The 264,344-nt window shown below is 44.0% G+C and overlaps 4 protein-coding genes, 2 long non-coding RNA genes and 3 other non-coding genes across 20 annotated transcripts; 6 read left to right on the forward strand and 3 right to left on the reverse strand.

The window, feature by feature from the left end:
* Nucleotides 1-11,187: 11,187 nt before the first annotated feature.
* CSE1L (chromosome segregation 1 like) lies at nucleotides 11,188-47,275 on the forward strand. Its single transcript, XM_027977302.3, has 25 exons — nucleotides 11,188-11,291; nucleotides 19,947-20,042; nucleotides 22,317-22,459; nucleotides 24,677-24,778; nucleotides 24,852-24,997; nucleotides 25,330-25,420; nucleotides 27,035-27,142; nucleotides 29,536-29,628; nucleotides 31,862-32,029; nucleotides 32,131-32,260; nucleotides 33,069-33,134; nucleotides 33,544-33,746; nucleotides 34,180-34,264; nucleotides 35,316-35,377; nucleotides 37,586-37,722; nucleotides 38,826-38,929; nucleotides 40,600-40,697; nucleotides 41,863-42,013; nucleotides 42,159-42,367; nucleotides 42,752-42,849; nucleotides 42,952-43,037; nucleotides 43,552-43,633; nucleotides 44,812-44,958; nucleotides 45,826-46,057; nucleotides 46,716-47,275. The coding sequence occupies exons 2-25, from the start codon at nucleotides 19,952-19,954 to the stop codon at nucleotides 46,803-46,805; spliced, it is 2,922 nt and encodes a 973-aa protein (XP_027833103.2). The 5' UTR covers nucleotides 11,188-11,291; nucleotides 19,947-19,951; the 3' UTR covers nucleotides 46,806-47,275.
* A 4,882-nt stretch (nucleotides 47,276-52,157) lies between these two features.
* Nucleotides 52,158-114,178, reverse strand: STAU1 (staufen double-stranded RNA binding protein 1). Of its 12 annotated transcripts, none has more exons than XM_027977304.3 (16): nucleotides 113,947-114,061; nucleotides 104,165-104,235; nucleotides 93,392-93,680; nucleotides 91,619-91,743; nucleotides 88,438-88,594; nucleotides 86,348-86,486; nucleotides 84,958-85,123; nucleotides 73,499-73,597; nucleotides 61,419-61,631; nucleotides 60,033-60,176; nucleotides 57,956-58,102; nucleotides 56,662-56,737; nucleotides 56,137-56,456; nucleotides 55,437-55,559; nucleotides 54,584-54,669; nucleotides 52,158-53,675 (listed from the first exon to the last, which is right to left on the reverse strand). In XM_027977304.3, exons 3-16 carry the CDS (start codon nucleotides 93,594-93,596, stop codon nucleotides 53,660-53,662), a joined length of 2,016 nt encoding a protein of 671 aa, XP_027833105.1. In that variant the 5' UTR covers nucleotides 93,597-93,680; nucleotides 104,165-104,235; nucleotides 113,947-114,061; the 3' UTR covers nucleotides 52,158-53,659. The 12 variants fall into 12 exon arrangements, 11 of the variants coding, with proteins under 11 accessions (XP_027833105.1, XP_014955412.1, XP_027833107.1 ...); XM_015099926.4 differs by having other exon boundaries at nucleotides 61,419-61,649; XR_006055739.2 differs by lacking the exons at nucleotides 52,158-53,675; nucleotides 54,584-54,669 and having other exon boundaries at nucleotides 55,445-55,559; nucleotides 56,137-56,210; nucleotides 56,296-56,456; nucleotides 61,419-61,649.
* A 31,178-nt stretch (nucleotides 114,179-145,356) lies between these two features.
* On the forward strand, nucleotides 145,357-162,873 carry DDX27 (DEAD-box helicase 27). Its single transcript, XM_027977308.2, has 21 exons — nucleotides 145,357-145,490; nucleotides 146,745-146,891; nucleotides 148,889-148,948; nucleotides 149,204-149,369; nucleotides 150,258-150,304; nucleotides 150,440-150,526; nucleotides 151,525-151,630; nucleotides 152,475-152,648; nucleotides 153,311-153,461; nucleotides 154,122-154,221; nucleotides 154,334-154,475; nucleotides 155,318-155,471; nucleotides 156,729-156,810; nucleotides 156,923-157,100; nucleotides 158,674-158,780; nucleotides 158,950-159,052; nucleotides 160,396-160,490; nucleotides 160,587-160,710; nucleotides 161,456-161,543; nucleotides 162,491-162,565; nucleotides 162,700-162,873. Exons 1-21 carry the CDS (start codon nucleotides 145,398-145,400, stop codon nucleotides 162,716-162,718), a joined length of 2,298 nt encoding a protein of 765 aa, XP_027833109.1. The 5' UTR covers nucleotides 145,357-145,397; the 3' UTR covers nucleotides 162,719-162,873.
* A 4,033-nt stretch (nucleotides 162,874-166,906) lies between these two features.
* On the reverse strand, nucleotides 166,907-193,205 carry ZNFX1 (zinc finger NFX1-type containing 1). Its single transcript, XM_027977309.2, has 14 exons — nucleotides 193,095-193,205; nucleotides 190,970-191,125; nucleotides 185,337-187,148; nucleotides 181,337-181,468; nucleotides 179,601-179,749; nucleotides 178,869-179,018; nucleotides 177,428-177,542; nucleotides 175,931-176,181; nucleotides 174,123-174,262; nucleotides 172,973-173,127; nucleotides 172,400-172,545; nucleotides 171,452-171,562; nucleotides 171,035-171,130; nucleotides 166,907-170,407 (listed from the first exon to the last, which is right to left on the reverse strand). Exons 2-14 carry the CDS (start codon nucleotides 191,028-191,030, stop codon nucleotides 167,969-167,971), a joined length of 5,757 nt encoding a protein of 1,918 aa, XP_027833110.2. The 5' UTR covers nucleotides 191,031-191,125; nucleotides 193,095-193,205; the 3' UTR covers nucleotides 166,907-167,968.
* Nucleotides 193,206-193,772: 567 nt separating this feature from the next.
* Nucleotides 193,773-196,458, forward strand: LOC105609544 (uncharacterized). The gene is made up of 5 exons (XR_003591296.2): nucleotides 193,773-193,869; nucleotides 194,182-194,290; nucleotides 195,082-195,146; nucleotides 195,441-195,517; nucleotides 196,241-196,458. It is a non-coding gene; the product is annotated as an uncharacterized LOC105609544 (long non-coding RNA).
* LOC114117661 (small nucleolar SNORD12/SNORD106) lies at nucleotides 194,017-194,108 on the forward strand. The gene has a single exon (XR_003591326.1). It is a non-coding gene; the product is annotated as a small nucleolar SNORD12/SNORD106 (small nucleolar RNA).
* Nucleotides 194,912-195,002, forward strand: LOC114117663 (small nucleolar SNORD12/SNORD106). Its single transcript, XR_003591328.1, has one exon. It is a non-coding gene; the product is annotated as a small nucleolar SNORD12/SNORD106 (small nucleolar RNA).
* LOC114117662 (small nucleolar SNORD12/SNORD106) lies at nucleotides 195,225-195,316 on the forward strand. The gene has a single exon (XR_003591327.2). It is a non-coding gene; the product is annotated as a small nucleolar SNORD12/SNORD106 (small nucleolar RNA).
* Nucleotides 196,459-245,936: 49,478 nt separating the features above from the next.
* Nucleotides 245,937-251,192, reverse strand: LOC132657581 (uncharacterized). Its single transcript, XR_009595981.1, has 2 exons — nucleotides 251,018-251,192; nucleotides 245,937-249,719 (listed from the first exon to the last, which is right to left on the reverse strand). It is a non-coding gene; the product is annotated as an uncharacterized LOC132657581 (long non-coding RNA).
* Between the last annotated feature and the right edge of the window lie 13,152 nt (nucleotides 251,193-264,344).

Raw genomic sequence — 264,344 nt, forward strand, 5'->3', positions numbered from 1 at the left:
TGGGTTTGTTCTTGTGGCAGATATATGTTTGTACTTTATCAGTTGGTGGTAAAATGTGGCCTTTATATTTAACTAATATAATTATTAATGGGAGAATATTAATTGTGGGTTTTAATTTTTTTAAGTAAAATTCCCCTTTCATCCCCCTCCTCATGAAAGAAAATATCCAGTTATGAGGTCATGAGAAGATTATTTCATCTCATTAATTAGTTTGACCAGTGGCTTAGTTTCCAAGAGGAAACAGAAATCTCCTCTTGCTGGCATTGAGGGCAAGATTGCAGAGGAGGACTCCCAGGGAAGCCAACTGGGCATGAGTGGGAGGCCATCCTAAGGTTCACACAGGGAGCCAACCTAGGAAGCTTGCCTTTCCTGCTTCCAAATGCAGAATCTATTTTTCTTTTCTGGTTTCGCCTCATGGCAACACCCACCCCCACCCCCCACCCCCACCCCCACCCCCCAGCAGTGAAAGCACAGAGTCCTAACCCCTGGATTGCCAAGGAATTCCCCTCCAGAATCCATTCTGAAATATCTCACATTGTAAATCATGACTGTAATTAAAATATTCCACTGCTGAAATTGACTAACACATGGTCGTCTTTACTAATTCATTGGTATAAAACATCTTTCTCTGGTACCACATTTCAGGTGCTTCCAGGGCAGAACAAAAGAACGGCCCTTTCTTTTGGAAGAGCTTCCCTGGTGGCTCAGATGGTCAAAGCGTCTGCTTGCAATAAGGGAGACCTGGGTTCAATCCCTGGGTTGGGAAGATCCCCTGGAGAAGGAAATGGCACCCCACTCCAGTACTCTTGCCTGGAAAATTCCATGGATGGAGGAACCTCGTAGGCTACAGTCCATGGGGTCACAAAGAGTCGGACATGACTGAGCAACTTCACTTTCACTTTTCACTTTCTTTTCTTTTGGAAAAGGTTTCTGAAGAGTCTTATCTCTTCAGAGCAGATACTGCCTGAGTTTTATCTAGAGCACTGGTTTTCAACCTGCTGCCAACCAGTGGCTTTCAGTTCCGCCCCCAACACAATGTCTGCAGACATGTTTGGTTGTCACGTTTTTGGGTGGGGTTGGCTGTGCTGCTGGCATCTAGTGAGTAGAGGCCAGAGATGCTGCTAAACAGCCCCCCACTCCGACCCGCAAGTTGGGGGCAGGAGTGGGGGCTGTAGTGTCAGTAGTGCCAAGGTTTAAACACCCGGAACTAAAGTGACTTCCTCTGAGTAACAGGGCTCCTTCAGGATGTACTGTAGGACCCGAAAGTCCCTCTGTGGCAGATACTTTGAGCTTGTTTTGGCCGTCCCGTTAAAGTCTCTTGCTCACCCAAGTGGAGGGCGTGCTTAGGTCACTGGCTTATTTCAGGTTACTGATTTAAGCACTTTGAAAGGTAATTTTAGCATTATACTGCATTTTGTAACCTAACAGACTGGTGTACATTTTAGGCAAAAGTACATTTCCTTTTTCAGAGGACCAGAGTGGTTGCCTTCCCTGGAATTTTGGCAAACGTGTAACATGCCCGTTGTCTAGGTTTTGTTGCTGTTCAGTCACTAAGTCGTGTCTGACTCCTTGTGACCCCATGGACTACAATACATCAGACTTCTTGTCCTTCCTTCTTATCTGCCAGAGCTTGCTCAAACTCATGTCCATTGAGTCAGAGATGCCATCCAACCATCTCATCCTCTGTCATCCTCTTCTTCCGCCTTCAGTCTTTCCCAGCATCAGGGTCTTTTCCAATTAGACAGCTCTTCACATCAGGTGGCCAAAGTATTGGAGCTTCAGCTTCAATATCAGTCCTTCCAATGAGTATTCAGGGTTGATTTCCTTTAAGGTTAACTGGTTTGATCACCTTGATGTCCAAGGGATTCTGAAGAGTCTTCTCCAGGACCACAGTTCAAAAGCATCAGTTCTTCAGTGCTCAGCCTTCTTTATGGGGCGACTCATATCGGTACATGACTACTGGAAAAACCATAGCTTTAACTATGCAGACCTTTGCCAGCAAAATGATGTCTCTGCTTTTTAATACACTCTCTAGGTTGGTCATAGCTTTTCTTCCAAGGAGCAGGCATCTTTTAATTTCGTGGCTGTAATCACCATCTGCAGTGATTTTGGAGCCCAAGAAAATGAAAAGAAATCTAAATTGTCCTTGGGTTAGTGATTTGCGTCACATCTTAGGAACATCCAGCTTAGTAAATGCAGTTGCATACCAACAGCAAGAGGAGAAGGATGAGGACTCTGTAAGGATTCTGCAAAAAATTATTTTAGTACTTTTCTTAATGCCTCTTTCCAGACACAAGCCAACCTTATCTGGTATTCAACTGAAGATTGAGCTTTTGAGGATAATTTTATGTAATAGTCAATTTTCATCTTTCCCAGAGACTCCTAATCTTCACATGACGCTTCTATAGCTTCCTCTCCTTTAACCTAATTCAGATTTGCTTAAAGAATTTATCTTGAGCTATGTCCAGGAAATACTCATGTGTTCTAATAAACTTCTTAGCTTGAGTAAATTTGGGCTTAAATAATGGCATATTGATTTCCTTCAGAGTCCATGGGTTTCTGAGAAAAAAACAAGCTGTGTAGGAGAGGCCAGTGGTCAGATCATGGAAGCTGGAAGGAAGAAATTTTTGTTCAGAAGGATTTGTTGTGTGAACTTTCTGCCCTTAGTGGGGAGCAGCATTAGATGAGGACACGGAGGGCCAGTGAGGCCAGATCGCACAGCAGGAACGCAGCGGAGCTGGGACTCTGGCCCAGACTCTGTCTTCAGAGCACACACACACTACCCACTGTGCCTGTTCCAGGGGATGAGGTGGAAAGCCCAGCAGGGCATCCAACAGAACACAGTCCTGGTCTCAGGAGCTTATTTTCCAAGGATCCTGTTTGTAAGTTGAACTGCTTGGGTATTACAAACACCTGAGTTGGAAAGCATTGTTATCAGATCTCTTACACTGCCTTTGTAGGGTTGTACCTTCAGACCCTTTCCTGACTAGCACAGACATTCAGAAGTCAAGCAAAGAAATAGCGACTAACAGAAAATGAGAGGAAGCGAGCAGATGCTGAGGCTGGGCCAGTAAGCCCTCGTGGTTTGTGCCTTCATTTTTCCACTTTAATACACACCTTTAAAAGTCACCAGTTCATAAATGCTGGAGAGGGTGTGGAGAACAGTATGGAGGTTCCTTTAAAAAACTAAAGACAGAATTACACACGATCCAGCAGTCCCACTCCTGGGCATATATCCAGAAAAGACAAAAATTCTCATTCAAAAAGATACATGCACCCCAGTGATCATAGCAGCATGATCTATAATAGCAAGACATGGAAGCAACCTAAGTGTCTATCAGCAGTTGAATGGATAAAGAAGCTGTGGTATGTTTGTTTAGTCGCTCAGTCATATCTGACTCTCTGAAACCCCATGTAGCCCATCAGGCTCCTCTGTCCACGAGATTTCCCAAGCAAGAATACTGGAGCAGGTTGCCATTTCCTTTTCCAGTTCCTTCCAACCCAGGGATTGAACCTGGGTCTCCTGAGTGTCTCCTGCAGCTGGATTCTTATACTGCTGAGCCACCGGGGAAGCTGGGTAAAGAAGGTGTGGTATACACACACACACACACAGGAATATTGCTCAGCCATTAAAAAGAATGATATAATGCTATTCGCAGCAACATGGATGAGCCTAGAGATTATCGTACTAAGTGAAGTAATAAACTTTAGAGTTATCAAAAGGGAAAGGAAAGGGGAAGAAGGGATAATTTAGGAGTTTGGGGTTAACAGATACACACTACTGTATATAAAACAAAAAACAAGGACCTACTGTAGAGCACAGGGAACTATATTCAATATCTTGTAACCACCTATAATGGAATAGAATCTGAATATATATATATACGTAAATCACTTTGCTGTACACCTGAAACATCGTAAATCAACTATGAAAGTGAAAGTGAGAGTCACTCAGTCGTGTCCGACTCTGCGGCTCCATGGACCGTACAGCCCATGGAATTCTCCAGACCAGAATACTGGAGTGGGTAGCCTTTCCCTTCTCCAGGGGATCTTCCCAACCGAGGGATAGAACCCAGGTCTCCCACATTACAGGCAGATTCTTTACCTGCTGAGCCACCAAGGAAGCCTCTATACTTCAATATATATACATATATATTTTTTTTTTTTTAAGGCACAAATTCGTGACTTCTTTAGAGCTGCACACTTGCTCCTGCCTCCGAGCCTTTGCTCCTGCTGTTTCTCTTCCTGGATGTGTTTTCTCTGGACTGCTTCATGGCCACTTCCTCCTCCTGGATTCCAACTCAAAAGCTAACTTCTTGAAAAAAAAAAAAAGAACAAACCTCACCTCACGTTTGGCCACCTAGCCCCTGTCTGCATCTCTCACCTCCACTACATCCCACCCCCGGCCTTTTCTTTTTTTTTTTTTTTTTGGCCACACTGCATAGCAGAGATTTCCCTCCACCTGCAGCCTTGATGTTCCCTTCAGGCCTTCCCTGAACAGGGATCTCACATAAGGGAAGGGTTATTTAATGCGTTGGAAAATGAAGTGAAAGTTGCTCAGTCGTGTCCAACTCTTTGCAACCCCATGGACTACACAATCCATGGAATTCTCCAGGCCAGAGTACTGGCGTGGGTAGCATTTCCCTTCTTCAGGGGATCCTCCCAGCCCAGGGCTGGAGAGCAGCTGAATGAATATAGCTCACTGGGGCACTGGCTCCAGAGGGCGCGCATAGCCCACTACTGACATCTGGTGGCTCGGGGGCAGAAATACAACCACCATGGGCTCATGCAGTTGGCGCTGTCCTGTCCTACTCTTTGCAACCCGCATGGACTGCAGCGCTCCAGGCTTCCCTGTCTTTCACTATCTCCTGGAGTTTACTCAAACTCATGTCTCCAACCATCTCATCCTCTGTCGTCCCCTATTGCCCTCAATCTTTTCCAGCATCAGGGTCTTTTACTTTACCAGTGAGTCGGCTCTTCACATCAGGTGGCCAAAGTACTGGACCTTCAGCTTCAGCATCAGTCCTTCCAATGAATATTCGGGGTTGATTTCCTTTAGGATTGACTGATTTTATCTTCTTGCCTTCCAAGGGATTCTCAGAGTCTTCTCCAGCACTACAGTTCAAAAGCATCAATTCTTGGGCGCTCAGCCCTCTTTATGGTCCAACTCTCACATCTATTCATGACTACTGGAAAAACCATAGCTTTGACTACACACATGCAGTGAGTCTAAATATTTCAAAGTCAAATATCAAGGTATGAGCTTTCAAATAAAACTCATCCTAACCTCCTTTCTTGATGCTGGGAAAGATTGAAGGCAGGAGGAGAAGGGGACGAGAGAGGATGAGATGGTTGTATGGCATCACCAACTCGATGCACATGAGTTTGAGCAGGCTCTGGGAGTTGGTGATGGGCAGGGAGGCCTGGTGTGCTGCAGTCCATGGGGATGCAAAGAGTTGGACATGACTGAGCAAATGAACTGATCTGAACTGAACCTGCTTCCTTGATAAATACTTTCATAATACCTGCAAGTCTCGGTTCAAAAGTTGCATTTCCAGGCTCCCCAGCGTTCCATGCCAGAACAGAGCGGCACAGGGGGAACTGGCCTTTGTCCTGCACCCCTTCTCCGCCGCAAGCCACAGGCCGCACCGCAGGGCTTTGAACGCGTGTGGATACTCAGCTCCATCCAAACCCTGCTGCGAACTCATTTGCCTCCATCACACTTCCAGCTTTGAGGCGCTCGCTCCCATTGGCTGCACATTTGCTTTCAGAACTGACCCAGGCAAGAGACTTCTACAGATCTTGGAAAAGGACTCAGGGCCCAGGGGTGGGGACTTCCAGGGTGCTGGGTGACTGGAACATGATCTGAAAGGGGATGGCACAGGTTCTGGGTGAGCAGAGAAGCTCCCCAACTTGGTCCGTGGACAGGGAGTGGTTGGAGGAGGGCCAGTGTGGAGCCCTCTAAAATACAGGGGCCAAGGGAAGGGTCCAAAGGCTTGCCCAGGTCTAAAGCAGCACCACCTGAGAAAAACTGAGGGCTGGGACAATGGAAGGGCGTCATGAATACTCTCCCGGGACTTCCTTGGCATCCAGTGGTTAAGACTTCACCTTCCAACGCAGGGGATGCAGGTTCAATCCCTGGTCAGGGATAAGATCCCACATGCCTCTCGGTCAAAAAAAACACATAAAACAGAAGCAATATTGCAATTAATTCAATAAATACTTTAAAAATGGTCCACATCAAAAAACATCTTTTTTTTTCAAACTTTAAACTTTTTATTTTGATCGGGGTGTAGCCGATTAACAATGTTGTGATAGTTTCAGATGAACAGTGAAGGGACTCAGCCATACATGTGTATGTATCCATTCTCCCCAAACCCCCACCCATCCAAGCTGCCATACACCATCTTAGCAAAGTTCCCTGTGCTCTAAATAGGTCCTTGTTGATGGTATCCATTTTGAATATAGCAGTGGGTATATGACCTTCCCAAACTCTCTAACTATTAATATCCCTTCCCTACCCCCGACAACCATAAATTCACTTTTCAAGCCTGTGACTCTCTTTCTAGTTTGGAGTAAGCTCATTTGTATCATTTCTTCTTAGATTCCACATATAAGGGATGTGGTTGCTGTTGTTGTTCAGTCATCAAGTCGTGTTGGACTCTTCACGACCCCATGGACTGCAGCACGCCAAGGGATGTGGTATGATATTTGAAAAAAAAATACACTTCCACTGGTCATAAGAAATGGTCATAACACCTAACACTGTCGGGTACTGTTTCCCAGTTGCTTTTTCATGGGCCTCATACATATCATTTTTTCATACTTTTCATTTCTTCATACATATCATTCTTTATCTTTACAACCACCCTAAGAGGAAGAATCATATTATTACCCCTATTTTAGAGATTAGGCAACCAAGTTATAAGTAACTTACCCAGTGTTACGCAGATGGCACTGGGGTCTTAACTTGGGTAGTCTGGCTCAAGTTCATGCTCTTAACTAGTATGATATACAAAAGGATGAAAGAATTCTGGCAATAAAGAGATGCTGAAAAGGATGTCCATTATACCTCAATAAAACAGGGAGGAGAAGACCCAGGAAATCGTTACAGAAAGAAAGCAGGTCCAACAGTATTGATATCAGACAAGATTGAATTGGAAGAGGAAAGCTTTGAAAGGGCCAAAGAGGAACATTTCACATTATAAGATGATAGACATCATCAAGAAGAAATAGCAGGAACCCTTTATTGACCTAATAGCTTCAAAATATAAATCAGAAGCTGACTGAAGTGCCATTTAACAATGACAAAGTCAGAATCACGATGGGAGGCTCATATGCCTCTCAGAGAACATTAATAAAGAATATTTTTAAAATAAGAACATAAAGAACTTAACTATTCAATAAATTACCTACAGCGAATGTCATACCGTGGCCACAGGACTGGAAAAGTTCAGTTTTCATTCCAAAGAAAGGCAATGCCAAAGAATACTCAAACTACCGCACAATTACACTCATCTCACACACTAGTAAATTAATGCTCGAAATTCTCCAAGCCAGGCTTCAACAGTACATGAACTGTGAACTTCCAGATATTCAAGCTGGATTTAGACAAGGAAGAAGAATCAGAGATCAAATTCCCAGTGTCCACTGGATCATCGAAAAAGCAAGAGAGTTCCAGAGAAACACCTTCTTCTGCTTTATTGACTATGCCAAAGCCTTTGACTGTGTGGACCACAACAAACTCTGGAAAATTCTTAAAAAGATGGGAATATCAGACCACCTGACCTGCCTCTTGAGAAATCTGTGTGTAGATCAGGAAGAAACAGTTAGAACTGGACATGGAACAACAGACGGGTTCCAAATAGAGAAAGGAGTGCATCAAGGCTGTATGTTGTCACCCTGCTTATTTAACTTACATACAGAGTACATCATGAGAAATGCTGGGCTGGAGGAAGCATAAGCTGGAATCAAGATTGCCAAGAGAAATATCAATAACCTCAGATATGCAGATGACACCACCCTTATGGCAGAAAGCAAACAACTAAACAGCCTCTTGAGGAAAGTGAGAAGAGGAGAATGAAAAAGTTGACTTAAAACTCAACATTCAGAAAATGAAGATCATGGCATCTGGTCCATCAATCACTTCATGGCAAATAAGTGAGAAAACAGTGACAGACTTTATTTTTTGAGCTGTAAAATCACTGCAGATGATGACTGCAGCCATGAAATTAAGACACTTGCTCCTTGGAAGAAAAGTTATAACCAACCTAGACAGCATATTAAAAGCAGAGACATTTCTTTACCAACAAATGTCCATCTAGTCAAAGCTATGGTTTTTCCAGCACCCATGTATGGATGGGAGAGTGGGACTAAAAAGAAAGCTGAGTGCCAGAGAATTGATGCTTTTGAACTGTGGTGTTGAAGAAGACTCTTGAGAATCCCTTGGACTGCAAGGAGAGCCAACCAGTCCACCCTAAAGGAAATCAGTCCTAAATATTCATTGAAAGGACTGATGCTGAAGCTGAAACTCCAATACTTTGGCCACGTGATGTCAAGAACTGACTCATTGGAAAAGACTCTGATGCTGGGAAAGATTGAAGGCAAGAGGAGAAGGGGATGACAGAGGATGAGATGATTGGATGGCATCACCGACTTAACGGACATGAGTTTGAGTAAACTCCAGGAGTTGGTGACGGGCAGGGAATCCTGGTATGCTGCACTCCATGGGGTCAAAAAGAGTCGGACACGACTGAGTAACTGAACTGAACTGAATGTCCTACCTGGGCTTCCCTGGTGCCTCAGTGGTAAAGAATCCACCTGCAGTACAGGATATGCGGATTCCATCCCTGGGTCAGGAAGCTCCCCTGGAGAAGGAAATGGCAACGCACTCCAGTATTCTTGTCAGGAAAATCCCATGGACAGAGGAGCCTGGAGGACTGCAGTCCATGGGGTCGCAAAAGTTGGACATGACTTAGCGACCAAACAACAACGTCCTAATTAGTGAAAGACCAAAGGCTATTTGTACCATGTGAATATGCCACCGTGTGCCCAAGAAAGAAAGTTGCCTTCATTTAAAAAAAAAGTGAGAGAGACTTCCCTGGTGGCACAGTGGTTGACTCCCCTTTTCCACTGCAGAGGGCACAGGTGCAGTCCCTGGTGGGGGAACTAAGATCCCACATGCCATGCAGCACGCCAAAAGAAAAAAGATGCCAACATTAAAAATATAATCAATAAAAGAAAAGGTAAGAAGCAATCAGGCCTGTCTCAACTTTAGATAGCAACACTCTTCTGGATCTCAGCTGGACTTTTAAAAGTGAGACAAAACCAAACTTAGCCTTGTTTTCCAAGCACAGTCAGATGTGTCCATGCCTTTCTGAATCCAAATCCAATGTAAGTGTCTTCCGCTTTCAGAAAGTCTTTCCATACAGTATATATATATAATGTATATACTATTTTATCAGGATTTGGAAAGAAAGAAGACTACATGCATACTGACTTCTTGCTCCTGAAAATGGCTGAATTGTTTTCTTTGGTTTTCAACACAGCAGCAGTTGTAGCAAACCTAAGAGTGTGTGCATGTGGTGAGCGAGCAAGATGGAATTCCCAGAGACTTTTCATGGGTCACCCGGGCCCCACAGACAGTAGAGAGGGAAGACAAGACATGGCCCTCACCTGCATGGTTCTAGGGCTGCTAAGGACAAGGGGAAATGGCCCCGCTGGAACCACTTCCGCAGACACGATAAAAGGGGCACAGCCTGTGGGCTTCCTATGTGCATGCTAAGTCACCTCAGTTGTGACCGACTCTTTGTGACCCCCGTGGACTGTAGCCCATGAGGCTCTTCTGATCATGGGATTCTCCAGGAAGAATACTGGAGTGGATTGCCATGCCCTTCTCCAGGGGATCTTCCTGACCCAGGGATTGAACCTGAGTCTCCAGCATTGGCAGGCGGGTTCTTTACTATTAGCACCACCTGGGAAGTGAGGGGCTTCCTACAAAACCTGGTAATCATGCTAGACAGACACAAGATGCCAGCCAGCTTCCTTCCTGATTGGCGTTCAGGGATGAAAAACTGTTAAGTCATCAGGGTTGCTCTCACCTGTACTAGAGGAAAATGTCCAGAAAAGCAGACTAATATGACAAAGATGATTGCTTGTACTACTGCTGCAAGGGTAGAAACACATCTTTTCCACCAGTGTTCTAATAACGTACACCTTTCGCAATGGACTTCACCTATTTATATACAGCATTTAATTCAACATTCAGCAAATATTTATTGAATATTACCTTGTGTTAAATGCTGGGATACAGCTGTAAATAAGAGAATGCCCTCGTTTGAACAGAGTCCTTAGGTATGCAGTCGGGGGACAATTGAAAAAAGAGACGATTAATTGCAAGGAGAGATAAATGCTGTGAAGAAAATATAACGGAGCTAGGGCCACCAAATAAAATATTGGACACCTGGTTCTATGTGAATTTCAGATAGACACTGGTTGTGTTTTTTTTTTAGTATAAGTATGTTCTATGCATTATAGGCCTACATCATCTGGCCTGAAGATCTAACTCCTTCTCCTGTCATGCTCCACTTTATTTTTCAAGCCCCAGTGTAGCCGGGTCCTGTCTCAGAGCCTTTGCTGTTAGCATCCCCTTTTCCTGGAAAGCTCTGCAGGCGAATCCACAGCTGTCTTCTTGTGGAACTTCAGGTCACTTGTTTAGAGGCCTCCTCTGGCCATCCCCTTGACAATCTACGTTACTGCCTGCCGTATCACTGTCTTTCAATCTTCTCACAGCACTTATCAAATCTGAAAAGATCTTGTTTATTCCTTTCCTCTCTTTAAAACAAGCTCCACGAGGGGCAGAAAAGTTTTCTTCTATCGGAGATGCTTTGGCCATGACTTTGGACAGTTCCTTCGATAGTTGTATAAGACCCACTAGATGCCTGACTCAAGCCCTGACATCAAGAGGGCACAATTCAGCGGACACGCGCCGCATATGTGCCCTTCTCAGAACCCGGAGAGAGATACCCACTAGCGCGGTCAAAGAGCATTGCCGGGCGTGACGTCAGCCCCCTCAGAGCGGGGCCGTGATTGGTGATTGGAATCTGGGTGGAGCCGAGCGCCCTTGGCTCCGCCCCTTACTCGGCCCCTTGTACGCATGCGCCCCGGCCGCAGCCTCCCTGCCGCGCCATTTTGCCGGGGTTTGAATGTGAGGTGTGGAGCGGCGGTAGGAGTGGAGTGCCGGCTACGGTCCGTGACTGGGCTTCCCTTCTCCGTTCCCGCGTCCCCACGAGGTGAGGCGCAGGCCTGCACGGCCTGGTATCGGGGCCTCTCGGGACCCGGCTGGGGGAGGGTGGAAGCGCTCCTTGCGCTTCCGAACGCTGGGAAGCCAGGACCGCACCTCCAGGCGAGAGCGCAACATTGGCCCAGGTCTGGGGAAGCGCCCGGGGGCAGGGGCTTCGCCTTCGCGTCTCGCCTCCCCTGGCGGCATCCCAGGTCTGAGGTGCAGGCTCGGTAAGCAACCCCACCCCCGCCCGGGCCTGTGAAGAGCGAGGGCGGCCCTGGCGAGGCCTAGCCCGTGCGGCGCGAGCGCCCGCCTCTTCCTCCCTAGCGCCGCGCTGATTGGCCGGGCTCTCGGGGCGGCCTGCTCTCATTGGTTGCACCCGTGCGTCCGTTCTCGGCGCGCCCGGCCGCCCGCATCGTGAGGCGGGTGCGGCTGCGGGGCCTGGCCGGCTGCGGGGCCTGGCCGGCTGCGGGGCGGGCGTTCGAGCCGCCGCCCCGGCCGCCGCCGCTACCCTGGGCCTCCCTTTCCCGTTAGGGCGGCGGCGGTGGTGGCGGAGCGCCACACCGCCGAGGGCTTCGGTCTCCGCGGCTGTGAAACGAGCCCGGTGATCTCACTTTGCTGAGTTGCTCGTGAGGGTTAGGCTGTGGTCTGCCCCCGAGGGGCTCCGTGCACCTGTCGGGTGACCCAGGGTCCGCCTCTTGAGGGAACATTTACGGTGTGGTAGTTCGGAGCATTGGGATTCCGCTTAGGAACGGGAAGGCCTGGATTCGTTTTCAGATTTAACCAGTCCTTAGGGCTGGTCACTTCATCTTTCCGAGTCTCCACTTCCTCATCTGGAAAAGCGGGGTTGAAAACATCTACCTCATAAAGTGGCTGCGGGTCCCCCTGAGTTACTACCCTGGTTTACCAAGCCCCGTCTGGGGTGACCGTTGTCCACCTCTCCCACCCACCTCTTCTCCTTGACTACTGTAGCCATGCTGCTTACGTTTTCTTTCTCTTACATGTTCCGAGCGCATGTCCTCCAGAAGCGTTCGGACGCGCCTTTCGTTTGCTTGGACATGCCAACAGTAGATCTTTGCAAGGCTGGTTCCCTGTCCTTCACGTTTCACTCACATTACGCCTTTTTTTGACCAACCTTTCAAAGGATCTCTTTCAACTAATCACATCACTCTAGTTTTATTTACTTCATAGTTTTTTTTATCATGTTTTAGAATCACTAATAGTTTACTTGGTTATTGTCTTTTTCAAATTTCAAAGGCTGATACCTTACCTGTCTTGCTGCTGCTGTAAGCAGATGGCCAGTGCTTGCCACATGGTAGATGCGCAGGTATTATTCCTCGGAATAGTGGGCACGGAAAGGGACTTTATACTTTTGGATCCTACCAGTGCTCTTTTTGGGCTTCCCTGATGGCTCAGAGGGTAAAGCGTCTGCCTGCAACGCAGGAGACCTGGGTTCGATCCCTGGGTCAGGAAGATCCCCTGGAGAAGGAAATGGCAACCCACTCTAGTACTCTTGCCTGGAAAATCCCATGGACAGAAACCTGGTAGACTACAGTCCATGGGATCACAAAGAGTCCGACATGACTGAGCGGCTTCACCAATGCTCTTTTTCTCCTCTGCTCGGACCACCATAGTGAAGATTTTGGCCCTTTTTTGTGTGTCCCCGTTTTTCACATAATTCGTGTGACTGGATCTACCCAGCCTCTTACTTCTCAGACTCTGTATCTTTCATTTCTTTACACCAGTGCAGGGGAATTCTTTATTCCCCTCTGTTTACTTTGATTTTTGCTGGTTGGAAGTTAGGATAGAGGAGAACCATTTTCTGTACAATATTAGATAGGTTTGGGGGCAGTGCTCTACCTTTGGTATTAATTTGTTCCTTTATTCGTTTAATAACTTGATAAATAACTTCATTTAATCCACTTAATCTCTTTGAATACAGTGAAATTTACCTTTTTTTGTCTCAAACAGAATGGACAGAGTTCCTTCCCTTGGGGAACCTATATTCTAGTGGGGGAAAGAGACAAGATTACAAATAAATTACTTAAATAATTCCAGACAAGTGACAGATGAAGGCGACTTTTCTGAGGCGGTGGCATTTGAGCTGAGACCAGCTATGGAAAGATGAGGGAACAGAACATTCCAGGCAGAGAGAATAGAAAGTACAAAGGGTTCAAGGAAAATCGAGCTTTCACAGAGTAGTATGTGAAGGGACAGATATCTAGAGGTCAGATCACATCGGGCTTTGTAGACAGTGTAAAAAGTTTGGCTCCGCATCTCAGTGGTATGTTCCTGTGATTAGAAAGCAGGGTGGACTGAGGTGCTGCAGTGTGTTCTTAATGTGTGTGTGCCAGATGGTTTTCATTTATTGCATCTCTCTCCCTCCAGATGTAGGGCCTCTGGAGTGGTTCTCTAATGCAGAGGAAATATCTTAAGGAAAAGGCATACATCTTGGATCAGCTTATGTCACAGATGTCTGTGTGGTGGCCTTGGAAAGCAAAGCTTTTATTCCAAATGTCTTCATCTGTAATTGAGGACCTCTGAGAAGAGGCTAGACTTTAGGTCCAGCCAGTCTTTTTAACAAAAAAGTCTGGCATAATTGATTTATTGTGGTACATAAAGGAAGTCACTCATTTGTGTCCTGCTTTGTGACCCCGTGGACTAGAGTCCATGGAATTCTCCAGGCCAGAGTACTGGAGTGGGTAGCTGTTCCCTTCTTCAGGGGATCTTCTCAACCCAGGGATCGAACCCAGGTCTCCTACATTGCCGGCAGATTCTTTACCAGCTGAGCCACCAGGGAAGCCCATTGTGGTACATATTTTTCATGTATTTTTTGGTAAAGATTTCCAAAAATAGCTCAGTGGAGAAGTAAAGTATCAGCCTTCATTTAAAGGCAAAAGAGTGAATTTTTTCATTTCTGGTTTGTCTTTAAAGTCAATAATGCTTCTCACATTTATATATTGCACATATTTCAGAATGTCAGTGTACCTCCACCTCTGGCAAATAAAGATAACTAGACCTTGATCTTGTTGATGTATTGTGAATACCTGTGGAGTAGTCTCTAAAATTACCTGATGTGTCATATTTTCGCAAATCGGGGCTGAGCTTACAATTTGGGTTTATAGACACTGTCACTGAGGAGACAGAAAAGGGATTTTTGGACAAACATTTAGTCCCTTAACATTAAAAATATAAGATTTATATAGTATTTTAACTTTCGGGGGTTGTAGCACGCATGTGTATATTCCTCCACCACCACCACCGCATACACAGTTTTAGCACACATGTATATATTCCTCCACCACCACACACACACACACATTTTCCCCCCATACACTTTTTTTAACCTGGCCCTTCAGCTTCGCCGTTTTGTGGGGGTCACTGTCATGTGCTTTAGAGTCGGTAGGCTCCAGCCCTTCTGTCTCACAGTCATTTGACTGAATAAATGTGAAGTATGATAGTGCTTTTTGATGGGAAAAAGATCAATAAAGCGTATGTAGCTTTTGAAAATAGGACACAAATACACAGTAGGTGCTCTTCACTGTTTTAAGAATTGAGGGAGATTGCAGTGAACAAAACACAAAATCCTTGCTCTCATGTTGCTGACAGTCTAATGGAGGGAGAAGCATAGTAAACAAGAATGCGGTTTATAGGCCTGATAAAATTGGAAAAGTAGAACCAGAGAATGGAGAGTGACTGAGCTGGATGCTGTTTTAGATAGGATGGTCCAGGACAGCAGCTCAAAACAGAAGTGACATTTGAAAAGAGACCTGAATGAAGCGGGGAGTGAACTACAAAGCTCTCCAGGGGCAGAGCTGTCTAGGTGGAGGAGATAGTAAGTCCTAGCCCCTGAAATAAGCACTGGCAAATATGAACAATAATACTGGATAAAGTTCAAACTCCCATCTTCTTTGAAGCATTTTTGAATGAACAGAAACTAGTTATGTCAGTATGTTGGTCACTATTTATCTGACAGATAAACTGAATTCCTACATTATGTCATGCTTGCTAATAACTGATGCTCAGAGAATAGTCTCCAGTCCAGACTGGATCCATGTTTTAGCTGGTTGACTGACATGTTAGCTTATCCATTAATTCATGCGGCAAATGCTTAGTGAATACTGTGTGCCAGGCAGTGTTGAAGGTCCTGTGCTATAGAGGTGAGCAGGACCTACAAAGTCCATGCCCCAGGGAGCTTACAAATAAGAGATGACAGGTCAAAGAGATCTCAGATGAGAGTAAGTGCTGTGAACAGTGCAACAGGGATGAGATAGATGATGGTTGTAGAAGGCTTTTTTGAGGAGTTGACAGTGGGCTGGATGATGCCTGATGTCAAATTAGAAGGAAGGGTTATTACAGTCAGGGAGAACTCTTGTCTGGTTTGAGGAACAGAAAGAAGGCTTTGGTGGCTGGACGGCAAGAAGGTCAGAGATAAGATTGACAGGTGCCAGCTTGCTTGGTACTCTGTCACGAAGAAAGTTAGTAAAATGCAAATTTATGAAGGAGTGTATTTAAAATTTAAACTCAGCAAAATAGGTTAAGTTAACCTCTGTAATCTCCTAAACAAACATGCTGCCTTGTGTAAATCCCAAAAGGTAGAATAATTTGCATGTAGCAAAGACTTTTTTTTAAATCTCATATATACTAATGTAAACGGTTTTCCTTGGCAACAGCTTTTCATAACAGATTCAGCATTTCAACACAGAAAAAAGAATGGGAAATAAATTGATTAAATCACTGCTTTCCGGCCTGTGTTCCATAATAACATGGTTCTGTGGCCAGACTCTGGGTTCTTGAAGCTTTTAAAGTACATCTCCAAAAGAGGGTGAATATGATGCATAGCATTTTCCAAACCTTTGGTGTAAAAAACAGAGTTGCTTCTCAAGTAAATTGTGTGTGTGGTTGAGTGGAACTTCATGCCCATAGAGTGGTTTGCCCTGGATCAAAGGAAGTGACTATATATAAATGGTGGAGTCTACCAAATCAGCTGGCTTCCTTTGGTAAAAACGAGTGTGTTGAGGAGAATACATATAGCTTCAAAAATTGGTCTCCTTAGAAGGCTGTGGTTTCTGGCTGTGAAGGAGTACTCTTCACAACCTCAGCATTAGCTGTAGCCCTTTATAAAGCCTATTAATCATTTGTAATATATTAGATGTGCATTTTTTTGGTCAGTCATAGCATATTCTGTGATTTATATTTAGTTTTGAGCTTTAAATATTTGAAAAGTTGCTTTTTATTGAGACAATTAAGATGTAACATTGTTAATTTCGGGTGCACAACATAATGGTGTATATACTGTGAAATGATCACAATAAACCTAGTTAATTAATGTCCATCATCACACATAATTACAAATTTATGTCTTTTGTGTTCTGAACTTTTAGGATTTACTGTCCTCGTAACTTTCAAATATACAGCACGCTGCTGTTAACTGGGGTCTCTGTGTTGGACATTGCATCCTTGTGATTTATGTATTTATTTCACAACTGGAGGTTTGTACCTTTTGCCCAGCTTCATCCATTTGCCCCTGCCACGCAGTCAACCACCAATCTGTTTGTTGTTTTGCCGTGCCCCCACCAATCTGTTTTTTTGTTGTTGTTCTGCCACACACCACAGTATGTGGGACAGACAGAAGCCATGCCCGCTGCATTGGTAGGCAGAGTCTTAGTCATTGGACCACTGAGGAAGTTCCCTAATCTGCTCTTTTTATCTATGAATTTTTGTTTTTAAGATTCCACATAGAAACATGATCATGTGGTATTTAAGTTCAGTCACTCAGTCCTGTCCAACTCTTTGTGACCCCATGGACTGTAGCATGCCAGGCTTCCCTGTCCATCACTAACTCCCGGAACTTACTCAAACTCATGTCTGTCGCATCAGTGATGCCATCCAACCATCTCATCCTCTGCTGTCCCCTTCTCCTGCCTTCAGTCTTTGCTACCATCAGGGTCTTTTCCAGTGAGTCAGTTCTTTGCATCAGGTGGCCAAAGTATTGGAGTTTCAGCTTCAACATCAATCCTTCCAGTGGATATTCAGGACTGATTTCCTTTAGGATGGACTGGTTGGATCTCCTTGCAGTCCAAGGGTCTCTCAAGAGTCTTCTCCAACACCACAGTTCAAAAGCATCAGTTCTTCAGTGTTCAGCTTTCTTAATAGTCCAACTCTCACATCCATACCTGACCACTGGAAAAACCATAGCTTTGACTCGACAGACCTTTGTTGGTAATGTCTCTGCTTTTTAATATGCTGTCTAGGTTGGTCATAGCTTTTCTTCCAAGGAGCAAGTGTCTTTTAATTTCATGGCTGCAGTGATTTAGCCCCAAAAAAGAAATTTTGTCACTGTTTCCACTGTTTCCCCATCTGTTTGCCATGAAGTGATGGACCAGATGCCATGATCTTAGTTTTCTGAATGTTGTGTTTTAAGCCAGCTTTTCACTCTCCTCTTTCACTTTCATTAAGAGGTTCTTTAGTTCTTCTTTGCTTTCTGCCATAAGGGTGGTGTCATCTGCGTATTGGAGGTTATTGATACTTCTGGCAATCTTGATTTTAGTCTGTGCTTCATCCAGTCCAGCGTTTCTCATGATGTACTCTGCATATAAGTTAAATAAGCAGGGTGACAATAATACAGCCTTGACATACTCCTTTCCTGATTTGGAACCAGTCTGTTGTTCCATGTCCAGTTCTAACCTTTGCTTCCTGACCTGCATACAGATTTCTCAAGAGGCAGGTCAGGTGGTCTGGTATTCCCATCTCTTTAAGAATTTTCCACAGTTTGTTGTGATCCACTCAGTCAAAGGCTTTGGCATAGTTAATAAAGCAGAAGTAGATATTTTTTCTGGAACTCTCTTGCTTTTTCGATGATCCAGCAGATGGTGGCAATTTGATCTCTGGTCCCTCTGCCTTTTCTAAATCCAGCTTGAACATCTGGAAGTTGATGGTTCATATACTGTTGAAGCCTGGCTTGGAGAATGTTGAGCATTATTTTTCTAGCATGTGAGATGAGTGCAGTTGTGTGGTAGTTTGAACATTCTTTGGCATTGCCTTTCTTTGGGATTGAAGTGAAAATTGACCTTTTCCAGTCCTGTGGCCACTGCTGAATTTTCCAAATTTGCTGGCATATTGAGTGAAGCACTTTTACAGCATCATCTTTTAGGATTTGAAATAGCTCAACTGGAATTCCATCACCTCCACTAGTTTTGTTCGTAGTATTTTTGCTTCCTAAAGCCCCTCCAGGATGTCTGGCTCTAGGTGAATGATCACACCATCGTGATTATCTGAGTCGTGAAGATCTTTCCTGTACACTTCTTTTGGGTATTCTTGTCACCTCTTAATGCCTTCTGCTTCTGTTAGGTCCATGCCGTTTCTGTCTTTTATTGGGCCCATCTTTGCATGAAATGGTCCCTTGGTATCTCTAATTTTCTTGACGAGATCGCTAGTCTGTGGTATTTATGTATCATTTATTTCACTTAGTATACTGCCCTTAGGATCCATCCATGTTGTCACAAATGGCAGGGGTTTCCCTTTTTGTGTGTCGCTGGATAGTATTCTTGTATGTATACTACATTGGATTATCCATCAATGGATGCTTAGGTTGCTTCCGTGTGTTGACTGTTGTTAATAATGCTGCAGTGAACAGCAGTCAACAGGAGTACAGATCCTTCAGATAAATACCTAGAAGTGGAATAGCTGGAGCATGTGGTAATTCTGTTTTTAATTTTTTGAGGAACCTCCGTACTTGCTTTCATAGTGGCTGCACATTCCCAACCATCAGGGTACCAGGGTTTCCTTTTCTCCCCATCCTCGCCAAATGCTTGTTATTTCTTGTCTTTTTTATTATAGTCATTCTATCAGGTGTGGGGTGATAATCTCATTGTGGTTTTGATTTGCATTCCCTTGTGTTTAGTGATTTTGAGCACCTTTTCATATTTTCTTTGGAAAAATGTCTATTCAGTTCCTCTGCCCATTTTTCAGTTGGACTCTTTTTTTCCTCAGTCGTATGAGTTTTTCTTTTTCTTTTTTAACTTTTTATGTTTTGGATATTAATTATTTATCAGATACAATTTGTGAATATTTTCTCCTATTTAGTATGTTGCCTTTTCATTTTGTTGATGGTTTGCTTTGCTGTGCAGACATTTTTGGTTTGATGTCATTCCACTTGTTTATTTTTGCTTTGACTTAGCTTTTGTGTGGAAAGTTGCTTTTTAATTACAACTGCAGCTGTCATCTTATGAACCCCAAAATTATCGTCCCAGGTGCACATTCTCAGTATGTAGTTTGTTGTCAATACCTATGGCTGCATGTTGTACACAAAAGAATTTACTCTAGTTTCTTTAATCTCAGAAGTCAATGGGATCCTTATTTTACTGCTTAAAAATTTTAGTTTTTTATTGTGGGTTTGTAAAAAAAATCTAATAATTCATATTTTCAACCTTTAGTTTGTGATATGTTTTTTCTTCTGTTTCTCAAAATTGTCTCATCACTGATTCAAAAAAGCCCATCTACTGGAACCTTGTCTTGGCTAAGAATAAAGCTTTATAGGCGATACCCAGAGTATATCAAGTAGATGACTTTCAGAGAGGGGGACATCCATGATGTAAAATGATTCTCTTATGTACATCCCTGTGTCCTCATGTGCTCAATTACCCAAACCTCATTTTTGTTTTAGGCTCAATGGCAATGGAGCTCAGTGATGCAAATTTGCAGACACTAACAGAATATTTAAAGAAGACTCTCGATCCTGATCCTGCCATCAGGCGTCCAGGTAAAGTAAATAAGTACTCTCTTGTGGTTGATTTATTCTTAAAGGACAGGTGAGAGAAACCTTTGTGCAATCTGTTTGTAAATTTTTAAAAAGAGATTAACACTTGAATTCTTAGGCATAGTTTATTTTTCATTTATAACATATCCTTCTTTGTTTGTTGTGTTTTTGTTTCTTGAGTAAAATTACTTTTATCCCTTTTGGGATAAAAAGGACTAGTAAGTTTAGGATGCTTTGTTCGTTGACCTTCCTGAAAATCCCTACACCTTCCTGTTTTAGAGATACAATAATCAGAGCATAGAGCTAAGAGTTAACTGCCTTAAAAGTGATTAAGTGAATGAAACTAGGGTTTTTTAATTAATATTTTAAGACCTAGGGTTCCTCCCCTTTTCCTCCTCCCAGATTTGACCAGTTGTCATTAGCGATTTAGTGTAAGCTTAAAATTGCAACTTAAATGACTGTAGGGAGTTGCGCAGGAAGGTAAAAGCTGGGGTTGGGAGGAGGGCAGGCTGCGGGGTTAACTGCCTTGCTTAGGGGCAGATATAATTGATATTTGGAACCATCTAACTCGGGGGGATTCAAACCAGTCTTGCAAGATCAGATTTCCAGCTTTACTTGAAAAATAAGGATATTTATATGAAGCATTCTCATTTTTAAATGACAGTGATTAACATAAAAAACTTTAGAAATAACACGAAAACCAAACAAACAACTTCTGGGGGCCACGTGTGTCTTGTGCGCAGTAAGCTGATGATCCTTGTTGTAAGCCATATTAGCCAGAAATGCTCTTAATCTGCATCTTCAGAATTTACTGATGTGCATTCTCATAAAGAGGATTTTGGAAGCACTCCATGAAGACGCAGATGAATGTGTGCACATATGTGTTGTATATTATAGTAAATAGAATTATTTGTTTATTATTTACATGTTAATGCATCCATCCTAGTGTAGAAAGGCCTTTGTGATTTCTGTGAGGGAAAATTGTGATTTTCCTGTTAGTGCTTAAAGAAGTAATTTGTTCTTGGATAAAAGGAAATTAATGGTTCCAGTCTTAGACTTCCCCAGAAATCCTCTGCCAACACTGTTTAATGAAAATTATTTTTAATAACTGTGTCTTTGTAAGGTGGAGGTGCTGTTGTTTTATGAATCCAGGATAAAATGTAGGAATAAATTGATGTTTCTGATAAGAGTTGCAACCATACATTTCACAGGGATTGCCAGATATGAAATATTGAACAACCAAATATTGAACAACCAAAGCTTTCTATAAAACCATATAAACCATAGTGTGTCCCCTCCTGAAAATTCTTTTTCAGTTCAGCATTCTTTATCTTTCAAGAAACACATGGTAGACACAAAGCAGGGAGGATTTGAGGGTGGAAGTTAAACTCTTGGGACTCAATTCGGAAAGAAGGTGTTAAATCATACTAAATTGTAGAATAATAGATGCTGACTGCTCACCTTTTCAGTAAATATTGAAACCTTGGACTGGATGCTGCCTCAGGAAGCTTAAGATAGGAAAAATTGGAAGTGCTATAAATCGTCATGGTCTGATCTGTAAACCCAGGAGATTTATTGTCCCTAACTGTGGTATGAGTTTAAAATATATGAGTAAAATCTTTGTATAAGGTTATTGCTGATATTAGAAGTGTTTAGTTTGAAAAGAATACTGAGGGCTAGTAGGATAGAATAAGGACTGGACTAAAACTTTTTCATTGATGAAATCCGCTAGCTGTGTGATCTTTGACAAGCTTACTTAACCTCAGTGGCCTTGTCCTTAAAGTGAGGGTAATACTACCTACTTCTCTGGGTAGTAGTGACAACTTAACATATGTGAGTCAAACATCAGACCCACATGATTAATGATAATATATATTAAAATGAATCAACAAATTTAATCTTAGTCATAGTCCTATAAAAGAAATGTTACTACCATTACTAATAGTACTAATAATAATCTTTCTGGAACAAGACAGGGCGTATGACTTTTTTGCCCTAAGGTCACTTAATCTCTCTGAAAAGCAGATTCTCCTTCACATGAGGTGATCATCTGATTAGGCCACTTCATAGGTTTGTGAGATGAGTTAATGGTGAGTTAATGGATGGTAAAGTGATGTGAAAACTGAGATACTATATCAATTTAATGTAACATCATGTACAATCCTAATCTTTCCATTTGTTGATGCTTCAGTCAGAAATATACATAGTTCACATATACATACAGTCTTAAGATTTGGTTTTAATAACATATCTTCTAACATGGGGATTGTTTTCCAGCTGAAAAGTTTCTTGAATCTGTAGAAGGAAATCAGAACTACCCATTGTTGCTGTTAACATTACTAGAGAAGTCCCAGGATAATGTTATTAAAGTGTGTGCCTCTGTGACATTCAAGAACTATATTAAAAGAAATTGGAGAATTGTAAGTATTTTGTGAGTACCTAGTTTAAGACCCTGCATGTTTAAAAGATTTATATGTGCAGTGTTCCTGAGTGATTCAGACACAGATTAAAGATAAAAAACAGGACCCTCCTCACCAAATATTAAAATCAAACCCAAAAACATACAAAAAGTATAAAAAGACCATAACCAAGCGAGATCTACCCCAAATACGCATGGCTGTTTCAGCATTCAAAAACCTGTAGACTGAGAAAAGGTAAGTCATATTATTATTTTAATAGGTGCAGAAAAAGCCCATGTCAAAGTCCAACATCTATTCGTGGTTAAAAACTCAGTAAATCTGAAATAGAGGGGTCTTTCTTGGCATGATAAAGACTGTGAAAAAGCGATAACTAATATACATAATGGTGAAAAACTTGAAACCTTCCCACTAAGATCAGGTGCAAAACAAGGGTGTCCCCTCTCGCCACTCCTTTGCAATATTTTGTTGGAGGTCCTTGATAATGCAGTAGGTAAAGGAGTATGCCATTTGGGAAGAAAGATATTTTTAAAACTGTCTTTGTTCACAGAAAGTTCCTGTTTTATTTAAATTCATATTGATTAAGTCGGCTTCATAACCCGGGCTGCTTGAGAGAGTGAGACTTTGTCTGACCTCCAGTTTGTGTTCTGCTGTTGTTTTGGTTTGTTTTTTGGTTTGGTCGTGCCCTGTGGCATGTGGGATCTTAGGGATCAAACTTCCTGTATTGGGAGCATGGAGTCTTAACTACTGGACTGAGAGGAAAGTCCCATGGTTGAGATTTAACTTCAGCTCTCTGCTGAAGAGACATTATGTGGAAAGTTACACAGTCTAAGTGAATAATTGAAGCAGTTTCTATTGTGGACAAGGAAAAATTACATAAAGCTGGAAAAACCACACTTTAAATATATATATATATATATAATGTGTATAATGCATTTGAATTTTTTGATATGGGATATGTCCTATGTCTTGAATATGGAAATATTTTCTAATTACAAGGTGAATCTTAATATGCTGCAAATTTAATGGGGGCTTTCCAAGTGGCTCAGTGGTAAAGAATCTGCCTGCTGAGCAGGAGATGTGGGTTTGATTCCTGGATCAGAAACATCCCCTGGAGAAGAAAATGGCAGCCCACTGCAGTATTCTTGCCTGGGAAATCCCATGGGCAGGAGCCTGGCTGGCTACAATCCATGGGGTCACAAAGAGTCAGACATGACTTAGCAACTAAACTACCACCACTCCAAGGTGAATCTTATTGTGCTATAAGTTTAATGATCAGTATAAAAGTATACATTGAGAAACAGAAACGGATATTTTCCCTACCTTAGCTCTTGACAGAGGTTCTAAAATTGGGGGTGGTTTTGCCCATCTGGGGACATTTAGAGATTTTTTGGTTGTCACAGGGGATGGGGGGTGTTTCTGACAACTCGTGGGAAGAAGCCAAGGATACTGGTAACCATCCTACAATGCACAAGAAAGACCCCCACAACCAAGATTTATCTGACCCAAAATGTCAGTAATGGCACGGCTGAGGTAACCCTGGGTTAGGATAAAGAAAAAGGGAATGTTTTTAGTAGTAATAGTAATCACATTTAGAAGGTATTAAAGTTGACAGAAATGGTCAGTTTTTCTAAAAAATCAACTTGACATCTGCTTATTCACTGAGAATCTTTTTTCTTCATAGAAGAATTTAAAAATAGTAAATACTGTTCTTAAACTTGTGTAGTCACGTGTTTTCACATGTGGTGAAGAAATGAGTTGGTGAATTTTAGAATGTTTAAAAACCCACGCATTTACTTGTAGATGTTCAGCGCCCCCCCCCGTCTTGATTTATAAAACTAGTGAGACTCGGAATCCCTTTGGGTGATGTAGTCCTGGTTGCATTTGAACTGGTAATAGTCAAGAAGTTTTCACTGACAAGACCTTTCTTTAGCTTAAGGTAATGATCAAATTGAGGATGAATATGGGCTGAGTAGCATATATTTATGAAGATTTTAACCACATTTTGATTAATTATCATATAGAACTGAGATTCTCAATTGACATCAGAGAGGCTGATTATTAAAGGAATCTGTGACCCATTCACAGAGAAGAAAGGCCCTGTTTTCCTGTGTTTTTCTTAGGATACCAGGAAATGAGAAATGGTTCTGTTTTATCTACAAATGCGTACAGTCATGGATATGAATTTAAGTTACTTGCTCATTAATGTTTTGCTTTCAGGTTGAAGATGAACCAAATAAAATTTGCGAAGCCGACAGAGGAGCCATTAAAGCTAACATCGTGCACTTGATGCTCAGCAGCCCAGAGCAAATTCAGAAGCAGGTATGTGAGGCCCTGCTTGTCAGGGGCCTTGCTTGTGGAGGTTTCATCTAATTAGACTCTCTCCTGCCCCCAGTTAAGTGATGCCATTAGCATTATTGGCAGAGAAGATTTCCCTCAGAAATGGCCTGACTTGCTGACTGAAATGGTGAATCGCTTTCAGAGTGGAGATTTCCATGTTATTAACGGAGTCCTTCGTACAGCACATTCTTTATTTAAAAGGTATTGATATGTAAATTGATATTTTAAAAATACTTTTTTCAGGTGTTTTTCCTTGTGTATTTTTGTGACTGTTGTCATTCTTTTATGATAATTCTAGAATAAGAACATAAGCCTCTCAATTTATTATCATGTTCATTTCTTATTAAGTGTAGGATTTTTATTTCATATTGCCCTACTACTTGCAAAATACCTGGTCTTAATAAACTGTGCTTGAATTCCCTTTTTATTTCAGAAAGCTGTCTAGCAGTAGATTTTTGTCTAATCTAGCCTTGAAGACCTAAAGTCAGTTAACAAAAATTTCTGAATTTACCTATTTTATATTGACTTTTTAGATATCGCCATGAATTTAAGTCAAACGAGTTATGGACTGAAATTAAACTTGTTCTGGATGCCTTTGCTTTGCCTTTGACGAATCTATTTAAGGTATACAATAACATTTTGGTGGTATCTTTTAGTTACTTAACATTTTAAAGCACTTCAATATTTGTATACATTTATTTAAGAGATTGCTTTGAAAGCTTATTTGATAGGTCATGATTTAGAGCAACATTTCTTTTGAAAATTTTCAAACCTATATCTAAATAGAGAAGATGGTATAATGAATTCCCATGTATTGACTGTACAAGTTTAACAAGTTACTAGCATTTTGTTTCTTTTTACTTTGTTTTATCTTTTTGATTTTGTATAAATAGTTAAAAGCAAATCCCAGGCATCATAGTATTTCACTCAAGTATTTGTGTATCTCTAAAGGAATAGGTCTATATTTTGATTTTACTGTTTATGGAATTTAATTTATATACACCATCGTATAGTACATAAGCAACTTCCCTAAACATGTTCTTCATCTTTCTGAGAATCCTTTAAGATTGAAGAAGAAGTAATGTCAACCTTTTTGTTCCCCTGATAAGGAAAGAGGAGAGTTTGGTTTCACAAACAATATAAAGTACCATGCCTCAACAGTTTTTCTAACTCAAGAAAAGCTGCTCATTTCCTGTTTTCAAAAAGGAAAGGTTGTGTGATTGTCACAACTTCTAAATTATAGAGTATGCACAGAATTTTTCATGGTTAGAGTATCTTACTGATAGTACATTTCTTATTTTCAAAAATAAAATTGGATAAGTGTGATCATTTTTTTCACCTGTTGGATTGGCAGAGATTTTTTTATTTCTTTTCAGTGACGTTAAAAGTTTTAGCCAGGAACAGGTAGAACTGGTGGAGGGGGTCTTTTAGCTAGAGTGCGCTGAAATGAACACTCGTGTCCTCCCTGTTGGATTGTAAATGGTACTAGCTTTCTGGAGTTTGACACTTCAGTGAGAAAGCCATAATATTTGTGTTTCCTGACTCAAGGATATAGTTAGCAACATTTGTTGTGTGTGTTTTACATAATAGATGTGCACGAATTACCAAGACCTTTTATGTATATTTTCTCATTTGATACATATTAGATAGGTATTAGGCCTAATTACAGATAAGGAGATGGGGGCTCTGAAATAACTTAACTCAGAGTCATGCTCATTGTGAGCAAGAGTCTGGGTTGTATCTAGATCTGTCTGGCTTCCAAAACCCTTACTCACAGCATACCATTCTGTACTGGTAATATAGTTCTAGAATCTCAAACTCAGAAAACTAGAAGTGTGTGCACAAAGATTTGTAGATAAACTTGTTTATTGCAGTTAGAAAGACAAATAGTTACAAACAACCTAAAGGCCAGGTTGCAGGAAATTATTTAATGAACACATATGAAGGCATTTAATTATCTTAATGTTTAATAGTTACATATATACACAGAGGAGAATAGAAGGATCTAGTCCAAAATATTAGCATTGGACTTTGCAGTAGTGTTATTGTGGACAGTTTAAAAATAAATACTTTAAAGTATTTTTCAAAAATCTTAAATGAGTGCACACTACTATTTAAAAGCCAAATTTTGGAGAAGATATATAAATATTGAGTTGGCCAAAAGGTTCAGCATAGTACAAGGCTTTTCCACTAAGGTTTACGATACACTAAAGCCGTCTTCCTAAATTCTTGCCCAAGGCCACTATTGAACTCTGCAGCACCCATGCAAATGATGCTTCTGCTCTGAGGATTCTGTTCTCTTCCCTGATCCTAATCTCAAAATTGTTCTACAGTTTAAACTTTCAGGTAAGTTTTGTTTTATTTCTTGGTTTTGGTTCTTGTTCTTTGATGTCAAATGTAAAGTTTTTCACTTGATAAAGACTTCTTTGCTAGTGCTGATTTCACCCCCCGCCCAAAGAATAAGTATTAGTTGTTTTGTTTCTGATTCCCCCCACTTTTTATCTACAAATTGTGTTCTATTTTATAGTAGTTCCTAGACATGCTAGTGGGTGGATGTATCACAGAGAAAAGTAGCATTCTCTTAGTCTGGTAAGTTAGGGAAACCCCGCATCCTAAATGATTATTGGGGTGTCATCCTATATTCTATTTTATTGAAGACACAGCACATCCCAGGCCTTCCTCTTGTTCATTTAAGTGGGTGTTGACGCTGGGGGGAACCATGTTTTGATTAGAGGCCTCTGGCTAGGTAATACCAAAAAAAGCTTATAGCTTTTAATGGAAGCTTATCTGGGAGACAAAACAGTGAAGAAGCAGGCTTGGGAAAGTGTAAGAACTGGAGCCTCTGTGTCTCGCAGGAAACATAGCTACAGTCTTACAGTAGGAAATGCCTGGTCACTCTGTGGCTGGTGAGGTAGTGGCTCGAGTCATTGTTTCTGTTCTTGAGTCATTACTTTAAATAAGAGCTGGGGCTTCAGGACAAGATGGAAGTCTTACTGGTACAGATTCCTATACTGAGATTTAAGAGGAAGGATGTGGCCTTTTCGTTAACTTTAGCCAGAGCCAAGTACCAGGCTTAATCCTCCCAACAGTACTCCCTCACAGTGGTAGGGACAGCATTCCTAAAAGGAATAGATAGAATGAATAGGAGACAAATAGCCCAAGGTGGCATACCTTCATCCGTGTCCAGCTGGACAGCAGTTTGAGAAATTCTTAAAGGATATCACTAGGTGTTTTTTTTTTTTTTTTTAACACCTTTGAATTTTACTTCTTAGAAGTCAGGTAGAATGAGGTGCTTAATAATTTGTTAGTCACGTAAGCCTAAGTAGGAAGGAGGCATAATCTTTACCCTTGGGGGATTATTCCTCATTAAGAGGGCAGTTCTGTGCCATAGGAAATCAGTAACTGTATCAGCCAGTAAGCCTGACTTGGTTGTCATCTTAAAAAAAAATTGTAGTAATTCAGAAAGGAAAAGAGATGTATTGGTAAGCACTGTGTTGTGTAAGGAAAGTCTTTAGCCTTCAGTTCAGTTCAGTCGCTCAGTCCCGTCCGACTCTTTGTGACCCCATGAATCGCAGCACGCCAGGCCTCCCTGTCCATCACCAACTCCCGGAGTTCACTCAGACTCACATCCATTGAGTCCGTGATGCCATCCAGCCATCTCACCCTCTGTCGTCCCCTTCTCCTCCTGCCCCCGATCCCTCCCAGCATCAGAGTCTTTTCCAGTGAGTTAGCTCTTCGCATGAGGTGGCCAAAGTACTGGAGTTTCAGCTTTAGCATCATTCCTTCCAAAGAAATCCCAGGGCTGATCTCCTTCAGAATGGACTGGCTGGATCTCCTTGCAGTCCAAGGGACTCTCAAGAGTTTTCTCCAACACCACAGTTCAAAAGCATCAATTCTTCATCACTCAGCTTTCTTCACAGTCCAACTCTCACATCCATACATGACCACTGGAAAAACCACAGCCTTGACTAGACGGACCTTAGTCGGCAAAGTAATGTCTCTGCTTTTGAATATACTGTCTAGGTTGGTCATAACTTTCCTTCCAAGGAGTAAGCGTCTTTTAATTTCATGGCTGCAGTCACCATCTGCAGTGATTTTGGAGCCCAAAAAAATAAAGTCTGACACTGCTTCCACTGTTTCCCCATCTATTTCCCATGAAGTGATGGGACCAGACGCCTTGATCTTCGTTTTCTGAATGTTGAGCTTTAAGCCAACTTTTTCACTCTCCTCTTTCACTTTCATGAAGAAGCTTTTAGTTCCTCTTCACTTTCTGCCATAAGGGTGGTATCATCTTCATATCTGAGGTTACTGATATTTCTCCCAGCAATCTTGATTCCAGCTTGTGTTTCTTCCACTCCAGTGTTTCTCATGATGTACTCTGCATATAAGTTAAATAAACAGGGTGACAATATACAGCCTTGACGTACTCCTTTTCCTATTTGGAACCAATCTGTTGTTCCATGTCCAGTTCGACCTTAAAGGAATAAGTAGTTTTACATTGGGACAGGAAACAGGCGGCATCATTTGTGATTGAAAGCTTACGGAGACAGTCAAAATGGTTTACTCAGCTGCCAGACCCAGCTGGAGCAGCAAACTCTTGCCAAAGCAGATATTGGTTGATATAGCTGAGAAATGTGGAGTCTGTAGGCACGTGGAAAACATTTGCCATCGTGGGGAAAACTTATTGAAATACAATGATTATTTCAACCCAAAGTCTCAAGTCACCATTTACTCTTTAGGATCTCCCTGAATTTTTTGAAGATAATATGGAAACTTGGATGAACAATTTTCATACCCTCTTAACATTAGATAATAAGCTTCTACAAACTGATGTAAGTACTATTTATTTCCTAAGTAGGCTTTTTTAAACTAAGAGTTATTTGAAATACAATATTAAATGTCAGTTGTATCTCAGTATTTTTAAATGTTAAAAGAATTATTTGAGTACCTGTGAGAATATTGGAGGGAGGATAGTTAATTAATCTTCAGAAAAATGTAAGTTATTTGAGAACATTTAGCATTGTGGTTCCTTATAATTTATTTACTCTTGCATTGTTAATAGATAAAAATTCTAAGAATGCAAGTAAAATTTGATTATATGGGGTGTCCCACATTTGATTATTTATAATATGCAGAACTACTCTTGTAATACTGACTTAAGTCACGATTTATAGGTAAGGCCATTTTATTACATTATTGAAAGTAAGTCTTCAAGAATATTCACATTATGAGCATTTTATGAAATAGAAAATCACTTGTCATTGAAGATACTAAGAAAACTTAAACCTTTGTAATAACAGCCTCTCTTGAAAAAGTCATCTACAGTATGGGAAAGAGAGTACTTGAAAGTTTGTAATAGGTGTAAGTTTCTGATCTGGGTTTTGTAATAAGTGCTTTTCAACATAATAACGCTTCTGTGTTACTCATTTGCTTGTTTATTACTATATTTATGATTTACCTCTTTCTCAAGAAACAAAAAAAATGTAAAAGGTGATATAGTAAGAATACTTCAACACCAGATAAAAGTTACAGTTGGTGATGCAAATCTGTTTGGGGAGTGGTGTACAGAGGGAGAATATTACTGTGGGTATACAGCACGTTTTACCTGAGATTTGCAGAGGATGCAACCAAGAAAAGGGTTCCTAAAAAATAATTCCTTCAGTCCACTAGGGAGAAACCACTCCCTCAGAAAACAAGCTTGTCTTTACACTTAAGTCTAAAGGAAGTTTCTCACATAGGACTCTTAAGGGAATTGTTTGCCTGTTTAACTGTGTGTCATCTGTGTGTAGCATCCCTGATACTTATGCTTTGAGGAGCTGTACTTTTTATCTCTTTTCAGTTTCAGTTCTTTGGCACACAATATAGCTCAGAAAGTATTTGTGGATTGCTGCTATATATCTTAAGGATTATTCTGTTAGTCACTGTCATGGTTGTGAGTGGGGCTGGCAGACTTTTCCTATAAAGGTCCAGGTATTTTGGACTATGTGCTCAGCTCTGCAGTTGTAGTTGAAAGCAGCCATGGGCAATACTATAAGTTGTATAAATGAAAACAAAGAATGAGTGTAGCTGGGTTTTAATAAAACTGTACTTCAGAAATTAGGCAGCAGATTGACCCCTGCTTTAGTTGGTGGTTTAACATTTTACAGTAAACGTGAAAGTATTAGTCACTCAGTCACGTCCGACTCTCTGCGACCCCATGGACTGTAGCCCGCCTGGCTCCTGTGTCTGTGGGATTCTCCAGGCAAGAACGCTGGAGGGGGTGGCCATGCCCTCCGCCTTTACAGGGCTTCCCTGATGGCTCAGACGGTAGAGCGTCTGCCTGCAATGCGGGAGACCCAGGTTTGATCCCTGGGTCGGGAAGATCCCCTGGAGAAAGAAATGGGAACCCACTCCAGTATTCTTGCCTGGAAAATTCCATGGACTGAGGAGACTGGTAGGCTGCAGTCCATGGGGTCACAAAGAGACGGACACGACTGAGCGACTTCACTTTCAGGTGGCACAGTAGTAAAGAACCTGCCTGCCAATATAGGAGACCTGGGTTTGATCCCAGGGTCAGGAAGATGATCCCCTGGAGTAGGAAATGAAAACCCGTTCCATTACTCTTGCCTGGGAAATCCCCTGGACAGAGGAGCAAACTACTATTTGTGAGAATGTTATAGTATTAACTTATGGGGAAGAGAACACATTTTAATACATTTGAAAATGAGAACCTTTTGAGAGATAGCAAGACTATGTTAGAAATGGGAGTGTGATATTATTGATGTTTATTACTCAGATTTTTTAAGGAATATATTATTTTCAGTTTAATACATAAATATTTTGTAATTCAGTAACCAGAAGAAAGGGCTTTATTTAACTTGAAAACTTTTGATAACTGTTCTCATTGATGAATAAATAAGCATTTTCATATTTTATTTACTTGAAAGACCAGGTGAACAAATTTGCAATGGCATAGATGTGTTTACAGCACTTTGAATTTATGATTTTTGAAGAGTTTGGCTGCTCTCCATGTTTATGGTAGCATTGAAGTTGTATGTTTGAGTTTTCTGTTTTCTCTTATGTGAGGATGAAGAGGAAGCAGGCTTACTGGAGCTCTTAAAATCCCAGATTTGTGATAATGCTGCACTTTACGCACAAAAATACGATGAAGAGTTTCAGCGATACCTGCCTCGTTTTGTCACAGCCATCTGGAATTTACTAGTTACAACAGGTCAAGAGGTTAAATATGACTTGGTAAGATGATGGTGGAGACAGTTAAGGCATCCCTTCCCTCCCCGATGAAGTAAATGGCTCAGTTTGCTCTTAAATATGTTCATTTTTGTGTTTTATTCCAGTTGGTAAGTAATGCAATTCAGTTTCTGGCTTCAGTTTGTGAGAGACCTCACTATAAGAATCTCTTTGAGGACCAGAACACGCTGACAAGTATCTGTGAAAAGGTTATTGTGCCTAACATGGAATTTAGAGGTAATTGTGGAAAGCTTTTTCAGGAGATTAATTGAAAGCTCATTTTTAAAAAGAATATGTTAGTGTGAATGTAAGAAGTCTTCTCTGTGCTGCTTTTTGTAACAGATTCAGTCTATGTTCTATTGGATCTAGTATTTAACCGAGGCCAAAGCTGGTTTTGTGTAGCTGGCTTGAAACTAGAAGTGATTGATAGCTTTTAAACACAGAACTGAAGCCCACCTAGTTCGTGCTTTAAAATAGTCCTCAGAGTCTGTTTGTACAGAATGTCTTTCTTATGAGTAGGAAGAGCAGTCATTAGATCATTCAGTCTGGAACAGAATGAGGAAATAAAAGTGTAACATGGGGTTCTATTTCCTTTCCTTTTCATAAAACCGTATTTAAAGGACAGATCTTTATCTGATACTGTCCTACTTGTTTCAGTGTTGAAGTGACTTTTCTGAAATAATGGTGATGGTAGTGGTTAGGTGGTTGTTTAATGTCTTTACTTGTCAGAATAAAGAGCTGGCCTCCCTGTATTGATCTCCAGCACTTGTGAAAGTTGGTGATAAAGTGCGGTTCCGTGGACGCTCACATTAAAACAGTGAGCCTGTCTCACAGTTGTGTAAATTACCTGTTACCTAAGCTTTCAGGGTAGCATTTACTGCTCTAAGAACGATTAATAAGAATATGTGAAATAATCATTGGTTGGGAAAGAACACTTTGCTGTAAAACACGGTGGTTCCATGTGCTCTTCTGCATACCCAACTAAAGCTAGAATGACTTGCCGTGTCTTATAAGAGGTGACCTGAATGTCATCTTGCTTTTGCAGCTGCTGATGAAGAAGCCTTTGAAGATAATTCTGAGGAGTACATAAGAAGAGATCTGGAAGGATCTGGTATGTTGATTTTTATCTGTTGGTCTCTTAGGAACCAGTGTTGAACTTGCTCTTTTTTGATAGATACGGGGAAGTAAGGGAGTCAGGGTAAGTGTCATTTCAGCTGTCTTTTTCTGGAGAACTGTTTTCCTTCTTTAACTTGAGCGTGGTAAAAAGCAGCCCTTATATGAGCTATATCGAAGTATCAGATGTTAAATCATTTGTCTTCTCTTTGTTTATATACTTACTCGTATTTATCATACTATGATCTTTTAGTTTCATTATCATTTTTTGTTTGTGGGGAGAGAATTTTTTTCATTGTTTTTTGTTGCTTATAGCTATTAGATGGCAATTTGTTTTCTTAAAAACTTGACCAGTTGGTTGGTGGTTGCTTCTTTCTCCCATGATGTATTTCCCTTTGATTTTGTAGATATTGATACTAGACGCAGGGCTGCTTGTGATCTAGTTCGAGGATTATGCAAGTTTTTTGAGGGACCCGTGACAGGAATCTTCTCTGGTTATGTTAATTCCATGCTGCAGGAATATGCCAAAAATCCATCTGTCAACTGGAAACACAAAGACGCAGCCATTTACCTGGTGACATCTTTGGCATCGAAAGCCCAAACACAGAAGGTGACTCTCTTCAGTCTATTTTTGTTTCCAAAACATAGTTGTCCTTTAGCGCAGAAGTCAAAAAGAAGGGATGTATTTCTGGTTATGTAGCCTGCTCTGGTAGGTAATGTTCTGATTAGAATTCATAGTCTCCAGAAATGACTTTACATTGATGTATTACTTACACATTTCTCATAGACCCCAGTGTAGATGGTGCACTTGTTTCTTTAGGTGAGACTCAGTACAGGAGACTTGCTAAGCTTACATTTAGCTGTTCTTTAATTTAGGGAAGTTTCTCTATTATCTGTTAAACCAGTCTTATTTTATATGTAAGCAGTTTATGTTTTGAAGTATTTATCTCCATCTTTAACCTGGTTTTCTAAAGCTGCCTACATTTCCATTGTGGTGGATTTATACAGGCAGTTCATGTTACTGTTACAAATTTGTTTTTTAGCATGGGATTACACAAGCAAATGAGCTTGTAAACCTGACTGAATTCTTCGTGAATCACATTCTCCCTGATTTAAAATCAGCTAATGGTGAGTTTTGTGAAATGTTTTTAATACAACTTACAGTGTACCTGTAATTCTTATGTGCACTGGTATTTTAAACTACCAAATGAATGCTGTCTTGGCTCTGTATCATTCATGATACTGAAAACAGTGGCTCCTATCCTTGCAGTTACTTCTGTTGGATAAAATTTCACACAGTTGCCTTTGATCTTGCCCAGGTGAAATTAACTTTCCCTAAAGAAAATGTTGCTTATATAGAAGGAAAATAGGAACAAGTGAGACTGAATTGTCACTCAGCTTTGTTATCCTAATAATTTCACACTAGAAGTCATACTTTGGTTTTTATTTTCCTTCTCATTTAAAAAAAAAAAGAACTCTTGGGAATTTCCTGGTGGTCAAGTGGTTGGTACTCTGTGCTTCAGTGCTGAGGTCCTGGGTTCAATACCTGGTCAGGGAATTAAGAGCTCACAACATGGCCAAAAATAAAATTAAACTTAAAAAAAAATGAACTCATAAAAATGGAAGTAAGTTTAAAACACTTGAGACTAATAGATGCTCAGGATACTTTCATATGTTTATGAAAGTATGTTAAGACAGACAGACAGATGTAAAGTTGTGGAGACTTACAGTCACTGCACAGCGGGCATAACATAGAGGACTCCCTCGTCACTGTCACTTCAAGAGCTTTGACAACCACCCGATATTCTGTCCCTTTCACTAGTCAGCGTGCTTCCCACTGCTCGTGTAAGCTCAACTGGAGAGGCTTGCTCCTGATTCAGAATAGCTTCAGTTCTGGGAAGAGATGCTGTCATTATTTCCCGTGGCCCAAATAATTTTTGTTGAATTATATAAGTAATATGTGTTCCTTTGTAGTGAAAATTAAAGGTAAAGGTGAAAAAAATAGAATTATTCATAAACTTACCAGAATTAATAGTTGTGTGGTAGATCATTATATAACTAACTAAGCTTTAATTACTTGACATTTGCTTACCAGAACCATGTTTTTAAAATCTGATAATATTGTGACTGATTTGAGAGTAACAGTTAAATAACTGTGACTTTTTATTTCTTTCAATAGTAAATGAATTTCCTGTTCTTAAAGCTGATGGCATCAAATACATTATGATTTTTAGAAATCAAGTAAGTAGCTTTTCATTTATATGTTACATGCCACTTATTCTCTTAAGAGCTCTATTCTATAACAGCTTCTCTTCCCTTCTACTGTGCAGCCATATTTGATATCCACATCTAACAAAATTAACAATATCTCCTTGTGATTAATTTTTCTCCGTTTCTCAAAAATACTGTTTACACATTGCTTACGGTTGATACGTCTCATGCCCCTTAGTCTACAACAGAGGGTCCTTCGTCCCCTTTCCTATGCAACCCCCCCCCCCTTTTTTTTTTTGAGAAACCTGTCATTTATCTTGTAGAGTTGCTCATTCTACCTTTGGCTGATTGCATCCTCGGTGGTATAATTTACCCTTGTTTCTCTGTTCCCTGTATTTCTAATGTGAGGTTAAGAGTGATGATCACATTTTTTAAGATATGGGTAATCTTAATATAGAATTCACCATTTTTAAATGTATACTTGTGTGGTTTTTAATATGTTTATTCTTTTGCACAACCAACATTACTGCCTCATAGATTAATTACCAATTTGAATGGGGAAAACGGGATACATGTTTGTGTGTCCCCTCCCCACCTTTTAAGTAACAAAGACTACAAAATCTATTTAGAAAACCCTAGGAACAATTTGCCCCTGCTCAATGTTATCCAACTTTCTTATCTTAAATTCCAGCCAAGCCATTAGGAGGCTAAAGGCAAATCACACAAAATTGCTGATCTTCTTTGTTCTCTAAGTGTTAGTCGCTCAGTCATGCCCACCTCTTTGCGACCCCATGAACTGCAGCTCACCAGGTTCCTCTGTCCATGAGATTTTCCAGGCAATGATACTGGAGTGGGTTGCCATTTCCTTCCCCATGTTTTTCCCCTTTATAAGTTCAGAGTGGTGAGTTTGGTGCCTCACCAGCCTCCAGAAGACAAGTGGAATTTATTTGTTGGCTCTCTGGTGTCATCTTTGGCCAGTAGGGGCCCCATTATGTAGGGTTTCGTTTCTTGGATAATTGCTTTATAGTATTGTGTTGGTTTTTGCTGTACATCAACGTAAATCACCCATAGGTATACATATGTCCCTTCCTGTGTCTTCTTGACACAAATTTAGTAACTTTTTAGCAGCTTCTTTTCTTTCGTATATGACAATATTTCAGGTTCATCTTGTATATTTCCTGTCCCAGACCTGAGTTTCCTGCCCTTAAAGGTGGGAAATGTTATTTAGAGACCATAATCTAGATGCTGGGGAAACTGATTCTAGGCTTTTTCATGAAGAGAGCTGGGAAATAAGTAAAACCGATATTATCACCAAAGGAATACTGCTGAGTGCCATTTGATTTCTTTGTGTATCTTATATCCTTAGCATATTATCCTATTGGATGGATAGTCAAGAAATAACTGTTTAAAACAACTTGGAATTATTCTGCATTTTTGCCACTAACTTGATAAATAATTAGCTTCCTACTTTGTGGGGTTTTGTTTTTTGGCGGAAGGCCTGAGAAAGGTTACTGTCCATGCCTCCAGAGTCAGGCGAGGTACATTCAGAAAGGTCTAGCTTTCCTCCCTGTTCCTTCTCTCTTCCTGAAGGTAACTGTTTTTCACTGAATTTTGGTTTATGTTTCCATTACTTAATTTTGAAAATATAACCTAAAATTGTCCTATATCTGTTTCTATATTTCCCGCTCTCCTACACAGAAGAGAGTATGCTGAACACCATTTTTCTCCATTTTTTCTTTTTTGGCTGCACCACATGGCTTGTGGGATCTTAGATATTCTCAACTTTTAGAAGTTTTTAGTGAAGAGTAGTATGCTTATGTTTATGCCTCCCCGCTCCACTTTGTTTTTTAAAGAAGAGAAAGTGAGGCACAAAGAGCTTGAGTGGTTTTTCTAAGAAACTTCCTAGTGGGAAGTACAGTTCCTAAGAGCAGGTAAATCAGGCTGCTACTCCATGAGTTTTTTTCACCCTAAGGTCATAGTTTCATGCTCAGAGCTAGAGAGTTGGTTGGAAAAGTGAATGTGAGTTGAACCATTGTGTGGAGGAAGAAGTTTTGATTTCTCACCCGTATCATATCATCTCATCTCCATTATAATAGTTGCTAGAAATTAGAATCAGATTCTAACTAATCTCTAAAATTAGGTTCTAACTTTTTAGAGCCAGCAAAGCACTCTCTTCCAGTTGGCTTTTACTCAGAGATGGTCAGTGAGTTATGGCGTATGTGTTGTTGTGTTTTTCAGGTACCAAAAGAGCATCTGCTAGTCTCTATTCCCCTCTTAATCAGTCATCTTCAGGCTGAAAGCATTGTTGTTCATACTTACGCAGCACATGCTCTTGAGAGACTGTTTACTATGAGAGGGCCTAACAGCGCCACTCTGTAAGTATTTGATGTGTATGTTTTTTCATCTTGGGCTGTAGACCATCGGTACTGGTTAGAGATAGCTCAGTGTAGTCGTAATTTCATCAGAAGTTAGAAAAGTAAATGCGAGTATGTCATTTATACTGTGTCTCATTCGGAAAGGGTTTGAGACTGCACGCCAGAGGAGCTATGTTATGACAGTGAAGGTAAGTGGAGGAGATTGGAGCAGAGGAGAAGAACTGGGTGTGAGGCTAATAAAGAGAGGTCTGTTCTAGGATCCTGTATAGTAAAGAAAGTCAGGAATTTTATGTGGAATCCTCTAGCAGCCAAGGCAAAGAGAGAAATGTGGTAAGTTAAAATGTCCATGATGTCGATGAGATGAAAAGTAAAATGGTTATTCAGAAGGCATCTCAGAAGTAGGCCTTGGTTGAGGGAATACTGGGTAGTAGCCCTTTGACCTGGCTGTTCTTGTCATCTTACTTAGTGCTGAGACAAGAGACAGCTGAGTGAAAGTAGTTCTCTGGGGTTCAAGGTAGTGGCTCTTGAGGCCTATTCCAAGGATAAAAAGAAGGGGGGGTGGATGGTCTGCATGCCTTTCAGGCCTTTCTTCAACAGTGTTATTTCTTGAAAACTGAGATGGAAAGCATTCTGGGTTCTTTTCTTCAAGGACTTAAGTCCAGATACGCTCAGTGGCTAGTTAAGGGTTAAAAGGTTATCCTTTGAGGTGAGTTAAGACAGTACTGTCTTCAGGCTCAGAATTTATGCAGAAAAGAGTTCTGAACTTCCTCCGCCTCCTGGAAAGCTAGATGATTGAGGGCCCAAGTTCCGTTCTCAACAGGAACTAGTTGACAGGTGTAAACTAGTTATGACCTCAGCAGTTTAGACAGTGTTGGGTTTGCCTGGTTTGGGGTTTGTTTAATCGTGTTTGGTCTCAGACATGGCTTCTGAGGAACTTAACGTGAGCATATGTAAAAGAAATCTTTTCCTAAGCTGTGTACCAATTGTCTGTGGTGGGAGATGGCTCGCTTTATGCCAAGAGGTGTGATTTAGTAGTTGCCAAGGGTATTCCAGAGTGACACTCAAGAGTTGGTGGTGACTGAAAGCTCTTTTTTCATCTATAGCTTTACAGCTGCAGAAATCGCACCGTTTGTTGAGATTCTGCTAACAAACCTTTTCAAAGCTCTCACACTTCCTGGCTCTTCAGAAAATGAATATATTATGAAAGGTAGGCCATTTCCCTGGTATACAGACTCTTTAAGTATCTAATTTCGTAGACTGCAGGGGTGGTCAACACTGAGTTGTAGTTCAGGTTATATTGAGAATTTGATAGGTTTAGATATTTTTAAATGAAAAATACTATTAACAATGTTTGAAGAGAAAGTTTTACCCTAACTTGATACGGAACTCCTCTTATTAAAGAAAAGGTATCAAGCTCCTTTTTTCTTTTCCTTGACTGACATTCTCGAGGGCAGAGATGAGCTGGGACTACATTTATTGACAGCATGCTCTGCTAGGTCTGGGTGTGAAACCTGGGTGTGTCTTATGGACCCCACACAGATCTGCCTTCATAGACACCACTGCCGAGGAAGTAGGAGCTAGCTGTAGGCATCAGTTCTGGGACATTCCAAGGGTCCAGCACAGTTTATATGACACATAGGAAATGCTTTGGAGAAGGAAATGGCAACCCATTCCAGGATTCTTGGCCCAGGGAATCCCGTGGACAGAGGAGCCTGGTGGGCTACTGCCCCTAGGGTCGCACAGAGTTAGACAGGACTGAAGCAACTGAGCAGCAGCAGCAGCAGGAAATGCTTGTCAAAGAAACTGTTCCCAGTGCCTCTGGCTTGGCCGGTCAGAACCCTTAGGTGGATGCATGGGTGGGTGTGCATGTGTTTCTGTTTGTAAGTGTGTATCTAGGTGTATTTGTGTTTTCAGCACTGTATTTCTCCCTACAGTGATGTGTAACTACTGTTGTTTAATGGCCATTTTTTGAGGCAGCCGACTGGTCCGTGGTCTTCATTGCTGTGTTGCTAGGGTGTGCAGGAGCATGTATGTAGCATGTACCAGCTTCCCGGTAAAGACTGTTGCATGAGTGAACGCAGGGATTCTGTGGCAGCCCAGTGGAGGGACGCTGACCCATCCTGTAACCTCGGCTTTCTAGCAAGTGGTGTCTAAGCTGAGCTGCAGGATAGGGAGTGCTTAGCTACTTGGAGGGCGAGCCTTTGGCATCACAGCAAAGTTTAGGAGGAAAGAGGATAACTTTCTGTTCTGTGCACCTGGCATATCGTAGATGCTCTGCTTAGTAAATGTCTATTCCATTTGTGTAGAAACAGCCACCATATAGTTTTAGCCTAATAATGTATTTATCTCCGCTGCCCATTGTGTTTTGGGTGTCTGTTAATGAACAGTTAATTTCACAACATGGGCCCTCTATTGCTTGATGAGTATTTCTGGATTTTTCTCAGGCTCCTAGTCTCTTGTGGGAAGATGGGCAGGTGGCCTTATGTTTCAGCTTGTGGTGGGCTGTAATATTTCCAGTAGACTCTAGGCAAAACTCCCATGCCCCTGGTTGCTGATGGAGGAAACTCCCTTCCCCTGCTGATCTCTGTGTCCATCTCCTGCTTCACTCACCTCTGCTTTACCTGCCTCTTTAGTCACTTCATTATTTCTTACTGTTCCTTAAGCCTTCTGGAAATAACATAAATACATAAATTGTGTTGCCTGATTTTAAAAGGAAGGGAAATTTTAGATTATTTTTAAATGTAGAGAGCTATCTGAGGGTTGTTTCAGAGTCTTAATATTTTATTTTATGAATCAGAAGACTTTTTTCTCCCCCTAACAAGTGTTATTCTGAGGCTTAACTAAACTGTTTGTTTCTGCTCTTCTTGTATTTTACAGCTATCATGAGAAGCTTTTCCCTCCTACAGGAAGCCATAATCCCCTACATCCCTACTCTCATCACTCAGCTCACACAGAAGCTATTAGCTGTTAGTAAGGTAACAGAGCCAGTGTTGAAAGTGCGGTTGCTTTTTAACCTAAATGCTTCAAACTGTTTGAGCCTCAGAACTCCTTGGCAATCAGTCGGACAGGGAAAGATCTATGAATTCTTCCTGACCGGCAGTTAATACATGATTCTGAAAGTGTGGGGTGTGACATAGATTGGAGACATTGCAGCAGTCACCTTTAAGTGTAAGCTCAGAAACTTTAAAACGTTTTATTCTCACTTTAAAAAGTAACGTGTTCATTGAAGAGAATTGAGAAAGTACAAACAATCTGAAATAATCTTAGATGGAAGAAGTAGGCTTTGCCCCATATGGACGCAAAAGAGGCTATTCAGATTAATGTCCTTTTTTGTCTCTTCTTTCTGACTCATTTCCCCAAAAATAAAGTTCACTCCTTTGATGAAAAATTTTACAGATATTTTGATCCATATTTAAATATTAATACCAAGTTTTAGAAAAGAAAAATTGGTTTAAAGCCAATAAAATTCATGTGTTATTGTTAATTATTCTCTTAAAAGGAGATGAAGTCCTAGGAAGTATTAGGGAGACTTTGAGAATAGTGGTCATTTTTCCACTGAATCCCGGGTAAGCCTCTAGGGCCTACTTGGGTTTTGGGGAATTGAAAGAAAAGAGGAATAAGGTCTCTCCACTTTGACCTGGCCCTGTCACGCTCATCTTCAGCTCATCAACTTTATATGGTGCCCTTCAAAGGATTGTGGTTGAAAGAGAAAATTGAAAGCCGCTGGTCTGAGGGATTGCTACTGCAGGTGTAGGCATAGTGAGGCCTGCAGAAGTTGAGATTGGCCTGAGGCTCCACACGTCCGTCTCCTCTATCACTGTTACAGTGACGGCTCTGGGGAGCACTCAGGCGTGACAAAGCTCCTTATAAACACTGGGAGCTGAGGTTCATGCAGTCACCTTCCGGTGCCTCCGAAGTATTTTTCATAAGTAGACGTTTGCCCATTAAAAATAAAGTCCAAACCGGCATTAGTATTACTATTTCATTTTCTGAATTTTCAAGTCACTATAAAATTTGAACATCTAGGCTTTTTCGTATAATTGGTGTTTTTTTTCTTAATAGTGTTTTCAGTAAGGTTAAATGTGTTTTAGGTAGTGAATTAGATTATTAGACATAAGCTTTTTCTTTTTTAAATTTCAGAACCCAAGCAAACCTCACTTTAATCACTATATGTTTGAGGCAATATGTTTATCCATAAGAATAACTTGCAAATCTAACCCTGCTGCTGTTGTAAATTTTGAGGAGGCTTTGTTTCTGGTGTTTACTGAAATTTTACAAAATGATGTACAAGGTAAGTAAAGAAAGTTATTTTCTTTCTGGTTGATTAAAAATTGTTCAAGTGATTATAAAATGCAATTTCCCTAAGAGATATGTATCTTTTGTGTCAGAGCCATTAATTCTGAAGCTGAAAGCTCTGTTTTTACTTCTATCAACAGAATTTATTCCGTATGTCTTTCAAGTGATGTCTTTGCTTCTGGAAACACACAAAAATGACATCCCGTCATCCTACATGGCCTTATTTCCTCATCTCCTTCAGCCAGTGCTTTGGGAAAGAACAGGAAATATTCCTGCTCTAGTGAGGCTTCTCCAGGCATTCTTAGAACGAGGTTCAAATACAATAGCAAGTGCTGCAGCTGACAAAATTGTGAGTCAGATTTATTTTGATATAACTAATTTTTAAGATAACTGAGAAACTAGAGATGGCAGATTCTTTTTAATTTTCTAAAAATATCTTAAAATGAACTTACTATAAAGGGAATTGATTAGTAGAAAATGTTAACTTACATTTTATTGGAACTGGGTATCCTTTAGTTACTTATCTCTGCTAGAAACTTAACATTGCGGGCTTATTATTCGGGATTCCACCCCACCCCACCCCCGCCCCCGCCCCATACTTCAGAAGACAAACGGAGAAAATGCTATTTAGATGATTACAGTATGCACTCTTTTCCAAAATAGATCACCTGTTTTACTTTCAGAATAATTAATCCTTGCCTCTTTAATTATTATTTAATCTAATTTGTTGTAGCCTGGGTTACTAGGTGTCTTCCAGAAGCTGATTGCATCCAAAGCCAATGACCACCAAGGTTTTTATCTTCTAAATAGTATAATAGAGCACATGCCCCCGTGAGTATGAATGCAGCTTCATTGTACATTTAATTGAGGATTCTGTTCAGGACTCAGAAAAATGCTGGATTTATTTTGTTGCTGTTTTCTTCAATTCTTTAGTGAGTCAGTTGACCAATACAGAAAGCAAATCTTCATTCTTCTATTCCAAAGACTTCAGAATTCCAAAACAACAAAGTTTATCAAGAGTAAGTAAAGTCATTTGAGTTTTCCTACAGAAATTTTTTAATCATTTATAAATTTTATATATAAAATATTTTAAGATGCTTCTGTTCTCTAAACTAAGTCATTTTCAATATACTATGCTCCAAAAGTTAGTTTGTAAGTTTAAACATCAAAATATTTTTAATAGAAAAATCATAAAGAAATATAAATCAGAGAGAGACCATATGTAAACCTTTTGTCCCTGGTGGCTCAGATGGTGAAGAATCCACCTGCAAATGCAGGAGGTGTGGGTTCAACCCTGGATAAGGAAGATCCCCTGAAGAAGGAAATGGCAATCCACAGCAGTATTCTTGCCAGGGAAATCCATGGACAGAGGAGCCTGGTGGGCTACAGTCCATGGGGTTGCACAGAGTCAGACATGCCTGAGCAACTAATGCGAAGTTGTATTAAAAGGCCAGGAATGATGCCAAACTGTTTGACTGGATTGCTTATTTAATGCAGTCCTCTGTGTTGATACTCTGTATCTCCTTTTGACAGGTTTCTTAGTCTTCATTAATTTGTACTGTATAAAATACGGGGCGCTAGCACTGCAGGAAATATTTGATGGTATACAACCAAAGTAAGTCTGCTTTTATTATTTATCATCCTGTTTTTAAAAACGAAGCATCTGACCTCTCAGTCTCTGTTTCATAGATGACTGTATAGTTCTTGATGCAGTGATAGTATCTTTGTGGTTTCCAAAATATTCTTGCAGGGGGGCCGGTGGGCTGTAAAGAAGAAAATACCTGCAAACATTTTTCTAATTCCTAAAGGCCCCTGCCCCTACCCGCCGTGTTCTTTACAGCCAGGGCTCTACATTGTGTCAGATGTCTGGCATGTCTCCAGGGCCTCTCTCTGTTAAGGCCAACAGTGGTTTTTCAAGTGCGAATAGTTTGGATCAGTGAAATTTTGCTCTTGACTTAGTATATATGCATTAAGAATACAGTTAAGCAGCATTACCCATTTACTAGGAAAGGAAGGCAGTAATGATAGAAAATAACTTCTTAGAGAAAAACCTTACAGATATCTGTAGTAAATCAAAAATAATTCCTGATGGATTGAAATGTGAAAAGTGAATTAACCTAAGAAGTACCAGAAAATATGTTTTCTAGCTATAGGAAGTCATGAAGAAAGGAGCAGTTTGACTCGGTGCTCATGGCACCTAAATTAGCATGGTCTTTCCACAGAGCAAAAAATACTTGTCCGGAGATCAGAATGTCCACGTGCCTTGATATTTACCATTTCCACTTCAAAGAATTTAATAAGATAAATTCTTAATAACAGAAGTATAAACTTAAGAATTGTATACCATGCAGAATTACAGAAAACTTTAATTCCAGGATGTTTGCAACAACATTTAACATTCACATACTTAGAGGTATGTAAGCATAGAAAGTTGGAAAGTTTATAATCCAAAAATGTTAAAACTGGTTATTGCTGGATGGTGACGTGATCGTGATTCTCTTTTCTTATCTGTGCTCTGTTAGTTTTTTAAAGATCTCTTGAGTAATTAAAAAAACATGCAAGACCAAAAAATGGCCCTAGAGAATCCCCTTGAGCTTACGGTGCAGTGTTCACAAAGGATGGTGGCAGTTGGTCAGAGTAGCGGTTTGATTTTTTTAGGTCTCTTCCTTTCTGTTGACCAAAATTAGCAGCCTTTTTTTGTATTTTATTATATTCCTAAGGAGTCACTGAGTGTAAATAAGTTAGACTACTGTAATTAAATATTGAGTGAATTTATTTTGCTTTGAATAACAGAATGTTTGGAATGGTTTTGGAAAAAATCATTATTCCTGAAATTCAGAAAGTATCTGGAAATGTAGAGAAAAAGATTTGTGCTGTTGGGATAACCAAATTACTAACAGAATGTCCCCCGATGATGGACACAGAGTACACCAAACTGTGGTAAGTACTCCATTCTGAAGTTTGGGGAAATTACAGTTTCCTTCCCCTATGATGACAAAATTAACAAAGCTTATTCTCTTGGGGGCCAAGAGAATTGGGTTTTGACCTCAGCTGCCTCTGTAGCTACCATCAAATCCAAGACATGACTTGTGGATTCTTCTGGGCCTAGAAAGATTTTGTTTCCTGATTATTTTTATTTCTTTTGGCCATGCTTAGCAGCATGTAAGATCCTAGCTCCCCCAACCAGCGATCAAAATTGTGCCCCCTGCGGTGGAAGCACAGAGTTAACCACTGGACCACCAGGGAAGTTTGGGGGGGAAATTCATGGACCCCTTAGAGAGACTGCTGAGAGTCCCTGGTCAGGTGACCTCTAAGGCTTTCACACACTCACTCCATTAAATTGGCTTAAGTCTTTAAAAGGAGAAACTGATGAGGCAGAAGATCTTACATGCGTGCTTGATGTCTGACTCCATGACGACCTAGCTTTTCTTGACCTCTTGCCTCACCCTTACGGTTTCAGTCAGGCAGCCTCTTCCATCAAATGATCTGACAACTTGAAGCTTATTTCTTCTAACTTAAAACCATTGAATCTCAATTTGACTTCACACACATGGCCTTCTAACTAGCCTGGGTCACAACAGCCAGCACTGAGAGTTCTGGGCAAAGCACATCGGCATGCTGTGGCCCAAAGAATTGAAGAACGCTTTCCAGTTAGACAAAATCCCTGGTGTCCATCTTAATCGCAAGGATCCCTTCCTCCTCCTGAGACCACGAGTCTATAGTTTTATGTCTCTGAAGACATTGCTCCTTTATTAATAACTTAAATCTTCCAAGAGGTTACTTAAATCTTGTCATCTTCCAATCCAGGACTCCTTTATTACAGTCTCTGATTGGCCTATTCGAGTTACCCGAGGATGATACCATCCCTGATGAAGAACATTTTATTGATATAGAAGATACCCCAGGATACCAGACTGCCTTCTCACAGTTGGCATTTGCTGGGAAAAAGGAGCACGACCCTGTCGGTCAGATGGTGAACAACCCCAAAATCCACCTGGCACAGTCGCTGCACAAGCTGTCCACTGCCTGTCCAGGAAGGGTGCGTGTCTTTGTCACCTTGGACAACTCTAACCTCTGAATCGCTCTGCTCGGTTCACAGGCCCCCGTGGGGTGGCGCTGAGGGCAGCCACTCAGGCACCTGTCTTCCTTCCAGCACAGTCAGCCGCAGGCACTTGCAGTCAGGTCTCTAAGTGATAGGCTCTGTGTTTTCTTTATGATGATGTGCAGATGACTTCGGAGTAAAGACAAAGTGGAGGATAAATCCCTTGACTAGAAATGTATTTATTTCCCAGAATGAAATAACCCTTCCATTTTTAAAATGGAGGCATTAATGTTTTTAAGTGCAACCTATTCAGAAATAACAGACCATAGAGTAAATCTAATAATGGCTTTATATTGCATTAGCCAGAAACAATCTTACAAATTTTGTCAGAAAATCTATATTTTTGATTGTTTTATTGTGGAAAATTTAGAACATAACTTAGAAACTGTAATAAATACTCATTTATTACAGACCTTCACTAAGTAATTTGAGAGCAAGCCTTAGGCATCATGTATTTCACCATGAGTACTTCGTTAGGCATCAGTAACCAACGGACTTGGTTTAAGCAACCGTAACACCACCATCACACTGAACAGTAAAAGAGTGATTCCTGTGGGTCCACATTTCAGATCTGTCATCTGTTTCCCATCTGTAGGTGCCCTCCATGGTGAGCACCAGCCTCAACGCGGAAGCGCTCCAGTATCTCCAGGGATACCTTCAGGCGGCTAGTGTGACGCTGCTTTGAACTGCCTTTTTTGAATTGGCTTAGTCCAGAATGGTTTCTGAGGACATCATGTAGACATCTGAGCACAGCTGCATTAAAACAAAACGTGTTCTTTTTGAACTTGTCTATTAAATGTTGTTTTAAGCTGAACCTTGAGCAAATTAGTTTGTGTGATCATATAAGTGAGTGACTTTCAGTTTGCAGCTACAAAGACAAGTATTACTACTAGCTTAGCGTATGACATTGATCCGAGCATTTGCACTGTTTTGACGGACATTGACTGTGGAGACGTTTCCTCTGTTACTAAGTCCTTTTGTTTCGAGGCTGTTGCCATTTGTATTTCCCCTGTCCTGTGTTTTTGTCCGTTTCCTTAAGCTTTTACTGGAAATGTGAATAAGCAAAGAAATCACTTGTGTAACTTGCCAAGAAATGCACATTTCATAGTTTTAAATCTGTAATGAGCAATAAAAAGCCCTAAAATATGTATCTAAGAACATCTTAAGGACAGGTTTTTGGTGCTGATATTTTTATAATGAATTTTCTTTAAGTTTTCCCTCTCCTGGACTCCATAAAATCCTAATTTCTAAACAATTCAAATTCAGATTACCTAGTCTTTTTTTAATAAGGGAAAGGGAACCATCACTGCAGGTTTGCGGTTTGTGTGTGAGAACTCTCAGCCCAGTTCCTGGGTGGCAACGTGAACTGTGGGAAATGGTTTCCTCTGAGTTGGGAAGACATGCCCAGCCTGGCTTCACAGGCTGTTGGGGCTGCGCTAGGTGCTGCGGCTGTTTGCTGCTGTTCCAGTGGCTTTTCTGCAGATCAGAGGCTCCTTGGAACTTTTTGAACCCTGGCATCCATCTTGGCAAAGGCTGCCAGCCCGGCTCTTCCCTGGACCGAATCCAGGGTTCCGTGGCCTCTGTCTTTAGAGAATAAAGAATCAGACTATCGACGTGAGGAGGCAGTTTTTACAAAGGATGTGGGGACTGTCTGTTTAGTGCAGTGAGACCAGAATCTGATTCTGTACAGATTATGTGGGTTTTTTTCCCACCTGACTTGAATGCTTTATTTTCTTCACGTTGGTTTTGTTCTGTTGCTTGAGAGGTTTCCAGTTTAACCTAGTGTACTTGTACCTACCAACCTAATGATTGTTTTTGATTTGAATAGTAATGGAAGCATTAAATCATATTTACTGTGGCTTAAGTCGTCACTGGCAGATGAATATTGAGATAGCACTGAGATCTTTTTTAAACTATGAACATGACCTAATACAGGTGAAACGTCTGGAATGGCAGAGTTGGTGCTGCTTTGGCGCTTGGCGGAGCTCTGGTTCTGAGCTCGCTAAAGCTGCTGGGTAACAGCTGAGTGGGGGCAGGCAGGCACTGTTCTGGAGAACCCTGGTCTCAGCGTCCTCATCAGTCTTTTGAGTTCAAGTTCTGAATTTTTTCCTTCTTCGGTTAAAACGAATGAGAAACCATTTCACTTTGTAACTGCACCTCTTAAAATAGTTTCTGAACAGGAAGGCTGGTTACTTGCATTCTTTTACTCTAGCATAATTCATGAATATTTTGTTAAATTTTTTTTTTTAATGTTTAAAATTGAGATTTCCTACTGCGTCCAAGACAGTTTTTATATCTTATAGAGTTAAAAGACGGGAGGGGAGTTGCTGTGGTGTGTTTTCAAGATGTCTTAGTGGCCGTTCCTTGGTGGGGCCAGCTCTCTGTATGAAGGGCTGTCATACTTTGGGGCCTAGGCAGGGCCCTCTCTCAGGACGGTTCTAGACACGGGGGCCATTGCCGCTGCAGAGTTCTTCGTCAGTCTCTTGCTGGACCCACTGATTCTCCCTGCTGCTTGACTGTATCTTTCTCTTTTATAAATGTTTTCCTTGTAGCAAATACAGGAAAATATTTTAACAATTAAAAATCATTCACATTACCTTCAAGCATTTTTATTCTCTTTCTAAGCAAAGTTTAGATCATTCTGTAAAGAAAATTTTATATGCTTTTTAGAAAAACCTTTTACCATTTAAAACATTGACTTGGCAAATGTAATTTTCAGTGGCTATATAGTTTCATCATGTGGATATAGCAATACCAAGTTATACAATCATTGTTAGGTATGTAGAATTTTTATAAATCTTGCAGTAGACAACCTTTTAGGCCAGTCTTCCTCTCTTTTTCCTTAAGGTGGAATTACTGGGCCAGTTATCCCGTGGGAAAGGTTGTGCCAATTTCTGTCACATATCCCTACCCCCACTGGGCATTACTTCGTTATTTGTGGGGCACAATGAATCTGGCATTCAGTCAGAATATTAGCTGCATAAATATACATAATATTAGCTGTAAAAGTCTAATAATAAATAGGGCGTTTAGCTCAGCTGGTAAAGAATCTGCCTGCAGCGTGGGAGACCTGGGTTGGGAAGATGCCCTGGCGGGCATGACAACCCACCCCAGGATTCTTCCCTGCAGAATCCCATGGACAGAGGAGCCTGGTGGGCTACATCCACGGGGTCACAAAGAGTAACACGACTGAAGCCTCTTAGCACACGTGCAATCTGTTAATACGGGTGTGACTGCAAGGCAAACACCGGGAATGTTGTTGGCGGTCTCCCCAGTCTTGGATTGTGATCTTTTACTCCATTTCAGAAACCTGAGTGTTGGTGCTGCAGCGGAGTTGTTGATTATTCCTTGCTCTCTGCTCCTTGGTTCAGAAACATGACCTCCATGTGCGACAAGGCAAGATTCAGCTTTGGGTCCCCCCTGGCGCATTCTTGGTAGGAGTACTGGAATCCAGTGAAAGGAATGTACGAGGCAGTTTCCTGTGGATCCTCTCTGAGCTAAGAATGAGGTAACAGACGGACACGCTGCCCCTGAGCAGGCTGCCGCCCTCATCCAGCCACCCTTCTCGGGGGTTGCTGTGTGATATGAGACTTCTTTAAAAGTTAGAAAAGTCCACTTTCTCCCTCAAAGTGGATGATGTGAGAGCAAAATGTGATAACATGGGAGGAGGAGCAGAGCAGCCACTAGACAGGTCAGGGAAAAGCTGCCCAGACCTGAGGCGAAAGGGAGGACTGAAGAGGTGGGGAAGCAGTTGAGAGTCAACCTTTTGGAGTCTAGAGAGGGAAATGCTGCTCCAGGAAACTGGGTTTCTCAGGAGATGTCCCCTAAGGATCCTAAAGGGTCCCCAGAGCAGCGGGGAGGAACCTAGCTCCCACCAGGCCCCGCCACTCAAAACAGAGGAGGGTGTCCTTGGAAGGCCAACAGTCCCACTCTGAGCCATGGCTGAGCTGAGGCCAGCCCCACTGTCAGGACTCTAGGTCTCAGGCTGGAAGAGGTCCCTGCAGAGAAACCTTCCCAACAAGAAGCTGGGGGTGAGGGCTTGGGGGGGACAAACGAAGCCAACTGCTGCCGGCTGAGCCTTCCAAGCCCCCATCCCAACACGCAGCTGAGAACACTGCCTCCAGTCCCAGGGACAGACGGGCCAGGGCAGTGGCCTGCGGAGCCCACAACAGTGAAGCCAAAGCCATCTGTCCTTTTAGTCAAAGGTACCACGTCTCGCCATAATTCGCGGCATTTGGGGGTGCCATCCAAGAATCATCTATCGTTTAGAGTCGTGTTTTGTATCAGGATAAAAATCACTAGCAAGGTCATCATGGTCTTGCTGCTCAGGACACCAGTTCCAGAAATACCTGTACATTATCTGGGACCTTATTAGAGACGCTTCTCAAACCCAGGCCTCCTACTGCGACAGAACCTCTGAGAATGGCACCCAGCAGCCTCGCAACAGTCTCCCCGGGGAGCGGCTGCTCACGCTCAAGCAGCTGAACAAGGACTGGATGAAGTAAAGTAGAAGTGAATTGGAGACAAGTGGGCACGACAAAAGCTGTGAACACGGTCAGAGTCGCAACGTCTTATGGGCTCGAAAGGGAGAAGGGATCGTACCTCAAAGACATGGAATGATCAGCTTCAGTTTTGCATAAAGGGCGGCAGACACCGTGGCTGTGGCTGACATAGCTGCAGGCCTCGGGGCCTCTTCCAGAAGTCACCCATCCCCTCCCACTGAGCTGAGACAGACAGGAACTATTGCTTTCAGGGCCGTTTCTTGGGAGAGGCTCAGAAGTAGACGAGGGTCTGCGTCCCTGAGGAGAGCCGTGAGCGCGTGACAGGAGGACAGAATGAGGGAGCGCCTGGGAGGTGGCAGGAAGGCTCTGGGAGTCCAGTAGGGAATCGGCCGATGCCTCGGCCCCCGAGAGGGGGACACTCCACGAAACAGCATCAGAGCCTGGGCTGCAGGAACAGCTGAAGGTGCTGACTAAGCAGTACCAGCCCTGCACACTGGGGAGCTGCTTCCGGGTCAGCGTCCACCCATTAAAACATCTGGGCCCTTCACAAGGTCGTCTAGTTACAGGCGCTCTTCACAGCACAGAAGACTCGGCCACACAGAACCACCATCTCCCGGGCTGTCCCTCAACCAGGGCCTCGGAAAGATGCTGCCTGGCTGAGGGGAGCGATGACAAACCACTGCAGAGAGAACCGGGCCGGATCTGGGCCCACTCTGGCGTTGGGGATCTCGGGCACGCTTAACTGGCTGCCAACACAGTCTAGACCTAACCCCCCCTTAGCCATCCACCATTCTGGAAGTCACGGTCCCTGGGCTGTGGAAAGTGAGCATTCCCAGGTTTCTTAGCTGGATTCAGCCTGGTTTACATTATCCTTGTCCATGAATCCAAGGAGCCCGGTTGACAAAATTACGATTACAATCCAGAGAACCGTTTTCACGTACGCGTTCTGAGTCCACCCAGTGAGCATATGCTCAGCATACAGGACCTGGGCCGGGGGACATGCACAGAAAAAACCTTAGGCCATTTCCTGCGCAAGACTTTGGCAGCTGGAGGCAATACACAGTTGAAAAATCAGCCAAGGGACTTACCTGGCAGTCCAGTGGTTAAGACTCCAACTTGCCATGTAGGGGACACAGGTTCAATCCCTGATTGGGGAACTAAGACCCCACAGGCTCGGGAGCAACTAAGCCCACAACAGCTCTCACCAGAGTCCAAACAACACAGTGAAAGATCCTGCACGACCCAAAGCAGCCAAATAAATAAAAACACACACAGCAGGGAAGGCTGAAGAATGCCAAGGTGCTGAAGGCATCAGTACAAACGCATGGCTTTTAAACAGATACATGGCTTGGCAGGTGTGTGTGTACATATAGACAGATAGATGCTCTTCCTAGCTGTCCACGGGGCCTCAACCCAACAGCCCACTAGCAACAAGCTCCACACGCCCCCTCGCTGGCAGCTCTGCCCCCAGCACCATACTTCATGCCATCTCATCTTCCCTTACTTCTTCAGTTACTGCTCGACAGGACGACACATTCATTAGTAGCTGTTTATTGATCAATGGTTTGATATAAAGTTATTTCAGATCTTCAGAATTTTGCCCAAATGAAATCACAAGCATTACAAAGTTTTTCTCTTAAAAATAAAAAAGGGGTTGGGGGCAGGTTGGGAAGGACCAACCTAGCAGTAGTGGCATTTGAGAATAAATTAACAAAAAAAAAAAATTTAGTATTACCATTTATTGGTGACAAACACTAAGTTTTACTTACATTCCATGGGGAGAAAAAATTCCAGCGTAAACAACGAATCCAAGCAGTACTTAACTCGCAAGGCTACCGTGCTTGTCATGTGGGCTGTTATGCGGGACCTCGCCGCACACATCTCTGTGCACAGCAACACGACTTCAGAAGCAACAGTTGGAGAGATAAACATGGGCCATTCTTTCCAGCCCTCATGGAGGTGTAATCAACAGTATAAAGCACTCACGGAAGATCAATCTGCAGTTGTCTATGTGCTACACGGAGACCATATCCTGTAGTGTAGTGAGAGCTGTGTGTCCTCAAGAGTTGTATTATATACACACAATTTTCTTTAAAACAAAGATCAAAGTTCATTTGAATCCTGGTGCATTAACAAAAAAATAAAATAGAAAAGGAACCAAATGATCAGTTAAAGTTTAAAATTCCTAAGTTGTCCAATTTATACCACTGTGGGAGACTTCATCAAGGTTTCATCAAAGCCAGGACTGTTTCAGCTAAACCAGAGGGCACACAATTTGCATCACTGAAATGGTCCTGGGTTAAGTCCAATGAAATAAAAATGTATAACCACATACACATGGATATGATCTTTGCCGGTTAGATTACTGATAAAGTCAGTCTCAGACAAGCTTCTAAACTGTGCTATGTAACTAGATACAATTGAGAAACTCTCAAATGAAAATTTATATAGTGTCATTTCAATCAAAAGAAAATAATGAAACTAAGAATATGTATCTCTCCTGGAAGAGAGCAGTGGCGACAGTGTGGGTACCGCGGGAGGTGTGGGCCAGAGCGTGCCGAGAAGGTCAGCTGCGGCCCAGCAGGAAGCATATGTGATTTTCTCTGAGGCTTTCAGCCCTCTCTCTCCAGCGCGGGTGTCCAGGGTTTGTCCCAAAGTGTTCTGAGTGAGCCAGTCTGAGAAGGGGCGGTGCTTTCTGTTTCTTCTTTCGCACAGCAAGAAAAAAAACACCCAAAACAAACAAACAAAAAAACCCCACCAAAACCAACACTAGGGTGCCTGGGGCACAGGCCTGCGGTTTCCCAAGGGAGCCAGGGGCGGCTGCAGACCGCCCGGCCCCCAGCAGGCGCTGCCATGCGCCAGCAGCCACACCGCTGCCTCCTCGGGCCCCGCCGTCTTCACCACTGCCATCTCCAGGCCTTTACCCATCGTGTCTCTCAGCCCACTGGAGGTATCAGGAATTCCAAATGTTCCAAGCAGTTTCAGCATTTTCAGTATATATGTTGGGATTTTTCAATGATTCATGGCCAGATAAAGTTCAGCACCTCCCACACCTTTAAGGAAGAAAAACATGAAAATGATCTCTAAGTTTTAAAATTTAAGAGAATTAAGCCATGTTAAAAATGGAACTAGGAGACATCAAGAAGCCTGCTATTCAGGCCCCAGTTTATAACTGATACACACTGGGGGCTGGAGGTAGCTAGCTCAGCTGGTAAAGAATCTGCCTGCAATGCCAGAGACCTGGGTTCAATTCCTGGGTCAGGGAGATCCCCTGGAGAAGGCATAGGCTACCCACTCCTGTGTTCTTGGGGTTCCCTGATAAACTTTTGGTAAAGAATCTGCCTGTAATGCAAGAGACCCTGGTTTGATTCCTGGGTTGGGAAGGTCCCCTGGAGAAGGGATAGGCTACCCACTCCAGTATTCTGACCAGGAGAATTCCATGGATGGAGGAGCCTGGTGGGCTATATAATCCATGGGGTCACCAAGAATCGGATATGACTGAGCAACTAACACATAGAATCAAGTGAAAACAGCAAAGAAGAGAACGGGTAGATAGCATGTTATCTCCAGGAGGAAAAGGAGGAAAATAAGGAAAGAAATGTATTTGCATTAAAAACAAACATACAGGAAAGGTACACAAGAAACCTACGCTGACGCAGTCTCCGGGTGGGGCAGAGAGCGGCTCAGCTGGGGACTGCATGAGGGCAAGACCCACCAACCCATCACTGTGGGCACCTTTTAAAATGATTCTGACTTGCACCACGTGAATGTATTACCTATTCAAAGATTTTTTTTTTTTTTTTAAGGTAGCACTCTCTGCCCAAAACTTGGAAACCTTTCAGGGGAAAGGGACAGAAAGTGACTAAGTCAACAAGTATTTCACTACTAAGTTGAGCAGACAATTTGAATTTAATGCAAATGAGGAAGAGAACTGCCTTTCCATGTAAATCAGCTCACTCACACAGACATTGGTCCATTTCCTGTTCTTGGCATCTCCGTATTCTGTTGGTCCAACTCAGACAGCAACTTTAAAATGTTCAGTGCAGCCTAGTGAGAATGAGAAGTGAAAGTCAAACCACGGCCACCGCTCAGGACTCCAGTACACGACACTGAACAGCGACTCGAGGGCTTCTACTGCCCAACAAAAGATACGGGCCCACTAAATAACCCTCTCACGCTTGCATTTTTAATTAAAAATATAAATTTAAAAAGTTATCCATGGTTACTTCACTGAATCACATCCTCTATGTTAATTTTATTATGTATCACATTACAATATTTTCATCCTGTGGTCAGAGTACAAATTTTATATCCCCACTTTAATGTAAAACCTATGTTTCTGTGTTAGCATTAGAATACATTCCCCTCAGTGACATGTAATGAATGCATTATATTCCATCAGATGAATATACCATAGTTTATGTCTATTAATTTAATCAATTCCTTTTCTTGGTTTTAGTATTTCTTAACAGTAACAATTTCATCTGAACAGAACATTAAAATGAGAGGCTTTCTAAGCTGCTAGAACATGGGGCTGCAATTCCTTGTTCTGGTCAGAGGTGAAATAAATTCAGTATCTGGAGCCTTTCAAGATCTGTGTGCCCCTCAGGTCAGCAAGGAAAGGCAGGAGAGGGTTGGCCAAAGCCCCTGAGTTCTGATAAACAGAATGAGACATCACACCAGTAATCTAGGAGCAGTCTTCAGAAATATGAAATCTGCAGAACAGCCAACTGTCCCCACAGTCTGCGGAGAACCCCTCTCCCTGTCTCTGAGGCCAGTGGCAAGCTGGGGCCGGGCCCGCGTGGGGGACGCACCATGTCGTGGCAGGACTCCACATCCTTCCCGATACCGTGGCTGATCAGGGGCGGCTGAGAGGAACAGTTGATAAGAGATACAAATTCATTCTTGTTGTTTTTGGGGAAGTCTTTGTATTCAACCTACAAGAGAAAAGAGAGCTGAGGCGAGGGACGGGGAGAGGAGGCGAGGTCGAGGGGGCACAGGGCTATGGCTCTGGGTCTGTGTCCCTGTCTCAGCCTGGCGTGTCTACCCCAGCTCCTGCCCTGCAGGCACGAAAGGCCATCCGTGGGGCCTGCTGTGAAGGGGCAGGCATGATACCAGAGCCTCAGCTTCCAGGATCTCCGAAGAACCTAGACATCTACTCAAAACCCCTGGTCTGGAAGAACCAGCGTCCTTTCCTCGCCCTAGAAAGGGCCAGCACAACACATCTGTTCTCACCGAAGTCTACATTTGTGACGACCACTGGGTTAGCGGCTTCATTACTATGGCTGCCCTGGAATTTTAAAATTCACCAAAGGTTGAGGACATTCTCTTACTGTCCAGGGTTCTAACATTTCCCATGCCTCCTCCGTTCCTCAGAATTACCCTTCACCAGGCAGCCCCCAACCATCCACCCAGACAAAGAGCTTGCTTTAAAAAACAAGGTACTTGATTCTCAGAGAAACCAGAGAGGACCGCACTGAGGTACAGACCGCACAGCTCAGTCCGAACGGTTACCTGGAATCCCTGGACTGTGGAGAGATAGTCCAGCTGCTCAGAGGGTCTCGTCAGAGGTCCGTGGGGTGCGTGGCCTGAAGAGATGTTACTCTTTAAAATGGTCTCGGCTGTAGGCGAGGTGCCCCCATACAACAATTCTCGGGCTATCATGGCAGTTACCGTGGCCTTGGCAGGATTCGGAGCTACCCTGGCGAAATCTTTGGTGTGATGTCCGTGACTGACTCCTACTGCCTGGGCAACCTCGGGCACCATGGGAAGGATTCCAGCAGGCAGCTGCTGATGACTAAGATAAGGCATCCTAAACTCATCTTCTTTATTGCCTGGGGAGGGACACGGACAAATCAAATTAACTGCCTGGAAAAATGTTACACAGCCCCACTCTGACCCTCCCTCAGCATAGCACAGGGACAATGTGAAGCCAAACAAGGAACTCTGTAGCCCGCTCACCAGGTACCTGCTACCACCGGGAACCACACAAAGGCCAGAGGCACAATCAGATCAGGACAGTGTTAACATCACACTTACTAGTCCCATTTTCATCCCCAGAGCCAGGTTCAAAAAAGGTTACTTTTCTTCCATCCCCTGGTTTCTTTACAGGTGTCTTAAAAAAAAAAAAAGGCCATGAGCATCAATGAAACCATTCAAAAATTAGTTCCTGCTGTCCAAAACTATACAAACTCCAACCAACAATTCTTGGTTTATTAACTTTTAAATAAGAGGGCACAGGCAGGAAGGCCTGTGCCACGTGCCCCCAGCAGCGCCCCTCCCCAGGCACACATGCAGCCTCGGCAGCCTGTCCGTGAACAGCATCTAACAGAGGGGCCTCTGCTCCGCGCTCGCGAGAGGAGAGGGGGACGCTTAATGGGAAAGAGCCAGAATACGTCAGACTGATAGAGCTGACCAACAATGAAGCTTTTAGGTTGATGCTAAACAATTAAATAAAGATTATTTCCTGAAGCAAATGTCCAACTAAAGGATAAGGTGACAAATCAAAGACAACAAATAGAGGGGAAAACATTATACAGTAAAAATTATGCCAAACACAGCAGTCTCCTTTCTGGGAAGATAAAGGTGCCTGCAAGGCCCTGCAAGATTCTGGAATGAAAGCCCTCAAAGCAAAGTCCAGGACCTCTACAGACTCTGGTTGAGTGCCTGGGGTCCCAGCTATTAACTATGTGGCCACAGCTGATGCCAACCATCTGTCTCTGCTGACAGCACTGGCCGACAGAACTGAATCAGTCCTGGTATTTTCAAGTTTATCCCAAAAGGACCATCTAGTATCTGGAAACAAGGTCAGCCACGGCTTTCGTTGCGGGTCCTGCTTACCAACCTCGGCAGAAGTGCAATCTTCAACATGGGATCATTTCTATCTAAAGTTCAATTCATAATGAAAAAGAAACTGCAAACTGAGACTATGGTTCGGCTCTGGATCTAACATCACGCTATCCCCGTGTCCCAGGAAAACCAAAGCCTGTTCTACAACTAACAAAAGCCTAAGGTTGATGAGTCTTTTATGGAGGCCTCATTCTAAGAGCACAAATGACAGAATCACACACTGGTTTGGAGCAAGCTGCCCTCCAGCAAAGCATCCCACACCACAGAGATGCTGGTGCAGTAACGACTTAAACCCAGCACCACGCCCAGAGCCGTGGACATGCACCTCCCGAGCACACTGCGAAGGTGCAACGGCTAAGAGCCTGCTCAGCAGGGCTGCTTCACGGCCAGGAGGAGGCAGCCGTGCCCTGGAGGAGCCAGAGTCCCCCTGGAGGAGATGAGCAGGTCATCCTGCAGTTAGAGAGGACACAGAGCCTGAGTGCACCTTCTCCTCCGACTTGAGGGCAGGTTTGGAGGGCTGGGCCTGCGGGACTTTGAAACCGAGGATCTCCAGCATGTTCTCGGCCGCGTTGCGTTTGGCTGCCTTCTTGTTGGTGCCTGAGCCTTCTGCCGTGTGGTTCCCCACCTTCACCTGCGTACGGAAGGCAGGACTCGGATCAGTGCTCAAACCTTCAGAATAAAGACCCGCCAGGAACGGAAGAGAACCCAGAACAATGAGAACCTGGATGGCTTCACAGTGCTGCCCTGGAGCTGGTTTGCACCAGCCCACGAAAGCGCACCATGAAATACTGAGGAATTTGTTGGAGAGCTGGTGGTTAAAGGTAGTTATTAGTAAACTAACTATGTAAGCTTGTAATTAAATTACTTTAACCAACAGAGGTAATGAATACCTAAACTGCACCACTTCTAGCTGGACTCCAGTTTACAATCATCTACACTTGTGAGGCTCTCTGTACTTGCTGTGCATTCGCTGTCCACATGCAGCGACACGACTCCTTCCTGCTCAGAGGGAGCTCTCTCAGCACAGACTCCGGCAATTCTGCTTCTCAAGGATTAAGTTACTCTGCTGATTTACCTATTCTTTTTTTTTTTAACTATCTAAAAAAAAATTTTTTTTATCACGTTATAATCTACATACCATACAACTCACTTCCTTTACTTCCACAATTCAATGATTTTTGGTATATTTACAGAGCTGTGTAACTATCACCACAGGCAAGTGACGGTTAACAACGCAGATTAAGCTTTCAAGTGTCATCAAGCCTGCAGCCACTACGTAACCAGCACAACAAACTGAAACTTCCAGTCTTGGGAAAATTATCTGATACAGCAAAGAAGCTGTTCGTATTGTTTATATGAGTTAAGTTCTGATATGTCTTTGTTGTTAATGTAAACAAAAACAGCAATCAGGACTCACGCTAATACCAGTCATTCAACAATGACGTGAGCAAACCTCCTTGCTGGACCGGAGAACAATAAAGACTTCTCATTCTGTGACGCTGCTACGCTGACCATCACACTGAAGCCACAGATGCATGAAATGCACAACAGGGTGCTGCACAGCACCTGTAAATCGTGTGCTATGCTTCCTACCAGCACAATTCACACACACACACACACACACACACGGCTGTGTGACGTGTGCATACACACCCTTCCTCCCAGCACACTGCCTCCCCTAAGAGCTGCCATTAAACACCACAGCTCCCCACCCCCTCCAGGCTGGTCTTGTTGCTGGGTGTTAAGTCACTCAGTCATGTCTGACTCTGTGACCCCACAGACTGTAGCCTGCCAGGGGTCCTCTCCATGGGATTCTCTAGCTGAGACTAGTGGAGTGGGTTGCCATTTCCTTCTCCAGAGAATCTTCTCGACCCAAGGATTGAACCTACGTCTCCTGCATTGGCAGGCGGATTCTTTACCACTGGGCCACCTGGGAAGCTGGTCTTGACGACAGACCAAAACCAAAAGCCCCGTGTCACAAACGTTAAGGAAACCCTGGCCTCTGAAGAGAGCTCTGAGGTTGAATCCCAACCTGGCATCCACCAGCCATCTGATTCTAGGCAAATCACTGAGCCTCTCAACACGCTGCAGTATCATCCCTCTTCCTGCCCTCTAACGGTGGAGTGAGACACCAGGCTAACTGCTGGTGCTTTATGAGCTCTAAAACTGCTGCCCAGAGTTTTCTGTTTTTCACCAGAAAACACTATGAAATTCCCATCACAAATTCGGCTGGCTGTACCAGTAACTGTTCCCTCTGCACAAGCTGAAGCGCAACCCCAGTCCACAGATCCCAGATCCTACGGAAGGGTCAGGAGGGACGGGAATAGATCCTTCACACAGTTTATAAGACAACGTAAACCTCTGAGGGTAACAAAGAAGAAACAGGCGCCTTCCTGTTGAGACAGCAGCATGTGTTAGGGCATCAAGTTATGGCAAGCAACGTGATCTTAGTAACATTTGGTGGCAGGGCGATGCACTGGGCTCGGCCTCCTGAGGGAGAGGCCCAGCCCTGGAACGCCTCTGGCCGAGACGGGAGGACGCCCACAGCCCGGCTGGCCCACCTGCATGACAAACTCCCTGCGTCGAGGAAGGCCCCGCTCGGCGAGCAGCAGGTACTCCGGCTCCTTCTCCTTCTTCGCCTGCTGGATCTGGGCCAGTCTGCTGATCGGGTTCATCCCCTGGCCATACTCGGGGCCGCTCTGTAGCTGAGGAACAGTCAGGGTGGAAACCATGTGCTGAGTTAGTCACAGAGAGGACCTTGCCAACTCAGAGACAGGGACACGACCGCTGAATACGTCTATGCTGATCTAATGGCTCAGAATTAATCACATCTTTTTTAGTTTTTTTTTTTCATTGAAAGGTGCCTCAATGATTTTGATTGCTCTGAGGTGATTTTAGGTCTTCTTAGCAAACCAGTATCACCATTCATCATGAGCAGGCAAGCATCGTTGTAATACGTGCTTTTGAACAATAAATGTCAATGGATGATAATAAAGAGGTACAAAAATTTATCAGACTCTTCCTAAAATTACCCCAAAGCCTACACCATCAGGATGGGTGTCCAGGTTTCTTAACAATGACTCAAAATCCAGAAATCATTTATATATGTATATATATACACATATACATATATATACATATACATATACATGTATTTATATGTGTACAGATATGCATATATATGTATTTATATATGTATAGATATACATATATATGTGTATTTATATATGTATAGATATATATGTATATATAAAATGCGGAAATGCTGACGCCGTGTGGAAAGAACCTAAAATTCCCACAGTGACTTCCTGGTGGCACCTTCCATGCCAGGGAATCCTCACCTGCTCACCAGTAACACCCACCAGAGGAGATATCAAGTAGACAAAGGAAACTGCCGCGGTGTGCTAACGTTCCTACGCAGAGAATGCTAAGGTGAATGTGAGAAAAACTTGTATTCTGACACAACATGAAACTATATGGACAATCAGAACAAAAGAGATCCTGGCATTCATAAATGCCCCAAAATGGAACCTGTCCCTTTTCTGGGAGGGTGAGGGACCGTGTAATTTTTGAATGGTTCATGAGCATGACTCAAAAACCCAGCAGAAGGTGTACACGTCTGCCTCCTGGCCCGCCCCGGCCCCCTCCGCCCAGAGTCTCCCGCACACTCAGAACCGTGCAGCAGGCACAAGACAAGCAGCTGGGTGTCCTCTCCCCGCAGATGACCACAGCTCCTCGCAGGGTCCGCACCCGGAGCCTCCGCCGAGCCCGGCGCTGCCCGAACCAGGGCCGCCCGCCCCCCTCCCCCGGGAGCCGCACCAGGCGGCCCAGAAGGACTCGAGAGGCAGGCATGTGCGGGCCGGTGCCCCGCCTCTCTCACCAGCCTTGCAAACCCCCAGCTGTCTTCAGGCAATGGAAATGCCCTCTTCTTTCAGGCACGTTCTTACCCTGACTATGGATTTTGTTTTCTTTTTGATTCTAGGCTTCACCCGCTCCACTGTAGGCAGGGGTGGTAACTTCTTCAGCTCCTCGAGAACAGCTATAGCAGCATTTTTCTTTGAAATCTTCTTGCTCTTCCCTTCACCTTCCCCCACAAACTCCCCAACCGACACCCTGGTCACAAAGCTCTTCATGTGGGGTGGGCCGCTCTCCCGGGCAACCTGTTTTAGAGGGAAAGACTGAGTGAAAGCGTGACAGACACGCATTACCGGCTGCAAGGCACACTGCTCAGCGTGAGACCCCAGGAAAGGGCGACTAAGGACAAGACTCACTAAATGAAGGCAGTGTCAATGTGGACAGTTCTGAAAGCTTTTTTCCCCTCTTTTCTTTTTCCCCCTACTTGTTAAAGTTCTCAGGTCTGATGAGTCCAAAAGAGCCATGGAACAGGGCACCATTTTCTACTCCCACCACCCAGGGTCACAGGCGGTCCTGAGTTTAGCATGCTCCCCTGCAAACGGCAGCAAGGCAGCTGGCCCAGCAAAGCCCAGAAATAAATGCAGCACCAAGAGTTCAAGGTTAATGTTTGCTCTGAGCCGCCAGCCAAGACCGAGCTTATTAAATACTGGCTGCTCTGAGCTATAAAAAGGAATGAGAAAATCTCCAAACACGTAAAGTGATTTTCTAGCACTTGGTAAGTAAAGAAAGCAAACTGCAAAGAGTGTAAAAAAAAAACGGTGCAGAGTATTAAATCTATATATACATACACACATACATAAACAGACACACGTATGTGTTTATATGCTTCTTTTTTTGTAAAAGGAAACTCAGGAAGGATAAAGCACAAACCAATGGAATTAAACAGTTTCCTACAGTAGTTGGGGGGAAGGACTGAGGTAGGGGAACAAGAGGACACTTCTGAGTATCTTTTTGTGTAGTTTTGACACTTTGGAGCATTTACTGTTACACATATTAAAAATATAAGTCAAGAGAAATGGGGGAAAATACTAAAATGGATTATGAACAGAAAACTAACTGTATATTAAAGTGATTATATAATCACACAGAAGGAAGATAAAAATCAAATCCAACCTACATTAGGAAAGATACCCTTGAAAAGAACAACTGAGTCAACAGACTTACAATGCCAGATGTCAAGACTTCCTGTAGTTACAGAATCTGTGACATCATGGTATTATTTAGCGATAAACCAATAGATCAATAAAACAGAATGCAGAAAGAGACCTGCACATATACAGCCTCTTGATGTTCAGCAAACACAAATCAAAGCAAAAACAACGTCCTTCTCTTTTTTTAATGCCAATGGAGCACCTAGACAAACAAGATCTCAAATTCTACCCAAAACAAAAATTAAGCTAAAACAGGCCCAAATATGAAAGTTAAAACTATAAAATAGCTTTCAGAAGAAAACATAAGAGAAAACTTCATGACCATGAGGCTGGCAAAGAATTCTTGGACACAAAAAACACAAACCATAAAGTAAAATTAGAATTCCTCAAAATTAAAATACTGCTCATCAAAAGATAACATTTAAAAAGTAAAAATGGGGGAGTTTGGGGGAGAATGGACACATGCATATGTATGGCTGAGTCCCTTTGCTGTTTACTTGAAACAACCACAACAGTGTTAACTGCCTACATACCCCAATACAAAAGCAAAAGTTTAAAATCTGGGGGAAAAAAAGAGGTAAAAAAGGGAACTAAGGGAGTATGGGAGAGAATATTTGCAATATATGTACCAAACGAAAGAATTACACCCAGAACACCGAAAGAAATCCTACAAGTCAATAATAAAAAGACAAAACTCAATTAAAAAAATACTTCAACAGGCACTCTTGGCAAGGATAGGGAGCAAGTGGTAGAAGTGTATCCCTTTGGGAAATAGTTAGACAATTTTTACATAAACACCTACCCTCTGACTTAGCAACTCTGACTGCACATGCACCCAAGACGACTTAGCAGCCTTATTTATAGTAGTTCCCAACTATCCATGTCCATCAATAGAACAATGGATACATTCCATTCCATTCATACAGTGGAATACCACTCAGCATTAAACTACTGAAACATATGGATGGGACTTACCAACAAACAAAGCACACTGTATTTACGTGAAGTCTAAGAACACAGAGAACACATCTACAGAGACTGCAGAGAGCAGCTGTTTCTGTGTGGAATGGGGCACTGGGACTTACAGAGGTTATGATAAAGTTCCATATCTTGATCTGGGTAGTGAACTTTTTTTTTTTTTTTTTTACACATACTAAACTTTAGTGGGCTGTGCACTTAAGATACCTATATTCACTATGTAATGACTATTAGCATAGAGGAAGAATAATCCAAGAAGTCATGAAAGCAATGCTCTGAAGACACACCTTCAGTGTGCAGATAAAAAAGTGCAGAGATAACTTGGACTTTACTTAGGACGCTTGCTGTTGAAGGTGTGGATAAATATACTGGTGTTGTTGGGAGCGGAAAAGATCCCAACATGAAGGAATGAAACCGAGGGAGAGAGCCTGTGATGAAATCACAGGACTGAAATCAGAGGGATGAACCCGTGGTTCTGTAGACAGTGGACCTGTCTTCTGCTAACAGGGTCTGGAAGCAGTGACCTGCAGCAGCAGCAAGCCGACCTCCACTCAGCCCAGCCCCTACACGCCACTCTGTTAAAGGGAACCAGAACTCCTTGGAAGAACACTTGAGACCATTTGTATTAGAATTTCTGTTTCTGCCAGGGCCAAAGTTAGAACAGGGAAAGTTCCAAGTAAGGCAAAAACACTGTTGTATCACAGAGGAAGGAAGGTCTCTCAAAGTCGGAAAAGGGGAGTTGAGAGCCAGGACACAGGGACATTAAGACCTCCAAACACAAAACACGGAAGAAAAAAAACCCGTGCCTATTACCTCACGGTACATATAAAAATTATAAGTCAAAATGAACCATTAATCTAAAGAGACAACTCTTCTAGAAGAAAACAAGGGAGAAGGACCTTAGATTTGGCAAATTATCTCAGATGGATCACAACCACCATGAGCCACAGAAGAAAAATCTAACAAAGGAGACCTCTCCAAAATTAAATTATTTTTGCTTTTTGGGAAAATATTGTTTAAAAATGCAAAGACAAGCCACAGACTGGGAGAAAATATTTGGAAAATACCTACCTGAGAAAAGAACTGTATTCAGAATGTATAAAGAACATATAAAATCCAATAATAAAAATAACTCAAAAACCTGACAAAAGAGAAGAACAGACTCTTTTCCAAAGAAGATGTACAGATGGAAAACAGGCGTATGAAACATGCTCAGCATTGCTAGTATGCACGGAGATACAAACTAAACCTAAAGTTACGACTACGCGCCAACTAGAAGCCGACCACACTAAGTGCTAGAGAACAACTGAAGCTCCCGAGCACAGCTAGTGCTGTGCTTTCCAGTGGCTCAGTCGTGTCCGACTCTGCGACCCCATGCACGGGAGCCCACCAGGCTCCTCTGTCCACGGGGATTCTCCAGCCGAGAATACTGGAATGAGTTGCCAAACCCTCCTCCAAACAATCTTCCCGACCCAGGGATTGAACCCATGTCACGCGCATTGCAGGTGGATTCTTTACCAGATGAGCCACAAGGGAAGCCCAAGAACACTGGAGTGAGTAGCCTATCTCTTTTCTAGCAGATCTTCCCGACCCAAGAATCGAACTGGAGTCTCCTCCATTGCAGGTGGATTCTTTACCAACTGGGCTGTCAGGGAAGGCCATGTATACAAGTATCTCGTTGCCCTTTATGTGGCTTCTTTAATGTAGTGCCAATTTTGAGTCCATATGTTGTATGAATCAGTAGTTCATCTTATTTCTGAGTAGTATTCCACTGTCTGGATTCACCACAACTTATTCACTCCACGTTCAAGGTCATAAGGGGCAGCCGTGAGGAGATACCCCTCAACCAAGGTAAGGAGCAGCGGCTGCACTTTGCTGGAGCAGCCGTGAAGAGATACCGCACATCCAAGGTAAGAGAAAACTAAGACAGACGGTAGGTGTGGCAAGACGGCATCAGAGGGTAGACACTGAAACCATACTCACAGAAATCTAGTCAATCTCATCGCACGGACCAGAGCCTTGTCTATCTCAATGAAACTAAGCCATGCCGTGTGGGGCCACCCAAAACAGGAGGGTCATGGTGGAGAGATCTGACAGAATGTGGCCCACTAGAGAAGGGAATAGCAAACCACTTCAGTATTCTTGCCTTGAGAACCCCATAAATAGTATGAAAAGGCAAAATGATAGGACACTGAAAGGGGAACTCCACGGGTCGGGAGGTCCCCAATATGCTACTGGAGATCAGTGGAGAAATAATTCCAGAAAGAATGAAGGGATGGAGCCAAAGCAAAAACAATACCCAGCTGCGGATGTGACTGGTGATAGAAGCAAGGTCCGATGCTGTAAAGAGCAATATTGCATAGGAACCTGGAATGTTAGGTCCATGAATGAAGGCAAATTGGAAGTGGTCAAACAGGAGATGGCAAGAGGGAACGTCGACATTCTAGAAATCAGCAAACTACAATGGACTGGAATGGGTGAATTTAACTCAGATGACCATTATATCTACTATTGCGGGCAGAAATCCCTTAGAAGAAATGGAGTAGCCATAATGGTCAACAAGAGTCGGAAATGCAGGACTTGGATGCAATCTCAAAAACAATAGAATGCTCTCTCTTTCCAAGGCAAACCATTCAATATCACAGTAATCCAAGTATATGCCCCAATCAGTAATGCTGAAGAAACTGAAGTTGAACGGTTCTATGAAGACTTACAAGACCTTTTAGAACTAACACCCCCCAAAATTGTCCTTTTCATTATAGGGGACTGGAATGCAAAAGTAGGAAGTCAAGAGATACCTGGAGTAACAGGCAAATTTGGCCCTGGAATGCGGAGTGAAGGAGGGCAAAGGCTAACAGCGTTTTGCCAAGAGAACACACTAGTCATAGCAAACACCCTCTTCCAATGACACAAGAGAAGATTCTACACATGGACATCACCAGATAGTCAACACCAAAATCAGAATGAGTATATTCTTTGCAGCCAAAGATGGAGAAGCTCTATACAGTCAGCAAAAACAAGACTGGGAGCTGACTGTGGCTCAGATCATGAACTCCTTATTGCCAAATTCAGACTTAAATTGAAGTAGGGAAAACCACTAGACCATTCAGGTATGACCTAAATCAAATTCCTTATGATTATACAGTGGAAGTGAGAAATAGATTTAAGGGACTAGATCTGATAGATAGAGTGCCTGATGAACTATGGAATGAGGTTCGTGACATTGTACAGGAGACAGGATCAAGACCACTCCCAAGGAAAAGAAATGCAAAAAAAGCAAAATGGCTGTCTGGGGAGGCCTTCAAATAGCTGTGAAAAGAAGAGAGGCGAAAGCAAAGGAGAAAAGAAAAGATATACCCTTTTGAATGCAGAGTTCCAAAGAATAGCAAGGAGAGATAAGAAAGCCTTCCTCAGCAATCAATGCAAAGAAATAGAGGAAAACAACAGAATGGGAAAGACTAGAGATCTCTTCAAGAAAATCAGAGATCCCAAGGGAACATTTCATGCAAAGATGGGCTCAATAAAGGACAGAAATGGTACGGACCTAACAGAAGCAGAAGATATTAAGAAGAGGTGGCAAGAATACACAGAAGAACTGTACAAAGAAGATCTTCACAACCCAGATAATCACAATGGTTTGATTACTCACGACTCACCTAGAGCCAGACATCCTGGAATGTGAAGTCAAGTGGGCCTTAGAAAGCATCACTATGAACAAAGCTAGTGGAGGTGATGGAATTCCAGTGGAGCTCTTTCAAATCCTGAAAGATGATGCTGTCAAAGTGCTGCACTCAATATGCCAGCAAATTTGGAAAACTCAGCAGTGGCCACAGGACTGGAAAAGGTCCGTTTTCATTCCAATCCCAAAGAAAGGCAATGCCAAAGAATGCTCAAACTACCGCACAACTGCATTCATTTCACATGCTAGTAAAGTAACACTCAAAATTCTCCAAGCCAGGCTTCAGCAATACGTGAACTATGAACTTCCAGATGTTCAAGCTGGTTTTAGAAAAGGCAGAGGAACCAGAGATCAAATTGCCAACATCCACTGGATCATGGAAAAAGCAAGAGTTCCATCTATTTCTGCTTTATTGACTATGCCAAAGCCTTTGACTGTGTGGATCACAATAAACTATGGAAAATTCTTCAAGAGATGGGAATACCAGACCACCTGACCTGCCTCTTGAGAAACCTGGGGCAGGTCAGGAAGCAACAGTTAGACCTGGACATGGAACAACAGACTGGTTCCAAATAGGAAAAGGTGTACATCAAGGTTGTATATTGTCACCCTGCTTATTTAACTTCTATGCAGAGTACATCATGAGAAACGCTGGACTGGAAGAAGCACAAGCTGGAATCAAGATTGCCGGGAGAAATATCAATAACCTCACATATGCAGATGATACCACCCTTATGGCAGAAAGTGAAGAGGAACTAAAGAGCCTCTTGATGAAAGTGAAAGTGGAGAGTGAAAAAGTTGGCCTAAAGCTCAACATTCAGAAAACTGAGATCATGGCATCTAGTCCCATCACTTCATGGGAAACAGATGGGGAAACAGTGTTAGACTTTATTTTGGGGGGCTCCAAAATCACTGCAGATGGTGACTGCAGCCATGAAATTAAAAGATGCTTACTCCTTGGAAGGAAAGTTAAGACCAACCTAGATAGATATTCAAAAGCAGAGACATTACTTTGCCAACGTAGTCAAGGCTATGGTTTTTCCAGTGGTCATGTATGGATGTGAGAGTTGGACTGTGAAGAAAGCTGAGCGCCAAAGAATTGATGCTTTTGAACTGTGGTATTGGAGAAGACTCTTGAGAGTCCCTTGGACTGCAAGGAAGGAGATCCAACCAGCGCATTCTAAAGGAGATCAGTCCTGGGTGTTCTTTGGAAGAACTGATGCTGAAGCTGAAACTCCAATACTTTGGCCACCTCATGTGAAGAGTTGACTCACTGGAAAAGACTCTGATACTGGGAGGGATTGGGGGCAGGAGGAGAAGAGGACGACAGAGGATGAGATGGCTGGATGGCTTCACTGACTCAATGGCATCACTGACTCGCTGGACATGAGTTTGAGTGAAATCAGGGAGTTGGTGATGGACAGGGAGGCCTGGCGTGCTGCGATTCATGGGTCGCAAAGAGTAGGACATGACTGAGGGACTGAACTGTACTTAATTCATCCATATCCCTGCTGAAGAACATCTTCACGGTTTTCAGTTGTTAGTGATTATGAGATTATGTATGTACGTGATAGCTTTAATCATAATCAGTAAAAACTAAAAACCATGAAGATGTTCTTCAGCTGGGAAATGGATGAGTAAGTTCTGGTGAATTCAGACAATGCACTACTACTCAGAAATAAGAAATAAACTACTGATACATAAAACATATGGACTCAAAGTCTACACTACATTAAAGAAGCCACATAACAGGCGATTAGATACTCTTGCCAGGAGATCTGTAATCTTTTCGGATTATAACTTTCTAAAGGGACAACACTGTACCTGGTGGGCCATCTGTTACGTGAGAGGCCTGAGGGCAGGAACAGAACGGGGACTATGGCCTTTCTTATGATTTATAATATAGTTATGGAAACGTCATGTCTGGGTTGTGTTTTCTGAGATGGCTTTATATTTTTATGTGCTCTTTCCAGGCTTCTCAAAATGTTATTACCCATTCCTGTTAAATAAATAGACAAAGGAAAAGCCCCAAAAGACCAAAACACACAGTATATTCAATAATTCCATGTATGTAATATTTTAGAAATAAGCAAAACGCATGGACAGACATCAGATCGATGGCTGCCCAAGGGTGACGATGGAGGGAAGGGACTGACTGCTAGGGGACTGGGGAGACCAAGTGCGTGAAAGGTGTTCTTCACCACAGTGGGCAGCAGTTCCACAACTGCACTGTCAAAACCCATCCAATTAGACACAGAAACAGGGCCAATTTTACTTCGTGCAAATGATACTCAAGAACTCTGACCCCTCATCCCCTCACCCCCCAAAAATAACCTGAGAGAGGCATGCCAAAGCATACCAGAGCTGGTCGGAAGGGCAATCTGAACATTAAAATGGCAAGCGAGAATAATGGAGTGACATGTAGAATGAATCTCTGCTAATATAAATTAACCCATTCCCTGGCGGCTCAGCCAGTAAAGAATCCACCTGCACTGTGGGAGACCTGGGTCCGAGCCCTGGGTTGGGAGGATCCCTTGGAGGAGGGCACGGCAACCCACTCCAGCATTCTTGCCTGGAAAACCCCCATGGACAGAGGAGCCTGGGGGGCTGCAGTCCATGGGCTGCAAAGAGTCAGACACGACTGAGCGACTACGCACATTAATAACATAAGGCAGGAGGAGATTTTCTTTGGACACGCAGAAAATGAACATTTGACATCCACCACAGTGACATCTGATGCTGGGAAGAACCGTCAATGACTGCTAGAAACACTGAGGAACTCTGTAAGGACGTACACAGCCTTCAAGCATCTCCCCACAGGCTATGGGTTAACTATAAAGGGAAAGAAAGTCTCCTTGGAGGGGCACACATCTGGTGTAGACAACGGAATTAGCGTCACTAATGATACCACCCAATGCTGAGAAGAACTGACATTAGTTCTTCAGCGTTCCTGTTTAAAAAAAAAAAAAGCATAAACTGAAACTGATCATGAAGCAAAAAATCCAACCAACCCAAATTTAGGGCCATTACATAAAACTGACTTTTCAAAATACTAATGTCATAAAAGACCAAACAAAAGCCGAGTAACAAATTAAAGGAGACTAAAGAGATGCATCAGCTGAACACAGCGTGTGATCCTGTACCAAGCTCAAGGCAGGGAAATACAGGAGCACCATGGGGACAATGTCAGTATGTGAATCTAGGATGCACATCAGGTAACAGTATTCCAGCAGTGTTACGCTTCCTGTGTGGACAATTATAGTTATTTAAGATAATGTCCTTGCTCTTAAGCTTCACATACTGAAATATGTGCAGTCAAAGCACATATCTGCTTCTTGCTCTCAAATGATTCAGCTAAATAAAATACAGAAAAACATGTACATTTAGAGAACAGAAAAGCAAAGGTGCTGAACTGTGAAGCGCTGGTGGCCCTATGTGAAGGCAACAGTCACAGTCCTATCCTTACCACTTTCCACTGGCCTGGAAACTTTCAAAGTAAGAAGTGGAAAAGACGACGAGGAAAAGTGTGTGAGCCCACATGTGCTGTGGTCCCGAGGTGAGAGCCGGGACCTCAGCTCAGGGAGCAGCCCGCTGCCCTATGAAAAAGGCTGCAGCAAACAGCTCTGTTCCCAGGGCGCCCGCAGGCTGCCCCTCTACCCCGACAGCCCACCTGCCAAGCGCTACCTCCCTGAGCAGGGCTCTCCACGTCCTCAGACGAGACTCGAGAATTAAGAGTATCCACCCCAATGCTCAAGTCAAATCCACGCCCATCCTGGGCCCTCCACTCTCACTGGCTGCCACCGAGCCCATCTGAATTCAGTGGGATCAAGTCATGACTGGGCTTCCCTGGTGGCTCAGTGGGTAAAGCGTCTGCCTGCAATGCAGGAGACCTGGGTTCGATCCCTGGGTCGGGAAGATGCCCTGGAGAAGGAAATGGCAACCCACTCCAGTACTCTTGCCTGCAAAATCCCATGGACTGAGAAGCCTGGTAGGCTACAGTCCATGGGGTCGCAAAGAGTCGGACACGACTGAGCGACTTTCCCTTCAAGTCACGACTGCCTCCCAGGGACTTGTCAATCAGCACAATACTTTTAACTACAACAATTTTATCAAAAAGCAAGCGGTCTATACTTTTCCGAAAAATTATATGAATGGTTCTTGTCTTCTCCTATTACTTCCAACATGACGTATCTTGCTGTTAAAAAAAAAAAAACAAAACAAAACCTATTCTTTTCAGTTACTCAGTAACTGTTCCCTAAGCATCCAATATCCAATATATGTCAACTAATCTTCCAGGTGCCAGAGACAGAACTGTGGGAAAAAAAAATGGAAGCTTCTGCTCAACCTAATAATGGAAGTTAACATGAACATTTGATACGTGAGAGCTAATTACTAATAAAAGCACTCATATTAACAAACTCAATGCCACATACACACACAAACTGTCATGTTTTAAAATAATTACTTTAAGAGATAGTCACCACCAGAGGGCATTCCCACAATTTCTTTTGTGACTACTTGACAATTTCCTGCTGTATGTTACTTATTCCTGAACAGCAAAGTCTGAAAGCCAAATCTAAAACCTAAACACAAGTAGCGGCGGGGCAGAGGCAATCTCATCCCCAAATTCCACAGCAAAAACAGAAATTGGCAATCCCTGACTGAGGTCCAAGACGCATCACCGGGATCTCGGGCCCTGGCCAGCAGTCATCTCTGTGACCTTTCCGTGACCTAAGAAGGCAGGCCTCTTCCACCCCACGGTCTTCGCATCTCTCCCTCCGTCTTTAAACACCCATTTGTGTGCCACACTAATTCTTCAGCAGGGACTAGTGTGGGGAAAGTGTTTCTTCCCTTTTCCACAACAGGTTCCCAGGGAGACCTTGTGGCTTCCTCAGGTGGCGCGCCCACCTGGTTCCCACCCAGCAACAGCCCTGTTATTCTGAATGTCCTGTCTCACTGCCTCCCTCCCAGAACAGACAAAGGCTAGAAGGGATGCGGGGCCAGGGAGGAAGAATGCCAGCCCCATCTGGCATGCTGTGTTCTGGAAGGGGGAAAAGACACTGGTCCTGCTGCGGCAGGGCGGGGTACTGCCACGGGATGCAGGGTGGCCCTGTGACCCAAGGGCAGCTCCCTACCCCAATCTGGGCCTCATGGCAGCAGGTGAGCACGGCCAGCTAGGTCAGAAATCATCTATTCGAATGAGAGTAAGGAATGAACTCAGGAGCCAGCTTACGGCATAGTACATAATAGGAAATATCTTATAAAAGTCATACAAGTCAAACATGAAATCTGGGGATTACCTAAAACTACAGAGCTAAGTATTTTACAGGCTAATAAACTTCAGGTAGGCTTTTTAAAACAGAAATAGGCAAAAGAACTTATGAACCACTTAAAATTGTTTTAAGCGTACGTGCTGTGTTTAGTCGCTCAGTTGTGTCTGACTCTGTGACCCCACAGACTTGTAGACCACCAGGCTTCTCTGTCCAAAGGATTTCCCAGGCAAGAATACTGGAGTAGGTTGCCATTTCCTTCTCCATTTAAGCAGATGCCCCACCTCAAATTTCATTTGTCTGAAGTAACTAATATGTTGATCTTAAAGCTCTTTGGAAAACTAAATATATATATGCTTTATAATTTTGAAAAACCAAATAATTGATTTGAAGAACTATTAAAACACAACCTTGCAGAGCCAAGCACAGAATTCAAACGAAAGAATTTGCAAAGAATTTTCAAAAACTAGGGAAACCTAAAATAAAAAACATTCCCCCAACCTGCCTAATCTATCTGGACTCACTGCGTCTTTGAAGGAAACACACACTAAATGATCTTATTTTCCATTTTGAACTAGTAATTGTTAATTACTGTTTTTAGACCAAAGTCTCCAACAATAGATTGAGGTTATTAAATGGGCGAACTGGGAGGCACACGCTGCACAATGACAAAACCCAAGTTCTTTTAACAATTACTTGGACACTTAAGCAGAGTCATGATATTTGGGGGGTAGCATATGCTTCTGAGACTCTTATGAAGACAATGGACCCTCCCTCCAGAAGAAAACGCATGGGAACATAAACACGATCCCCTTCAGACCATTTTAGGAGGTTCACAGACATACTGAGGCCACCTATGGACTGTCTGGAGATTCATGGCTGCCCTAGGACCAAATACTGCTTTGCTAATATGAAGTCTGAATCTTAGATGTGAAGATTCGCATGTATGTGATCATCATTTCAACACTGTTTAGGAAAAATACTATTCTGATGATGAACACTAAGAGTATAACAGACGCATAAAATAAGCTTACCTCAAAATTCACAGGCAAGTTCCGTTTAAGTGCAATCTCAAACACTTGACTTATTTCAGATTTATTGAGATTTTCTTCTTCTGACTCTCTTCCATTTACCTAAGCGAAGAACAACTGGTTAGAGTGAACTCACGTTAAAAAGCTGTTAAGATCCCAGCTGCGATGTTAACCCTTAAAATTATAAGCACTGAACCCAGGCTCTATGGACTGAGCACTAACCCCGTGAGCAGAGCCACATGTGCACCGTGTGTCAGTGAGATTTAAAAGGTTTAAAAATGTCCTATCAAATTTTGGTCAGTTTGTACCTCATAAATCCACCATAAACAATCTACACATAACAGGGCTCTACAAATAGCCTGATGGTGAGAGCCATGGCCACTCAGGGAGCAGGGCTCCTGAAGCCGCCTGGATTTGTCCCCCCGCCCCTGGAGGACAGGCAAGCCACACTCTGGAAACAAGCACAGTCAGTCTATGTGGGCCACAGCAAGGACAAATGGAGGTCTCTCCACCTGGGTATGTGTGTTTCTTATTTGGACAAAGTCACTGGAAACCACTTTAACAAAAAGATGCAGTGGAACAGTTATAAAACCACTATGGGTCTCACACTTCACTACTGCTGGCGAAAATACAAGATGAAAACCAACAAAACTGCCTGCCGGCTCAGTCGCTTCAGTCGTGTGCAACGCTTTGCAATCCCATGGACTACAGCCCCCAGGCTCCTCTGTCCATGGGGTTCTCCAGGCAAGAATACTAGAGTGGATTGCCATGTCCTCCTCCAGGGATCTTCCCAACCCAGGGATCAAACACAGGACTTTTATGTCTCCTGCACAGGCAGGCAGATTCTTTACCACTAGTACCACTAGCCTTGAACAAAAGCTGCCTCCAGCTCTGTAATAAGGTTGATTTACAGTCCTCCAGAGGCTGGACTGAGAGGGGCAGAGATCTCTGTGCATGTGGCCCACATGGATTCTATACTGTGCAGGGGTGATAATATGAAAAACAAGATCAGCAGTGACCCCAAAAGAGGGCAATGCACGCGTGTTTTCTTATTCCTGGAAATTCTTAAGTCAAAGAACTTGTAAAAATCCTAGTTTCAAGATAAGAATTTCTATGACAGGAACCTGTGGATGAAATTACTGAACAGGCAATGTGTAGCAAAATCCCGGATTTGATCTGTTGTGTGTTTCCTAAGGTAAAGTCTAACCCTAACCTAGGATCCATATTTCAAGCTATAAATAAAATAAAGCTCTAAATTTAAAAAAAAATTAAGAATTAAGAATAGAATCCTATAAACATAAATTTAACCAGACAATGTAATTCTGTCTCTCCTTTCGTGATAAAATTTTCTTTCCATCCGGTTTCATTTCACTCGCTGCCTGGTGATATACTGTTTACATAGCAATTTCTGATGGTTTAGGTAAGCTGAACACATTTTTACACTTGTTTAAATCCTAAAGAGAAAGAGGGCCTGCTGTTTTACGAGTGAATCTTTAAAGCCATAAATCTCCAAGCAAAGTATCTTAGAATTCTAGGTTTCCAGAGGTTTGGTTTGAAATTTATTTTTTAAATAGATGTAAACAAACCTATTAAAAAGCATTTTAAAAAGTAAGCCTGTTCAACAAATAGTGCTGGGAAAATCAGATATCTACACACACAAAAAAATGAACTTGGACTCTTGCCTCATACCACATTCACAAATTAACTCAAAATGGGTCAAAGACCTAAATGTAAGGGCTAAAAGTATAGAACTTTGAGAAGAAAACACAGGGGCAAAGCTTCATGCACTGAATTTGGAATGATTTCTTGGATAGAACACCAAAAGCATACATAGATTCTGACTTCATCAAAATTTAAAACTTTAGTACAAAAAAACTACCAAAAAACGCTGGTACATTAAAGGACACAAGAGAACAAAGACAACCCGCAGAATGGAAGAAAATACTCACAAATCACATATTTCATAAAGAATTAATGTCCAGAATACATAAAGAACTATAACAACTTAACAACAAATAATGCAATTCAAAAATAGAGAAAGGATTTGAACAGACATTTCTCCAAAGGAGATATGCAAACACACAACATCACTACTCAAAGAGAAATGCAAATCAAAACCACAAGAAGATACACCTCACACCCATAAGGACAGCCACAGAAAATGGTAAGTGTTGTCAAGGTTGTGCAGAAATTGCAATCTTTGCACATTTCTATTGAAAATGTAAGACGGTGTGGCCTCTGTGGAGAATAGTATGGTGGGTTTCTAAAAAACATAGGATTACAATATGATCCAGCAATTTCACTGCTAAACCCATACTCAAAAGAATTAAAAGCAGGCATTCAGATACTTGTACATCAATGTTTTCAGCAGTATTACTCACAATAGCCAGAAGATGATAACCACACAAACATCCACCAACAGATGAATGGACAAAAAAAATACAGATACAATGGTCAGTCTTAAAAAGGAATGGGGTGTGGGGGGGGAGAATGGAATTATAAAACAAGCTACAACACAGGGGAACCTTGAAAACATTATGATAAATGAAGTAAATCAGACACAGAAGACAAATGTACACTTACACGAGGCATCTACAACAGTAAGCACAGAGACAGACGCAGGACAGAGGCTTACCATGGCCTGAGACAGCGGCGGGGGGTGGGGGGGTGGGGAGGGGGTGGGAACGGCAGCGTTACTGCTGAACGTGTCCATCACTCCTGCAGTGTGTGTGTGACGTGATGAAAGCGTTTTGAAAATGGACAGTGGTGACGGCTGCACAGCACCAAGAATGTATTTAAGGCAACTCTTTGTGCACAACCGCGTCTGTTGACAGCTGTTTATTTGAAAAGTTCAGAGACTTTTACAATACATGAGCTATTTTTAAAAAAATACATGAGCTATTTACATACTCTCATGATAAATAACTGTGTCAATGAGAATGTTTTCCTCGGGTGCAACCAGAACCAAACCTGGAAATAAACCAGGTGCTGCTGACACAAGACATACCCCAATTTTCCTTTTTCTTTTGTTCATTCAGTTCAGTTCAGTTCAGTCGCTCAGTCGTGTCTGACTCTTTGCGACCCCATGAACCGCAGCACGCCAGACCTCCCTGTCCATCATCAACTCCCGGAGTTCACTCACGTCCATCGAGTCAGTGATGCCATCCAGCCATCTCATCCTCTGTTGTCCCCTTCTCCTGCCCCCAATCCCTCCCAGCATCGGAATCTTTTCCAATGAGTCAACTCTTCACATGAGGTGGCCAAAGTATTGGAGTTTCAGCTTCAGCATCAGTCCTTCCAAACAAATCCCAGGGCTGATCTTCAGAATGGACTGGCTGGATTTCCTTGCAGTCCAAGGGACTCTCAAGAGTCTTCTCCAACACCACAGTTCAAAAGCATTCTTCAGCGCTCAGCTTTCTTCACAGTCCAACTCTCACATCCATACATGACCACTAGAAAAACCATAGCCTTGACTAAACAGACTTTTGTTGGCAAAGTAATGTCTCTGCTTCTCAACATGCTGTCTAGGTTGGTCATAACTTTTCTTCCAAGGAATAAGCAGCTTTTAATTTCATGGCTGCAGTCACCATCTGCAGTGATTTTGGAGCCCCCCCCAAAATAAAGTCTGACACTGTTTCCACTGTTTCCTCATCTATTTCCCATGAAGTGATGGGACCGGATGCCATGATCTTCGTTTTTTGAATGTTGAGCATTAACCCAGCTGTTTAACTCTCCACTTTCACTTTCATCAAGAGGCTTTTAGTTCCTCTTCACTTTCTGCCATAAGGGTGGTGTCATCTGCATATCCCAGGTTATTGATATTTCTCCTGGCAATCTTGATTCCAGTTTGTGCTTCTTCCAGCCCAACATTTCTCATGATGTACTCTGCATATAAGTTAAATAAGCAGGGTGACAATATACAGCCTTGATGTACTCTTTTTCCTATTTGGGACCAGTCTGTTGTTCCATGTCCACTTCTAACTGTTGCTTCCCGACCTGCATACAGGTTTCTCAAGAGGCAGGTCAGGTGGTCTGGTATTCCCATCTCTTGAAGAATTTTCCATAGTTTATTGTGATCCACACAGTCAAAGGCTTTGGCATAGTCAATAAAGCAGAAATAGATGTTTTTCTGGAACTCTCTTGCTTTTTCCATGATCCAGCGGATGTTGGCAATTTGATCTCTGATTCTTCTGCCTTTTCTAAAACCAGCTTGAACATCTGGAAGTTCATAGTTCACGTATTGCTGAAGCCTGGCTTCGAGAATTTTGAGTTTGTTCATTGTACCAGTTCAATTCCTTTTAATTTTTACTTTTAGTTATGACCTGTTTCATACAGCAAAGTACAAATAACAATGTAACCCATAACTCTACTGGATATAACAAATGCAACACTAAACACCACTGACATTATTTTTTTCCTTTGATAAGGAAAACAATGAAGTCCTTCTCACACTCCTTCCCACAGGAAAGTTAACCACTACTCTAAAATGGGACCGGATCTTTCCCAGCCATGTGGGTTTTTTGTTGTTGTTAACGGACAAAAACAATATATAGGGTAATTTGGTGTTGTGAAAATTCACATAAATCATTCTCACTGACTGGCTTTATAAATACTCTAAAATTCAAACTGACAAGTTCTACTAATGAACTTACTTTTTTATTTAGCATATTGAGGTTCCACCTAAGTCTACAGGGAACTACCTAAGTCTACTACTGAATTCTAAACTCTCAGCCAGTGTTTCTCAAGCATAGCAGCATCAGAATTACTTGGGAGCTGTACAAATACAGATGCCAGAGCCCCGCTCCAGATATGTGAACTCAAATTTCTGCAGGTAGGGCCTGGATATCTGTTATATATATATATATATATATATATATATATATATATATATATTTTTTTTTTTTTTTTAAGTCCTCTAGTGACCAGAGTTGAGACTCACAGCTCGAAGCTACTGCTTCAAACAGAACTGCACATTGGACAAAGCAGCCAGTAAAATAAAAATGCAAGAGAAAACAAAGATATACATATATCTGGAAGAGAGATTATATTGCTCTTTTACATAAATAATTTTAATATTATCTGGATTGGACAAAATGTTGCAATGGGGAAAGCAGCAGATGACTCAAAAAAAATCCACAAATACCATTCCCAGTGAGATGAAGAAACTGTAGCGGGCCCTTAGCCTTACCTTCAGGAAGTGGGAATTACTATTAACGTCAATCCCATAGTGTATGGCTGAGCAATAAAATCTAAGCAACATTAAGGAAAAAAAAAAAAAAAAAAAACACTCTGAACCATGCTTAACCCTGAACATGCCAGGGAAAGACAATCATCACCATTTACCATCTGGCTCCAATGGACCCTCTAAATTTTTCTATATTTAAATAAAGTCATTTTACAAATAACATACAGAATAAAAGGACAACAAAAAAATCATTCCATTATAGATTTTAGTAAGAAATTTAAAATAACAAACTTTTTATTCCAGGTTTGTAGTCAGGAATGAAGGCAAATAAACCCAAAACAGGCAAAGACACTAAACACAAATGACAGCTCACCAGCTGCCACGCCTGAACTTAAGAGCACAGCCCACAGTAACGACACCAGACTTCAAACCCACTCCCGTGGGTTCCAGCCTATCATGATTCTGATTCTTCTTGAAGTCATACTGTCAAAACATATTACTTTTGAAAATGACTCATGACTGTTGAAGGGAGAACAGCCATCTCCTTTGCTCCATAACTACAAACTGCTTCCACTTCCAGGTTTATAAACCCCAAGCGAAGGATCAGCCCAATGACCTTTTTGTCACTGTATCTTCAATCTCCTTCCAACACACACACCTCCTGCTGCATGATCCAGTTATTTTGTGGATGTTAAGTGGCAAGAAAATTCTGGTGGCTAAATCATATGCAAGAAGTCTGTCATACAAATATTTTTAGGAAGTCAAAACAGGATGGTTCAGTTCTTATAAAATACTGTGTGGTTAAAGTCCCTCCTGTTGAATGACTGACCAGGAGAGAATGCACATCTCTTTTTCATACACCACAGAAACACAGTCCCCTTGCGGACTCTTGAGTCTGGGCAAACTTATCTAAGGTATCAGCTGAAGCCTCCCAGTCCAAGTCACATCCACACTCAATCTCCCTGTCCCCATGAGAGTCCAGAGTGCTGCTGTCTGTCTCTCTGCATTCATCTTCCGATTGGTCTAACAAGGAAAATGTCTTCCTCCATCAGTTTTCTTTTGTTTGCCAGCAGGGATGGAAAAATTCTGAATTCTCACCTGGGTTCAACAAAAGCTAAAAGCAGGGTAAACAGACGGGTGTCTCCAGTCTTCTTTTGTATTTTCTTGAAAAATAATCGGATGCATTAGGCAATGCAATAAGCACATTAAAGACGAGACAACAGTGACGGTTAGTTCACGCCTGTGTCATCCACTGAGGGATTTCATCATTCTTCCACTTCTTCATTATTTTAGTCTTGTTTATTACAGATTTGGGAATATATGATAGTGCTGAAATAGTATGTAGGATGACAAGCAGCAAAATGTTTCAAAACACAAGAAAATTAAGAGTCCATAATGTTAAGACTTATAAAAGGGTCCAAAGGACCCTCATGATTGTAGGACAAATTATCATTCTACTTTCAAAATTAAGTATATTATTACCTTGTTCTTTTAAAACTCTAGAAAAAGAATAAAAGTCATGTAGTATCAATTCTTACAGAAGTAGAAAAAAGCTCAAAAGTAAAAATTGGGTTCAATGGACCCTGTGCGTATAGTGAAGTATAGATAGTAAAATGAAGAGTAAGGTCTCCAATTTTAGTTTAGTCCTACTTAAACACATCCCTGGCTCAAGTGAAGATAAGAACTCAAGAACAGGAAGAGCTGCATTTATTTATTTTTACAGAAGTAGTATTTAAAAACTGGGCTTCCCTGGTAGCTCAGTTGGTAAAGAATCTGCCTGCAATGCAGGAGACCCCAGTTTGATTCCTGGGTCAGGAAGTTCCTCTGGAGAAGGGATAGGCTACCCACTCCAGTATTCTTGGGCTTCCCTGGTGGCTCAGACAGTAAAGAATCCGCCTGCAACACAGGAGACCTGGGTTGGGGAGATCCCCTGGAGGAGGGCTTACCACCCACTCTAGTATTCTTGCCTGGAGAATTCCATGGACAGAGGAGCCTGGCGGGTGACAGTCCATGGGGTCGCAAAGAGTCAGACACAGCTGAGTGACTAAGTACAGCACAGCACAGTATTTAAAAAAAGAAAACTTCAAACAGTACAATTTTAAGAAGTGTGCCTTCTAACACTACCACCAAGAGAAAACTAATTTTAAAGTTTGATATAACCTTCAAGATAGAACCTATGCACATCCAAATGGACACACACACACACACACCCCACCCCCCCCCACCCCACCCCCAACCTGGCGCCTTCCTTTACTTAACTCAAACAATAGCACTACACTGGCAGTAGCAGCTCTGCATCATGCTTCCCCGCTCATTCAACGGATTATAAGCCTTCTTTCAGGTCCACGTAAACAGATCTACCACACTCTGGTAGTCCTGGGATAAATGTATTCATTTATTATATTTAGCCATTTCCCTAAGACTGGCCATATGAGGCTAGCTCCTGTTTTTCCCTATCCCATAGACACTGTAGCTATGTCGATCTTACTCCTAACACCTCAACACTGAGTAAGTCATCTTTTATTAGTACAAGCCATAGAAGAGAAAAGAAAAGAAAAGAATAGAATAGATAGAACAGAAAGAACTGGTTTCCCAACTCAGGACCTTTGCACAAGCTGCTCCCTCTGCTGGGAATGTACTTGTCCTGTTCTCTTATTCATCTTCATCCTGAGCTTAAATGACTCGCCCCTCAGGGCACCATCAGTACTCCAACCTAAACAAGATACTCTATGCTCTCATGATGCGTGCTACTTTCATCCAAGCATTTGCTGCACTTTTTGATGACATTCCATTCAACCAAGCTCCACACGGGGAGGGGCACTGCACTGTTTACCTGCAGGGCTGGCAGAGCTCAGGGCCTGTTGTCAAGGGGTCAGACTACACCTGTCTTACAGATGGAAACTGCTGGCTTTATTGGCTATGCTCTAGAGAAGATGAACTGATTCACCACACAATCACAAGTGCTAAAATTATCAAGAACAAAACAGACTATTTACAATGAGAACTTCCAATGCAGGCAGGCTATGGGTAAACAGGCTCCTCAGGCCCTGTTAGCAGAGGCCTAAAGAGGTACCATCTTCCTGGTGGGGAACCTGGCCATATACACTACCAGGCAATTCCACGTTGAGGACTATGGCTCACAAAAATAACCACAGACATACACAAAGATTTCATGACAACAATGTTCTTCACTATCTATTTTGTAATGGAAAAACTGCAAACAACCCAAAAATCAAGCTTCTGTTGTTGAAAAACTAAACTGGTATGCTCACACAGTGGAGCACTCTGCAGCCGTTGAAGGTGGCTTAGAGGCATGCTGAATTTGAGTCCTCCATGGAATTTTAAGTAAATAGCATCAACACATCATAATAAGCACTTCAGTGGGGGTGGAAAAAGCGGTTATCATACAATATTATCCCATTTTTGTGAAATAGATAGATGTGTGTGCTTACTTACATATGCCCTGATATCCACAAAAATGTTTACAGTGACTACCTTCAAGTGGGGAATTTATTTTTTCTTTTTTTGAAGTTAAAAATTGTTATAGTTCACATGCATTCCTTGTTAAGAACAAAAAATTAAAGCTATCTTTTAAAACTGTCTTTCTTCCCCTGCTGCCCACTCTCCGGAGGGCCTGGTAGACCAGCGACAGCTCAGTCAGGTGGAAAGCCAAGTGTGTTTCCCTTACAACTTCAAAGAAAATGTCATTTCTGAAGCACTGTTTGGGCCAGTCTTTGCACCATTTCTTAAGGGAACTGTCTCTACTTCAAATCACACAGAACTAGAAAAGGGGCAAAGAGGAGGAAACAAGGGGACAAATGATGCCCATGACTCCCAACCAAGCTGCTTACAGAAGTCAGATGAGCTGAGGAAAGGGTGTCCGCAGCTCTAGCCTCTGCCCTCAGGCCTGAGGCAACCAACTGCTCCAGTGGGCAATGGGTCACTCTAAGGCTCTGACAGGCACTTTCCCTTTGTAGCAATACAGTGCATTCAAACTTCCAAGGAGGATTCAAAGGCCGAAAACTGCCTGGGAAGCACTGACAATATTTAGGACCTGTGATTCCCAAACCCTGACTGTTTCAGTTACTCTAAGAGCTCACTGAAAAGAAAAACAAAATAAAAACATAAAAAGTCAGACTTTCCTGGCAGTTTAGTGGTTAAGACTCTGTGCTCCCAATGCAGGCAGCATGGGTTCAATTCCTGGTTAGGGAACTAAGATCCCAAATGCACGAGGCATGGCCAGGGGAAAAAAAAAAAAAAGCCAGATTCATGGCTCTTAGCCTACTGCATTAGAATCTAGAATCGTGTGGGTTAGGCCAAGGAATTTTTTTAAGTTCTCAAGTGATTCCGAAACAGACGGCCCACATACCAGTGTTCAGTAATCATTTAACAGCTGCTCGCTGGAAGGAACCAAGAAATACCTACTCCATCTGATTCCAATTAGATTAGCACCAAAGTCAACGCAACAAATGCAATGCCTCCAAAAATGACTCAGATTTCACTACCTTCAGTACTTTAACAAATTTCACCACTAAGGACCTCATCCTTTCACTTCAGTAAATCCTCCTAAGTTATAGTCCATTTCTTTCTATTTGGTCCTCAGTGAACTCTGGAAATAGAACATCTCTGCTAAAATGTATGATTGCACTCAAGCTGGAAATGCACCAAAACAAAAGGAAAACAAAACCTTCCCATGCAACTAGCCATGAAGCCACAGAGTGCTGCCCTGAGCTGGGTCACCCTAGGGGACAGGTGGACACAACAGACCTCTGCAAGCACCCTGTGAAAGGTCCCCCAGCTTCATACCTATCATCACGCATTTGGCCCAACGTTCTGTGCAAGATCTTCTGATTGTTTGAGAACTTGTTTCTTGAGCAAGAAAAGTCAAATGCTTCCAAGGGATATGTTCAGGAGGCATTTCACGCTGTGATAAACAGAACCATGAAATCACAACGTTTTCTACTCAGTGGGCTCTCCTGGACCTTTGGTGATCCAACTGCTTTATCAGAGCCAGCCACTAATGCTTTGGCCACACAATAGCATGGAGTCATTTTAGTGATGACTTAGTGATGTTCTAAAACATATATTTCTATTTAGTCACAACATCCTATACCTATCATGATCATTTTGAAACACAGCCCCCAGGGGAGTCCCCTGGGGGTCCAGTGGACGGGGCTCCGGAGTCTCACTGCCCAGGGCCTAGGCTGGATCCCTGGTTGGGGAACAATCCCACAAGCTGCACGCTGTAACCAAAAAAATAAAATAAAATAAGTCCCCAATTCTTTGATACTCCTCTCATCCACAGGTGGGGTTCTCAACATTGTGAACGTACCAATGGTCACTGACCTGTATACTTACAAAAGTTAAAACTATGAAATTATGTGAATTTTATCTCAACACAAAATTAAATCAATAAATAAAAGTGAGCTCCTGTAGCCCCTTCTTGAGTCTGGGCTCCCCGCCTGTTTGACCTACAGGATACGGCAGAAGTGGTGCTGGGCTGAATTCTAGGCCAGGGCCCTGAGACACTGGTGGCAGCTTCCAACTCCTGTCTCCCAGAATGTGCCCTCCTGGGACTGAGCCACCACACCATGAGAGTGTATAGAGAGTCTCTGCTCAGGCCACAGAGGACGGGAACCAAGGTTGCAGGACCAATGCCCCCTCCTTGATCGCAGACGACACACAGCCAACCAGCGAGAGCACCGCCTTGGAAGAGACCCTCCAGCACCGCGGCGCCGCATCGTTGCGTGGCAGAGATGAGGTCTCCATGCCACGCTCTCCCTGGACCACAGGCTTGAGAGCAGGATAAAGGCCTGGAGGTATTTAAGCCACGAAGTCTTGGGACAGTTCGTTAAGCACAAATGGTTAACAGGCATTTCAAGATAATAAAGAAAACATCTGGTCAAAATGGCTTCAGAAAATCCCCTAACCTGGTACCATAAAACACAGATTATGACAAGAATAATGTTCAGCATCGAAGAGTTCATCGCATGCTCTTCACCACTCAGGTGAGTCACAATCCTTCTAACATGTTCAGAACCACGCCACTGAGTGCACAAGAAGGCACCTGACTTTCCTGCTAAAATTTCCCAGGTGGGTGGAGGGGCAAGAAAGGCAAGAAACCCTCAGGGTACCAGAGCTTGTATGCTATCTAACAATAAACATTAAGCACAGCTCTCATGCATCCTCTTAGAAAAACCAACCTGAAACGATGTCTTCCTACCACCCTCCCGCTCCACCCCAAGCTCCAGGGGCCCCGGATCAGCCTTCGCCTCACCTCCAGCCTCTCGGGGGGCGGCTCGCTCTGCAGGATCCTCAGGGCTTTCGCAGCAGCATCGTGTTTGGCAGCCTGTCTCGTCTTTCCCTTCCCATTAAATTGCTGTCCTCCCACAGAAAGTTCAACTTGATAAACTAAAGGTGGGACTGGAAATGGGTAAAAGTACCTAAAAATAGAAGGGGATGAGGAAAATTAGTCTCAGATAAGTCACCATACCATCTCTGACAAATTCCAGGTATTTCCTTCATCACAGGTCCTAATTACAGCAGTGTTTGCTCACCAATAATGAGTCCTCATCAGCACATCCAGAGATTTCATGTGTTTATGCTCGATTAGAATTGCCACACAGTATGAGCAAACACTGTTTACATTTCACAAAATAAATTGGCTTACAAATTACATGGGTTCAATGTATAAAGCTAACCCATACTTACAAAATCTAAAATGGATTAGACTTTGGTTAAGAAAGAAAATTTAACTTGCTCTACTTTCTCATACCTGGAATGCACACTTTCATGTCTCCAGAAAAGAATGGGACTTTTTAAACCAGTCTTTTAGTCTTTATTTTGTCTGATATAAATATAGCTATTTCTTCTTTCTTTCAGTTTCCATTTGTATGGAATAAAGTTTGTGTGCTCCTGAAACTGCAGAGTCTCTTATAGACTGCATATAGCTGGGTCTTTTGTTTCTTTAAATTCAGTTGTCCACTCTTGTGTCTTTCAATTAGACGACTGGATCCATTTATATTTAAACTAATTGACTGGACCCACATTTCTAGAAATCCCAACAGCCTAGAGCCTGGCAGAGGCTGGTTTCTATTTTTAAAATGGCTTTGGCCTCCACCTGACTACCACCCCAAAGTAGGGCAGGGAAATGAAGACCTCCAGTTTGATCATCAATCTCTCCACTAGTGTCTTAAGACCTCAAGCAGAAGGTTTTAAATGCATGGCACTTTCAGATTTCAACTAATATTGCTCTGCACCTGTATACCAAGGCTATTTACAAAGCACATAAGTAAGTTCAAAAGTCAGAAAGTACCCAGTAAACAATAATCAATAAATCTGAGGGCTGAGAACTGTGGTGTCGCAAGAATCATGTTCAAATATGACTCAGTTGCACAAAGCAGTTACATGGGTGGTCTTTAACCAGATTGCTTGGGGCTCGAGCTGTACTGCTTGTGAGGAATGCGCCCAAGACCTTTCCAATGACAGGAGTTCGAAGAGCATCAAAATGCAGTTCCAGTGACACCAGGACAATTCAGACTGGCGGAGGCCTTTGGCAGGCAGAAGAGGACCAGACCATTATGCATTCTACAATCTATACACCTTACTATTCCACATGAAAGAGCAACTATACTTTCACCTGGATTTAAAACAAAACAGACACGTACCTTGGGGGATAAGCACCTCCTCTCATGTTGTAGGTATAGGTGGACTGCACCCGAGAGTAAGGGTCGACAGGCTTATACATCGGTTTCTTCCCAAGTTTCATGCACAGCGCATTTAGCTCTACAGTAGGGGTTATGCTTTCTGCAACACAGAATCAAAACAAAGAACTTTTCTTCCTGAAATGAGAATGACACTCACTAAAATCAAAAAGAATAGCATGCTTTCTACTAATGGATTCATGATGCATTTCATGAACGGCTCTAAGTACTTCACTGCTAGGCATCAGGTCAGGAAATCCAAGAATCTGCTGTGATTTGTAGGTATTAATACACAACAGCACAAAATATACGGTAACGGCTATTGACGAGCAGCAATGTAACACAAGATGTTAGCAGTGAGAATCAGTTGTCAGAAATAGGTTCCAATACACATCAAATTTCATGATTAAAAGATCCCACAGGACTGTCCAAATCATTTCATTGTTTGGCAATACTCTACCAATATAACTCTGGTTGTACTGACTGACTGGCTTACACTTAGAAGGACATCCATACACATTATTTCATAGGACAATGCATTTATTCAGTACTATCTGGAGGCAAAGCACTGTGCTGAGCTTGAGAAACACAATTCTTGTCCCAGAGGAGTCCAGAGAACACAAGACACACTTCAAGAACTCTGATACAACACTGCGTGTGCTGTAAGGAGGTGCAGAATCGCCGAGGAGAAGACTGTGAATTCTATCTGGAGAAGTCAGATGGGACCCACAAAATACTTAGATGTTTTCTTTCTTAATGTTTATAATGGGATTTGATTTGTGGTAATACTTGTTAGAAAAAATGAGTTCTGTTTCCATATACAACAGGAACAGGTATATCTTAAGTTACCTCAAAATTATCAATTTTAGAAAATACTCATCATTCATCCTTCTCTTTTTCCCCCTCTAAGTTCATCCAATTCATAAACCTTTAAAAATCATTTAAAAAGAAAACCAACCTGGAAAGATTGGACCTGGAAAGATTAGCATCAGTGCACAATCACATTTACAATCAACAGCTTCATATCAAACACAGAACAACACTAGCAATGGCAAAGTTCAATTGAAATGCACACAAAAACCCACTTGAAAATGCTTCTTTAGGATGTAGGTAGAAGAAAATAAAAATGCCTTGATTCTGTACCATAACTGGTTTCACTAATCTAGTGCATAAATCAAACTTATAATACCACCTTTGAGTCTGCAAGTCAAGAGGGTCACATGAATAATTAGGCTCTTTTTTTTTCTTTCTTAGCTAATATATGAACTATATTTTTTCCACAATTCAAATAGTTGTGTTTTAAGTAAGAGCAGCTCTGACCCATAAAATTTATCTGCAGTAGAGTATAAATGTGAAGCAAAGATCCCAGAGAGAAAGCGAAAGGAAGAGAAAGGCGTGGCCGAGGCCTTCCCAGGTGGTTCCTGCATGCAAAGGGCCAGGGTGACTTCATACACTTGAGAGGTGACTCTCCTTAGACAGCCACTACTACCTACAGCTGCCAGGTCGGTGGTCCCCAAGCTTTCACAGGACACTCCTCTTTAACAGTATTCTCCCCAACTGGGACCCTTGCCTGAAGAGATATCTATTAATCTGAATTTAAGAAATAAATATCTATTTTCTCATTTTTGTTAACAATCAAGAGACGTAAAACTGATAATCGGGGTTACAATCAACAGGTTATAATCAATATTACCACACAAAGTTGAAGTGATTTTAAATAAAACCTACATTCTCACAATCTATACAACCCTTATCAAAAGAAAAAAAAAAATTCCTTTCATTAAGCTTTTCTGAAAGTCTCCGAAATCGTTTGGTGACATGCCCCGCCTCCCGTGACCACCTCTCCAGATCATCAGGCATCAAGGGGCTGTAGATTGGGAACCACTGCTTTAGAGTAAGGCTAAGATTCCGAAAAGATAAGCATTTGCCACTGGTAGTGCAGACTCTGTGCTCTCAAAATCAACAAGTCAGTTAAGAAAGAATTCATATACATACTAAACGGATATCTCTAGACACACTTTTGAAAGGAACCTGTCTTGGCCCACGCATAATACCTGGATTTCTTCCTTCGCTACGGAAAGGGCGGACTATAGGTTTAGGAAATTTTGTTCTTTCCAAAGCTTTGGCAGCAGCTGTGTGTTGGGCTTTTTTAATACTAGTTCCTTCAGCTTCCCAGTGCTGATCTCCAAGTGTTAGCTGTACTGTAAACACCTACAAATGAAAATTGTGAGCTCTCAATTCAGGAAACCTGATGTTGACTAAAATATGTCACTTGGACCTTGAACATAATTTACGGTCATGGTTTAAAAGGCCTGGTCATTATCTCTGTAATTTATCCCTTCATCCCCCTTTTCACTGTTTCTAGAAACATGAGAAGATACATACATCGTCGACTTGTACTGCATAGCACTCCATGAAAAAACATCTTTTGAAAAAAAAAAAGAAAAAACATCTTTTGAAAGATGGGTATAAGTACAGAAATTTAAAACTGTTCTCTTATATATTAAAATATTAAATGCTAATTATCTGGAAGCCATCCAAATAAAAACTGTCTTCCCATTTCTTCTCATGGAAGAAGTTTAGCAAGCTTAATTTAGACACATAATAGTACCTCATACAAATGAAGACAGCATTTGTTGTAATTTGTTCACTGGTTCTTGTCTGAAAATACCTCATTAGGCCAAAACCTCAAATGAATTTGGGAATGTCATTATTACAATGCTACCTTTTACTTTCCTAAGACTGTACTATTCAGACACTGCCCCCCCTTTCAGAAGATGAGATTCACTGCAAGCAAAGATCTAACAACATTCTGAACTCAATTCTAAGGAGGCATTCAAAAGAGCTAATTTTGCCCTTAACAACTGTGGACAATGACAAGCCTCTTTTTTCCTTTTTAAGTATAAAGGGAACTTGTGTGCACGCTCTATTCGTAAAGTTAGGTTATGTTAATCCCATCAGAATTGGACAAACAATTCATCCAAAAAACACTAGGACCCACCACAGCGCAGTGATTCTTTAACACTTGTGTACATCTGAAGAATAACCCAGGAAGCCTGGTGAAATACACGTGCCAGGAGTTTTGACTGAAAAGAACAGCATGAGGGGAGGCCTGAGCCTGTGTATTTTTAATAAGCTCCCAAAGTCATTCTGATGCACTTCAATGGTTGAGATTCACTACTTTGGAGTTTTTATTCTTCTGATTTTCTTTATCATGGAATCTATCACTTTATTTCACTTACAAATAATTCACAAGAGAAATGGTGATTTGAGTATGTCCAGGTCATTTAAATTTGGTGCCTCAAGGGATGGGGCCAACTTGCCTTTAGAGCTGATTTTTCTTGTAGGTCTTAACTTCAGGATTCCCTCAGCGCACAACTTCCACTAAAGGGCGAAAAATTAAAGAATCCTTCACCCCCCTTGAAATATTAGGGGTCTCCTGTATTTATGCTGCAGTTCATAAAGTTACTCATTAAAGCACTGATAGCATGAACGCAAAACCCTGACTAGCACAAGAAGTCAGACAGCAGAAGCAGCCTGCAACGCTGTGCAACCCCTCAGTCATTTTTGTGATCCTTTCATGAAAAGACATCGAAGGGGGAAAACGCTATAAGACAGAAGAGAGTTAATTTCACGGTCAGTCTTGCCTTTCTCCACGACTGTCCCGATGGTGCTGCTGCCACGATGCTGCCTTCTGTGCGGAGGGGCAGTGGTGAGGTTAGATCTCGGTTCAGAAAGAATTAAAAGTACACCAGACCTCTGACTTTTGAAATAGTCTAATAATCATCTAGGAGGGAATAAATTTTTCTCTTTGAACAACTTGTAGGCAAAAAAAAAAAAAAAAGATACAGACTGAACACACAGCCAAATTACCTAAAAGGTACCAAAGTTCAAGTGAGATAGTACATATTTCCAAAAATACCAAAAACAGTTAATAAAGGGAATCCCAAAGTTAAGATCTGCAAAAAAAAATCCTGTAGAAGAAACAGAACAGTTATCAGAGAATTGGCTAATTGCCTTCTAAAAGTAAAGAAATATTTCAAATATAATTGTGCTTTAGAATAATATTAAAACTACCTTCATGAGAGTGGGAAATTCCTGTTTTTCTTAAATGTATAATTGCTTAATTGTAATAGCTACCATTTCTCAAGCATTTACTACATGCCAGACACTGCGCTCCATACTTTGACATATATTCTCACAATAGACCTATTTGGTAAGTACTATTATCTCCATTTTACAGATGAGGAAACGGAGTTTCAAAAAAAGTAGTAACCTACACAAGGTCACCAAGTTAGTAAGAAGCTAAGATTCAAACCCAGATCTGTCTGACTCCAAAGCAACTAACCAAAATGCACTTCCCTATGGGGCCTGTTCGTGATTGTGGTCAATGCTACTTTTAGTCCAAGAAAAAAGAGAAACCTGGTATCATTCAAGGTTTGAGGTTTGCATGTCAGGAAAACTGAGGCACAAAGAGACAAACAACTCTTCCTTATAAAACTATATTATCTTACTTCAAAGCTAGAATCACAAATAGGCCTAATTCTTTATCTCTCATACTGTAGTTGCAAAAGATAAAGCCAGATACACAAACATTTAGGGTCCAAGCACATTAGCACAGATATCAAGCAAGCTTAAAAGTCTGAACTCCTGAAAAACAAATAGTAAAAATTCAAATTACAGTCAGTCTTTCATCCTCTAAGATGAGAGTGACAAGGGTACCTAAAATCAGAGATAATTCCATGTACTCACAGGGAGATTGATTTCTGCCTCTCACATTCAAACCCTATCTGATTCTGAACAAGAAGCAACACTGACTTCCCATTCACCTCCTCTCCCTGCCCTGCCCAGACCTAAGGTATCTATGCACGTGCAAACGAAAAGGAAAGGAGCCAGACGGAGGCTGCAGCCAGGAGGCCCAGAGCCCAGAAAACTCACAGGAAACCATTCACAGGTGCTTGGGACTTGTCTTGCTTCAGAATCCTAAACAACCACATGCTAACTGAAGTTTTAAAAGCCAAATATCCCCCAGAGAAGCATCTCTTTCGTTTGACCCACTCTGCAAGGATGGAAAAAAGAAGTGACTCGCCCAAAATCTGTACTTCTGCATCTCTTTAAAACAACCTCAGCAGTTTCAAATGTGTTTTGAATCACCGCACCACTTGCAACTGTATGAAAAGAAAGAAAACATTCCTAGTGGGTTATAAATGCACAAGCAGTATGGACAATATTTACCTTACAGTGAGCTGGACCTTGCTCACGCAAAAGTTTATACTCAGGCTGAATCTTGTTGAAACGGGCTAACTCATTCACAAGACACATTGGGGTTTTCTCTTTAGGGTGTGCCATGTTAGGAGGAACTGAAAAATAATGTGAGAGCGTTGACGTCAACTAGCAGTGTTAGAGACGGCGGCTCTCCAGGGCTATGAAGAGAGGGAAAACAAACGCCACATCTAATGATTTAGAGCAACAGCGATGCAAAACTGCAAACCACACTGAGGGCACATATCTGAAGACACAGCTGGGATCTTTTCTGAACCAGTTGAAGTCAGGTTACCTAGGAAGGGGTGTGTCTTCAAAAGAGAGAGAATAGAAGTCAGAGGAATAACTAAACCATGGCAAGCACGCAAGATTTGAAATCGGATGAAGGACTGCTATTATAACCAAGGAAATAACAAGGAGGTCTTTTGAGCAGAGACACATACACACATTAGTTAGTACAACAGTTGTCAGCTGTACCCTGTTCATTATTTCACAAAACGCAATATGCCAATACCATTTCTCAAACGACTGTCTTTTTCCAAATAGCTAACTTCTCCTTCCTGGGGTATCTTCTCATCTTATCTCCAGAGGCTGCCATCCTCAGACTTTACCTATCTTTAATAATTATGTAAGTAAAATAAAATGGTCTTGGATGGGAGTTTTATAAAGTCAACAAAATGTGGATATAAGAACACATTAGAAGAGAACGCAATTAAATCCCAGAGGACTGAACTAGTCCGTGCCATTTCCTATTAAGATGGTATTCAAATGGCAAATATGGGGAACACTGAACCTCTAGGGGACTATGACAAGTCAAGAATGCCATCTGGTGAGCTGGTCCAAGGAAGTCTAGAGGTAGCAGCATGATAAGAGTCTGCGCAGCTGAGAGTGGGACAAGTTAAAACTCTAAGAAGAGAGATACAAAGTAAAGGAAACGAGAGGACAGAGGAGGAAATGCAAGGGAGATGTCAGGCACTAAGGGCTGAGAAGCATTTATTACAAGGTGACTCCAGTACAGAGACACCTATGCTGACACCCCCTTTAACTGGCTTTGCAACTTGGGATGAGATCGGGAGAACTGGGGAGCAGAATATTGTTTTTAAGGGTTATTTCCCCAGGGATTGCAAGTCTTTTCTAATCCATGGATATTTTTCATTTTTGTTTTCCTAATATTCAAATTTGAGGGTTTCCTTTTTAAACATCTCTGCTGCTTGGTTCAATTTCTCATTGGCCCTCACTGTGATTTCTCAACTACCTCTGGATGGCAACTTAAACTTACTTAGTCAAAATGAAAATTAGCAAATGCCAACACATTCTTTTGCGTCCCAAAATCTGGCTGTCCCCTTGCTTGGGATAAATCTTACAGACCTCCAAAAAGGGTACTTACACCTACAAATCAGTTCTGGGAAATCATTTTAACAGCAGAATTTTCCCATATAACAATGAATATCCAAAGTGGTATTTTTTTTCTGCCAGCTACCAGTTTATAACAGAGTAGGCTTTATAGTTTGGTTTCTAATTTTCTTCCTTACATTTTGAAATACTCTGTAAAAGGTCTCTTTCAAGCCAGTATATCATCAAGTGTGTTTTATATCTGGTATAAATAAAGAAGTGTGGGTGGTATACTTCCTCCTGCTTCTTGAAGGTAAATGTGCAAGAGCTCCCTGTATCTGCAATCTACTTATCAGGTCGGAAAACAGGCTAAGAAAACATTTGAAACAGAAGACACTTGGATCATACGCTTACCTGCAGCTGCACTGGTGGATGTAATAGATGCAGAGGGTAAAGCAGAGTTTTGAATAGGTCTACCTGCATTTTCAGAGGGCAGAGAGCTAGCAGTAGAAGGAATACTCATCAAAGGCTGTGAGAGAAGAGACTGGTTCTTGTTCAGTATTTGGCTCCCTGAGAGAGCAGCAGATGGGTTCTGAACTTGCACTTGAACTTGAGACATGGTCACTTTCAACAAAAGTGAACAACTGCAGGTAAACAGCTCTCAGTGCAGGTTAATTCAGTGCTATGAAGTCTAAAGTTCTACCTGAAAGTTGTAAGGGAAAGAAAATAAAAAGATAAATTATAGAAGAGATATGTAATTGCCAATATTCAGTCAAAAACTGGTGTCACCTACTCAAGTATGAAAACAGCCCGTTTAGTCTGTAACTGTGATGTACAGTAGGATTCACTAGCTTTATGAATTTCTCAGTGTTTTTTTTCCCCCACAGTGTTTTAAAATACTTACAATACCCACATACCCTGCATGTTCATTTTACAAAAAGAATCAGCAAGGTATAATACTACTTATTGTTGAATATTAAGAATTATAAACTATAGCCTACATTAAAAAATCAAATTAAAAACATGAAGAGGTTTTCCACTGAATATGGGATATGGTAAAGGTTTCTGGGCTCAAAATGATAAGAAACTGAAAGTAAACTGGGTCTGTAACACCATTACTGGTGAATGTAAACACTGCTTCCGTTTTCTTGGCCATGTGCTCAGAATGGCGCCTTTGGAGCTCTCCTTTAAGTTGACTGAAGAAAGGGAAGAATTCCTCACTCTTGCCATTTCTTTTTCCTAATGATGACACAAGGCCTCTTTGTTCTCCGGTAAGGTTTGTTTGAGAGAGTCCCCTTTACTTACAGATTACAAACAAGAGCTGTTGCACCCACAACCATGGCCATGTATCCTCAGCATAGCAAAGAACATTCTATAGTATGTTTATTGTTAAAAGCAAAAGTGGAGAAGATGCAGAAGAGAGGAACAGATTTCAGGCTGACGATTTTACTAGCATGGCTTGTGGGGGAAGCAGAGAAGATTTTTACTGTATCTTGTAAGTTCCAAAGGTATTAATTCTAAATACATTTAAATTTCTTCACCAGTCAAAAATAAGGACAGTTCTGCTCATTTTCATGGCCATCATTCAAAAAGCTGAAAATGTTTAAGCAAATCAAAACTACTCAAAAATAACCATTAAGCAACAAAGAACAGAAAAAGCCAAGCAAGGCAGAAACCATCAAACTAACAAATTAGAAGTTCTACTATAAAGTAATTTGTTACTTTCATTTTTTAAGTCTCAAAATGATTTTTAATTAAAGCCAAACTTCTACAAACAGATGAATGACCAGATAAGTTCCTTGAAGTCTTGGAACATCCTCCCTTGTGGAGAGCAAAGTGAAAAAGTCATGTCCGACTCTTTATGACCCCATGGACTGTATGACCCCAGGAGACTGCCAGGCTCCTGTGCGTGGGATTTTCCAGGCAAGAATACTGGAGCGGGTTGCCGTTTCCTTCTCCAGGAGATCTTCCTGACCCAGGGATCAAATCCTGGTCTCCCACACTGCAGGCAGACTCTTTACCATCGAAGCCACCAGGGAAGCCCTTTGCAGAGAGCAAAAAGGACTACAAAACTGACAACAAGGCAAAAATCAGAAACAAAAGCACCCTGGCTAAACTATGACTTTGGTTAGTAACAGGTATAAATATTACCTTACACGACAAAATTCTCCAACATTACAGTTGTTCCCCATCTACTTTTGAAATCAGAACAAAACAACAGAGGAGATCCACTGAAGATCTGGGTAGTGGTCTTAGTAGACAAGTTGCCAGTGTCAAGCAACAAGTCCAAAACCTTTTAGAAGGCAGCTATGACCTTTCATTGTTCAATCAGCTGCCAAAATATAAATATTTCTCTTTTAATCTTCCCCTCCTGCTCTTACTCATTCTCTCCCTCTCTCTCAACTCTGTCCTGAGGGCATTTTTCTACCCTCCCCTGCAAAAAAAAAAAAACCACTGAGAGTTGTACTCACAACTTCACAACACCAACCAGAGATCACAGGTCCAAACATAAGCCAAAAGCACAGTGCTTGCTCCAGAGTCTATCTGCATCCCAGAAAGTGAAAGTGAAGTCGCTCAGTCATGTCCGACTCTTTGTGATCCCGTGGACTGCAGCCCACCAGGCTCCTTTGTCCATGGGATTCTCCAAGCAAGAATAATGGAGTGGGGTGCCATTTCCTTCTCCAGGGGATCTTCCCGACCCAGGGAAGCAACCCAACTCTGCTCTGGGTGGCTCTTGAGAGTCTGAGACCGAATGAACTAACTTTAGAAAGGGTGGGGCCCAAAGGGATCTTTGTTGGCTAGCTTCTCTAAGGCAGGCCCACTGCCAGCATTTCCAGTGACAGGCATAAATTCATAGGTTTGCTAGAAGTTGAGATAAGAAACAAACAGGATATTAATTAAGACCGCCCCAAAAATGCTAACCTCAGGTACACCTGGAGGAGTTATATCTTTCAAACAACTGGTTGAAATAAGTAGTTCAAAACTGCAGATGGAAAATATTTTAAACCCCAATAAGGCTCTATATTTTAAATTTTTTTAGTTTGTAATATGACCAATAAAAATACAGCACAGTACTCATTTTAAGTCATTTACTAATTTAACTTTTCTATGTATCTTTAAGCCTGAAAATATAATCTAAAGAAGTAGTTTTAAAGAGGCAATTTTGCTCCCCAAGGACACCTGACAATATCTGGAGACATCATTTGGCCATCGCATCTGGAAAATGGGAGAACCTACTGGTATCCAGTGGGTAGAGGAGCAAGGGTGCTATTTCTAGCATATATATGTGCATTCACAGAATAAAATCTTACTAATGTATGAAGGAGCTTATATTCTCAGACAGGAAAAGAAAACCCCCTTTTCATCTCAAAAGGCTCTGAAATACTGATGCTAATATTTTACCCAAACAGATGCTCTTCCCCTAAGAAAAGTCAGGCAGCTATAAATAAAGCTTTTCACTACTGCCATTTATATAGTTCATGGAAGCATTCAGGGGAATCACATAATTTCAGAGATATTATTTCTGCATAAATTAAGAACCTTTTGCTCAACACTATACCATCCTGAGATTAAATCCTTAAATGAAAACTTACATTTTCCTTTATACTTGTCTTTAAGCATTGTTTTCCATCAAATAAATTAGGGACTTAAAAGAGATTTTAAATGCTTTATTAGAGTCTTCTTACAAAAGAACAGAATTTCACACACAGGAAAATTAGGTTGAAAAGTTTAAAACACAAAGACTCCAGTTTTCCCTGAGGCTGGAAACACTTGACTGTGAAGCCTGTGGTGTGCTGTTTCCTTGCCTCCTGCCTCCAGCACAGATGAGAATCATTCATCTCCTGATTTTTTCCCCTAATTGAGGAGCTTGAGATACCAACTCAAGAAACCATTTCATCCTATTCTCAAATCCTAAATTTATGGAATACAAACAAAGGACTACAACATTGTGAGTGGTGAGATGACAAGAGTTATGGGTACCTCTTTTTAAAAATTCCTAATTCCAAGTCCCCCCAGATCCTAACTTGGGCCTGGCGACATAAAAATCTCATAAAAAACAGTCTCACCTGGCAATTTCCACTTTACAAGTGTCAAGTACTTTTTAATGGGTTGCAGTAAGGGGAATATGGGCACATTATAAAAGCATTTTGAAAAATTGCACATGATGTGCTAAAAAGTGATCAGGCACAAAATGCACATCTCTAACTCAGCAATGAATCTACCAAAACTGGGCCATACTGAGTGCACAGCCTGAGTGACTCAATACACAAAAAGGCAGATCCTTCTAGAAACAGTTTACAGAACTACCTACAGTACTGCTTTGTACTAATCCCTTTCAACTAACAGACTACTAAGTTGCTGCAGTATGAAACACCTACTTCAGCAATTATGGGAAAACATCATTTCTATTACTAATATCCATTTTCCAACAGGATTAACACATAACATAAAGTGTCCATACTTTTGTGCAATCAACACATCATTCCCCTTTGTAGTAAGTGATGTTTCCAAACAAGATGTGTTTTTTAAAGGAAGGAAGGAAGGAAAGAAAAAGAAAAGAAAAAAGTCATCCCAATTCTGGACAAGCTTTTAAGAGCCAAAACACTGCAACTAAGTATTTCCCCTTCTTGCCTTTATTATTAAGTTGGTGCAAACGTAACTGCAATTTTGCCCTGTTGAACTCTGCCATTTGATACTGGAAATACATCCTTAAATGTGGTTATGTTGTATTAATATATCATTTTAATGCACATTTCTCACTTTTTTTTTGCTAACGGCATTATTTGCTATTTATTTAATATTTAGACTATGGAAATGATGTTAAACAACAAATTCAAGTAAGTTTTTAATTCAAGTTCAAAATGAGTTGTAAAGCAGTGGAGACAACTCACAACATCAACAACGCATTTGGCACAGGAATTGCTAATGAACGTACAATGCAGTGATAGTTCAAGAAGTTTTGCACGGAGATGAGAGCCTTGAAGATGAGTGTAGTGGATGGCCATCAGAAGTTGACAATGACCAACTGAGAGCAATCATCAAAGCTGATCCTCTTATAACTACACAAGAGGTTGCAAAGAACTCAACATCTACCATCTACAGCCACTGAGCATTTGAAACAAATTGGAAGGGTGAAAAAATTCAGTAAGTGGGTGCCTTGTGGGCTGACCAGAAATCACACAAAAAATCATCGTTCTGAAGCGTCACCTTCTCTTGCTCTACGCCAACAACAAACCATTTCTCGATCAGATTGTGACATGCAACGAAAAATGTCATTAAAAAAGTTGTCATTTTATATGACAACTGGCAAAGACCAGCTCAGTGGCTAGACTGAGAAGAAGCTCCACATCACTTCCCAAAGCCAAAGCTGCACCAGAGAAAGGTCATGGCCACTGTTTGGTGGTCTGCTGCCTGGCTGATCCAGTATAGCTTTCTGAATCCTGGCAAAATCATTACATCTGAGAAGTATGTTCAGCAAATTGATGAGATGCACCAAAAACTGCAATGCCCGCAGCTGGTATTGGTCAACACAAAGGGCCCAATTCTTTTCCACAACATCCAATCGCATGTCGCACAACACTTCAAAAGTTGAACGAACTGGGCTACAAAGTTTTGCCTCCTCCATCATATTCACCTGACCTCTCACCAAACGACCACCACTTCAAGCATCTTGAGAACTTTTTGCAGGGAAAAATGCTTCCACAACCAGCAGGAAGCACAAAATGCTTTCCATGAGTTCGTTGAATCCTGAAGCCAGGATTTTCATGCTACAGGAATAAACTAACTTATTTCTCATTGACAAAAATATGTTGACTGTAATGGTCCCTACTTTGAGTAATAAAGGTGTGTTTGAGCCTAGTTATGATGAAATTCATGATCTGAAACCACAATTACTTCTGTGCCAACTTAATAAATCTTACACAGTACAGGTACACAGATATGAAGGATCTGTGCTTCACCATAACAGAACTTTAGCAGCACCAACAGCAATTTTGATACATTTATTCACTATTCAACAAAATCTATTAAGCCTCTACTACATGTGAACTCTTCTATGGCAGACTGTACATTCTCAAATGCTAGAAACTACTTGTTAAACTTTTCCTCAAAGACACAAGAAGAGCTCTTTAAGCAACCAACTGTACATCTATTAATCTGTTCTCCACAGCTTCTGAGAGGCTTCACTCTCAGAGAAACTTTGTCAACAACAAAAAGTTAAGGAACAAACCACTTTTCCTATAAAAGTCTTGAAATATACCTAATATACCCACATCATTCCCTTACATCCAACATGTTACTTCCAAGATCCTTCTCCCAGACATCTTTCTAGCTATAATGAGGTTATACAGTTTTCTGCAAGTGAACTCACTCCCCCAACCACCACTTCACCCTACCTTCACCTCCCCCCCAAGCATCCTCCACCCCCTACCCCCCAAAGACAGCACTTCACTGACTCCAAAGGTTATCCAAACACCCGTAGGCAGAGCACCAGAAGCACAGAAACACGGCAATCATTATCATCCTACATAATCATTTCCAAAAAGACAATGTCAACGTCAAGCAAATAATGTTCAACAGCAGGCCCATATATCAAATCACACAACAATAAAAGGTTCTTCAAAAGAAATATGACTGAACTACTTAAGAGGGAAAAAAAAGAGAGACGGCAATGTACTTGGTGCCCAGGAGAGAGACACAGGACAAACAGCCAAGCTGAGGCACAATCACTTGCAAGACAATAAAGTGAGCCAAAAATAACGCCTGGAAGCCCAGACTAGTCAAGACCTCTGCACCCAATACAAGAGCCTGACTGCAGTCCCTCACACAGTTGGCCCGATGCCACGTGGGCAACGGACAACTTTCTTTCCACACAAATGTAACCATTGGGTAGTCCACTTAAACAAATACTTCCTAAAAGAGAATTCATTATTAACTGTTTATCACAGAAAAGCTAGCACATCATATCCTATGCTAAAGTGAAAAAAAAAAAAAAAGATTTCCTTCTGCAGCCTGCTGCTGCTACTGCTGCTAAGTCGCTTCAGTCGTGTCCGACTCTGTGCGACCCCATAGACGGCAGCCCACCCGGCTTCCCCTGTCCCTGGGATTCTCCAGGCAAGAACACTGGAGTGGGTTGCCATTTCCTTCTCCAATGCATGAAAGTGAAAAGTGAAAGGGAAGTCGCTCAGTCGTGTCCGACTCCTAGCGACCCCATGGACTGCAGCCCACCAGGCTCCCCCGTCCATGGATTTTCCAGGCAAGAGGACTGGAGTCGGGTGCCACTGCCTTCTCTGTTCTGCAGCCTAGCAAGTTGCAAATCTTTCTTTTCTAGGCTTGAAACCTTATCAAGAGCTCCCCGCCCCACCAATCTCCCTTCTTCTAGAAGAAACTCTTAAAAATAACACAAATACATTATTTTTGTAAATACGAAGTGGGTTTGAGAGGTCGGTATGTTTTTTTGGCTATGCAGCGCAACTTGTGGGATCTTCTATAATTCACCAACCAGCAACTGAACTGGACCCTCAGTAGTGAAAGCAAGGAATTCTAACCACTGGACCACCAGGGCACTCCCAAAATGGAAATGTTTTTAAATCAAAATGAATATCCATCTGTGATTCGCCAGAGACTTTTAAGAGTAGTACTGTGTACCATATCTTGAATAAGAAGGGGCTTGGTTCAACTCCGTTAATTGGCTTTTCCTTTCAGAGAAGAGAAATTATAGACTGTAGCCCTGTGCCATCTACCTAGAAACACAACAGCATTTACCATCATCTTCAGGCAAAACGGACCAGTGCCAAGCATGACGTTTCTAAGAAACCAGCCTTGCTGTTAAGTGTGTGCTCATCTGTGTCCAACTCTTTGTAACTTCACAGACGGCAGCCCACCAGACTTCTCTGACCATGTAATTTTCCAGGCAAGAACACTGGAGTGGGTTGCCATTTCCTTCTCCAGGGGACCTTCCCAACCAGGGATTGAACCCACGTCACCTGCATTGGTAGGTGGATTCTTTACCAATGAGCCACCTGGGAAGCCTTTTGCTGCTAAGTAGCAACCAACAATGTTAAATCAGATCAAACTTTTGAGGTGTAGCTTTCAGTTCTACAGACAGCAATTATATGTCTAACTCCTGGCAATCCATTGCTTGCTTGCCTCAGTTTGCCCAAAGCACCACGTACAGGCTCTCTGACAAAGCCTCAGTTGTAGTGATCTGAAAGCTACAACCCTGAAGGAATCCTGAGGCACTGTAACAGTTACTCAGTTCTTTGAAAAGAAAAGCATTTTACAAATTCAGTGTGATGAGTGCCTATATATCCTTTTCCCTGGGCTTTGTATAACTTAGTTTCTTTTGCATCAATTTCCCCATTCCCAAGGAAAGCAAGGGCTCACTTGTCTCCTAATCACCACCTCAGAGAGAGGGTGTGAGGATGGGCTTCCAGTTCTTACAGGGAGACGGCTACAGAGCACCAAGCAGGGTCGGTGCTTGCAGTGTGTTTTGCAGTGTCCTGATCAAGGATCAAAGATGGAGAAGGTCTATACAGTCAACAAAAACAAGACCAGGAGCTGACTGTGGCTCAGATCATGAACTCCTTGTTGCCAAATTCAGATTTAAATTGAAGAAAATAGGGAAAACCGCTAGACCATTCAGGTGTGACCTAAATCAAATCCCTTATGATTATACACTGGAAGTGAGAAATAGATTTAAGGGCCTAGATCTGATAGATAGAGTGCCTGATGAACTACGGAATGAGGTTCCTGACATTGTATAGGAGACAAGGATCAAGACCATCCCCATGGAAAAGAAATGCAAAAAAGCAAAATGGCTGTCTGGGGAGGCCTTACAAATAGCTGTGAAAAGAAGAGAGGCGAAAAGCAAAGGAGAAAAGGAAGGATATAAGCATCTGAATGCAGAGTTCCAAAGAATAGCAAGAAGAGATAAGAAAACCTTCTTCAGCGATCAATGCAAAGAAATAGAGGAAAAGAACAGGATGGGAAAGACTAGAGATCTCTTCAAGAAAATTAGAGATCCCAAGGGAACATTTCATGCAAAGATGGGCTCAATAAAGGACAGAAATGGTATGGACCTAACAGAAGCAGAAGATATTAAGAGGTAGCAAGAATACACAGAAGAACTGTACAAAAAGATCTTCACGACCCAGATAAGCATGATGATGTGATCACTCATCTAGAGCCAGACATCTTGGAATGTGAAGTCAAGTGGGCCTTAGAAAGCCATCACTACAAACAAAGCTAGTGGAGGTGATGGCATTCCAGTGGAGCTCTTTCAAATCCTGAAAGATGATGCTGTCAAAGTGCTGCACTCAATATGCCAGCAAATTTGGAAAACTCAGCAGTGGCCACAGGACTGGAAAAGGTCCGTTTTCATTCCAATCCCAAAGAAAGGCAATGCCAAAGAATGCTCAAACTATCGCACAATTGCACTCATCTCACATGCTAGTAATGTTCAAAATTCTCCAAGCCAGGCTGCAGCAATACATGAACCGTGAACTTCCTAATGCTCAAGCTGGTTTTAGAAAAGGCAGAGGAACCAGAGATCAAATTGCCAACATCCACTGGATCATGGAAAAAGCAAGAGAGTTCCAGAAAAAACATCTATTTCTGCTTTATTGACTATGCCAAAGCCTTTGACTGTGTGGATCACAATAAACTGTGGAAAATTCTTCAAGAGATGGGAATACCAGACCACCTGACCTGCCTCTTGAGAAATCTGTATGCAGGTCAGGAAGCAACAGTTAGAACTGGACATGGAACAACAGACTGGTTCCAAATAGGAAAAGGAGTACATCAAGGCTGTATATTGTCACCCTGCTTATTTAACTTTTATGCAGAGTACATCATGAGAAACGCCGGAGTGGAAGAAACACAAGCTGGAATCAAGATTGCCAGGAGAAATATCAATAACCTCAGATATGCAGATGACACCACCCTTATGGCAGAAAGTGAAAAGGAGCTAAAAAGCCTCTTGATGAAAGTGAAAGAGGAGAGCGAAAAAGTTGGCTTAAAGCTCAACATTCAGAAAACGAAGATCATGGCATCTGGTCCCATCACTTCATGGGAAATAGATGGGGAAACAGTGTCAGACTTTATTTTGGGGGGCTCCAAAATCACTGTAGATGGTGACTGCAGCCATAAAATTAAAAGATGCTTACTCCTTGGAAGGAAAGTTATGACCAACCTAGATACTATATTCAAAAGCAGAGACATTACTTTGCCGACTAAGGTCCGTCTAGTCAAGGCTATGGCTTTTCCTGTGGCCATATATGGATGTGAGAGTTGGACTGTGAAGAAGGCTGAGTGCCGAAGAATTGATGCTTTTTAACTGTGGTATTGGAGAAGACTCTTGAGAGTCCCTTGGCCTGCAAGGAGATCCAACCAATCCATTCTGAAGGAGATCAGCCCTGGGATTTCTTTGGAAGGAATGATGCTAAAGCTGAAGCTCCAGTACTTTGGCCACCTCATGCAAAGAGTTGATTCACTGGAAAAGACTCTGATGCTGGGAGGGATTGGGGGCAGGAGAAGGGGACGACCGAGGATGAGATGTGTGGATGGCATCACGGACTCAATGGACGTGAGACTGAGTGAACTCCGGGAGATGGCGATGGACAGGGAGGTCTGGCGTGCTGCGATTCATGGGGTCGCAAAGAGTCGGACACGACTGAGCGACTGAACTGATCAAGGACTGTAAAATCCTGAACACACTTACTGTAAATCTTTTTTGGTTGAGACAATCAAAAGCAGCCAGTGAGAAATGGAATTTGTTTTCATTCACAATAGAAAATGATGCGGAATTATTCCCACCAGCTTGAAAACCAAGTTTAGCAAAAATCAAAGGCAAATCTCTAAATAAATCTTTAAATCAAAGGCAAACTAAAGTTTCTATGACCAAGATGCTAAGTTTAATACCACTTCAGTGATCAGTTTTCATGTCTCTACATTTAAAGTACATGGTAGGGCTGGCTAGAAGGTTTTACATTATTTCAACAATTTTCCCTGTATTTACTTTCGAATTAAATCCCAAGAGTAAAAAGAAATCAAACTGCATAAAGTTTCTTCTGTTTCTCTAATATTATAGCCAGAAGTAAAAGCCACTTGCCATATAAATCACCGAAGAATTCAAAAACATTAAAGATTATGAACAAGCCTCAAATTATACAGCCAAATTATGCATACCTTAAAAACAAGTGCTTCAGCAACAATGTTGTTTTGGTTCAGTTCTGAGAGGTTACGTGGTTAGGAAACTCCTGGAAAATAAGAAAGCATGGTACTTTACTAGAGTCGATCTTTTTTGAAAACAAAGATATATACTGCTGAAGTTTGGGGGAGACTAAAAGTTTACAAGAAGGGAAGTTTCTGAAAGCATGAAGTCAAGGCTTGCAGCAGCACACTGTAGCATCTACTAGGAGACACAACTGTCTGGGAACTAACTGGGTACAAAGCACTTTGCAGACACAAACATAAGAGACAATAGAAATTTCCTTTTCAAGTCTTAATTACTTCCTGCTAAGTGAACTATGAATACCTCGGAAATTAATTTTTTAAAAGAAACTCAAGGGAACTCCCTGGCGGTCCGGCAGTTGGGGCTCCACTGTTTCAGTGCCCAGGGCACGGGCTCAATCGATTGCTCACCGGGGATCTAAGATCCTGCAAGCTGCATGGTGTGGCCGAAAAGGGAAAAAAGGATCTGGACATAAAATATTTTCCAACCACACAAGTCTGATTTTTAAATTTGCAGCCCCCCTCTTTTAACTACTGGTTAAATACTTTAGGGCATAAATGTCCTTACCATATGCTTGATGATGCAAATGCAATTACATGGAAAAATTTACAAAGGCACTCTGTACACAAGTACTCTTATATTAAACTGCAAAATATGAAAAAACACATTACCTCTAGTAAATCTAAAATCATAATCATTCTTTAGAACTGGATTTCAGGTAACATAAGAGTTTAACTCTCAAACTCCCAAGTCTCATTTACCTAGCGGCTCCTCTTTAAATGGCCAATAGTCAGTAACAAACAGAATTCCTTACCTTGAGATGCTTTTTGCATGCTTACAAAATAAAATAATTTTAATGTTGCTCATTTCAATTTCACACTGCTACTGTGATTAATAAGCAATAAAAAGTAGCTTTGCTGTCCAACTAATTTCAAAAATACAATCATGAGTTCTAATGTTCTACAGTATTTTAACAACCCAAGTTCTTTCTGTAAATAGTATACTAGACTAACAATTTTCCAATCTAGAACCCTACTGTTCCACAACCTTGCCCATTCAAAGACGAGCATGAATGGAAACTGAAAAGGCCTGTGCAGAGCCCAAACAGGTGTCTAAGGCCACCTAACAGAGCCTGCACCTTTGATCAATGGGGCTTTCCTCGATCCAAGCCCATCTAAATCTATGCTGAATGCTTTTGGTAGGTTTGGTTTTCCAGCCCAAACCTGAAGTTAAAAAAATAAAATGGGGGATTTCCCTGGTGGTCCAGTGGCTGGGACTCCGTGCTCCCAATGCAGGAGCCCTGGGTTTGATCCCCGGTTGGAGAACTAGATCCCACATGCCTTCACTAGGAATTCACACATTTCAACGAAAGGTCCCACGTGCTGCAACTAACATTTAGCACAGCCAAATAAATTAATTTTTTAAAAATTTAGATGGAATAAAACACCTGCTATTAATAGAGTCAGAAAACAGTGAGAAACAACTGCCAACAACTCAACAGCAAGGAAAATGGGGGTGGGGGGAGCAGTCTACAACCACTTGGATTTTAAATGTCTCAACACATGTAAGTGATAGCTGAGATTCACAGACACATTCACATTTCCATGAGCAAACTTTTTCTTTAAATCCCCAACCATTTCCAAAGCCATCACGGTTATTATCAGTGTATGTTTATAGCACTCACGCCAAGAAGCAGCAGAGAAGACTATAGGTTAAGCCCAACTCCCTTTCTTTCCCACTCAAGAAACACACTAGAATGCAAGAGAGTGAACTAAACTCACTGTTGTATTCACTCAACAAGTCATTCCTGAACACCTCTACTACATTGTAGGCACTATTCTGGGCACCAGGGAGAGAGGAGTACACAAGTTCCTGTCCTCACGGACTCCACATTCGTATAGGAACAACCCTGAACCTGACACAAATTTAAATAAATAATTTACAGTAGCATTTTAATTAGTAGTAACATCATTTGTAATACACATTACCTCATCACTAAAGAAGACACAACAAAACATAAAAGGCACCTTGGCTGCAAGACACTGCTGTAGGATAAGGGCGGACTAGCTATTACAGGGCTGTTTGGGTGAGGTACAGAAAACTTTTTTTTAACAGCTTGATTACAGCTCAGAATTTTATTTGGTAAACAAAGGATAGTGCACCCTCAAGGCGTTGAGGGCAGGCCAACCTAGAAGGAGTGGCCAAGAAAGCTCTTGACTGGGGATCTGAGTCTGGGTCCCAACTTTGGTGCTCAGCTGAATCACCCTGAGCAACTTACTCTGTAGGCTCCCCCTTGTAATATGTTAGATAGGGTTACTACCACCAGTTTCATATGATTAATAAACCATAATCATATTATTCCTCGGTAGATTAACTGGTAATGTAGGTGAAATGCTTGTAAACGATGACACGTCACACCAAAGTCAGCTGTTAAACATCATTTTCTTAGGGTACATAGTAACCAACACTATAATACTAACAAATCATGTTTAAGATACATTATTTGAGAAAGAAAAAAATATATAGGACTTTCCTGGGGGTCCAGGGGTTAAGAGTCCACACTTTCACTGCAGGGGGCATGGATTTGATCCCTGGTTGGGGAACTAAGCTCTCACATCCCTTGTAACAGGGCAAAAAAAGACTGTACCAAACTTAAAAACCACCTCATCCCCTTCAAAAAAATTTTTTTTTACTTTATTCTTTTTTGTTTGGTGTTTAATAAATTCTGAGTTAACAGGGAAAAATAGTTCCCTGAAGCAGTCATCCTCTAACTGTTCCAGACTCTAAAGGTTCATTCTACTGCAAACCAAAAGGAAACTCATTTACCTGACCATATTTGACTGTCATCTAGGTAAAGTGTCATGGAGCTTCAATGAGCAGGTTAAATTGTACAACAAAGAACATAAGCCTCCAAGAATAATCAGACTTATTATTACATATAAATTCTCTGCTACAGAGGAAAGGACCACCTAGCATTTTGTACCAAATCCACAATGGCAATGGCAGACAGTGGCCCTATTTGTATCAGGATGGAATCTGCAAGGGTAGAAAATTCATGCCTCAATTAATTTTAATCTATAGAAAGCATGGACTTCAAAAAAGAAAATAATGAGAATTAGACAAGATCTAGGTAGATCCCAAAGCTCCTGCCTGAGAGGAGCTAATACAGTAACCACTTAAGAACCATTATCTGCTCACTCCCTTCCCAGAAAAGACCTATTTCCAACACCTTTTCCTGATTAATGAGACACACTTACAACACCTTGGTTGCGATTAAACACAGAATGGAAACACCATCTCACTAAAACCCCAAAACCAAAGGCACACTTAGGTTCACCAACCTAGCCTTTTAAGACTAGCCGTGAGAGATGACGACTGCAGAGTTGGAGAACCAAAGAGGCTTCTCGTTCAGGGGATCATCAATTCAAAGAAAGTGAAAAAGAAACTGTTTAAGAGGCAGTCCAATACCAAATAGAAAGTTACATTAAATATTCTGAGTACCGTCAGCCAGGAAATGAATGTTAGAAATGGCTGGGAACCAAAGAGGGCAACAGCCCTATAAAGTTAGAGGCTTAGTTAACTCATTTCCAATAAAGCAGAATAACATGACTCTAAAGAAACTAGTTTTCTTAGCAACAATCTTGTCTACAGTTAATCAATCATTTATAATAAACTTCATGAAGGGAGATTATAGCAATAATTTAGGGAAAGGCTAATGAAACCTCCTCCTCCCCATTTACTTCTAAGCCCTACCCTCAACCTTTGAATCAGCCTAACCGTTTATAAGTTGACTGGAGCAATCTATCACAACAAATAAAAGGAAACTGTAAATCCAAGCTACTTCAAGGAAATGACACAACATTCATTTAAGACTGAGTATTACTGAGCCAGACTTTTTCCCAAATTGGTCTAAAGCCTTACTGAACAAAATTCACCCTAACTGCCGTGAGTAGGAGAATTGGGAAGACAGCACTGTTGACCAGCAGAATCAATTATCCTCAACAAAAAGCACCTGAGAATTAGAGACAGTGTTGCTCAGTAGAAAGAGCTCAGGACCCGCTCCAGTACTGGGCCTCCTGAACAGACCTCTGCTATTACAACCCTTCACTGCAAAGACAGCTCAGGAGGATCAGAAATACAATATAAAATGTCCACTTCAACTTCTAGCACAAAAGAAGAGCTCAATGAACAGCAGCTTTTATATTATTAAATAAATTCAATCTGACCTTTCAGATTCCTTTGCTGCATCAAGTAACTCTCTCCCTGTAATCCTAACCTGGCACATGGTAAGAGCTCAATAAATAGTAGCAAATATTATTATCCAGCAAATTCACTGATCCTGTCCTCAGTCATAAAACATCTATAAATATAAACTTACAGTTACATACCACTTGTAAAAAAAAAAAAAATATTTAAATGGAAGTAGAGAACATGCTGATTAAAATCAACCCACACTGACTGGGTAACCAACTGTACCGATACCTCAGGTAGACAAACAATCTGATGAGCAACCATTTTCATTTTGGGAAAAGACCCCAGGGCACTTAAATAGGTTTTCTTAGACTTTGTAATTCAGCAGACATTTCAAAAGGCCTCTAGGATAATTATGACCTCTATTATATGATAAAACAATTTTCTGTTTTGCTTTCATTATCATTAAAAACTCACAAAGTCATCACACTTTTCCAAATTAGATTCCAGTTTAAACAGAAGCAGATGGGCTACAAATTTAATATTTAGAAGACCAATTTTTAATTGAAAGCAAATACATTCTTGGATAGATTTTCCTACTTTTGTTTTCAGTAAATATACTTTGAGGGAGTCCCCTGAATATATTCCTTTAACAATTGAACATGTGTTATTTCAGAAAATATAATTAAGTCTGAAGAGTTTGCTTCTACCTCCATTTATCTGGAGACACAAATCACTTTACATCAGCCTTATTCACTTTTATGGAAATGTACATATTTAAAACAAACAAGCTACTGGCAGTAATTTCCTCATTCTACCATTTTATTAAAATAATTATCTTTGATAGTTCAGAGCATTTTTTAGTTCAGAGCATGAAGCTGTCAGCAAAATATATCCAAGCCATCCATCTGGCAGTATTTGTTAAGATCAATATAGCTGCATATTTATAATCTTATTATCTCCTTATGTGAGAAAAAAGGATCTGATCAACATTACTCAAACTTTATAATACTTGATACATGGATAAGCACATCTTCATGCAAAAAGTTCTTAGAACAATTCCCTGTAGAAAGCAAAGTTCTGGGACTTCCTGGTGGTCCAGAGGTTAAGATTCTGGGTTTCTACTGCAGAGGGCACGGGTTCAATCCCTGGTCAGGGAAGTTGCACATGCTGCACGATGCAGCCAAAAACATAAAGCGAAGAGTTCTGTAACTAAAATAAAAGTTGGAAACAGAAGTCAGCAAAGCTCTCGGCTTTCAGGATCAAGGAATACCTTGTAGAATTGTCTCAATTTAAGATTAACTCTGGTAGATAATCACGCTGTGTGCTGATATTATAATTTACTTGGAAATGTACTGAAAATAAAGCAGATTAATGAATTAAAAGAGATGGACAGACAGAAATGGCACGTGATAAAGCAAATATAGTAAAATAATGGCAGAAAGTGGTAAATATAGAGGTGTACACTAAAATTCTTCAAACTCTGTTATATGTGTGAAAAATTTCACAACAAAATGTTAGGGAAAAATAACCATAGCAACTAAAATGTCTTCTCATGGTTAAATGTATATATTTTTTGGAAGAGCATAAATAAAACCTGGTCAAAACCAAGCATTTAAGGAAAAGCCCATACAGAAAATTCACCAAAAGCATTTTAACTACAAAGGTCTCTGTCACAAGAAGTTAATCTGAAACAATCTGTTATAGATCTAATGTGAAACAAAAATATGCTATAAAATTCTCTAAACTTGTTTTTAGGTGAATCTGCACCAACATAACAACGGTAGCTTGTGAACTTTTCTGATTGAAAAAATAACTTTACACAACAATTCAATGAACACACATATATAATACATACACGTACATAAGTGAAACAGAAGTTCTCTAAATAATTTCGAAGGCCCCAAATCCTAGTCTGAGAGAAATAAAGCAACTCCAAGAGCTCTCATTTGAGGGAGAGAAATTAATATTTCCCCAAATTGAGCAATTCTTTGTTACTAAGTAGAACATCAAATATGATCCAGTTTGGAGATTCATAAACTAGGCTTCTAGCATTGATATACGACATCCTACAGAAAGACACCTTTTTCATAAAAGTTTCATCTTTCTGCTGGTGAATTTCACTCTTTCTCCCTCCATCCAGTCAAAGCACATCAGAGAAAACTGCCCCACAAGCTGAGACCCACTCTATGCCTCCGCCCATCATCGTCTTACTGGGAGAAACTCTGGATAAAGCAGCATGCTACAGCTCATGTTTAATAATCATATCCAGATTGTTAATGGCTTAGACTTCAGAATCAGAGAGGGGGAAGCTCCATGAGTCACGCTTATTTCTAAACTTAAGATAATCTGTATATAAATAGGCTTTCTGGCCGAATCTTAAAAGCGAGCACTTTAGTCTGAACAAACGCTAACAATTCCAAATATTTAAAAGTTTTACTTAACGCCTACTGGGAAGCACTATGCATTTTTTAAAACTGTATTTTGTGTCCTTTCTTAGATAGCAAAATGGTTGGGTTTCCCCCCCTCCCTAATTTTAAGAGGCAGGCATATTCCTGCTCATCTCCCACGTTGTAGTAACTAACAAGTAAATTACCTGATTAAGCTCAAAAGTAAATCTGAACAATTGAAATAATGATATGACAGGTCTACAAGTTGAAAAGTGTTCATAACCAGAATTTCAAAACAGTAACAAACACAATATTCCTGTCAACCTCCAGTCTAAGAGAGATCTCTTTTTAGATGAGAAGGAAAAACATGAATATCCATGCTGTGAATTCATTCTTACTTACGAAATTGGTTTGTAAATACAGCAGATTGTGGGAAGTGGCCGGCCATCTTTAAAAAATAATTCACAACAGTTTTGAAATAAAATATCCTTTGCTTAATTCTTAACCTAAGGTGATAGCAGCATATTTACACAACTACTGTAAAGAAACTTTGGAGGTTTCATAATGAATTATTAACTGTACTTTAACTTTTGACACAAAGCTTTTCTCCATTAAAAGTGGTTTAACAGGTAGGACTCCATCAAAACAAGATTAGGGATATATGTATTTATGATTGCTTTTCAATTACAGTCATTAATAGCTCAAGAACTGTTGCTATTGTACACAAAGAAGCAGGGCAGCATTTCTGATAGGTCTTTGAGGGTGGTTAAGTTTTTTTTCCCCCCTGATATTCAGTAATCATGTATAAACAGAGATAAAGAAGCCCAACAAACAAAATGAGAACTATGATTCCACTAAAAGTAAACCTTGTGACAGATTAACAGTCTGGGGCAATCTGGTAAAATTGTATGATATTCAGGATTTATTTCAAAATAACCTAGTTTGGGGGAGGGGGTACTACATGAAACAAGACTGACCTTGGCTATGAGTTAATAATTATCAAATGTGAATGATCAATTCAGGGGCTCCTCTATACTATTCGACTTTTGTATGTTTTCCATAATAAAATGTTTTTTTAATTAGATTATCAACTGCAGGGTTAAAGTCATTTCCCTAACACTACAATTTTGAATATGGCAGAAAGCATGCTTTGTATTGCCTGTATAGCTGTTTCTAGAGAGTCATCCGAAGACTTTAAATGATTTCTTGGATGTAAGACTATCAGAAAATTCTAGGAAAACGTCAAAATCCGGGAGGCCACTTTGCATCCAGTGTGTTACTGAGAGATGGGTGTAAATCAAAAGAGTTTAAGTTCAGAAGGAAACGTACTACCTAAAACAACCCTATGATATAGGAGGGTCCAGTCAGCAGAGCAAACACACCTTCCTCACTCTTCCGTAAGATAGAACTCCCATAAACTGAGTTTCCTTAATAAAGGGGACAACTGTACAACTGAAAACAGAATTAAAAGAAACTCAGTATCTTCAAATCAAGCTGCTGTTTTAAAAATCCCACTTGCTGGAAGGGAGGCTAAGGAGGGAAGGGATATATACACACACACAGCTGATTCACAAAGTTGTACGGCAGAAACTAACACAACCGCTGGAAAGCAATTATGCTCCAACTAAACAATCACCACCAACAAAAGAAATAAAAATTAAAAACTAAAAATCGCACCCGTGACCAGGATGACTGAAGCTCCCTCCACCACCCCACTGTATTTTCAGTTTTGACTTCAACAAGCTGCAGTGCAATCTACCTTTGGTAAGCACACTGATTTCCTGAAAAGTCCAAAATCAACCAAAAATCTGGTCTCTTTTTCCACCACCCTCTAAACGATGAAAGCGACAAGCCGAAGAGCAAGAGTGACCTTAAAAACGTCCCCACAGCCAGAGAACAGAGGAAGAACAGAGGGAAGCACACATCTTCGCCCGAACAGAAGAAAACGTCCACAGAAGCAACACTGCAACACGGAGGTGGGGCAAGGGCTTAAAAGCAAAGCCGGCCCGCGGGGACGGAGGGGACTTAAAAGCAAAGCTGCGGTAAGAAGAAAAAAAAAGTTAGAGATGCAGCGGCAAGAAAAGACAAGACATTTTTCCAGCTCCGGACACGGACACTCTCCCTCCAGAGCCTGACAAACACAGTAAGTGCTCCAGAATGGTTTGCTAAACTCAACGAAACTTTCCCTGAAATGGAATGACAACAAGAAGCCGGATGATGGGCAGAGGGAAAAAAAAAAAAGGACAGGTTGCTCATAGACTTGAGGGAACTGGTGAAAATCCTGCAGTTGACTCAGCGGAGGAGAAGGAAATAACAACACTTGTCTTTCACAGGCTGCCGGCTCACAGACTGTCCCCATGAAACGGACGCCCCTTTCAGAAGTTGACCACCCCAAAACAATGCCCCGGCGCTGGCGGTGGGCACGAAGCTGAAACGTTTCCGCCTCTAAGGAAACCCAAAACGGGTAGGTAGGTCAACTCTGGTCCAATCTCTACGCATTAAGTTAGACCCTAATATCACGCTAATCAACTATGCAGGCGACACGCTGTGGGTCTGGCACCCTGATAAGCGCTTCCCACGCCCCGTTTCACTGAACCCTACCAGCCTTCGGAGGGCAGGGACGGCATTCGTCCCCTTTTTTTAACTAACCAAAACACAAAAGACTTCCAGCGACTTGCCGAAGGGAGGGGGACAGTGCTGGGATCTGCCCCCCACCCCCGGCGTCGGACACCTGGGCCACGCTCGCATCACGCTCCACAGCTGGCTTAGGTGATCTGGGTGCCCCGGACCCCCAGGGACTGGAAGCAGGGGGACCCCCCCCCCCGCACCCTTCCCGCCCCGGCCTCGAGAATAACTTCAGCAACGCCGCGCGAGGAAAAGCAAAGAGGCAAGGCGGCGTGGCACCTGTTTTCTGGGCCCCCAGCGCGGGACGGAGTGGCTGGGGGCGCCCCGGGGTCCAGGCCGCGCGGGGCGCCCCGGGGCCGGGGGGCGCGGAAGAGCCCGCCTCCTCCGGGAAGGCCCCGCGGGCGGGAGAGAGAGGCCCGGGCGGGGGGAGGCGGGAGAACAAGGCCGAGAGCGCGCGGGCCCGCCGCGGCCTAAGCCCCAGGCGCGCGGCCCACCGGCCCCCGCGGCCCCGTCAGGCCCGGCCGTCTCACCTGGCTGCTGCCCCGGGCTCGTCCCCCGGCCGGCGGTCCTGGGCGGCGGCGAGGAGGGGAAGGAGGAAGGGCAGAGGAAGGGACGTCGGGTTGGGAGAGGCGGAGTGGCCGCGAAGGAGGCGGGCGCCGCCGGGCCGGGGGGTCTGAGGGAGGCGGGGAGCCGAGCCAGACGCGGCCGCCGCCGGCGCAAACGCTGAAGAGCCGCCCCGGCGCCCGCAGCCCCGCAGGAAGTGACGGGGGAGGGGCCTGCGCCCGCCCTCCCGGCCCCCGCCCGTCTCCGTGCCCAGCCCCACCCCCACCCGCGGCCCAGACTACAGGTCCCGGCGGGCGCTGCGGCGGCCGCCGTCACGTGAGGCACGACGGGAGCCGGGCTGTCTGGAGCCGGGCCGGCCCCGCCTGTGCCTCCTCGGCCGGCCCTAGGCTCCCGGGGCCTTGCTGGGAGTTGTAGTCCTCTGGAGATCGGGGGGAGGCGTGGGTTGTCCGCTGGAGCGGAGCGAAGGCTGGGCCTTCCTTCTTTCCTCCTTCCGCTTCGTTCTTCCCTTTTCCCTTTTCCGTCTTCGTCTCCTCCGACCTGCGTTACTCCTTTCTCGCCTCTCAATTCCTCGTTTCGTGAATGTTTATGAGACGCCGGCTACGTGCAGAGCACTGCTCCGAGGGCTGAGAATATAGTGGTGATCAGACAAAAACCCCTTCCCTCATGGGACTTACGTTCTAGGGAGAGTAAAACACAATAAAAGCCCCAACTTTTATAGTGAGTTAAAAGGCAAGAAGGGCCGGGTTTTTAGTTCTTTCGCCGAGTTTTAGATGAACTAAGTAGTGTTTTGCCGCCCACATATAAGAGGCTGAAGTTTGCGCATGGGGAACGTTGAATCAGACGCAGTCAAGAACCGCACACGCACACGTTGTTGGAGGTTGAGGGAACAGTAAAGGAAGGGACTGCTGATGTCCAGGCACGTTCTCTCTTGCTTATTCTAGGACTGCGTCCTTACTATTTAAAAATAGTTTCTCAAAAAATAAAAATAGTTTCTCTATCTCTCTCAGTATCTCTCAATCCAACTATTGCTCAATCTCTCTTGCCAAGGCAATATAGTTGAATTTGCTGAGTTCATGATATCAAGTGGCTGATGGGGCTGCTCCAAACAGTGCTTTGGGACCTTGCCCCAGGCATAGAGGACTCCCTTTTCCGGATGGGGCAAGCCTCCTGACTTTGCTCCTTATAAAATACAAGGAAGGACCTACGTATGGAATTCCATGTATAGCACATGGAATTCTACTCAATGTTACTTGCCAGCCTGGATGAGGACAGGGTTTGGGGGCAAATGGATACATGTATATATATAGCTGAGTCCCTTCGCTGTTCGCCTGAAACTACCACAAAATTGTTAAATCAGCTATGCCTCAATACAAAATAAAAAGTTTAAAGTTAGGGGAAAAAAAGAAAATGATTCAAAAACAATTGCAATAAGAGCTTGTTGATGAGAAAGTAATATTGAGTTAAAAGTTTTATTGTTTTTCCCCATTTATCTAAAAAAGTGACATCTCTCGTTATTTTCCTTACTTATAAACTGTATATAAAATAATAAATTAGCTAAATAAGAAGGCACTTTTATGCAGTCTTAAAAAAAAAAAAAAACATACAAGGAACCTGAATTTTAGGATACCAAAAACAGTCAAAGGAACTTCACTGTCTGTTTAGTACCCATGTAAGACAGTACTAAGCAGCACTGAGATATTGTCCAGCCCTCTGCTAAAGGTTAATTTTTTTTTTTTTCTTGCTAACTTTCAAGCAATCTGGATCTTATAGGTCACTTGGGTAAAGGAGCACAGAAAGGTTTCCTAAACCCAGTGCTGAGGTCTCTGCACAGACAATCTCTGCAAAGGTTTAAACGTAGAAGGTAGCGTTTTGACCCATTTTACTGTCACCCCTGGTGACCCAGGTGATGGGCCCATGACTTCCAGTCTCAGCTTTCTTCCCTCCTTCTATATATTGAGGGGGAAATTTCTCTTCCCCATCCCCCAGCCCCAACGCAATCCTTGGATGTTATCCTATGCCTTGGGCCTCAATACAGCTGGGCCTCAGTTTTCCTCTTAGTTAAATAGGAACAAGTTCCTGTTTGACCTAGGGGTCATGAGAATTAGTTGTTTGAAGACACCCTTTCTCAGCTTCCCCATCTAAAGACTCATAGGACTCTCCTTAGTGTTGTAAAGAATTAAGTATGCTGCTCTGATCAGCGAAGGTGACTAACTGCTCTTTGTTTCTTTTTGGCTGTGCTGTGTGACTTCGAGATCTTAGTTCCCTAGCCAGGGATTGAACCTGGGGCACTGCAGTGAAAGCAGAGTTATAACCACTGGACGGCCAGGCATTCCATTCTCCTTGATTCCTTGAAAAGATATCAAGCCGTATCTTTTCATGGCTTGATGGCTCATTTCTCTCTTTTCTAACCGATACGTGAAATAATAGATATGATCTTTAGATAAAAATCAACCTCTCACAGGACCTTCACGAGCTCTGCGAGTTCCCATTCCTTATTACAAATACACATAATGTAAATTCTGGGAAGGAATACACAGGATTTAGTGTAACTTAATGGTCACAATTCCTCACTTCCATCTTCTTCCTAAAGAAAAATAAGTAATTCCTAAAAATAATTTTATTTTTTTTTTTAGTAATTAGGCAAGAGTCAAGTCTTCTGGCCCTTGGAAGAGAATTTGACTGACAGTCTCTAGGTACAAATAGAGAATAACAAATCCAAGTGACCTACTCCTGAACCCCAGCCAGCCCACGGCTAACCTGTGCCTCAGTTAAATACAGTTCCTTGGTTATACAAAGTGACAGTTCAAAGTTGTTCTAAAAAAATAAGGAGTATTAAATCTTCAGGTGATTGTTGTTTTTCTTTTCTCTCCTTTTCTTTCTTCTGGGTTTTTAGTTTTAATTTGTTGCTGTCATTGTGAAGTCGATCAGTTCTGTCTGACTCTTTGCAACCCCGTGGACTGTAGCCTACCAGGCTCCTCCATCTGTGGAATATTCCAGGCAAGAGTACTGGAGTGGGTTGCCATTTCCTTCTCCTGGGAATCTTCCCAACCCAGGGATCAAACTCAGGTCTCCCACATTGCAGGCAGACGCTTTACCATCTGAGCCACCAGGGAAGCTGTCATTGTAACATTCACATAATAATCTGGGTTTGGGTCATTTCTTTAAAAATGAGGCAGATTTGGGACTTCCCTAGTGGTCCAGTAGGCTAAAATTCCACACACTCTATACAGGGGCCCAAGTTCCATCCCTGGTGGAGGAACTAGATCCTACATGCTGCAACTAAAGATTCCAAGTGTCACAACCAAGACCCAGTGCAGCCAAATAAATAAATAATACATTTTTTAAAAAGGAGGCAGCTTTGGCTGCACAGAGCCTGCTGAGTGGCAACTGTGTCCTGGAGATGAGTACTTTCATTTCACCACAACCCCTCCCCTCCCCACATCTCTCCTTTCTCTTACTCCCCTGTTCCTGTTGATGTTTGAGTTTACAATGCATGGCCGACATTATAACTGCATGGACTGAATGCTGGTCTATGGAGCTGAAGACTTGTCAGAAAGACAAGTGAAAGAATCTCTAAGTACAACTGTGACAAGTACGACAGGTGCCGATGTTATGAGGGCATTATGAAATCCCAGTTTCAAGGTTTGGGGAGTGGAGCCTCCAGAAGCGTTGTAGCTTTACCAAGATCCAAGGAGACACGTAGGCGGTAACTAGGCAAAAGCAGTGCAAGTGTTTCAAGTAGGAGGGAAAGCATGTGCAAAGCCCTGTGTTGGGACACGTGGCCCAGGCCCCGTTACTACGCTGCCAGACAAACCGATCCCAAATTTAGTAGCTTGAAAGAACAGCAATCATTTTATTATCTCTAGTAGATCTGTGGGTCTGGAATTTGGAAGGAGCTTGACAAGGATCTTCTAATTTGGGATCTCTAGTATGGAATGGACCACTGGGGGATACCGTGCTTGGGTGCCGGCTGGGCCTCTGGAAAGCCCATCCGTGTGATCTCTCAATGGGCTACTTTGAGCTCCTCAGAGCATGGCAGCCTCAGGGCGATCAGACTGTTTACTTGGCAGCTAAAGGCTTAAAGAGAGAGAATCCCACAGAGCAAGGCAGAGCTCTGAACAACAAGGCAGACCTACACTCTTAATCTGGCTGAGCCTTGGACAGCACGCAGCGCCACATCCACTATAGTTCACTTGTTGTTGTTCAGTTGCTCAGTCCTGTCTGACTCTTTACAACCCCATGGACTGCAGCAAGCCAGGCTTCCCTGTCTTTTACCATCTCCCAGAGCTTGTTCAGATTCATGGCTACTGAGTCAGTGATGCCATCCAACCATCTCATCTTCTGTTGTTGCCTTCTCCTCCTGCCTTCAATCTTTCCCAGCATCAGAGTCTTTTCCAATCAGTTGGCTCTTCACATCAGGTGGCCAAAATATAGGGGCTTCGGCTTCAGCATCAGTCTTTCCAATGAATATTCAGGGTTGGTTTTCTTAAGGATTGACTGCTTTGATCTCCTTACTGTCCAAGGAACTCTCAAGAGTTCTCCAGCACCACAGTTCAAAAGCATCAATTCCTCAGCACTCATTCAGTTCAGTTCAGTCGCTTAGCTGTGTCCAGCTGTTTGTGACCCTGTGAACCGCAGCACGCCAGGCCTCCCTGTCCATCACCAACTCCCGGAATTTACCCACACTCATGTCCATTGAGTTGGTGATGCCATCCAGCCATCTCATCCTCTGTTGACCCCTTCTCCTCCTGCCCTCAATCTTTCCCAGCATCAGGGTCTTTTCCAATGAGTCAGCTCTTCACATCAGGTGGCCAAAGTATTGGAGTTTCAGCTTCAACATCAGTCCTTCCAATGATCACCCAGGACTAATCTCCTTTAGGATGGACTGGTTGGATCTCCTTGCAGTCCAAGGGACTCTCAAGAGTCTTCTCCAACATCACAGTTCAAAAGCATCAATTCTTCGGCACTCAGCTTTCTTTATAGTCCAAGTCTCACATTCATACATGACTACTGGAAAAACCATAGCCTTGACTAGATGGATCTTTGTGGACAAAGTAATGTCTCTGTTTTTTAATATGCTATCTAGGTTGGTCATAACTTTCCTTCCAAGGAGTAAGCGGCTTTTAATTTTATGGCTGCAATCACCATCGGGAGTGATTTTGGAGCCCCCAAAAATAAAGTCAGCCACTGTCTCCACTGTTTCCCCATCTATTTGACATGAAGTGATGGGACTGGATGCCATGATCTTAGTTTTCTGAATGTTGAGCTTTAGGCCACTCATTGGCCCACTCACTCGGCACTCATTGGCTACAAGCAAAACACAAGCCAGTCCAGACTGGGTTAGGACAATTAGACTCTACCTCCTGAGGTAGAAGTGGAAATGGAGTTTAAAGGAAAGTCAGGATTGGAGACACAGCAGGTGAGTGAGCAGTATTTGGGAGGTAATTGAAGCCTTCAATGTGGGTGTTAATTGATGTTAACACCTGACAATTATCACTGCTCCAATCTTACAGCCCCTTAGCAGAACTTTGCACCTTTATAATTATTCAATTATTTTCTGAGTTTGTTCTGTTTGGCTAGGACTATGTGATCAGCTTTCATGAGAGCGGGGACTTAGGTCACCATGGTATCCCTGACTGTCAACACAATATCTGATACATACAAATTTCCATCAACTGCTAAAGAACCAGAGCAACACAATATCTGATACATACAAATTTCCATCAACTGCTAAAGAACCAGAGCCTTTCTTTCTCTGCTGGAGTCTCTAAAAAACAAGGAACACCTGTAGGATTGAATGGCGTATGTCAAGGTCACCTATACTACATGTTGCAAGGGGAAACCGGTTGAGAACTACTTGCTAGTCAGAGTGATTATTTATGGTAGACTGATTTCCTAGGGCTATTTCAGACAGCTGAGGGATGCAACAAAAGATATAATGAAAGACCCCATTTCCAAAGCAAGAATTATTTAATTCCTAGGAATAAACATTACAACAAAAATTCACAACCTACGTGAGGAAAAAATTTAATAGACTGACCCAGGAAAAACTTCAACAAATAGAAATATAAGCTATGTTCATGGCTAGCAAGACTCTACATTATTAAGATATCAGATAGTTCAGTTCAGTTCAGTCGCTCAGTCATGTCCGACTCTTTGTGACCCCATAAATTGCAGCATGCCAGGCCTCCTTGTCCATCACCAACTCCCGGAGTTTACTCAAAATCATGTCTGTCGAGTTGCTGATGCCATCCAGCCATCTCATCCTCTGTCGTCCCCTTCTCTTGCTCCCAATCCCTCCCAGCATCAGAGTCTTTTCCAATGAGTCAACTCTTCGCATGAGGTGGCCAAAGTATTGGAGTTTCAGCTTTAGCATCAGTCCTTCCAAAGAATACCCAGGACTGATCTCCTTTAAAATGGACTGGTTGCATCTCCTTGCAGTCCAAGGGACTCTCAAGAGTCTTCTCCAGCATCACAGTTCGAAAGCATCAATTCTTCAGCACTCAGCTTTCTTCACAGTCCAACTCTCACATCCATACATGACCACTGGAAAAACCATAGCCTTGACTAGATGGACCTTTGTTGGCAAAGTAATGTCTCTGCTTTTCAATATGCTATCTAGGTTGGTCATAACTTTTCTTCCAAGGAGTAAATGTCTTTTAATTTCATGGCTGCAGTCACCATCTGCAAAATAAAGTCTGACACTGTTTCCACTGTTTCCCCATCTATTTGCCATGAAGTGATGGGACCAGATGCCATGATCTTCGTTTTCTGAATGTTGAGCTTTAGGCCAACTTTTTCACTCTCCTCTTTCACTTTCATCAAGAGGCTCTTTAGTTCCTCTTCACTTTCTCCCTTAAGGGTGGTTGCTGCTGCTGCTGCTAAGTTGCTTCAGTTGTGTCCGACTCTGTGCGACCCCATAGACAGCAGCCCATGAGGCTCCCCCGTTCCTGAGATTCTCCAGGCAAGAACGCTGGAGTGGGTTAATGAGATATAATATAGACATTTAATGAGAGCCCCAAAATAACACAAACAGGATTTTGTTTTAGAACTAGATGAACCACATCTAAAATTCCTATGGAAAAATCAACAAGAAAACATTTCTGAAAATGCCTGACCACGTAGTGAATGTATCATAAAGCCTTTATTATTATAATTAAGACTATTAGGTACTAGTACCTAATAAGTTCCATGAATCAGTGGAAGAGAAAGGAAATTCCCAGATAGACCCAAACCCATGTTGGTGTTTAATATTCAATAAAGGTGGTATTTCAAACTGGTTAAGATGGATTTCATTCAATAAGTGGTTTGAGAAAACTGCTATGTAGTGTCTTCAAGAAAAAAATAAAGAGTTAAATCCATACTTCAGGGACTTCCCTGGTGGTCAGGTGGCTAAGGGCAGGTCACACTGTGAGGAGACAGAACCCAGACCCCTACTTGGGGAACCTGACCTGTGTTATCTGAGGAGGCTTTACAAATAGCTGAGAAAAGAAGAGAAACTAAAGGCAAAGGAGAAAGGGAAAGATATACCCAACTGAACGCAGAGTTCCAGAGAACAGCAAGGAGAGAAAAGAAAGCCTTCTTATGTGAACAATGCAAAGAAATAGAGGAAAACAATAGAATGTGAAAGACCAGCAATCTCTTCAAGAAAACTGGAGATATAAAGGGAACATCTCATGCAAGGTTGGGCAGGGTAAAGGACAGGAATGATAAAGACCTAACAGAAGCAGAAGCAATTAAAAAGAGGTGGCAAAAATACACAGAACTATACAAAAAAGGTCTTAATGACCCAGATAACCACAATGGTGTGGTCATTCACCTAGAACCAGACATCTTGGATTGTGAAGTCAAATAGGCCTTAGGAAGCATTAGTATGAACAAAGTTAGTGGAGGTGATGGAATTCCAGCTGAGCTATTTCAAATCCTAAAAGATGATGTTGTTAAAGTGCTGCAGTCAATATGTCAGCAACTTTGGAAAACTCAGCAGCGGCCACAGGACTGGAAAAGGTCAGTTTTCATTCCAATCCCAAAGATGGGTAATGCCAAAGAATGTTCAAATTACCATACAATTGTGCTTATTTCACATACTAATAAGGTTATGCTCAAAATCCTTCAAGTTAGGCTTCAGCAGTACGTGAACTGAGAACTTTCAGATAGATGTACAAGCTGGGTTTAGAAAGGCAGAGGAACCAGAGATAAAATGACCAACATTCGCTGGACCATGCAGAAAGTAAGGGAATTCCAGAAAAAAACATCTGCTTCATTAACTATCCTAAAGCCTTTGACTGTGAGGATCACAACAAACTGAAAAATTCTTAAAGAGACGGGAATACCAGACAACCTTACCTGTCTCCTATAAGCAAGTCAAGAAGCAACCATTAGAACCGGACATGGAACAAGGGACTGGTTCAAAATTGGAAAAGGAGTATGTCAAGGCTGTATATTATCACCCTCCTTATTTAATTTATATGCAGAGTACATCATGAGAAATGCCAGGCTGGATGAATCACAAGCTGGAATCAAGATTTCCAGGAGAAATATCAACAACCTCAGATATGCAGATGATACAACTCTAATGGCAGAAAGAGAAGAGGAACTAAAGAACCTCTTGATGAAAGTGAAAGAGGAGAGTAAAAAAGCTGGCTTGAAATTGAACATTAAAAAATGAAGACCATGGCATCCAGTCCCATCACTTCATGGCAAATAGAAGGGGAAAAGTGGAAGCAGTGACAGATTTTATTTTCTTCAAAATCACTGTAGATGGTGACTGCAAACATTAAATCAGAAGACACCTGTTCCTTAGAAGGAAAGTTATGACAGACCTAGACAGCATACTAAAAAGCAGAGACACCACTTTGCCAGCCAAGGTCCATATAGTCAAAGCTACGTTTTTCCAGTAGTCACGTATGAATGTGACAGTTGAACCACAAAGAAGCCCGATGGGAGGGAGGTTCAAGAGGGAGACATATGTATACTATGGCTGATTCATGTTGATGTATGGCAGAAACCAACACAGTATTGTAAAGTAATTATCCTCCAATTAAAAAGTAAAAAAAAAATTTTTTTTTTTAAAGAGGGCTGAATGCTGAAGAATTGATTCTTTCAAATTATAACACTGGAGAAGACTCTCTTGAGAGTCCCTTGGACTGCACGGAGATCAAACTAGTCAATCCTAAAAGAAATCAACCCTGAATACTCATTGGGAGGACAGATCTTGAAGCTAAAGCTCCAATACTTTGGCCACTTGATGCGACGAGCCGACTCATTGGAAAAGACTCTGATGCTGGGAAAGATTGAAGGCAGGAGGAAGTGGAGGCGGCAGAGGATGAGATGGTTAGATAGCAATACTGACTCAATGGACATGAATTTGAGCAAACTCCTGGAGATGGTGGAAGATAGGGAAGCCTGGCACACTGCAGTCTAAGGGGTCACAAAGAGACAGGACTTAGTGACTGAACAACAGCAACGGGGGACTGGATCCCACATGCCGCAACTGAAGATCTTGAGTGCTACAACTAAGACACAGTGCAGCTGAATAAATAAATGAGTATATTAATAACTAAGTCCGTACTTCACATCTTATACCTGGCACTGAAAGGATAAAAGTTTATTTTTGTTTTGTTTTTGCCCATGTGGGATCTTAGTTCCCAGGCCAGGGATGGAACCCATGCCCCCTACAGTGGAAGGATTAATTCTTAACCATTGGACCACCAGGGAGATCCCCAGGATCAAAGATTTAAATGAAAAGAAGGAAACCATGTGCATACCAGCAGAATCCCTGGGAGAATTCTTTTATAACCTTGAAGTGGAGAAGATCCTTTTAAGGATAACATAAAATTCAGAAGCCTGAGGGGGAAAGATCAATGTATTTGACTTCAAGAAGATACAAAACATAATCATGTGAGGTAAAAGGGCAAATGACAAACTGAAGGAAGACCTGCATCTCAATTATAGAAAAGGCGAATTTCAGGAATTCCCTGGTGGTCCAGTGGTTAGGACTGCACTCTCAACACCAAGGGCTTGGATTCCATCCCTGTTTGGGGAACTGAGATCCCATAAGTTGCAGCATAGTGTGGCAAATTTTATAACATGTAAAGAGTTTGAAAATAATATCAATGTCCATCAACCAAAGACTGGCTAAATGAATTACGACAAATTTATACAATGGAATAATAATCAGAGGTTTCTTTTTAAAAAAGGAATGATGAAAGACACCATAAAGAAAATGAAAACATAGCACAGACATGGAAAAAATTATTTGCAAGTCACATACCTAATAAAGGATTTGTATGTAGAATACATAAGAACTCTTAATGATAAGAAAATAAACCCGAGCGGAAAAAAATGGTCAAAAGAACTGCGACACATGAACACATATAAACACGTGAACTACAAATAAACACATGAAAATATGTCATTAGGGAAATGCAAATAAAACACGCACACAATGAGATACTATTACACACACAACAACACCAAATAGAAGAATGCAGAGCAACAGGAATGCTTATTCATTGCTGACAGGAATGCAAAACAGTATAGCCACTGGGAAGACAGCTTGCAGTTTCTTATAAAGTTAAACATACTTATCATACAACCCAGCAATCCTAGTTCTAGGTATTGATACAAGTGAATTGAAAAGACATTAAAACCTTACACTAACGTTTACTGTAACTTTATTCATAACAGTCAATCCTGGGTAAAGCCAGGATGTCCTTCAGCAGGTGAATGGACAAACAAACGGCAGTCCCTCCATGCAGTGGGACACTGCACAGCAATAACAAGGAACAGGAGCCGTGTGTGTGAAATAACAGGATGAAACTAGATTGTAATTGTATCTCTTTAGATGAGAAAAACAAAACCCAAGAGCCTACAGATGTTTGCTTCCGGTCATATGACATTTCGAGAAAGGCAAAATTATAGGGACAGAAAACAGATCAATGGTTTCCAGGGTTGGGGGAAGGGGACATAGTTGACCAAAAGGCTACATACAAAGAACTTCTAGGTGTTTAAGTGATTGAACTCGTCTGCAGGCTACTGGAGTGGTGGATAGATGACTCTGCATTTTCAAAAACCATTACAGAATGAACTTTATCATATGGAAATGTTTAAAAATCAACAAAGATTCCAAGATGGAATGAAGACTATAACAAATGGATCTCACGGATGGGGTGAGATAAAAAAGCAGCTGACCTAAACATTGGAAAATGGCGTTTGGACTGGTAACTGTAAAGTTAAATGCAAAAACAACTGCATAAAAACACTTGCTTTAAAGTAAAATTAAAAAGAAAAAACACTCGTTCTAGTTGGTAAATTTGTTTCTCATCGGAATGAGAAATCTAAAAGTATTTTGAACTGAATGAAAATGCAGTTGTAACACATCAGAAAATTTGGAAATGCAATTAAAACAATACTTAGAGGAAAATTCTTCAGGCACTCTATCTGTGTGAATCACAACAAAATATGAAAAATTCTGAAAGAGATGGGAACACCAGACCACCTGACCTGTCTCCTGAGAAATCTGTATGCAGGTCAAGAAGCAAGTTAGAACTGAACGTAGAACAACAGACTGGTTCTAAATTGGGAAAGGAGTACGTCAAGGCTGTATATTGTCACCCTGCTTATTTAACTTACATGCAGAGTACATCATGCGAAATGCCAGGCTGGATGAAGCACAAGCTGGAATCAAGACTGCCAGGAGAAAGAGCAATAACTTCAGATATGCAGATGACCACCCTTATGGCAGAAAGCAAAGAACTAAAGAGCCTCTTGATGAAAGTGAAAGAGGAGAGTGAAAAAGTTGACTTAAAACTCAGCATTCAGAAAACTAAGATCATGGCATCTGGTCCATCGCTTCATGGCAAATAGATGGGGAAACAGTGGAAACAGTGACAGACTTTGTTTTTTTGAGCTCCAAAATCACTGCAGATGGTGACTGAAGTCCTGAAATTAAAAGACGCTTGCTCCTTGGAAGAATAGCTATGACCAACCTAGGCAGCATATTAAGAAACCGACATTACTTTGCTGACAAAGGTCCATCTAGTCAAAGTAGTCATGTATGGATGTGAGAGTTGGACTATTAAAGAAAGCTGAGCACCAAGAAATTGATGCTTTCGACTGTGGTGTTGGAGAAGACTCTTGAGGTTCTCTTGGACTGCAAGGAGATCAAACTAGTTCATCCTAAAGGAAATCAGTCCTGAATATTCTTCGGAAGGACTGATGCTGAAGCTGAAACTCCAATACTTTGGCCACCTAATGTGAAGAACTGACTCATTGGAAAAGACCCTGATTCTGGGAAAGATTGATGGCAGGAGAAGGGGACAGCAGAGGATGAGATGGTTGGATGGCATCATTGACTCGATGGACATGAGTTTGAGTAGGCTCTGGGAGTTGCTGATGGACAGGGAAGCCTGGCATGCTGCAGGCCATGGGATCACAAAGAGTCGCACACAACTGAGTGTCTGAACTGAACTGAGAGGAAAATTTGTAGTGTTGAATGCTTATCTCAGCACAGCATAAAATCTCAATCCTAGTCTCTTAAGAAACTTTCTTAAGTCTCTACCTAAGGTAGAAAAAGATAAAATTAAACCCAAAGCAAGCAGAAGGAAAGAAATAACAAAGATAAGAGCGGATATCAATAAAATTGAAAGCAGGGGGCACAGGTTCATTCATTCAACATTTAGTATTTCTTATATCCATGCATTTTGGGGGCTTCCATGGTGGCTCAGAAGTAATGAATCTTCCAGCCAATGCAGGAGACAGGGGTTTGATCCCTAGGTCAGGAAGATCCTCTGGAGAAGGAAATGGCAACCCTTTCTAGTATTCTTGCCTGGGAAATCCCATGGGCAGAGGAGCGTGGCAGGCTACAGTCGATGGGGTCACAAAGGAGTTGGACATGACTTAGCAACTAAACAACAACAGCATGCATTTTTATACTTACACTGCAAATGAAGGCTTTGGAAACAATATTGTTGGGTATATTTAAAAATCTTATATAAATGGCATCATACTATTTGAATTCTCCTATGAGTTGCTTTTTTTCCCTTCAGCATTACATTTTTCAGTGGTTCATTTATATTTATACACATAGCTTTAGTCTGTTCATTGTCACTCCTATAGAGTAGGCATCAAATGAGTATACGGTCTTATATTTACCCAGGCTTCTCTTGATGGACTTTTAGGTTAGTGCCATTTCTTGCTGTTATAACTAATACTGGTGTCAACATCCTCACGTATCTCCTCATGCACTTGGTAGATTTTACGTTTCCAGTACTTGTAATTGGCTGTTTCACAAAACATCCAGTGAGGTACCCTTATCTAAGGCCTCTTACCTGTTGACTTTTCTAGATTTATGGTAGATATAACTTTCTTCCAATGCACCTAGACCTTGGGGAAATTGGGGAGGTAGGGTCACTCATTGATTTGTTTATTCAATAAATAAATAGACAAAATTAGATATTTACTGAGCATTAACTATGGGCCAGACACTGAGAATACTGGAATGAACAAGACAGACCCCTATTCTCATGGAGGTTACATGAAGAACATACTTCTCTTTTTCAGTTTTTGTTCATTTTCTCTTGCCTGTTGTCCAAAAAAATCTTTTAAAAAATTTTTATTTATTTGACTGTGCTGCATGCAGTGTCTTTAGTTGCACCGTGTGGAGTCTAATTCTCTGACCAGGGACTGAACTCTGCATTGGGAGCATGGAGTCTTAGTATTGGACTTCCAGGGAAGTCCCTGTCCTAAAAAATCTTGCTTGAGTTTCATTATAGGGATGTTATGGGCTCCAAGATAAGTGAGGTGAGAAGTAGTGATCATGAGTTACTTCTAGGGCAATGAGGTAGCCCCTGTTGCCTTAGCCAACCTGTTTATCTCTCAAATTTATTATTAAGTAATCCAGTAGGGAAAAACAGATCCTCACGATATAAGTTTAAATTGATCCTGTAGGAGAACCTACAGTTATCCTGTAGGATAACTGCTTATCTCAAGGTTATTTGGAAATAAGATGATGTATTTTTATATTATCCTGCAAGCAGAAAGCTACAGGGAGCAATTTTCTCTGTAACACTAGAAAGCTTTCTGGTCATGCAAAATAACTTCTGGCTTTGTGCAAATAATTTCTCATTAAGGGCACTTTTCTTTTTGGCTGTGATGCTCAACTTCTGGGATCTTATTTCCCTGACCAGGGATTGAACTCTGGGCCCATGGCAGTGAAAGCTCCAAATCTTAACCACTGGACCACCAGGGGATTCCCACAAGTGCTCTTGTTATACTCAAATATTACATAGTCTCTAGAGAGCTTTTGTATTTTATTACCATTAAAAAAAAATCAAATCACTTGAAAGGAAAGCGAAAGTCGCTCTGTTGTGTCCGACTCTTTGCAACCCCATGAACTGTAGTCCATTGAGTTCTCCAGGCCAAAATACTGGAGTGGGTAGCCTTTCCCTTCTCCAGGGGATCTTCCCAACCCAGGGATCGAACCTAGATCTCCCGCATCTCGGGCGGATTCTTTACCAGACAGTTTTTAAAATTAAATCGCTTACTCAATGTAATATGTTCATAGTTTTGAGAGTCAAATAGTTTTAAGAAGCTTATCATGAAACAACACCCCAACCCACTCACTGTGAACTCTTTCAGCTCTTCTGGTATCTTCTTTTGTCTTTCTTTCTTTCTTTCATTTTGCTGGGCCAGATCTTAGTTGTGGCACTTGGGATCTTTTATTGCTGTGGTCGGGACTTTTAGTTGAGGCAAGTAGGATTTGGTTTCCCAACCAGGGATTAAATCTCGGTCCCCTGCATTGGGAGCGTGGTGTCAGTCACTGGACCACTGGGGAAGTCTCTTCCTTTGTATTTCTAAATGACATGCCTATACAGAGAGTTCTTGATTCTTCAATTTGACTTCTACTGTTGCTTGCTTACTATGGTATAAAGAATTTTGTTTTCTTAGTCCTATTCCAGCCCACTCCAGAACACAAATTTCTCCTTTTCTCATCCTTCCAGTGTGTTTCTATCATAATTCTTGACTCAATATTTATATTGACTGTATAAGTAATGGTATTCACCACTGATTATATAGAGTATTATGGTTAAATTGCATTTCTTACATACATTTCCTTCCCTGAAGTTATTATTTGCCTTGATTTTTCACTTCCTCATGTAACAGGATGTAATAGAGAACTATTTCAGTCTCAGTTTCAACTGATGCTTCCCCATTCCAAAGTTAAATCCACCCAGGCGGGACTTGTAAAAGAGGTGATTAAAAACTGGTTACAGCAGCTTTATCCATGATTGCCAAAATGTGGAAGCATGTCCTCCAGTAAGTGAAGAGATAAACTGTGGTACATTCAGACAATGGACTGTTATTCTACACTAACAAGAAATGAGGCATCAATCCATGAAAAGACATGACAAAAACTTAATTACTGAGAAAAAGCCAACCTGGAAAAGCTACATGCTATGAGATTTCAACTGTATGACATTCTGGAAAATGCAAAACTATGGAGACTATTAGAAGAAGATTAATGGTTGCCAGGGGCTTGGAGGGAAGGAGGGATGAATAAAAAGAGCACAGAGGATTTTTCAGGCTGTGAAACTATTCTGCACGACACAATAATGGTGGATGCGATTGCTCAGTTGCTTCAGCCATGTCTGACTCTTTGTGACCCTATGGACTGTAGCCCACCAGGCTCTTCTGTCTATGGGATTTTCCAGGCAAGAACACTGGAGTGGATTGCTTTACCTCCTCTAGGGGATCTTCCCAGGGATTGAACTCACATCTTCTGCAGCTCCTGTATTGCAGGCAGATTCTTTACAGCTGAGCCACTAGGGAAGCCCCATAATGGTGGGTACATGCCATTATATATCTTTTCAAATAGATACCATGTGATACCATGTGGTGTTATATAGAATATATAACACCAAGAGTGAATCCTAATGTAAATTATGGACTTTGATAATAATGTCTGTGTAGGTTTTTGTTGTTGTTAATTTTTGGTCACTACAAGTGGCATGAGGGATCTTAGTTCCCCAACTAGGATTGAACCCATGCCTCCTACATTGGAAGCGTAGAGTCCTAACCACTGGACTGCCTGGGAAATCCCCAAGTAGGTTCATGATTGTAACACACGTACCAGCCTGGTACAGGACGTTGATAGTGGAGGAAGCTGTGTATCTGTTCAGTCAGAGCATACACAGAATATTTCTCTACCTTTTGATCAATGTTACTGTGAACCTAAAACTGCTCTAAAAAGTAATAAATTAAACCTACTAAATTTAAAAAAAAAAACTGATTTTTATCTTTGGTCCCTTACCCATTCAAGAGCATGAAAGGACTGAGGCATGAAATTTCCAGAGGTTATTTTTAAAAAAGTCTGGAGAGACTGAGATGTGATAATACTTTTGCTCGTTTGTGGGGAGGGAAGGAGAAAGAAGTTTTTTCTTTGAGCCTAAAGAAAGGCATTTCAGTAAGACCTCTTGAAGAGCTTGATGAGTCTCAGGAAGCCCAGGTGACACACTGAGTGCTGTCTGACTCATGCCTGTGAGGCGTAGACAAAAGGCACTGAGGCTGGCTGACTGCCCTGATGGAGGCAGAGGGCATGGGGAAGTGGTGTTCAAGGATGCAGGACAGTGTCCCGAGGACCAGATTTGGCTGTGCTGAGGAAACACCAGCTTGTATCTTTTTTGAGAGGTTTGCCCTGTGGTGTGAGGTGACCCCATCAAAAGAGGTTGGATGCCTGGGGGCTAAAGGCAGAATTGTAAGCAGTCATCAAATCGAGGGGTCTTCACGTTGACCAAGGCCCCACCCATGGAGTAGAGTGCAGGCTGGTAGGTGGGTGGGGTGGAGGAGTGTCTCTGGAGCCTCACAGATGGAAGAGGTAGAGTTCCTTGTGAATACCTGCCAAGGTCACAGAGCAGCCACATCACTTCTCTTTTGCCTCCACAGCCCGCTTCATTCCTGGAAGCACCACAGGCTGACTCCTGAGTGGAGGGGGATGGTGGAAGGCCTGGGTGGGGAAACAGAGGAGCCCACCAGGCTGACCCTTCTTACCTCAGGTGACCAGTTCAAAGAGACAGAAGGGGAGATGATTTTATTTTAAATAAATTTGAAAGTTTTGACTCATTAGAGTGAATCAAGTGAAACTGCCAGTATTCAACCACCTATGGTCACAAGAATGACAATTTCATGTGATTCAGCAGAATGCATAAGAGGGGACATTATAATTACTGAACTGAGACTGTTTGGGGGTTTTAAGTAATGAAGAGAGTTTTATTACCTCAGAGTGAGGTTTGCCCTAGACTTCATCAAATGGGTATGAGGGAAGAACTGTCTTCCCAGAGACAATCTGAAGATGCGAAGAATAAACTTTGCATCCAAGAATAAACTTCTTTTCTGCCTACACCTCATAGGTCCCATCTGTTCCACAACTTGGATACACTTCGTTTTCTATGTGCTTATCACCAGTCGACCCACAAAGTCTCTGACAGGAATAGAAACCTCTCAATAGATTAAAATACATAAGATAGCCTATTAATATTTTTCTTTTTCTTTGTCTTGGAGACTTCCCCCATGCTTCTCTGTTCTCTTGCTCTGATTGGGACTGATTCCTCTCTAGCCTGCTAGAAGTGGCAGCGCTAGCCCTTCCTTTTGCCTCTTTCCTGAGCTAGATCTCCTGTTTCCAGGATTCTCTAAGTTCCTTTTTTTCATGGCTCTCTCCCTCATGCTCCATTCACTTTCTGAGAAAGAGAAGATTTTGAGAGATTACATGTCTGGAAATGTGTTCATTCTATCCTCACAGTTCATGGATAATTTGGCTGGGTATAGAACTTTAGGTTAGAAAACACTATCCCTTCAGAACACAGAATTTTTCTATCTTATTCTGGCAGAGGGGATGTGGGGAGTGGAAATCTGTTCTTTAGAACCTTACACTTAGATGGGGAACCAACTTTTCTCTTACTTCTTCCCTTTCTCTCTCTTTCTTTGTCTCCTCCTCCTCCTCTTTCTTCTTCTTGCTATTGGTGGTGGGGAAAAATTCTATATTGTCAGGCTCTCAAACTCTAGAGCTATCAGAAAGCACACAATTGTTTTCCTATCATAGAATTGTATTTACAAAGCAGAGAAATTTTGGTTCTTACACCTTCTGTTGTGTTTGAACTACTGCTATAGCAAGACCACACATATATCATGTAGATGAAAGGCACTTTGGCTGGCTAACTGCTTTTGTCAATTAAAAGATCTTGAAAATTGACTTCTCTATCATTCCTAATATTACACCTAGCCTTGGGATGATGTAGGGTAGGGGAAATATTGGTTTGATGAGTGTATTGACTTGATAAGCCAGTTAGATAAGGAGGTGATTAGAGTTATAGACTAGAGGTTCATTGGCTTGTGTATGGAAGATGTGCTCTGAGCTGAGACCTTTGCTATCTCTAAGGATTGAGTAGCCCTGGGAGCAGCAGTCTCTTCCCTATCAACAAGTTGTTGTTGTTGTTGTTGTTGTTGTTGTTGTTTTGGAGGGGGCAGGGTGCTATGCTGGGTCTTCCTCACTGTGTGCAGGCTTTGTCTAGTTGTGGTGAGTGGGGGGCTACTCTGTTGCAGGGCGTGGGCCTCTCATTGCAGAGCACAGGCTCTAGGCTCAAGGGCTTCATTGGCTGCAGCACATGGACTCAGCTGTTGCCGTTCGCAGGCTCTAGAGTACAGGCTCCGTAGCTGTGGCACATAGACTTAGTTGCTCTGTGCCATATGGGATCTTCCTGGATCAGGGATTGCATGTCCCCACATTGGCAGGCAGATTGTTAACCCCTGGATCATGAGGAAGTCGTGTTTTTAAGACATAAAACCATCAGAAAAATACAGAAAATTTAAAACATGATCAATACTACACCTTCCAGGAAGGGGCTTCCCGGGTGGTGCTAGTGGTAAAAAAAACCCACCTGCAAATTCAGGTGACATAAGGGCTGTGGGTTTGGTCCCTGGATCAGGAAGATTCCCTGGAGGAGAAAATGGCAACCCTCTCCAGTATTCTTGCTTGGAGAATCCCATGGACAGAGGAGACTGGTGGGCTACAGTCCACAGGGTTGCGGACAGTCAGACATGACTGGAGCGACTTAGCACACACCCATGAGAAGGAAGAGTAATAGATAGACATTGCATGAAGCAAGTTTGTTACTCATCACTGCACTGTTGCAGGCCTAGATCAAAGATCGTGGACAGTATTACTTAGATTAAATGTCCCCCATACTTAAAAGAATAACATTACCCAAGGCAAACAAAGGCTTCCCTGGTGCCTCAGAGGTTAAAGCATCTGCCTGCAATGCAGGAGACCTGGGTTTGATCCCTGGATCGGGAAGATCCCCTGTAGAAGGAAACCCACTCCAGTATTCTTGCCAGGAGAATCCCATGGACAGAGGAGCCTGGTAGGCTGCAGTCCACGGGGTCACAGAGTCGGACCTGACAGAATGACTTCACTTTCACTTTCAAGGCAAACAAAGTGTACCAGTGAAGCAAAGGTTTTTGGAGGGTGTGGACACAGACAGAGCTTCTGAAAGGGTGGAGCTGACTTGACAAGTTTTTGTTTATCAGTGCTTCAGTTCAGTTCAGTTCTGTCGCTCAGTCCTGTCCGACTCTGCAACACCATGAATTGCACCACGCCAGGCCTCCCTGTCCATCACCAACTCCCGAAGTTCACTCAGACTCACGTTCATCGAGTCAGTGATGCCATCCAGCCATCTCATCCTCTGTCGTCCCCTTCTCCTCCTGCCCCTAATCCCTCCCAGCACCAGAATCTTTTCCAATGAGTCAGCTCTTCTCATGAGGTGGCCAAAGTACTGGAGTTTCAGCTTTAGCATCATTCCTTCCAAAGAAATCCCAGGGCTGATCTCCTTCAGAATGGACTGGTTGGATCTCCTTGCAGTCCAGGGGACTCTCAAGAGTCTTCTCCAACACCACAGTTCAAAAGCATCAATTCTTCAGTGCTCAGCCTTCTTCACAGTCCAACTCTCACATCCATACATGACCACAGGAAAAACCATAGCCTTGACTAGACAGACCTTAGTCGGCAAAGTAATGTCTCTGCTTTTGAATATACTATCTAGGTTGGTCATAACTTTTCTTCCAAGGAGTAAGCAGCTTTTAATTTCATGGCTGCAGTCACCATCTGCAGTGATTTTGGAGCCCCCCAAAATAAAGTCTGACACTGTTTCCACTGTTTCCCCATCTATTTCCCATGGAGTGATGGGACCGGATGCCATGATCTTCGTTTTCTGAATGTTGAGCTTTAAGCCAACTTTTTCACTCTCCACTTTCACTTTCATCAAGAGGCTTTTTAGTTCCTCTTCACTTTCTGCCATAAGGGTGGTGTAATCTGCATATCTGAGGTTATTGATATTTCTCCCGGCAATCTTCATTCCAGCTTGTGCTTCTTCCAGCCCAGCGTTTCTCATGATGTACTCTGCATAGAAGTTAAATAAGCAGGGTAACAATATACAGCCCTGACATACTCCTTTTCCTATTTGGGACCAGTCTGTTGTTCCATGTCCAGTTCTAACTGCTGCTTCCTGACCTGCATACAGATTTCTCAAGAGGCAGGTCAGGTGGTCTGTATTCCCATCTCTTGAAGAATTTTCCACAGTTTATTGTGATCCACACGGTCAAAGGCTTTGGCATAGTCAATAAAGCAGAAATAGATGTTTTTCTGGAACTCTCTTGCTTTTTCCATGATCCAGTGGATGTTGGCAATTTGATCTCTGGTTCCTCTGCCTTTTCTAAAACCAACTTGAACATCAGGAAGTTCATAGTTCACGTATTGCTGAAGCCTGGCTTGGAGAATTTTGAACAATACTTTACTAGCATGTGAGATGAGTGCAATTGTGTGATAGTTTGAGCATTCTTTGGCATTGCCTTTCTTTGGGATTGGAATGAAAACAGACTTTTTCCAGTCCTGTGGCCACTGCTGAGTTTTCCAAATTTGCTGGCCTATTGAGTGCAGCACTTTCACAGCATCATCTTTCAGGATTTGAAATAGCTCAACTGGAATTCCATCACCTCCACTAGCTTTGTTCATAGTGATGCTTTCTAAGGCCCACTTGACTTCACATTCCAAGATGTCTGGCTCTAGATGAGTGATCACACCACCGTGATTATCCGGGTCGTGAAGATCTTTTTTGTACAGTTCTTCTGTGTATTCTTGCCACCTCTTCTTAATATCTTCTGCTTCTGTTAGGTCCAGACCATTTCTGTCCTTTATTGAGCCCATTCTTTGCATGAAATGTTCCCTTGGGATCTCTAATTTTCTTGAAGAGATCTCTAGTCTTTCCCATTCTGTTGTTTTCCTCTATTTCTTTGCACTGATCGCTGAAGAAGGCTTTCTTATCTCTTCTTGCTGTTCTTTGGAACTCTGCATTCAGGTGCTTATATCTTTCCTTATCTCCTTTGTCTTTCGCCTCTCTTCTTTTCACAGCTATTTGTAAGGCCTCCTCAGACAGCCATTTTGCCTTTTTGCATTTGTTTTCCATGGGAATGGTCTTGATCCCTGTCTCCTGTACAATGTCACGAACCTCATTCTATAGTTCATCAGGCACTCTATCAGATCTAGGCCCTTAAATCTATTTCTCACTTCCACTGTATAATAAGGGATTTGATTTAGGTCATACCTGAATGGTCTAGTGGTTTTCCCTACTTTCTTCAATTTGAGTCTGAATTTGGTAATAAGGAGTTCATGATCTGAGCCACAGTCCACTCCTGGTCTTGTTTTTGTTGACTGTATAGAGCTTCTCCATCTTTGGCTGCAAAGAATATAATCAATCTGATTTCGGTGTTGACCATCTGGTGATGTCCATGTGTAGAGTCTTCTCTTGTGTTGTTGGAAGAAGGTGTTTGCTATGACCAGTGAATTTTCTTGGCAAAACTCTATTAGTCTTTGCCCTGCTTCATTCCGCATTCCAAGGCCAAATTTGCCTGTTACTCCAGGTGCTTAGGAGAATGCAAAAGGAAGTAACTGCTCCTGGGGTAGGAGAAGGAACATCCTTCAGTTTGCATCAAGGTTTAGGAGAAGAGGAGGGAATCATAGCTCGGTTAATGTTGGGACAAAGTGTCGCTGGTAAGTTCAGGTTTTGGTTTCCAATGGACTTCAGTTCAAATCCTGCACTGGCCATTCACTGGTTTCTTTGGACAAGTCAGCTAATGATAATAAATAATATTTATGGAGGAACACTATGTGTCAGGCACTCTTTTAAGTGCTTTACATGTCCTAATTAACTCCTGACAACAATCTTATGAGGTAGGTACTATAATTTCTTCCATTTTATGGATGCTGAAACTGAGGTACAGAGTAGTTAAGTCACTTGCCCAAGATCAACAAACTTTTATTAAGTGGAGGAGCTATTTCCAACAGAGCCTGCCATATATCTCACATCCTTCCAGTCAATTCCTTTTCTTATTTAAGTTAGAGCAGGTTTCTGAACTCTATGTGATATGATAAATCATAGGGTTTTTCATGCGTGTTGTCACACATGTATAAAGCATTTAATGCTGCATAAATGGTAGATATTATTAATATCCAATGAGATATAAGATTATAAAATGAAGATTAATGTTAAAATAATTGAGAGAGTATGAAACCACATTGGAAAATGGTGTACGGATTTTTTTTAACAGTAAGGTTGGATGATTTTCTTTCTTCTTTTTAAAAAAATCTATTTCTTTTTGCCTTTCCTTTTTCTGCGCTGGGTCTTTGCTGCTGCAGGGGCTTTTCTCTGCTTGCGGCACATGGGCTCTAGGTGCCCGGGCTTCAGTAGTCATGGCACGTAGGGTCAGTGGAAACTGGTGTATGGATTTTTAAAAACAATGATTTGCAGAGAAAAAGTTGCAAATATGGTTCAGATATTTCGTCCCGAACCATCTGAGGGTAAAAGATAACTTGATACCTCATCATCCCCAAACACTTTAGTGCATATTTGCTACAACAAGGACTTTCTGCTATGTGATACACACATCCGAATAAAATTAATATGATACAGAACTATCATCTAATCCTCAGACCCCCTTCAGGTTTGCCGATATGCCAAATAATGTAACTTCCAGCTAGAAGATCTTTGCATTCGGATTGTTCTGTTTCTTTCAGTGTGGGACAGTTCTTCAGTCTTTCCTCAACTTTCTTGTCCTTGACGCATTTGAAGATTGCAGGGGAACTGTTTTGCGACATGTTCCTCCATCTGGGTTTAGTTGAGGTTTCCTCATGATTCTATCTAGGTTTTTGGCAGGAAAATCAAACACCAATAATGGAATGTTCTCACCGACATCTGGCCAGGGGACATGGCACTGTGATTTGCTGCCTTGCTGACGGTGTTCACTCTGCACGCTTGATTCAGGTAGCATCTGCTGGGCTTCACATCTGTAGAGTTGCTCTTTTTTTCCTTTTTATCATGTATTTTGTAGAGAGGCACTTTGAAGTTAGGTAAATGTTGTATTCCTCGTCGGACTTTTCTTTTTTAAAAAAATTTTTTTCATTGAGGTATAGTTGATGTACAATATTTCATGTTTCAGGTGTAAAACACAGTGTTTCAGAATTTTTAAAGATTATATTCCATTTACAGTTATTACAAAATATTGGCTACAGCCCCTGTGCTGTACAATATATCCTTGTACCTTATTTATTTCATGCACAGTAGTTTGTACAGATACAGACTTTCAATTTATTTTTCTCTTATATTGAACAGGTTATAATCTATTGCTTTATTTTTAACTGAGATGTAATTCACATACCACTAAAATCACCCTACAAAAACAGATAATAAATGAAACCTGGCATATCTATACAATGGATTATTGAGCTGTGTATAAAAGAATGAAGTAATGATACATGCCACAACATGGATGAACCTGGGGAAAAAAAAAAAAACTAATGAAAAAAGCCAGTCAAAATATTATACAATTACATGAATTTTCCAGAAGAGGCAAATTCATAGAGACAGAGAGTAGATTAGTGGGTGCCTAGGGCTGGGGTGTGTGGGGAGGATTTCCAATAAAGCTTCTTTTGGTGCCTTTCTTCACCTTCAGTTCTATGCTTTGGAACAGTCCCCTTATCAAACTCCCTTGGTTTCTTCATCTTACTATTACCTGTTTTTACTGGAATATAAAGAAAGTTGAGTGCTGAAGAATTGATGCTTTTGAACTGTGGTGTTGGAGAAGACTCTTGAGAGTCCCTTGGACTGCAAGGCGATCCAACCAGTCCGTCCTAAAGGAAGTCAGTCCTGAATGTTCATTGGAAGGACTGATGTTGAAGCTGAAACTCCAATACTTTGACCACCTGATGCAAAAAGCTGACTCATTTGAAAAGACCCTGCTGCTGGGAAAGATTGAAGGCAGGAGGAGAAGGGGACAACAGAAGATGAGATGGTTGGATGCATCACCAACTCAGTGGACATGAGTTTGAGTAAACTCTGGGAGTTGGTGATGGACAGGGAGGCCTGGCATGCTGCAGTCCATGGGGTTGCAAAGAGTCAGACAGGACAGAGCGACTGAACTGAACTGAACTGGTTCTACAACCTACCAAGGGTGTGACCGTGGGCAATTTCTTTCATCTCCCTGTGTCTCAGTTTCTTTACCTGTACAATGAGGATATGATAGCACCATTAGGAAGGCTACACTTCAACTTCATGAGAATGGCTGGTTCTGATGAGAGGGAGAGAGGAGGAATGAGAGGGCAATGTGCCCAGTGTATAGAAGCGAGGCTGGAGCAAAACAGGAGCTCAATAAATACTTGCGGAATTAATAAAAACATGACATTAACAAACCGATCTTGAGCTGGTACCACGGTTCAGAAGTAGAATATTGCTTAACACTAAATGTTGAGAACATTCACTTCAACTCTCTGAGAATAACATTGGTAGGAAACTCTCTGCTTTGAATTGGACAGCAAACACTTGGTTCTTCTAAATGCACCGAAAGATCTGGGACTAATGCTAGAGCCCCAGGGAGAAAAATAAGAAATCAATTTTTTTCCTTTTTCCAGTCTTCTTAGACTTTGGTTTGGAAAGCAGATAAGAAATTAAGTGTGGATGGGGAGAGTTGGGAGTGAGAGTCAAGATGGATTTTTACAGGCAAGTACAGCAAACTGCCAATCTTTGACTTCCAAGGATTTCAGAGGACTTGCTCGTTCTTGGGCAAGGTTGTTAAGATTTCCACATCTACCCAGATCTTATCCATGGCAAATCATTTCAGGGGATTAAGATGTGAAGGCAGCCTGGGTTGGGCTAATACACATCTAGGGAGGCCTACGCCCCTGGGGGCACCATACGCAGTGCAGAGACACAAGCGAGACCTGCATAGCACAATCACCCCGGGGAGAACCCCCGCCCCCCCCACCGCCCACTTTGAGATCCACATCCAGAGACTCCATCTAGCCGGCCAGGGACGAGCCCAATGGTGTCTTCATTTTAAATTCTCCAGGTGGCTCTCTTGTGCTGCCAGTGCTGAGACCACTGGACAAGAAGGTCTCTAAAAGCCCCTCCAGCTCTATGAAGGCAGCAGAGGGCGTGGGGAGAGCAGTCAGCAGAACCTGGTTTTAAACCCACTTTCCACCCCTTCTTGTCCACGTGACTCTGGGTAGGTCTCTCTCCTGCGATCGTGTAGATGACAATGCTTCCAGGACTGAGGCAAGAAGACACACGTCAATGCAGATAGTATCTGTAGGTACAGAGAGCCAAACAGGGTTGCTAAAGGAAGTGGCATTTCCTGGGAAGTTTTACTGCCTTGGGAACACTGCTCAAGACCTTCTGAAAGCAGATGTGTTTCTTTAAGGATTGCCTTAGCTCTTGGTATCATTTATTTATTTGGCTGTGCTGGGTCTTAGTTGCGGCATACAGGGTCTAGCTCCCTGACCAGGGATGGAACCCAGGGCCCCCTATATTGGGAACATGGAGTCTAAGCCACTGGAGCACTAGGTAAGCCCCTCTTGGTATCATTTTACCATTTCTTTTATTCAAACTGTATTTGAATAAAATACAGACTCTCAGACTGAAAAGAGTGACAATGCTTCCCCCCCTCCTCTAATTATAAATATATGTTCAGTTATTAAAAAATCAAGTATTACAAAAAAACTGTAAGGAACTAAAACTCACCTGTAATTTTACCCTTCTTCCAGAGATAAAGTGGGGTGTATGTACCTCTTGACTGTGACAGATTTCCTGTTGTCCCCAATAACTCTTGTCCATTTCTTCCACAGAATTTTAGTTGGGCATGTGGTTGCTCAGGATAAAATCAGTATTTCCCAGCCTCTTTGCAGGTAGGTATGCCAGCAGACTGAACTTTGGCCAATGGGAGGGAAGCAGCATTCCAGAGGTGTGATGAAGGGTTAGGATATTTTCCTTTCCTTCCTTCCTATACATCTATCCATCCATCTATCTAGAGATATTTTATAGAGGTATAGAGAGACAGAAGAAGACTGGGAGAGAGATAGAGATTATCAGAAATTGGTTCATGTAATCATGTGTAGTAAGTCCAAAATCTGTAGAGCCAATATCCTAGTTTGAGTCTGAAGTTGTTTTGGAATCAGGAGGATTCCAGTTCTAGTTCAACAAATGCCCCGAGGCAGGAAGAATTCTCTCTTACGCTAAGATGTGGTATGGTGTTCAGTCATGTCTTTGTAGCCTCATGGACTGTAGCCCTCCTCTGTCCATATAATTTTCCAGGTAAGGACTCTGGAGTGGGGTTGCCATTTCCTACTCCAGAGGATCTTCCCAACCCAGGGATGGAACCCACATCTCCAGTTCTTACCACTAACTAGCTCCACCTTAAACAGGGAAGGGTCAGTCTTTTGTTTTATTCAGGCCTTCAACTGACTGGATTAGGTTCCTTATGGAGGATAATCTGCTTTATTCAATCAAGTGATTAAAGTGTTAATCTCACGCCAAAACACTCTCACAGAAATACCTAGAATGTTTGATTAAATATCTGGACATTTTGTGGCCCACTCAAGTTGACACATACATTTAATCATTTCACTGACCAATAAACAACTTTCTGGGATTGGATTAGTTGTCCATTTTCAACTCAAAGCAGGAGCTTCCACCTCTTACTAGTTTTAGAAAACCTACAACCCAACATAAACATTAGACAATAGTCTTCTCACAAGCTTGAAGCCACACACCTCTGCTGCTTTCTCTTCTAGTTTCCTCAATTTAACCTTCCTTGATGGGCCTAACATCTCACTGACTGCTTCTGGTGAATCCACAGCAGCAAAAAGCACAAAATACCAACTGTTTAATCGTGGAATCTTACCACATATGTTGTTTTATAACGTGCTTTCTCATGGTATCTTAGGTATTATTCTATGTTAGCATAAATAGAGTGACATATTTTTTAATGGCTATAGTTTTCCTTAGCAAGAATGTACCACAATTGAGTGAACTATTTTGTCACTGATACACAGTAGGGTCATGTACAAGTTTTTACCTTTATAAATAGCACTCTGATGTACATGATTGTGTACACTTGTCTATATATATATATAAGCTTATGTATCAAAGTTCAGTTACAAGACAGAAACTATACTAATTATTTTAACACAGAAAATTTAACATAAAGAATTGTTTAAGACCCCCAAATAGCCAAAGAAATCTTGAGAAAGAAGAACAAAATTGGAGGCATCATGCTTCCTGGTTTTAAAATTATATTACAAAGCTATGGTAACCAAACCAGTATGGTATTGATATAACAAAGACATATAGATCAATGGAACCAAATAGAAAGCCCAGAAATAAAGCCACAAATATATATGGTTAATTGTTTTATGACAATAGAGCCAAGAATATACAATGGGGAAGGGCCAGTCTCTTCAATAAATAGTACTGAGAAAACTGAACAACAACATGCAAAATAATGAAACTGGACTACTGTCTCACACTACACACAAATATTAACTCAGAGTGGATTAAAGGCTTGAATCTAAGACCCTAAACCATAAATCTATAGAAGAAAACATAGGCCATAAGCTCCCTGACATCAGTCTTGGTGATGATTTTTTAGATTTGACAGTAAAAGCAAAAACAGACATGTGGGACTATATCAAACTTAAAAAGCATTTGCACAGGCCTTCCCTGGTGGGTCAGTGTTAAATAATCCGCCTGCCAACTCATGAGAAATGGGTTCAGTCCCTGGTCTAGGAAGATCCCACATTCCAGGGAGCAACTAAGCCCCTGTGCCACAACTACCGACCTTGTGCTCTAAGGTGTGGGAGCTGAGGGCTGCAACTACTGAAGCCCACATGCCTAGAGGCCATGCTCCATAATAAGAGAGCTCACTGGAAGATGAGAAGTCCATGTACCACCACAAAGAGAAGCCTCTGCTCTCCGAAACTAGAGAAACGTTCTTGCAGCAATGAAGACCCAGTATAGCCAAAAGTAAATAGTTGTTTTTTTTTTTTAAGTTTTTGCACAGCAAAGAAAACCATCAACAAAATGAAAAAGCAACATACCAAATGGGAGAAAATATTTGCAAATCATATATCAGTAAGAGTCTAATTAATATCCAAAGTATATAGGGAATTCACACAACTCAATAGCAAACCCCTCAAAAATCTGATTTTAAAATGGTTAGAGGATCTGAATAGACATTTTTTCCATTGAAGACATACAGATGGCCAATGGTTACATATATGAAAAGGTGTTCAACATCATTAATCATCAAGAAAATGCAAATCAAAACCAAAAGGTGGTATCACCTCACACCTGTTAGAATAGCTATCATCAAAAAGGCAAGAAATAACAACTGTTGGTGAAGCTGTGGAGAAAATAAGGAATCCTTGTTCACTGTTGGTGGTAATGTAATTAGTACAACTGCTATGGAAGACAGTATGAAGTTTCTTCAAAATATTAAAAACAGAACTGCTGCAGTTCATGGGGTTGAAGAGTCGGACATGACTGAGCGACTGAACCGAACTGAATTGTATGACCCAGCAATTCCACTTCTAGTTATTTACCCAAAGGAAATGAAAACACTAACTCAAAACCATATCTGCACCTCCATATTCATAGCAACATTATTAACAACAGCCAAGACATGAAAGCAGCCTAAGTGTCCATCAGTGGATGAGTGAAGAAAGAAAACATGGTATATACACATGATGAAATGTTATTCAGCCATTAAAAAGAAGGAAATCTTAGGACTTACAACTTCCCTAGTGGTCCAGTGGGTTCACTCCTATGCTTTCACAGTGGAAGGCCTGGGGTTCAATCCTGGGTTGAGGAACTACGATCTGACAAGCTACAAGATGTGGCCAAAAAAAAAAGTAAAAAAAAAAAAAAAAAAGACAACTGAACCTACTTCTACACCGTAACTACTACTCTGCTGCAAGTAGAAAGTGTTAATATGGAAATAGCAAATAGCTATGAAGGAGGATGGGTAGTTCAGGAAGACTTCATGCAGGAGGTGTATTTAAGTAAAGTTAAGATTCAGTAAGATACCCGCAAGCAGAGAAGATGAAAACTTCTTGGTAAATTGTGAGATCTTCTTTCCTAAGTACCCTCGAGCCCTGCCTCTAGTTCTGGCTCTCTAGTTCACTGGCTCTGTGACCTTGAGGAGAACCTCTCTGAGCCTTCAGTTTCTTCATCTGTAAAATGGCAAAGCGACAGTAATTGTACCTTCTGCGAGGACTGTGGTGAGGATTAGTTGATACCTGTAAAAGTGCTTAGATTGGTACTTGGTACAGAGTAAATGTTATAGGTGTTCAGTTCAGATCAGTTGCTCAGTCGTGTCTGACTCTTTGCGACCCCATGAATCAGAGCACACCAGGCCTCCCTGTCCATCACCAACTCCCGGAGTTCACTCAGACTCACGGCCATCGAGTCTGTGATGTCATCCAGCCATCTCATCCTCTGTCGTACCCTTCTCCTCTGCCCCCAATCCCTCCTAGCATCAGAGTCTTTTCCAATGAGTCAACTCTTCGCATGAGGTGGCCAAAGTACTGGAGTTTCAGCTTTAGCATCATTCCTTCCAAAGAAATCCCAGGGCTGATCTCCTTCAGAATGGATTGGTTGGATCTCCTTGCAGTCCAGGGGACTCTCAAGAGTCTTCTCCAACACCACAGTTCAAAAGCATCAATTCTTCGGTGCTCAGCCTTCTTCACAGTCCAACTCTCACATCCATACATGACCACAGGAAAAACCATAGCCTTGACTAGACAGACCTTAGTCGGCAAAGTAATGTCTCTGCTTTTGAATATACTATCTAGGTTGGTCATAACTTTTCTTCCAAGGAGTAAGCAGCTTTTAATTTCATGGCTGCAGTCACCATCTGCAGTGATTTGGGAGCCCGACAAAATAAAGTCTGCCACTGTTTCCCCATCTATTTCCCATGGAGTGATGGGACCGGATGCCATGATCTTCGTTTTCTGAATGTTGAGCATTAAGCCAACTTTTTCACTCTCCACTTTCACTTTCATCAAGAGGCTTTTTAGTTCCTCTTCACTTTCTGCCATAAGGTGGTGTAATCTGCATATCCGAGGTTATTGATATTTCTCCCGGCAATCTTCATTTCAGCTTGTGCTTCTTCCAGCCCAGCGTTTCTCATGATGTACTCTGCATAGAAGTTAAATAAGCAGGGTAACAATATACAGCCCTGACATACTCCTTTTCCTATTTGGAACCAGTCTGTTGTTCCATGTCCAGTTCTAACTGCTGCTTCCTGACCTGCATACAGATTTCTCAAGAGGCAGGTCAGGTGGTCTGTATTCCCATCTCTTGAAGAATTTTCCACAGTTTATTGTGATCCACACGGTCAAAGGCTTTGGCATAGTCAATAAAGCAGAAATAGAATTTTTTCTGGAACTCTCTTGCTTTTTCCATGATCCAGCGGATGTTGGCAATTTGATCTATTCTTAATTTTTTCTTTTTTATGAAAATAAAAAGACATGTTTGAGTAAGCTCCTGGAGTTGGTGAGGGACAGAGAGGATTGGCGTGCAGCAGTCCACGGGGTTGCAAAGAGTCGGACACGACTGAGCGACCGAACTGATGAAAATAAATGCTTATTGGGGGAAAAAAAAAATCTAAGACGAAAATAAAGATCACCTATAAATTCTACTACCCAGAGACAATCACTAGTAGCTGTTTTACTGTACTTTTCTTTCACAATTCTTTGTACAGAAATATATGGGGTTATCCACGCATCTCTGTAGACTTCCTCCTCACACACTCCTCTAACCACCCCACCGTTTCCCAAGCACCAACAAAACAGAATTTACGAGTCTCCGTTTCGTCAAGCAAAGAACGCATGCGCGCTCCCAGAGTTTGGGCGGGCACCGGCAGAGGAGGGCGCCGAGGGGAAGTGACGTCAGCACGTTTGCATTGACGACCCGAGGGGGGCGGAAGTGTGTGAATCGGCCGGCGCGCCGCGCTGCTTTCCGGAAGTGGTTGCCGAGGCACCATGCTCTCGGAACTGGGCTTCATCGGGACCATAGGTGAAGATGAGGACGTGCAGGTGGAGCCGGAGACGGACTCTGAGGACGAGGAGGAGGAGGTACGGGCCGATCAGGGTGGCAGCGCGGCGGCAGGCAGTTGCTGTCCTTGACTGCTTCCCTTCTCCGCCGTGCCTCAGGTTCCTGTCCCCAGGTCCTCGGCATCCTCTGCCCGGCTGCCAAGTGTCCCTGGGCCTCACCTGGACCCCCGGTGGTTGCCACTAGCCTTTCCTCATCTGTGCCCATGCCGTTCCGTGTCGCCTTGATGAGCTTCGTACCCATTCACTGAACTGAAGTTTAATCCAGGCCTGTGTCATAGAGATCCAGAGACGGAGTCAGTCCTGGTTCTAATTCAAGGAGCCGTGTTACCATGCATTCATTAAGTCAGTACTGACTGAACTGATTTACGTGCGTTACACCTAGTGTTGAGCATCCAGGGCATAGCGGTGAACAGGGTAGACAAGGAAACCGCTCTCCTGAAGCTTATGGATGGGGAGTTAAGAGACTTAGTCAGGATGGCGATTAAAAAGGCATAGGTGTCCTGGAAAGGTGCTCACCCTTTAAAGATCCAGCTCAAGTATTTCCCCCTCTGCGGCTTCATCTGCCTACTGACACCTCCGTTTGGGGGTCCCTTGGCCTCTAAGGGTTCAGTTTTTTCAAAGCTGAACTCTTGGGTCTCCCTCACCCTGCCAACCTGCTCCATCTCACACCAGAAACCCTGCAGTCATGCAACTTCTTTCTCCTCTCTCCCCTCCAATGCTCTGTAGGCTACCTTGGAAATCTCTCTTCAGTGTCTTCCGGGCTCAGTCCACACTGCTTCCACTCTAGTCCAGCCCACTACCATCTTGTACCTGGTTACCTACAATCTTAATATACCTGGTCTCTAGCTGTTTCTCTTGCCTCCCTCTTCCCCCACAGTATATTTTCCACTTAGCAGCCAGAATGATCTTTTCACTTTGAGAATGGAAAACTGTCAGAGAAAAGTTATCATTTACATGTGGAATCTAAAATATGACACAAATATAGAGAGCAGACTTGTGGCAGGGAAGGACGGATTAGGAATTTGGGATTAGCAGATGCAAACTATTATATATATAAGATGGAGAAGCAACAAGGTCCTTCTGTATAGCACAGGGATCTTTTAGTTGCTGCATCTGGGATCTAGTTCCCTGACCAGGAATTGAACCCGGGTCCCTTGCATGGGGAGGGTGGAGTCTTAGCCACTGGACCACCAAGGAAGTCCCTCATTTCCTTCTTCTCTTTCTGGTGTTCTTTCATCTTAGTCCCATAGTCATCCTTCTTCTCCCTCTTCCCAGGGGCCCATTGTGTTGGGCAGAAAGCAGAAAGCCTTACAGAAGAACCGCAGTGCTGATTTCAACCCTGACTTTGTTTTCACTGAGAAGGAGGGAATGTACGATGGCAGCTGGGCCATGGCCGATGTCCTAAGCCAGCTCAAGAAGAAGGTGAGATTGACAGTGATAGGCAGTTCCAGGCTGAGAATCGGACACAGTTAAGGTTGGACACTGGGTTTCAGGGTCCAGTGTTGTAGGAATACCAAATGTCACATATCAATTGATTGACTTAAAAAATGGACATAGCTGTGTTAAAATGGTCTCTTTTCTAGATGTTCATTTCTTGTTTTGAGTATTAGAAAGAAACCTTTTTAATGTCAGTTTATTACAAAGAACAGTCCAGCAGATTTCCTTGGTAGTGGGGTTTTTGAAGGCTTGATGCAGTCCCACAGAGACTGTTACTTTCTGCCACTTGTCAGGTGATCTCAGGTGACCTTAGTGTTTAGGATTTCTGGTTCCCACACATCACAGGCAAAACCACCACAGATGTTGTCATCTGCTTATTTGCCAAAATCCTGTGCTTTCCTTTGAATGTGGTTATTAACAAGCTAGATGATGCTTGAAAGTTCTTTCCCATTTCATGTGCTTCAGAGAGAATTATTGCCTGCTCAGAGCAGTTTAATCCAGACTCTGCTGGTCTGTCAGGAGAAATATCAATAACCTCAGATATGCAGATGACACCACCATTGTGGCAGAAAGTGAAGAAGAACTAAAGAGCCTCTTGAAAGTGAAAGAGGAGAGGGAAAAAATTGGCTTAAAACTCAACATTCAGAAAACTAAGATCGTGGCATCCAGTCCCATCACTTCATGGGAAATAGATGGGGAAACAATGGAAACAGTGTCAGACTTTATTTTTTGGGGCTCCAAAATCACCGCAGACGGCAACTGCAGCCATGAAATTAAAAGACGCTTCTTGGAAGAAAAGTTATAACCAACTTAGATAGCATATTAAAAAGCAGAGACACTACTTTGCCAACAAAGGTCCGTCTAGTCAAAGCTATGGTTTTTCCGGTAGTCATGTATGGATGTGAGAGTTGGACTATAAAGAAAGCTGAGTGCCAAGGAATTGATGCTTTTGAACTGTGGTTTTGGAGAAGACTCTTGAGAGTCCCTTGAACTGAAAAGAGATCCAACCAGTCCATCCTAAAGGAAATCAGTCCTGAATATTCATTGGAAGGGCTGATGTTAAAGCTGAAACTCCAATACTTGGCCTCCTGATGTGAAGAACTGACTGGAAAAGACCCTGATCCTGGGTAAGATTGAAGGTGGGAAGAGAAGGGGACAACAGAGATGAAATGGTTGGATGGCATCACTGGATGGACATAGGTTTGAGTAAACCCCAGGAGTTGGTGATGGACAGGGAAGCCTGGTGTGCTGCAGTCCATGGGGTAGCAAAGAGTCGGACATGACTGAGTGACTGAACTGAACTGAACTGCTGGTCCTTGTTCTGACTGAAATGAAACAGCATTGCCTTTTCAAAGTCATCTTGGAAGGATTTTTTTTTTCTTTTCATATGAAATTCATGTAATTAAAGACTTATATTCTTAAGTCTTATAGAGCTTACATTCTAGCAGGATAGAAAATAACTAGACAAATAATTGAACAGTTAATTGTGGTTGTGGTAAGTGCCATAGCAGTTTAAGGTGCTTTGAGCATGCAAAAGGGGGGCCTGCCATTACTGACTCTTTCTAGAGTTTTAGCAGTATCCATCATTCCCTGAATTTGCTCAGAGTTCAACGTTTTATTTGATAGGCTAAATTATGTTCATTCGACAAGGGGGAAAGTTTTTTCCAAGTAGCTTTCATTCAGATACGATGTGACATCTCTTGGTAATTGTATCATTCTGAATAGTCAACAGTTTCTAGAATGTGGATGTCTTTATTGGTTCCAGGTAATTTAAAGGTTTTTTTTTTTTTAACAAACAGATCATTTATTTAATGTTTCTTTGTTTGCTTGTCTTATTGTGAATAATCTAGATTGATCAATCTGTCCAAGGACAGACAAGCTTTTTTTATACTGAACATCTCAAAACCAACCCTCGGAAGATGCTTGCTTTGTCTCTTTCCCATATGCATGTTTCTTTTTTATCTCTTCATTTTTATTTGTAGAGGGCTGCCACAACATTAGATGAGAAGATTGAGAAAGTTCGAAAGAAAAGGAAAACAGAGGTGAGTAAGCAAAGCATCACTTCTCTTTGCTGGTCAGCCCTGAGCGTTGCTCTCAGGGCAGCCCCCCTGTTTCTCACTGAGCCTAGGTCACAGTGCAGCTGGTCCAGGCAGGCTTTCTCCACGTGTCTGTGGTTAATATTCACTCAGAATCCACATAGTGTTCTCCCAGGGTGGCGAGCATAACCTTGTTCTTCATAGGTTCTTGCTTTCCTAAAGTGGGTAGTCGTCTTGCTTTATTACAGTTTCTTTTTCTAGGATAAAGAAGCCAAGTCTGGAAAGTCAGAGAAGGAGAAAGAAGCAAAGGAGGGCTCTGAACCAGAGGAGGAGGAAGACCTTGAAGGAAAAGATGAAGAAGCCTCAGAAGATGAAGAATCAGAGACTGACTACTCATCAGGTGATGAGAACATCCTCACCAAGGCAGGTAGGTGGTGCTGTCAGAAGCGGGGACAGGAAATCGGAGTGTTCGCCTTGACTTTTGTAGATTATTTTGTGCCCTTCTGCGCAGTTAAATTTAGGATGTCTCCATGTTGAACTCCTTTCTTTTAGCTTCTCTTTTTCCTCAGGATTTTATTAGGGCTGCTCTACTTCACAGACTGAGCTTACTCTTTTCCCTTTTCCCTCTTGGCTCATGCCATGTGGTGTGTGGGATCTTTCCTGACCAGAGATGGAAGCTGTGCCCTCTGTATTGCAAGTGCAATCTTTAAAAAAAAAAAAAAAATTTAATTATTTTAGGGGGGGTTAGAGCTCAAAGTCTTAATTCCTGGACCACCAGGGAAATATTTTTTTCTTTTTTTTTTGGCCATGCTACATGGCTGGCAGGATCTTAGTTCTCTGATCAGAGATAAAACCTGGGCCCCAGTGAAAGCATGAGTTCTCACCACTGGACTGCCAAGGAGGTCCCAAGCTCACTCTTTTCCTCATCTCCAGCCCCACACAGCTATTGGCACTTCTGTGACTCAAACTTACTTGGGGTGATGGGTCTCCCACCTCAGATGAGTCCACCCACGTAGTGGCTGCTCCATGAATAACTTCTTGCAGAAATGGGTGCTAAAGCTAAAGCATTATTACACAGCACAGTGACTGGGAGTCTGGTCTCTAGAATGTGGTAAGCTTCCTTCATTTGAATGACTTACCTTCCCAGCCGCACAGCCTCCTCTTCTGTGAGGTGACGCTGGTGATGGCGGCTCCCCCAGGTCGTTGTGTGGCTTCAGTGAGGTGTCTGTCCAGGTAATGTACTTAGGACAGTATCTAGCTGACTGAGTGTTCAGTAGGTGTGAGCCCTGATTATTTGCTCTCTTTTTCTCCATAGATACACTCAAAGTAAAGGAGCGGAAGAAGAAAAAGAAGAAAGGACAGGTGAGCATGGGCTTGGACAACCCCTTGGAAAACAAGCTTGGAGCTTATTTTACAACCTGAAAGGTTTTTCAGGTCATTTAGTTTTCTTAGGCCCCTTTTGCTGAATTCTCTTTGTCTTTTGATTTTCTGGTGTAGGAAGCAGGAGGATTTTTTGAAGATGCATCTCAGTACGATGAAAACCTCTCATTCCAGGACATGAACCTTTCCCGCCCTCTTCTGAAGGTAATGGCTGCTTTCGTCAACCATGGGATTCTTGCGGTTGCCCCGTAACTGGGCTCTCTGCCCTAAGCTGGGTCAGTGGCCTCCCCAGTTGCCCCGTAACTGGGCTCTCTGCCCTAAGCTGGGTCGGTGGCCTCCCTGAACTCTGTTTGTCCACACAGCTGCTGGAGAGCCCGCTTATGCAAAGGTTCCCCTGCTGGCCTGTACGTATGGCCCTGCCCCTTCTGGTCCCCTCTGATGATGTTTCCCAGCAGCCATTCTGCTCTGGCCATGCTGGCCTCCTCACTGACCCTCACACAGGTCAGGCGTCTTCTTCCTCAAGGCCTTTGCACTTGCTGTTCCCACTGCCTGGAAGATGGTTCCAAAAACCTGGTTGGGCTGCTCTTCGCTTCTCTCAGGGTTCTCCTCAGTATACCCTGCTCAGTGAGACCGTCCCTGGCTGCCTTCCTGGAAATCACTCTCACCCCTTCCCTGCCGCCCTCCCTGGCCTGCTCGACCACTGTGGCTTTCCCCACAGCATTTCTCTTCATATCACAGCTGTTTGGTTTTGGCCTGTTTTTTTCTCACAGACTAAGATTCCTAAGGGCAGGGTTGTTTCTTTTGTTGCCTGCTCTGTGCTCAGTGCCTGGAATATTGACACACAGAAACACACACACAGAGACACGCACACACACGCACATAGACAGACACAGCCACACACACACAGACACACGCATGCACACGCACACACGCACGCACACCCACCCACCCACAGCCCCACACCCCGCACCCCCCCACCCCCCCACACCCCCCACCCACCCACCCGCCCACTCACCCACACCCCCACACCCACCCACCCACCCACCCCCACACACCCCCACACCCCCCCACCCCCCCCCACACACACACACGCACGATGGACTGAATGGCTGGAAGGGACTGAAACCCCCTGGAAACCTGCCTTGTTGCTTTGACGCTGAGACCCCCTCCCCCTCCTGTCCGGCCCCGCCTTCTTTCTTCAGGCCATCACAGCCATGGGCTTCAAGCAGCCCACCCCCATCCAGAAGGCGTGCATACCTGTGGGGCTGCTGGGGAAGGACATCTGTGCCTGTGCAGCCACGGGGACAGGTACTGAGGGCAGGGAGCTGGGGTGGCGGCGAGGGGACGGCAGGAGGAGGACGCATGGCGGAGAAGAGGCTCGGGGCTGGCTGCCCACAAGGCCACTTTGCTAAATATGCAGACACACATTTTAACGCAACAACACTATATATTCTGTATAGTAACTTCCCTTCTAAACAATGCTTATATATATCTTTTCTTTCTTTAAATACTCTACTTTTTTCAAATAGGGTAGTCACAGGTGATAGGTTTTAGGGGCTCTGGTGAAGGACATTTTTATTTGAACCTAGCAGGGTGTCTCTGTGACCATGACCTCCTGGCACTCCCATGATAGGCCCCTGTCATCGGAGTAAAGATTTTATAAAAGGGATGTTTATTACAACATTGTGGACTAGTGCAGTTAATTATATAGTCATGTCATAGAATAGAGGAGAAATAATTGTGTAATAGAGTACGATGTACTCATTTAAAAGTAGAGTACATAAAGAAATGGGAAAATATATGTATAAAGGGAAGTTACTAAACAATATATAGTATTATTGCATTAAAGTATATATTTTTATATATATTTCTGTCCATTAATTTAAAAAAAGATTGGTAATATAGATACTGTTTTGTTAGTGCTTACCTCTGGTTGGCTGAACTGTGGATGATTTAAACATTTTTTTGTATTTCCCAGATGTTTTACATTGACCATGTGATTTTAAAACCAGAGAGAAAGTTTTATAAAAACTAAGTTCTTTCACTTCCCTCTGAGCAGATGTGTAGGCTCTCTGTACATAGGTGAGCACCTGGACCTGTGAGGTGTTTCACATCTTTCTGCTCATTGCGTTCCTGCTGCCCTTCTGTCCAGGTAAAACGGCAGCTTTTGCCTTGCCGGTCTTGGAGCGTCTGATCTACAAACCCCGCCAGGCTCCAGTGACCCGCGTGCTGGTGCTGGTTCCCACCCGAGAACTGGGCATCCAGGTGCACTCCGTCACCAAGCAGCTGGCCCAGTTCTGCAGCATCACCACCTGCCTGGCTGTGGGTGAGTGTCTGGCTGAGGGCCGTTTTCCCCTGGAAGGCTGACACGGGAAGAATGGATGTGCGCCACCGTCCGAGGGTGACAGGTGCAGGAAAACCTTCATGGGGCTGCTGACGTTGCCACAGTAGAGAGAGGGGGATGGGGAGGGAGGAACCTTGCAAAATGGAACTTCAGAATACTGAGAACACTTTTTTTCTTGGTACTCAACAAATTTGGGATATAATTTTTGTCTTACATGAATAATGAATCAAATATTAATTGGAGCAGGTTTTTTCTGATGACGTTATATGATAGTCACTCAGCCTTCATTTTACCCTCTTTATGCGGTAGGAAGTCACAGGTGATTTAGAAAGATGACAGTTTCACAGCTGCATATCTCAGTCCTTGGATGGTTGACTCGTTCTATTCTGTGGTTCCTTTTATTCTGAAGTGCCTTTGTGTCATCCTCTTTTGATTTTTGCATTTAGTACAGTTGGAGCTAAATAACCCATCTCTCCCAGTGTACTGTAAAATCCATGCAGGTGGGGCCTCCACTGGCCTTGTTCCCTGCCTTTTGCTCTGCATCTGCCGTGAGACCCGGCGGGCGGCAGGGCTCAGTCCTTCCAGGTAGCGAGTCCTTATGGTAATGACTCAGCTGCCCACCTGGTGGGCTCTGCTCTCTGCAGGTGGCCTGGACGTGAAGTCTCAGGAAGCAGCGCTTCGGGCAGCGCCTGACATCCTCATCGCCACGCCAGGCCGGCTCATCGATCACCTCCACAACTGTCCTTCCTTCCATCTGAGCAGCATTGAGGTGCTCATCTTGGATGAGGCTGACAGGTACGCCTGAAATGCTGGGGTCTCCAGGGCCCCAACCCTGGATGGGGACATGCACTCCACGTGGTCCTACGTGGCTCTCGCCAGTTCAGCTGTTCATGTTCGTGCCTTTGTCCATCTTCGCCCAGATTATCCGGCTCTCTTTCTCTCTCTGTAACATGATGGTTAAGAGGGAAGGCTGGTCAGATTCCGGTTCTGTCACTTCCTGAGATTGGGAAGCAATTATTTAGATTCTCAAAGCAAGTCCTTTTTGTTTGTAAGTGGGGATTAAGTACCCAACCTCATGGTGTTGAGGATTCAAGGAGTAACTCCAGTAAAGTGCCATGTGCCTGGTGAGGATTCAGCCAGCAGCCTCATTGTGTCCATGTAGGAGAGAATCCTTGTCCTTAGGGAACATGTGCTGAAATATTTAGGGGTCAAGTGTTGTGATACCTGCCACTGAAAAGCAAATGATTCTGCAAAAGAAAAAAGATTAGGCAAATGTGGCCAGATGGTGAATCTTCGTAAAAGGATAAAGTAACACTCATAAAATGAAATACGTGAGCCTGAAACGTAACTAGTAATGATAGGCAAACATCACTTGTCTTATGTTTTCTGTGCTTCGTCGATACAGATGCAAGCCCAGCCCATTTTTGTTGACCTCTTACCTCCCCTGTTGGCCAGGATGCTGGACGAGTACTTTGAGGAGCAGATGAAGGAGATCATCAGAATGTGCTCCCACCACCGCCAGACCATGCTTTTCTCAGCCACAATGACGGACGAGGTGGGCTGTGGGGAATGGAGAGACAGCACAGAGGCCCCTGGGCTGGGCTGGGGCAGCGTCTCCCTCCCGCCCCCGGCAGACCAGTCAGCCTCCCTGTCTTTGTGGCTGGCAGGTGAAAGATCTGGCCTCTGTCTCCTTGAAGAATCCCGTCCGGATATTTGTGAATAGCAACACGGATGTGGCCCCCTTCCTGCGGCAGGAGTTCATCCGGATCCGGCCTAACCGGGAAGGGGACCGGGAAGCCATCGTGGCAGGTGAAAGCCTGGGGTGGGACCGGGGAGGGTGGGGTGCTCAGCTCCCCTGAGCTTCACACCGAAGGGTTGGTTTCTCCCGTGGCACCCCCTCCTCCATCCAGTCTCCCCGAGTCCTGTGCCTGGGCCTGCCGTCCGCTCCATACTTTAACCAGGCGTGCTTCCCCTCTCTCTTTCATCCCTTCACCTCCCTTCGGCCATCCAGCCTTCCTTATGTCCTGCTGAACTCCTGGACACCTCCTCCAGCGGTCCCTCTGGCTCTTCGCCCAGGCCACTACGTCACCTGGCTTGTTGCAGCAGCCTCTTACCTGGCTGTCTGCTTCCACGCTGTCTCTTCTCCACACTGCAGACCATTAAAGGGGATCATTAACAAGCATTCACCCAGTTCCTTCGCTTTTGAACCCCTCTGCTGTCTCCCATCGCTCTTAATCTGAAATCCACGTTCCCTGGCGAGTCCTCTAAGATCCTCTGGACCTGCCCCTGCTTGCCTGGCCTTAGAGCCTTAGCTCATGGTTTTCTAGCCATACCCTCTTGCTTTTGCTTTCACAAACCCACTGAGCTTTTGTGTTTGACTGAACCTTTACATTTGCTCTTGATCCTCTGCCTGGAATCCTCCCCCAGATCTTCTCGTAGATGACCCTGTTCCGTCCTTCAGCCTAACGTCACCTCTTCAGAGAGGCCAGCCCTGAATCGGCGCTGACTTCCCTGCTTCTGTCCTGCAGTTGAAGCTCCACACAGCAGGGCCCTCACTTGCTTTTGTGGCCCCAGGCACAGCAGCCACACTGCGGGCGAGGAGCAGGACATGCTTGGAGGTGGCTGCTGGCTCACTCTTGTCTCCCTGGCAGCTCTGTTGATGAGAACCTTCACCGACCATGTGATGCTGTTCACCCAGACCAAGAAGCAGGCCCACCGCATGCACATCCTTCTGGGGCTGATGGGGCTGCAGGTGGGCGAGCTCCACGGCAACCTGTCTCAGACCCAGCGGCTGGAGGCCCTCCGGTAAAGTCTCCGGGGCTGAGGCTCCCACCCATCCTTCAGAGAGGGCTGTCTTCATTCCAGAGTCGGGGACTACTCCCAGAGGTCATGGTACCGTAATGGCAGGGCAAACAGCAGAGTTCCCCACATTCTAGCCTAACCATTGTAGGGTCATGTGTCAGATACAATCAGAACTTTTGACTTTGTAGAAAATGATACCCTTGTCCCAGTGCTTAGAAACTAGGAGCTGCTGAGTGGGGTCACAGGAAATTCCGACTCAGGAAGAAGCAGGTTCTGACCTCTGCAGCCTTTCCAAAGCACTGGATGTCCCTGGGTCTGCTAGAGCGAAGTCCTGAATCGAATCCATTTGCTATTTCTTGAGCATTTACTTTGCCAGGCCCTGTTTTCCATGTGATTTCTTACTTAATTCCCACAGAATGGGATCAGCTTGGTAGGCAAGGAGGTATCCTTTAGAACACTCCACCTGTCCCTATTCATTATGATAGGCAGTTGAGAGTTGTTTTTCTTTTTTTTTTTTAAATTAATTTACTTAGTTGGCTGTGCTTAGTTATGTTTACAGAGAAGGCAATGGCACCCCACTCCAGTACTCTTGCCTGGAAAATCCCATGGGTGGAGGAGCCTGGTAGGCTGCAGTCCATAGGGTCACTAAGAGTCGGACATGACTGAGCGACTTCACTTTCACTTTCCACTTTCATGCATTGGAGAAGGAAATGGCAACCCACTCCAGTGTTCTTGCTTGGAGAATCCCAGGGATGGGGGAGCCTGGTGGGCTGCCGTCTGTGGGGTTGCACAGAGTCAGACATGACTGAAGTGACTTACCAGCAGCAGTTATGTTTAATTGCAGCATGTGGGATCTAGTTCCCTGACCAGGGATTGAACCTGGGACCCCTGCACTGGGAGCTCAGAGTCTTAGCCATCGGACCACAAGGGAAGCCCCAGAGTTGTTTCTTAAAGGCTGCTTTGAATGCTGAGACATTGCGTGTGCTACTTTTTACAGTCTAGCTCTGTGGTTCCCGAGCTTCCATATTCATAGGAATTTCTGTTTAAAGTGGTATCCACGAAACTATGTTTGCTGTATGTTGTGGGATGTTTGGGGGGCACATAAGTGTTGTTAGGCTGACATTTAGGACCTGTCCCCACCGTGACGGTCTGTACTTTGCTGCTTGACTCCAGAAGGGTTTGTGTTCTCGCTGTGGGTTCAGGCTCCTGCAGAGCTTTGGGGTCGAGTATTCAGAGGAATGTGTTTGTGGCTGTTTCCAGGCGCTTTAAAGACGAACAGATTGACATCCTTGTGGCCACCGACGTAGCAGCCCGTGGACTGGACATCGAGGGGGTCAAAACGGTGAGCAGGCTTCCCTTTCCTTGAGCTTCCAGTGGGGATCCTCCTACCTCCTTGTGCCCTCTTCTCCCTGCCAGCTCCCAGACCTGACTGATGCTCAGCTTTGGCCTTCCAGGTAATCAACTTCACCATGCCCAACACCATTAAGCATTACGTCCACCGGGTGGGGCGCACAGCTCGTGCTGGCCGGGCCGGGCGCTCAGTCTCTCTGGTAGGGGAAGAGGAGCGGAAGATGCTGAAGGAAATTGTCAAGGCCGCCAAGGCCCCCGTGAAGGCCCGCATTCTGCCCCAGGGTGAGCAGGCATTGGTGCAGCAGCCCAGGATGCCTTAGGGTGGGGCGCGGGACGGGCAGGGTCCTCAATCAGACCCAGGAGGGCGTGGCAGGGGACAGAAGGTGATGGGTAAGAGCAGGTGCTTTGCTGTTAGGAGCCAGATCGGTATCCTAGCTCCACCACTTCGTTGTTGAGGAGTCCTGGGCAGGTCTCCGCTCACCTCTCTGTGTGCGAGAGGGAGTGAGGAAAGGCTTGTGCCCCAAGTGCTTACTCACAGCATTTGTCAGCCTTTGGGAAGAGAAGGCTTCTTCTTAAGGTGCCACCCCCATTAACCCTTTGTCCCTTCTTCTTCCAGAGAGTGAGGAGGAAGTCAGTACTCATTCTTTTTGGATAGTTAACATTCTTTTTGTTGTTCTCATCCGTAAGGGTCATATAAAGTACATCCTTACAAATTTTTTTTTTAAGTTACAAAAATAATATGCATTCAGTGTTGGAAAAAAGTAAATCAAATAAGAGTAAAAATGTGATTGTAGGAACTTCCCCAGCAGTCCAGGCTTCCTAGGTGGCTTAGTGGTAAAGAATCTGCCTGCGATGCAGGAGACGCAGGTTCCATCCTTGTGTCAGGAAGATCCCCTGGAGGAGGGCACAGCTACCCACTCCAGCATTCTTGACTGGAGAATTCCACAGACAGGGGAGCCTGACAGGCTGCAGTCCATGGATCACAAAGAGTCAGACATGCCTGAAGTGACTGAACACGCACACACCCCAGTGGTTCAGTTCTTAGGACTCTGCCTTCCAAGGTAGGGGGTGTGAGTTTGATCCCTGGTCAGGGAGCTAACATCCCACATGCATTGCAGCCAAAAGCCAAAATATAAAACAGAAGCAAGATTGTAGCAGATTCAATAGACCTTAAAAATAGTCCACATCAAAAAAAAAGTCTTAAAAAATGTAATTGCATATGAAAGAGCTTACCGCTTGTAGCATTTGATGTGCATCTTTTCAGACCTTTTTTCCCATTCATGGGTCCTTTTTTTTTCCCTTTCATTTAAAATTTTTTTCACTTGATTCATTCAGTCTATTGCTCTTTATTCTAGGTATTGGGGATACGGCAGGAAACAAAGCAGCTGACATTGATGAGAAAGAGGCACAGTAAATAAGCCAATAGTAGATGTGATTGACAACATCAGGAGAAGTGACTATTTTTGAAAAGCTGTTGGGAAAGGACTCTGAACAGATGGCATTTGAGCTGAGTCCTGGATGATAAGAATGAGGTGGGGGTGGTCTGGGGACAGCGTGTGCCGAGCAGAGAAATCCAGGGCAAAGACTCAAAGACAGGGACACACTTGGTGTGTGAGTGGAAGAGGAGGTCCAGAGGGCCAGAGCGTGTGAGCAAGCAGTAGACAGAAGTCAGAGAGGTAGGAAGGGCCACGCTGAGGAATTCAGATTTTATTCCAGGAGCGTCAGAAAGCCTTTGGGGAGGTATTAGGCAGAGAAGTCACACAGTTTTGTCACTAAATACCCACCCTGCATTGTTTTAATCAGTTACACCATATTCATCTTTATTTTAAAATCTTTTTTGTTCTTTTCCCTTGAGATGTCATCCTCAAATTCCGGGATAAGATTGAGAAAATGGAGAAAGATGTGTATGCAGTTCTGCAGTTAGAGGCTGAGGAGAAAGAGATGCAAAAGTCAGAAGCCCAGGTGAGGCTGCTCAGTGAGCAGACCACACAGGCCCCTGCTGGTCTGCCTTCCGATGGGCTGTGTCTGCCAAACGTACCAACAGCCCCAGGCGTTTGCAGGCCGTGGCTTCCTGCAGTCGCCGTGTTCTGTGTTATCAGATGTGGGTTTCATTCTTCTGCTGTCCCCACAGATCAACACAGCTCAGCGGCTCCTGGAGAAAGGGAAGGAGGCCCCAAACCCTGAGCCTGAGAGGAGCTGGTTCCAGACCAAGGAAGAGAGGAAGAAGGAAAAAAGTATGTTGGGAAGGTTCCTCCAAAAGCCAGACATGGCGTTGCCATCAGGCCCCGTGGTTCCACTCCTAGGCCTACGCCCTAAATAACTGAAAACAGGGGCTCACACAGATGCCTGTGTGCCAGTGTTCACTGAAGCATTACTCACAGTGGCCAAAGGGTGGAAACAGCCGTGTCCATCAGCAGATGTGTGGGGACACAAAATGCGGTATATGCGTACAGTGGGGCATATGGGTATATGGGTATATGGGCATATGGGTATATGCGTACTCAGCCGGCATGAAGTTCTGGCACACGCTGCAAGGATGAACCTTGAAAACATGCTACGTGTAGTGGTCCAGACATGAAAGGACAAATCTTTATGATGCCATTTATATGAGGTACCTAGAGGCACAGAACTTACTAGAACTTACTAGACATTGTGGGCAAGGAGTTGCTCCTTAATGTTCCATTTGGGATGATGAAAGTTTTAAAAACAGATGATGGCAATGATTGTACAATATTGTGTCATTAATCCTACTGAATTGTACGTTAAGGAATGGCAAAATGGCAAAGTTTATATATATTTTGCCCCAATTAAAAAAAAAGTTGGATATTTAGATATATATATATATATATATTCCTTTCTCTCTCCCTTTTAAAAACAGATGAATTCACGTTGTTCTACACCTTGGTTTTTTCCACTTATTTTGTCGTTTAGAGATCATTTTACATAGGCACATACAGAGCCGCCTTTTCTTTTTTTAATGACTGTGGTCTTCTCCATCATATGGGTGGGTTATAGTTTATTACTTTTCCACTGAGGGACACTGAGATTGTTTCCTATCTTTTGCTATTATAAACAAGTGAATAGCTATTGAGATGTCATTTCACAATTAAGCAAGCATATTTGATTTGCAAGGTAAGTTCTAGGAAGTGAAGTTGTATGTCCGAGGGTATGTGTATTTATTATTTTGTTAGGGGTTGCACAATTACCCTCCAAAGAGGTTGTGCCAGGAATTTAAGAAACACTGCCTTTATGTGATTGGACCAAACATTAAGGTGTCTGTATGTATGTTAAGTCTCTGTTATAAATAGGGTTAAAACTGTCTTGTGGGAAGGTATGGGGTATATGTCTTTCATAATAAGAGGCAGATAGATAATGAATGTCTCAAGTGGATTAATTAAGAAATAGTGGAATAAACATGTTATTTAGTGAGATGGAGGTAACCACCAGAAGAAGTGGTTGGTTCTTCTCATTTTAAGCCCTCAAAGGTATCACTTTAAAATATGTTTACTTACTGTGAGTTAAAAAAAAACATTTTATAAAACAGTACCTGAAATTTCATGCTTTCTTGTCATCCTAGTTGCCAAGGCTCTGCAGGAGTTTGACTTAGCCTTAAGAGGAAAGAAGAAAAGGAAGAAGTTTATGAAGGAAGCCAAAAAAAAGGGGGAGATGACAGTGAGTGGCCTCCCTTTTGGAGGTGGATCCCTGCCTGGGGACCTGGGTCAGGGCTGCTTCGTCTGTTCCATACATACATGTCATCTTTCTCCCCAGGCAGAGGAGAGATCCCAGTTTGAAATCCTCAAGGCACAGATGTTTGCAGAGCGGCTGGCCAAGAGGAACCGCAGAGCCAAGCGGGCCCGAGCAATGCCTGAAGAGGAGCCAGTGAGGGTGCCTGGTAGGTAGTCGGGGAGCCTTGAAGGAGCTGGTAGGAGGGATCTCTCTGAAACCTGTGCTTGTGGTCAGGGAGGAAACAGGAGGGGTGACGATGACAAGGGCCCACATCTTTTGAGTACTGAGTAGATGCCTGCATGTACAGCTGTCCTTCATTGGCTCCAAGTGGTGAAGTGACCCCATGGTTAGTGGGGACAGCTAGGATTTGAACCCCACTCTTTCTCATTCTTGGGCTTCCCCGGTAGCTCAGATGGTAAAGAATCCACCTGCAATGCAGGAGACCCGGGTTTGATCCCTGGGCTGGGTAGATTCCCTGAAGAAGGGAATGGCAGCCCACTCTAGTATTCTTGCCTGGAGAATCCCATGGACAGAGGAGCCTGATGGGCTACAGTCCATGGGGCTGCAAACAGTTGGACGTTACTGACCAACTAACACTTTTTGTTTCTGGAGCCTAGATCTCCGCAAGCTGCTGTTGGAGGAGTGGCTCAGGGTAGAATGATGTGAAGACACTTTTGTTTAGGTGGTCCATTCCACCTTTGGAGTCGTTAAGCATCCTGCCCCCACCCCGCCCCCCACACACACCTGGTAATTTTGATTCCTTTTCCCTTTTCTGCTGGGATCTGGTGTGTCACTTCCATGTCAATAAAACATCAAGCCAGAGCATCCACTAAAGTGCGAACCTTGAGCATTAGGGGATTTAGGAGCTTGGGACAAAGAAGCCTTATCTAACCCATTCTCTCCGTGTGCAGCAAAGAAGCAGAAGCAGGTGAAGAAATCAGTATTTGATGAAGAACTCACCAACACGAGCAAGAAGGCCCTGAAACAGTATCGAGCTGGGTAGGGTTTTAAGTTATCATGGAGCTCTTGGTTTTCTGATGAAAGCTATGAATCTTCTCCCTTGTTCCCCACTCTTAATTCTCATATACCTACAGATTAATAATATAGGCATACCTCATTTTATTGTACTTACTGCAGCAACCCTGTGTCGTCAGATGAAGGCTAGCTTTTTTTATTTTTTAGCAATAGAGTTTTCTTATTTTTATTTAGTTTTTATTTGTTTTTTTGGCCGCACCACATGGCTTGCAGGATCTCAGATCCCTGACTAAGGATCGAAGCTGGGTCCCAGCAGTGAAAGCAACACGGCCTAATTACTGGACCACTAGGGTATTCCCAGCAATAGAGTGTTTTTAAATTAAGATATGGGCATTGTTTTTTAGACATAATGTTATTGCACAGTTTAAATAGATTCTTGTATAGTATAGACGTTAACTGTTACATGCACTGGGAAACCAAAAAAAAAAAATCCAAACCCACAGTATCTGCCTATATATAATTTCAAGGGCTCCCATCTACCCCATCCCCGAGCTCATCTGTGTGTCCCAGGGTGAGAGTAAGGGAAGTGTGAAGGCCCTCCTGCCTTGGAGGTAAAATAGCACATTATGGTTTGGACGTATAGCTTCTCTCAGGGGAGTAATAGAGGACTGTGGTGTGCTCTGGAATGTTTTGTTCCTCCCCACATCCTCTGGGCTGGGCTTGGCAGCTGGGTAGACTAAGTTATGCAAGCAGTTTTTTATATACACAGGAAGGAAGGGCCTCTTCCAGTCTTGCTTTAGAGCTGGGTCCTGTCTTTGATAAACACATACCATCAGGTGGAAAAACAAACTTAGAACCTCGGACCCTAAAGATGTATCTGCGTTGTGCCGCTGCTCCGTGTGGGAGCTGGTGGTGGGGGATGGTGAGACACTGCCCGCTTGTCCACCATCCTGCTGTCTTCTCATTCACAGCCCCTCCTTTGAAGAAAGAAAAAAATTGGGCTTGCCCCACCAGAGACGAGGAGGAAACTTTAAATCTAAATCCAGGTAATGTTTACAGTTTTGGATGGCTGGAGGCTACAAGTGGGGTTAGAGAATAAAGCTTTTCTGGGAAAGGAGCTTCTCCTTCCTGTCTGGACTTGTGGGTTGGTATTTATTTACCCTGCTCATTTTCTTCATAGGTACAAGAGGAGGAAGTAGCCGTGGTGAGCTGAGGAAGTTCATCGGGCAGCTCTTAGATCTCTTCCTTCTGGGAAGTCATCCTGGCTTGGTCTCTCTTCTCTTTGTAAAAAACATTCTTTAAAACTTTGTCATTTGTACATTAAAGAAGGGAAAAGCTGGGGGTCTAAGCGTTAGCCAAGGTTCCCTTTTTTTTTTTTACAGCTCCCTTCTTCATTAGCTTTCCATAAAGAAAGTACCAAATGGAGGAAGTATTTTGGGAAGCGTTGAGACCAGTCTAATTGTATATCTTTCTGTTTCTTCCCTCAGTAGCACAGTCTATGTCACCTACTAGCTTGGCACTGCCATATATACTTAAACGTATCTCAGTGCTTGGAGAGGAGCTGGATGTGGAGTAGAGAAACTCTTACTAGAGGTTCTCTTTCAATGTCCTAGAATGAAAATATGTCATTTATTGAGCCCCAACTGTGCACCAGGCATTCTGTGTACTGAGAGCACTGTCTCATTCAACTCACTACACTCCTATGAGGCAGGTACTGTAATCCCCATTTTGTAGATAAAGAAATGGAGGGTTAGAAAGATGGAGTATCTTCCCAAAATTGTCCAGCTGAGATTTCAGGTTTTTGAAATTAGGGTGTATCTGGACCTATATCCCGACTCTTTACAATGATGTGGAAAATGGTACTGGAGAGATGAACTCTTCAAGGGAACAGAAAGAATACTAGATAAGTTAACTCTGTTGTAAGAAACAGCCTGTACCCTGTAGAATGACGGTTCTTTTCCTTTTCTGAATCACAGTTCCCTTTGACAATTAGATGAAGCCAGGGGAAAATTGTGATTGTAGTTTGTCATATATAATTTCAAGTTATAATTAGTTATCCAGTAGCACATACCCTCAGTAGTAGATTATGATCAGTGCTATTCATTTAGGCTTCACTTAAAGGTTGCCAACAGAGGGTTTCAGTTCAGTAAATAATGGTCACCACACAAGATGGAGACCAGGTATTGAACCCAGACCCCATGGAGTGGAAGTGCAGTCTTAAACACTGGACCACCAGGAAAATCCCAGACTCACCGTTTTCACATGCTTACAGAAAGAACCCCAAGTTAGATTGTTAGGAATGTGCACGTTTTAAAGGCTTGTTCAGTTCAGTTGCTCAGTCGTGTCTGACTCTGTGACACCATGAATTGCAGCACGCCAGGCCTCCCTGTCCATCACCAACTCCCGGAGTTCACTCAGACTCAGGTCCATCGAGTCGGTGATGCCATCCAGCCATCTCATCCTCTGTCATCCCCTTCTCCTCCTGCCCCCAATCCCTCCCAGCACCAGAGTCTTTTCCAATGAGTCAACTCTTCCCATGAGATGGCTGAAGTACTAGAGTTTCAGCTTTAGCATCATTCCTTCCAAAGAACACCAAGGATTGATCTTGCAGTCCAAGGGACTCTCAAGAGTTCTCCAACACCACAGTTCAAAAGCATCAATTCTTCGGCGCTCAGCTTTCATCACAGTCCAACTCTCACATCCATACATGACCACTAGAAAAACCATAGCCTTGACTAGACGGACCTTTGTTGGCAAAGTAATGTCTCTGCTTTTGAATATCTATCTAGGTTGGTCTTAACTTTCCTTCCAAGGAGTAAGCATCTTAATTTCATGGCTGCAGTCACCATCTGCAGTGATTTTGGAGCCCCCAAAAATGAAGTCTGACACTGTCCCCACATCTGTTTCCCATGAAGTGATGGGACCAGATGCCATGATCTTCGTTTTCTGAATGTTGAGCTTTAAGCCAACTTTTTCACTCTCCTCTTTCACTTTCAAGAGGCTTTTAGTTCCTCTTCACTTTCTGCCATAAGGGTAGTGTCATCTGTATATTTGAGGTTACTCATATTTCTCCCGGCAATCTTGATTCCAGCTTGTGTTTCTTTCAGCCCAGCCTTTCTCATGATGCACTTGGCATATAAGTTAAATAAGCAGGGTGACAATATACAGCCTTGATGTACTCCTTTTCCTATTTGGGACCAGTCTGTTGTTCCATGTCCAGTTCTAACTGTTGCTTCCTGACCTGCATACAGGTTTCTCAAGAGGCAGGTCAGGTGGTCTGGTATTCCCATCTCTTTCAGAATTTTCCATAGTTTATTGTGATCCACACAGTCAAAGGCTTTGGCATAGTCAATAAAGCAGAAATAGATGTGCCGGGGTCCAGCCCCGGTGGATCCAGGGAATTCGAAGGGTGGATGGCGTTGGCGAGGAAAGACTTGTTTATTTATTGATAAAAGATTAGATTAAGAAACAACAGTGTAGTAGGAAAATTAAGTGGAGAAAGAGGGCTGAATAACTTGGATTACGTGGAAGACCAATAAAATTCCAGACAAGGAATTTGCATCATCTACGTGGAGCCACCGGTGCTCGCTTGAATATCTAAGAGTGCCTCGCCTTAGGCTCCCTTTCGCGTGGGTCTTAACAGCCAGGACAAGTAAGTAGACTTGGTGAGCCTCTGTGCCCCAGACGGGAATTCAGCCTGAAGTAGAGAGGAAAAAGAGAGAGACATGGGGGAAACCAGTCCAGCGACTGGCTCTGTCCTCTATTGTTCAGGCCTTTTATACTTTTGATAAAACATGGAGATCAATGGGTAACACAAAGTTATGCAGCGTTAGCAGTCCAGACTCTTATCAAAACCAGGCTTTTCTCTCTGCATACCTAATTGTATACACAAGTCTTAGGTAATTTACATCATCTTCCAGTCAAAAGGGCCAATTAACATTTTACAGCCTTTTTTCTGATAAGGGTTTGTCAACCAGAAGACTTATTTGTGTTGATCTTCCCAAGGTGTGGTGCCACTCTCAGAAAGCACTAAATAAAGTTACATTCTTACACAGCAAAGATACAGCAACTTATAACAAGTAGAGGGAGTACAGTGATGTACAGCAAAAGAGAAGCAATTAACTCAAAATCCTAGTGTTGCTAACATCAAAACTACTATGTATCTTTTTCTACATCCTGCTTACATTGAGTAACATCCTTCCAGGTGCCTAAAAGATAAAGAATATGGAGGCCTGGCAGCAGTCATTGAGTCAACAGTGAAAACCCTCTACCAATACAATTTTAAACTCTTTAGAAAAGGCTCTGTATCTTTAAGATTGCTTTCAAGCTTTGTGGCTCTCGAGGTTGGGGGTCTGTAAGCAATTCACAAGCTGTAAGAGGTCTGGGGAACCTGTTAGGCAAGCTAGAGAGCTATCAGAGGGGTTTTAACTGAAACATCCCTTTCAAATGCAGAAGACTAAAGCCCTGATTTGACTTTTTCCAGAGAATATCAGAAGAGTGGAAAAGCAGGCAGATTCTTATTTTGGGGGGGGGGGGGGAGAGTGGTGGATGCTCAGGAAATTCCAGGGGGAAAACCTGAGGTCTGATTAGCCTTGCCATCAGAGCTTTTGCCACATGACCTTGTCACAGGTGGAATTCCTCACACTGGCTCCTGGCATAGATGTTTTTCTGGAACTCTTGCTTTTCCATGATCCAGCGGATGTTGGCAATTTGATCTCTGGTTCTTCTGTCTTCTCTAAAACCAGCCTGAACATCTGGAAGTTCACAGTTTATGTAGTGCTGAAGCCTGGCTTGGAGAATTTTGAGCATCACTTTACTAGCGTGTGAGATGAGTGCAATTGTGCGGTAGTTTGAGCATTCTTTGGCATTGCCTTTCTTTGGGATTGGAATGAAAACTGACCCTTTCCAGTCCTGTGGTCACTGCCACGTTTTCCAAATTTGCTGGCATATTGAGTGTGGCACTTTCACAGCATCATCTTTCAGGATTTTGAAAGAGCTCAACTGGAATTCCATCACCTCCACTAGCTTTGTTCGTAGTGATGCTTTCTAAGGCCCACTTGACTTCACATTCCAGGAGAATATCTATTTAAAGGCTTAGATATTACAAATGTATGGTATGATTATCTCTGGGAAGGCTCATGAAGCTGTTAGGATTGCCGCTGGGGAAGGAAACTTCAAGTATGCCTTTTTGTACAAGTTGAAAATTTTTCTTTTTACCAAGAGTAAAAATGACTTATCAGCCAAAAACAGCAACAACAACAAAAAACACAAAACCTCTCCCTTCCGAGAAGATGAAGGGCTTCCTTGTAGGCAGTGCATCCATCCCCATCCTTACCGTCTCAAGCTGCCTGAGCTGCTAACAGCTGAGGACAAACACAGACCACTGGTTTTCTCAATCATTGTTTTTATTGGCTTTATAGGCTAAAGTGCATAGTAAAGACAAAAAAGGAAATGTATACATAGCAAAGGGATGTTTTCTTGCCAACATTAGAAAGACCTGAGATGCCTAAGTGTCAATTATAGGGAACTCTGGACTGAGGGAGTATGTACGCAGGAAGACCTGGGGGCTGGCTTCTGGTGTGGACCTGGGACCTGCAGAAGCCACTAGCATGCTAACCCGGCCCAGGTAAAAGCTGCAATAGAGGGTGTTGGGACAAAGGGTCACACTTTGGATAGGTGCTTCTGGTACCAAATGAGTCTAGTTCCACTCAAGGCCCTGGGGAACCAGCACAGCTACTGCACCTCCCCTACTACAGGGAACGTAACCTCCACCATCCCAAAGTGCAAGTCACAGGAAGGGTACGGGAGTCACTCCTTAGCCTAGGCCTGCTGCACAAGCCCCCAGCTGGGGGGTCACACCTTCCCCCACTCTCAGTGAATATGTAATTGGGTCATGATTGGTCCACAAAGTCTCTGTCTCATCACATGCCTCCCTCTCCTGGAACGAAGGTGCCCAAGGAGAAGAGGAGGGGTTCTTGTGCTCCTTGAAATGATAATTCACAAACAACAATTCTGGGTCTCTGTTTATTAGAGCAGAAGTCAGCCTGCAAGTTAGGGCCTGGCAATTTAGAATGAGTCTGCTTCACTGAGCTCTTATCTGCCTCTGGAGCACTGCAGAGAAAGAACATCTGACTGAGTCAGGACCCAGAGACACTACAGGCAGCCCTGGGTGGAAGCCCAAACATGCTCCAGACAATCTGTCCACTAACTTGTAGGAGAGAAAAAGAAGAGAAATCTGTTAACTTTGCTCTCAGTTCTGGAGGTAAAGTGCTTACTCTAGCGCAGGGGTAAATCTAGAAACAAATGTGGGCAAGCCCTAAAAGTGGCTCCTTAAATAGGTGCTAAGACTAAAAGACAATAATAAAAAACAACCTTCAGTTCCTTCAGCAGGGAGCTGGCCCAGCCCTGCGGTGGCCAGGGCAAAAGGCAGTGGGTGGGCTGCCACCTCCCTACATCATCCTCTGGAGCTCCTCATAGTTCATCAGGTTGTTGGCCGTGTCAGACCAGGCAGGGTGCCGGGCTCCATCCATCTCGGAAGCAAGCCGATTGCTTCTTTCCAGTGTGTGGTTTGCCCCCCCGATCACCTCCTGACACTCAGGGCACGTGGCCCTCTGCATGGCTCCCCCACAGTCGCCAATCACATAGATGTGGCCATTGGGGCACTTGAACCAGTGGCCACGAGGGTAACCCATGGCTTTGACGATCTGCACTCGCTCTTCCTCTGAGATGCCCAGGCCAGAGCAGGGGAGAATGGCTTTCAGAGCTTCCATCTTTCTCTGCACAAGCTGTGCATCCTTCTGGGTGAACTTACACGTTCTCTCAAGGATGTTCCGGACAGTGCAGATCTCCTCAGCGACGCTGCCTCTCACCTTCCCCTCGGCCATCTTGCAGCGGGTCAGGAGGTTCACCAGGTATCTGAGCCTCTGGATTTCACTTTGGAGGTCATCCAACTCCTGGCTGCTGAAGCTCAAACGTTTCTTGGCGAGCCATTTGTGAACCTGGTCTAATCGAGTCCTCACTTTCTTTTGCTCTAAGACATCCACTTTTTTCAGGGAATCATACAGGCCAGCCAGGTGGTCATAGAAGCTGATATAATTCTCAACAAGGCCCAGGTCCTTCACTGACAGATTTTTCTGGGCCAGCTTCTCTTTCAACTTCAGGAAATCTTCCGGGAGCAGCTGGCAGAGGAGGTTCTTCCCCTCTAGTAGGGCCATAAGTCGCTCCTGGCTGACTGCAATCTCCCCTGCTGAGCCCAAGATCTTTTCCTTAACGACTTCAATCTCTTCCAGGCACTGTTTGAGGCTGGTTCCATATCTCAGATTTTTGCGGATGGGTACCTGGCAGATAGGGCAGACCTTCAACTTGATGGCAACTTCGTCACCTTGCTCGTTCATGTAGCGGTCTAGGGCTTGCACTTCAAAGATGTGGCTGCAGTCTTCCAGCTGTACAAAGCGAGCATCTGGCTCATCCTCAGAGCCAAAGAAGATCTGGGTGACTTCTTCCTGGTGGCAGACACGGCACTTCTTGGGGCATGGTTCCCCACACAAACCAATGCACGGGTGGCCACAAGCCAGCAGCTTAGTACAAGGCACGTAGCATGGCGGTCGGTTACAGGGCTCAGAGCAGAGTCTGGTGCACTGGTAGTGCCGGCAGCGCCAGATGCAGGGTTCCATGCAGGGAGTGCACAGTTCCCCACACTTCTTCTTGCACTGGCTGTGGACACAGCGGTTCTGACAGGGCCGCTGGCAGGGTGGACATTCGCCAGTGCAGGGCTCCTGGCACTGGTGTGAACAGATGAGCAGGCGCTTGCAGGGCTGCTGACAGCGCTCGTGGAAGCGCCCTTCAAAGCAGCTGTGGCAGGAGCCGGGACACGGATGCCCACAGTCCAGGGTGCTGCCACACTTGGAGGCGCACTGCCCAGTCAGGCCGTGCCTGAGGCCCCCCGTGTGACCACACTCCATCTGTTGTCTGTGCCCACACCTGAGCTCCACAGTGACCATTTCTGAGCACAGCCATACACAGTCTTCACCACATGGGTGGCTGCACCTGTGCCCACATTTTAGGACCTTGGGGCAAGGCTCTTGGCAGCAGAAATCTGACTCAGGCACAGAACATGGGACCATTTGTATATGGCCGCACTGGAGAATGGTTTTGGGCACCTTCACCTGACAAGGCTGACACTCCTGGAAGCAGACAAGAGGACACCGATGCCCATCTTGGCAGATCACCTTCTGGCATGGCTTCATGCACTGGAACTCCTTGTGTGAGGAGTCATAGGGGTGGCAGGCACGAGTGCAGACATGCCCGCAGCCTAGCCGGAATTCACAGGGTAGGCTGCAGCCTCCTTCGGGCACTTTTTGGAAATCAGAAGCTTTGGATACTAAAGTGTGGGTATCGGGGTGGTTCTGGCAGCAGAGCCGGAGGGCGCAGCCAATTTGATCATTCTCTCGAAGGGTGTGGATGATCTTGCTCCACAGGGGCACCTTGGCCAGCATCTGCATGTTCCCAATGCAGTACATGCCCTTCTTGGCGCGGGACAAGGCCACGCAGATGCGGTTGGATATCTGGAGAAAACCCACCTTGCCTTCCTGATTGCTGCGTACTAGCGAGAGGAGGATGATGTCATTCTCCTCCCCTTGGTATTTGTCCACCACGTGGACCTTGACACCAGCAAAGGTCTTGGCAGGCATGAGTTTGCGCAGGCAGAAGAGCTGCCCAGTGTAGGTGGTGAGGATGGTGATCTGGGAGGGCAGGTACTCCTGGCACAGGAAGTACTTGCACAGCTCTACCACAAATCGAGCCTCGTGCTGGTTCTGGTGGCTTTTGCCTTCTTGGATTTCCTGTTCAGGAAAGGTGTGTTCTACAAAGAAAAGGTTGGAAGAGACCCCCTGGAAAGAAAAAGAAGACACATTAGGTTTATTCATGGCAGCTTTTTCTAGCTTCATGTGTGCTGGCCACTGGCCCTGTTCTGGGGAGGAACCTTAGAAGGCTTCTGTATACTCCGTACCACAATCTTTAATTTATGAGCATCTGCTGTGCTGAGTGCTTTATATACATTATCTCCTGCAATACGGTAATGCAATCAGGCAGCAACCATTATTCTCATTGTACAGAAGACCCTTACCCTTAGAACTGGTATATAATTTGGTAAAGGCTACACAGCTACTAAATGGCAGAGCTTGGATTCAAAACCCCAGGTTTGTGTTCTCAACCTCTATACCACTCCTTTTCTTAATAACTAGCTTTTACTGTTTGGGGTTTTTGGTTTGTTTGCTTTGCTTTGTTTTTGCCACTGCTCAGCTTGTGGGATCTTGGTACCCTGATCAGGGATAGAATCTGGGCCCTGGCAGTGAAAGCACTAAGTCCTAACCACTGGACTGCCAGGGAATTCCCAATAGCTAGCTTTTTAGAAAGCTGGCTGTATACCCTTCTGAAAGCCCCTTTTCCTTCTAAGGAAAAAGATAACTTCCTAGGTTGCTGACAGCATCAGAGAATGATCAGGTAAAGAGATTCACCTTAATCTTCTCATATTTGAGAACAGAAGGATGGTTTTCCAGATCCTGGTAAATGTGAGGGGTCAAAAGCCGGGCAATTTCAGGACGCATGCGGTGCTGAAATAAGACATGTATGTCATTAAACACATGGGCAGAGAATAAATGGACAGTTTTAAAGACTAAGTTGCTAGTGGAAAATCTGGAGAGATGACATTTGAAAAGAACAGGGAGAAAAGAGCAGAAGAGAAACAGCTTCTTCATCTGACACAAACTCACCACAGCTGGTCTTGTGTTATTTTAAAACAGAAAACAAGATCAGCCAGAGTAATTTCATTACTAAACTAGCTTTATTTTATGAACCCTTTCTTGTTGGCAGCTGGCAGGCTGCCAGGAGCCTTCACCTGGACATTTGGTAATAATGAAGATCTAGCTTCTCACCTGGTAATTCAGACGGACAAAAGGAATGTTTACTTTCACTAGCCGTTCAAAGAGGGACACCTCCAGGTTGAAATTCTTGGCCAGGTCATACACATTGGCGCTGGGGCGCAGCTGAAAAGAAAAACATGGCTGAGGATTGTCCACTGAAAATGTATGTTAACCATCCACCCATCCACCCACCTATCAAATGTTTTTCAAGTGACTTCTGGGCTCCAGGCTCGGCTTTAGATGTTAACAGGCTAAGGGTAAAGAGTGACAAAGACCATGAAGCCAAGAAATAAGGGTGAAGTGACAGAATGCCTGGGGGTGGAGGTTCTTTACATAGGTCTCCCTGAAGAGTGACATCTGAGTTGACACCAGCATGGACGAAGTTGCTAGTCATTCAAAAAGGAAGCCATAAGAGAAAACAGAAAGGACAGGAGTTGGGAACACAGTGAGCAAATGAGATAGATGGTGGTGTGAGGTAAGGTCAAAGAAACAGGCTGTACCCTGAGAATATAGGTCTTTGTAGGCCACTTTAAGATGCTTGATTTTTATATTAAGTTCAATGGGTAACCACTGAAGGGTTTTAAGCTGGGGAGTAACATGACCTGATTTGAGTTTTTTTTAAAAAATTCGCTTTGGTTCCTTTATGAGGAATGGATTACAGCATGGCAAAAAAAGGAAGCAGTAGGATGAGGAGCATGCTGTTTTAACAGTCCACTTAAAATGCCAAGGTAAATTAAAAACAGCAAAGAGGCCAGATGGAATAGATGACGCTACTTCTAAAATACGCCCCAAATCTAAGAGGACCTGCTCTGACACTGGACATGGGAGGTAAGGAAAAGAGGAATCACAGAAAGCCACCAACAAGCCTGAGGATGGAGGAAGGAAGCAGAGGCCAGGGTCTTCCTGTCTGATCCGCCCCCTGCAGAGAGTCAGTTCATCTTCTAGAGGGCCCAGGCCTACCTGCTGGTGGTCCCCAATCAGAATGAGGTGCTGGCAAGCTTTGCTCAGTGTGGCAATGGTGTGGGCCTCAAGGACCTCTGCAGCCTCTTCCACAATGACGATCCGGGGCTCCACCTTCTGTAGGATCTGGCGGTATTTGGCAGCACCTTGAGTGAAGAGAAGACTCCTCTGAGTGGATGTACTGGACTCCCTGTGTCACTGGCTTCAGGACTGGTGCACCCTGAGCCTGGGTCTGTTCCAGCTGAGTCCTCCCGTCCACCCAGGGCTCTGGGGACCACTGGACAAGAATGAGTGCTGCTGGACAGTCTCCAGAGCAGCAGCGTCCCCATGCCGTCACTGCTGAGCACTCGCTCTCACTGTATTTGGAACCTCGGCACTGGGATCATTAGCTGCTGAAGTTCCAAATGCAATGGAAGCAGGAGGGTGAATTTCACCAAGAGAATCCAAAACAGAGCTTGCTCTCCAGAGCTCTTCATGGTATTTTCCTCTACCCTACTAAAGAAGCTTCTCTTTACCTGTCCCAGATAATCTGACAGGCATCTGGCACGAACCGTGAACTCCATGCTTTCTTACCTGTGGTTGTCATTCCTACAATCTGGGCATCTTTCAGGATGTGCAGGTCTTCCTGGAGTCTCAGCTCAGCCATTCTCTCTGCTGATGTGCGGTACTGGCGTTCATAGTTGAGGATCTTTCGGCGGGTGTCAGCCTGGTACATCTGGAGCCACAGCCTGAAGAATGTGAAGAATGAGGGAGAGGAAGCCACATGCTCTTTGAGAAGTAGTTTAACCCCCTTCAGTGTGCCCTATGCATAAGTGGAACCTATACCCTAGAGGAGGTTACATGCCACAGAAAAAGAAGACAAGACCCAGATGTGCAGGGATCTGAGAGTCCTGTACAACAAAAAATGCCCAACAAAAAAGATGTGCAGAGAGATGTATGTAAGTGGTCAGGAACTAAGGAAGGAGGGAGATAAAGAACAGATGCTAATTACTGGACAAGAGTAAGGAACTTTTAAAAGCTTCAAGAAGCATTTCTCACAAATTGTCTCTAATCCATTCCTGCCAAGCCCCCTCCCCCTCCTCCCCCAATTCTCCGTAAGTATAACAGATTATGTCAGCACTCTTGCTATAAAACCTTCCAACAGTCCTCTTCAGCCCTAACAGGGCCTGCACAATCTGCCCACTGCCTCCCTCTCTGGCCTCACTTTCCATTTGTCTGAGCCACAGCCATGGTGGTTGCCTTCTTTCAGGTTCTCAAACAAACATGCTCCCTCCCATCTGGAGGCCTTTATGCATGTGGTCCTCACAAGCTCATCTGCTCCCCTTCCCAACTGGCCTTAATAAGGCCTACTCATCTTTCAGATCTTGCCTCCAGTGTCACTTTCCTGGATAGCTCAGACCAGCTCAGCTCCTTGGTTCTAATATTCTTAGCTCCTTGGTTCTTTCTTTCTTAGTGGTGATGCCTACTTGTAACTTTTTATTTGTGGAACAAAATTTGTCTCCCTGGTTAAGACTCTAAACCCCACAGGGTACAGCCAAGTGTGCCTCTTCTATCCCATGGCTGCATCTAGCACTCAGCTCATCGGGAGTGCTCGATCCATCATCAGTTAGCACTAATGTTGAGGATTTGAAGGGCTTATATTCTAGAAACAGGAAAGGGACACCCTAGGGAAATTACATGGACGGGCTGGGGGTGGGGGTGAGGATGGGGACAGGCACTGTACCTATAAAGCTGCCAGCGAGAATTCAGGTCCAGTTGCCAAACATCCTGGATTTTACTGGCCTCGGCCTCAGTCATGGTGTTCAGCTTGCGAAGCTCAACCTTTACTTTCTTCTTCATTCTCTTTTTCTGGCTGCGCTGGGTCTGCAGATATCAATACCAGTCAGTCACTGAGGAGAGATGGGCCTGGTTCTAAGATGGGGGCCAGAGCACACTGAAAAATGGAACTGTCATCTCTGATGGACATCTCTTAAATGTTCCACACTCTCCCCAGAGATATTTCATCGCTAAATCAGTGCTCTGGAGCCAGTATGTCTTGGTTCTAAGTCCCATCTACTACTTATTAGTTGTGGGACCTACAGTAACTTACTGAACCGCTATGTGCCTCAGCCTTCCCTTCTATAAAATGGGAATAATAACAGTACCTCTTCACAGAGTTGCTGGATTGACTGAAGCAGTAAAATACATGGAAAGCACTTTAGAAGAGTGCTGGCAAACTAGTTATTACTGACTGTCTTTTGACCACAGTCTGCTTCTTATTCCTAAAACATATGTCATGACAATAGCGGAGGTACTCTCATTAAATGGTATACAAATCCTGCTAAGATGGTCTTAATGCCATTATATCAAGTTAGTATCTTAAACATGTGGGTGAAAAGCACCATTTAGGAGAAAGTACTCTTCCTTGGCTCTGTCAGAATCTGAGGCCATGAGCCTTTAGAAGGACTAGCATGCCAGATGGATGTCACAATACTATGGACACCCCTTTGCTTCAAAACCAAACAATTCAACTCCTCCTAAGGCCACAGCAGAGAGATGCCCAATCCATGCTTCTAAGTATTGTGATCGTGATTCTGTCCCTCACGTATAGAGATGTTGAACTGAACTAGGAGATCAGGCTCAAAGCCAGCAGACTGGAGAAAGCTGCATTCAGTAAAAACCTGCCCTCAAAGTCCCTTAGATCATCAATAGGGTTCAGTGTTCTACTGTCATAGTAACACACAGTAAATTCTGAGGACCCCAGGGTTCTATCAAAGGAAGGAGAAGACAGAAAGTCTGGGCATTTATACTATTCTGGCTCTAAAAGAAATAACCAATTTCAAAGTGAATGAAGGAGAAACACTCCATTCAGTCTATACAGCTTACTTCATTCTGTTTTACTTGAATCCTCTAAAATCCTAATGCCCGGGCTGGTTTGCTATTGAGAATATCTATAAAAGCACCAAGCACTAAGGCCATCAGTGTCTGATCTGACTCATATGTGCTACATTTCTCTAAAAATTCAAGAGAAGTCCTCGGCTACCTGCTTCCTGTTTTTCTAAGTTAGCATTTATTGGCAGGACCCCTCTAAAAGGCCATAATTTCTATACCCTTGAAAACTGGACCTATCTTATACAAGGATTAGGTTGTAAGAGAGGTAAATGAAAAGTGAAAATCACTCATTTGTATCTGACTCTTTGTGACCCACTGGACTATACAGTCCCTGGAATTCTCCAGGCCAGAATACTAGAGTGGGTAGCCTTTCCCTTCTCCAGGGGATCTTCTCAACCCAGGGATCAAACCCAGGTCTCCTGCATTGCAGGTGGATTCTTTATCAGCTGAGTCATAAGGGAAGCCCTGTAAAAGGGTAAATTAAGCTAATTATGAGGATGAAGTGAATGTAGTGCAACAGAAGAAGGTGAAAATCAGGTCAGGACAGATGGTCTCAGGTCTGTTTCGGGAGAGTTTAACCCACAATCCCCTGGCGGTAATAACTGAATTCCCCTTTCCCACTCTGTTAGGGCTTTCGAGGGCTGTGAGGAAGTGAGTTACCTCCCACTCTCCTGCAGCTTGCTCCTGCCCGGCTGCCGTCCCGGGGCCATAGTTGTCTAGCCTCATGGCCAGAAGTACTTTCGCCAGCTCCTGGACTGCCCCATTCTCTTCCTTCTTCCGCCGCCGGGGCCGTACCACCTCTTCCTCCTCAATCATCCGGTCTGCTTGGATCAGGTCGGCCTCCTCTGCGATCTCAATCAGCGAACCGTCTTCTTCCCCTTCCTCCTCCTCCTCTTCCCTTTCTGCTTGGGCTAAGAGAGGAGAGCAGGCAGGACAGGGATGGAGAGTCTTAACGTCAAAGCGTAAACAAGGGTACCTACGAGACCTTAGATGCATGGAGACATTCCCAAGGTTTAAATGGTCACCTCCGCTGAGAGAAACACAGGAGGAATGAAGGGGAGAAAGACGTTTCCTTACCCACATTTTTGTTACATTTAGAAAATCACATGAATGTATGCCTTTTTAAGGGAGATTTTACTTATGTCAATATATATACAAAGGAAAGTGTACAACGTAAACATGCAATTTAAATGATAATAAAAATATATAACACCCAGGTATCTTCCACCCAACTTAAGAAGCAGAAAGTTACCAATTTCTTTGAAGATATTTGTGGGCTGTACTAACTTGAATTTTTTGTTACTTTTTCCCCCCTTTTAACTTTACCATATACATGTTGTTGTTCAGTCACTCAAATGTGTCCGACTCTCTGTGACCCCATGGATTGCAGCACACCAGATACCCCTGTCCTTCACTATGTCCCAGAGTTTTCTCAAACTCATGTCCATTGAGTCGATGATACCACATGTATAATGTATGTGTGTACTTGTGTTAGTTGCTCAGTTGTGTCCGACTCTTCAACTCCACTGCTCTTCTGTCCATGGAATTCTCCAGGCAAGAATACTGGAGTGGGTTGCCATTCCCTTCTCTAGGATATAATGTATATACATCTTCAAATAATGCATCTAGCTTTGACTTTTCTGAGCTCTGAATAAATGAAATCACACTATATTTTCCTGTAACGTGCTTCTTGCATCATGTTTCTGAGTCATCATACTGCTGTATATGCTCTAATTCATTCCTTTTTACAGTTGTATCCATTATCTGAATAGACGGTAATTGATCCATCATGGATGGACATTTGAGTTCCTTATGTGGTTCTGCCAATCAATATCTCCACTAGTATCATATCAGAGTTCCCACTGTTCACATTCTTATCAGTGTGGGATTACATCAAACATTTTAATTTTTGCCAGTCTAGTAGGTGTGTAATAGTATATTATTGTAGTTTAAATTCCTCTCGTTTCTAGCGAGCACTTTTCATGTTTATTGACCATGAAGATTTTGTGATGTGCTTCTTTAAAAGTCTTTGATTTGTTTTCCTATTAAGCTTTTATTTGTCTTTTTTGATTGATTATAGCTCTTTATAAATTCTGGGCATTACTTTAAAGTCTTGCTCTTCTAGTCTTAACCACATTCCACCAATACACTTCTTACCTGTATTTTCAGGTGCTGCTGAAGCAACACTTTGGGTGAAAGAACCAACACCCAGACCGAGAAACTCCAACATCATGGAATGCTTCCGACGCTGGAAGCAAACCCATTCACTATCCTGAGGAAAGAAGAATTATTAGTCAATGAAAATTCTATGACATCTCAGTATGAAGGAAAGGTCTTCTCAAGGGATCAAAAGGTAATTCCCCTAGAACTCTCTTAAAAATGCAATGTTTGGGCAACTGGGTCTGTTAATAGAACTTGTATAGAATTTTAAAAACAAAATTTTCCTGCTTCTTTTGACAAAATCAGGAGCTATGGGGGCAATGAGCCTGTGTTCCTGAAAGGCAACAAATGGCTGAAGAGCGCTGTTGCCACGCCTTTTCCGGCTTGTCTCAGTCCTCACTACTTAACAACACAGTTAACTAGCCGGCTTCAGTCAGTCACACGACCTGACTGACCCTTTTTAAGTTTTTGGGTTACAAACCCTGGAAATGCCAACCCACTGATAGTAGAGCTACTATTTCACTGGATTCCTAGCCACCCACTTTATAGAGATTGCGTCATGGACTGCCCTGGTAGTCTGGTGGTTAATACTCCACACTTCAACTTGAGGAAGGACTAGATAAATCCCTGGTTGGGGAACTAAGATCCCTGTATGCTGCGTGGCACAGCCAAATGAGAAAAAAAAAAAAATCCAGAGTACATCAGATACTTCTTGTAATATCCTCTGAATGCAGGCATTATTATTATTCTTGTTGACTGCTGAGGGACCTGAGGATCACACTGGCTCAAGTCACACAGTCAGTCTGTGTGACAGGTCTGTCAAGTCCCAGGCCCTCTATACATGCTAAGTTGCCTTGCTATGATTCGGTTTCATTTAATAAATACTTCGAGCACACTTATTATAGTTAAGAGATTTACAGATATTAACTTGCTTATCCAATAACAATCCTATAAGAATTAAGTTGATCTGTAAAAGACTGCCTTTTTGCAAGTTAAATTTACAAATATTGGCAATTTCACATAGTTCAACTAAATATGATCCCCATGTGCGTGTATTTTTTGTTTTTTTCTATGCCTCATGGCATGTGGGATCTTAGTTCCCTGACCAGGGATCAAACCCATGCCCCTTGAAGTGGAAGCTCAGAGTCTGAACCACTGGACCACCAGGGGAAGTCCCTATCCCCCTTTATAAAAGAGGTAACAGGAACAAAAAAAAGTAACTCGCCTAGAGCAAAATCAAGATTCATATCCAGCAGACTGGCTCTAGAGTCTTATTTTTGACTAGTACATTCAGGTGACTTTTCTCCCGAGCAGGAACTTTCACGTCACAGCAGCATCACAGCAGACTGCAGCTAATACTTCGACTGCTGCTTCTGCCAGAGGCTCCCTCCCGGTCCTGGGCGAGAGAGGCCTGTGCCCCACAGGACGACCCCTCTACCTGGTTTGGTCCATTCATCAGGCTTTTCCAGTGTTGGGGAGAGATAAACTTCTCCAGATGCTGTTCCTGTAGTACCCCACGCATGGTACACTCCAGAGTCTGGGCCCCTTCATGCAGTTCTTGCTCTGACTCCTTCATTTCTGTCATGATCTACCAAGAGCAGAGGGAAATAAGCGGCTGAGGAAGTATGTCATCATGCTCAGCAGAACTCAGTCTCTACCTTGAGGGAAAACAAAGGTAACATAGGAACAGCTAGTCTTAAAACCAGAGGATTAGTATCTAAAATGTCTAAAAGCCTCCTACCACTAGTAAGGAAAGGAAACAAATAATACAACAGGAAAATAGACCAAGTATACCATGGTGGAGACTTCTCTTTCCCTTAGTAGGAAGAATTCAGAGTTTTGATTGGGCACAACACTGCCCAGCTAGAAGATGATATTTACCTGGCCAACAGGCTGGAAGAAGTGTTATGGGTGGTTTGGGAGAAATAGCTTTAAGGTCCTGGCAGGGGCTGGGAGGGGTGGTGTGCCCTTTTCTGTCCTTTATCCATCTTGGACTATGAGGGCAAAGATCCCACCATAGGATTAGCAGAATGGAATGCTGGAAGGCACCTGGGTCGTTTCCAGGTTTGGGGTGCTTCCCTATCTCCCCTGGCCTGCCCACCCACAAAGCCACTGCTGTCTTGGTTGGTTCTCCCTTGAGCAACCTCAGATCTCCGAAGCTGGGACTTACACTCATGTAGGCTCTTCGGAGGTGCATAGGGAGGTTGTGGCGGAATTCCCGCTTGTTCCGCAGCTCCCTCAGGGTGAACTGCTTCAGGATTTCACTGTTGCTTCTTCCACCTACACGCACAATGCTGGTCTTTTGACACTTGTAGATGCCTAAGGAGCAAAGTGGAGCAGGGGCAGAGTTAAGAGGAGCTATGCTGGATTCTCTTGGGTAAGAGCTGCATGTGTCTGGGGTGTTGATGCAGCTGGTCCCTTAGGGTATAAACTGGTATTTACAGGAAATCTACCCTACCAGTGAACAAGAAGGCCCAAGAGATGACGTGATCTGCAGAGCAGTAAAGTGTGATGTTTCAGTGCAAAGGCTTTAGACTCAGACACCTGGGGACCCAAGCCTTGTCTTTACCACTTACTGCTATGTAACCTGGGGCAGGTCACTTAACTTGAGCCTCAGTTTCTCTGTCTGTGACTTGAAGACAGTAATACTTTCCCTATAGGGCTATGGTCTGGATAAACGAGAGAGTATCTTTCTAGCTTCTGGGGGGGCCTGGCCCAAAGTAAGCATTAGTAAATGCTCTCTATTACTCACTCTATAGATATTTGCCGATTGCTTATTATGTGCCAGGCTAGGTTAGGAAGCTAAAATAGTCAAAATGCAGGCTCAGTTCCTCATTTGTTCTCATGACTCACAGTCTACCAGAGAAGACATGTAAACATTTTAACTTAATAAAATTTAATACTACAAATACACGCTAAAAGTGTGTAACAGGGGACCTTAACTAGTTGGGTGGGGTATGGATCTAATTTTTGAGGATCTAATTTAAACTGAGACTCCAGGAATACTGAAGATTTAATGCAGATGAAAGAAGGATATAAAAGAGCGGAAAATAATAGTCTAAGCATTATTTTCCAAAGAAAAAATAAATACTTATTCATTCATTAATGCAATTAATATTTTCTGAGTGTCGAGAATGTGTCAGGATCTGTGACTATAGACAGAAATAGGACCAAAGTTCTTAGCATTTATAGTTCAGGGTAGAGACATATATAAATAAATAGTTACATATGTGCCAATTAAGTCTTAGAAAAAAAAATACAACAGGACCTGGGGCAAGAAGGAAAGTCCATATGAGTGAGACCTAAGGAATGAGCTGGAACCATCTGGGCTGGATGCATCAAGACTGAGAGAGAGAAGAAAAGAAAAAGTACATGCTAGGCAGAGGAGACAGCATGGGCCAAGAAGAAGCTGGAGGAAGACAAGAAATTGTAGACAATCAGTGTGGCTGGAATTAGAACAAGGGAAGAGGTAGGACAAGAGCGTCAGACTTAGGGTGGAGCAGACAACACACAGAGGAGGGCATGCAACCCACTCCAGTGTTCTTGCCTGAAGACTCTCCAGGGACAGGGGAGCCTGGTGAGCTACAGCCCATGGGGTCACAAAGAGTGAGGCACAACTGAGCGACTAAGCGCAAGCACACAGATGACACACAGCCTTTCCTGTCATGGTAAGGACGGACTGCGGACTTTCTTCAAAGTGCAACAGAGAGCAACTGAAGTTGCTCATGGTTCAACTAACATATGTCTTAATAGAGAAGTTTATTTTTTCAGCTGTGCTGCGTGGTCTGTGGAATTTCAGTTCCCTGACCAGGGAATGAACCTGCGCCCCGGCAGTGAAGCCCATAATTCTAACCATAGACCACCAGAGAACTCTCAACAGAGAACAATTTTGCCTATAGATATTACCTTCCAGAAACTGGTCCAAAGCATGATTAGTGTAACACACAACCAAGATGGGGAACTTCTGGACGCTAATTTGCCAAACAGGCTCGTTGGTTAGAAGGGCCTGAACAATTTTTAGACCCACATAGGTTTTGCCTAAAAAACAAGGAAAAAGGAGTTAAAAAAACTTAAAGAGACTTTCTAAAAGGAGTAATTAATTACTTATAGCAAATTATTATTTAAAATTTTAAGGCAATACATTGAGATGGTTTAAAATCCTAGAAGCACAAATGGTTTTCTATTATGTTCTCCTTGTTCCTATGTCTCCAGCTACCTAGTTCCTCTCTTGGAAACAACCAACATTACTAGTTTATTGCATAACTTTTCAGAGACAGTCATTCTATGCATACACAAAGAAAAATGAATAAACAGTCTTTTTCTAGCTTCCCCCTTCCTTTCTAAAATACAAATAGTAGCAGACTATTTTCACTGCTCTATATCTTGTTTTTTTCACTTACTAAAATTGGAGGTAGTTCTGTCAATACAGAAAAAGAATCCTTTGTTTTTCACAGCTGGAAGGCATTGTTTTCAGCTAGTTTTCTACTGACAGATATATATTAATACATTGTTTCCAATCTCACACGGTGAATTATTTAGAAATGCTTTTAATATACCATAGTAGACTTGCCTTTGTGATAGGAGGGGAAAAGTCGCAGAAATCAACATTGGAGTTAGTGTTATGGGCTCATTAGTAAATGCTAAATTCTTACATTGTGTCAGGCTAAGAAGGTAGCCACTGTCCTCAAAAGTACTCAATACTCAGTAATACAAGCAAATAAAAAATTTCAGTATAGCGGAATACTTTTCAGTATAGATAAATAAATGACAATTTCTTGCTTCTTTTTCTTCAAATAGTATGTTTCAAGTGCCAAACAGGTGTTAGATATGGGGTTAAGTACAAGAAATACAATGGTGAGCAAAACAGCCATGGTTCTTATCTTCCTGGAACTTACAGACTTGCAGAAGAGAAAGATAATCACACAAACAAATGTAAAAATCACAAATGTGGGAAATGAGAAATACAAGGTAACAAGAAAACAACTGGGATTTTGGTCTTACTCAATGAGACTAGAAGAGGCTTCTTATCTATCACTTCTGGGAAAATGGTAACTGAGTAAGGCTGGGTAAGAGAGAATAGAAATGGACTGGCTGGGAGGTTCCTGCCATCTTCCAGGGAGTGACAGAGGATAAGGCCTGGCTCCAACAGCTGAGATAAGGAGACAGACTGGGGAGCAGTTTCAGAGGTAAACTTCATTGCAACAGGATAATGGTTTGGCTGGGCTGGGGAACAGAAAAGAGTAACTCCCATGTTTTTAATTTGGAGTCTTGGATGGATAAGGAGACCTCCAGAGGAAAGAAAATCTTTATAATTCAATATTTGCCCCTTCTCTCCCACTGCTTCCTTCCCCTTAGAATGGATACTTTTTGGGATTTCTACCTCCAAGATGACCCCTCTATCACCTCCCCTCAAATTCACAGGTAGCCTCTTTTTTAGTAGCTGCGTGCGTGTGTGTATGTGTGTAAAGCTAGTGTGAAATTACTAAATTATTACTATACTTGGAGCTAAAGAATCCCAATTCAAATGATAATATTAGGGGAACTTATTTGGAACACAACATTTTTTAAATATACTAACAGCTCCTACAAATCAGTAAGAAAGGGAAACCATCCAATAGAAATATGTCAAATATAAAAAGTCAATCCATAGAAGCAGTAATATAAGTAGCTAATAAAGACAAGAAAGGATATTTAATCTCACTGTTGATTAGAGAAATACAAATTAACCACTGTGATATACATTTCTAGAGGGCAATTTGGCACTACCTATTAAAATTACAAATACAAATATTATTTGATTCAGTTAGGGATTTCTCCCCTGGACATATTCTGCTTCTGTGTGAAATGACTCACAAACAAGGTTATTTACTGACATCGTTTGTTTTAGTAAATCTTTCCATAGAGAACTGGTTAAAGAAATTATAAACTAACCATACAATGGTATATTACATACTCATAAACAGGATGCCACTTGTACACCAATATGAAAGGATCACCAAGATAGTTTATAAGTTAGCAAAGCAATATGCAAACTGTTTTCTAGCACAGTGAGTTAAAAAAAAAAGTAGGGGAAATAAATATAAGTATGTATTTGCTTGAATATACATAGACTATCTCAGGAAGGATAAATAGGACGACAATAACATCGCTTGCTTTAGATAAAAGAACCAAGTGGGATGGTGAGGGGAGAAAGACATGGATTAAAAAAACAATTTGAACATAAAACTAAAATTAAATGAGCCAAAAATTATAATCTCATAGATCAGGGAAAACTGCTAATGAGAAGGTAAGATTGATAACATACAACAATGATGGAAAGTATATAAGGAAATAGGAACACTCATTCTTGGTGGCAGTACAAACTGGTATATCCTTTTCTTCTTCTAAAGCCCTGAAAGCATCATTTTAATTATGCATGTTTTCCCATCATATGAGTGTCTCATCAGTAAGAGCTTTGCATTTTGTTACATTAATTTCTTATCATGAGCTGCCATTATTTTATTGGTATTTTTTAAGGACCTCTTCCCATTGTTTTTTTAATATTCTTTTGAGAGGGTAATATAGCAGTACCTACTAACTATTAATGTGAATTCCCACCTTAAGGAAAAACACTACAGAAGTAATTAGCAGAGTACTCAAAGATAAACACACACAGAACTAGATATATGAATACTTAATAAGCACTGTCTGTGAAACTAAAAAACAAACAAAAAACACAACATGGTATATTTACGCCATGAATACAGGCATGTTGTAAAAAGAGTGAGGTACTTTTCTAAATGTGATTGTACTGTAAAGAATGTAAAAATATCCCTAACATGTAGTTATATACATACATATGTAAATTGTAGACCCATGCCTGGAAAATCCCATTGATGGAGGAGCCTGGAAGGCTGCAGTCCATGGGGTCGCTCAGGGTTGGACACAACGGAGCGACTTCACTTTCACTTTTCACTTTCATGCATTGGAGAAGGAAATGGCAACCCACTCCAGTGTTCTTGCCTGGAGAATCCCAGGGACGGGGGAGCCTGGTGGGCTGCCGTCTATGGGGTCACACAGACGACTGAAGTGACTTAGCAGCATATATATATATATATAAATATAGCATAATCTCATTTTTGTTATATAAAAAATAGGAAAACTATGCATGTATGTATGCAAACATATAAACACATTCAGAGACACAAAGATGTATCAGTTTTAATTTTGGAAAACATCTGGAATGATGTACGTCAAACTGCTAATAGTAGCTATCATTCCAGAGAAGGATTAGAATGGCACACATTGTCAGGGAGGAGGTAGGTAGGTGTATTTCCAAGAGAAACAAGTACAATGAGGTAGATGACAGAGCCAGGAGCTGGCTTCTAAACTGCCTGAGTCTCAGGTCTGTCGACTGCCATCTGTGTGAGCATCAACACATCATTCAACTCCTTTTTGCCGTAGTTTTTTCATCTATTGCATGGAATGGCTTCTACCTCACAGCCTTGCAATGAGTTAACATATGCAAAAAATATAAGATAGTATTTGGTACACAGGGTATTTATAGTTGGTACTATTTAATTTAAATTTACATAAAATCAAGCAAATCAATACAGCCTTTGATGAAGCAGACAGAAGTCAGGCATCTCCCTAAGTCTGACCCCTTAGAAGTCTTTTCTAACCTTGTGATTTTGATCTATTACCATGTATACCAATGAGTCCTCACTGGAAAATCACTATGAGTAGTTGCTTTTTTTTAATTTTTAAAAATTTTCACCTATTTATTTTTTGAGCAGCTACTTTTTAAACAAGTTTGATGCCCATTTCAGGGGAATGTCTTAAATTGAGATATTCTAGAAACCTAGAGTCAAAGCCACTCTTGCCTATCTCATAGGGCAGATATGTGCTGTGAAAAATTTTATCTTACCTGTTCCAGGAGGTCCTTGAATAATAGCCAGTTCTCTTGTGAGAGCAAACCGCAAGGCTTCCATCTGGGAGTCATCCAGCCTCAGGGCTTCTTTTGAGGGCCACTGGCAGGGGTCTAAGACATTAACGCTGGGACATCTCAAGCCCTCGGCGTTCCTCAGAGATTCCCAAGTGGCTGAGGGATTCTTTATTAACGGAGTGAAATCATATCTGCCCCCCATGAGCAAGTACCTTGGCTCCCTCACATCAGAGTTACACTCCACGATGTTCCTCTGGAAGGGGACATCTTCCTCTTGGACTTCCTGGAGTCCTTCCAGGACGTGCCTATAGGCCTCAAAGTAGGCGGTTGTCTCCACCATGAGGAAAGAGTCAGAGGGCTGGACGTCTGCGAGCAGCTGTTGGCTCTGCTCATTGAAAGAGAGCTGGACAATTCCTCGGCAGAGATCTTCCTGCTCCCGGTTAGACACAGTAGCAAAAAGAAACGTCTCAAAGTTGTCCTTGGACATGCACACTAAGGACCCATAGAGCAATCGCTTGGAGTTCTGCCAGCGGACAAACTTCAGTGGTTTTGTGTCAAATTGCACCTTGTAGACAATACCTGTCGATGAACACATGGGGGTGATAATCCTGGTATCAAAGTAGATTCGGATGTCATCAAACTTTCTCTTCCTCAGGCCTTGGTCTTCAAAGCTTTGGAGAAGTTCCAAAATGCCCTCTCGTAGGGGTCTGACAAAATCCTCTCGTAGGAGTCTGAAGTGGGTATCTAGATAGACAGCAGTGCTGTCATATTTTCCAGAAATAATGTTGGGGCGAAGGAATGGCCTCTCATCCAAGTGCACTTCATTGTAAGTGGGGTAAATGGGCATGGTCCGGTAGCTCTCAACATGGTCTTCTGCCTTGGGCTGCACAAGAGTGTAGGTGTCCACTCTTAAAGTGCCCTCTCGCCTCTTTTCCTGCAGATGTTCAATGATGGTCTGGACCTTTTCCAGGTTCTTCTCTGTCTCCTCTTTTATGTTAACACCAGAGGCCCTCAAAGCATTAAGAGAAGCTGGCAAGAGAGAAATGAGCATGGAAGTTTCCTGCACAGAGCTGGCAGGGAAGACACTTACAAGGTCCTGGAGGAGGGAGATGATATTGCTAATGTGTTCTGGATACTGGTTTCGAACTTCAGGGAGGGGTTCAGTGATCATCCCTACCACATAAGCTGGCAAGCAGACTTTGAGGAATTTGGAATTCTTCAACATGCCCAGGACATGAAGAACACTGTGGCGGTCCATTCTGGAACTGCAAGCCTTCCGAACAACCTGGCAGACGAGCTCAAGCAAGCTGGACTTCATAAAAGAATGAGACAAGAGTTCCTTCAGTCCCGAACATGTGGCAAGGGTGATGACCACCTCAGAGGAGTCTTTTTGCAGAAGACTTTCCAGGAACTTGTAGCCCAGTTTCTTCACCTGCTGTGGCTGTTCTGCAGGTTTTTGCTGGGGGGTCCGCCACTGCTGGAAGTTTTCATCAGATCGTGGTGGGGGTCTGCGGTTCCTTCCCTCCTGGTTGCCATTTCTCCTCCTGTTATCATTTTCCTGACCATGTCTTTGGCCTCTAGGCTCGTCATTGGTATGCCCTTCCTGATTCCTCCTTCCCTGATGTGGGTTCCTGCCCATGGCCCCAAACCTCTCTTCTCTTTGCCGATGAGGAAAAGGATGGTTGTTGGCCCTGGGATGCCTTCCGGGCTGGCTGGCTCCTCCTCTGAGATTATTGGCTGGTGGGTTATTGGCCTGATTTCTAGCTCTTGGTGGTAATTCTCCATCCATAGGTCCTAAACACAATGGGAATTTGGGGCAAACATAAAAATCAAGATGCAAGAAAATCCAATAGTACAACAATATGAACATACTTTTATTTTCCAAAACAACTGAGAAGCTTAGGTTTTATTTGGAGAGAAAAAAGGTTTCCTACCAAGTCATGTAATAAATATAAAATAGATTACTATGGTTGCTGTACACATTATGAAAATACTGTTTTTTCAGAGGGTACAAAAAGGAAAAAGGGAATAAACATTTGTTGAGTACCTCATACATGACAGAAATAATTACTCATTTAATCTTCATAAGCTGGGATTATTTCAGGGGCTCAAAGAGATCATCTTATTTTCTCAGCCTCTTGCCAATACCAAATAATAGTGAAAGCATGAGTTTCATAGTCAAACAGACCTGATTCAAATCTTGGTCTAGGGACTTCCCTACTGTACAACCTTGGCTAAGTTGTATAATTTCTCTAAGCCTCACTATCTGGGTTGCTGTAAACATTAAATGTTTATAAGATGCTTAGTATACTATCTGACATATAAAGAGCTCTCATTAAATGTTAGTTATTACTAGCAGAAATACTAATCATTTTTTATTGGGAAAACTCTATTGATTTCTAGGGCCATAGTTTCTGTCTCTAAACAATTAGGTCACAGGCAACAGTGGCATCAAGCGGGGTAAAAGTATACAGGGAAATATATATTTGAACTTTGCTCAGTATCAGATGGCAAAGGGGAAGGTAGGACTTCCTTTCCCAAGATGTTTTTGAGCCAAATAATAGATTGTGAAGGAAACCGAAAAACGAAACTCAAATTCTGTTTCAGGTCTGAAAAATGAAACTCAAACTTTGATTCAGGAAACTGAAAAATGAAACTTAACTCTTCCTCCTTTCTGCAGCACGAGTTCGTCTACATAGTACTTCTCTATTCCCAATCCTCAGACAAGGAGGTCTGCAGAAGAGCAGAGGTGCCCAGCAGACACAGGAAAGCTAACGCCATCCTGTGGATGAGGCTGAACGTGTCTTTCTTGATCTGCCACACATTTCATAAGTGACCTTGGCCAATCTACCCAAGCCCATTTTCTTTCACTTTCCTTTCCTCTAAAACTGAGTCTGGAGCTGACCCAATTTAGCAGAATGACTTGGAGAGTTTAAAAACAAATAAACAAAATAAGACTGTATGCAATGATTTGATGATAACAAATGTTATGAAAGTTTCAAATGAATATCATATTCAAGACGACTGTGCCATTTCATGTCGTCAGATCCAAAAAAAATCTACTAATGTACATATTTCCTTGTAACTGTTGCTTTTACATTTACTTTTCAGACTCCCAAGATATCATTAAATTTAGTCCTACTTTTAATACTGGTAAAAAGCCCTACTTTTAATGCTGGTCTGATTAGAAGACAATGTTTTGGAAGAATGGAAAATTGTATTATTTCTCAACCTTTCAACATTCACATAGCTCATAAAATAATATTCTACAGTTCTTCCTCATCTGTTCCACAACTAAAATTTGGAGGATATATTGCAAACTTAGGAAAAGGCAAGGCTCCATTCAGTTTTGTTTTAGTTCTGAGCAAACAGAATAATCATTGCAATTGAGTGATGTTTTTGGAACTAACTTTGCTTTGGTGACTAGGACTCTATACACATACCATCAAACACATAGCTACTAGCTATGTGTAGCTATTAAGCATCTTAAATGTGACTAGTCTGAATTAAGATGTGTAAACTGACACATGGAATTTTGAAGCCTTAACAGAAAAAAAGTTAAAAACCTCATTAAAATTTTTTATATTGGTAACATCTGAAAATGATAATACTGAATACTTCCAGGGAATAAACACAAAATTGAAATTGCTGAAGTACTATGAACACTAATTAGAAAAGGCAGGTGCACACTTATATTCTTCACAGCATTATTTACAATAGCCAAGATATGGAAGCAGCCTGAGTAAATTAAGAAAGAAGATGTGGGGTGTACACACACACACACACACAATGGACTATAACTCAGCTATAAAAAGAACTAAATCTTACAGTTTTTAACAACAAGGGTGGACCTAGAGGGTATTACGGTAAATGAAATAAGGCAGAGAAAGACAAATACTCTATGACTTTACTTATATGTGGAACTTTAAAAAAACAAAAGAAATGAACAAACACACACAAAAAGAAACAAAATTATAGATACAGAGAATAAACAGGTGATTACCAGCGGGGAGGGAAGTAGGGGAAGAAGAGAAGTAGGTGAGGCAGATTAAGAGGTACAAACCCCCAGTTATAAGATTAATAAATAGTAGAGAAATAATGTACAACACAATAAATGTAGTTAACACTGCTATATATTATATATTAAAGTTTTTAAGAGAGTAAATCCTAAGATTTACCCTAAAAATCCTAATTTTTTCCTTTATCACAAGGAAAAAACTTTTTTCTGTTTCTTTGGTTTTGTCTCTATATGAGATGATGGATGTTCACTAAACTTATTCTGATAATCATTTCATGATATATATTTAAGTCAAATTATTATGCTATATACCTTAAACTTACACAGTGCTATATGTCAATTATATTTCCATAAAACTAGAAGGAAAAAACTCCAAGAAAAGAACTATAATAATAAAATATATTCAATTATAATCAAATGATATTATTTGGATATACCAGCTTAAATAAGATAAATATCAAATTTTATTAAATGATTATTTAGTATTAAGTTTTAAAATTTCATGTCACCTGTTTTTTGTTTTTAATGATGCTACTAGAACATCAAAAATTATGTTTTTGGCTTGCATTATGTTTCTACTGGATAATGCTGCTCTAAACCAGTTATTGCCATTTCTAATACCTCATCTCTACTTTTGCTAAAGTGAACTGTACCATTTTAGAAGCTCTCTTAAGGAAAGGGGAGGGCTGTCTCGTCTCAAAGTCACTCATGCTGTAACTAAGGAATAAATCATTCTCAGTGTTTTTTTGACTTTGCTGCTCGGCCTGCAAGATCTTAGTTCCACAACCAGGGACTAACCCTGGCCATTGCAGGAAAGTACCAAGTCCTGGAGAAGGAAATGGCAACCCACTCTAGTATTCTTGCCTGGAGAATCCCATGGATGGAGGAGCCTGGTGGGCTACAGTCCATGGGTTTGCAAAGAGTCGGACACGACTGAGCGACTTCACTTCACTTCACCGAGTCTTAACCACTGGACCTCCAGGGAATTCTCAAGAATAAACCATTCTTTACTTGAGAGATGCAGTCAATTTTGGTGGGCCTGCTCATCCATAAGGAACTTGATTTCCTTCCCATTATAGATTTTCTTCAACTTATGTTAGGTTATTTTCTGATAAGCCCACTATAAGTTCAAAACATTGTTAAAAAGGCACTAAATACACCTAATCTATCAAACATCATAGCTTAGCCAAGCCTACCTTTAATGTGCTCAGAACATTAACAATAGCCTACAGCTGGGCAAACTCATCTAACACAATGCCTATTTTATAACAAAGTGTTGAATATTTCATGTAATTTACTGAATAATGTACTGAAAGAATAAAATGGTTGTCTGGATACAAGTGGTTTTGAGTGTATTAATTGCTTGCTCTTCGGACAGCAAGGCTGACTGGGAGCAGAAGCTCACTGCTGCTGCCCAGCATCACGAGAGAGCATCTTACCACACACATATTGCTAGCCCAGGAAAAGTTCAAAATTCAAGTGTGAAGCACAGCTTCTACTCAATGCATATGGCTTTTGGACTATCTTGTAAAGTCAAAAATCATAAGTGGAACCAACATCAATCTGGGATCATCTGAGAGTAGAAAATCTTGCTCACCTCTGTGGTTAATACGAGGATTCCTGGGTCCCACCTCTGGACAAGGTCTTCGGTCCTCCATGTCTGAGTCACCTGATCTCCTCCACGGTCACGTTATTTCAGTTGTCTGAAAGTCTGCACGGTTTGACAGTTTTCAGTGCCTTTGAAACACAGCATCTAGCAGAAAAAGAAAAAACCAAACACCCAAATAATATCAGGCTAATCCTTCTACCTCTATATCTTAATGCTTTGTTAACTAAGACTGAAACACAGATTTTAATCATGTGTACAAGTGTTCAACTCTGTGAATGCCCAATTATGATACAAAATGGGAAATTCACAATTTAGGATCAAATTCCAAAGGATCAAATTCCCCCTTCCCTGCATCCTTGTATTTTCTTGAGGTTAAGTGAGTGTCATCATTTCCCATTCAAAACTCCTGTTTGGTTTATACCTTTAGCCAAGTTACTTAATCAGTTGCTAGGTTTCATTTTCCTCTCCTATAAAGCAAACAAATATTGTTGCCAGGACAGAAAAAAGTACACTTTTATTAACCCCAAAATCATGTATTCGCCACTCCACCCAACACTTCTATTATATAATACTCTATAGCTTGCAGTACTCTATAGTTTGTAAATAATTAGTGAGCAGATATCCCTATACTACTCTCTGGAACAGAGCCAAACTGATTAAGCCCTCCCCTCCACAGGAGCAAGAATAAAGAAATAACATGTTTCAAAAACCAGGAGGCTTAACATCTACTGGATACTGTTTTCTCAGGACCAACTATAAACAGAAATCTGCAGTTCCTTCCTTCTTTCTTCTATCTTGATTTGCAAAGGTAGTCCTACAGGAGTAAGAGGAAATCCCTGTAAAGGAAACTTCTCCATCCTACTCATACACATCATGTGGGCTGGGGAAAGAGTGGGTAATTGAGAGTTCACAGCAAAGGGACCTTTTCCAACTGTCCCTCTCATTGAGTTTTAACACATTCATACTTGGAAACTGTGAACAGATCTGGCATTATATGAGGAGTAGTTTTTATCTTCATGGGAAAAAGGAGTCCCCTTCCTTCCTGCTGGGAATATTTTTTGAATCTCATCTCTCATTTTATCAAACCCAGTTCTCAAGGCACAAGTTCAACATTTAGTTTTTCTGTTTAACTATAAAAACTTCTCAGGGAACAATTCCTTCTCTTGTTGAAAAAAAAATACTAAAATAGAAACTCACAAATTTCTGGGATAAAAGATACAGAAGAAAAGAAAGCAGAAAGGCAAGGAAAAGGAGAAGCAGGGAGGAACAGGAAATGCTACCAAAAAAGCAAACTAGAGTGGGTTTCTTTGGGAATCAAAGCCTCAAAGGACAGGAAGAAGAAAATCAGTGACGTTCAAGCCAATGGAAGAGTTAAATCAGAGAAGAATGTAATTTACCAGAGTGGAATGAAAAATGTTAGAGGAAGTCTCCAGGCTCCTGAGAGAGTAGAAGAAAGGATGGAGAAGTCCCTGACACCCAGGGCCTCAGCAGGTCCTGATGGAGCTATTATAGGGTCAAGGGACAGCCAGGGCTGGGTGGGGCCACGAAGAAGGTGCCCTGGCAAGGCTGAAGCCTGGAGCGGCTGGAGAGGTTGGGGAGACTGCAAGAGGTTTGGGGTTCTCAAGAGGAGGGCAGAACTGAGCTCAGCTGGGGGTTGCCTGCTGAAGCGCCGGGGGCAGGGAGGGGGGCGCCTGGAAATAGGGATGGGGAGTCTAGGTGCGGAGGGTGCTTCTAGAAGAAGGGGGATGAGTGAGGAGATGGAAGGTGAGGATGAACGAGGGGCTGTGGGAGAAAGTGAGGACGGAGATGTGGGGGACAGAGGGGAACTAGATGATGAGGATGTAGGCGGAGGAGGTGATGGAGACGCTGAGGAGGGTGAGAGGGACGCTGGGAAGAGGGGACAGGGGCTCAGGTGGATGATGGGGGCGCTGAGGGGGTGACGAGCGCGGAGATGGGTGATGGAGGTCCTCAGAGAGTGATAGGGGCGCTGAGGCGGGTGATGGGGACGCGGGGGCTGAGGGGGTGGCGGGGCAGGGTAAGGGCGGCCCGGGCGCCGAGTGGCAGCGGGCGGGACCAAGTGTGGGACAGGGGCGCGGGGCAGGGGGTCGCTCACCGGGCTCCGGTGCGTCCTCTCTCCGCCGCCGCCGCCGCCGCCGACTGGCACTCGGACTCGGGCCCAGGCAGGTTAGCGGCCCCGCCCGGCGCCGCGCACTTTCGGTTTCCCGGCTCCTCAGACACGGGGCGGGGCAAGGGGCCGGCCGGCAGGAAGACGGGGGGAGGAGGAGGAGGGGGTGGAGGTGGCCAGGGCGCCGAGCGAGGGGCCAGGCCCTGGCACAGCCGGCACCCCCCGCCCTGAGGCCCGTCAGGGGCGGGCGGATGCTTGGGCGTCGCCTCAGCTACCCCAGGCGCCTGGGCAGGAGGGCTCGGGCGGGCGCCGCTGAAGGGAGGGGACTGCGGGGGGCGGGTTAACAGCACCCAAGGCCGTTGTAGGCTTCAGCCGTCCCCAAAGGAGCGGGGACCCGGCGCAAGGCTCGGTGCCTGTGAAGCGCAACATGGCGACAAGGCCGACGGCACCCGGAGGCCTAGTAGGTACTGAGAACCGGCGAGGCTAAAGCGGCCTGGACGACCATTAAGACCTCTTACGTCTGGGCGGCGCGGAGACTACATTTCCCAGAGGGCCTCGCGCGGCGCGGGCTTGGCGGGGGCGGGGAAAAGGAAGCGCCTCGGAGCCAGTGCGCAGGCGTGAGAGTCCCCGCTGGCTACTTAAGGGAGGCTCGCTCGCTGTTCTTCCTTTCGCGTCTGCGGCGCTCTCTCTTCTTTGTGGTGTGCTGTCTGTTCCTCATCCGATGTCGTCTCAACCCTGGAATCAGAATTTGCTACTGTACGTGGTGAGTAGAAACCTCGCTTCTACATCTTTGCGCCTCCTTTTCCCTCTTTGTGCCGTCGGCTCTCCTGGTGGTCCCTCTCCTTTGACTGAATAGGTCTAAGCGTCGTTGGGGAGATGAATGAGAGCTGAAGAAACCTAGGGTTCCTCGGCCGGTGTAAATGATGAACTCACTTTTTTCCCCATCAGATCGACCATGTTGATGTCTTTGAATACTTGCCAGTTAATTCTGATAACACCGGCCTCAAAAGGCGGTGCCCTGTTCTCTTCTGACTGGAAAGATGGCGACTGACGACCTTTCTTTGTTGGTTTGCAGATTTGCGTGATCAGACGCTACAGAATGAATCTTGGCGGAGGGGTCCCTGCCGGGGCTCCAAGGGAACCACGTGTCGACAGGCAGAACCTTCAGCTTCCTGACGTCTGGAGTAAGCACGTTTTTCTTTTTTTTGGCCTGTTGCAGGAATTTGTGCTCTGAGGAACCTCTTGGTTTGCTAGGCCGCCTTGCAGGGGAACAAAAGAGACTAAGGGTAACTAATAAGCATATTTTAGTTACTCGGTTTTCTTGAGGTATTCTGAATTCGTTTTATTATAATTCACAAAAACATATGTATTAGACACATTTCAAACTAGGATAAGTGAATCGGTGTTAATTTTTAAATGCTCCTTATGCCACATACTCAGATGCCCATTCCTTCCCTTTTTTAGTAATAAACAGCTTTTTGTACTTAAATTTCCAAATGGGTGCATACTGTGATACATTGCTTTTCTAAGGAAGGCCAAATGTTTCTTTTGACCATGTTAGTCTAGTTTCAAAATGCCACCCTAATGCTGGGATGAATGCTCTGAAATGAAGTTTTCCTTACACCTTGCTGTGTTAGAAGTGATGACATGTTGCGTTCAAGTATGATGATATCCTGACACAGTCAAAACGCTGCAGTCACTTAAGTAAAAGCCAACCATTTTCCCACAGCTCTTGCCAGCCATGCTGGTCTCTATCAAATATTAACTACAGAAAGCCGGGTGTTTGTAGAGTCCAAGAGCTTCCTGCTGGCAATAATGATGACTGAACTTTTTTCCCCGACAGATCGACCATGTTGATCTAACTTCTCTAAGCCAGTTTCTGTCTGATATGCCAACTTGAGCAGCTCTTCTGTCCCCTCACTGCTTTTGCATCTAGCTGACTTAACAGGTCATGTTTCAAATGTTTTCATCTCAGGCTCACTGTTGGCAGCAAACAGGCATTGAATGGACCGTGATGGATCCAGGACTGGGAGAGAATTTGTAAGTCATATCTGTTTAACTGCTTTTCTTTTGAAGGGGTTATCCCCCTATGTTCTACTTTTCTGTGACTCAAGTATGGCCATTGCAGCTGATGACTTGACTTTTTTCCCCATCAGATCGACCCTGTTGATCCAACTGAACTATTAGCCAGTTTTGTCTGATGCATTGGCCTCAAAGATAACTCCTATTTGTTTTCTGTTTACCACTGACTTTCTGTATGGTTTTTTTTTTTTTTTAGTGGGAATTGGACGTCATTCAAATAATTTATCTTTGCTTCCTCTTACTTTCCTACAGGACCAGAGCCCTGTGTACATCAGGGCCTACATAGGTTGATGGCTGCCTGATTTCAGTTTGGTTCAGTTCTGTAATAGGTAAGATTTTTGTAAATTTTTGTCCGCTAGGTGTTAACCCCTTGGTAAAATGATAACTGAATGTGTTGCAGGTAGTGAAGTGTTGGGTTTGCCCACTTGGGAGTGACTTGGGGACCAGTTGCAAGTTGGGTTCCAAGTTACCTTTTGAGTTCCAGATGGCTTATAATTCATTATGAAAGACTGAATTCTTAACACTTAGTTGGATGCCAACCTCAATACATTACTCCATGTGCCTCTTAAACATGGCGGACAGACTCCTCTGTCCAGTGGCAAAGGAGTCTGGGTTTGATCCCCTGGTCAGAGAACTAGGTCCTATGTGCATCAGCTAAGGCCTGGTACAGCCAAGTCAATAGAAATAAATATTTTAAAACTAACTACTGCCTTGCATCATCACAGTGAGCAAATCGAGACAGTTTTTTACCTTCTGCCTCTCTTCTTAAACATAACACTTTGTATGCCTGCTTATCCCCTTTACCTTCAGATGCCTCCATTTGTCCCTAAAGTATCCTTTGCATTTATTTCATGCAGAATGTTGAGTAGAATCAATATTTGGCATATCAGGAACAATATTGACTTTGATGGGCAGACCCCAGACTGGAAGCCTCCCTCCTTGGTCTGGTAACTGTGCATCATCCTAGTTCCTGAAGTCTAGATACTCCAACATCCCAAACAGCCATTTGCATCCTAATGAAGTACTGATTGTGATGTATCTTTCTTTTTAAGGAATTTCAGCTGTGGAGTCAGAATGCAAGGCCTCTTGAGAAAGATGTACATTTACTTCTGAGAAAGCATGAAGATTTAGGTTGTTGTTTAACCTGAGTGTCCAGAGGTAAAAATCTTGTGGCTGTTGTGAAAAATGTAGTGTTATATTAAGTTTTGGTTATTAAGGTTTTAACTTTGTAGCCTTCCTGTCTGGAGAAATAAAATCCTTTAAATGAAAATGCTGTTCTCTTGAGTCATTAGACCTTGAACCAAATGATACTGAGTTAAAAGGTGGATCCCACACTCTACATGACTTGTTGACATCCTCTGATAGTTCCCTTCCTCTCTTAACCTCCTAACCTTGATGAAACAAGCTAGCAAAAATTAAGAGACCTCGAGCCAATAAGGGAATAAGGGCTGCCTGGTGGCTCAGGCAGTGAAGACTGCAGTTCAGGAGACCTGATTTCAATCCCTAGGTTGGGGAGATCTGGAGAAGAATGACAACCTACTCTGGTATCCTTGACTGGAGAATTCCATGGACAGCATCCTTGTGTGCTGCTGAACAAAGATTTTAGTCTTGGTTTTTTAATCTGTACTGCACTGCCTGTGGGATCGTAGTTGCCACTTAGAACAGCTGCAGCAGAAACAGTTTTTTTTTTTTAAGCACAGAAAGTGTTGGACACAGCCCCCACCAGGCTCTGTCCATGAAATGCTTTAGACAGAAATACTGTCAGTTCAGTTGCTCAGTCATGTCTGGACTCTGACCCCAGCACGCCTAGCTTCCCTGTCCATCACCAACTCCTGGAGCTTGCTCAAACTCAGGTCCATTGAGTCGGTGATGCCATCAGATCCTCTCATGCTCTGTTGCTCCCTTCTGCCTTCAATCTCCCAGCATCAGTGTCTTTTCCAGTGAGCATCAAGTAGCTAAAGTATTGGGAGTTTTGCTTCAGCATCAGTTCTTCAATGAATATTCAGGGTTGATTTCCTTTAGGGTTGACTGGTTTGATCTTGCGGTCCAAGGGAATGAGAGTCTTCTCCAACACCACATTTCAAAAGCATCAGTTTGGTGCTCAGCTTTATAGTCAACTCACATCCATACGTGACTGCTGAAAAAACCATATTGATTAGATGGATAGTCTAATGGGTGGTCATACCCTTATCCCGGGTGACTTCCTGCCCCAAGGATAATCTAGGTCTCCCACATCGCAGGCAGATTCTTTACTATTGGAGCCACCATCTATTCTCTGTATGCTGTGAGTACTCTTCCCATCTGTCCTCTCCCCACCTTACATGGTAACTGGTGGAGTCAATGGCCTGGGCTATCTTCCTCACTGTAACCTCTGACCTCATCTCTTTTCCTTCTTTTTCAGCCATATGAGATCTCCTAACTGTCCTTCAGGTTCACTCCAATCTGGAATGACCAGCCCTAACCCCTGCATGTTTCCCTCCGTTTACTCAAACACCACCTATGGGGACCTGTAGTAAATCCCCGCCACTTTCTATTCCCTTATGTTTTTTCACTGTGTAACAAATAGTGCCAATGCATATACAGTATGCATACATTATATGTAGCACATACATCATCTGTCTCCCTGCATTAGATCATGACCACGTAGAAAGCAACTTCCACTCTGTGGCCCCTCCATGGCACGTGGCAGTGCCTGGCCCAAGGTAGGTCACTCTAAATGTTAAACGAATGCCTTGTGGGACTGCTAAGGCCCTTGACCTGCACACTTGTTACTCATTACAGCAGCCTTGTGAGGAGAGAACTACCATGATCCCCAGTCTAATTGCATAGATGAGGAAACAGGCTCAGAGAGCTCCTCAAATCTGTGTGAGAATCAGTTCACACACCCTGACTTAACATTTGACTCCTTTTCTGTCTATAACTTATTGCCTTTTACCATAACAAGTATTTCCTGTTTTTCGCATCCCCTACAGTTTCTAAAGCTGCTTCTTGCACATAGTAGGTGCTCAGTGAGGCAAAACTGATTAAATGATTCCTTGAAGCATCACTTAACCCGGAAACCTGAAGACATATTGAGTCCACAGAATGCTTCTTAAAATGCACTCACGTGATCCATTCTGTAACTATTCATCAGGTATCTACCACGTGTCGGGCTCTGTTCTAGGTGCTACAGATACAGTAGTGGAAAAAAAAAATACTTGCCTGCATGGGACATGACATTGCTAGTAGAGGGAGGAACCGTAAAAAATAATGCTCTGTGTTATGATATTTAATAAGTGCAATGGAGAAAACTAAAGTGAGGAAAAGGAATAGAAATGTAAAGTTGCACATCTGAGTACAGAGCTGAACAAGATCAGGGAGTGAGTGGTTTATCAGTGGGATAGAACAGACCCAGTGCAAAAGCTTTGAGGTGAAAACCTGCTTGTTAGGAAGGAGGCCACTGTGGCTTCTCATGGAAAATTTGGAAGATCTGGTCAGAGTGGGCCCATTTTCTTACCTGATAATTGGCTGTGGCTGAGTAACACGTGTAGGTATGTTTTTATTTTAGCTCATTTATTTTTGGTTGCGCTGGGTGTTCGTTGCTGTGAGCAGGCTTTCTCTAGTTGAGGCGAACAGGGCTGCTCTAGGGGTGCACACGATTCTCACTGCAGTGATTTCTTTGTCGGGGAACACGGGTTCTAGGCACAAGGTAATTGTGGTGCCCGGGCTTAGTTGTCCCATGGCATGTGGGTGTGTGGGATCTCGCGGAGCAGGGATTGAGCCTGTGCCCCTGCATTGGAAACGTGGAGCCGTAGCAAGTGGACCACTAGGGAAGTCCCTGTATGTATGTTTTTAAGGTCATGCACTTTCTGTTTCCCCACATTGGTGTAGTTCCCTCTTTAACATACTTGCCCTTGTAGTAATAGGGGATGTGGGAATCCCACAGGCACGGGGATCAGGCAGGCTACAGTCCATGGGATTGAAAAGAGCTGGACACCACTTAGCAACTAAACAGCAAATGGCTAACATTTATTGAGCTCTTACTGTGTGTTAATTAAGTTCTTCACGTGTAATAAAACATTATTCTTCCAACAACTGTATGAGGCAGATTGTATTATTAAATATGTCAGTTGAAGAATCAGTCTCAGAGGGAGAAAACATCTTGTCTAAAGTTACACAGCCTGTAAGTAATAGAGCCAGGATTCAAACCCAGTCGGTCTGGCTCTTGAGTCTATAACCCTTGACTTAATGGCAGCCTCTTACTGAAATGCAGTCTTATAGGTAGGAGCCAATTTCCAGTTCTTACAAGTTCAAATTCTTCTGACTTCCTTGGTGAAACACCTCTGAGGTCAGAAGTGGCCCCGAATGCCTACCAGCCAGGGTTGGAGACATTCGCTTGAGAGCTTCCACGCAGCTTGAATCTCTCTCCTTTGCTATTACTGCTTCTTTGAACTCTGCAGGCAATGTTAGGATTTAGCTGCTCAAACTTTCTGCATCTTGTCTCCCCAGCTTCAGTCTCACTAAACATTTGATGCTCCAGACTCATCCTACCTCTTTGTCCTCTTAGCTGAGGGACCTTGGGCACCTTCTTTACTTCCATAAGCCTCAGTTTCCTCATCTGTGAAATGGGATTCATAACAATACCTGCTTCAGAGAGTTGTAAGCATCAATAAAATCAGGTCTGTAAAGCACTTACCCCAGGCCTGGCACATAATAGAGACAAAATTCTCTTTTTTTTCTTAATGCTGTTGCTCACAACCCCTCGTTCCTTTTTTTTTCTTTTTTCTTTTTTTTTTTAATGTGGACCACTTTTAAAATCTTGGTTGAATTTGTGGCAATATTGTTTCTGTTTTCTGTTTTGGCTTTTTGGCTGGAAATATCTGGGATCGTAGTTCCCTGACCAGGGATCAAACCCATACTCTCTTCAGTTCAGTTCAGTTTAGTCGCTCAATCGTGTCCGACTCTTTGTGACCCCATGAATCGCAGCACGCCAGGCCTCCCTGTCCATCACCAACTCACGGAGTTCACTAAGATTCATGTCCATCGAGTCAGTGATGCCATCCAGCCATCTCATCCTCGGTCGTCCCCTTATCCTCCTGCCCCCAATCCCTCCCAGCATCAGAGTCTTTTCCAATGAGTCAACTCTTCACATGAGGTGGTCAGAGTACTGGAGTTTCAGCTTTAGCATCATTCCTTCCAAAGAAATCCCAGGGTTGATCTCCTTCAGAATGGACTTGTTGGATCTCCTTGCAGTCCAAGGGACTCTCAAGAGTCTTCTCCAACACTACAATTCAAAAGCATCAATTCTTCGGCACTCAGCCTTCTTCACAGTCCAACTCTCACATCCATACATGACTACTGGAAAACCATAGCCTTGACTAGACGGACCTTAGTCGGCAAAGTAATGTCTCTGCTTTTGAATACGCTATCTAGGTTGGTCATAACTTTTCTTCCAAGGAGGAAGCGTCTTTTAATTTCATGACTGCAGTCACCATCTGCAGTGATTTGGGAGCCCAAAACATAAAGTCTGACACTGTTTCCACTGTTTCCCCATCTATTTCCCATGGAGTGATGGGACCGGATGCCATGATCTTCGTTTTCTGAATGTTGAGCTTTAAGTCAACCTTTTCACTCTCCTCTTTCACTTTCATCAAGAGGCTTTTTAGTTCCTCTTCACTTTCTGCCATAAGGGTGGTGTAATCTGCATATCTGAGGTTATTGGTATTTCTCCCGGCAATCTTGATTCCAGCTTGTGTTTCTTCCAGCCCAGAGTTTCTTATGATGTACTCTGCATATAAGTTAAATAAGCAGGGTTGGCAATATACAGCCTTAATGTACTCCTTTTCCTATTTGGAACCAGTCTGTTGTTCCATGTCCAGTTCTAACTGTTGCTTCCTGACCTGCATACAGATTTCTCAAGAGGCAGGTCAGGTGGTCTGGTATTCCCATCTTTTGAAGAATTTTCCACAGTTTATTGTGATCCACATAGTCAAAGCTTTGGCATAGTCAATAAAGCAGAAATAGATGTGTTTCTGGAACTCTCTTGCTTTTTCCATGATCCAGTGGATGTTGGCAATTTGATCTCTGGTTCCTCTGCCTTTTCTAAAACCAGCTTGAACATCAGGAAGTTCATGGTTCACATATTGCTGAAGCCTGACTTGGAGAATTTTGAGCATTACCTTACTAGCATGTGAGATGAGTGCAATTGTGCGGTAGTTTGAGCATTCTTTGGCATTGCCTTTCTTTGGGATTGGAATGAAAACGGACCTTTTCCAGTTCTGTGGCCACTGCTGAGTTTTCCAAATTTGCTGGCATATTGAGTGCAGCACTTTCACAGCATCATCTTTCAGGATTTGAAAGAGCTCCACTGGAATTCCATCACCTCCACTAGCTTTGTTCGTAGTGATGCTTTCTAAGGCCCACTTGATTCACATTCCAGTGTGAAGTCTGGCTCTAAGTGAGTGATTACACCATCGTGATTATCTGGGTCATGAAGATCTTTTTGTACAGTTCTGTGTATTCTTGCCACCTCTTCTTAATATCTTCTGCTACTGTTAGGTCCATACCATTTCTGTCCTTTATCAAGCCCATCTTTGCATGAAGTGTTCCCTTGGTATCTCTAATTTTCTTGAAGAGATCTCTAGTCTTTCCCATTCTGTTCTTTTCCTCTATTTCTTTGCATTGATCACAAAAGAAGGTTTTCTTATCTCTTCTTGTTATTCTTTGGAACTCTGAATTCAGATGCTTTTATCTTTCCTTTTCTCCTTTGCTTTTCACCTCTCTTCTTTTCAAAGCTATTTGTAAGGCCTCCCCAGACAGCCATTTTGCCTTTTTGCATTTCTTTTCTATGGGGATGGTCTTGATCCCTGTCTCCTGTACAATGTCAGGAACCTCATTCCATAGTACATCAGGCACTCTATCTATCAGATCTAGGCCCTTAAATCTCTTTCTCACTTCCACTGTATAATCATAAGGGATTTGATTTAGGTCATACCTGAATGGTCTAGTGGTTTTCCCTACTTTCTTCAATTTGAGTCTGAATTTGGTAATAAGGAGTTCATGATCAGAGCCACAGTCAGCACATCTTGTTTTTGTTGACTGTATAGAGCTTCTCCATCTTTGGCTGCAAAGAATATAATCAATCTGATTTTGGTGTTGACCATCTGGTAATGTCCATGTGTAGAGTCTTCTCTTGTGTTGTTGGAAGAGAGTGTTTGCTATGACCAGTGCATTTTCTTGGTAAAATTCTGTTAGTCTTTGCCCTGCTTCATTCCGCATTCCAAGGCCAAATTTTCCTGTTACTCCAGGTATCTCTTGACTTCCTACTTTTGCATTCCAGTCCCCTATAATGAAAAGGACATCATTTTGGGGTATTAGTTCTAAAAGGTCTTGTAGGTCTTCATAGAACCATTTAACTTCAGATTCTTCAGTGTTACTGGTTGGGGCATAGACTTGGATTACCATGATATTGAATGGTTTGCCTTGGAAATGAACAGAGATCATTCTGTCGCTTTTGAGATTGCATCCAAGTACTGCATTTCAGACTCTTTTGTTGACCATGATGGCTACTCCATTTCTTCTGAGGGATTCCTGCCCACAGTAGTAGATAAAATGGTCGTCTGAGTTAAATCCACCTATTCCAGTCCATTTTAGTTTGCTGATTCCTAGAATGTCAATGTTTACTCTCGCCATCTCTTGTTTGACCACTTCCAATTTGCCTTGATTCATGGACCTGACATTCCAGGTTCCTATGCAATACTGCTCTTTATAGCATCAGACCTTGCTTCTATCACCAGTCACATCCACAACTGGGTATTGTTGTTGCTTTGGTTCCATCCCTTCATTCTTTCTGGAGTTATTTCTCCACTGCTCTCCAGTAGCATATTGGGTACCTACTGACCTGGGGAGTTCCTCTTTCAGTATCCTATAATTTTGCCTTTTCATACTGTTCATGGGGTTCTCAAGGCAAGAATACTGAAGTAGTTTGCCATTCCCTTCTCCAGTGGACCACATTCTGTCAGACCTCTCCACCATGACCCGCCCATCTTGGGTTGCCCTGCGGGCATGGCTTAGTTTCATTGAGTTAGACAAGGCTGTGGTCCTAGTGTGATTATATTGACTAGTTTTCTGTGAGTATGGTTTCAGTGTGTCTGCCGTCTGATGCCCTCTTGCCACACCTACCATCTTACTTGGGTTTCTTTTATCTTGGGCATGGGGTATCTCTTCATGGCTGCTCCAGCAAAGTGCAGCCACTGCTCCTTACCTTGGATGAGGGGTATCTCCTCACCACCGCCCTTCCTGACCTTCAACATGGGATGGCTCCTCTAGGCCCTCCTGTGCCCACGCAGCCATTGCTCCTTGGACATGAGGTTGCTCCTCCCGGCCGCCGCCCCTGGCCTCGGACAGACAAAGCCTTAACCACTGAGCTGTCAGGGAAGTCCCGAAACATAATTCATATCTAGTGAATAAAATCTTCCTGCCACATTGAGATGGAAGAAGATCTATGTTCGAGAGATGGAAGAAGTGAGCTCATTGAGTGCTTACCATGTGTGACATTGTGTTAATTATTTCCTCTTTAATCCATACCCCACCCTGGTTTACTACCATCCTGTTTTATCCCTGAAACACCTACAAGATGGCGGAGTAGAAGGATGTGCACTCATCTTCTGCAAGAACTCCGAAATTACAACTTGCTGCTGAAAACCATCCACAGGAGAATGTTGGATCCCACCAAAAAAAGATACCCCACGTCTAAGGACAAAGGAAAAGCCCCAGCAAGATGGTAAGGGGGTGAAATTGCACTTAGAATCAAACCTCATATCCACCAGAGATGCTCAGAGGGCTCAAACAAAACCTTGTGCACACCAGGAAACCCCACACTGAGCCAGACCTGCCTTTGAGTGTTGAGCGTCTCCTGCAGAGGTGTGGGCCAACAGTGGCCAGCCATAGGGGCAGGGGCTCTGGGTGTAGCAGACCTGGGTATGGCATAAGCCTTCTTGGAGGAGGTCACCGTTAACCCACCATAGAGCTGCCAGAACTTACACAGGTCTGGGGAAACAGACTGTTGCAGGGCACAAACAAAACCTTGTGTGCATCAGGACCCAAGAGAAAGGAGCAGTGACCCCACAAGAGACTGACTCAGACTTGCCTGGGAGTGTCCAGGAGTCTCCAGCAGAGGCGTGGGTCGGTGGTGGCCTGCTGCAGGGTTGGGGACACTGAGTGCAACAGTGCATCATGGGACCTTTTGAAGGAGGTCACCATTATCTTCATTACCTCCACCATGGTTTGGCCTCAGGCCAAACAACAGGGAGGGAACACAGCCCTGCCCATCAACAAAAAATTAAAGATACACTGAGCATGGCCCCACTCATCAGAACAAGACCCAGTTTCCCCCACTGGAGTCAGTCTCTCCCATCAGGAAGCTTCCATAAGCCTCTTCTCCTTACCCATCAGAGGGCAGACAGAAGGCAAACCACAATCACAGAAAACTAATCAAACACATCACATGGACCACAGCCTTGTCTAACAAAGAAATTATGAGCCATACCGTGTAGGGCCACCCAAGATGGACGGGTCATGGTGGAGAGTTCTGGCAAAACATGGTCCACTGGAGAAGGGAATGGCAAACCATTTCAGTATTCTTGCCTTGAGAACCCCATGAGCAGTATGAAGAAGCAGAAAGATAGGATAATGAAAGATGAACTCCCCAGGTCGGTAGGTGCCCAATATGCTACTGGAGATCAGTGGAGAAATAACTCCAGAAAGAATGAAGAGATGAAGCCAAAGCAAAAACAATGCCCAATTGTGGATGTGACTGGTGATGGAAGTAAGGTCCGATGCTGTAAAGAGCAACATTGCATAGGAACCTGGGATGTTAGGTCCATGAATCAAGGCAAATTGGAACTGGTCAAACAGGAGATGGCAAGAGTGAACGTCGATATTTTAGGAATCAGTGAGCTAAAATGGACTGGAATGGGTGAATTTAACTCAGATGACCATTATATCTACTACTGTGGGCAGGAATCCCTTAAAAGAAATGGTGTAGCCCTCATGGTCAACAAAAGAGTCTGAAATGCAGTACTTGGATGCAATCTCAAAAACAATAGAATGATCTCTGTTCATTTCAAGGCAAATCATTCAATATCACAGTAATTTAAGTCTATGGCCCAACCAGTAATGCTGAAAAAGCTGAAATTGAATGGTTCTATGAAGACCTACAAGACCTTTTAGAACTAACACTCAAAAAAAATGTCCTTTTCATTATAGGGGACTGGAATGCAAAAGTAGGAAGTCAGGAGATACCTGGAGTAACAGGCAAATTTGGCCTTGGAATGTGGAGTGAAGCAGGGCAAAGGCTAATAGAGTTTTGCCAAGAGAACTCACTAGTCATAGCAAACACTCTTCCAACAACACAAGAGAAGACTCTACACATGGACATCACCAGATGGTCAACACCGAAATCAGATTGATTATATTCTTTGCTGTCAAAGATGGAGAAGCTCTATACAGTCAGCAAAAACAAGACCAGGAGCTGACTGTGGCTCAGATCATGAACTCCTTATTGCCAAATTCAGACTGAAATTGAAGAAAGTAGGGAAAACCACTAGACCATTCAGGTATGACCTAAATCAAATCCCTTATGATTATACAGTGGAAATGACAAATAGATTCAAGGGATTAGATTTCATAGACAGAGTGCCTGAAGAACTATGGATGGAAGTTCATGACATGGTACAGGAGGCAGGCATCAAGATCATCCCCATGGAAAAGAAATGCAAAAAGGCAAAATGGTTGTCTGAGGAGGCCTTACAAATAGCGAGAAAAGAAAAGCTAAAGGCAATGGAGAAAAGGAGAGATATACCCATTTGAATGCAGAGTTCCAAAGAATAGCAAGGAGAGATAAGAAAGCCTTCCTCAGTGATCAATGCAAAGAAATAGAGGAAAACAATAGAATGGGAAAGACTAGAGATCTCTCCAAGATAATCAGAGATACCAAGGAAACATTGCTTGCAAAGATGGGTACAATAAAAGACAGAAATGGTATGGACCTAACAGAAGCAGAAGATATTAAGTAGAGGTGGCAAGAATACACAGAACTGTACAAAAAGATCTTCATGACCAAGATAATCACGATGGTGTGATCACTCACTTAGAGCCAGACTTCACACTGGAATGTGAAGTCAAGTGGGCCTTAGAAAGCATCACTACGAACAAAGCTAGTGGAGGTGATGGAATTCCAGTAGAGCTATCTCAAATCCTGAAAGATGATGCTGTGAAAGTGCTGCACTCAATATGCCAGCAAATTTGGAAAACTAAGCAGTGGCCACAGGACTGGAAAAGGTCCATTTTCATTCCAATCCCAAAGAAAGGCAATGCCAAAGAACATCCAAGCTACTGCACAATTGCACTCATCTCACACACTAGCAAAGTAATGCTCAAAATTTTCCAAGCCAGGCTTCAATAGTACATGAACTGTGAGCTTCCGGATGTTCAAGCTGGATTTAGGAAAGGCATAGGGAACAGAGATCAAATTGCCATCTGCTGGATCATGGAAAAAGCAAGAGAGTTCCAGAAAAACATCTCTTTCTGCTTTATTGACTATGCCAAAGCCTTTGACTATGTGGATCACAATAAACTGTGGAAAGTTCTTTAAGAATTTTATGATGGGAATACCAGACCACCTTCCCTGCCTCCTGAGAAATCTGTATGCAGGTCAAGAAGCAACAGTTAGAACTGGACATGGAACAACAGACTGGTTCCATATCAGGAAAGGAGTTCACTAAGGCTGTATATTGTCAACCCTGCTTATTTAACTTATATGCAGAGTACATCATGTGAAATGCCAGGCTGGATGAAGCACAAGCTGGAATCAAGATTGCCAGGAGAAATATCAATAACCTCAGATACACAGATGACACCACCCTTATGGCAGAAAGCAAAGAACTAAAGAACCTCTTAGTAAAAGTGAAAGAGGAGAGTGAAAAAGTTGGCTTAAAACTCAACATTCCGAAAACGAAGATCATGGCATCCGGTCCCATCACTTCATGGCAAATAGATGGGGAAACAATGGAAACAGTGACAGACTTTGTTTTGGGGGGCTCCAAGATCATTGCAGATGGTGACTGCAGCCATGAAATTAAAAGATGCTTGCTCCTTGGAAGAAAAGCTATGACCAACCTAAAGAGACATCACTTTGCCATCAAAGGTCCGTCTAGTCAAAGCTATTGTTTTTCCAGTGGTCATGTATGGATGTGAGAGTTGGACTATAAAGAAAGCTGAGCGCCGAAGAATTGATGCTTTTGAACTGTGGTGTTGAAGACTCTTGAGAGTCCCTGGGACAGCAAGGAGATCCAAACAGTCCATCCTAAAGGAAATCAGTCCTGAATATTCATTGGAAGGACTGATGCTGAAGCTGAAACTCCAATGTTTTGGCCACCTGATGTGAAGAACCGACTCACTGGAAAAGATCCCGATGCTGGGGACGATTGAAGGCAGGAGGAGAAGGGGACGACAGAGAATGAGATGGTTGGATGGCATCATCGATTCGATGGACATGAGTTTGAGCAAGTTCCAGGAGTTGGTGATGGACAGGGAGGCCTGGCGTCCTGCAGTCCATGGGGTAGCAAAGAGTTGGACACGACTGAGTGACTGAACTGAACTGATTTTATCCCTTCTAGAACTTGCAGCTCCAGCCTGTGTCTGCAGGGGGCGCTGTGCGCACACATTTCTCCAACATGAGCGCGAAGCCTCGGTTAGGAGGAGGGAAGATGGCTCAGGAGAGCCAGGGGGTTGGGCCAGCTTTTCAGATTCTGCAGCCAGCACTGTGGGGAACCTGAGAAAAATCGAGCTCCCCAGGCCTAAAGCTTTGGCTACTGATCTTGCGACCACCACTCATTGTGTAACAAACCAACCAAAACCAAATTTGCCCATGATCCTTTCAATCTAACATTATCGGTAGTTAATTTTCACTCTTCTACAATCCCTTCTGTTCTTTTTATGTTACTATAGTGGGGAAGATGCTATCAGCATGGCTAGAGCTTCCAGTTTTTAAAGAAAGCCAGAAATCCTTAAAATGTTGGCTACTGATTCCAATTTTATCAGCGGTGGAGACTGAACAATTCACATTCGTGAGCCTCATAGAGCCTGGAGGCCACCAGTGTGAGACTTCTGGAATTTGAGCTGTGACCCTTTCAGCACCATCCCTGTCATTCCTGGGCCAGAAAAACACACAATGCCCAGTTGCATTTGAATTTCTGGTAACAAATAATTTTAACAATGTCCTAAATATTGCCTGGGACATACACTAAAAAATTGTTACTTATCTGAACTTCCAGTGTGTACTTGGGTGGTTTTTATTTTTATTTGCTAAATCTGGCAACCTTGTTGTAGAGAGCATCTGGCCTGGGATGATATATCTGTTCTTTAAGGAACCTTAGATGGACTTCGTACCTTCTGAGTAACTTTTGTATCTCTGCCGACTTGAACTTTCCTCCCGGGTTATTTGTGGGGAAATGGAGGCTTATGGAATCTCCCGATAGTTTATAATTTACCTTCAATGCCTGGATGGGTAGAATTGGCAGGTCCTACGGTCCCCTAAGCTGATTCCTGATCCATTTCTCCTGAGGTCCCAATGTTGATTAATTGCAGGTCTGTTTAGAAGGCAACTGTCTTTTCTTTTATCTGTAAGTCATGGCAGAAACAGGCCATCTTGGGCTTATTTTTGTCTGTGGCTTTTTCAAAAAGAGAGAAAAGGAGACATCTGGATCCTCTCACTTGGCAGGCTCATTTAAACAAATGGTCCTTTTGCTAAAACAGACTGGCACCGTGGAGCCAGTTTGCAGGTGGGAGGATTTGGGATGAGGGTGGTCCTGGTGGGTAAGAGCATTTTTCTCTTTCTCGTGTTAAAATGGTGGCATGTGCAGCCTGGGATTTCGTCATCACTTTGGCCGCTGCCCATTTTTACAGCTAGAGGAGCTACCTACTGAGTGTGGTGGTATTTATCATCAAACATGCTAGGCTGCCTCAAATATTTCACTGCCCCACTGTTTGGTCAAATCCAAACCTTCCTCTCTAAGCTCCATTTCTCTCTGCATAGCGGGCGGATTCTTTACTGTCTGAGCCACCAGGGAAGTCTCCCATGTTTCCCTACTTGAATCATAACAGTAATAGCACAATAATTGCAATGGCATTTGTTGAAATTTCTTACCAGCCTCCTTGCTAGGTCCTTTCCATATTTGAAATAACTTATTCATTAAAAAAATTTTTTTTATTCTTCAGGGGCAATAATGTTACTATCCTGACTCTACAGATTAGGAAACCGAGGTTCAGAGAGGGCAAGTGACCTCCCTAAGTCACACAGTTAGTAAATGGTTCTGCCGGTGCCTTTCCTTGCTCATCCAGGTCCCCCCTCACCCTAGTCTGCCTTCCTCAGTGTACCTGGAGCAGGGACTGATCAGCATCAGCTCGGAGCCCCGTGGTCCTCCGCAGGAGACGGGATGGGGCTGCAGAGTCAACCTGAGTTGTGCGTTCCCCTGGCTCCCCGCGGTCGGGACACCTCTCCAGATGTTCTTCGACCTGACTCTCCCTCTGGGCTCTGATGCATCTTCCCTGGCCCTCTCAGATAGCGGGAACCCCTCTATTCCAGCCCCAAGGTTTTGCACTAGCTTCTGTGGTTGCCTTATATCCTATGAACATCACTGTGTTCTTGAATTACACTCTGCTGAAAGTTATTCTCTTTCCAAAGGGCCAGAACCAGTAGAGCAGCAGAGCTGGGATCCGAACACAAGGACTCCAAAATAACCTCTTTGCTCATGGCCTCCTAGAACTGCTTGCTCCTTGCTCCTAGCAGGCATGGGGTTTTCATTCAGGCTTGGATCACGACCTAGTCTCATGCCTATTCCTTTTCTCCAACAATTATAGGAGATGTTGTAAAGTGCCTTTTCTGTGCCTGCTATTGTACGCCTGAGTGCTCAGTCACATTCAGCTCTTTGCAACGCTGTGGACTGTAGCCCACCAGGCTCTTCGGTCCTTGGGGTTTTCCAGGCTAGAGTCTTGGAGTGGGTTTCCATTTCCTACTCCAAGGGACCTTCCTGACCCAGGGGTTTTTGTTGCATCTCCTGCATTGGCAGGCCGGTTCTCTACCACTGAGCTACCTGGGAAGCCTGTTAGTGTATGGGTGTGCATGCTAAATCACTTCAGTTGTGTCTGACTCTTTGCGACCCTATGGACTGTAGCCCATGAGGCTCCTCGGTCCATGGGGATTCTCCAGGCAAAAATACTGGAGAGGGTTGCCATGCCCTCCTCCAGGGGATCTTCCCAACCCAGGGCTAAAACCCATGTCTCTTATGTCTTCTGCACTGGCAGGCAGGTTCTTAACCACTAGCGCCACCTGGGAAGCCACATGCTAGTGTATGGGCCCATTAAAAATAAATCAAAAACAACGCTGGCTTGACATGACTTGTTCTTAGCGAAGACTTGCACCTTCACCCTCAGCCTACCCCCAAGTGCTTAATGAGAATCATTTTAAGCAGTGCTTCCTGAACATTCCCTAAGTGGAAAAGCATTGAGTGGGGCTAAAGGAGTGGCAAGAAGGATAACTGTCCCTTAGTCTCTGCCCTAAAACAATTCACAGCCATGCCACCAAATACCTGATTAATTTTTCAGGCTAGAATTTTATAGGGGTTGAGAACAAGCTCCTCTACCTGTGGTTTCCAGACTCTAGCCTCACATTTGGAAACAGGGACACACAGATGTTTTTTAAATTTAAATTTTAAATTCAGGTGGGATATACACTCAAATATATTCTGATTAAAAATAAAACTTTTACTATGCAGAATGAGCTATTGATAACATAAAACAACCTAGATTCATCTTAAGGGCATTATATTTACTGACAAAAGTCAATTTCAAAAGGTTACACATGTGCGATTGTGGATATAATATTCTTGAAATGACCAAATTATAGAATAGGAGAATAGATTAGTGGTTGCCTATGTAGAGGGATTGGGGAGAAGCGTGCAAACATAAATGGATAGTGTCAGGTAATTCCTTTGTGTTTTATATCTCTGTCTCTTTTTTAAATTTAGCCATGTGGCATGTGGGATCTTGGTTCCACAACTAGGGATCGAACCCACAACCCCTGCATTGTAAGATGGAGTCTTAACCACTGGACAGCCAGAAAAATGTCTATGTTCTGTATCTTGATTGTGATGGTGTTTACACAAACATATGAATCTATACATGGGATAAAATTACATAGAATTATATATGCCTGTGTATACAGGCACAAATAAATGTGTAAAAAAATGGTGACGACAGAAGGAGTTCAATCTAGTTAATTGTCGCTGTTTAGTCATTAAGTTGTGTCCAACTTTTTTCAACCCCATGGACTGTAGCCCACCAGGCTCCTCTGTCCATGGGATTTCCCAGGCAAGAATACTGGAATGGGTTGCCATTTCCTTCTCCAGGGGATCTTTCTGACTCAGGGATGGAGCTGGCATCTTCTGCACTGGCAGGCGGATTCCTTACCGCTGAGCCATCTGGGAAGCCTCAGTCTAATTAATAATATTGCATTAAAGTCAATTCCCTGGATTTTATGTTGCATTGCATTATATAGGATGTCATTCTTAAGGGAAGGTGGGTGAAGGATACATGATAGTTTGGGCATTATGTTTCTGCTTCCTATGAGTCTAAATTTCAATATAAAAAATTAAAACATTTCATTGTTACCAGCACAAAATAAGCGCATTGTAGAAAGTCAAATATAGAACAAAAATAAACATGATATTCACATAAATTTGACTACACTGTTAAGCCTTATTGTATATCTTTCTAGATCTTTTTCTATGTGTTTATAAATAGTATATGTATTTCGGAGGAATCTGTTTTTTAAAATGCAATTATTTAAGAGTAGTTTTAGCTTTACAACAAAATTGAAAGCAAAGCACAGACATTTTCCCACATATCTCCCTGCCCCTGCATGTGTAAATTCTCCCTCATTTTCAACATGTGTGCATACATGCTCAGTCGTGTCCAGCTCTTTTCGACCCCATGGACTCTGGCCTACGGGGCTGCTCTGTCCATGGGATTCTCCAGGCAAGAATACTGGAGTGGGTTGCCATTTCCTTCTCCAGGGGATTTTCCCAACCGAGGGATTGAACCAGGGTCTCCCACATTGTGGGCAGATTCTTTACCAGCTGAGTCACCAGGGAAGCCCAAGATTACTGGAGTGGATAGCCTATCCCTTCGCCAGGGGATCTTCCCAACCCAGGAATCGAACCAGGGTTTCCTGCATTGCAGGTAGATTCTTTGCCAGCTGAGCTACCAGGAAAGCCCCTAATGACATGTATCAATCATTATATATAACATAATAAAGATTATTTTCACTAAAAATCTTCTGTGCTTTGCCTGTTTATGTCCCTCCTTACCCCTGGCAACCACTGATCTTTTTATTATCTTCATGTTTTTGCCTGTTCCAGAATAGCATATAGCCAGAATCACACAGTATGTTGCATACATACAGTTAGTATCGTACAGTAACTCTTTCTAGTAGTAGAAGACTGGTTTCTTTCACTACTTGGCGATAGTAATATGCATTTAAAGTTCCTCCATGTCTTTTCATGACCTGGTAGTTAATTTCTTTATAGCTCTGTAGAGTGCTCCCTTGTTGGAATGTACCATATTTTATTTATCCATTTTTCTAATGAAAGACATCTTGGTTGCTTCCTAGTTTTGGCAATTATGAATAAAACTTCTATTGCTATCTTTGTGCAGATTTTTTTGTGTGAACAAAAGCTTTCAGCTCTTTGGGAGAATAATCATATGGTCAGAGTGTATTTAGTTTTGTAAGAAACTTGCAAAGTGCCTTACCATTTTTCACGTCCACCAACAATGTATGACGGTACCTTGCTGGAATTTGGTGTTGTCAGTATTTCAGATTTTGACCATTCTAATAGGTGTGAAGTGGTATCTCATTGTTATTTTAATTTTCACATATCCTGATGACCTATGATGTAGAAGATCTCTTAATAAACCTGTTAGTCAACTGTATGAATCTGTATTTTCTTTCTTCAATGTTGTGTTACATAATTTAAAAGATGGCATAAAAGATGATTCTTAGGCAACAGAAGTAAAAATAGATACATTTGACTACATCAAAGTTAAGAACCCTGTTCAAAGGACACAACCTACAGAAAGAAAAGGTAAGCTATAGAATAGGAGAAAATATTTGCAAATCATATATCTGATAAGAGGTTAACAGCCAGAGTATATAAAGAACGCCTATAACTCAACAACAACAAAATAACCTGATTAAAAATAGGTAAAGGACTTGAATAGACATTTCTTCAAAGAAGATACACGAGTGGCCAAAAGTACACAAAGAGATGCCCAACATTACTAATCATTCAGTTCAGTTCAGTTCAGTTGCTCAGGCGTGTCTGACTCTGCGACCCCATGAATCACAGCACACCAGGCCTCCCTGTCCATCACCAACTCCGGGGGTTCACTCAAACTCAGGTCCATCAAGTCGGTGATGCCATCCAGCCATCTCATCCTCTGGGAAAATGGAAATCAAAACTACAGTGAGGTACCACCTCACACCAGTCAGAATGGCTGTCGTTAAAATGTTTACAGATAACAAATACTGGAGAGAGTGTGAAGAAAGGGGAGCCCTCCCATACTGTTGGTGGGAATGTAAGTTGATCCAGCCACAGTATGGAGGGTCCTCAAAACACTAAAAATAGAGTTGCTGTACGACCCAGCACTCCCGCTCTTGGCCATGTATCTGGACAAAATTATGACACAAAAAGATACATACACAGCTATGTTCATAGCAGCACTATTCGCAATAGCCAAGACACAGACACCACCTAAACGTCCTTCAGCAGATGAATGCGTAAAGAAGATGGGGTGCATATACACAGTGGAATGCTAGGCAGCCATAACGAGAATGGATGCCACTTGCAGTAACATGGATAGACTTAGAGATGATCATACTAAGTCAAGTGACTCAGAAAGAGAACAACAAGTACCATATGATATCACTTGTATGTGGAGTCTAAAATGCAACACAAATGAACCTATCCAGCTAATCAGAAATTGACTAACATGGAGAACAGACTTGTGGTCGCTAAGGGAGCTGGGGTGGTGGAGGGATGGATTAGGAGTTTGAGGTTATAAGATGCCCAAAATTATGTATAGAATGGATAAACAACATTCTACTGTATAGCACAGGGAACTACATTCAATATTCTGTGATAGACCATAATGGAAAAGAATATTAAAAATGTCTGCATATGTATGGCTGAGTCAATTTGCTGTGCAGCAAAAACTAACCCAACATTGTAAATCAACTGTACTTCAATAAAAATTTCATTAAAATATAAAAATAAAAGAGCATCGTGAATTTAAAGAAAAAGGAAGCTTTTATTTTAAGATAAAATGACTTTAAAGAAAAATTTCAGAGAAATAAAAATTTCTGTATCATCTTAAGAAAAAAAAGAAAGATGCTTTTGCACCCAGTCTGCTGCTGCTAAGTCACGTCAGTCGTGTCCGACTCTGTGTGACCCCGTAGACGGCAGCCCACCAGGCTCCCGCGTCCCTGGGATTCTCCAGGCAAGAACACTGGAGTGGGTTGCCATTTCCTTCTCCAATGCATGAAAGTGAAAAGTGAAAGTGAAGTCGCTCAGTCTTGTAAAACTCTTAGCGACCCCATGGACTTCAGCCTACCAGACTCCTCCGCAGGACATAAAACTATTAAATGTTTCTGAATATAAAAATATACGGCTCTTATGAAAAATACTAAAAATTTAGAAAAGAAAACAATATTAAAATACAAAGCACATCTCTATTCAGATTTTCCAGCTAGAAAAAGTCACAGGATATGCATGGCTCCCACGGGAGACAGACTTTTGTTATGAAGGGAAAGTATATTTATGTGTGTCTGAATCCTTGCCTCTCCTACCCCCACTCTGTATGCAAATCCCACAAGATTGGCGCTCTGGGATACATCACTTCCCAGGTGTGAGACTTTCAAAAATCATGTACTCTTTCTCTGCCTCAGTTTTCTTACCTGTAAAATGGGCCTCATAATGATGCTTCCCTGGGTTGGGGCAATAATGAAGAATAGAAAATGTCTAGTGTGAAATCAGTAAAGGAGCTCAGTAAAGATCTGTGAAAGGGACAAACTCTTTTTTAAAAATTAATGAATTAAATGTATTTTGCTTGCACTGGGTCTTTGTTGCCGTGCGGGCTTTCTCCAATTGTGGTGCTCGGACTTCTCCTCGCGGTGGCTTCTCTTGCTGAGAGCCCAGGCCCTAGGGCATGAGGGCTTTAGTAGCTGCAGCATGAGGGCTCAGTAGTTATGTCTCTGGGGCTTTGTTGCTTCAGGAAATGTGAAATCTTGGACTAGGGATCCAACATGTGTCCTCTGCATTGCCAGGCAGATTCTTATCCATTGCACTGCCAGGGAAGTCCTGGAAAAACTCTTAATGCCCACCCCAGAGATATTAGTAAAATAAGAGAGTGAATGGCACAGGCAACTTAATGGCGTGCCATTGAATTTAACCTTGGGGTGTTGCCCAGGAGGGCATTATTCTGGAAAAAGTGAAAACAATTGAGTTCTCTCCCTCTCTCTCTTTTTTAGATCCACTTAAATCAATCATGGGTTTTCTTTTCTTTTCTCCCTTCCCCCTTAATTGTCTCTTTCAATATGCTGACTCCCTAAATAAGCAAATACAGTCCTAGGTTGACGTGTTCTCTCTAGTGAAAACTCTCCTAAATTGCTGATGATCACTGGAGAAGCTGGTCAGTTGGTGGTTAGAGAAAAGTACTCAGCTTGAGATTATTTTCCCGAGCAATAAATTTTTCTGATGCCAAAGTCCTGCACGATGTTAAGCTCTTAAAAGCGTTCCTGAAGCAGAACAATCAGATTCTGGGTGAGATGCGCTTACCCCAAATAAGATTCTCGAGATATCCATGCCTGGGCCTTCCCTGGTGGTACAGCAGATAAGAATCCGCCTGCAGGGGATGGGAGTTCAATCCCTGGTCTGGGAACGTTCCACATGCTGTGGAGCAACTAAGCTTGTGCACCACAACTGCTGAGCCCAAGCTCTAGAGCCTTCATACCACAACTCCTGAGCCTGCATGTGGCAGCTACTGAAGTCGGTGTGCCTAGAGCCTGTGCTCCACCATGAGAAAAGCTACCATGAAGAAGCCCGGGTGCAGCAACAAAGACCTAGAGCAACCAAAAGTAAATAAATAAAGAGAAGAATCAATAATAAAAAAGAAGGAAAAGAAAAGGAAAACATCCCTACAGGTGCACTGGGTTATTTACATGACTTTTTACCCTGAATCTCTAAGTAGCAGTGCCTGACGATCTAGACAGACCAGAGTTACTGTGAGTATAAAGTCAGTTGATGGATGTGAATCACTAAAAAGATGGTTAGTACATAGCAAGTGATCACAAAATAATCTATCATTTTTATTTCTAAGCTTTTTCTACATAATCAAAAAGATTTACTCCAAGGTTGAAATCTAATGAAATCAGTAATTTTTACTGCCTTGTTACGGATATTCCTAGGGGAAACTGGCTTTCTCTTTTTTCTTCTGTTTTTAACGGTGAGTGTGTAGGAGTGATTTCCAGCAGAGTTTGGTGCCACTGTGTTGATTCATGCGGAGGAGACTGCAGGTTTTCCCGTCATTGTGTTCATAATGTTAGTGTGACCGTCAACACTGTGAAAAAGGTAAGTAACATCTTACTGCCATTAGGAGACCTTGCAGACATGTCCTAAGCAGCAACACTTTAAGAGCTACCAGTCTATTCTGACTATTATTCAGATTATTCCAGTTTCCCTCCTAACAGCTTTTTTTCTGGTCCAAGAGTCAATCGAGGATCCCATGGTGCCTTTAGTTGTCCCGTCTCCTTAGACTCTTTTTTTCTTCTTCTTCGACTCTTTTTCATCTGGAACAGTTCCTCACTCTGTCTTTCCTGACCCTGACACTTGTAAAGAGTACTGACCAGTTATTCTGTAAAATGTTCCTCTATGTAGTTTGGAGTTTCCTTATGAAAGCATTCAGGTTCTACACCTTTGAGCAAGAATACACAGAAGTATTGTTGTGCCCTTCTCCATATAGAATTTTGAAGTGGGTTGCCATTTCCTTCTCCAGGAGATCTTCCCGACCCAGGGATCGAATCCAGGTCTCCCCCACTGTAGGCAGATGCTTTACCATCTAAGCTGCCAGGGAAGTCCTATCAGGAGGCGCGTGATGTCCGTTTGTCCCGTAAATGCTGATGTTAACTAGATAATTTGCATGCTCCTTATTCTGGCTCTTATTTTGTATGGCATTAGTCACTCAGTCAGGTCTGACTCTTTGTGACCCCAGCGACTGTAGCCTGCCAGGTTCCTCTTTCCGTGGGACTTTTCAGACAAGCAAACTGGTGTGGGTTGCCATTTTCCTCCTCCGGGGATCTTCCCAACCCAGGGGTCAAACCCGTGTCTCCTGCGTTCCCTGTGTTGCAGGCGGATTCTTTACCTGCTGAACTTTGGAAACAGTCATTTATCCAAGGAACTCTGATTTAGGCACCAGGTATGCTCCTTGCTGCTAGGCCCCTTAGCAGGTGGAGATAGGAAAGATGTGTGTGTTTTAAGGTATTTATTTATTTATCTTGTTTTTTTTGGCCTCACGGTGCGATATATGTGATTTTAGTTCCCTGACCAGGGATTGAACCCAGGCCCCCTGCAGTGAAAGTGCAGAGACTTAACCACTGGACTGCCAAGAAAGGGAGAAAGATGTGGTTTCTGATCCCATAAAGTTTTCACTTTAGCTGAGGACACAGTCAATAAGCAGGTAAGCAAACACAGGGAGAAGATAGTGTCGGACAGCAGGAAATGCTATAAAGGAAATAAAATGGGATAGAAGAGAAGATGAATAGAGGGTTGTTTTGGTTACAATATTCAGGGAGGGTCTCTCTGAGGAGGTGATAGACCCAAAGGGTGAACAGGAGCTGGGCAGGAGAAAATCTGAAAGAGAAAGCATCCTGGGAAAAGAAACAGGGAGTGCAAATTCTGTCCAATGAGAATGCACAGAATTGTGCTGAACATTCTGCTTCAGCTTCTGAACAACCTGTCCACAGAAGGAACTTGGGTCTTAGACACGTAGAACTAACACCGGTTAAATACTTATCAGACCTGGACTCATGTGAATGTGGGGTAAAAATGGAAAACCCCAGATATTTCTTTTATTGATTCATTATTTATCTCTGGCGATGTTGGGTCTTCCTTGCTGCAAGTGAGCTCTCTCTAGTCAGTGATGTTTCTTTTATTTGTTCATTATTTATCTCTGGCGACACTGGGTCTTCATTGCTGCACGTAAGCTCTCTCTAGTCAGTGAGCGGGGGCTACTCTAGTTGTAGTGGGTGGGCTTCTCATTGTGTTGGCTTTCTTTGTTGCGACCCATGGACTTAGTTGGAAAGTTATCCATCCAGAGAGGGTCATGCACCTGGCTACACCCTGAACCTCATCATTTACCAGTGGAGCCAGCTAGGCATTTGGCAGGAAATAGTGAAGATAATGCTTTCCTGGTGTCTGGGGGTGCCGTATGCATTTTGACTTGGGTGGTGTCCAAAATCAGCTGGGAAAATTCCAGGTTTATCAGGCATCCATTTTTTATTTCTGGGTGTGACTAGCCATTCAGGAAATCACATAGTTAAATATTGTCTACTGAGTTAGCTCTATCCTTAAAAAAATATGTTATCTAAGATATAAACACACACAGAGGGCAAGAGGAAGGCCCCTTGAGGAAGTGGCTAGATCACCATGTTGGACCTCAGGGCATCAGGGTTCAAGAGTTCGCATGCCACAGCTAAACATCTCACTTGTGCTAAGTCGCTTCAGTTGTGTCCAACTCTTTGCGACCCCATGACTGTAGCACACCAGGTCCCTCTGTCCATGGGATTCTCCAGGCAAGAGTACTGGAGTGGGTTGCCATTTCCTTCTCCAAGGGATCTTCCCGACCCAGGGATTGAACCCATATCTCCTCTGTATTCTGCATTGGCAGGTGGGTTCTTTACCACTAGCGCCCCCTAGGAAGCCCAAAGATCCTGCAGGCTGCAGCTAACAAGAAACCACAGGCTGCAACTAAGACCTAGCACAGACAAATAAGTAAATATTTTACAAAGGAAGATTCGAGGTCAGCAGGTCTGGGGTGGAGACTGAGATTCCACATTTCCAACAAGCTCCGAGGCGATTGCGGGTGCTGGACCCAGTTCTGAATAGTGAGGGCCAAGCCAAATCAAGATGTACCTTCTGGGTCTGAGGGCAGGGGGAGGCGGTCCTCCTTTGAAAGGTCTTGATGCTATTATTGAGGAAGGGAGAAAGTCAGGGGAGAGGTGGACTAGCCCGCTCCTGGGCCCATCGATGGAACCGGTGTGAGGTTAGGAAGAGTGGAAGTCCACACATGGGCAACCTCACAAAAGCAGAAGCTCGTGCAGCTGTTCCCAAGCCCCTGCCATGCCGAGAAGTCCATGTCTGCCTGAGTCTTGGGTTTAGCCAAGTCACGACCATGGACCCCAGCCTGGGTTCAGCTCGCTTGTCCTGAAGTCAGTCAGCAACCTGGCCCTCTGGAGAAGCCAAGTGCAGCCTCCAGAGAGGCCTGGTCCCTCTGCCCCGCAGACCCCATGGAGACGGACACCAGGCTGCCAGGTGGTTTAATTACCCCAGTGGGAAGTTGGCTGGGGGAGTCGGTCCAGGGCAGAGATTAATGACTCCATTATCTTCCTGGGCAATCATCCCACATGGGCCTCTGTCCAGAATGTAGATATAAGGTGTAAATAAAGTCCCTGTTCTGAGGGAGCACATTTTTCATTGTCTCTAGATGGGAATTTGGCCCAGAAACCCTCGGCTCAACTCCAGGAGGTGAGTTTGTTTAGTGGAACAACCTGGTCCACTGGGGGCATGTGACACAGGGCCTCCTGAACGCTGGGCTGAGACTTGGGATGAAAAAATGTATTGCCCTTTTTCCTAAACACACGTCATACGTGCGTGTCGTAGGAAATTTAAACTGGGAAGCTGCGTGCGTGTAAGGTAACAAGTGATAGTTCTTGCCCCATGCCCTTTCCGCAAGGTAACGATGATTAACTTCTGGTGTGTATTCATCCAAACTCGGGCTTCTCAAGTGATGCTAGCAGTAAAGAACTCTCCTGCCAATGCAAGAGACGTAACAGACTTCTTGGGTTTGATCCCTTGGTCGGGAAGATCCCCTGTAGGATGGATGGCATGGCAACCCACTCCAGTATTCTTGCCTGGAGAATCCCATGGACAGAGGGGCCTGGCGGGCTGGGGTCTGTAGGGTTGCAAAGATTCAGACACGGCTGAAGCAACTTAGCACACACGCTCATCCAAACACACGTCTTTCTTTTTCTTTGATTCGACTTTATTGAGGTATAATTGAAATACACTACATGGCCATATTTAAAGTGTATACTGTGATTGGTGTTGCTATAGGTCAAATCCATGAAAACTTCAGTTAAGATAATGAACATATCCTTTGCCTCCCAAACCTGTCATCCATTCTTGGGCCCTCTTGCAATCCTCCCGTCCTCCCCCCACCACCACTTACTGACTTCTGTCACTGTAAATTAGTTTGCATTTTCCAGAATTTATGTAAGTGACATAATAAAGTACGTACTCATTGTTACATGGTGGCGGTTGGCTTCTTTTATTCAGTATGATGATTTTGAGACATCATAGGTACCAATAAATCATTCTTTTTTTTTTTTTCTTTTACTATTGAGAAGTATCCCATTGTTTGGGTGTTCCATGATTTGTTTATTCATTCATCTGCTAACAAACTTCTCCAATTGTTTCCAGCTTTTGGTGATTACACATGAAGGTGCTCTGAACATTAAAGCAGAAGTCTTCGTGGAGACGAATGTTTTCGCTTCTCTTGGAGAAACGCCTAGGAGTGGAATGGCTGGATGGGATCTTATGGCGGGGACATGTTTAACTTTTCAAGAAACTACCCAACTGTTTTCTAAAATGGTTTAGCACATTTTTCATTCCCCCAGCAGCGTATGAGAGCTCCATATGCTTCCTGTCCTCACCAACACTTCTTACGAGCGGTCTTGGTAATTTTCAACATTCTAATGGATGTGTAGTGGTGTCTCATTGTGATTTTAATTTTCATTTCCCTAATGACTAATGGGATTGAACATCTTTTTATGTGCGACTACTGGCTATTGACACACACTCTTTATGAAGTGTCTGGGAGCAGGGGGCGGCAGGTGTTTTTAGAGGGGCTAGCATTGAGGCCCCCGTGTGATACCCGCGTGCAGATGTCAAGTGGGCAGCTGGAGACTAGAGGCTAGACTTCACAGGGAAGGTCCAGGCTGGCAATGTAAATTCCGGAGTTGTCATTGTTTAGAGGCCTGAGGCCAGAGGAGATCACTAAGGGAGGGCATGTAGAGGAGAGGCCAGGTCTGGGTCTGCGGGCAATCAAGTAACCTGAAGCCAGAAGATGAGGAAAAACCACTGAAGACTCTAAGAAGGAGCGCTGGTGAGTTTAGAGGCGGAGGAAGAGAAGAGAGTGCTTATGGCAGCAACACAGCAGTGCTGCTCCAGCTGCTGAGTCGCTTTGGTCGTATCGACTCGGCACGACCCCATAGACGGCAGTGACTGGGCTCCAAAGATGGCCCATCGGGAAGCGCACTCTGCCCTGCAAGCCCTTGTCTCCCACCTTCATTCCGGGCTGGGCCTGTGAGAGCAACAGAATGGAGCTCTGAGGCCATGCTTCAGGAGCTGTAAGAAGCCCTGTGGCTTCCACCCTTGATTTGGGACACTGTGTGCACGTGTGCTCAGTCATGTCGACCCTTTGCGACCCCCTGGCCTGCAGCCCGCCAGGCTCCTCTGTCCATGGGATTTGCCAGGCAAGAATGCTGGAGTGGGTTGCCATCTGCTCCTCCAGGGGACATTCCTAACCTGGGGATTGAACTTGTGTCTCGTGCATCTCCTGCACTGGCAGGCGGATTCTTTACCATTGCACCACCTGGGAAGCCCCTTTGGGACAATGCTCTGGGATAAATTAGTTGCCATTTAAGAAATCTGACTCTGAGACTGCCACGATGGGGGGAAGCCCAAGCTAGCCATGTGCCAAGACTATATGAAGAGGAGACGATGGTCAGCTACTCCCTGATTCTTCCATCTCAACTGAGGTGGCAGACAGGTGAGTGGAGAAGCTGTTTCGGATGTCTGGCCCCATCAAGACTTGACAAGACTTCAGCAGCAGCTGTGTTCCCCCACCTCCCAGCTTGCAGGATCTGAGTTCCCTGACCAGGGACTGAACCTGGGCCCTCTGTGGTAGAAGTTCCCTGGGAGTCCCAGCAGCAACAGCTTTCTGACTGTAACTGCATGACAGATCCTAAGCGAACCACCCAACCCACCCACAGGACTCTGATGGATAATAATAAATGGTTGTTTTAAGCCTCTAAGTTCTGGGATACTTTGTTACGCAGCAGCAGATAACTGAAACAGACGTGAGCAGTGAAAGGAGATGGATCAGCCTCCCTGCCCCAACCAAAGCCCAGTACCTTGCGGCCCAGAACCATGGAGAGAGGGGTGCTCCACCTCAGCTGGAAGGTTCTCCGGCATTCTGATGGGCCCCTCCCTGTGAAGAAGAGAATAAACTTCTCTTTGGAGGCTGGAAGCTACAGGAAGCTGCTGGTTCTTGCCTTGGGGACAGGGCAGGGCCAGCAGTGGGTGCCTGCTCCCCCTGACCTTTACCTCAATAGGGACCACGTCTCTCTGTTTCCATCTCCTTGTTTCCTTTCTTTCTTCTGGTAGTTAAAACATTTGCAAGTGAATATTGTATATATGTATATATGTAACCTGGTGGCTCAGCATTAAAGAGTCTGACTGCCAGTGCAGGAGATGTGGGTTTGATCCTTGGGTTGGAAAGATTCCCTGGAGAAGGAAATGGCAACCCATTCCAGTATTCTTGCCTGAAAAATCCCAACGACAGAGGAGCCTCGCAGGCTACAGTCCATGGGGTCAAAAAGAGTCAGACATAACCGAGGGACTAAACAACAACAATTATATATATATAATATTGTTACATATATACGAAAGTGAAAAGTGTTAGCTGCTCAGTCGTGTCTGACTCTTTGTTACCCCATGTTCTATCCATGGAATTCTCCAGGCAAGAATACTGGAGCGGGTTGCCATTTCCTCCTCCAGGGGATCTTCCTGACCCAGGGATTGAACTCATATCTCCTGAGGCTCCTGCATTGCAGGCATAAATATATATATATATATATATTTACCTCTGAGCCACTGGGGAAGTCCTGCCTCTCTCCATACCCTCCTCAATTCCATTCAAATGAAAATCAACCTTTCTGATTTTCACTAATTGGTAAGACATGGTATCTTTGTACTTTTTACATTTGAACTGTCTTATCAGGAGGTTTGACTATCCTCACTTCGCATGGCAACTATATCTAGCCTTTGTAGCTATTTCTTCTAATTGTTATTTCCATAGAGTTAAATCCTGTATTCAGGTGGACATTTGTTGACTTATCAGCTTTAGAAACATTATCTACTGAGTTTTGCTCCAATACGTGTGGATTTAACTCACAGTATCCTCTCTCTTATATGTCTTCTCTCTTTCCAACATTCTTTCCTTCTTGTTTCATCTATGAAAAGAATATTCCTGGCTTTCCACTTATGGTAGTGATATGTTCTCTTTTAAAATAGACTTTGTTTTTTAGAGCAGTTTTAGACTCACAGTAAAATTCAGCAGAAAGTACAGAGAGTTCTCATAAACTCCCCGACCCCTACCCCTACTCAGCCCCTCCCCTGGCCACATTCCTAACCGTAGTGGGCCATCTGTTACAGTAATGGAACCTACGTCAACACACTGTTATCACCCAAAGTCCATGGCTTACATTACTGTTCACTTCTGGTATTTAAGTTCTATGGGTTTGGACAAATGTATAATGACACATCAGTTCAGTTCAGTCACTCAGTCATGTCTGGCTCTTTGCAATCCCATGGACTGCAGCAGGCCAGGCTTCCCTGTCCATCACCAACTCCTGGAGTTTACCCAGACTCATGTCCATTGAGTCAGTGATGCCCTCCAACCATCTCATCCTGGGTCGTTCCCTTCTCCTGCCTAGGATTCCCCAACGGCTCAGAGGTAAAGAATCCACCTGTAATGCAGGAGATGTGGTTTGATCCCTGGGTCCCGAAGATTGCCTGGAGGAGCAGATGCAACCCACTCCAGTATTCTTGCCTGGGTGATCCCATGGACAGAGGAGCCTGGCAGGTCACAGTCTTATTGTTCCGTTGCTCAGTCGTGTCTGACTCTTTGCGACCCCATGGACTGCAGCATGCCGGGGTTTCCTGTTCTTCACTATCTCCTGGAGTTTGCTCAAACTTATGTCCATTGAGTCGATGATGCCATCCAACCATTTCATTCTCTGTTGCCCCCTTCTCCTGTCCTCAGTCTTTCTCAGAATCAGGGTCTTTTCCAGTGAGTCAGTTCTTCGCATCAGGTGGCCAAAGTATTGGTGCTTCAGCTTCCGTATCAGTTGTTCTGATGAATATTCAGAGGTGTAGTCGTAGCTCATTGTTTTAATTTGCATTTCCTTAATGACATGATGCGGAGTATCTCTTCATATGCTATCTGCCATCTGTAGTTCTTCTTTGGCTCATTTTTAAATCCAATTGTTTGTTTTCTTGTTGAGTTTTAAGAGTTCTTTGTATGTTTTGGATAATCATTCATTATCAGATATGTCTTTTGCAAATATTTTCTCCCAGTCTGTGGCTTGTCTTTCTCATCTTCTTGAGTGATACAGCTTTGTAACAAAGAAATCACTGAAAATTTTAAAAAATGAGTCAATTTAAAGAGAAATGTTCAGGAAATGATAGTCAAAATGGTAAGAGTATAGCAAAAAATGAAGCTGTATTCAAGGGACTCAGACTTGGGCATTACGGATGACACACAAAGAGCCTGGTACACAGTCTGGCTCCAAAGCCCCTTTACCTGGCAATTATTAAGCCTATTATTATTATTTAAATAATATGGGCAGCTATTTTTAATCTTCTTGCTACTATTCTTATGGCATAGTGGCTGTTACTGTTATTACTGCTGTGACAATACACTACTGTTACTTATGACAATGCATTGTTTTGACGAACCTCAGTATCACTTGTACCTCCCTGGAACCTGGGGGCAATGCTGCTGCTGCTGCTGCTAAGTCGCTTCGGTCGTGTCCGACTCTATGCGACCCCATAGAGGGCAGCCCACCAGGCTCCCCTGTCCCTGGGGGCAATGGGAACCCTGCAAAGCCGGTACTATGTGAGCAACTTTGTTGAAATAGTTGTTGTTACTAGTTGAACCCTGTGGTTGTTTCCACTATTATCTCAGTATTTCACTGCCCATAAGCTGTGCAAAGTTTGGATAGAATGTTGTTTAATTGCAAAGTCGTTTCCAGCCCTTTAGGACCCCGTGGACTGCAGCCCTCCAGGCTCCTCTGTCCGTGGGATTTCCCAAGTATTCTTCCCACTCCAATAATACTGGAGTGGGTTGCCATTGCCTTCTCCAGGGGATTTTCCCGACCCAGGGATGGAACCCGTGTCTCCTGTATTGCAGGCGGATTCTTTACCACTGAGCCACCAGGGAAGCCCGGATAGGATGAATACGGGTGAATAATAAAAATAGCTCCGTGACAGGTAGGGGAGGGGTCGGGCCAGGAGCCTCCGCCGGGCGAGGAGGGCTGTTTAGGGTCGGTGCCTGCCCGCCTCCGGTTCCCAGTAGTACTCCGGCTCCGGTCCCACGTGGCGGGGCGCCGATCCTGCCCCTGGCGCTCGCTCTGACCGCGGTGGCCGCGGTGTCCTGGGCACAGGGCAAGTCGAGCGCGCTCCGGGCCGGCAGAGCTGCGCAGTGCTGGGCCGCTGTTGCTCGGGTCGTGACCTGCCCTGCGCCGCCCGCGGACCCCCGCGCTGCTTCTGCGATGAGGAGTGCGGCAAGGTGGGAGACTGCGGCCCCAACTACACGCGAGTCCGCAGAGGTGCCCTCCCCCGGAGCACAGGGCGGGGGCGGAGCTCTCAGGGCCTAGGGGAGCCGGGTACCAGCGTGCCATCGCAAGGAAGAAAGACAGCCAGCCTGGTTGGGTCGGGGGGGTCGGTTCTGGACTTGGAGGGGCGCACGAGCAAGGGGGACGGAGTCGCGCGGGACGCCAGGGGCAAGAGTGGGGCTGGGGAGGGGCGCGCGGAGAAAGGGGCCCGCGAGCCCCCGACCCCGCTGCGCAAGTCTGTGGGCTGGGGAACCGAACGGACACGGATGCGAGAAGAGTCGATGAGCGTTTGGGAAGAGAAGGCGCAAGAGTCCTCACCTTGCGCGGGGCCTGGGAGGGCGGTCCGAGGATGGAGCGCTTGGGGAAGAGGCGCGCGAGCCAGGCACTCCGGGGCGCGAGGCAGGGGACCCAGCAGGAACAGCGCGAGAGAGGAGGGGCGCACGAGCTGAGCAGGGCGCACGCGGCCACACCAGGTGAGAGCGGGAGGCCGGCCGTCGGCGGGCTCTCGCAGTGCGGAGCCACGCGAGGAGGCGCGGGCGGCGTGGGGTAGGGCGCCAGATTTAGTGGATTAAAACGCAAGACGCCCCGTTAAACTCGCATTTCAGATGAATAACCCGCACTTATGGAGTATACGTGTGTCCTGAGTACTGCGCGGGCCATACTCGCAGAGTCGGACACGACTGAGCGACTGAATTGGAACTGAAATACTTATATTAAAAATTATTGATTACTCGTCTGAAATTAAAAACTAGGCCAAAAAGGGATTCTTCTTCTGAAATTAAAATCTAACTGGGCATCCTGTAATTTTATCTGGCAGCTCTAGCTGGGGGAAGGGCTTGGGGCTGGGAGGGGTTCGAGGTGGGAGCGGGAGGGCGGGCGACCGTCGCTGGCAAGGGGGGTTCAGCAGGCAGATGGAGGCGGTGTTGAGAAGCAGAAGGAAGGGCTGAAGCCTGGAGAGGGCTTGGAGTGGACGGACACGGAGCAGAGAGGGGAAACCGGCAGGGTGGTCCCGGAGGGGTGGAGGAACTGGGTGTGAGGGGTGGGGGGGAACAGGCTAAAACTTGGGCGAAGGGGGGACTGCGAGGGTGGGAGTTCCTGACGGTAGGCAGGTGCCACATAGCGAGACACCCCCTACCCCCATCCCAACCGCCCCTCCCCCGCCAGCGTGGTGTCAAGAACCCGCCTGCCAGTGCAGGAGACATCAGAGAAATAGGTTGGATACGAGGGTCGCGAAGAACCCCTGGAGAAGGGAATGGCAACCCACTCCAGTATTCTCGCTCAGAGAATTCCATGGACAGAGGAGCCTAGCGACAGTCCATGGGGTCGCAAAGAGTCGGACACAAGGGAAGCAACTTAGCTTAGTGGGGAGGACTCCATTTTTATTTTTATTTTAAAAAGATTTACTTGTTTATTTTTGGCTTCGCTGGGCCTTCATTGCGGCCAGCAGGCTTCTCATTGCTGGGGCTTCCCTTGCTGCGGAGCACAAGCTCCAGGGCGCAGGGTCTTCAGTCGTTGTAGCCCATTCAGGAACGCGAGAGCGGAGGCTCAGCAGTGGGGGTGCAAGGGCTTAGGTGCCCTGAGCAGGGATGGAACCCATGCCCCCTGCCTTGGGAGGTGGATTCTTAACCACTGGACCACCAGGGAACACCCCCCTCCCCATCCTTTTTAAATTCTAGGAATAACCTTTTCACACCCACTGGAGTTGTTATTGTTGTTGAGTCCCTACGTGTCCAACTCTTTACTACGTTATGGACTGTAACCTGCCAGGCTTCACTGTCCTTCACTATTTCCTGGAGTTTGCTGAAATTCACGTCCATTGAGTCAATGATGCTATCTGACCATCTCATCCTCTGTCGTCCCCTTCTCCTCCTGCCCTCAGTCTTTCCCAGCATCAGGGTCTTTTCCAATGTGTTGGCTCTTCACATCAGGCAGGCAAAGTATTGGAACTTCAGCTTCAGTATCAGTCCTTCCAATGAATATTCAAGGTTGATTATTAATATGCAGGATTGTCTCCCACTGGAGACAAAAAAATCTAAATTTTGTCACCTTGTCAAGTGGATATGATCTAAATCTCCTTTGTCAGGGAGAACAGTGATTTTTAAACAAAATTATTTGGCTGCCACAGGTCTCAGGTGGCACAGTGGTCAAGAATCTGCCAGCCAATGCAAGGGACATGGGTTCAATCCCTGGGGCAGGAAGAGTCCCTGGAGAAGGCAACGGCAACCCCACTCCAGTAGTCTTGCCTGGGAAATCCATGGACAGGGGAGCCTGGGGGCTACAGTCCGTGGGGTCGCACAGAGTCAGCCATGGCTGAGAGACTGAGAACACATACAGCTCTCAGGCGCTGGAGGTGGAGTCTTCCTGTCTCTTGTGGGACATTTCAGTGTGGGCTGATCCTTGGGGGGTGGAGCCAGGCTCTCTAGTTGTGGTGTGGTGGTTAGTTGTTGCTGGACGTATGGGATCATTAGTTCCCCAACCAGGGGTTGAACCCACATCTCCTGCACTGTAAAGAAGATTCTTTACCTCCTGACCAGCTGGGAAGTCCTGAGAAGGGTGACTGATTGGACCCCTCTACCTGGAGCCTCAGGGGAGCTTCCTTCAGAAACTTGTATTTCAAAGAGAACAGCTCTAAAAAATTCAAAGTGGAAGGGACCTAACATTTACTAGGTTTTCCCTGCTGACTTGGTAGTCAAGAATCCGCCTGCAGGGCAGGAGACGAGAGTTTAATCCCCTCCAGGGTCAGGAAGATCCCCTGGAGAAGGAAATGGCAACCTGCTCCAGTATTCTTGCCTGGGAAATCCATGGACAGAGGAGCCTGGCGGGCTACAGTCCATGGGGTCACCAACAGTCGGACACGACTGACTGCTCAAACAACATTTACTGACCACCAGCGTACTCTGTGAGCTGGGTGTCTCATCCAACCTGGTTCCTGTCTCATGGCATTCTGGGGCTCTGGTCTATAATAAGGTCCCTGCTCAGCCTCTGGGAAGAGCAAGGCTCAGACAGGTGCGGGCTTTGGCCAGCCAAGGCGACCCAGCAGGATTTGGAGCTGGGCTATCCACTTGCTTCTAGCTCCTTGCTGCTCCCCGCAACTTGCAGTGGTGAATGGTGGAAATTTAGGTAGCAGAGAGGAGAAAGTATTTTTGGATGTGGTTTCTTCCCAAATCATAGCGAATGAGTAGTTGTTGTTCAGTCTCCCAGTTGTGCCCGACCCTTTGAGACCCCAAGACTGCAGTACACCAGGCCTTTCTCTCCCTCAGCATCTCCCGAAGTTTGCCCAAGTTCATGTCCATTGCATCGGTGATGCCATCCAACCATCTCATCTCTGTCACCCTCTTCTCCTCCTGCCCGCAATCTTTCCCAGCAACAGGGACTTTTCCAATGAGTCAGCTATTCTCATCAGATGCCCAAAATACTGGAGTTTTAGCTTCAGTATCAGTCCTTCCAAGGAGTATTCAGGGTTAATTTCCCTTCAGATGGATTGGTTTGATCTCCTTCCTGTCCCAGGGACTCTCTTAAAAAACTGGAAATAGAACTGCCATACGACCTAGTAATCCCACTGCTGGGCATACACACCGAGGAAACCAGAATTGAAAGAGACACGTGTACCCCAATGTTCATCGCAGCACTGTTTACAATAGCCAGGACATGGAAGCAACCTAGATGTCCATCAGCAGATGAATGCATGAGAAAGCTGTGGTACATATACATGATGGAATATTACTCAGCCATTAAAAAGAATACATTTGAATCAGTTCTAATGAGATGGATGAAACTGGAGCCTATTATACAGAGTGAAGTAAGTCAGAAAGAAAAACACCAATACAGTATACTAATCATATATATGGAATTTAGAAAGATGGTAACGATGACCCTATATGCGAGACAGCAAAAGAGACACAGATGTATAGAACAGTCTTTTGGACTCTGGGAGAAGGCGAGGGTGGGATGATTTGAGAGAATAGTATTGAAACATGTATATTACCATATGTGAAACAGATCGCCAGTCCAGGTTCGATGCATGAGACAGGGTGCTCAGGGCTGGTGCACTGGGATGACCCTGAGGGATGGGATGGGGAGGGAGGTGGGTGGGGGGTTCAGGATGGGGAACACAGTACACCCATGGCTGATTCATGTCAATGTATGGCCCAAACCACTACAATATTGTAATTAGCCTACAATTAAAATAAATAAATAAATTTTTCTAAAAAAAGAAGTCCTCCAGCACCACAGCTCGAAGGCATCAATTCTTCTGTGCAATGAGACTTTGGAGCAAATGAGACTCCCCCAGATTAAACTTGGAGAAGGACTGTCTTAGGAATGCTTCTGTATTCATCTGATTTCGGTGCAGAGGGCACTGGTAGTCATAGGGTCATTCAGAGTGTGGGGCTGAGGTGCTTGGTGTAGCTGCACCCACAGGGCCCCCATCACAGGGCAGGAGTGGGGGCCCAGGAAGGGGACCAGGCAGGGTGATCTGTGACACTTTCCCACAGTCTGACCTGAGTGCACAGAATCACATCGTGTTATCAGCTCCCCAGTGGCTGCTGTTGTATAAACAGCTCAGGCTGGTGGACCCAGCAGCGTCAAAGCTTTGCACGCTTCTTTGTTTTGCTCCTCTGGGAAGGCATCAAAAACGCAATAGGTCTAGGATCTGCTCCTTTGTCTAGGCTGGGTGGAGCTGAGGTCTTTTGAACAGACCGAGGAAAAAGTCAGTTTTCCACCTTTGGGTGGAGGGAGGGGAGAAGGGCAGAAAGGAGACATGGGGACCAGTTAGGAGGTAAGATTTGTATTTTTCATGAGTGATTTAGACAGTAGAGTTGACTGACTTCAAGAATTGTTTGTGGTAAAGAGAGGTATTGAGGATGGCCTAAAAAAAAAACCCACTAACATTTACTGAGTACTTATCACATATCAGAAGGTACTGTTTTAGGTACTTAAAAAATATTGTTTAAAAATTTATTTAAAATGCTTTAAATAAATTATCTCCTTTAAGCCTCATAACAGCCCGATGGAATAGTGTTATCGTGTCTGTTTTATAGATAAGGCACACAGACATGGAGAGGTGGTCACCTACTTCTGACTTGCTCAGCTATTGAGCAATAGATCTAGGATTTAAACCCCAGCAGTCTTCGGTGGCTCAGACGATAAAAAATCTACCTGTAATGCACGAGACCCAGGTTTGATCCTTGGGTCAGAAAGATTCCCTGGAGAGGGGAGTGGCTACCCACTCCAGTATTCTTGCCTGGAAACATGGGCAGAGGAGCCTGGCAGGCTACAGTTCATGGGGTTGCAAAGAGTCGGACACGACTGAGTAGCTAACATGACTGAGTAGCTAACTCCTTTTCCCCTTTTCGGTCTGACTCCAGATCACGATTCCATCTGGTAGGATGAGGATGGGAGGGACTTCAACCTGCTGCAGGAGGGAAATTGAGCCCACAGGTGAAATGGGAACCCTTGGCATCGCCCACCTTCACTTCAGTTACATTGCTGGCCACCTGCTGTGTGCCCAGCTCAGCTGGGAGCAGTGGGGGTCAGAAAGATGGGACTCTGGCCCCCCTCAAGCTTATAGTCTGTTTCTGGGGAGAGAGGGTAGCTGTGGAAGAAATAAACAATGTAAGTCAGAGCAAAATGAGGCTTGGAAATGGCTGGTGAGAGCAGGGTGGAGGCAGGGAGAGAGGGTGGGGCGGAGCGGCTAATAAAGCCTGAAAGGATAGGCCATGACCTCGCAGTTTTCAAGTTCCCTACTGAATATTTCACTTACTTTAGGCTCCTTCATTCTCATTTCAATCCTGAAAGGCTCAAAGTCCCCATTTATACACTTATGTTTTCATTGTACTAGTTTGAGGACTCTCAGGGTTGTGATACAACTCATATACTTCAGCTAAGAAGGGAAAGTATTGGTGCAGGTCACTGAAAACCCATCCGTGCGTTCTGGCTTCAGGCAAGGCTGGACCCAGGGACTCCAAGGTGACTGCAAGGTCAGCAGGACTCTCCACCTTCTAGCTCTGCTATGTTAGCTTGAATCTCAGGCACGCTGTCCCCAAGTGTTGACAGAGAGAGTCCTCTGCAACTCCAAACTGGTGTCCCTAGTGGAAAGGGAGGTCCCTTTCCTAGTTATTCGAGTCAAACCCCCAGGGGTGTTTCTCATAGGCCCAGTTTGGGTTGCAAGCTGATTCATGATCCAATAAATCACAGCCTCGGGCAAAGGAAGATGTCAATTAGTCATGTCTGGGTCACATACTCAGTCCCAGCAATGGGAACATGAGGTCAGCCTTATCCAAAGTATGTGGACTGAAGGTGGGGAGGGTGGTTCTTCAAAAGGAAGCCAAGGTCATGTTACAAGAAGACGGGGGTGGGGAGGCTGGGAGGGCAATGCCAGCTGCGCACATCTGAGCTGTGGGGGCCCCTGCATTTCAGGGAAAGTGAAAGTGTTAGTCATTCACTTGTATCTGACTCTTTGGGACCCCGTGGGGCTTCCCTGGTGGCTCAGACAGTAAAGCATCTGCCTGCGATGAGGGAGACCCGGGTTTGATCCCTGGGTTGGGAAGATCCCCTGGAGAAGGAAGTGACAACCCACTCCAGTACTCTTGCCTGGAAAATTCCATGGACTGAGGAGCCTGGTAGGCTACAGTCCACAGGGTTGCAAAGAGTCGGACACGACTGAGCAACTTCACTTTCACTTTTGGGACTCCATGGACTGTAGCCCACCAGGCTCCTCTGTCCATGGGATTTTTCAGGCAAGAATACCCAAGTGGGTTGCCATTCCCTTCTCCAGAGGATCTTCCCAACCCAGCGATGGAACCCAGGTCTCTCACATTGCAGGTAGATTCTTTACCATCTGAGCCACCAGGGAAGCCCCAAAGTAAAGTGCGCTGAGACATCAAACAGAAGGAGGACGCATGGAGTTGACTGTAGATGTATTGCAAGAACCCTTAGATTTTCAACCATTAGTCTTGGGGGTCTCTGTGATTTACTATCACAAAAGACCTTTTGCGAAACCTATTGAGGTAATAGGAAATGAGAACCACTAAAGGATTTCAGGTGACAGGCCAGAACTGCATTCCAGAAAAAGCTTTTTGGTAGACAATGAGGAGGATGGATGGCCAGAAGGCAGGGCAGTGAGGTTCAGAGAAGAAGCTGGGGTTAGAATTGTCCAGAAAAACATTTCCTGATGAGCCTGGGTCTGTTGGAGATGGGACAGAGGGATCCAAGGGACTGTGGGAAATTCAGTCTGGCTCCAGCAGGCTCAGCTGACATGATGTTATCTGGGTCCCTAGGGCTGGAAGAGCAACCTTAAAACCTCCTTTTTCAGCTGCACTGATAAGCTAGAATTTCTCCTTACTCAGAAAAACATGGGATAGGGTTTGAGAAACACCGCCATCTGGCGGCACCTTTTTGCAACACCACTTGTGGTCATATTTCCTTTGTTGAGGCTATGGCTCCAGGAGCTCATTCAGAATTCAGTGACGTGTTACTTACTGGGTCCCTGTATGTCAGACACTGTGTTTGGTTCTGGAATTGAGCAGGGGAATTCCTGCCTCCACGGAGCTGACGTTCTAGTTGAGGAGGCTGGCAAGGTACGAAAAATCACACGACGGTACTGAGGTTGTGACCCTGGGTCTAGACCACGCGTGGTGACAGTTCTCTGGGGGTGTCAGCTGCTTGCTGACATCACAGATGTCGGCAACTTGGAAAGAACATGAGCAGAGTGGTGTCTGCCTAACTTGCTGCAAAATCTCTCACATTCCTTGCGGAAGGCTGGGGATCCCCTTGGTCCAGCCGCCCAGCCAGTGCCTGAATGTGGCCTGCAGTCTCCCTGCCAGGTCGTCCAGTCACTCTTTGAACACTTCAGTGACGCGAAACTCTTTTTTTTTTTTTTTCTGGTAGGTTTCTCTACTGTAGATTATAGTCTCCCGCCTGGACAACAGCAGTAGCCTGACCCCCACCCGGCAGCTAGAGACCGCCCGTTAAAACCTCAAATGTGATCTTGTCACTCCTCTGCTCCGAACTCGGCAATGGCTTTTTAAAAAAATAATTAAAACCTTCATCTTCAAAGGGAGCACGTGTCCCCAGCGCAGCCAATCGGAGTATTGGATCACTCTGGCCCTACTGATTGGTTCAGCAGCAGACACAGGACCCAGGTCAAGCCAATGAGACTTCATCCTAGGACGTTTGCTGAAACCAAGGAGAAAGGCTTTTTCTTCCATCTGCTAGAGTGGTTGCAGGGAAGTCTGGAGCTATCAAAGACTTACAAGGAGAATGCTTGTTTGAAAATGAGGCCAACTCAGAGGAAAACAGAACTGAGAGATGGAGAGTGGGTCCCGACAACATTGTTTGAACTCCTGGACCCAGCCATGCTTGAATGCAGACCTGAGTCACCCATTCTTTTGCTCAGGTCAGTTTAGGGTGGATTTCCTATCATCTTCATTTAAACAAAACCGTAACTGATTCACACTGGGGGATGAGTAGAAAGAAGAAATCGAGATGCTTAGAGAAAGTCAGAACTTCTTACTTCATTCACAGGGTGAGGAGGGGGATCAGGGCACGGGAAGACAAAGTCCCACCCTAAACTCAGCCCCCATACGCGAACTTGTGGAGGGTCCTGCAGTTCAGCCAGGCCGTTCCCTCGGACAGCTGCCCTAGGGGCTGTCCCACTCCAGTCCCTGTGGTTCCCGCCCTCCATGCAGCCAGCCGGCTCCTCCAAGCAGGGGCAGGGAACACTGCTATTCCTTGGCTGCTGCAGGACCTGCCTCTTGCGGACGCGGTAAGACAGCTGGCAGGCAGGGCTTGACACAGAGACTCCAGCTGCCCCACTCTGCCCCGATGCGCGGGACGGCTGGGAGACAAGGTGGCGTCTCCAAGGGCAACTCCTGTGGCATCTGGGCAGTGCCCAGGTCCTACCCCCTTTTCCCACAAGCCTAACCACTCACATCTGATGATTCGGCCTTCGAGACCTTCAGCTTCTTCATTGGAGTTCACAGCCCCAGGGCGGGACTGGGCCAAACCCGATGGGGGAGGCCGTTTGGCCAAAATGCAAGATCTTCAGACATTGCTCAGGGAGAAAATTTTTTGACAAGAAATTGTCAAGCCTTTATTGAGACGCCTCAGCAGTCACTCACACGACATACATCGCACACTCATGCATGCACACACACACGTGAACACACACGTGTGAACACACACGTGCACACACAGGGCACTGCAAATGTCAGAGTTAGATCCCTCCTCCCCCAAGTATTTCCCTAGCATCTCCCAGGAGTCAGGCACTGTCCTGGGTGCTGGAGACACCACAGGGAACAGGAAAGACCAGGTCTGTCCTCGTGAACAACACTCACCACAAGGGCACATGTGCTACTTCAGCAGCTTGAAAATGTGAAGAAAAAACAAAAGTGTGCACCCCTGAACTGAGGGACTGAGGTGACTGTGTTATAAAATCGGCGTTGCTTCTGGCACCTTAGGAAGTCGCATACTCATTGAGTGGATCTCAGCGCTTAGCAGAGCTGAAATGCTTGGCAAGGAGGGAGGGAACGGGGCACGGAGGAAGGAAATCATGTATCGCAGCCTAACAGTCATCTATTGCTTCCAACACCCACCTAATAACGGCATCAATTACGTCACCGCTGCTGGACCAGGCAAATCACAGCCCAGACTCCATGTAATCTTCACAACAGCCTTAGGATCCTTCTCTGGGCCCTCTGCCCCCCAGGGAAACCTGTGCATCCCAGAGGCTCCTAGGCCCCCTGGCTGCTGTCAATGAGGGGCACCCGCAGGGAGGACCGAGCCGCCCCGGTGCTTATCGCCCCCACACCTGGCTCACCCTCACTCCTGCTTGGGGGAGACCCACAGCCATGGGTCCCACCCTCAATGGGCTCCTGTATCCCCCTCTCCTCCTGCTCCCCTGCCCCCACCATCACGAACAGAGCCCTTGTCAAATTCTGTTCCATTCAACTCTTCTGGGTGTGCCATCTGTCGCTCGCCAGAACCCTAACTCCTACGTATATGCACGTTTTGCACTATTGTCGAATCCATCTCCCAGAACAGGCAAGTAGGGCTGAAGGAGATTGAATATCTGAGTTGAGCCAAGACGCTGGAGTCTCTCAAGTTTGGATTTCAACTGCAGGCTCACAGGATTCCTGCGACGACGGGTGTGAAGCTCTGGGAAGACAGTAAATGCTCAGTATGACAGAGGACTCTGCATTTGTTCAACAACTTTTAAGGGCCTCCTAAGTGCCAAGCACTGACAGAGGGGCAAAGCGGAAAAAGCTCCTGCCCTGGAGAAGCTGACGTTCAGTGGGGGAAACAGACAAGAAACAACACAGAGACTCCCCCGAGGGCCAGTGGTGAGGACTCCGCGGTTCCACTGCTAGGGGCACAGGCTGATCCCTGGTTGGGGAGCTTAAATCCTGCAAACCACGCGGTACAGCCAAAAAGGGAAAGAAACAATACAAGATATGATGTAATTTCAACTAGCGATCCCTGCTCTGAGAAAACCCAAAGCAGAATAAGAGTGGTGGGGATATAGGGTGGTAAGAACCTATTTCAGATACAGGGGTCAAGGAGGGCCTCCGTGACAAAGGGCATCTGAGGGGGCGAGGAAGGAAGCTGTGTAGGTGTCTGAGGGGACAGATTGCAGAGAGAACAGGCAGTGCAAAGGCCCTGAGGCAGGGTCCAGGTTGGATGCTGGAGGGACAGTGAGGAGCCCAGCATGGCGAGAGCGTAAAAATCAGGAAGGAAAGTGGCAGAAAATAATGTCAGAGAGAGAGGCGGGCATGATAGCTACAGAGCCTTGATGGCTGTTGTAAGGAATTTGGATTTTATTCTAAGCGTGAAGAAAAGCCACTGCTGGACTTCGCTTGTGGTCCAGTGGATAAGAATCTGCCTGCCAATGCAGGGGACTTGGGTTCGACCCCTGTCCAGGGAAGATTCCACATGCCTTGGAACAACTAAGCCTGCACACCACAACTGCTGAGCCCACCTTGTAAGGCCTGAGAGCCGCAACTACTGAAGCCCGAGCTGCAGGGTGAAGCTGAAGGGTGGCTCAGCCCTGTCTGAATGAGAGTTAGGGGAGGGGTGTTCTCCAAAGGAAAACTGGGAGGAATGGACACAGGGGAGGCAAAGCAACAGATGTTGGCCCCCCTGCATGTACCGATAAAATGCTTTTATCTCAATACCAAAAAAATAGGTGAGGCTCATTTTACACCTGGAGAGACTGACCGAGAGAGTGAAACCTTCAGGGGTTTTCCCGAAGGGGTGGAAGTGCAGGCTAAACTGTCGCCTCCCGATCTCTTCCCATGCCACAGCCTGGCAGGATGCATAGCACACGTCTTACCCTGGTGTCCCCCTCCTTCCTGAAACTCGCCAGTAGGTACTCAGTGACCTCAGGGTGAAATCCAAACTCCTTTGCGGTCTACAAGCTCAAGTTACCTCTTGTGGCCTCCTCTCCTCCCTCCTTCTGTCTGTTTTAAAAGGATGATTCTGACCCCTGTGGGGGACAGCAGATGGAAAGGGGTCAGAGGGCAGTGGGGAGGCCCCCTGCAGTGATGCAGGCAGGAGAGGATGCTGTCTGGACCAGGGTGGTGGCAACGGGGAGAGGAACGAAGGAGCATCATTTCCTCTGCCTGAAACCCTCCTGCCCCTCTGCCACCCACGTCTAACTTGCCTGGTTCTTCGTTTCCTGCACAGATGACAGTTTTCTCCAGGAAGATTTCCTGACTGCCTCTACGGTCTACCGTGTACTTTGCCCCATTTCTTGACTCTGTGAGGCCAATGTTACTCTGCATTTTCTGAAGGGGATACCAAGGCTCAGGCAGGCACAAAACTTGCCTGAGATACGTGGTTCATCCTGTATCATTTTATTCAACTCAGACAATCAGTGTATGGTATAGGTTCTAGCATTATACCCATTTTGCTGATGAGGAGACTGAGTCTCAGAGTGGACCAAGATCACTCATCTATAAGAGGGAGAGCTGGCACCGGAACCCGGGCTTCTCTGGGACTCTCCTTCATGCTCTAGGCTACACGAAAAGCAGATAGAGAAGAGAAGAGAAGCTGTGTGTTAGGTGTGCCATCTTCTCTAGATGACAAGCATTAATTAGTTCAACACCATATCTTTGATTCAGTTCCATCACTCAGGGACTGGGGAGGGGTAGGAACTTCCTTTGGCTTTTTTTTCCATAAAGAATCGATATCCACTCCTGGACTGACTCAATTCTTCTCTGTGTTCTCCTGCACTCTAGGAAGGAAGGTGTTTGGAAGTTGGCTCAACAATTAGTTACTTTAATTAATTTATTCATCCACCCATACCTCTGTCCCCCTTTCCTCCATCCTTCTGTCTTCCCACCCTTTCATTCCTCTGTCGTCTGGCTCTTTCACCCCTCCATCTATCCATCCACCTTTCACCTCTCCATCCATCCTTCTTCCCATTCACCATCTTGTCTCCCTCCTTTCCCCACCCTCCCACCTTCCCATGCGCTCATCACCCAACCATTCTTCCTTTTCTGTATCATTTCAGTCACCCATCCATCCACTCAGTTATTAACGCATCTCTTTTCCCACTCACTCACTTATTCATCAAGATCATTCATTTGAAGAACTTTTTGTTGAGACCCACTGTGCCACCCACTGTGCAAGGCTGTGAGTCTCAGAGATAAATGTAATCTTGCCTCCATCGTTGCATAAGGGGACCATCTACCCGGTTACGCGACTCCGCAGGCTCCTTAGGGCTGCCATAGACACGACTCAGGCACTAGAAGTACCTAATTCTTCCTGTGGTGTCACAGCCTTTGTCTGGGGGCACCTGGAAAAGCGGGGCTTCTTAACCTGTTTCCTCCTGGGCCCACAGTCCCTGCTCTGAAAACCACAGGCAGCTATGGGAAAGAGCGAGAAAAGCGAAATATCACCAAGAATCAGGAGTTAATAGGGCAGGCGGAAGCAAACGAACCCCAAGTCAGCTTCAACTTTGTGACCATCTTCCCCTGGATTAGACTTTCACCCTGTCTCTGTCTTACTTTGGGAGCTTTAACAACTCCCCATTTCATGTCCCGTTGCATTTGTGGAGTCCCTAATAATTGGTCTCTATTCAACTTCATTCATTCACTCATTCACTCAATGTTTATTATTTGTATGACAGGTACTGGGTTTAGGCCTTGGGGCTACAGCAAGGAACATAAAAGGACAAAAATACTCATTTTCATGGAGTTGGCCTTGGAGGAGGCAGACAAGAAAAAAATAGATAGCCTGTCAAATGGTGCTAAGTGCCACGGAGAAAAATAAAACAGGAAGACGGTTGTGTGTTAGAGACATCTTTACTGAGAAGGTGATATCTGAACCAAGCTATTGGAGAGGTTACCTGGGGGAAAAGTTTTGCCGGACGATGGACCAGCAAGTGTGAAGTCCTGAGGCAGGGCAGGCCTGGGGTGTTCAAGGAGGCTGGAGTTCAGGGAGAGTGAGAGAGAGTGGGAAATATGATATACTGGTGGGTGGTCAGATCGTACAGGGGCTGTAGGCCGTGGTGGGAACTTTCTCTGCATAAGATGGGAGGCGTGGGAGGGTTTGGGGCTGAGGAATGACGGACTCTGACTTAGGTTTTCACAGGATCCCTTGGCTGCTATTTGGAGAACTGATCTCAGAAAGGCAAGGTGGGAATTAGGGAGACCAGTGCAGAGGCTACTGCAATATATTGTCCACATGAGAAGTGAAGATGGTTAGACCAGGGTGGAAGCCCTGCACCTTTGAAGGGTGGATTTCAGGGATGGGGTCAAGCAGTGTGCTGCGAATGGTGGTGAAGAGGCCAGGCTTCTAGGACTGCGCCTCATACACGGTAACTATTCAACAAGTATCAATTGAAAGAGTAAGGTCTGAACAAAGGCAGTGCTAAGGGTGATGGTAAGAGCAGCCTGTTAGTTAGGATTCCTTTCCTTTCAAGGGACAGAAACTCAGCTCAAACTGGCTCAACGGAAAAGGAGAATTATTATCTATATAACTGAGAGGGAAGTTTTGAAATGATATTTCAAGCCAAGAGGTCAAATATTATCGAGACTCCATCTCCCCACTTTTCCCCCTTCATATATTGGCTTCATTCTCAAGCAGCCCCTCTCCCTGGAGCCGCCAAGCTGCCCCCACCAACATCCGCACATCCTCCCAGCTTAGCAATCCCAGCTGGAGGAGTCCTGTTTCCCCATCTCAGCATCATTTCTGGAGGGGGGTGCGGGTCCTGCTTGGATCCCAGACCCCTCCGTGAATCAATCAATCACCATGGCCCAGGGGACGGGACCTCTGATTTGTCAACTTCAATCATATGTCCATGCTAGGGGAGGTGTGGGGAGCCAGGACAAGGATTGCCCCTCCAAGACCACGTAAGGTGAGAGCAAGGGTTCCCCCAAATAAACCACCAAAAGGTGAGAGAAAGCGTGTTGGGAAGATGAAAGTTGCAATTATCACAGGCTCCTGGTACAATCGGGGCTTCCCTGGTAGCTCAGCTGGTAAAGAATCCACCTGCAATGCAGGAGACCACAATTTGATTTCTGGGTCAGGAAGATCCCCTGGAGAAGGGATAGGCTACCCACTCCAGTATTCTTGGACTTCCCTGGTGGCTCAGACAGTAAAGAATCCAGCTGCAATGTGGGAGACCTGGGTTCGATCTTTGAGTTGGGAAGATCCCCTGGAGAAGGGAAAGGCTGCCCACTCCAGAATTCTTGCCTGGAGAATCCCATGGACAGAGGAGTCTGGTGTGCAGCTGTCCATGGGGTCACAAAGAGTCGGATATGACTGAGGAACTTTCATTTCACTGGTAAGAGACAGATTCCTAAGGAGTTCTGGGGGGCAGCTGAGAGGAAAGTGCTCTGGGCTGGCTTTGGGCTGTTGCGAGAAGAAAACTGTCCAATCCTTTATCCTTCCAGAGGCTGCAGCAGGGGGCACCTCGTGCCAGCAGAGGGCAGCAGGCCCACACAGTCACCCCCGGGTTCTTGACAAGCTGCATCTCCTCCAGCAGGGGGCGCCATTTACTGCTGCTTGGGCAAAAAGTTGGGTCTAAGTAAAATTTTGGCAAATTGGATCTTAACTCAGACCCTCTCCCCTTGTGGCTCAGCTGGTGTAGAATCCGCCTGCAATGCAGGAGACCTGGGTTCGATCCCTGGGTTGGGAAGATCCCCTGGAGAAGGGAAAGGCTACCCACTCTAGTATTCTGACCTGGAGAATTCCATGGACTGCATGTATAGTCCTTGGGGTCCCAAAGAGTCGGACACAACTGAAGGACTTTTTTCCCCCCAGATACTCCAGAATGGGAGAATTATTTAAATAATTCTCACGGTGAATCTTTTCTATAAAGTGATATATTTTGCAAAGCGCTTTGGAGTGCTTATTGAGGCTTTTGGAATGAGGTCGTTCCATTTTCGGTCCTACCATTTATTATCTGTCTGACTCTGGGCAGGTTATTTTGTTCGTCCTCAGTTTCCTATTCTGTAAACGGGGGCCAGCATCTGCCTGGCATGGTCTCCCTCCTCCATGGGACCGAATGATTCATTTCTCAACTTTTTAGCACATCAGATCCTGATCTAGGCCTTGGACACAACAGTGAACGGGATGGATCAAAATTCCTGCCACTGTGCAGCTGCCGTTCCCGGGGGAGACAGATGAGAAATAGGTTATATGGTCCTTTGGATGCAGTGCTTGAAGAACTGGCTCATGGAAGCCCTCACTTGTATGTTACCTGTTGATGCAGGCTGAGTTGCCCCAAAGGTTTCTGTAGCAGGGAGAAATTGTCCCAGCCTGAGCCTACATAAGGTGAGGTACACAGCAGGTGCTCCAGAAATGCTCGCAGGTGTTTGAGGTGGTGTCTTCCTGTGTGGCTGCAGGTGCTGTGTTCAGTTCCAGCTGGGGCCCATTCTGGACAGCTGCCAGCAGGTGAAGGAGCCCCCCGTACCCAGTGGGTGAGGTATCTGACCCAGGGCCACATAATCTGTGTGAAGTGTGAGTGGCCTGCCTAGGACACCAGGAGTGGGCACTGCTACGGGGTTGGCACTGAGCCTGGTGGGTAAGCAGGGGGACTTGGGCCTGGGCAAGTGTGACTCTAGAGCCCGGGGCCTCTCTGCTGCCTGAGAGGTGAAGGTGGGAGGGGGTGGGATCCTGTTTTCTGGCCAGGGCAGGCGGGCCCAGGAGGGTCCTGATCCCAGTGTCTGAGGAGAAGCAGCTCCTGCCATTCCCAGCTGTGTGACCTTGGGCAATTGCATGACCTCTCTGGACTTCAATTTCCTTGTCTGAAAATACAGATAATCAGAGGACCTCCCCATGGGGCAATGATGAAAGTGAAATGAGACTGTGCAAGCTGAAGATTTAGCATAGCTCTTGGCATCTAGGAAAGGGAGCTGGTTTGATGGCTGACTCGTCAGAATTCCCTTAAACACTATGTTTCGTTCCCCTCATGTTATAGGTGGGGAAACCGAGGCTCAAAGAGGCATTGTGACTTAGTCAAGGTCACACAGGATTTGGCTGTTACTCTCTCCCAAGCTCCTCCCACAAGGGCAGATGTCTTGGAAAGTATTTAGGATTACAATAGTAGCTAACATTTATTGAGCGCTTATATGTGCCAAGCATTATTCTGTATTCATCCATTCATTCATTCAACAAGTATTTGTTGAGCACTTACTATTAAGCACGTGTCAGGCAGTGTTTCGGGCACTGGGGAAATTCAGTGAGCAAAACAGCTGTGATCCCTTCTCTCATGGAGACAGATTCTGCTGTGAGGAGGCAGACATGAGGCAAGTAAGTCTGTAATTTGTCAGATAGGAGACAAGTGTCAGGGAAAGAAAGCACAATTGGGGAAATTCTGGGGATATTTATCATTATTAGTTTTTAAAGGAAGGTGACACATTTGAACAGAGACCTGAAGGCAGTGAGGGATGGAGCCATGGGGACGTATGGGGGAAGGGTATTTAGGCTGAAGGAACAGCAGGTGAAAAGGCCCTGAGGTGGGAGCATGCCACCATTGAGGCTGGTGTGGAATGAGCAAGGCGGAGTGGGGAGAGCCCAGAGTGAACACTTGCAGGATCCTCTTTCTCTGGAAGAGGAGACTGATTCACAGAGACGTGCCTGAGGTCACACACCTGCCAAGAGGCAGAATCAGGCTTTGAACCTATTGCCCAGTCTCCTGGGCCAAGTACTGAAGACAAGTCTAGACTGTTTTCCACTAGCGTGCTTTTCTAGTGCAGGGATTATCATCCTGCAGGAAGCAGAGCCCACTCTGGGGTCTGTCCAGGGAGCTCTTCTCCCGTTTCTAAGGATGTTAGTTTCCTGCCTTTTGAAACTGAGCAGCCCTGCTCGTTGTAAACCTAGAGCAGGGGAGGCTGATGCCAGATGGGGTGTTAGGGACAGATGTATCTGAACAAGAGGCATTGGGACTGCACAGATCCAGGTGCAAACCCCACTTCTGGTCCTGACAGTCCCCATCACTTGTACTGCAGGAAAGATCCTGAGATCTTTGCACAGCACCTGGCTCCTCATAGATGCTTACTAGTGGAAGCTGCTATTGTCATGTTTAACCTATAGAATGGGTATAATAATATGTACTTTGTGAAAATGAAATATAATAAATGTGGAAAACTTGGCACATAGTAGGTGTCAAGTAAATAAATGGCAGACAATAGGGATGTCCTCTCGACCAACCTTACTCCAGTCTCTACCCACCACCACTTACTCATCCTAGACCTGAAATTCTACCATTAGAGATTCATTTTGGGGGCTAGATACTTACTTATTAGAGCCTCAATTTACCTATCCATCTTTGAATAAGCATTGCTAGCCCTGAAACTCTGATTAATGCCAAACCTCTCTTTTTGGAAGCACATACTCCAGGAACATGGCACTTTGGTGAGGCTGAGATGAGGGTCCTAGGAACCCCTGCCTCTACCAGGCATCATGGGCTGGGATGGAGACCAGAGCCAGGGCTGTTCCAGATACAGGCATGTCTGCCTGCCCCCACCCCAGCCAGGCCAGGCCCACAGAACAGGTGGCGGAAGGTCTGACTGGGGCATGAGCTCACCAGGCAGGACTCAGCAGAGAAGGAGGAGCAAAGTGAGGATGGGGATGGACTGCCAGCCAGATTCTTTCCATGGGCAGCTGGCGAGGGTGGGCATGCAGAGGGCTGGGACCTGGGGAGGGTAAGCCTGCTGGTGGGGGAGTTCAGGAAGGTTTATTCAGCAGGAGAAGGGTCTCTGAGTTTGGGACAAGCAGAAGGACACCCACCATGGTCTTGCACCCACTGTGCGCTGTGTTCCAACAGGGTGCTTTGTCTGTGAGCTCTTATTCAAGCCTCACAAGCCCTTTGGCGACAAGGGACATTAGTTCTAGCTTATATTCTGAGCATAGCAATAATAATGGTAACTTCAAGTGCTGTCCTTTGTGAAGTGTCTATGAAGTGCCAGGCACTGTGCTTAGAAGCTTAGAACAGTGCCTCGCACAGAACACAATTTCACTATGCTATTACTGTTATTCTTTTGCATTTTTAAAGATGTGGATTATACCTACAGAGGCTTCCCTGGTGGCTCAGACAGTAAAGAATCTGCCTGCAATGCAGGAGACCCAGGTTCAATCCCTGGGTTGAAAAGATCCCTCGGAGAAGAAAATGGCAACCCACTCCATTGTTCTTGCCTGGAGAATTACATGGACATAGGAGCCCGGCGGGCTACAGTCCATGAGGCCGCAAAGTCAGACATGACTGAGCAACTAAAACTTTCGCTTTTCATACCTACAGAGAATTGGCTAAAATATATATGAACCAGTTTCATAAATGTTTGCAAAGAGGACACATCTGGGTAGTCAGCACCGAGGCATGGGATAGAATTTGGCTAGCCCCCCAGTCTCCCCAGAACCCCCCAACCACAGTCCCTCCCTCCCCGTAGAGAAGACCATCATCCTGATTTTATGGTGGTCCGTTGTACAGTTTACTTTATAGCTTTAGTCAACCTGGTGCAGATACCTAAACATAAGAGTTTAATCCCCTACCCCCAAGTCACATAAATGAAATGATACAGGAAGTACCTTTTAGAATTCAGTTTCTTTTGCTCAGAATGTGGCTTGCAAGGTCTATCTGAGTGACGGCCTTGTTGCCTTGGGTTGTTCGTTCTTGTGGCTGAAATGGTTCGTTATTATTGTCATGATTGCTTTTTCACTTTGCATCTCATCATACCCTCCCAACACTTCAGAGGGGCAGAGATTACGGTTCTGTGTGTGTTAGTTGCTCAGTCGTGTTTGACTCTTTGCGACCCCATGGACTCTAGCTGGCTCGGCTCCTCTGTCTATGGAATTCTCCAGTATCCACTAAGAATACTGGAGTCTCTTCCTGACCTAGGGATCAAACCCAGGTCTCCTGCATTGCAGGAAGTCTCTTTACCATCTGAGCCATGAGGGAAGCACTATGGTTACGTCTGCTACTCACCAAAGAGCCAGAAGCTCCTAGTAGCTGGGTCACGAGCTACCCCCACTCACATGCCGGAACCTTTGTTCTTAATTCCTCCACTCTGTTGCCTTCCAACAGGAGGGGAAGGGGGCACAGGGAGGCTAAGGATATGAGGGGATCACCTTGTCAGACTCTAAGAGTCCAGTCTGGATTGCCCAGGGTAGCCTCTAGGATCAGCCGTTCTTCGGCCAGTCTGAGGCCAACTTCTCCATCAGGCAAAGAATACGCATAGGACCCAGGGCCCATATACTTTTAGGCACCACAAAAATGCTTTAATTTGAACCTGTTAAAGTCAGAAGAAATAAAATGTAATAAAAATGAAGGTGTGATATGGAATCCAGCCCGGATTCTATTTATCATTATACAACGCAGTTGTAGATTTTGATTTGAAGTATTTCTGCATGGAGAAGGGGTCCCTGAAAGCCAATATCCCCGGTGCCCAGGAGAGTCATGTCGCCACTGAAACAGCCCCCTGTCTTGCAGGCACCAGCTGTTGCTGTGGCAAGCGGCCGGCAACCCCAGCTGCCAAGAGAGCTGGGAGAGACGCGGGCAGTTCCAAGACTGTTCCTCCCCCGAGGTTCACGGCTTTGTCTTCATCTAGCAGCCGTGACCCCATCTGTCCAAGCCCCTCTTTCCAAAGCCTCCTTGGGTGGCAGGGAAACCCTCAGGGCTTGGGAGGCGATAGGACGAAGGAGTGGGGAGAAATTAGCACATCTGAGACTGCAGGAACAAGCCTTGTCCTTACGCTGACACTGAAAATAGCTTTGTGTTTCCAGTGGGTGCCCGCTGAATCACAGCCTTACTGCCATCTCTCTCTGGTTCAGGGGTTCCCAAACTTCTTCTCCTAAATACGCTCTTCTCAAGGTTGCCCTATTTTCCTTACCCATACCCCCCATTTTTTTGACTCTCCATTTCATCTCTTTCTTTACTTAAATAAATTTATTTTAAAAGGAAGCTTATACTTACATGCGTGTGTTACTCAGTCGTGTCTGACACTAAGTGACTGCGTGGACTGTAGCCCGCTGGGCTCCTCTGTCCATGAGATTCTCCAGGCAAGAATACTAGAGTGGGTTGCCATTCCCTTTTCCAGGGGATCTTCCCGACTCAGGGGTGAATCTGGACCTCTTGCACTGCAGGCGGGCTCTTTACTCTGAGCCACCAGGGAGGCCCTATACTTACATTCTGTGTATAAAGAGGAATTTTTTTTAAAAATTGCAGCTAGAAATGAAAATAGATAATAATTGCAAACATTTATTAAGTACCTACAGTGTCCCACGCACTGTCCCGGCCTTTTACACATACTAACTCATTGTATCCTGAGTTAGATGCAGTTATTACCCCCATTTTGCATGTGGGGGAACTGAGGCACAGAGAGGTTAAGTTACTTGCCCCAGGACACACAGCCAATGAATGGCAGAGCGGGGATTTGAAACCCATGAGCTACACCAGCTGCTCAGATTTTCTGCCCTAGCAGGACATCAGCTCCACGAGGGCAAGGGTTTTGGTCTTCTCCCCTGCTGTGTCCGCTGTGGCTAGAATAGCGTCTGTCACACCATAACGCTTAATCCATGTTTACCGAATAAATGAACAGGTGAACAATCAGCTGCCATAATTAGAAGGCAATCAGAAAAACAAACACAACGGAAAGCAAACAAGTCTGGCGAGGCACTGCCCTTCCAGGAGCCGAATGGGAAGCCTGCTGTCTCCTTGTCCAAACGAGACACTAGCATGTGTGTGAGAGGAAGTGAGGGGGCCACGTGTTCCAGTGGAGACGAGGTCCTTGCCTAGTCTCCATTAGAGGAATCACAAGGGACTTGAAAGGGAGCAGTTTTTCTCCCCTTGGGAGTCAATTGTTATTAATATGTCCTTTAACACCTTTGCTGAGCTAGAATTCACATTATGCCATTCACTCAAAGTGTATAATTCAGTCTTTGTCGTATATTCAGACAATCGTCTAACCTGATCTAATTGTAGAACCCTTTTCATCCCCACAGAAGCCTCGTACCATCATCAGTTACCCTTCATTCATCAGGCCCTCCAGCCCTAAGCAACCACGAGTCTACTTTCTATTTCCGTGGATTTGCCTGTTCTGGACATTTCATATAAATGGAATCCTACAAATGGCCTTTCGCGGCCGGCTTCTTTCACATAGCAGAATGTTTTCAAAGTTCGTCCATCTTCTAGTCAATTATTTCCTGCCCTGTCCTGCGTTCGTGTAAAACCATCTCTGACGAATCCCTTACTTCAGGTGCATAAAGAACTGTGGATGAGTCCTGGCTTCCTGCTCCTCCTCTAGCAAGGGTGCTGGCTTGGTTCTCCCAGCGTTTAGACCCAGGAGCTCCGAGGATGGAGTTGGGGGAGGGGTGTATCTTTCCACTGCCCTCTGGTCTGGGCAGGGACTGGCCCACATGTTCCTGCTACTCAACCGTCTTTCCTAAATCAGGACTCTGGGCACTCCTGGGAATCACTGTCTGCCCCCACCAGCTCTGGGAGTGTCAGTGAGTCACTGACAAGCATTTCAGCAGCACCTGTGTGTGTCCGTCTGGGGTGAGGAGCCAGGGTGATGGAGGGGAAAGAGATGCTGACCGGTCAGGCAGTTCACACTGAGGTCAGGTTCCCTAATAGCAGGCTTTCTCTGCCTCTGCCCCTACGCTTGTTTGGGCCACGGGAGGTCGTTTTATTTGGAAATTTTCTTTTGTGTGTTTGTTGTTGTTCAGCCGCTCATTCGACCCCATGGACTGCAGCACGCCAGGCCTCCCTGGCCTTCATCATCTCCCAGAATTTGCTCAAACTCATGTCCATCCAGTTGGTGATGCCATCCAGCCATTTCATCCTCTGTTGTCCCCTTCTCCTGCCCTCAGTCTTTCCCAGCATCAGGGTCCTTTCCAATTAGTTGGCTCTTTGTATCAGGTGACCAAAGTATTGAAGCTTCAGCTTTAGCATCAGTCCTTCCCATGAATATTCAGAGTTGATTTCCTTTGAAATTGACTCGTTTGATCCCCTTGCAGTCCAAGGGACTCTCAGGAGTCTTCTCCAGCACCACAGTTCGAAATCATCAATTCTTTGGCCCTCAGCCTTCTTTATAGTTCAACTCTCACATCCATACATGACTTCTGGAAAAACCAGAGCTTTGCCTATATGGACATTTGTTGGCAAAGTAATGTCTCTGCTTTTTAATATGCTGTGTAGGTTTGTCATAGCTTTTCTTCCAAGGAGCGTCTTTTAATTTCGTGGCTGCAGTGTTTAGCTGCTGTCTTCCTGAGCAGGCTCAGTGTCTGAGATGCCTGGGCTCCGTAGTATAAATGTTCTGGAGTCCTTCATAGATACTGTTGAAAAACCAACCCTTAAGTAGTGATACCTCTTTTAACTTTCTGGGATTCTGGGAGGTGGATGATCTTTCTTCCTTTTATAGAAGGGGAAACTGAGGCTCAGGAAAGTCAGGTGACCTGTACAAGGCCTCATTGTTAGGAAAAGTTGGAGCTGGAGTTTGAACTGGATGCCAAAGCCTGTGCTCTTGACTGAACAAGAAGTTAGAGGCTGTGGTGGGGACACTGGGGGACGGGTGCTGTGAAAGGGGATGTTTCCCTTGGGCACACCTTTGGAGTAGGTGCCCATGTCACTGAACTAGCTTCGTTTTGCCCACACACAGCAGGCCACGATGCTGAGACATCTAAGCGTGCACGAAGCACAAAGACGACGCCAGCCTCAGATCTGCCTCCTGCAAGGCCAGGAGCTTTGGAGTATTTATGGGATAAAGAATAAAGTGGGAGGGGGCTCTGAGCATGGGGAGGGTGGGGAAGGGAGATTGGAAAAAGGTGCCATCATTGTTCTGTGCAGGTGCAGCCAAGCTCCGGGCCTCTGTATGCTGAAAGATGAAGCTGCTTAGCACCATCTGCGGGTGGAGTTTTTGACCCTCTAGAATCAAAGGGTCACCAAGGGAACACTCACACATGTCCAGTTGGAGGGTCGGTGGTCCCATCTTGTTCCGTCTTAAGAGGCTCAGCGTGAGCTAGACACAGCTGACTCCAAGTTCCTGGAAAACAATGGAGTCCAGCTTCTTATGTCTTAGGCTGCTTGCTGCTTGGAGGGCACGCAAAGCCTTGATCAGTGAAGGCAGATGAAATGGATTTGACTCATTACCCCTAGTTTCAGCAGGAGTTTGTACGGAGTCAGGGACTCTGCCAGAGGAGGGGGAAGTATCTCCATCCAACCAATACCAAAAAAATTAAGAATAAAATAAAAGGACTTCCCTTGTGGTCCAGTGGTTAAGACTCTGCACTTCCAGGGCAGGGGGCATGGTTTTGATTCCTGGTTGGGGAACTAAGATCCTACATGCCATGTGGCTATGCCAATAAGAGAAAAAAAGCTTAAAAAATCAGAAATGATTTGGAGATGAAGGTGGGAAGCCTGTAGTGTGATGTTCATGGAGCCTTGCCCTACACCTAAGCACTTTGAGTCAAGGCCCTTTGTGTGTGTGTGTGGTGGGGGGGGGGGGTGGGGGGTGGGTTGATGAGTGACAGAACTCAGTCAACTTTGGCAAAAATGGAAATTTATCTACACATGTAATTAAAATATTCAGGATAGATTTCCCTTCAGGTGTGGCTAGATCCAGGGCCTGCGAGGTTGGAGCTGTCTGATCGCTACCCTTTGGCCCTCCTCTCCTCTGTTCGGCTCTTTCCTTAGGCAGGCACCTTGGGGTGGGAGATGGATACCATCATCTCTTGGGTTTCTTCCTTCCAGTTTAGTATTGCCGAGTGGAAGAGAACTTCTCATTTCCAGTAGCCGTAGCTCCGGCTAAACTCCTGGCGTCACTTGCTTATGGACCTGGCTCGTCTTACATGCCCATCCCTGAACTGGTAGGGCAGTGGGCTCTGATTGGCTGGGACTGGCCAATAGGTGCATCCTAGGGCTAGAGAGGGATCAGTCCTAATTGAACCACATGGACCAAGGGGGAAAAGGATAGTTCCCCTAGGAAAACTCAGGATGCTGTTATAAGAAGCAGCAGGAAGGGGACTGGACAGGTCCAAGTCAATAGACTTCTTCCTCATGGGGAGTGGTGGAAGATACCATCCAGCTATCTGGCTTCACTGCCTACTAGCTATGTGAACTTGAGGTGATGCATCCCACCCCCGCTCTCCCCCTTAGTTTTTAAAAAATATATTTTGGCTGCGTGGGCATGTGGGATTTTAGTTCCTTGGCCAGGGATTGAACCCACGCCCCCTGCAGGGGAAGCTCAGAGTCTTAGTCACTGGACCACCGGGGAAGTCCCGGTTCCCCTTTTCTGAGCCCCAGTTTGCCCATCTTTTATAGCGATGATCTCCTCGAACTCACCCAGCTCTGAACTTCTGACCGAAAGATTTCATTTAGCCAGAAGCCCAGCATCCTAGCTTGACAGATCCAAGCTGCGGCTTAGGAATGCTTGGCCTTCGCACACCCTGAGGTTGAACTTGGAACCGGACATCCAGCCTCCTGTTCCTGCTCATGCCGGCAGGGTACAGCCTGTGTTAGTGGGAGGAGGCTTCTTTGTACATCCCCAGTGTTCTCCTTCTATAATTGGCTCCGAATGAAATGATCTCATCCCTGAACACTGAGGAAGATGGGTGGGGGTGGGGGTGGGGAAAAGAACTCCCTGGCAGCATCTGACACTGTTTGTAACTCAATCGTTTGTGAGAGAGAGAGAGAGAAAGAGAGAGAGAAAGCGAGTCCGCTCTCTTGAAGACGACATAAAAGTTTGGGGAAAAGAAAACAAAAACCAAAAATACGACAGTCTTGGTAATAGATGGAGGAAGGCTCCAGCTCTCTGGGCTTTGCGAGGCCTGAGGCAGTTCTTCATTCTGTCCAAACTATGTACCTTCTGACTGTGGCTCACAAGTCAACGTGATCACTTGTTCCATCTACCCCTGGCCCTTCAGGAGGTTGAGCATGGCCACGCAGTCAAGCCGGTTGTCATGTATGGATTCTTGATGGAATTTTGTGGCTGGCTGCAGCTCGTTTAAATGCCCATACATTAATTGTGAAAGATGAGCTCCCGATCAACTTTTAAAAAGCTTGTCATAGCACCATCTGTTTGGTGTTTGTCACTATTGCATTACATAAGAGGAAAGACATTTTTAAAGAATGCGGCTGGATTTAGTAATTGGATCGCCGGAGAGAAGCCAAGCTGGGGCGGATGGCACTGTGATCTGGGGTGCGATGGCCTCCCCAAATTCCAGGCGGTCTTGGCAGAGACCTGAGAGCAGCCCAGCTTGGGAGACAGGCCCTTGGTGTCTTCTCTTCCTGTCTCTCTCTTGCTTTTCCTGCCCCCATCTTTGTTCTTCCTCGCTCCTGCCAGTCTGATCAATTCTGTCAAGTATTAACGGTAACCAAAATATTTCACCTGTCTAAGCTCCAGTTTCCTCATCTGAAAGCGAGAATAGCTACTGTGAGGTTTAAATGCATTGATACACACAGTGCTTGGCACATGGTGAGTTCTTGTGAGGTATTACGTGGAGCTGCGTCTGATACACTGGGGGGTTCTTTGGTGGCTCCGTGGTAAAGAATCCGTCTGCAATGCAGGAGATGCAGGAGACACAGGTTCAATCCCTGGGTCGGGAAGATCCCCTGGAGGAGGGCATGGCAACCCTCTCCAGTATTCTTGCCTGGAGAATCCCATGGACAGAGAAGCCTGGTGGGCTTCAGTCCATAGGGTTGCAAAGGGTTGGACGCAACTGAAGTGACTGAGCGCGCACATACACTGATACATTGAGGGACCAGATGCCTGTCTGTTTTCCTTCCTTTCCCTCTGACTTCCTTTTTTTAAAAAAAAATAAGTCAATTAATTTCTTTGTGTTTGGCTTCACTGGGTCTTCGTTGCTGCGCGCTTTCTCTGGTTACAGTGAGCGGGATCTACTCGCTGTTGTGGTGCTGGGGCTTCTCATTGCAGTGGCCTCTCTTGTTGAAGAGCACGGGTTCTAGGGTACTTAGGCTTTGGTAGCAGGAGCACACTGGCTCCGAAATTGCAGCTCCGGGGCTCCTAGAGCACAGGCTCAGTAGTTGTGGCACACGGCCTGAGTTGTTCTGTGGGCAGCGTGTGGGATTTTCCCGGATCAGGGATTGAACCTGTGTCTCCTGCTTTGGCAGGCAGATTCTTTACCCCAAAACCACCAGGGAAGCCCTTCCTCTGCCTTCCATTTGATTCAGTAAGTATTGAGGAAGTGCCTACCTGAGAGGCCGGGCTGGCTTCACAGATGGGCAACTCGGGCGATTATTCAAAGGCCTGTGCTCCAAAGGGAGGGCCCCCCAGGGATTACTGCTCTGTCCTTGCTGTGTTTTTCCGAATCATTTCTGAACAAGAGATGCTGCAGTATCACTTTGCACTGGTCCCCGCTGGTCCCACCTGGATGTCTAAACAACTCGTTTTATTGGGCTGCTCGATATTGAAGAGAAAGAACCCGGTCCGCATTTTAGCATTTGGAGAGTTCACATAAGAACGTGCTGTATTTTGGAAGATTGGAAACTCTTGCCACAGAGAGTCGATATGCCCACATGCCTCCAAAGATGGGCTGGTCATGGGCGGTGGTGCCCTCTGCAAAGGTCATGGGCTTCAGTTCGCCAATGTCCGCACCTCTTTTGGAGGCTTTGAACCGAGTCCCTTTGTTCATTTACAGAGCATCTGGGATGGTGGCTGGGGCCATGGGCTTTGCAGCCAAGTATGTTTTCAGCTTTGCCAGTCAACAGCCGTTGACCTTGGGCAAGCAGCTCTTTGCCTTAGCTTTCCGTCTGTAAAATGGAGATAATGAGAACAATAAATTCTCCCTTAGGGATGTGAAGCATAGACTAATTAACACATGGAAAGCTTCTAGAACAAGTTGTATTAGTATCGCTGCTCTTTTACCTGCTGCAGAGGCTCAGACGTTGAGTCTGAGGGGTGCCCCCAGGAGCTGGAAGCTGCATGCCCAGCAGCTGGCTATGATGTCACTTTCCTCCTGCCAGCTTGAGCAGCCTTGTCAAGGCGCACTTTCTCTGTGCCTTCAGAGTTGTAGTTTGTACTTGGAAGCTGCCCTCCGAAAGTTATAAGCATCATTTTGAGGGAAGGGCCTTCTGTTCCTTAAACAGACCAGTTCATCCCTGCCTCAGGGCCTTTGTAAATGCTGCAGTTTCTTTCTGGAATACTCTTTCCCTGTATATTTGCATGGCTATCTGCTTATTCTGGTTTAGCTCAAGTGAGAAAGCCATTCCTCGACCACCCTAAGTAGTGTCTGCCCTGATCCCTCCACTCATTTGCATTCAGTTACATTATCTCCTTCCCAGAACTTGTTTGTTGTCTGTCTCCCAGACAACCTGGTCTGTCTCAATCATTGCTGTATCCCCAGCACCTAGACCATTGCCTGGCACATGGCAGGAGCTCAGTAATAATTTGTGGAATGAATGAACCACTGAACTCATTAACTCTTCGTGGCCATCTGTAAAGCAGGGTTAGGAGGAGATGTGATAGCTCAAGGTCACATAGCCAAGGAGGCCAGGAAGGTAGGCGGGGACCAGGTGCCTTGCTTCTGATCCTCCTGCCCCCAGGTGGGAACAGGAGAGACAAGGGAAGCTTTGGGCGCACCCAGCTACCCAGAAGGGGTCAGGTACGGAGCAAGGCCACGGAACAGCCTCTAAGCTCGGTAAGAGTGAGCCAGCCTGGCAGCCAGGAGGCGGGACTGTTGATAAGAGCTGGAGATCATCGCCATGACAACTGGACAGCCTACAGCTTCTCGCAGCAACAGCAAGCAAGGACGCCAGGGATGCAGATTTGCATTTGGCTGGGGTGCAATGAGGGCAGTGAGGGGTGGGGACTCCAGACACCCAGTCTGGGGGAAGGAGGTTTCTTTTCTGAGAGTTGCCTAAAAACTGAAAGGACCAGGTGACACTATATCAGAGTGTGTGTGTGTGTGTGTGTGTGTGTGTAGGAGTGTGGACTGGGTGGAGCCAAGATGCTGGGTTTGAATCTCAGCTTTACCATTTCCACACGTCTTGTCTAAGCGATTTAACCGCTCAGTGCCTTGATTCCCTCCAGGTAAACTGGGGATAGACAATGGTACCTTACACATGGTTCCCAACCTTCTTGGTGCTGGGGACCGGTTTCATGGAGGTCAGCTTTTCCACGGACAGAGGTCAGGGAGGGGGATGGTTTTGGGATGATTCAAGTGTATTGCATTTATTGAGCACTTAATTTCCATTATTATTACATCAGCTCCACCTCATCAGGCATTAGATGCTGGACACTGGGAACCCCAGCCTAACAGGGCTGCTGTGATGATTAAAGGAGATAATACGCTCACATCACTTAGCATGTATCTTACATTGCTACTAAGTTCTAGAACCCAACTTTCATCTGACTTTTGATTGCCTTTCTGCTGAGATAATGGGAAATTTGGTCTAAGTCATGCTCAGGGATCCCCTCTTTCTTGGCTTTTTTCATTCATTTAACTAATACTTATTGAGCACCTACTCTGTGTGAGGCAACGCTCTAAAGATGGGAAACGTGGCAGTGAACAAAGCAGACAAAAATCCTTGCCTTTGTAGAGCTGATATTTTAGTGGTGAGAGTGTTAGTTTCTCAGTTGTGTTCAGCTCTTTGTGATTCCGTGGACAGTGGCCTACCAGGCTCCTCTGTCCATGGAATTCTCCAGGCAAGAGTACTGGAGCGGGTAGCCATTCCTTTCTCTAGGGGATCTTCTCAACCAAGGGATCAAAACTAGGTCTCCTGCATTGCAGGTAGATTCTTTGCTGTCTGAGCCACCAGAGAATCCCTGACAATTTTAGCAGGGTAGACAGTCAATAGGATAGAAAGGAAAATACGTTATGTATGTGTGTGATCAGTTGATAAGCTGTGTCCTACTCTTTGTGATCCCATGGACTGCAGCCCGCCAGGCTCATCTCTCCATGGGGTTTTCCGGGCAAGAATACTGGAGTGGGTTGCCATTTCTTCCTCCAGGGAATCTTCCTGACCCAGGGGTTGAAGCTACATCTCTTGCACTGGCAGGCAGATTCTTTACCACTGAGCCACCTGGGGAGCCACATATTATGTCAGATGGTCTTAAATGTTAAGGAGAAAAATAAAGCAAGTTTTGAGGGGATATGGACTGTGGGTGAGGGTTTGCAATTTTAGACAATGGTAGGTTGTGGAGGTGTTAGAGCCCTCCTGACAAAGTCACCTTCGAGGATGTAGGAGGCAAGAGAGGGAGCTACATGGTTATATGGCAAGAACATCCCAGGTAGAGCAAACAGCAAGTGCAGAAGCCCTGGGGCAAGAAAGTCAGCACACGTGAAACCAAATCGTGCAGTTCCATGTTTGGCATGTTACATGGCACCACTTAGTGCTGGATGGGTGGCTGTGAGCTTTCTCATGGATGGAGATGCGCTTACCCGTTTGTTCACACACAGGACTGCTGTGTTCAGCCAGAGGTGCTGTTCCTGCACAGCGCGGGGGATGCCATCTATGCAGATTACAATGGAATGGGACCCCTTGGGGTTGTGCCATGCAGTGGCCCTGTGCAGATTTTATGAGGAAATACACAAAGATATGTCTGTGAAAATGTCCGTATGTGCATATGTCTGGATATTTGCACAGAAGTGATATGTAAATGTGTACATATGGATATGTCTATTTAAAATGTTAATATTTTGAATATCATGGATTTTTGTACTATCGATTTTTTAAAATATTATTGCTTTTTCAGTGTCCCTGAAATACATTTTTTTTTCTAATTACATTTTTCTAAATACAATTTTAAAAGATGTTTTTTTGATGTGGACCATGTTTTAAGTCTTTTTTGAATTTGTTACAGTATTGTTTCTGTTTTATGTTTTGCCTTTTTGGTTGTGAGGCATGTGGAATCTTAGCTCCCCAACCAGGGATCGAACCCCCACCCCCTGCATTGGAAGGTGAAGCCCTAACCATTGGACCACCAGGGAAGCCCCTGTCCCCTTACATTTTACGCCGCAGCAAGAGCCTCACTTTCTTTACCTGAGTCCTGGTCCTGTTCTGTCTGCAGGATGTAAAATGAATTTGGGGGAGGACTTCCCTGGTGGCTCAGAGGGTAAAGCCTCTGTCTACAATGTGAGAGAGCTGGGTTTGATCCCTGGGTTGGGAAGATTCTCTGGAGAAGGAAATGGCAACCCACTCCAGTACTCTTGCCTTGAAAATCCCATGGGCAGAGGAGCTTGGGGCAGGCTACCGTCCATGGGGTCGCAAAGAGTCGGGCATGACGGGGGGCACGACTGAGCGACTTCACTTTCACTTTCCTGGCTGAGGTGAGGGAGGCATTTTCTTCCAATTTTTTTCCAGCATCTGTGCTCATCAGCATGTGACCAGAATCTAAACTCAATCTGAGCACCTCTTATTTCTCTAAGACAAGATTTATGGAGTGCTGATATGTGCCAGGGAGTCATATACATTATTTCACTTTATCCTTACAACCAACCTCAGGGGTAGAATTTTTTTGTTCAATTGCACATGTATTTATTTATGGCCTACTATGTGCCAGGATCACCATCTGGTATTCCTGCTGGCCCAGCATATATTCTTTATTTTTCTGGTAAGAGCACCCAGGTTTTTGGGAGGAGGCTAGCCTCTCCCCCTCACAGTCCAAATGGCTCAGCCCTGGTTTTCTGCACCCCTCCCCGTAGCTCCAGGAGTGTGTGGCCTGGGTGGCCCAATCAGCATTGTCCATCTCTCTGGCCATAAAGATTGGTGATGGGATGATCATGTGACCCAACTTGGTCCAATCAGAGTGAATACCAGGACTTCTGCTGCGCTGTTTGAAAAAAACTCTCTTTCAACCAAGATTTCTAGCTGTAAGAAATCTGATGTAATCTTGGAGCTCCTAGGGAGGGCCCACTACACGGAGAAAAAGAAAAAACTGTGCCCTTGGCATCCTTAGAGCCCCTGGATCCAACTGTACCTGAACCTATTGCCCAAAGACTTTTCAGTTCTAAGAGTTTGCCATTGGTTTTTAAAATTAGTTTGAGAAGGCATCTGAAATCCTGTGTTGCCATCTTTATACATTATCTTCTTTAATTCAGGGATGAACTCAATGGGGAAGGGGCAAAAATTATAAAGGAACTGAGTTGCTGGGAAGTAAGCAGCTTGTTCAAGGTCATATAGCAGGTCAGTAGTTGAAGCTTGGATTCGAATCCGAATCTCTCTGCCTCCTGAGCCTTCCTTCCATTCCACATTGTCTGAGCTCTGGACTAGAGGAACTGTGGAGATGATAGACAAAAGACTCGAGTCCCATTTGTGCCACTGTTTTGCTCTGTGTCCTTGATCAGGTCACAACCTGAGCCTCAGTTTTCCCATCTGTAAAATGGGGAACATAGTGGTGCCTATACCATCTCTTTGTCATGAAGGTTGAACGAAATAACCCATGTAAGTAAAGTGTTTAGAACAGGGCTGGGCAGGTGAACAGGAGCAGTGAACATGAGCTATTATTATCATGGCTGCTTTTTGGAGCAAAAGAAGGGGGTCTGGGGGCTTCATCTTTGCCTATAGCCTGGATGCTCCCTGCCTCCCTGCTGGTCGCAGGTTCCCAGGAGACCTAGGGTGGCATCTTCATCCATCTCCTGCCAGATCTGACTCACTTACCCAGGAAGTAGGCACTTAAAGAGCCGCTTCCCCAGTTTCTCTTTTAATTTTCATTACATAAATTTCTCATTTCCTGGAATAGAGATCTTGAACGGCTGGGCTCATTTGGAAATCAAAGTCAGCAAAGACCTCATTTATATTAATGGGGATGCTAGCCTGGCTTGCAGCGAGGCTGAGACGAGGATGGATGGTAGTGACTCTGGCTGCGCTGCTCCAGGCTGAGCTGCTCCAGGCTGAGCTCTTGGACACTGCCTTGGAGGAGCAGATTCTTCTAGGTTCATCTGGGACTGTCTTCATTATGTGAGATGCTCCTGGATGCAAGCTTCCCTGATGGCTCAGACGGTGAAAAGTCTCCCTGCAATGCACAAGACCCAAATTTGATCCCTGGGTCAGGAAGATCCCCTGGAGAAGGAAATGGTAACCCACTCCAGTATTCTTGCCTGGAAATCCCATGGACAGAGGAACCTGGTGGTCTATAGTCCATGGGATCACAAGATTCGGACACGACTTAGTGACTAAACTACCACCATCACCTAGATGCCAGGACTGTGTTGGTCCCTGCCTTAAACGTCCCCATGGCTGCTCTGAGAGTGACCCTGCTTAACAAGGTGCTGTGTGACGGAGCCCTGTTGACCTCTCTCACATCCTACCTATCATTCTTAATCATCCCGCTCCAGCCAAGCTGGTCTCCTGAGAGTGTTCCTACCTCCGTGCCTTTGCACTTTCTGTACTTTCTGTCTGAAAAGCTCTCCTAATAGCTCTCCTGGTGGCTAGCTGCTTCTGTCGATTAGATCTTGTCTCACAATCACCACCTCTGTGTGGTCTTCCCTGACTGCCCAGTCACCCTAGATCACCTCCTGCTTCGTTTTCTCCATAGCGCTGAGCAATACTTTGTATCTTCTTATTTACTAATTTGCCTATTGATTTATTGGCCATCTCCTCTATGAGAATGTAAACCCCATGAGAACACAGACCACATCCATGTCATTGGCCTTTGTTTCCCTAGGACTTGGTGCAGAGAAGGGGCTCAATGAATACTTATGGACTGAATACCTGGATTCATTTAGCAAAGTTCTTTTGAGTGCCTTCCCTGTGCCAGGCTCTGTGCTGGTACTTGGAACAGAGATAAGACAAGATCTTTGCCTGCATGGGGTTTGCAGTCTGGTGCAGAGAGGGCTGAGCCGCAGTAACTAACATTTATTGATTGTGACAAGCACATTACAAGAGACAACATGCTCGGTCCTCATCATCGCCCTGGAAACTAGCTGCTGGTGCAAGTTCATAAAGCACAGAGAGGCAAAATAAATTGCCCGAGGTCACACAACTAGAAAGGAAAGGAGCTAGGATTTGAACCCGGACTCCCTGGCTTTCACATTTGCTGGGTTAACGAGCTCAGTGAAGTCAGAGGAAGTTAGAGCCTGGTGCCATAAAGACTGTGATGGGGCAGGCTTGGGAGGCTGCAGGAGCCCAGAAAAAAATGTCCTATCCTGCTTTCGATAGGAGATGCAGTGCCTTAGCTGTGTCTAGAATTTCTTTCTTTTTAACTTTATAGCTTAAGAAGTTTTAATATCTCTACACTGTCCACAGTTAAAATTTTAAGTAATGCATATTATTCCTGTGAGAGGCAGTGCTGCTCATCATTGTTGTTGAGTTGTATTGGGCAGGTGTATGCTTGCAATTTTGATGCTCTCCCGAATGTCACAAGGACTGACTCCCTGAACTTAGTGGAGGGATGAAGGACTTAAGAATTCAGGATCCAGAGCCGGGTTCAAATCCCAGCTCCTCCCCTTGGCTCCAAGGGCTCTCCCTGCATGAGGCAAGTGGGCATCTCCAAACTCACCAAGGCAGCTGGATAATCAATAGCTAGAAGGGCCTGCCCCAACCCTTCCTCTTCCATGTCTCAATGGCAGATGAGACCCAGGCTCCTCAGCTTCAAGAGGGACTGAGGAAGGAGAAATGGGGAGGTATTGTTTACCGGGTACAGAGCTGCGGTTTTGCAAGATGAAAACCTGCTGGAGATGGATGGTGGTGATGGCTGTACAACAATATGAATGTACTTGATATCACTGAGAATTGTATACTTCAAAATGGCTAGAGTTTATAAAGTTTATGTTACATGCGTTTTTTTTCTTTCACAAAAACAAAAAAAAATTAGAGCAAAAAGAAATTCCAGCTTCTGTCTTTCTCTTGGATCACTCACTCTGGGAGAAGCCCTCAGCCATATTGTAAGGATACTGAAAACACCTTATGGAGAGACTTGTGTGGTGAAGGACCTTCTGCGGTTGAGGCCTTCCGCCAAAGCCCCAACACCAACTTGTCAGGCGCCTGCGGGAGCTATCTTGGAAGTGGGTCCTCCAGCCTAGCCAGGCTTTCAGAGAACTACAGCCCTGGCCAACATCTTGACCACAGCCTCGTCAGAGCGTCTGCCCTGGAGCCACACAGCTAAGCAGTCCCCAAATCCCTGAGCCACAGAAATCGTGAGATAATAAGTGTTTACTGTTGTTCTAAGCTGCTAAGTGTTGGGGTAATTTGTTATACAGCAGTTGGTAACTAACCCAGTTCCTCATTTGTAAAATGAGGGTGATGATAGTTTCACGGAATTGTTGTTGATGATAATTTTATAATACTCATGATGATAATTTCATAGGTTGATTTTTAGAGTCGTTGCTAAGAATTAATTAGCAAATAAATGCATGTGAAGAGCTCAGAACCGTGCCTGGCATACAGTAAATGCTCAATAAATCTTAACTAGCAGGATTTTATGTTCTCCGTGATTTCTGGCATTGTGAGGAGCTCAGCCTGAACAACAGATCTCCACTAAGGAACAGGTATAGGCCCCAGGCTATGGGACAAATAACATTTATGGTAACAAAGAGATCTGGCTATTATTGAGTACTTATGCATGCCAAGCCTAGGGCTAAGCATTTAACATCTTTTTGTTAAAGCTTTCCAGTAGTCTTTCAAAGTAAACACTGTTATTTTCCCATTTTATAGACTGAAAAAATAAGGATCCACAGAGGGAAAACGACTTGCCATACATAGGTCACACAGCAAAACAACAGTGTAGGCAGAATTTGAACTCAGATGCTTCAGTTCAGTTTAGTTCAGTTCAGTCGCTTAGTCGTGTCCGACTTTTGGCGACCCCAGGAATCACAGCACTCTAGGCCTCCCTGTCCATCACCAACTCCTGGAGTCTACCCAAACTCATGTCCATCGAGTCGGTGATGCCATCCAGCCATCTCATCCTCTGTCGTCCCCTTCTCCTCCTGCCCCCAATCCCTCCCAGGGTCAGGGTCTTTTCCAATGAGTCAACTCTTTGCATGAGGTGGCCAAAGTATGATGCTTCAGACTCCAGCGTTTCCCTTCTGAACCACTAGATCGAGCTGCAGCTTTAAATCCCCCCTCCTTCCACCTCCGCCCGACAAAGCCCATCTTTCCCCTTTAGCTATTTCCTGTTTATTAGCACAGGGTTAATTGCCAGCACATCTGACAAGTGAATAATTTGTTTCCTCAGCTCCCATCTGCTGAGGGTCAGACCCCCTTCCCCTTGGGAAACCAGAGAGTCGATTCCCTTAGAAGTTTTGTTTTTCCGATTCCAATATCCTCTCCCAGGCTCTCACCTTTTTAAAGAAAACTTACTGACTGCTCCAGGTCTTAGTTGTGGCATGTGGGAGCTAGTTTCCTGTCCAGGGATTGAACCCAGGTTCCCTGCACTGGGAGCATGGAATCTTAGCCACTGGACCCCCAGGGAAGTCCCCAGACTTTCACCTTTGCTACTGAGGTTGGGCAAAAAAGAACACACACACATTCAGGAAAAAGCACCTAAGTATCTGCCCAGCCTTCGCTCCCTATAGCGGCTCATCAGAGGCTGTTTAATTGGCCCTAAACCTTTGGAGCCCGGCACTTCCAGACATGCTGCCAGCTGGCTCTTCACAAACAGCTTGCCTAATATTTGCCTAATATGTGCATGTGGCCATCAGGAGGGGCATGTCCCCAGACAGGCGATGAGCTCAGGACATGGGCATCGCCACACCTGCTCCTCTCCCTGAGGATGGGGGAAACAGCTGTGTAGCCACTGACAGCAGAGCGTTTTCTGAGCTTGGGTCTTGTGTGTAGGCACAAGGGCAGACAAGGACCAAGCCAAGGCCAGTGGGGGCCCGGAGCGGAGGACAAGGAAGTTTGGCCCTGCAGTGGGGCCACGGCCATGATGGATCTGCCCTCCCTCGAGCCACTGCTTCTCAGATATTTCTGACCGTTAATTAATTTCGTTTTTGGCTGTGCTGGGTCTTCGCTGCTGCGTGTGGTCTTCCTCTAGTCATGGTGAGAGTGGCTATTCTCTAGTTGCAGTGCTCAGGTTTCTCTTTGCAGCGGCTTCTCCTGTTTCGGAGCGCGGGATCTAGGGCATGCAGGCTCAGTAGCTGCTGCACTTGCCCTTCGTCGCCCCACGGCACGTGGGATCTTTCTGAACTAGGAGTTGAACCCATGCATTGAACCCATCTGCATTGCAAGGCAGATTCTTAACCACTGCACCACCACGGAAGCCCAAGAAGTATTTTCACATTGTGAACTGTCACACACACACACACACACACACACACACACCACCACCACCACCACCCCCACCACCACCACCACCACCACACACAAGTAAAATGAAAGTTTCATGAATCTGAATTCATTTTATTGTGAGCAATGCATGCCGATCTATTATATCCTGTTATTATATTCTATTATAATCTGGTCTGGTCTATATTAGTATTTCATCAAAAAAGTGCTAGTTATGACCCATGAAATAGATTTCAAAGGCCCCTTAATGCAGGGATTTGTAAGCTGGGTCCATGAACTTTAATGGGACAATACTCGATAGTTTTATTTTCACTGACCTCTAGCTGAAATGTAGCACTTCCTTCAGTTATAGAGGCAGAAAATCTTAGCAATATAAGCAGTGCTTGTGACATTGTCACTAACAAACACTATATGACTTGCATCTCCATTATGCTGTTGCAGACGCCTTGAAGCAGCCCAGAAATGCTTTGTGTGTGTTAGTCGCTCAGTTGTGTCTGACTCTTTGTGACTCCATGGACTGTAGCCCACCAGGCTCCTCTGTCCATGGAATTCTCCAGGCAAGAATATTGGAGTGGGTGGGTTGCCATTCCTGTCTGCATCAGATCTTTCTGACCCAGGGGATTGAACCCTGGACTCCTGCATTACAGACAGATTCTTTACCATCTGAGGCACCAAGGAAGCCCAAGAAATGCTTTACTTCCTGGAAAGAAAAGAAATGCTTTACTTCCTTGAAATTATGGTAGTTACTAGACCTGATCTCAGGTGGCCTCTGCCTGGAATGGTTTGGAGTGGGGCTTGGGTTCCCAGCTGGAGATTGAGGCTGGGTCATGGCGGTGAGGGCTGCAGATCCTAGCCACTAGACCATGGCCAATGACAAGGGTCCTGGATCCTTGGCTTTGCAGAAAAGAACTTCCAGAAAGACAGAAAGTGCTGAAGCAAGCATTTATCAGGAGGAAAAGATACAGTGTGTGTGGATAGACTCAGAAGGAGAGTCCCTCATGGTAGTTTGAATTATTTATACAGGGCATTTCTTTTGGGCTTCCTTTGGCCAATCATTTTGATTTGCCTGGTTCACAGTGCACCTTTGGCATATATCGGGGTCCTCCCATGTGTGTGCATGCATCTCTTAGCCAAGATGGATTTTACCGAAAAGGCGTATGGGTAGAACATCCCTTGGCATCAACCTCCTTCTGACCTCCAAGGAGGCTTTCTGCACATGTGTGATCAGGGAGATCTCCTAACTTGGAGAATGAGAAATATGTGGTCAGAGCCGTGCCCAGCTGCCTTCCTTGATTGTACAGCTATTCTCTTGGAGTTTCAGTCCACAGGGAATGAATCTCCAATTGCTTTACCCCGGGGGAGTGGGAGGCGTCATCTACCTCCTGCCTCAAACCCACTGCTAGGTCGTGTTATTTAATTTGCTAAGAAGCCCATGTATTACTATACTATGTATTTTAAAATATTTTGATAATTCCATGTCAACAGA

Source organism: Ovis aries, chromosome 13, assembly GCF_016772045.2.
Source record: "Ovis aries strain OAR_USU_Benz2616 breed Rambouillet chromosome 13, ARS-UI_Ramb_v3.0, whole genome shotgun sequence".
NCBI lineage: Eukaryota > Metazoa > Chordata > Mammalia > Artiodactyla > Bovidae > Ovis > Ovis aries.

What these genes read in the sequence shown, in the direction of transcription:
- CSE1L (XM_027977302.3), top strand. Translation starts at nt 19,952, where the DNA reads ATGGCAATGGAGCTCAGTGATGCAAATTTGCAGACACTAACAGAATAT. An exon ending in TCCTGCCATCAGGCGTCCAG is followed by an intron (nt 20,043 to 22,316) that starts GTAAAGTAAATA and finishes ATTGTTTTCCAG; the next exon opens with CTGAAAAGTTTCTTGAATCT. An exon ending in ATAAGCTTCTACAAACTGAT is followed by an intron (nt 29,629 to 31,861) that starts GTAAGTACTATT and finishes CTCTTATGTGAG; the next exon opens with GATGAAGAGGAAGCAGGCTT.
- STAU1 (XM_060397820.1), bottom strand. Translation starts at nt 93,596, where the DNA reads ATGTCTCAAGTTCAAGTGCAAGTTCAGAACCCATCTGCTGCTCTCTCA. An exon ending in ATCCACCAGTGCAGCTGCAG is followed by an intron (nt 91,744 to 93,391) that starts GTAAGCGTATGA and finishes ATTATTTTTCAG; the next exon opens with TTCCTCCTAACATGGCACAC. An exon ending in CCCTCAAGTCGGAGGAGAAG is followed by an intron (nt 56,738 to 57,955) that starts GTGCACTCAGGC and finishes TTTTTTTTTAAG; the next exon opens with ACACCTGTAAAGAAACCAGG.
- DDX27 (XM_027977308.2), top strand. Translation starts at nt 145,398, where the DNA reads ATGCTCTCGGAACTGGGCTTCATCGGGACCATAGGTGAAGATGAGGAC. An exon ending in TTTCCCGCCCTCTTCTGAAG is followed by an intron (nt 150,527 to 151,524) that starts GTAATGGCTGCT and finishes TTCTTTCTTCAG; the next exon opens with GCCATCACAGCCATGGGCTT. An exon ending in GGCCCGCATTCTGCCCCAGG is followed by an intron (nt 157,101 to 158,673) that starts GTGAGCAGGCAT and finishes TTTTCCCTTGAG; the next exon opens with ATGTCATCCTCAAATTCCGG.
- ZNFX1 (XM_027977309.2), bottom strand. Translation starts at nt 191,030, where the DNA reads ATGGAGGACCGAAGACCTTGTCCAGAGGTGGGACCCAGGAATCCTCGT. An exon ending in AGCAGCACCTGAAAATACAG is followed by an intron (nt 176,182 to 177,427) that starts GTAAGAAGTGTA and finishes CTCCTCTCTTAG; the next exon opens with CCCAAGCAGAAAGGGAAGAG. An exon ending in TCTCGCTGGCAGCTTTATAG is followed by an intron (nt 173,128 to 174,122) that starts GTACAGTGCCTG and finishes CACATTCTTCAG; the next exon opens with GCTGTGGCTCCAGATGTACC.